This window comes from Megascapheus bottae, chromosome 3 (assembly GCF_031878675.1).
Source record: "Megascapheus bottae isolate mThoBot1 chromosome 3, mThoBot2.hap1, whole genome shotgun sequence".
Classification (NCBI taxonomy): domain Eukaryota; kingdom Metazoa; phylum Chordata; class Mammalia; order Rodentia; family Geomyidae; genus Megascapheus; species Megascapheus bottae.
In genome coordinates, this window is record NC_143511.1 from 16,208,847 (window position 1) to 16,461,346 (window position 252,500).

The window sequence follows — 252,500 nt, forward strand, 5'->3', positions numbered from 1 at the left end:
ACTCTTGCCAGTGCTGTGAAGACACTGAAACATAGCTTCAACCAGAGAGGGAATTCTCTAGGGAACACTTCAAATTCTCAAATTCCAGTGCACCCATGACTAAGATCAAAAAGTGGGACATATAAGTAATAAATGTCTCTAATAATAAGGAGACAAACTGGTACAACACAATCTCTTGGAGAGATTGCTGTTACCCTTGATTGATGGGTCATCAACTTGGTTTACATAAGCATAACCACTTTCAGAAAAAAGTGAGATCATCTATAACTACTTGGAAAGCAAAGATTGAGGACTGTGACTTGAGTTCACCTGAAGAAAAAGAAAATGAGATTTTCCTCATTCTAACCAACAAGTTACTTTCTGTAGTCCCAAGCACAAGAAATATTGATAAGAGGGTCAGAGCCCAAGGCCAGTCTGCCCCTCATCCCAAATAAAGTGAGATTGTATTCTGAAAAAAAATAACTAAAGAAAAAGAAAAAGATTAGGGACATGGTTTAATTAATTCAGCACCTATCTACCAAGTGTGAGTTTTAATCTCTATCAACCCCTTCAAAAAAGGGAATGTATCGTTGCTGTATAACATGTCTTCCCAAATATTTGCTTGGTGATAAAGCTGACCACATATGATATTTTTTAAAAAGCCAGATTTGCTGGCACCAGTGATTCATGCCCATAATCCTAGTTACTCTAGAGGCTGAAATCTGAGGATCTCAGTTAAAACTAACTTGGGCAGGAAAGTTCATGAAATTCATATTTCCAATTAACCACCAAAAAGTTGGATGTAGAGCTATTGCACAAGTGATAGAAAAGAAAGCTTAGGGATAATATTCATGTCCTTAGTTTAAGCTCACATAGCGAATCATATTGATGAAAATCAGTTTTAAAGATGATCAAAGTGACAGAACATAATGAATTAACTTTAATTAGAGACATAAAAAATGAAAAAAGGAAATGCCAGATATGAGAAAAATCTTTTTAAACAATCAAAGGGTGTTCTACAATTGTAAGAATGTCTACAACTAAGAAATAACTGAATATTAGGTGAGTTACAAAATCGCCAATATATAGAATTGTCAAGAAATAAGATTCAAGCCAGGCACTGGTGTCTCAGGTCTGTAATCCTAGCTATGCAGTAGACTGAGATCTAAAGATCATGACTGAGAACCAACTCATGCACCCAAGACTGAGAGACACTTATCCCCAATTAGCACTGTGGCACAAGGTGGTAGAGTGCTAGCCTTGAGCTGAAGAGCTCAGGGACAGTGTCCAGGCTGAGTTCAAGCCCGGTCATTGACAAGGAAAACAAAGAAGGAAAGAAGGAAAGAAAGAAAGAAAGAAAGCGAGAAAGAAGTAAAGAGAAAGAAACAGAGAGAGACAGAGAGATGGAGAAAGAGGGAGGAAGGAAGGAAGGAAGGAAGGAAGGAAGGAAGGAAGGAAGGAAGGAAGGAAGGAAGGAAGGAAGGAAGGAAGGAAGGGGGAGGGAGGAAGGAATAGATGGGAAAAAATAGATGGGAAAAACCCAGAAAACTTCATAAAATTCTTATAAGTCAAACAGTACATCTATAATGATAAGCCCAAACAAAGGGACAAAAGGTAATTGGAAAATTAACAAATATATATTTTCCATCTGAAAGATTTGGAAGCTCTTTAAATGTCAAACAATACAATCTCAAATTCTTCTCACCTGGCCATATTGCATTCCAACTGCTATTAGCCAAAGATTAACTTTTTTTTTTAATTATAGGAACAGCTAGAGATTAAGAAATACATTTTGTTCAGTAGGATAATAAAAAAGATACCTGACTTCACAATTAAAATTGCCACTTGAAAACAACAGGATGGTGGGCCAGGAGTTTGGCCTAGTGGTAGAGTGCTTGCCTAGCTTGCACAAAGTCCCAGGTTCGATTCCTCAGTCCCACATACATAGAAAAAAGCCAGAAGTGGTGCTTGGCTCAAGTGGTAGAGCTCTAGCCTTGACAAAGCCCAACGACAGTGCCCAGGCCCTGAGTTTAAGCCCCAGGACTGGAAAACACATACACACACACACACACACACACACACACACGATGGTATATTTGAAGAGTATAAATGAGTACAATAACAACCTAAAAAATGTCTTTAAAAGATCATTATGTTGGTATAAAATATAATCCAAGAACTCAGGATAAAGGGGTACAGGAAATTTTTTATATAAATAGGAAATATAAAAACAAAATTAACTAAAACGTGGCTATAATTATACTAAGCGTAAATGTACTGCTCAAAGTAATTAAAAGGCAGAGATTAGATAATGTCATTACATATATACAGTCATAAAAATACCTTACAATTGCAATTAAGAGAAATACAGTAAAGGAATGGACATAAATATGTTGTGCTGATATTAAGTATAAGAAACAGGAGTAAGCCACCACACCCAGCTAGCTAATCATTGCGTTTCTTACCAAGAAGCATCTTAATTGGGTTTATGCAGGATTGACTATTTGCCTGACTCTTAGTTATTTCCTCAGGATTTACAGCCACAAACCTGTTCACACCTGTGTTGACTTTACTCTTCTACTTGTGAACACACAGAGAAAATTCCAGCACTAGGATGTAGCTGTAGACTCCCTCTGAGCATGCGCAAAGCGGCGTTGCCATGGAGAGCTCTCTGTCAGCCTCCTTGCTACAGAAGAACCTAATGACAAGGGATATGGCTTTTACTTATGCCTTCCCATCCCCTGATAATCAGCAATGGCAGGCTCTGGATCATAACAGTAGAATTCAGCAGGGTAATTTCCCACTGTACGTGGCGTGACTGTGCCATCAGGCATAGATCTTACTGAGCATTTATCTTCTCATGTATGCCACACAAATATAAGGCTATCACTCTCTGGAACAATAAACTTTCTCTGCCTATGACACAGTCACAGTAGATGCCACCAGTTGATAATATTTCTGAATGATAGGACTGAGATTTCCTGGCCAGGTTAAAACACAAAGCAGGACAGACAAAAAATGAAACAAGACCAGATTTTTCTCTCAGTCTCTTAGCTGCATCATATTCTAAACTCAGTGTAATGGGTAAGGCACATGGTCAAAGATTATTGATTCAGATTGTCTGGCAAACCTGGTCTCATCTGTTTTGTCAAAGAGAAGAATTATTGAAATAACAGATCTGCTTTACTTTTATTTTGAAAGAACCTAATATTGCTTTAATGATAGTAATGATTAGTAGAATCATAAAGATTGATTTATAAGCCAAGGATTGTATTTCAGTTTTTAAACAAATTATTAATTATTCCTTCCCTATAATGACACTTGTGTTGTTATTGTTATCTATACCATTGCACAGAGGAAGAAACTGAAGCACAGAGAATTTCAGTGCCTCACCCATTGCCATAGAACTGTCAATGGTGGAACTAAAACTAAAACTCTGATTGTCCTGACCCAGAACACATGATGTTTGCTTTTGTGCTCATCTATCTTATCACACATTGTCACAAATATGGTCAGCTGAGCAATGGTTGGTTAGTTGGAAAGAAATTCGCATCAAGAGCAGAATTGCAATGCTTGGAATGCAAATATGGGCTCAAATCTCAGAACCCTCAACTGTGTGTCACTAACACCCTGAGGTTTGTAGTATGATTGTTTTCACTTAAAATTGCAAATGCTATTACAAATAAGTAAGAAAGGCATTGCAAGATAAATCTTTTAACACTATCATCAAAGTGTAAAAAGTCCCTGAATTGCACTGAACTAGAGGAGATTTCAACAAACACTAAGATCCTTTGATATGCTTTTAGCTGACCTTTGTTCATAGTACTGACCTAAAAACCACCTATGAATTCATTGTCAATGTTAGCCCTTGTTATCTCCTTTAAAGGCAAGAATTGCAAGAGATAATCTGCAGTATGCAGACCCATTAGGTTTGCATAAAATTCTTCATTAGTGACTGACTGTCTCCAATTTGGGGAAGAGATGGGTTCACAATTTATCATTTTTCATGTACCTTATCACCATATTAACCAACCCCTAAAAGGCAATGATGTAGTTCCTTAGGCCCTGGCAGGCAAGAATACTGCTCAGACTTACTTTAGAACATAAATAGGGAAAAGAATACGTGAGAAGAGCCAACAATCCACCAGACCCATCCTTCCAATGTCTTTCCCTAACATCCTCCTCCTCCTCTTCCTCTTCCTCCTCCTCCTCCTCCTCCTCCTCCTCCTCCTCCTCCTCCTCCTCCTCCTCCTCCTCCTCCTCCTCCTTCACCATAAAGAACTATGCACAATCAAGTTGGGCAATGCAATGCTTATAATCTTACCACTTGGGAAGCTGAGGTAGGAAAAATGTGAGGTTGTAGACCACCTGAGCTACATAGCAAGAAAAAAAAATCCTTTAAGAGATTGCCCTTTTATTCTCATGACAGAGCTGATCACCTTCCTAGCCACACACCACCAACTGCACAACAAGGATGACTACTATCGGGGCCATGATGAATTTATATAAAGATGAACTCCTGTCCAAAATCATCGAACCTAGAGCACATATATTGGGAAATGAATTTGAGAAATGACAGGAATCCATTGACTATGTGAGGGCCCAGGAGGTCAACTATTCCTATTGCGTATGTCTCTTTAAGGGGTGGGGGGAGGGGAACGGGGACATAAACATGATAATGTGTGAGAAGTAATGCACCTTCTACTTAACAAATGTAATTATAACCCCTCTATACATTACCCTGACAATAAATAAAATAAACATACATAAAAAGTAATTATTTTTCCAGTGTGGCTCACACCTGTTATCCAGCTACTGGGGATGCTGAGATCTGAGGACGTCAGGGCAGGTAACACTATGATACTCTTACCACCAATAAATTACTAACAAGAAGGAGAAGGAGAAGACCATGTCAGAATTGGCTCTATGGTTCAGTGGTAGTATGCTTACATTGAGCAAAGAAGCTCAGAGAGAAGATCCAGAGTTTAAGTCCCAGGACAAAATCAAAAATGGTATTTTGAGATTGGCTTTGACACTTTTGTCCAAAATGACCATAGAACATAGCCCTCCTCCTGTCTCTGCATCTAAAGTATCTGGTGTTACTTGTGTGAACGACCATTGTTTTTCCCAAGCTTCTCTTAAACAAAGATCCTCCAGGCTCTGCCTTCTGAGCAAATAGAGTGACATGTATGTGCCATCAAACACACAAAGACATATATATCACATGGCTGAAGTTTTGCACAGCAAGGTAAGGCAAGTTCAGGGAATTTTCTCCATTAGCATTGCTATGAATTCTATTAGTTAATATTTCTGTGGTAGATATGCAGGTAATTATCCAGGATAGTTCCATCTAAGGAAAACATGTGGGCCGACCATATCTGAGGACCACTGAATCTGCTGTGTACTGTCACCATCGGTACCAATTTCTAGAGAAGATCTCTGTAGAACTGGCAGTGAAATGAGCGTGGCAAGTAGAAATTACCTGTTCATTACCTAGAGTTTCATTCTTTTCTACTGTGCAATACAAGTGACATAGTATTTTCTTAGTAGTCTTTGATGTAAAACTAACAACAATCAGTTAAACACAGCTAGTGTTTCCTTCAACTTTCAGATGCTTGGAAGGTAACTGCTGATCTGCTTCCAATTTTGCCCTTTAGTAGGGGGTTCTTGTGAGACTTGAGGGAAGGGAGCGACTACCAGTGTTGGAAGTGAGTCCAGGGGGAACAGGAATGCCTTAACATCTGAACAGAGATGTCTCTTTGAGCAAGGTGTGAAGGGGGCATGGTGTGTGTGCCCTAAACCTAACAGTGTTGAAATAAATTGTAGGAATTGCAGTTCTTGTCTTTTCCTTTGTGTTTTTTTACCATGTTCCTACACTATATACTTTTAGGTTGTCTCTAAAACTGGATCTTTAAGTCATTTGCTTTATGACTTGGGAAAAGGTAATGAGCTGTAAAGAGCTAATGTATTGTTAAGGAAGAATATCAAACTAATTATGAAGCTAATTTCCAGCTTATGTTCACTTAGTTTGGGAATAAAACCATTAATATTTACAGAGCAGTTTTGAGATGTGTATGTATGACCCATAGTTTACAACCCATTGGTTTAGAGTATTGTAGGTTAGGTAGCCCAGCCTTTGATGAGGTCATAACTCACCCATCACAACAGCTCAGGGAAGTTATTCAACCTTGTAGTGTTCCATTTCACCACTGGAAAAATAAAGGCATGACTTTACTTACCTTAGAAGGATGAGAGGTGGAAAGATTTTATATATGCAAAGTGCTTAGCAGCACTTTAGTAAGCCCTTTAGCATTGGTCTTACTGTCATTGCTAGAATACCCTGTTATTCTTAGGTTTCGCAGCATCCCTGACTTGCTTATTTTCTACCACCTATTCTCCACATCCAACTTAAGATTTCTGTCAAATCCTGCAAGGCTGTTTTGCAGATGTTTTATATCCTTGTATCTGTTCGTCACAGCAAATGCGAAAGACATTATAGCTCGGTGTAATCTGTAAGCCAGGGTTTAGATTTTTCTCCCATCTCTTCATGTTTTGTGAACAGATGTGTCTGAAAGACTCCATGGGGCTCTCAGCAGGCCCTGTGTAACTCTAAACTACCATGCACACATGTTTTTCTTCCAGGACCCAAAAGAATATAAAGTAGGACATCTTTATTTCAGGGACATAAGACTTGCATACTGTTAACTAGCTGAATGTACAAAAAGAAAAAAAAAAGAAACACAAACAAAAAAGACAATGGAGAAATGTCTTATAGTCTCCTGAGAAATACAAAGAAGTCTAAGACATAATTGATACATTTCTCATCATGTAGACCTTTCTATTGTGCAAGTTTTTTCACCATAAACACGTTTTGTAAGTAAAAGCAATAATCCTGTAACTAGACTATCAAGTTCTCCATCTCACGAATATCAAACATGTGAAAAAGAAAAAAGCTAAAATACGTCTTTTTGTTGCAGACATCACTCCAATTCTCTCCACTGCTCTTCTCTTCTGAACATAACATGGAACTTGGAGAAGTTATTTCTAATCACTGGCATAGACTGAGTAACAAGCACTGGACAAGTCAAGTCTGGCTATTGTATTGAACTAAATCTGTGACAAGCAGACATTCAAACCTCAAGGACATCATTTAGGTGAGTCTTTGACCTGTGTCATCGTCCATGAAGTAGAACAAGGGGAGAAAGCAGAAAGGGCTAAGGGCAAACAAAATTCTGGGTATACCAAAGCATGTCCTCACTTAATGCCACTGTAACCCAGAAATGAATTCCCATAGAAGACTGGGATCTATCTTAGGAGATTTAAGAGAGTGTCATGGTTTTTAGTGTCTGAATAACAGTGATTCAAGTACAACCTAACAGTAACCTGTCAGGGATATACTGTACAAGGGAATTATTCCCTAGCCATAAAGATAGACATGACCATTTCCAGTTCATATACTTGCAATTTTAATTAAATCATTAACCCCAGCCATCATTAGGAGGGGCCACAAATAACTCCAGATTCATCCTTCTACTCATGAATTCTTTTATAACCTCAATCAACAAATCTGGAGTGAATGCTATATGCCAGAACGTGTTTCAAGGCTGGTATAGAACAAAGAATAAGAAAGATAATTCTCTGCTACCACAAAGTTTGCATCATTTGATAAATATAACACCAATAGAAAACACAAACAGACAAAACCAGTACTAAAGCTTGAACTCAGGGCCTACATGATATCCCTTTCACTTCTTTGCTCAAGGATAGCATTCTAGCACTTGAGCCACACACAGTTTCACTTCTGGATTTTGGCTGGTTAATAAAAGTCTGTCTCATGAACTTTCCTGCCAGGGTGAGCCTCACACTACAATGCTCAAATCTGAGTCTCCTGAGTAGCTAGGTAGGAATAAACAGGCATGAGCTACTGTAGCCCTGCATGAGAACAAAGAGATGCAATACAAGTTTAAGTCACAAAATATTATATAAATTTACCCTTCTTGCTTTGTGATTCCAGCTACACATAAGTTTAAGCAGGGAGTTAGACATGTATACCATCTAAAGGTGAGATGGCATTAGTGATTTTTGCCTTGCTCCATGGACAAGAGGAATAGAATTAAACTTTAGTCGTGATCATTATGATGGTGATGGTGATGGTGATGATGACAATCATGATGACGATGAAGACAAGGACGAGAACTAAAACAGTGAAGCTGAAGCTAGTGTTGGTGGTGATAAGGTTGGAGCCCAGAGTCTTGCTCATGCTAGGAAATCCCTCTCTTCCTGAGTCCCATCCTCAGGCTCTCAACAGTTTTACTCAAAACACTTAACTCTAGTCATCTCTGGAAGACATTTAACAGAAGGGTATAGAGTTCTCCCTAAAGTATGGGGCAAAGAAGCAAAAGTATGTTGTGTGTCTGCCATATGAACTCCGTGTATCACAGTCAAACATTAACTGGAACTCAGCCCTGATGAATAGTTTGCCAGCAGTCCAGTTTTTAAAGCTTTGGATTTCTGTCCATTCATTTCCAGTTGTGTTTATGTCTCTCACTTAAGCAGTTTTCAACAAACTTCTGTGGTTCTTTTGATGTAGTCAATGTGCAGGTGTATGTCTGACTGTGCCAGGGATCTTGTCCAGATTTAGTCTTTATTGCTAAAACAGACATCACTGAGTCTTTGAATCACAGCACAGGTCATATTTGTTCTTGTGTTAGGTAGGCCAATTTTCCTCCAGCTAAAGATACTTTAAAATTATGTCTCCCAACTTACTCCCCCGCTTTCCCCCACTGCTTATGCTAAATAATTCAATGCACGATTCCAAAAGTGAGTGTGTCACCCAAGCCATCTCTCTAGTCTTCCAGGGTGAGAGAGAAGGTTGAAAATGTAGGAGGAAGTGATAATCCAACAGTCTTTAAGAAACCCCCGCCTGTCTCCCTAAGCAGAACGAGATAATCTCTGTGTATAAATCAAGAGTTTCTTTTTTTCTTTTTCTTTTATTTTGCATCTTGAAACAGGCACAGCATTTGGAAAGACTATTTAGGCAAAGGAGTAAAAGAATTCATTGCAGCTCATCCCTGTCTAATCTCTCCCAATCTCAGATTCTGCGACAGTGTGCAATTACCCATTGGAAAAATCCATGTTTACATCATGCATTTCTGAAGAACTGCCCGGGAAATAGACATACTCCACCTAATTCTAATCTAGTGAATGATATATTATTAATATGACCTCTGTAGATCCTGGAAAGTATCTTTCCTGAGTGAAATGTCCTGAATAGCTTCTCTTAACCATAGCTGGCAGTTATCACATCAGCACATCAGCCAGGTAGTTTGTATGCTTCCTCAGAAAGTTGTTGCCTGGGGGAAAGCATTTTCCAAATCTCTCACAGGTGTCAAAGAGAGAATAGCAAAAAGGAAAGGAACTGAATTTTCCTATATGAGCTCCATGGATGACACTTGTCACATATAAGCTGTTTTTTTGATACTAGTTCATTTTACCAAAGCAACAACTACAACAACAAAAATAAGCCCCCGTTTATCCTAGAGGATTAATTTGGTTAAACTTGATATATTAGTTTGTACTGGCTTAATATTTTACTCCAAATGTCATATTATCTTCTTTTATCTTTTATTTATAGTCATCTTCGTATTCATTTCTCAACTGAAGCAAGGACTTCAGGGAGAGCGAGCATTGATTGCTGATTTTTTTTCTTTCCTTTTTTTGTAATGCATACTTTTAGACCCTTAAGAAACTGCAGTGACAGATTTTTTTTTTAAAGAAGAAAATGTAAGACTGTGATTGTAGATTCTTTTTAACCTGTGGAAGATAGAATCAGCCTTTGTCACCAAGTGGGTGACTTAGTTTTAAATAAAATCACCATCTTTTTTCCCCCTAAGTGCATTTCTCTGGAAGACATAACACTTAAACAGAACACCTGAGGTAGCTGACTTCAGGTTATTAACAGTGAGAGGGAAGAGGCGCTTTAAAAAAGGCTTTAATGATGCAGGAGATGAGAAATTAAACGTTTATTGGCACGAACAAATGAATTCATAGATAGAACTTAGAGTCAAGGCCAATAGATGGATAATTGCATTTTGCAGCATCTAAATGTCAACTAGTTGTCTTGACGCACAGCTAAGAGAAGTTGCAAATCAAGATGCTCAGAGAACTCAGCTACCATTTGGTCACTTCTTTTGCTCATATCCAAGTGGAGAGTAGGAGAGAATGGAATTTAAAGCAGAGAGGACTCAGTGGTACCCAGAAGCTCTGTCCTTGACTTATGCGCATATATGAATGCATGCACCAGTACCCAAATAAAGATTTCAGAGATGTCAACTAAATTAACCTGTGACTCTTAAATTTTGACTCGCATTTCTGGGTTCAGTTGCTATTTCCTTATTTTTTTTCCTCTAACTGGTACTCTCCTGAAGACAACAGGCATTTCCCTCTTTCTTTCCTGAACTCCCCGTGAGTTCTTGATTATTGGTTCCTTCTTTTCCTCATCTACAGGAAAATTGTGGCTAATGTTCTCTGTGGTGTGGCTGAGTCAAAGTGTTATAAAAATGCTTCATGGAACTCTTTGGAAGAAATGCTATTATCTTTTACTGCTTCAGGCATCACTTCAAATTAGTATTCTTCTAAGAAAAGCCCAAGAGAGCACAAAAATGAGCTTTATTCAGAGGCCGTGTGTGATTTGAAGTAGCGTGATTTTGAAAAAAATGGGATCAAACATTAGAAATGAGTGAGGCCTTTTTGCAGTTTGGTCCCTAATATGCTACCTGTGAAACTTGACCATACCACTTAGCCTTGTGGCCTTCTCTTTTCTCCTGAAATAAATGAGATGATAGACAAATAATCCTTGTAGTCTCTTAGACTCCATAAACTATATGTTATAGGAAAAAGAAAGGCCACTAATTGAGTAATGTTTCTCTCTTTGTCTATATCACTTAATATAATGAAATCATTATCACATTGCAGTAAGATCTGTCTTTCACAAACAATGTGCAGAAAGGGAGTTAGAAGGCCTTTAGAGGGTTAATTTGCTTAGCTTTTGGTTTAGACTCCTCAGGCACATTGTGTCCTACCTTAATATTTTACACGGTAAGCCATATCATCTTTTATCTTTTATTTATAGTGATCCTCATATTAGTTTCTCAATACTGGTTCGGCAGGAGGGACAAGTCATTGATCTTCCAATTTATCTGCTACTCTTACATATCCTGAGGTCGAAGCAGCCTGGAGAGATTGATGGACCACTGGCGCCCGCCCCAGCAGCTGTGCGTTCCTCATGCATGGAAATCAACCACAGGAAACCAAGAGTTGACAACTGGCAGCGATACCAGTCACCTCCGTAATAAATATAACAGGGCATTCTTTAATAATTGAGCGGAGTGTCTGAGATGTGGTAATGCGAAAGCTCCTGTGTGAGCATACAGTTTGGGATGGACAAGTGGGATGGACAAGTGGGTCTATTTTGAAACAAGGAATTAGGTGCTGGAGGCTGCTTCTAAAAGTCAGTTTTCCAGACAGCACACATTCTTATTCCATATTCCATCATCCTCAACGAGTTTTGACAAATGCTTTTGTAAAAAAAAAAAAAAGTTCTTCCTTCCTTTGCTACACAACCAGATCATTTTCATGCAACTGTTTTTCAAACTCTGCAAGGAAAACAATACAGCCTCAAGTCACAGTCGTTACCCAGCAATGTATGCAGCCTTCGTCACCTATACAAGGTTATTAGTGTCTAATACTCATGTCCTAAACGTTGAAACAATGTGAGTCCTTAAACTCTGGGAGTGTGGTGTGTATGCGTGAGTGTGTGTGTGTGTGTGTGTGTGTGTGTACACACACCACACACCTTTAATGGAGCTTGAACTCAGTGCTTCGCGTTCTCTCTTTACTTCTCTGCTGGCACTCTCCCGCTGGAGCCAAAACACTACTTTTGGAATTCTGTCATTTCATTGGAGATAAGAGTCTCACTGCACTTTTCATCCTGGGCTCGTTTTGAGCCTCCTTTTCTTTAAAAAAAACTCTTAGCCTCAATGGTAGCATGGTAGCTAGGATTACAATGGTGAGTTTCCAGCAGGCAGTCACAAATTGATTCCTCAAGGAAGGCCTTCATTCCCTTCAATGGCTGAGCAGTAACCTCCAACAGCAACAGGCCTGGTTGCATCTTTCCTGACTCCACTTTTTGACAGCTGTTTAACTTGAACTAGTTGCCTCTTCTCCTCACCAGCTGCTCAACCTGCAGTTGCTGCTTAAATCCAGATGTTGCAGATTTATTTGATCAGCAGCCTTGTGTCAATCTGGATTAAAACCTACCTATGGGGACATGTTTCTCCTGTTACTTTTTTGGTGTGTGTGTGTGGCGGGGAGGGGCGGGGGGAACCCGGAGGTTAAGTGCAGGCAAGTGCAGAGTTTCCTCTAAGACAAGTGTTAGGATGTTGCAGTGGCAGAATAGGAAAAGATCCTGCAGGTGTGGTTGTCCTGAAGCTGTGTGGAGGCTAAAGCCTTCTCATTAGCACACTGTGAAAATCCTCCCTCTCCTGGCAGCTCCTCACAGGCCTACCCTATACACTCACCTATTATCTCTACATTAAAAAAATAATAGAGTAACTGATAATGCCCTCCAGGGATAAATGGAAACTTCAAGCTGCTCAGAAATTTCAGGCACACACAGAATTGCCAGGCAACTATTTACTTCGAAGAAAAAAGTGCTAACAGAGATTCTGAGTGCACACTGGGTTCAGGCAATGTTATGATTTTCACAGATAGAATCTCACAAAGGGTTCTACCCAGCATGTATTTTATCTTTCTGTGATGAACAGGGGCTGAGTGGATCCCTGGAACACAATAAATATATCAATGACTTAATCTCACACAGAAACATTGTCTGATAAAACTCCACAGACAATAAAAGGGTGTAATTTCTCCAGGAGGAATACAGTGTATACATTTAAAAGAATTGTTTCTTTGCCTATCCATGCTAAACACCAAACACTGTTTTCTTCTTTCAATCTCTAATTCATCCTCATTCCCACTTATTTATAAGTATTAATAAGAAGAATTTAAATGGCATAGGAATTTTCCCCATAGGAAATGAGATCAAAATGTAATATTGTCTTTTTTGTGTAAAAGTATTTTTTTTTGCTTGGGGATGGGTGGCTCATACCTATAATCCTAGCTACTCAGGAAGCTGTGATTCAAATCAGAGTTAAAAGCCAACCCAGGAAGTAAAGTCTCCAAGATACTGTCTTCAAAAATAACCAGCAAAAATCCAGAATGAAGGCATGGCACGGGATAGTACAGTATAAGCCTCAAGCAAGCAATCCAAGTGCTTGGATTTGAATTCAAACCTGAGTACCAGCAAAATAAGCCATCATTTTTTTTTCAATGACACGTGCCAATGAAAGGGTGTTCATTTAGGATGTATTCCTCTGGTGATGCTTATAGCTTAGAGTCCTCAGATCTCAGCCTTCTGTGTAGCTAGGATTACAGGCGTGAGTCATGTGCCCGGCCGATTCCCTGCGAAAACTTGGTGTGATAAATGAACAAAATTCAAGATGATATAAGAAAGGCAAAAGAAAAGAGGATGGTAAGAATGTGAATTCTAATGACAAATGTAACAGCCATGGTTTATCTTCAAACAAAGCCTAAAGTATTCCAAGGAAGAAGAGGAAGGAGGAGGAGGAAAAGAGGAAAAGAGGAGGAGGAAAGGGAGAAAGGGAGGAAGAGGAGGAGGAGGAGAAGGAGGAGGAGGAGGAGGAGGAGGAGGAGGAGGAGGGAAGAAGAAGAAGAAGAAGAAGAAGAAGAAGAAGAAGAAGAAGAAGAAGAAGAAGAAGAAGAAGAAGAAGAAGACGGTGACACTACACTCTCTCCTCCAATATAAAAAGAGAAGGATGCTATGTTAAACAGTGAAAGTATTTGTCATCACCAAAAATATGAATAAACACTCACTGGTTATTTTGGAATTCAGTATATTTCCCTGCTTTATCCGCAATAAAACCACATAACATAAAATCCCACCACAGTTGAACATGCTTGTCAAATCTTGGCAACAGACTAGGAGTCTTATATAAACTTTGGGAGTCTATTAAAATTGTAGTTGAAAACCCTTTGAAAATAGATATCCTTATCTGTTCTGGCATATTTATCCCTTGTAGGAGTTTTGATGCAAAAGCACATTTAATAATAATAATCATAAAAATATTTTTGTGGCAATTGAGAAAGCATTGTACTTCAAAAGGTTTATGTTCTGGAAGCCTTTCAAATATAGATCTTAGGAATACCAGTATAGTTTCCTAATCTCCTATTTGAGAATGAGGGTACTTTTATGTTTCACTCTTTGGGGAATAACTTGAAGTATCAATTGAATGTAACAAATTAAAAGAGTGTCCCTTGAAAAAATACAAAGAAATACAATGAAAGTGAATTGTTGTTTATGCTAGGGATCTTTTATTTATCCTAGGTCAATGCAGACAAGTGACATAGGACCATATTTGATGGCAGCTATTTGGAGCTCCTGTCTGTATTTATATCCAATGACCACAAGAAATACATTCACCTCTGAAAGTGATGGCTATGTAAATAAGAGTCTTTCAGCCTCTGGAGGAAACATCCAGTTTGCATCCCCTCTTGCTTTTGCTATGTTAGGACAGCCCCTTGGGCAGGAAACTATGAAAAGGTGCTGTCTTATGCTAACATTGTCACAAGGGACCACAACTCCCAGAGACAACGATCAGAGTCTCTGAGGGTCTGTTTCACTTGAATGCTTGGTACAGTGAAGATGGTTTGTGTAGATGTAAGTAAATTTTATCTGAAATCATGAACAACTTGATGAGGTATTCATGAATATTTCTTTATCATTGTTGACTAGAAAGAACCAGGATATATGTATTGAGTGAGAAGTATGAAAACATTTATGGGAACCTGGAAATGCTGAGCCATAATATCTAACAGAGAATTGGAATGTCATTCTCTGAAATCTGGGAGTGGCCTGTGAAAAATGAATTGCTCTTAGCATTATAGAGACCTGCAATCCTGCCCTGAATGTGCGTTAATCAGAATCCAAATCTTCCTTGGACCTTGGAGTCAGCTGAAGGCCTAAAGAGATGGTGGTTGCTTGCTATCTACCTCTGCTTCCCAAAATAAGGAAGTCATCCATCCTGAGACTGTATCACTTGTCTGTATCTGTAATTTCAAAGATGGTTAACGTGTTTCCTGTACATACTCTCCTGTTTGATAATCAATAAATATCCTATTAATGAGACCTTTGACAATCTGTTGCTGGCAAGAGAAGCAGCCTTCCTGGGTGCTCAGAAAACCTACTCCATGGTCTGGTTTCCTTCTCTGATCAGTTCCCAGTGTGGTTCATGACAAACATTCAGCATTTTAGCACAAGTTTTCTGTTCCTGATGGATATACTTTTTTTAGAAAATATTTTTATTACTCTTTGTCCTTATTGTGTTACCACTAAGCTTTTTCTGCTCATAGATGGCAGTGTTACTAGTTGAGACACACCTCTATTTTTGTTGATTAACTGGAGGTAAACATCTTAAAGACTTGTCTGAAAGGGATAGCTTTCAATTAAGCTTATCAAATTCTGCTTCCTGAATGGCTGGATTGTGGTGGTGAGCCATTGATCCCCCACTTTCTATTCATTGAAAAGGAGCATATGATTGATGTGTAATGAGCTGCATGGACTATACTTTAGTGTACAGCTTGTTAAGTTTTGACATGAGCCTATTCTCATCAAATAGTTAGGAGAAGAGTGTATGTATCTATCCTCTATATACCCTCTCTTCTGCATTTCTAGAACATGCTTCTATACCTCCACAGAAAAGGGCTACACTACTTCCTGTTACTAAAGAGCTATTGTCATTTCCAGAAATGTTTGTAAATGAATTTACACAATGTGATCTCCTTTGTTTGACTTCTTTCATCAAGCATAATTACTTTCAGAACTATGGCTAATTTGGTAGAGAACAGTAGTCTACTTTTCTTTCTTTCTTTCTTTTTTTCTTTTTTTTGCTGAGTAGCTTTCCATTGTGTGAATACACAACTGTTTATTCATGTAGCTGTAAGAGGGTATGTACCTCACAGTTTTCAGCTGTTAGAAAAGATGCTAGTGTAAAGATCTTTTAAAACATCTGCAACAGAATACAAGAGCAATATGATATGCTAGGTATATATGTTTGAAGTTAAATAACCTGCCAGTCTGCTGGCAAAGCAATTGTACTGCAACAGGGCAGAGGATTTTCTACTTCATCAGCACTTGGGGTTGTTACCTGTTTTAACCTTTGAGCTATAACCGATGAGTATTAGCCACTTTATGATTGCAATATTCATGTTAGTAATTGATAATGGTAATTTTCATATGGGTCTAAATAGTTTCTTGGTGAAATCTCTTTAAATTGCTTTGCTCATGCTTTAAATTGATTTTGTTTTGAGTCGTTCATGGGGCTTGAACTCTGGGGCTGGGCATTGTCTCTGAACTCTTTAGCTCAAGGCTAGCGCTCTATCACTTGAGCAACAGGGACACTTCTGATTTTCTGGTGGTTAAATGGACAAAAGAGTCTCACAAATTTTCATTCCTTAACCGGCTTTGTACCATGATTGGCCACCTAAGTAGCTAGGATTACAGGCATAAGCCACCAGCACCAAGCTTTAATTTTTTTTAATATTAGCTATTAGAAGTGCTTTACACAGTATAGTTACTTATCATTTTTATTATATTTATTTTTCATTGTAATTAATAAAAAGGTTACATTATATTCACCAGATAGAAGATGCATTGCCCCCATTTCCCTCCCCCTCCCTCCCCTCATCTTGTTTTCCCCCTTCCCTATTCTATTTCAAATAAACATATATAAAATATATCAGATAACAAGGTAAGATACTGTAACAGTATGAGATAACCAAGGGACAACAAAAGAGATGAGAAATAACATACTTATCATTCTTTGAGCATTTTTGCTCAAGGCTTGCCCTCTACCACTTGAACCACAGCTTCAATTCTGAAATTTTGGTGCTTATTAAGAGATGAAATATCACAGACATCTCTGTGTGGGCTTGCTTTAAACTGTAATCATCAGGGCCTCAGCTACCTGAGTCCCACTGCTTAGGTCCTGTAAAATTTCACTAGAGGGGCCAGGAGTTTGGCCTAGTGGTAGAGTGCTTGCCTAGCATGCTCCAAGAGCCAGATTCAATTCCTTGGTACCACACACATAGAAAAAGATGAAAGTAGTGCTGTGACTCAAATGATAGAGCTCCAGCCTTGAGAAAGCCCACAGAGAGTGCTCACGCCTTGAATTAAAGCCCTGGGGGGCTGATCAAAGAAAAAAGAATTCACTAATTATGGGTTTAATACTCTAGTCTTCAGTATGCTGATTCATTTTTGCAGGAAGTAGGAATTAAAATTTCTTTTTTTCTATTGTGGTTGTTGTTTTTAATATGGCAATCTATGCACCCACAGAGACCCACAGAGATCCTGCACTAAAAACCATTTGACAAAATACAGTCTTTTCTGATGACAGCCTTTGTTTTGTGGAAAACGAGTTTTCCCAATATGTATGACTGTAGGATCTCCATATTGTTTCTTTGCCATATTATTGATGACCCAGTAATAAAAACATTGAAGCTATGTTTCAACGGGTCTTGTAACTGGCCTCAACATTCTTCCATGCATATGGAGCTATAGCAGAAGTGCATTAGTTAAGTCAATATACTCTAGCTTGAAACTAGGATTACTTCCAAATTTCGCTTTAAATACTAGAAATAAAACCTCTGCATCATTCAGCCTACTAAACTAATCACATTGCATATTAATCTATTCTGGATTACTTTTGGGGACATACATTTACAAAATACAGTGTGAAGCATTTACAGAGGGAAGGAAAAGAAGAAACTCTACAAGAAAGTGACATTGCACCAGGTACAATGAGTGACTCATGCCTGTAATCCTAGCTACTCAGGAGGCTGAGATCTGAGGACCGAGGTTCAAAGCCAGCTGGGCACAAAAGGACCTGAGACTCTTATCTCCAATTGACCTCTAGAAATGGGAAGTGGGAGTTGGCTCAAGGTCGAGTGGTAGCCTTGAGCTGAAGAGCTCAAGACAGTGCCCAGGCCAAGTTCAAGCCCCATGACCCACAAAAAAAAGAAAGTGACATGGAAATACTTGAGTACTAAATGTTAAAATAAAGTAACATTTCTACAGGTTATTTTAAGCTTACTTTTTATGATGAGGCTATTAGCCATGCCATTATAAGCTAAAAGATGTTTTGAAGTATATCAAACTGTAAGGCCTTATACCAGTCAGTGTAGCTGCCTCAAAGATGGGGATCCGAAAGGTTACAGTTTAAGGCCAGTCCCAGTAAGAGAAGGAGTGAGACATTTACTTCAACATAAAAGACTAGACGTGGTGATGTATCCCAGTCATTCCCATTATTGGAAGAATCATATTATAACACCAACATTGGGAACTATCTTACAAATAACTAAAGCTAATAAGCTAGGGGAAAGACAACATATGAGTAGCAAGCATAAGGCCCTATGTGTGAACCCCAGTATTGCTATAGATGAAGGAAAAAGAAAAAAAAGATAAAGAAAGAGAGAGGGGGGAGGGAGGTGGAGGGAAGGAAGAAAGAACAGAAGGAAGGAAGGAGGGAGGGAGGGAAATGAAGAGAGGGAGGAAGGGAGAGAATGTGGGAGGGATGTAGGGAGAGAAGTGAGGGAGAGATATAGGGAGAGGAGGGAAGAGAGAAAAAAAGGAAGAGAAAAAGGGAAGGAAGGAAAGAAGGAAGGGAGGAAGGGAGGGAGAGATGGGGGAAGGAAGGGAGGAAGAATGATAAAAGGAAGCAAAAAGGAGAGAAGAGAGGAAAGGAAAAGAAAGAGAAAGGGAAAGGCTTTATTATTTGTCAAGAGCACTAAGACCCTAGGTATAATCAGATTAAGAGTTGGCTTGAAGCAATCCATTTTAATTTTCAACCATACAGGGTAACTGGTTGCATGTTATTAAGTGTCTTACACACGTGGGTGTAAATAAGATGAAGCTTCAACTCAAAAAGAGAAATGAAGAGGAATACATGTTGTCAACTTGTCTACAACATTTTTCAAGTTCTGACTTGTTCTTCTTTGTGTTGGCATTTTCAGAGTTCTCTTTCTTTTCAAGTTGACTATTATCAAAACCTTCATCAAAATGATGACTCCATCAAAAACGCAGGAACACAATAAAAACAATTGGAAATGGAAGTGGAAAGAAGACAATGGCAATCAGCAGTGGGATGTTTCTTTGATAATTCCTCATTTATGCAAATCACAAAACTTGTATTAAGTTGACTTTTTGACCTTTAAATCTTTGATGTGATGACAGGAATTCCTTGGATAAACTGTTCCTTTCTTCGCCTAGTAGTTCTTGCATTTCAAGCCTACTAAAAACCACTCTTTAGGTAGGGCCATCTGCCATGGGTGACAATAAGAGAACCAGGCATGAAAACTGTTTGTAGCTCTTTATGTTCTAGATGACTTGCTACCTGATGTTTGAATGTGAGTATGTTTACCTCATTGGCCAGAGAAAAAAAGGAACAGATGTGCATTTCCCTTATTCAAGATAAATCAAAATCAGCACATGCATTCAAAGAGAGCATCTTCAACTGTTAAGTACAATTAGGTATTGGAAAACACAGGAGCAATATAATACATTTCTGAATCCAAGACATTAACAATTTAATTGAAGGGAGGGCTAACTCAAGAAAAACTGTGCCTTGTGGACAGAGCTAAAATTGACACTTTGATAAATCATCTTGGAAGGCATAGTAATGTAATTGTCTTCTGTTAACATCCTAATTAGAGTGTCTAAAATACTACAACAAATACAAGTCTCAATGTCCATTTTAGAATTGTGTGTAACATGAATTCGAATGGACCTTCAGTTCATATGATTTCTGTACAACTAACACTATTATGGGGATTGATGAGGATGCTAGCCTCTGTGGTGAACTACCACCATTGAGCTCTGTGGCCTGAGCTTGAGGAGGAGCAGGAGATAGGTAAAAGGTAGCATTTGAGTTAGGAAAAGGGGTTTAGGAGCAATCATGAGTCTCAATTTATGTGGAATATTTTGTAACCATTTTCCAAGTGTTGGACATGAAAGAACAGAGATTCTAAAGTTAAACTTCTATGAGATCTAAACATGGAGGCAAAAACATGCTGTAAGAACACCTCTGCTGCCAGAAAGTATGTAGAAGTAATATGCAGTTTTCTAGAAAGATTCCATTTTTAGTTTCATTGTCTTCTGCGATTGTCTCAAAGAAACTTGACCATGTGATAATATACCAGCAAGGGTTCCATAAGTGGGGTCTGTAGGCCAAAAAACTGTGCAATGGAAGAAGGGAATCTCCTGTACTGTGTGGCTGTCACCATTGGCACTGACCATTCACAGGTTGTGTCCCTGAAACTCTGCCTTGTACTATTCACACACCCTGCTGAACTGCAGCCCTGCAGATTCTCAGATTTTGCATGTTCATCAGAAACAAGTCTAGACTCACACTCATATCACAGCCCCTATGTCTGACAAAGCAATGGTACTTTCTTAACTCACTCATTTTATTTTTCCATTATTCACCAGCAAATGATAGAGAAAGAGAGAGCAAAACACCAGCCATACATCATTTTATCTTATGTTCTTTATTACTGAGCAGTAGGCAGAGGATGGAGACTCCTAGTTGCATTTAAGTACTTTAAGACATGAAATAAAATCAAAGTACCATTGCAATTAATTTGGATGTGGGTTGTCCAACCAAGCCCAGTACATGAGAATGACATTAAAAATTTGACTCAGAGAGATCTGCATTTGCCCATAATATATTCTTTGGAGGATTTAGTGACAGAAGTGTTTTCATAATCAGTGGAAGATCAAATGGATCCGTGTAGTTTGGTTGTATAATACCATGCCTGGGACAAAAGGGACCATATTCTATCCAGAAACAAACCTGATTCATCTTAAACTAATATAAAAATCAGGCAAATTATTGGCTTCAGGGATCCTATTATAATTTCCACATACAGTGCTGATTGTGTTGTTTATTTTACACTGAAAAATTATTCAGAGGAAAAAGTCTAGTGTTACTCTGAGACAATCAGTGCCGGTCCTAATTCAAGATGAGGGCAGATTTAAGCTGTTCCTGTAGAGATATTTTTTGAGGTCATTTTTCAAATCTCTCACAGAGAAAAGAAAGGGAGCTCACCTAATGAGGACATCCTCAAAAGTAGACAACGCTTTTGTGGTAGATATTAGAGAAGATAACCACATCTCCTCCATTCTACTCTACTGTCATTATATTGATTTGCAACACAGACACTTAAGTCACTTAAGAATATCAGATCTCCCTGCTCTATGTAACTGTAATTTATGCAAGTCCACAAAATATTCAGTATCATTTAAGTTATCTTTGATGTGATTTTTAATTTCTATTTGATTATTTCTAAACATAAAACAGAGACTGTAAAGACAAATGTGGAAGAGTTGAAATATTAAATTGGTTCATTTCATCCATCATAAAAAATTAAGATCTTGGGGCCAGTTTAGCCCAGCAATAGAGTGCCGAGCATGTTCAAAGCCCTGGGTTAAACTCCTTGGTTATTCCATACACGGAAAAAGTTGAAGTGGCGCTGTGGCTCAAGTGGTAGAGTATTAGCCTTGAGAAAGCTCAAGGATAGTTCTTAGGGCCCTGAGTTCAAGCCCCAAGACTGGCAAAAAAATTCTAAGGTAAAATCTGATGCTAGGACTGTACCTTAGAGCAAAACATGCGAAGATTAGTTGCTGAAAATATTATCAAGTGACATGTGTCAGGAAATAGGTTCCTGTGGTTCATTCCAAAGCATTATGGTTACATTTCTATTGAAATACTAGACATGCACTCCAAAATTCAAAAGTAGACTCACATGTGTCATAGCAACTTCACTGCCAATGTCTTTAAAGGCATTGTTGTAGAGCGGGCAAATATTTTCACATGTACTATCATTAAAATCAACTCCATGGATAAGGACCCTTCATCACTTGTATTCCTCCTCACCCTCTCAATTATTTTGGAAAAGCTGAGCAATACATCTATTAATAAGCCAACTAAAACTGGTCTTCTCCTGTAGAAACATTAGACTTAGCTTCAACAGCAACTTTCAGTATGACAGATTAAGAAGATATATTTAATTTCTACTTTTCCCAAAATTATAGTCAAATTAAAGTGTAGTAAAACGCAAATTAGTAGGCAAGTAGAACTAAGATATTGTATCAGTCATCAACCACAGAAATTACTGGATACAAGCCAGGAGCATGGCCTTGCTGTAGAGTGCTCGCCTAGCATGCATGAAGCCCTGGGGTTTGATTCTTTGATTACCACATACACAGAGAAAGCTACAAGTGGTACTGTGGCTCAAGCAGTAGAGCACTAGCATTGAGAAAGCCCTGAGTTCAAGTTCTAGGATGGCAAAAATAAAAAAAAGAAAGAAATTAGTTGAGTTTATACAATTTTGGAAGATACCACCCCCCTAGATGAGTGGAGGATAAATTTCAAGAAATACCTCTATTTGAAGGTACAGCACAAGATAGTGTGGTTTTGTGGGCCCTGGTTAAATAAATGGGATAACAGATAAGAATGATTGAAAATAATAGTAGCAATAACAACACTACCACCAACACCACCAACACCAATAATAATAATAATAATAATAATAATAATAATAATAATAAGTAACCCTGGCTACTCAAAAGGCTGAGATCTGAGCATCAAGATTTGAAGGCTATACAAGTTGGAAAGATTGAGATACTCTTGAGCTGTTGCTCAAGGGATAAAGCACCAACCTTGAGTGAAAAGCCAAGTTAGGAACAAGGCTCTGAGTTTTAGCTGTAGTAACACACACACACACACTCAGATTGGAGTGGTGCCATATGCTTGTACTCTCAGATGCAGGAAGAAAATTTCACATTTCTGGCCAATCTGGACTGTGTTGTGAGGCAGTCTAGGAATAGGACCAGCAAACAGCCAGGCACTGATGGCTCATGTCTATAATCCTAGATACTCAGGAGTCTGGTATGTGAGGATTACTGTTCAAAGCCAGCTCATGCAAGAAAGTCTGTGAGACTCTTACGTCCACTAAACTACCAAAATGGCAAAAAAAAAAATAGCCAGAAATGGAGCTATGGCTCAAGTGTTGGAGTGCTAGCCTTGTGCACAAAAGCTCAGAGACAAGACCCATTCTCTGAGTTCAAGCCCTAGGACCAATACAACACACAAAAAAACAACAACAATGACAATAAAAACCCAAGCAAACAATGTTAAATTAAAACACTCCCTGATAAGCATAAATTGTCATTAATAAAATGTTTTGTAAATTACTAAATGAGGCTTTAAAAATATTTTACCTTGATAAATTTTACCTCAAAGTATTTGCTTCTCCAAGTCAAATTATTTCAAGATGATAACTTACCACCTAACATTATTTGTCAAAAACAAGTGAGACCCGGGTGTGGTGGCTCAGGCCTGTAATCCTAACTGCTCAAGAGCCTGAGATCTGGGGATCATGGTTCAAAGCCATCCAGGGCAATACCAAACTGTGAAACTCCCATCTCCAATTACTCACTAGAAAATGGGAAGTGGGGCTGAAGATCAAGGGTAGGGTGGTAGCCTTGAGCTGAAGAACTCAGGGACAATGCCCAGGCCAGAGTTCAAGCCTGATGACAAAAAAAAGTCACAAGAATCAATCTATCTATCCATTCCTCTATGATTAGAAATTTCACTGTGGATTTTCCTGCAAGATTCTTATCCAGATTCCCTCTGATTGTCCTAATGCTCATCATCCATCAAATGTTTAATCAATTATCCTCTTTGAAAAAAATGTATGGTAAAATAAAAGTATAATTTACTATTTTCAAATACATATGACATGTGGAAGCATGTCAGGAATCATGTGAGAAACTTATGTCCTAATTTATTCCAGCTTATTTCAGTTCCAAAATCCAAATGAAATCTTGTTTTGTTTTTTTTTTTATTGAGCACTCTGAAAACAATGTCAACGTCACAACCGTAAATCATTCCTGGTTATAAATGCTTTTCCAACTTTTCAAAAAGAATTTGGATCTGGGTAAAACCTTATTACCTTGGAACAGTTATAAAAAGGGACACAAAATTAACTTTATGTGTGCAATACATCTTGATCAGAGTCATCCGTGCCATCTTTCTCCCCTACCTTCTTCACCATTCTCATCCTTTCCATCTTAACAATTTGCCTTGGTACCTGATTGGTTTTTGTTGAGACTCATACAAATTGGCTTACCACATTGTAGCCATGCAATTTCATATCAGATACAGAAAAATACATCTAAACGTGTTCTGTAAGTCAAAACTTGAATTTTAACTGGAATTGATTCCAGAAACTACTTCTAATATTAATATGCATAGTCTAATATAATACATAATATATTATGCATTATATTTTATATTTATATTTGTATATGTTTATATGTTATATAATATATTCTATATATCCCATATATTATATAGAATATATACTTAATATATATAATATACATACTACAGCATGAGAAGTTCAAAGTTCATGGTAATCTGTTTGAAACAGCAGGTGGGCAAATTGAGAGCAAGTAGACTGTGGAGAGTATAGGTGTCGATGACAGCACTTCTAAAATATTACTGAAGACCATGATTTTTCAGGGGGTAGGGCAAGATATTTCATAAGGGCTTAAAAATTGAATTCTAAATGGCTCATTAATAAAAGAAAATGATATGTTTCCACAGGTGTTTTCAAAAGTACTTTGTATGATGAAATGACTCAACAACTTTTCATAAAAGCAAATATAAATATTGAAAGAGTATTTCCAATTGCTTTGAGGACTGCATGAGGATCTTAGGTATAGTACAGGAAAGTTTGTTAGTAGCCATCTACTTTAATTTTCATTCCTGTTGAGTGATTGGCTGCATATTATTCAATCTTATACATGTGGGTGTGAATAAGATGGAATTTCACCCAAGAAGAGAAAGGAACAGGATTACGTGTTGTCAACTTGTCTAAAACATTTTTTATGTTCTGACTCCTTCTTTGTGTTGAAATTTTAATGGTTTCTCTTTAAGATTTGACTTTTATCAAAACTGTGATAGCTTCATCACAATACCACGAAAAGTGCAGAAACAACTGGAAGGGGGTGAAAAGAGGACAACAGCAATCAGCAGCAGAATGCTTCCCTTCAGATTCTTTACCACTTAGGGGAATCACAAATACTGTACTCCGTTGACCTTTTGACCCTTATTCTTTCCTGAAAGGGGAAAAAAATCTTTTCCTAAGCAATTTCTTTTTTTGGATTGTGATTTCTTTGCATGTAAGAACAATTAATTACCATATTTTGATAGGACTGTCTTAGTGCTACAATAGAAGGAGAGATATGTTGCTAATTGAAGGGCATCGTGGTGAAAGGTTGAGGAATTTAGCTTCCATTTACAGAGAGAATTGGGGCATAAATATGGTTATTTTCTTTTCCTTTTTATTCTGAAGGTATTGGAATTTGAACACCTAGCCTTGCACTTGCTAGGCAGGGATGTTCTAGATTCTTTAAGAAACAATCAATGCCTACTTGGGCCTTCTATTCACTTTTACAAGTTACAGAAAACACATGTGACTACATAACACATGAAATATATTCTTGTTTATAGGAATCTTCCAATTGGAGGAAAGGTATTCACCGCATTCGGTAGGATGTGTGTGAAGTGGTGGCTTACCAACTATGGTAAGCTTTGCTTTAAAACAGAGTAGCTACACAAATAGTGGTATAAAAACCTCCTTAACTGCAGCAAATATAAGGCCCCACATCAACATTAGAAATGTCGCCAGTAGTACTAATGGCTAATCAGTTCCTAGAGAAATCACACTCTATTCCAAAGTATTGATGTTCACTGAGAGAAATCACAAGTTAAACTTGCATGCTGGCTTCTAAAAAAATGAGGTATGCGAAAAGTGATATTTGACCCGAGAAGTGGGAAAGAGAAGGAAGTCTCTGCTTTAGTAGAATTTAGTTTTGGTTGAGGTCTTCAACATACTAAACAATAAAGAGCACTCTCAGAGACACATCCCAAATAAATTTTGTAAAATGAGCACGTTGGTACACACCTGTAAGCTCCGTTACTTGAGAGGTATAGACAGGAGGATCACATGTTTTGAGGGAAAAGGTAGTGAGAACAAACATCAAAAATAAAAATGAAAAAAACTCAAAACCTGAAGACGTATGTCAAAATGTCCTGAGGCCATGATTAAATGGTTAGACTACACAGGTAGATGACTAATGTCTCTGGTAAGAAAAACTGATACTTGGTTCCATGTTCGATATCTTGATCATTTCTGGATTTGTACTCTATAAGGGAAGTTAATAGCATAGTGAATTTTGCAAATAATCTGCAGAGATTCCTGCAATGTGTGTGTCCATAACCTTCGCCACTCACCACTCATACGTTAGTGTTCCTGAAGCTTCTTTTGTCTTCTCAGCAGCAGGCCAACTTACTATGGACCCATCAGAATTCCAGTGTTAATTCCCACACTCATAGCAAAACCCCTCTCTCTGACGAAGCAACAACACATCCCATAACTTTCTTTCTCACATATGCTTTGCTTTATTCACCAGCCATCTATGCTGAAAATAACAGGCCCAGACAGAAAGGAAGAAAGGGACCAACCCTAGACCTCTTTAGTCTTTCCTTACTGAGAAATAGGCTTAAGGTAGAGAGTTTTCAATGAATCTTGCAAATCAAATAAAATAGAAAGAAATGCAATTCTTCCATATAGCTTTTCACTACTTCAGACACTGAAGAAACATGTATGTTACAAGTTAGGAAAAAACTATGTAACTTTTTGATGAGTTTTTATAGCAGATAAATGTTCTTATATTTGCATAATTAGAAAAATAGTAAATAGCAATTTAAATTTAAAACTCACAAACAGGTATATAACAACAAGTTGAATTAAAATCCCTTTGCTCAACTACTTAAAGATAATTTTAAAGTAAATATAAAATGTCATGAATGAAAAAACAGATTTAAGGAGAAAACTTTTAGTGTCACATTCTACTTTACTAAGCCTTCCTGGATAAAGTGTCACAAGCTGAGTGATGTAAATAATAAAAACTTATTAACAGTACTGGAAATTCCAAGTCAAAATCAAGATGTCAGCAGGCCTAGGTTCCCTCTAGAAATCCTTAGTCTTCCTTTGTCATGTATCTGCATGTCTTCAGTCTCTGTCTCTGTCATCTCACAGCCATCTGCTATATATCTATGTATATTTTAATGATATTTGGCACAGATTTCTACCATCCTTATCCAGTATACCTCATATTAAATTGATTATCACTGAAAAGAAAAACATAAAGCTTATTTCACACAATTCTATTAGGAAGTTACATTCACAGAATCTAGTTAAAAGTAAATTTAGGGGAACACTTGATGAAAATAATGTAAATAGCACTTTTTTCCTGGTATTTTGAGCAAGGGAACTTATACTTTTATTCTTCAGGAAGATGTACACATTGTGAAAGGCCTGATATAATTGTTTTTCTGATTGAATCAATCTTAGAAATCATGGATTAATGATAGAAACAAGGGAATCTGACTTAAAAAAAAACTCAGGATATGTCAGATATATTGATCTAGTTAATGAAGACACACCGAGAACCCCACAAGCCCCTGTGATACTCATGCATATATTGCACTGAAGAGCAAAGATCTTGCTAAGATGGGTTCTGCCTCAATGTGCCTATTCTTACCCATTTTTACCCACCCAATTCCTTCTGCAGGCTAAAATGACTAGAGATTACAGGACTGTGTCCTCATGGAGGTCAAGGAGACTGAGCAACAGAGACCATTTCTTTCTCACTGATAATTTCCACCCCCCCCATCAACCATCTTGGTGAACGTGTTAGTTGAGCTGCTAGCAAGCCAAATATGTAAATGGGACAAGTTTTGTAAAACATGTGTTCCTTGCAACTGAAATTTTCTCTGTCAAAATACTTTGGAAAGGCTTCAATATATTTTATTAACTTTAAGCAATTGTGTCCTTCTATAAGGAGGACATAAGTAAATTTGAGACAGTGAAAAGTATAGACACACCAAGTTGCACAGGCATTGGAGAGATGTGATCACAGTAGAAACTGAAAGAATCTAAGAAAGGCAATGTGTGGATTCTTCCCTAGAATAACTGCAAGAAATATGGCCATGCTAACACCTTGATTTCATCATTTGCTTTCTATAGTTGTGAGAGAGAAAATGCCCAGTCTTAACCTGCCATGTTTGTGGTTCTTTGTTTTGGCCAGAGCAGAAGCAGCCATACAATTTTTACCAGGTTTCCCCAGGTTGGGTTGCTGTGCAAACCTGCTCAATCTAAATGATTGCAAACTTTCAGGATGGAAGCATCCTCCTACTCATAGTTGCCAAAGCACAAATCCACCTCCCCTGGAAGGACCTACGTATTTTGCATATGGGAGCATTATGCATCAATATTATATATGTGCACAATGCACAAATGTCAGTCTTTCAATGGCCCTCCAGCAAGGCCAACACTCTTATTCCATCTAAGTTTCCAATGTTGGGGAATAAATGAGGAACATGATAGACAGAATATCCCTTTATTATTGATGATTGCAGTTTAAAAGCCAAATTATCTCCATAAGTGAACTCAGGAAGTGGGCAGCTTTAAGCACTCACAATGCACACAATTGCAGAAACAAAAATTGTTCATTCTGTACTGTCAAAGGGGGGTGGAGAATTAGTATGCACAGAAACACATAGAGTTCTTCCCCAAATTTAACCCGACACATGGAAATCTTGTCCATGTCAAGAGCAGAGAAGATAAAGAAGCCAACACTTCGATTGGCCTTGGGAGCTTTTTCTGTCTCTTTCTCTCTCCCTCTATGTCTTTAATTTTTATATTTAAGTATATTATATGAATATAATGACTTTTGACAGTACCAGAGTAGTAAAAGAACTCTTCCAGCCAGTCACAATGGCTCACGCCTGTAATCCTATCTACTCAGGAGACTGAGATCTGAGGATCGCAGTTCAAAGCCAGCCCAGACACTAAAATCCATGAGACTCTTATCTCCAATTAACCACTAGAAAACAGGAAGTGGGTCCGTGGCTCAAGGGGTAGGGCAGTAGCCTTAAGCTGAAGAGCTCAAGGACAACCACCAGGCTCAGGGGTAGAGTTGTAACCCTGAGCTGAAGAGCTCAGGGACAGCGCCCAAGCCCAGAGTTCAAGTCCCATGACCCACAAAAAAAGGAACACTTCCGTCATCCCTGAGCATTTCTTCATATGCTTCTTTGTCGTTTCTGTCCCTTCTCCCGAGAAGTGTTTCCTTGGATCCTTTGTTCATTGGTTTATTAGTTTGGGGAGGGGTTAATTTCTTTAGCCCCTTGTATATTTTTTATTAGGCCTTTTCAAATATATTGAGGGTAAAGAACTGCTCCAGTCTGTTGTCTTTCTCTTTTAGTAACTCTATCTTGATATCATCTCATTAAGTCTTGCTTTCCTATTTGCTGTGATCCTGGGACTCTTTTCAAAAAAGTTCCTACCTATGCCTATACATTTTAGTGTTTCTCCTCCTCCCTCTAGCAGTAATTTCAAAGTTTCAGGTCTGACATTGAGGCCTTTGATCCACTTTCAATTGATACTAGTGCATGGTGACAAACTAGGATCTGTGTTTAGTTTTTTGTGTTTGAATGCTCATTTTTTCCACGGAACCAATTATTTGAGAAGATATCTTTTCCACTGTTTAGCTTTGGCTCAAGGAGCAAATCCTTTATATTTTGAGGCTTCTTTTTGATTAGTGTTATCATAAAGGTTATATACAGAGGTACTACATTATATGTCAGGTAATGAGAACATTTCTTTTAGGACAGTGTTATCCCTTCCCTATCTCCCCTTTTTTTCCTTCCCATCCACATCCATAAGTTGTACAATTTGTTTTCAACATATCTAGAATCTGTCCAATTCTGTGCCTTTTACCCTCCTAAAAACAGAAAAGCAAAAAAAAAAAACCTTTTGTTTCCGTTTCTTCGAGTTAATTTCAATATATATGATAAGCACATAGGCATTTAGCTTTCTCATCTGTGTGTGTGTCAAGGATCCTCCATAATTTATGTCAAGGAGCAAATCTTAAGAGGTATAGAAACATTTAGAAGTTGGGGTGATTAGGTGAACTTAACATATAGACATTAGTAAATATCAAAAAAGAGGTACTCTCAATAATTGTGTTGTCTGCTATAATTCCAAATTATTCATCCTTTGTTAATATCTTGTACAGCTTAATATCTCACAGCATACAGCCTGAATGTTAGCTAAGTGAATTCAAGAAGAGTTGTATTTAGTTCCATCTATTTTGAACTTCTGGTCAACTTGTGTTCTTAGTCAAATAAATTATGTGTCAAGTAGAAGCTAGAAAACATTGCAAAGCTGATGTGGAATTTCATGTGCTTCTGTTTCCATTTTCTCAAAGACCAAAGACATCTACACTGTTTCTTCATGAATTCACATGTTGTCATCAACAATCAGGCACGGATGACACAAAAGCAAGCAGCAGGCAGTTCTGTATTTGCAAAAAGTTCCATTTATTTGGGAGGTATTTATTGAACCATTGGTTCTGTTTGAACCAAATAGTTCCCCTACAATTTGGATCTGAAGAAACAGATACACTGGTCAAAAGTAATTTAATCCTCACCAGAATGTTTCTGGTTCATCTTAAGCTTTATATCAGAGTGTCAAGGAAAAGATCTGGTTCAGAAGCTCCACAAATCTGGCTTTTTCTGTTCACATTATGCTGGGAAATGATGCAGGAGAATTCAGCTAGAGTTACTCTGGGGCAATCAGAAACAGTTGTAAACCATGTTGGCTGTGGGCATTTCATGTAGAAAACATAAGCTGTAGTCCCCTATAATCAGGTGGCACAGAACACACAGCCCCACCCCTTATACTATACACCCTCAGCTCATGAGGAAGTCTGGCAGATGTGATATGTTGCCTGTAAGCAAAGTTCTAGGCATCAGTAAAGGCACATGCACCAAGAGTCAGAGAACAATTATACAGGGATAATTTATTTCTCAGGTCTCTTCTGAATAGGATCAGACAAAGCATTGATTTTGGGTTTGCACATGCAGCATGAGGTGTATAACATCAGGAATACACATGTATTTTTGTTTCAACAACTACAAAAGTTACAGGTAAAATACAAGGATGGTAATAGGAAAGAATTACTGATAGAAAATATTTACCTAAGTCTCACAAATTTAACATTACTCAAGAAGACATATTATGTTGTCATCTCAGATATGTTTATAGTAACTCAGAGTTCATATAGGATAGTAGACTATATTGCAAAAGTTGGTCAGCAGAATGAGTCCCATGAGTGCACCCTGGAACTATGAGCAAAATGGCACACTGGACCATGTGACATGCCAAGGCATGTCCATAGGGCATAAGCCTGGATCAGGAACAGAATACAGCAGGAACAACTTGGAATCCAGATAAGACAGCATGAAATAACCAACTTTTCTGGGGGGTGGGGAGAGGAGCCAGGGAGAAACCACTGGAGCTACCCCTGGGTTGAATGCTTGCAGTATACAGAAGACACTTGCTTTCCATGTATGAATTATTGGTAGTTTCTCATGAAGAACCTGGCTTTGGTATTAGGTAAGGGCTCATGCACACATTAACAAATAGGAATGTCAGGCTTAAGGGCATTTAAATGTACCACAGATTTTTTAAGGATTTCAGTCCATATGATCAGGGTGGATTTGCCTTACAGGGCAAAGATTATGTGCTTGGCACAGATATCTACCCCATTTAGCTCTTAGGGACCTTTGACAGTGACAGCTTAAATATTTTGCTTGTACAGACCTCCCCTAAGGGCAGAAAGAAGAACGTTGCTCAACTGTAATTATGTAATCCATAATAAATGTGTATTTATGGATAGTCCCAATTCTCAGTGGTCCTGGATTCATTTGTCACTTCTAGTCATCAATTATCTACAGGGTCTATGCACTACCTGTTCTGATTTCTCCTGGTCTCAAACCAGATGGCAGCAGTAGTGGTTACTAAAGCAGAAGTCCAGAAATTCAGCTTCCCCTTCCTGGGCCTGTCTGAATGTCATCATCCATTTTTAGTGTGGAGACCACCCTTCTTGCATGAGGGTCAACATCTGGGTGGTAACAATGCCCAATGTTCTCCACAGTCCAGAACCCAAGAAGCTATTAGACACTGTGCTGTTGTAAATACACACACCATTTGTTTAGAGTGGCAATCTGTGCTAACCTGGATGGAGCAGTTAAAAGACCAGCCACCTATCTCTATTTAGTAATCTCCATATGTCATTCCAGTATATCATGCCCCCATAATCATATGACTTATGAGTATTGGATGGTTAAGGCAAGAAAACGGGGAGCAAACAGCTTCAAGCATAAATTGGGCTCTTGTGATTCACAGTAACTACCAAACTCTTATCCAGGGTTGGCCATGAGCAGGTTCATTTGATATGATAAGAGACTGGTGCATTAAAATTTATCTAACCATTTGGGCACAGTAGCTCCTAAAATCCCAGCACTCAGAGGCACAGGAAGGATGTTAGAATTTGATAGTAGCTTCTGAAAACAACTATCCAATGAAAAGCAATCTCACCTAGCAATTATAAATTGCCATTAGTAAATCATCTTTTCTAACTTTTTTGGTGATTTGGGTTTGAACTTGGGGCCTTGGCCTTGTTAACGCAGACGCTCTACCTTAAGCCACACTTTTGGCCACAGTAGCCTAGACTGTGGTCCTCCTATTTATACTTCCCACATAGCTGAAATCACAGGTGCACATCACCATGCCTGGTCATCATGTCCAACTAATGAATAAATCTTGCATAGTACTTTGCCTTGATAAATTTTAGGTCAACCTATTTTCTTCTACAAAGGCAAATTACCTCAAAGTAAATGCATGTAATCTATCATTTATAAAATAAATGAAATTTCTATATCTCCAAAAAGCATCCTATTAATGTATTCCTATGACTATAAAAATCAAGAGATAGATTTTTTCTGTAATAGTATTGTTCAAACTCCATTGTCCAGAAACCCCCAAATCCCAAATATTTATCAAATTTTTAATGGATTTAGTTAATAGAAATAAAATGACAACTCTTTTCAACTAAATCTGATACCTGATCAACCTTTTCAGAGTTTTGATAGGAAATAGTTTGTGCCACTTTATTGCTGTTCAAAGAAATCTCATTTCTTACTGAAAACATTCTGAAATGATATCAAGGAATTATGGTTAAATATTCTCACTGCATACCATTTCTGTTTTGGGAAAGCTTAGAGAGGCTGATACTTCCATTTGTAAAAGAAGTTGGATCTGAGCAAAACTGTGTCTTACCAGTATCAAAGTTCCTTGCGATTCAAAGTCCGAACTTGTTCTTACTTTGTAAAAAAAATACCTGTGAATCAATCCTATAAGCAAAGGACTGAAAACTATTTTTCAACACATGAAATATGCCCCAAGTTATGTCAAATAGGCGGTATAAACTGCAAAATATAACATACTTTTACTGTTCTCTATCATTCTTGGTTCTGAAACTTCAGTTATTTTGTGTTTATGTCACTCATATGAGGAGAAAAACTCCAATGAAGGGAGCCACAAAACAAAAGACTCAGAGTAGATGAAAGTCATGCACCAGGTGACCACAATTTAAAAATTGTTCTTGTCATGCCGGGGCTTCTAGCTCCTAGGAAAATTAACACTTCTCATGTCTACATCTCCTCTCTACCCTATCTCCCTCCCTCCAACAACAACAAAAAACCTTTCAGAGTATTGGGCAGAGCAACATTTAAAGTCGCATCAATGTGACAAAAGCGTTGCCTCAGCTGGTATGCTACAGTGACTAAATAACAGACGTTATTTTACTGCAATATATTAGTACTGTTAAATCGTAAATTGACACAATTGGCAGTCTTATGACTTCTTAATGTATATTGAAGAATGCACTGATGAATTTGATTCAGCATAGTCTCAATGCAATCTAGAATATAACCTTTAGATACTGAAACCTTCAAACTAAACCACAGAGAAATCTCAGCTGCAAAAACAAAAATCCCTCTGTACAATTAATATGTGCTGATAACTAGGAGAAAGGGATACAATTTGGGAAGGAAATGTATTGGTAGCCTCCATCTTCAGAAGGGACAGGACTCTAATGTGGACCTTCGTCAATCTATGATTTGTCTTATTTCTTAGGAAGTGTTCATTATTTGTGCAACAGTGATCTACCAAAAAATAGTAATGTACAGTGAGTATATGATAAAAGACCAGATTCCAGAGCATGAGCTCTGGTTTCCTACAGGACCACGAACATTTGTATCTGGGTTAACTGATGATGTTGAGTTTAAAATGCTGTTTAACTAAATGCATAAAAGAGAAAAAAGTAAATAGGTTCCAGGAATGAATGTGGAAGATCATAGCAAGTTATAAGAAATCATACCATAGGCAGGTACTATCAGCGAGGCCATGAAGGGTCCCTTGCTTAAGCCTCTAATGAGTTAATGGAAAGGTCCCTGGAGTGGCCTAGAGAGAACTGATTGTCCCAGTACTGGCCTTTCACATGCTGAATCCCCATGTCTTCAAAGAAAAGCATTGAGAGAGACATGCGAACACTGGGTGCCCTATCACTGATGCCCAATCTTGGGTGCCCAATCTAGCAACCCATGCCAGGCAGTGAGGAACATCAGAGCCAGTGCCCACAAATGAGGAGCTCTATTGCAGTAATATCCACTTAGTTTCTTTTGGTATCATACTGTGCTAAAAAGCAGGCACAGTCCCCAGGACCTTGACAGTCCACGATGATGCCCAGGAATGAGCATCTCTATTAGATAAATCCCCCAGTCCCCATAGCAGCCATGCATTCTTTCCTGTGGTTTCATACTTCAACAGGCAGGTGATGTCCCCAAGACACTGAGAGTCCAGCTGCTGTCCAGGAATGAGCAGCTCTATTAGGCCCAGTCCCTAGCAGTAGCCATGTGCTTTCTTTTGGTGCCACACCTCCTTATGAGGCAGGTGAAGGCCCCAGGACCCTGAGATTCCAGCTGCTGCCCAGGAATGTGGAACTCTATTAGATCCTGTCTGCCAGTCTCCAGCAGTAGCCACATACTTTCTTTTGGATTCATACCTCCTTAGTAAGCAGGCAAAGACCCCAGGGCATTGAGAGTCTAGCTACTGCCTGGGAGGTACAGTCCCCCAGTCCCCATTAGTAACCACGTGCTTTCTTTTGGTACCATACCCCCTTATGAGGCAGGTGAAGGCCCAGGGACCTGGACAGTCCAATCTGATGCCCGGAAATGAGCAGTTCTATTCGTTCTAGTCCCTCCTCCCCAACAGTAGCCACACATACTTTCTTCTTCTGGTACCATACTTCGTTATGAGGCAGGTGGAGGCCCCCGGGACCTTGACAGTCCACATTGATGCCCAGGAATAGCATCTCCATTAGATAAAGTCCCCCAGTCCCCAATAGTAGCCACATGCTTTCTCTTGGTGGCATACCTAATTATGAGGCAGGTGAAGGCCCCAGGACCTTGATGGTCCTGCCCGGGAATAAGCATCTAAACTATTAGATAAGGTCCCCCAGTCCCCATAGTAGCCACATGTTTTCTCTTGGTAGCATAACTTCTTATGTGGCAGTGAAGGCCCGGGACCTTGACAGTCCACGATGATGCCCAGGAATGAGCATCTCTATTAGATAAATCCCCCAGTCCCCATAGCAGCCATGCATTCTTTCCTGTGGTTTCATACTTCAACAGGCAGGTGATGTCCCCAAGACACTGAGAGTCCAGCTGCTGTCCAGGAATGAGCAGCTCTATTAGGCCCAGTCCCTAGCAGTAGCCATGTGCTTTCTTTTGGTGCCACACCTCCTTATGAGGCAGGTGAAGGCCCCAGGACCCTGAGATTCCAGCTGCTGCCCAGGAATGTGGAACTCTATTAGATCCTGTCTGCCAGTCTCCAGCAGTAGCCACATACTTTCTTTTGGATTCATACCTCCTTAGTAAGCAGGCAAAGACCCCAGGACATTGAGAGTCCAGCTGCTGCCTGGGAGATCCAGTCCCCCAGTCCCCATTAGTAACCACGTGCTTTCTTTTGGTACCATACCCCCTTATGAGGCAGGTAAAGGCCCAAGGACCTCAACAGTCCAATCTGATGCCCGGAAATGAGCAGTTCTATTCGTTCTAGTCCCTCCTCCCCATCAGTAGCCACACATGCTTTCTTTTTCTGGTACCATACCTCGTAGGAGGCAGGTGAAGGCCCCGGGACCTTGCGAGTCCAGCCGCTGCCCAGGAATGTGGATCTCTATTAGATCCAGTCTGCCAATCCTGTGCAATACCCACATGCTTTCTTTTGGTTCCATGCTCCTTTAAGAAGCAGGTGAAAGCACCACGATCTCAGGGCGCCGAGCTACTGGCCAGAAATGAGCACCTCTACTAGATCAAGTCCCGCAGTTCCCAGTAGTAGCCATGTACTTTCTTTCGGCACCATAACTCCTTAACATGCAGGTGAAAGCCAAAGGACCCTGAGAGTCCATCTGATGCCCAGAAATGAGCAGTTCTGTTGGTTCCAGTCCCCTAATCCCCAACAGAACCATACCTCCTTATGAGGCAGATACAGTCCCAGGGACCTCGACAGTCCAATCTGATGCCCATAAATGAGCAGTTCTGTTGGTTCCAGTCCCTCCTCCCCAACAGTAGCCACACATGCTTTCTTCTTCTGGTACCATACCTCGTTAGGAGGTAGGCAACAGCCCCAGAACCTTGAGAGTCCAGCCGCTGCCCAGAAATGAGCAGCTCTATTAGATCCAGTCTGCCAGTCCCAGCAGTACCCACATGCTTTCTTTTGGTTCCATACTCCTGAAGAGGCAAGTGAAGGCCCCAGTACCTTGAGAATCCAGCTGCTGCCCAGCAATGAGCAGCTGTCCTGGATCTAGTCTCCCAGTCCCCAGTTATATCTATATAGTTTCTTTTGGTACCATACTTCATTAAGAAGCAGGTGAAGTCCCTAGGAACTTGAGAGTCTGGGCCTTACTTACCCTTTGTCCTGTGGAGCCTTCTAGTATCACCCTCACCTGGCTTTCTAGCCTCTCTAGTATCCATTTTTCCTGTCACATTTTATAGTGGGTCACCAGGGCAAAGCTAGACAGTGCCTGCTAGCTCTATGGACCATTTGTATTGATCAGGTGAGGTCATTCTTTCATCTATTCTTTGGATCATCCCTGCAAAATCTGTTCTAAATGGATAATTTTCTTAAGAAGCATTGTTCTTGGTCCCCACATTTGTCACCACCTATATACATACATTTTCCTCCCCTTCCCCTAGTACTCAATGCTCCTGTTCTTGGCTGGAATCACCTAGTTGTTCCAGTGTCTACTATTTAACAGGGAAGCCCGTCATGTGCCTTTGCCTAAGAGGTAGTACCATATCTAGCAAGTACAAACTCCTCTCTAGGGTTCCTTCCTTGAGATCTTGGTTTACATCAGAGATGCTAAGATCTCCCAGAATCCTAAACCTCCCTTTCCCCAGTGCAGGCTATTCTCCAGCTCTCACCATCTAAGCAGGTAGTCCAAGTTGAGAAGTCTATGACTTCCTCTTACAGTTTTCCCTTTTGACCAAAAGAAACAGAAATGAAGGATCAAGGTGGCATTAAGGGAAGATGTGGAGGAGGAGGAGAAAGAGGAGGAGGAGGAGGAGGAGGAAGGGTTGGAGGAGAGGAAGGAGGAGGAGGAGGAGGTGTTACAAGGAGACAGAAGACAAAGACAGTACAGCAAAAGCTCCTCCAAGCAATGAGGAATCATATCACCTAAGTCCCTACAGCCTAAAAGATACCTAACTTCCTTGGGCGGAAATTTTGGCGGGCAGAAGAGAAATATTCATCATAAAGAATTAGAGCACAAGTTAAAGGCTCATGTGTCTTCTGTGAGCTTTAACTCCAAGAGTCACATTCTCCCCATTTCCCACATCCATTCTAGAAGTGTGTGATCTGTGAACAACCTTATCCAGATGTAGCAGTGTTCCCTGCCATACCCCCAGAGTACTCCATCCTGCTGGGGAGATTCACCAACGAAGTGCTAGATGAAGATCATCTGCCTAGCTCTTCAGTCTTCCAAGGGTCACAGAAGTGGTACCGGGGGAAAAGCCTTTGGCTATGTCACAGGAACCTGTCACCCATGGAGCTCTCACTGTCCCAGCCTATCGCTGCTCCTCAGACAACAGGAGCACTGAAGGGAGGTTAATAGCAATCACATTCCCCATTTTCCCCAAGTACAGCAGGGTCTACTGATTCTTTACTCCTGCTCACTCATGCTTTCAGCATCCCAGCTATTTCTGCCACCAGAAATTGAGCAGACCAGGTTGCTGGTTGTGTCTGTACCTCTGTCTCTCCACCACCAAAGACTGATGAGGGAATAATATTCACAATAGCCTTCTGATTCCCTGGCTACCCTTCTTCCTCCCTTTAGATCCGGAATCAATTTGACATTATACATGAGACTGACCAGACTCATTCAATAATAGCTACAGCCACCTCCCTTTTTCACCACCCCCTAAATTGCTACACTTCCTATCCTTTAACCTTTCTATTTTTAGTCCTTGTCTGCCAGAAGGGAATTTTCCCGACACCCATGTGCCTAGATTCCCCCTCCTTTCTCATTTCTCCGCTTCTTTCATAGTATCTTACGTAAGAGAGTTCTGTTAACATGGGCAAGCCTCCTGTAACAGCCAGTAAGACTGTATATCTAACCCAGCAGCCAACATTAGATCCCAAAGACATTGACATGGACGCTACTTCCACCTTCTAACAGCGTTATCTTTCAATTCCCCCAAAACAAGCTCAAAGATGAACTCTGCTCCATTTTCCCAGGTCCATTGTAACATGTAGGAGAGACATCCTCCAAATGGGTTAATCCCCACCAGCCCAGGGACACTTGGCATTCATTTCCACTACTAATCTTGAACATCTCATTACCCAGAAACTACTCTTTGGTCCACATCAGACACCCTTGACTGGCATCACCAGAGATCCTATCTCCCCAGTGCCCCTTTCTCTTGTGGTTCTTCCCATCAATGATCCTATAGTCACCTCCATTCTAGAAGGCAGAGCCTCTGCAATGTCATTATCCAAGCTGGTTACTCACTTCAAAGCTATGGATATAGCACCACCATCAAATTTGTCATCTTACAATCTCCACTTATCCTCAAGGACATCTACATCCCATTTTTTTTATATCACTCCTCCTTCTGGGAACCAGATTCCCAGTGGCATTATTTCCTCAGAAATAATGGGTTGAATGTTGAATGGGTGGAAACCTGTATTTGTTTTCTGGGGAAGCCTAGGAATCCCAGTAGCAGCTACTGGCTTATCCTCTCATATAACCTAACCATTCAGTGGCACCATAATTCAAGTAGGACTTGAGGAACTGACATTATCGGGTCTACTTCTGACACTCCAGGAAACACCAGCCTGCCTCTGATTAAGAACCTTGGTGTCTGGCACAACTTCTGGCTTGGAACTTGCCATCGGGATGACCAGTTCTGCGAACAGTAGGGTCATTGCTTGACACCGCTACATCCTGCCCCCTGGAAGAATATGGGCTTGGCCTGTCCAAACTAGAGTCCATTCTAGTACCCAGCTGATCTTTTCAGAGCTGCATGGAGAGGGCGACTTCCAGTATCACTCCTGTTTCTCCTTTTGGTCAGATCATCTGGAACCCATGTAGCATCTCATGAGTCCCAAAAGAAGTGGCCAGCAACAACCCTATATTGGAGATACTTCTGCCACTACCTACATTCCAGGGACCTTCTCAAAACATAGATGGTGTCTTGCGAAGGGATCACACCTTGGCTGTAGTTCTTCTACTATCAGTGTATCTAGGAGAAAGCAAAGCAGAAAATACCTTCAGCCTTTACAAGAACCACCACCATTTCCAAGAAACATGTGCTTGTGGTCATATGTCTGGTTTCACTCTCCATCATGGCACTGAGACCTGATTTGGTGCTATCACAAGGATAATCACCCTTGCAGCGTAAACATCAACACTGTTCCTGTGTTGGGATATAATACATGTGGCAACTGCTCTCTGGGTATCTTCTTGGAAAACATTCTATACCATAAGATGGAATGATATCAAACCCTAGTGTATAGATAGCATCGTGTGTACAAGCTATGCATTAGAGCACCTGGGGCATAATTGTGAGAAAAGCTCCCTCACATAGAAGAGCTAAGCTATCTCCAGGAAGTGTATGTTAGAAGACATCATTATTTTCAACCTCCATCCACCATGGCACCAGGGCTCAGAGATAAGATCACATCCTTTGTGGTTGAAATATCCAGCACCACTCATATGTTAGCAAACACTTCTCATACCAGAATCATCTGCCTAGGACATAACAGGTAACATGAGGTGCCAATGTTTGTAAGCCCTACACTTTCTTCTATCTACCAGTGTGCTTAAGCTGGGCAGCAGAAAACTTCATGCCTTAGGGGAGCCACCATTATGGCAAACAAACTTTCACAGTTCCATTTTCCATCATGGTACCTTGGTTTAATCTTACATCCATAGGATGGTACACTTCCTATAACTCCACCCAGGAACCATCAGTGCACCTAGGCAACAAGCAAGAAAGAGGTATCCTCACATCCATAGAATCACCACCAGGACAAATAAATAGATATATGCTTCATGTTCTACTCTAGTACCTGGGGATCCTGTGGGTACACCAAATATTTGTACACTATCTTTGTGTCAAGAGACATTTTTCATAGAGTTGCCTTCCATGATCTTGCTCAAAATACAGGAAATACCTGGTGAGGAAATGACTCCATTCCCATAATCCCTTATGTTCCTGTTATCCCCCAGGGCAGCTGGGGGCACACCTGGGGAGGAAAATCCTTCAGCCTTCAGAAGAGCAAGTGCAAGGATCAGAAAAAGTGTGATGAGTGGTCTTCACTCAGCATCTGATACTCACCTGGCAGCCGCATGTACCTTGTGCTTCTTAATCATTAGCAACACCTTTGAGGCAGGACACACTATAATGGTAAAGATAAAAAAATAATCCCTTAGCACAAATTTGTGTAAGATGGTTCTCCTTTCTATCACAACCCCCAGGGTTCACTTTCCCACACTATCTCTACTATGGCTACAAATACCAGTCATACCCTGTGCCAAGGCCTCCTGTCAATTGCCTCTGTCCCCAGGCACCTGATGCTAATCTTTTGCCAGGGGAGGGGATGCCACTATGCTGTGTGTTGTAATGCCAGGGAGTATATGTGTTAAGGAACATATTCCATCCATCTTCCTTCTGAACGTGTGAGCTCATATGGCCTCATCATACCCATAATAGTGTATAAAATACCAATACTTGTACTGGGACATATTTTCAGGAACATTTTCATTTCAAGCTCCTGAACTTCATTTGCCTAAAAGACACACACTACTGCAGGAGACCATCATATCCAGGATTATGGGTGCTTGTGACCCTGTTAGCCAATCCCCCCCAATACTTCTCCACGAAGAGGTACTGATTCTTAGCAAAGGGGCTCATTTATGTGAAAGTCAACATGTGCTATTCTGTTGAAGCCTCAGACCTCAATATATATGAAGGTGTGTGTGTGTGTGTGTGTGTGTGTGTGTGTGTGTGTGTGTGTGTGACAGATACACTGTTCCAGTCAACATGAGTGTAATGGAAGCATCCCACTGTGAAGAGTACAAAAGAGTGTCCAGATCACTTCTCTTCACACTTCTTCTTCCTCTCCCTTTCCCCCTTCCTTCTCCTCCTCCCTCTCCTCTCCCCCTCCTTCTCCTTCTCTTCCTCCCCCCCCCATCTCCTTCCCTCTCTCTGCTGGCTGACTCAGTATCTGAGATTATTTTCTCTAGCTGGTTAGGATAAAACTGGTTAGGATGGTTATGCTAATTCTATCACCTATTTTCCTCAGTGATCTTTTTATTTTCCTGATTATGTAAACAAACATCTGAGTTTTTAATCTCCCTTTTTTCATGGGTTCTGTTTTGACAAGCAAGCATAGATGGTGATATTGTAAAACAGATTTCATGCAAATTTTCTCTCTCAGGGAATAAGTTGTGGATGTATCCCCAACTCCAAGACTTCCTGGGGTGATTCCTGGAGTCTTTGTGTTCTGACTCTCAGGGATGACAAGCCAGAAGGAAGAAGAATTTTGAGGACAGCTAGACTAAGGGACCTACTCTTACACTTTTAATCTTTACTTTTTTCCACTCTACTTAATTTTCAGAATATCTATGATAGGAGTTACAAAACACACATTTATTTGTGGAGATTCTGGGACTTCAACTCAGGGCTTTGGCTCTTACATTTCAAGCTTTGTGGTGACTAATGGGAAGTAAGGGTCTTGCAGACTTCCCTGTCTAGGTCAGCTTTGAACCACAGTGCTTACATCTCAGCCTCCTAAATTGCTAAGGTTACAGTCGTGAGCCTCCACCTCTTGACTTGAATATTTTTTGTATAATGCATCTGTCCTTCTCTCCCTACCTCTCTCCCCTTCCTTCCTTCCTTCCTTCCTTCCTTCCTTCCTTCCTTCCTTCCTTCCTTCCTTCCTTCTTTCGTTCCTTTCTCTATTCATCCACATACATTCCTATTTCTCCAAGAGAAAGTGAGCTTGGCCATCAATTTCATGTCATTTCATTTCATTTCATTTCATTTCCAGGAACCAGAAATGGTTGAGCTATACCTGCTCTCTAATTATTAAAAATTTAAGCTTACTTTGGATTTCTTCTGCCCCTTAAAGTATCAGAAAAGAATTTCTTTAGTAACTAGTCTGCCTCCAGTCTAAACCACTAAGATCAAATCACAGGATTTACACAATTACAACCAATTGTAGCTGACCCAACAGTTCTGCTGTGTTTCCACTGAAGTTAATTGCTAGAAATCTAATTTTTTTATGGATTCTCACAACTCAGTAGAACTATCTTTTAAAAGAAGAACACACAAGTACAAGCATCTCTGTCAGTCTACAACAAAATTTACTAAACATTTATCCAGTAAGACACTAGATACTGCTAAGATCTCACATGGGATATAAAGTGGAAAGACATCCCTTGCTCCAGTGGAATTTTTACAATGCATTTGGGGATAAAGATGACTAAACTGGAAATTACAACTAAAAAGATACATTTTTAGGTTGTGGGGAGCAAGGAAGTGGAACATAAACTACTTTTGCTTCCATTTCATTTTAATTAGCAATTCAAATATGTTTAAACAAACTTTGATCCATTAAAGAAAGAAGAGGGAGCAGACAAGTGAAAAGAAAAAGCTATTTCCAGATCAAAACCAGAGAAAATTACGAAAGGAAAAGAGATAACCAGTTACTAGGACCCTAAGCAAGTGGTCAGGTGTGGTAGAAAAGAGAAAGCAGGGATTTAGTAAGCCTATACATCATGAGGCCATCTGTCCATCTTTTTAAATGTATTAGGAACCATGAATACAGACAAGCAAAACAATGGCAAAACATCTACATTTTTAGAAAACATTGCCGGTGGCAGTGGTAGGGGAGAAATAAATTGTGGCAGCCAAGAATGACACTTTTTGGTTACCAAGAAAAGGATAAACCATGAGCTCTTAATTTGGAGTTGCTGACAGTGGAGATGAAGAGGTAGTGGTAAGAAAAAGATACCTAACAGGCCTATTCTAGAGGACAGGCTTACCATGAGCTATCTGTGGAATATGCAGACATTATTTGGGAAACTTGTACCTATTTAAAATGTGTTGTGACCTACTGATGATAGTCTGACTTTGTGAAGCCTATATTCTAGTCGAAAGTGAAGAAACAACTATATAAACTTTCTGGTATATTATCCATAAACAAAGAATACGGAGAGTAAAGTAGTGTATACAGAACATTGAGGCTGTGGGTAGAGGGAAACAGGGGTTTCAATTTATGGAGAAGACAAGCCACATTGAGAATGGGAAAGCTGAGTGAGGTCTAGTAAAAGGGAGCTGAATGGTAAGGAGGATCATTCCAAAGAATCGGAATAATCACTGTGAAGGCTAGAGAACAGAAGACAGTTTTCCTCATGGAGCAATTTATAACTGACTATGATTGGAATGGTGCCAACAAATTGATAGGAGGGGGGAAGACATACAGAGAAAGGGCAGCTTGAAATTTGCACCGCCATTTATAGACCGTATAATTACAGATTTTCACACAGCCTTCAACAGTCAGGAACTCAATGTTTTTCCTATAGCTGGTTTACTCACAAACCTTTTGAAAAGACAATGAAATAAAGTAGAGAAGCAACTTTTGATCTATTGTTTTTATTGTTTTCTATATAGGAATAGCTAGATTAGATAGGTGAGAAGAAAGGGAGAAAGGAGAGAAAGTATGAAGGGAAAGAAGAAAGATAAGAAACAAAGACTGAGCTGTAGCACGTGTGTGCATATACATAGCTACATTTGGAATGACACTGAAGTTCCTTTTTCTGTTCAATGAGTACTTGATAGGAGAGTCAGAAATACTAAATCTTGGCTGGAGTGCGGCCCAGTGGCAGAGTGCTCACCTAGCATGCACGAAGCCTTGCGTTTGATTCCTCAATACCACATACACAGAAAAAGCTGGAAGTGGTGATGTGGCTCATGTGTAGAGAGCTAGCCTTGTGAAAGTTCAAGGACAGTGCACAGACCCTGAGTTCAAGCCCCAGGACTGGCACAAAAAATTTAAAAAAGAAATCTCCAAATGATATTAACTAATTTTTTAATTTATCTGTGGATTACTGATCTTCTCAGGACTACAAAAATTATCTGTTCTTCTTGCATTAATATTGTGCTTTTCTTCAACTTATTATGTACGGCCAATCACTTTTTTTCAATATTTTATAACTTTTCCTAGTTGTTTATTTAATGCAGCACTTGATACCAGGGTTGCTGCTCAATTCAATCTGAATGCCATCTTAAAGGGAGTGTAAAAATATTAGCTTTAATGAAGCAAGCATATAGAAAACTATGATTAACAGCCTAAAAATGCACAGCATTGGGCCTAGTGCAACGTTTATGAGATTAGCCCTGCAAAAACAAAGAAAACCATCACAGAGACACTCCTCCAGGCACCCTGTGGCCTGATTTACTTACGCTAAGTCGTTTATTGCTATTTGAGAGGCTCAAAGACCCTGCTCCTGAGCTGTACTTCCTCATCTGCCCCTTGAAGTCAGACCTGCCAAGGCCAGGGTTTGAAATTCACTTTGCATCTCATAGTCCTGCTACACTTGGCAATATGTGTACATAAATACATATTTTGAATGCACATGAATACACACATGTACACACATATACACTTGTGTATATACATATCATGTATGTATATAGATGTGGGAGTGCATATATACATACATGTATATGCATGTGCTTGTATATGACATACCCATGTATACATCTACATATATGGCTATACTCATACATAAAAAGAAAACTATTTCCATAGGCTGAAATGGGGAGTGGGAAAGCTGCAGTTCTCAGGCTCTTTGGAAGGGAAGCTGGATTTGATGGCTTACACCTATAAATTCCAGTGAGGAGAGGAAGTCTATAAAGCAAATAAATCTGGCTCAGGGTCACTTGGTTGGTCTAAAACTGACCAGTGAAAACAACATGACTCAATGGTATTGTGCCATCCTAAAAAGTGGCTCTGAGTCCAGAAACTTAGGTACCTTCAAAGGTCTAGAAGAGATAAAGATATGTATGAAGATTTTGTTGGATTGTTTTTTCTTTCACTTTGCCCAGTGGTGTTTATCAACCTTGCCTGGAACAGAAGTATTCAGAAAAGTACTATTCAGGGATACTATGAGAAAGCATTTAATGTTTTATTTAATAGCGGGAGGTTTCCTAAGGCATTGTGCCATCAAGCTGCGTGAGCACCACTTCATAGATTTAAGCACACAAACTAACAAATCTCAAAGCTGCCATCCTAGCTACTCTAGAAACTGAGATCTGAGGATGGAGGTTCAAAACCAGCCCAGACAGAAAAGTCTCCAAGACTTATCGCCAATGAAACACACACACACACACACACACACACACACACACACACACACACACACACAGCTGGAAGCAGAGCATGGCTCAACTGGTAGACCATTAGTCTTGAGCACAAAAGGTCAAGAACAGTACCCAGGCCCTAGATAGCAACAATTCCCATCACTCTCCCTTCTCAATCCCACTATATATGGAAAGGTATCAAAGACTTATTTAAAGCGAATCCTGAAGAGTCTGGAAAGGGTTGGTCTAAATTCTACATGTCCAGGCCTCAATTGATCCTTCCCAGACCTGACCAAGTAAGAACCTATTCAGAGACTAGGACTGATCAAACAGCTCAGATTTAGGATGGAAACTAGTTGAGGAATCACAGACACTTAGATTAATCACGGGATCATAGTCTGCTACTCCTCTCCTTAGTGAGTGATAGCTATGCACTTTTTAATCCCTTTCTCCTCTTGAAGGAGCAAAGCAGCCTTTGACCTGCTTCCTCTGAACTCCTCTGGCAAGTACAGCAGCAAATTCATCTCTAGATCTCCCCCCTTCTCCCTCCCCCTCCCTCCCTCTTTCCCCCTTCCTCCCTCCTCCCCCCTTCCTCTCCTTCTCTCTCTCTCTGTCTCTCTCTCTGTCTCTCTCTCTGTCTCTGTCTCTCTGTCTCTCTGTCTCTCTCTCTCTCTCTCTCTCTCTCACACACACACACACACACACACACACACACACACATTTGTGGAAAATTCCACTCAGGTCTTCAGCCCAGGCGCAGGGCATTCTGCTGAGCATCAGTAATGCTCTCCGTATGCTAGCTGACAAGGGCACGATCCCTGTGCTTATTAGACTCCATTTGTCAGGTTCTCTCTGACACACTTGTCCACAGATTTCTTAAGAATATTCCAAGTATTTAGGCACAGTTTCAGAAGCTGCTCCTGCCTGTAACCAGTCATTTCTTAATGTTTCCCAGCAAAGGCTATAAATAATTCTACATAGGAAGCCAATCAGATATCTTCCCCCTCCCTTTTCCTGTTCATTCCCCTCTCTACAACCTCTCAGGTTCATACACCTGATACCAGGTAATTTCCCATTAGCACAGCATTCAAGTACCAACGCTATACACGCTATACAAGCTTTCATACTTCTTTCTCCCTTGGTTATTTAAGAGTGATTTGCTCTAGAGTATGTGGGTTGATGTTTTGTAAAGCTCAGTGGTACAGAGTCAACATTGGAATTCTGACCTAGAAATGGAAATTCCAACCATTGTTCTTCCTTTCTCCATAAAGTATAAACAGTTTAATTTGTCACAGTTACTCAAGGCTTCGCTAAGGGTATTTCAAGAGATCTGGGTGGAACTGGCAATTCTGGGCCTTTTCTGTTGGACGATTCTTAGTATTCTGTAACATAGTATATGATATTGCATATGAGAGGAATGGTTTAAGTTCTCAGGGAGCTATCCAAAGGATTTGACTCTTGATATCTTCCTCTCCTGATATTGCTGTGGACATTTGGATATTAATTATTTATCACACATTTATACTAGATTTATATGTATCTAAATATATATCTTTTATCTGTTTTGGTTATATATTGTTATGGAGAATTCTTTATTTGTTGTGACATCAAACCCTGGGCTTTATAGTTCTTTTGTATTTTATCATTTCATACATTATTCAAAGCATTTCTTCTCACAGTAGAATACTCTCAAATGTGAGAGTACACCTCCTCCAGCTCTGAGTAATCTGGGGGGGGGGGAGGCAGCAAGGATGAAAGTAAGAACACAACAAGTGATCAACTAGAGGTGAAATTCTTGCAAACTGCCAATGGGGTATCAAAAAAAACCTAGGTTATCATAAGAATGCTTATACCTTTGCCAACACTTGGAGAATTAAATCCATTAGGTTTGGATGTTTTTATGTGATATCTCAGCTCTTTATTCCTCAGATGTTCCTAAGTTTACAGGTTGAACATATCCCAGTCTTCTTAAAAGTTGTGCTAATATTCGTCTAAAATGAGTCTGAGTAGGGGCCAGGAGCATGGCCTAGTGATAGAGTGCTTGCCAAACAAGCACAAAGCCCTGGGGTCAATTGCTCAGGACCACATTCAAAGAAAAAGCTGGAAATTGTGTTGTGGCTCAAGTTTTAGAGCACCAGCCTTGAGCTGAAGAGCTCATGGACAACGCCCAGGCCAGAGTTCAAGCCACCCCCTCCCCCCCACCAACAACAACACTAACAAAACAACAACAACATGTCTTAGTATAACATGTACTCAGTTTTATCTTCAATATCTTATAACTGTACAATGCTTTTAATTTCATTTGATTTGCTCATTTTCATTTTTCAGTGTCCTTGCTGAATTTGTCATCCATGATGAAGGAAGACAGCATGTCATTCTTCTTCAGGTCTTCAATTGTTCCCTTACTTCATTATCTGTTTGCTTCAATTCTTTTTGGAGTCAGTTTGCAAACTTTTTGAAGAAAACATTTGAATTCTTTGCCACTTCAGCCACTTCAGTATGATTGGATTTGGTTATTTTCATGTCATTGGTTATGTGAGTCACTCTATCTTTTTTTTTTGCCAGTCCTGGGCTTGAGCTCGGGCCTGAGCACTGTCCTTGGACTTTCTCAAGGCTAGAGCTCTACCACTTGAGCCTCAGCACCACTTCTGGCTTTTTCTAAGTATGTGGTACCAAGGAATCGAACCCCAGTCTTCGTGCATGCTTGGCAAGCACTCTACCACTAGGCCAAACTCCCCGCCCATCTTTCTTTATTTTTTTATTTCTTGTATGTCTTTGCTACATTGGCACCACCTGTTGGGATGAGCAGTTCTTCTGCTAGCATTCAAAGGACAGAAAGCACACAGATGGAATGCAATCAACAATTCTAAAACAAACCAAAGGCATGCTTGGCTTACAGATGTGGTTCACTGGCAAAGGACCCACCAAATTCTACAGGACTCTGGATAAAAATCCTAATACACTAAGAAAACAGAAAGGGCGATGCGAGGTCCCACTACATTTCTATCCGTGGCTCTTAGTGGCTCATGATGGCTCCTAGCTTATTCAGGCTTAGTACCTGCAGCTAGCTCTCTGGCTCTAGGCATCTGGCAGGTACATCTGTAGGCTCCTGGTGGTTAGGGATTCCTCACCAAGTGGCTGTGGCTTGTCATTCACACCCTCCACCCAACTAGCTCTCTATTTGTGAATCCAAGTCCAAACTAACCACATTGTGGGGTCTACATTGATTACCAGATGGTTTTTTGTTGTTATTTAGCTGCTTGTGAGTTAACATTGAAGAAGTCTGGAGATATTAAAACCAGGATCTGCTTTACCAGATCCTGGTAAACTTTGTCTTTAAGACTTCTGCTAAACTGACTTCCTTCTGGGGTCACCAGTGAGTTAAGTAGTGGTGAAGCCAACTCATCTTTCTTGTGCAAGGGTGCAGAGCATGTATGTTCATTGTTTTCAGAGTTCTAGCTGGTATGCCTACAAGATCTCTGAAAAGTTTTCCCTGTTGTTGTGTGCATCTTAGTGCTTGAACTCAGGGCCTGGAAGCTGTCTGAGCTTTTGGCTCAAAACTAGTACTCTACCTTTCAAGCCACAGCTCCACTTCTAGCTTCCTGTGGTTAACTGAAGGTAAGAGTCTCATGGACTGACTTTGAACCCAAGCCTGGTGAGTAGCTTGGATTACAGGCATGAGCCACTGGCAGCTGTCCCTTTTATTTTTCCTTTCCTTTTCTTTCTTTTCTTTTGTCTTTTTCCTTTCTTCCTTTCTTCTTCCCTTCCTTCATCTTTATTTTTCCCTCTAAGATCTACTAGGGCTTCAACTCATTGCTCTTGCTTTACCACTTGAGTCACCCCTCCGTCCTTATATTTTCATAATATTTGCCAAATATTGTTTATTTTAATAGCCTTTGCAAATAACAAACACTTGATTTGTCTGTCAAGGCTATTGTGATTTTCTCTATTTTTTGTTATTACATTTTCCCCCTCATCTTTCAGATTTATCTTGGTCTTTTTCTATCACCATTGTCCAATTATTACAGCTTCAAGGATCATTGTCAACAACTCATCCAGATCTGCCAGCTGTGTCATGGCCACTTCATCAGATGCCACTGAAACTGAGTCGCATACATTGAAGCCTCTGTAGACTGATTTTGCTTTCAGAATTGTTACATGGCCTCAGAACCTTCTTGGTTAGTTCTAACATCAGAGAAAATAACAGCGGGCCTTTATGCTCTTTGTAAGATGTCCTCTTCTTTCTGTTTTGATTTGTCAATGTATTAAAGGACTACTTCACATCATACAAATTCAGAAAAATGGTTAAGTAATCTTTCACAGAGACTTATTAAAGTCTCCAGATTTATGTATTACTATTATATATTGTGTAATATCTTTTAAACTCAAACAATGGTGCTCTGAAACACTCTAGGATGCTTTCTTCCTAGATGTCTAGAATTTTCTATTCCTACAAAATCTTTTACATGTGTTCACTTTATGTCATTGGTTCTTCTATCTCAGAGCATTTTCCCTTGGCCTTTATCCACTCAGTCTTTATCACAAGTACATTACATTGTTATTGGCTACATGCCATGTCATGGAATCTGCGAAACTGCTAACTTATCTAAGTAGTAATAGTTTGTCATTATTTTTGTCTCTGTGCAATTCAACCTATTTACTACTGGCACCATATGTTAAACTTTCTTTGAAGAAATCTCCACTTCTCTGCTAAAGAAAGATGACATGGACCCATGATTTTGACCTAGCCAATTACAGTATTTTACATTTATTCTCTATGTTTTATTTTTTTCTTTATCCCCCACCCCTCATCTTGTTTTCCTCTGTTCCCTATTCAATTTCAAATAACCAAATACAAATATATCCGATATATCAGATAACAAAATGAGATACTGTAACAATATGAGATAACCAAGGGACAGCAAAAGAGATGAGAGATAACATAGTACCCTAAGAACAGCAATCATTCATTATATGGCTTATATTTATATATCCTAGAGATCCTTTTATTTAGCGTCCTACTATATGGCCTTTTGTATCAAGGTTTTGCTCTATTGCAAATCTCTGCTAGGAGAGCCCAAGGTTTCTACTGATTCTGACAAATGAGGGAAACCATTGAGCCTAAGTTCCTTTGAGTCTGGCTTACTTCACTTGGTATGATCTTTTCCAAGTCTTTCCATTTCCTAACAAATGAGGCAATGTCATTCTTTCTGACAGCAGCATAAAATTCCATTGTGTATAAATACCACATCTTGTTGATCCACATTTCTCTATTTTACATTTGTTTTTTTCCCAAATTTTGGTGTGATTACTTTTTATGGGGTTCAATAATTTTTAATGTCTCAAATTAATGTACAATTAAGGCACACTACTAATTGTATAATTTCAGCTAATTATTATTATGTTTATCAGTCAATATATTCCTTTGATTTCTTTGCTTAAAATGCATGATACCTTTTATGTTCTTAAGTACATTAGTCATAGTTTTAAAATTATGGCATAGTAATCAAATTGCACATACATTACCACAATCAATTTTTAGTAATCTCTCCAAAAGAAAAAAAATGCTTAGTAGTCATCTTTCTGTTTTGCCCATCTTGGGCAAACATTATATTATTTTATCTCTATAGATCTGTCTATTCAGGGTAATTCCAACAAGTTGAATCATATAATCTGGAGTTTTGTAAGTGACTTCTTTTGCTTCATTTGTTATAAAAATTTATCAATGCTGTAAATTGTATCCGTGCTTTTTTTCTTTTTTGGCTGAATAACATTCCATCATACTGGTATAGTGTATTTTGTCTGTTTCAATTGGTCACCAGTTGATGGATATTTGGGATGCTTCCACTCTGGAGTTATTATGAATATACTTGCCTTTATTTAGGCACAAGATTTTGTGCATAGGCCTAGCTATTTTAAGATGATAATAACTTTAAAGTAGTTTTTATGTTCACAGGAAATTAAATAGAAAATACAGATTTTAATATACATACTCATCCTTTCCTCAGTTTCCCTTGGCATTAACGTTTTGCTTTAGTGTGCCATATTTGAAAGACAATCAAGGAATCCATCCGATATAATTTAACTGAAGCCCCTATATTACATTACGGGTACTCTTTGAGAACTGTGTGGCTGTGGTAATGTGCCCTTGTTAAATGTCATATACAGTAGTTTTACTACTCAAACAATCCACTGTTCTTCTGCCTATCAATTTCCTCCCTCCCTACCTCCCTCCTCTGATCCTCTCTCATAACCATTTACCATTTCATTGTTTCAATGGTCTTACCTTTTTCTGAATTTCAAATAAGTTGAATTGCATAATATATAACCTGTTCAGATAGGCTTCTTTCACTTAGTAAGTATGCAGTTAAATTTCCTCCATGCATTTTCATGGCTTGATAGTTCATTACTTTTTATTGCTGAATAATATCCCATCATATGAATATGTCATTAGTTCATTTATCCATTTACCTGTGGATAAAAACAATCTTAGTTGATACCAAGTCTTGACTATTTTTAATAGCACTTTTGTAATCCGAGTATTTGTGTGGATCTACATATTTAATTCACTTGCATAGATTCCAAATAGTAAACTTGTAACATTGCATAATAGTATCTTTAGTTTGGGAATGAACGTGCAGACTACCTTTCAATATAGCTATACAACTTTGTCAACTGTCAGCAACAAATGACACTTCCTATTCCACTGTGTTCTCATCAGTTTCACCATTTCAATTTTCCAATTTTAACCCTAGAATATGTCTAAAGTATTACCTTATTGTTATTTTAACACACATTTCCCTAAGGACATATGATGTGTATTTTTCACATGCCTATTTACTCCCTCCCCCCGACCCCCCCTTCCCTGTCCAATTTCAATTTCAAATAACCAAATACACATATATCCAATATATCAGATAACAAAGTGAGATACTGTAACAATATGAGATAACCAAGGGACAGCAAAAGAGATGAGAGATAACATAGTACATTAAGGACAACAATCACTCATTATATGGCTTTTGTTTCTATATCCTAGAGGTCCTTTCATTTAGCATCACATTGTATGGTCTTATGTATCTAAGGTTTTGCTCTATTGCAAATCTCAGCTAGGAGAGCCCAAGCTTTCTGATTATGACAAATGAGGGAAACCATTGAGCCTATGTTCCTTTAAGTCTGGAAGATCTTCACTAACCATACAACAGACAAAGACCTCATATCTAAAATATATCAACAGCTCAAAAAATTGAATCACTCCAAAACTAATCTCCAAAGTAACAACCATCCCATTAAAAGATGGGCCAAAGACTTAAAGAGAATCTTCTCTGAAGAAGAAATAAAAATGGCCTATAGACACATGAAGAAATGCTCAACGTCTCTGGTGATAAAAGAAATGCAAATCAAAACAACTCTAAGATTCCACCTCACTCCAGTTAGAATGGCCAGGATCAAGAAAACTAATAACAGATGCTGGAGGGGATGTGGCCAGGAGGGATCACTACTACACTCCAGGAGGGATCACTACTACACTGTTGGTGGGAGTGCAAACTCGTTCAACCACTATGGAAAGCAGTGTGGCAGTTCCTCAAAAGACTAAACATAGAGCTCCCCTATGACCCAGCAATTCCACTACTTGGCATTTATGCAACCGTCCAGAAACAAAGGCATACTAAATCCACTAGCACAATGATGTTCATTGCAGCACTATTTACCATAGCGAAGATATGGAACCAACCCAGATGTCCCTCAGTTGATGAGTGGATCAACAAGATGTGGTATTTATACACAATGGAATTCTATGCTGCTGTCAGAAAGAATGACATCACCCCATTTGTAAGGAAATGGAAAGACTTAGGTTTCAGCATAATCTTTATGGACTCGGATGTCACCTATGAACAAGGAGCAATGTGGATGACTTGGTTTAGGTGTGACTTGCATGTTCCTGAAAGGTCCACTGGAATTGCAGGTTTGACCTATGGAGTGAGGCTGTTGGGAAGTGGTAGGGTCTGTGGGAGTTGGGTCTAGTGGGAAGGTTCACTGGAAGTGTGTTTTTGGAGGTTAGTTCTCATGAGAATCCTTGGGACGTCTAATAAGAGGATTGCTGTAGAAATCTGAGTTTAACCCATCCAGCTCTCTATGTTCCTGGTCTTAGTTATAATCACTCATTTGCTCTCACCTGCTTCCAGCATTATTATTAGCGATGATGTAATACAACCAAGAAATAAGCCAAGAGTGATGGCTAGTTTGTGAACCTCAAAAATTAAACTGAATAAATTCATTTTTCCTTGTAATAAATGTGTTTCCAGTATTACAGTGAAGTGATACAAAACTGAATAATATTAGCTGGTAAGAACAAAATCAATTTTGATGGTTGGATAAGCAAGATAAATTAAATGACTATACTTTTCATCTAAGAACTTCAGAACTGTTTAGATACAGAGAAAGACAGAGATAAATACAAAGAAAGAATCATTTGTGATTTCTGCATTGTCATTATATCCCTGACTTAAAATTGTTTTAATATATGATTTGTATTTTATATATGGATTTTTCAGAGAAAAAGAATCACATTCAACATTGTAAAATTTCATGCCCTGAACTACAATGAAGACTTTCAATTTTTCTTTGGTGGTTTCATTCCACAGCCTCACTATGGAAAGGGCTGTCAGACTTCTTGTATCCATGTGGCTTTACACAAGGCAGTTTGCATTGAATAAACAACATATGGTAACTTTAAAACATATATTTAAAGTACATGAAACATATTACCCATGTAATTAACAGAAAAATAGAATCAGAACATTATCTAAAAAGGAAATATAAATGATTTATATGTGAAAATGATCAGAAAAGATTTTCATATTTCCAACAGCTTCTTCATCTTCTTATCCATATAATAAATGTTGATTGTGATTTTAATAGCTTTAGCCCAAGGTAGGGGTTTTATGAGAAAATGTCCATATTACTTGCCTTTTAGGTTTATAGTTTTAGTTTTAATTTCTTTAGTTTATCATCCATTGAAATTTGGCTAAATTTATTAGTAGTAACCAGATTTCTAAAAAAAAAACTAGAAATAAAAACTAAAAAGTGAGAAAAGGTACCAATTTCTCACACTATAATGAGGGAGCCAGTATTTTAGAACCTTAAAATGTTATACATCATAAGAGACACCTAAAGTCAGCTGAAGTCAAACCACTGCCTTTCATCCATAGATAATTAAAATGACCCCATGTTTCAAGATGTAAGTCAAGCATTTCCAGGAGTTACAGTAATCTTTAATGGCTCACCTTCAGGAAATTTTCTTCACAACCCGGGAAAGGTACTGAAAAGAAGCTTATGGGCCAAGGAGAGAATTTAATGGGCTCTTAACCCTTTTCAATTGAGGTACAAGATGTGGGATTAGGAAATGGAGCAACTATTTAAGTCTCTCCATTCTATTTTTCACTCGGCTCAGAAGAAGTCGAGCTAGCAAAGCGCAGCCACTTGAAATTGTGGGTGCATCTTCATTCCGTGCTTTACGGAACTTTCACATCTTATGAGAGTCTTATATATGTGTCTCTGGACAATATAAAAGTCTTGATATTCTACCTATAAATTAATGTATTATAGTGGTATAAAACGTGATTTTTGAATGCTGCAATGCTATCAAAATATCCTAATCGAATCAAATAACATTTCTGCTCGGCAGAGGAATATTATAAAATTAAAATGCCAACTTTAAATGATCAAAGAGTTAATTTATCTGCCTTGAGTATGTTTAATTGTTACTAATGTGTGTTATGCTAATTAAACATGCCTCCTCAATAATTATAGGAGAAGCTGCAAAGCTTTTAAGACTCCTGCTAATCCAGCACCCTCTGCTTACTTGTTTCTAATTTGTTCATTTTAATGTACCAATTATGTGAATTAGAGCAAACAAATACACTATGAAAATCTCTCTTCTGAGACTCTGACCCCCAGATGTTTTGCATCAGATAGAACAATCATTGTTCTAGCTCAATTATTCAGCTTCTAGAGTAGATGAAAGGATTAAAAGGCTGATTTATTTAGTTGTGAATAAACAGATATAACAATTGATTATTTTTATTGTGAATTTTTAGGCACCAAGTCTCGCTGTCTTGAACAAATCCAAAGAGTAATAAAATCAGATGAAATGTATAATGAATTATTAGATCAATTTTAATGAAAATTCAATAACGTATTGTGTACTGTTAAAGCTAGCAGAGAAAGGGTAATCCTGGTTCATGTATACTATTCATTTAAGATAAACACTAATGACTCCATAAATATTGTGGTACAGATAAGAGAAATGTGTGGTATTAAATGTCAAAGAAAAATGAACTTTTGATATATATACATATATATATGTCTTTTACTTTTGTTGTTACTTTTGTATGCAGAATATTCCTCTGTTTAGAAATAATCTCTCTTTCCAGGGAAATATATCTTACTAAAGATATGAGGCAAGATTTAAAACCTTAATGCAGAATATATTGAGTTGCTGGATCTTCACCCTCTCCAGGTCACCCAGCAGTTAACTATCATTTTGTCTATTTACTAGAGGCAATGGTAGTGCCACCATGAGCTCACACCTGTAATCCTAGCTACTCAAGAGGCTGAGATCTGAGGATCAAGGCTCAAAGCCATCCAGGCACAAAAGGACCTGAGACTATTATCTTCAATTAACCTATAGAAAACAGGAAGCAAGGCTTGGCTCAAGGGTAGGGTAGTAGCCTCAAGCTGAAGAGCTCAGTGACATGGCATAGGCCCAGGGGTATGATGGTAGCCTTGAGATGAAGAGCTCAGGGACAGAGTCCAGGTTGAGTTCAAGCCCCATGACCCACACACCAAAAAGGAAGGAAGGAAAGAAGGAAGGGAGGGAGGGAGGGAGGGAGGGAGGGAGAGAGAGAGAGAGAGAGAGAGAGAGAGAGAGAGAGAGAGAGGGGGGGGGGGGAGAGAGAGAGAGAGAGAGAGAGAGAGAGAGAGAGAGAGAGAGAGAGAGAGAGAGAGAGAGAGAGATTGGACTATGGAAAAGAAGAAAGGACGGGAAGAATGGGGAAGGAGGTGGAAAAGAAGAGGGGAAAGAGCAAAAAAGGCAAACAGAAAAAAAGCATAAAGACTAGAAACATCTTTTTCCTTCTGTGGAGCAATTCACAGAGGGAAATATCAGGTGACAATACTCAAAGGAAAGTCACTCATAACTTCACAAGCTATAGGACCCATTATTACATTTTAATAGTTTTATCTCCACTTTTAATTGTTAAACACATTTGAGATAACAAATGCAATTTTCTAAATCCTTTTTCCTTTCTCCTTCTCTATCTTTCTTTACTGTGTGTGTGTGTGTGTGTGTGTGTATTGGCCTATTTGGAAAACTTTTTCACTCAAGGCTGGTGCTCTCACACTTGGACCATGATGCCACTTTCAGTTTTTATCCAGTTAACCGAATGGAAGTTTCCCATGGATTTGTCTGTTCAGGAATTCTCCAAACTGTAGAGCGTCCTGAGTAGTTCTAGGAACATAGGTGTTAATCACCAAATCCAGCCTTTAGTTTCCTTTCTTTCATATTCCTATGAGAAGTTTCTGGTACAATAACTTTGGTAAACAGCATACTAATTATGAAGTTATAGGAACTGTAAGCGTGGCCAACTGGTAAGAGTGCTTGCCCAGCATGCACAAAGCCCTAGGTTCGATTCCTTGGTACCAGAGTGGTGCTGTGACTCAAGGGTAGACTGCTAGCCATGACAAAGCTCAAGAACAGTGCCCAGAATTCTTCTAATGTGCAACAAAATTGTATTTTTGAATGTGTGGCTCTGTACATCAAAGACAAATGTTTGACAGAAAATAATATATTTTGACACTTGTGAATAACAAGTTCCTATATATTTAATGCAAATGCTCCCATAAGCCAAACTGGCAATAGTTGTGCTAGGTAGGCATCACTTTCCTGTAAACATTTGAAAACAAAAGGTGTGAGTGGACATGTGTGACTAAGGATCGGGGTTTTTTTTTGCATTTTTATTGTAATTAGTAAAAGGGTTACATGATATTTGCCAGATAGAAGGTGCATTAATTCATGTACATTGATACCCTTTTCACATGTCTTGGTACCCATTTCCCTCCCCACCACACACCCCCCACCCGTGTTGGTTTTCCCCCCTTCCCTATCAAATTTCAAATAGCCAAACACAAATAAATTCAATATATCAGATAACAAAGTGAGATACTATAACAATATGAGATAACCAAGACACAGCAAAGGAGATGAGAGATAACATAGTACATTAAGGACAACAATCACTCATTATATGGCTTTTGTTTCGATATCCTGGAGGTCCTTTCAATTAGCTTCATACTACATGGCCATATGTATCAAGATTTTGCTCTATTGCAGATCTCTGCTAGTAGAGCCCAAGGTTTCTACTGATTATGACGAATGAGGGAAACCATTGAGCCTAAGTTCCCTTGAGTCTGGCTTACTTCACTTAATATGATTTTTTCTAAGTCTTTCCATTTCCTAACAAATGGGGCGATGTCATTCTTTCTGACAGCAGCATAGAATTCCATTGTGTACAAATACCACAACTTGTTGATCCACTCATCAACTGAGGGACATCTAGGTTGGTTCCATATCTTTGCTATGGTGAATAATGCTGCAATGAACATTGTTGTGCTAGTGGATTTAGTATGTCCTTGTTTCTGGATGGTTGGGTAAATGCCCAGTAGTGGAATTGCTGGGTCATAGGGGAGTTCTATGTTTATTCTTTTGAGGACCTGCCATACTGCTTTCCATAGTGGTTGAACGAGTTTGCACTCCCACCAACAGTGTAGTAGTGATCCCTCCTGGCCACATCCCCTCCAGCATCTGTTGTCATTCGATTTCCTGATCCTGGCCATTCTAACTGGAGTGAGGTAGAATCTTAGAGTTGTTTTGATTTGCATTTCTTTTATGATAAGAGATGTTGAGCATTTCTTCATGTGTCTATAGGCCATTTTTGTTTCTTCTTCAGAGAAGATTCTCTTTAAGTCTTTGGCCCATTTTTTAATGGGATGGTTGTTACTTTGGAGATTAGTATTGGATTGATTCAATTTTTTGAGTTGTTGATATATTTTAGATATGAGGCCTTTGTCTGTTGTTTGGTTGGTGAAGATCTTCTCCCACTCTGTAGGCTTCCTAATTAATTTACTAGCTATGTCCTTTGCCATACAAAAGCTCTGCAGTTTAATGCAGTCCCACTTATCCAGCCTTTCTCTGATTTGTTGTGATTCTTGGTCCTTATTAAGAAAGTTTTGACCTGTGCCAAGGAGGCCTAGTGTATCTCCTATTCCTTCCTGTAAAGTTTTCAGTGTGTCAGCTTTTACCTCCAGGTCTTTGATCATTTGGAGTTAATTCCAGTGCAACGTGACAAAGAAGGATCCAGCTTTAGTTTTCTGCAGGTGCTTAACCAGTTCTGCCAGCACAACTTGTTGAAGAGGCTGTCTTTCTTCCATTCTATTTTTTTGGCTCCCTTGTCAAAGATTAGGTGGCCATAGGTCTGTGGTTTAATATCTGGGTCCTCAGTTCTATTCCATTGGTCTTCAGGCCTGTTCTTGTGCCAGTACCAAGCTGTTTTGGTAATTATAGCTCTGTAATAGATTCTAAAGTTTGGAATTGAAATTCCTCCGGCGCTGTTCTTTCTGCTAAGAAGTGTTTTTGCTATACGGGGTCTTTTATTATGCCATATGAAATTTTGAATTGCCTCTTCTATTTCTTTAAAGAATGCCATTGGGATATTGATGGGTATTGCATTGAGTTTGTAGCTAGCTCTTGGCAAGATTGTCATTTTCACAATGGTGATTCTTCCAATCCAGGAGCATGGGAGGTTTTTCCATTTCCTTAGTTCTGCTTTAATTTCCTTTTTCAGGGTTTTAAAGTTTTTGTCAAAAAGGTCCTTTACATTCTTAGTTAAGGTAATTCCTAGGTACTTTAATTTTTTGAGGCTATTGTGAAAGGAGTTTCTTTCCTGATTATTGCCTCGTTCCTCTCACTGTTGGCATAAAGGAAGGCAGTTGATTTTTGAGGGTTGATTTTATAGCCTGCTACTCTTCCAAAGCTTTGAATCAGCTCAAGGAGCTTGGGAGTAGAGTCTATAGGATTCTTTAAATACAGAATCATGTCATCTGCAAAGAGGGATAGTTTTATTTCCTCTTTCCCTACTTGGATCCCCTTTATGCTTGCTTCTTGCCTTATTGCACTGGCTAGGAATTCTAGTACTATGTTAAAGAGGAGTGGAGAGAGTGGGCATCCTTGTCTCGTTCGTGATTTTAGAGGGAATGGCTTTAGCTTTTCACCATTAAGTGTAATACCAGCAGTGTATTTCTCATACACAGCCTTTTACATTGAGGAATGTTCCATGGATTCCTAGTTTCTCCAGAGCTTTTAACATAAAGGGGTGTTGGATCTTGTCAAATGCCTTTTCCGCGTCTATTGAGACAATCATGTGATTTTTGTCCTTGCTCCTGTTGATGTGTTGAATTATATTAATTGATATGCGTATGTTGAACCAGCTTTGCCTCCCCGTGATGAATCCAGTTTGATCATAGTGTATAATTTTTTTGATGAGTTGTTGTAGACGGTTGGCCAGTATTTTGTTGAGAAGTTTTGCATCGATGTTCATCAAAGATGTAGGTCTATAGTTCTCTTTCTTTGATGAATCTCTGTCTGGTTTGGGGATGAGGGTTATACTGGCTTCATAGAATGAGTTTGGCAAGGAACCTTCATTTTCAATTTCGTTGAAGAGCTTGAGGAGTATTGGTGTGAGCTCTGCTTTGAAGACCTTATAGAATTCAGCTGTGAATCCATCTGGTGCTGGGCTTTTCTTAGGTGGAAGTTCTCTAATTGCCATTTCTATTTCAGAGCTTGAAATAGGCCTGTTGAGTTGGCTTAGTTCTTCTTGGTTCAGTGTGGGTATGTTAATATTGGCTAGGAATTCATCCATTTCATCTAGATTCTCAAATTTGTTGGCATAAAGGTTTGAGAAGTATTCCCTCATGATATTTTGGATTTTGGTAATTTCTGTCGTGATATTACCATTTTCATCTGCGATTTTGTTTATTTCGATATGCTCTCTTCTTTTTTTGGTAAGATTTGCTAAGGGCTTGTCAATTTTGTTAATTCTTTCAAAGAACCAACTCCTTGTTTTGTTGATTCTTTCTATAGTTTTTTTGGATTCCAAATCATTTAATTCTGCTTTGATTTTAATAATTTGCTTTCTTCCACTGGGATTAGGGTTGGTTTGTTGCTCTTTTTCCAGGAGCTTAAGGTGAGACATTAACTTGTTGGTTTGCAATTTTTCCAACTTGTTGTTGTAGGCACTCAGCGCTATAAATTTTCCTCTGAGTACTGCCTTTGCTGTGTCCCAAAGGAGTAGGTATTTTGTGTGCTCCTTACTGTTAAATTTCATAAACTGTTGGATTTCTGTTCTGATCTCTTCGATGACCCATTGGTGATTCAACAATGTGTTGTTCAGTCTCCATGAGTTACAGGGTTTTCGTTGGTGGAGATGTGTGTTCAGTTCCAATTTGATGCCTTTGTGGTCTGAGAGTGTGCATGGAATAATTTCAGTGTTTCTGAATCTGACCAGGTTTGTTTTATGGCCTAAGATGTGATCTATTTTGGAAAATGTTCCATGTGCTGCTGAAAAAATCGTGTATTATGTTGTTACTGGGTGGAATATTCTGCAGATGTCTGTTAGATCTAGTTGGTCTAGATAGTTGTTCAGTTCTAAGGTTCTCTGTTGAGTTTTTGCCTTGTTGATCTGTCCATAGATGAGAGTGGTGTGTTGAAGTCACCGACAATCACTGTATTTCGATCTATGTATGGTTTCAGTGTAAGTAAAGTTTGCTTGATGAAGTTCGGAGCTGCGGAATTGGGTGTGTAAATATTTAGGATCGCTATGTCTTCCTGGAGGAAAGATCCCTTTAGTAGTATGTAGTAACCTTCTTTGTCTTTTCTTACTAATTTTGGTTTGAAGTCTATTTTATCTGATATGAGGATGGCAACTCCAGCCTGTTTATGGGGGGTGTTAGCTTGATAGAGTTTATTCCAACCTCTCACTTTCAAAAGATGATTGTTTTTTGGATAAGATGTGTCTCTTGAAGACAGCAGAACGATGGCTCTTGCTTTTTGATCCAACTAGACAGCCTATGCCGTTTAATTGGAGAGTTAAGTCCATTGATATTGAGAGTTAGGATTGAGAGATATTTATTAGTTCCTACCATTTTTAAAAGCTTTTATTAGGGCCTGTGTCTTGACAGTTCTTGTGGTCCTTAGATGGTATGCTGTTTAGGTGCCATTTCTTTCCCTATATTGCATTTATTTTGGTTTTCTATGTATAGAACATCTTTGAGAATTCTCTGTAGTGTTGGTTTTGTTGCGACATATTGTTGCAGCTTTTCCCTGGAATGGAATGTTTTTATTGTTCCCTCAGTTATGAATGAGAGCTTAGCTGGGTACAGTATTCTTGGTTGGTAGTTATTTGACTTAAGGGCATGACATATATGCTTCCAGTCACTTCTTGCTTGCATGGTCTCTGCTGAGAAATCTGGGGTTATTCTGATTGGTTTTCCTTTATAGGTTACTGAACCCCTTTCCCTGGCTGCCTTTAGGATTTTTTTTTTGGTTTCTATTGATCCAGTTCGGATTACAATGTGGCGGTGGGATGTTCTTTTCTGGTCAGGTCTGTTTGGGGTTCTAAAAGCTTCTTGTATCTGGATGGGCCTGCCCTTCTGGATGTTTGTGAAATTCTCTGAGATGATTCCCTGAAGTATATTTCCAATACCATTGACCTCTTTCTCCACGCCCTCCTCAATACCAATTAGCCTTAAATTAGGCTTCCTAATTGTATCTTGGACCTCCAGAAGCGCTCTCTCATTTTTCCTAGATTTGGATTAACTCATTTTCTGTTCTTTCTCTACAATAACTATAATAAGACTATAATAACTATAATAAGACTGTTCCCGCCAGTCTTTCTCGGGCCTGGTGGAGGGGTCTGAGTTAAGTTCTATTGCTTGGCACCCGCTCTGCTTTCCCGATGTGTTTGGGGATGCGCTGTATTACTCACGCCTCTGTGTTCATCTGTGGGTGCTCCACGGTGGTGGGGAGTCTTTCACTCCCCTCAGGTCTCCGCCGCCGCCTGTGTTCTGCGTCTGGGTTCCACTGCTTGCTGTTCTGGTTCCGCATCTGGGTTCCGCTGCTTCCGCAGTTCGCTGGCCTGGTTCTGTGCTGGTTTCTGCAGCAGTTGGGCTCCCGGCCTGGCGCACTCCACTGCCGCCGCTTTTTGAGGCTTGGAGCCGGAGCCAGCTGCCTCTTTTCGTGGCTTTCCTTGGCTTTCGCGACTTGGATCCAGCGGTGAGAGGTGGGGGAGGGGTCCTCGCGTTCCTAATTCTTTGAGAAAGTTGGATGTGACCTTTATCTGGATTTCTTTTCCGGTTTGAGTCCTTCTCCGTTGCTTTTTGAGTTTGTTGTTGTGGATTTCTTTAGGTAGTTGGCTCGTGGGACTCCCTGGTTCTCTCTTTTTTGTGAGAGAGAGCTAGGCAGCGTCCCTATTGTCTCGGCACCATCTTCCTTCCTTTGATTAAGGATCTTGTGATAGAAGATTATCCTGGATTATCCAGGAGCTTGCAATCCAGGAGGATGTACTCACAACAGTGCATACGTGAGAGTTACTGTGAGTCAGAGTGAGGAAATGGGCAATGGGCTAATCCAGTTTGGAAAGAAACTCTCTAAAGATGTAGAAATCATAAGCCTAACAAGACAATTGGCTGCCGTGCACTCTTTAAAGAGGAGAAAGAGGTTGAGTAATCTCAATTTCTAGGGCTGGCATGCCAATAATACTGGATGATTTCATGCCTCTGCTTCTGATGAGGTCTTCTATCCATGGCAAAAATGTGGAAGAGTAAATGGACATCTGTGAGGAGAACAAAGGGGACTGAGTTCCAAATATGTCAGTCTACTCGTGAGTCTCACGCTCCCATGATCCAGTTCCCCCATTGGCCTCCCTGTCCTGCAGAATTTTCAGATTCCAGGGATTAAGCCTCAACATGGGTTCTGTGGGGAAATATCCACATTCAAATACATTCTCTAGAGCTTGCCAGAGTTTAGTTTAAGCCAGTAAAACTGATCTTGGATTATTGATCTTCCAAACGGTAAGCGAAAACTTCCTGTTGCTTTAAGTCACTAAATTTGCAATACCTTGCTATCTACCACAATAACAGAAAGCCTAAAAAAAAAATTGGATGTTATGTTCTTGAAGGATAACCTGGTGAGACTGTGTAGGGAAAATAAAGGTTGAAGTAAACCATCATTCAATAATTCCTAATATTTTAGTATTTTCTCTTAGACATTTATATCAAGATATGAAGCCAAAGTTAACAAATAGATGCCTTGGTCAGCTCGGTATCTGAGGGCAAGAAGGAGCTAAGAAAGGATCTGAGGTCAAGAAATGCATTTTTGGAAGAAGGCATTTCCCAGGGTAGGATGGAAAAGCTTGTTCAAGGCAAGAAGACTACCTTTGTTGAAAGACAACCTGGTGTGGCCTGAGGGAGTAGTTATGTAGGTAAGTTGCTGGCCAGGCTGACAAACTCAGCTGAAGTGCTCTGTGAAATAATATCATTTATCCCCCACTGACAATTATGTAAGAAAAGAGAACCCATGCCCCAATCCCTTCATACTATTCCATTGGTAGCATCTGAATTTTGGAAGGGACCTAGTGAACCACATTGCTCTTGTAAAAGCAACCAAAGAAAATTTATAAATGAAAGGATACCACAGTCATGCTCCAATAAAATCTGTTTCCAAACAGAGGATTGGCTGAAATTGGCCTTTCCACTGTAGTTTGCCAACCCCTGTTTTATTTTAGATACTCATTTTTGTAAATTTTTTAATCTAATTTTAAATTTTAATTCTTTTTTACTTTTTGGCTTTAACTTTCAGCACACATATAGAAACATGTTTTCCTCTTACTGCAACTTTGGAAATCTCCCAGGAATTTTGAAATATAATATTTGAAGTACTGACATTTTTCTACATATTATATAATTTCCATTTGTATTCTTCTTGGTCTAAGAATTTAGTTGGGAACATTTTCGGTTTTAATTTTGAGTACTAGAAAATAAATGCTTTAAAATGAAGCACATGGATAAAATAATGAAAGGTACACCATTTCTGGCATTTTACTAGTAGCAATGACATGGGCTGTTGGTAAACAGGTAAGCATTCCAGAAGTTTGACCAAACATCTCAGCCAGTAGGGTCTATCTACAGCTATTTATATATAAAGTAGACAGAAAGAAAATAAGAAATAGGTCTAGTATGTACTGCCATGGCCCACAAGCAATGATTTTTGTATTAAGAAGCTGGAAGAATATGAAAGAACATATTTATATTGAAATAGAAAAGAATCTTGAAAAGTTTGAACTATTGTAAAGTCATTATTCATTTTATTTTGATCTTATATGATTCATATATTCATTTTTCTATTACTTTGTTCTTATATTTTAATATGATCAGAGAGTATATTTTTAGCAGCTGCATTTTGAATGATGTTTGGATTTACTTTGTCTGAAATGTTCAATGAGCACTTGGAAGGAAATATGGAAAATCCTAAACTTCCAAAGGATACTGGATAATTTATTAATTTATGTGTGCATTACTGATCTCTTGAGGACTCTAAAAATATATTCATCTTTGGCCAGGAGTTTGGCCTAGTGGTAGAGTGCTTGCACAGCATGCACAAAGACCCAGGAAAAAGTGGGAAGAGGTGCTGTAGCTCAAGTGGTAGAGTACTAGTCTTGAGTAAGCCCAAGGAGAGCAGCACTCAGGTTCTGAGTTCAAGCACAAGGACTGGGCAAAATGTATATATTCATCTTCCATTAATATTGTGGTTCTTTCAACTTAGTATGTACTCCTGCCCACCATATTTTCTCATTATTTTATACATTTTCATGTTTGTTTATGTAATATAAAAGTTACATGGTATTATATTTTCTTTTAATAGTGTGCCATATTTCAAAAATAAATATAGGTATTGTTGGTATTTTTTTAATATACTTGGTGTTGAATCTATTTTGCTTAGCAGTGATGTTGCTGTCCTTACTTTTTACTTAAATGAAGTTTGTATATCATGTTCTTACTGTTTCATACTTCCTTTCTTACATTTATTTTGGGGATTAGCCAACACAGAAGTTTAAACTCAGGGCCCTTCACTTGCTAAACAGGTACTATACCATTTGAGATTCGAGCCCCATGCTCAACTCACTTGCCAATACTTGTTTTGTTGTTTTTGTTGTTTTGTTTTGTTTTTGGTAGGTCATGGGGCATGAACTCTGGGCCTGGGTCTGTCCCTGAGCTCTTCAGCTCAAGGCTGTCACTTAACCACTTGAGCCATAGCACTACTTCCAGTTTTCTGGTGGTTAATTTGAAATAAGAATCTCATGGACTTTGGTGCCTGAGCTGGCTTTGAACCTCAGTTCTCAGATCTCAGCTTCCTGAATAGTTAGGATTACAAGCATGAGCCTCCAGTGCCCAAAGCCAATACTCTTATGAATGGTACATAATTTGATTTTACTTTTAATAAAGTGTACTTTCACCATCCTTTCTTTTACTGAGTAGAATTAATGTGAAGAGCTTCTTATGAATAAATTCAGCTGCCATTGTTAAGGAGATAGGAGGAAGACAAACACTAGCACTTGTGGAATTACATTATTTTGACTAAAATATAATAAAATGTTTATAATCTTATTTTCTATCATGAATTTATATAAGTTTTATGGACTTCCAACTTTTTAAATTCCTGAATGGAATTTTCCAGACAAAAATCTCATCACTGAACTTTAAATGAGTCAGTCTACTCAATCAGTTTGGGTATACCCTTTGTGCTATTTTCTACATGTTCTCTGAGCAGAGATGAAACTGGGAAATGGATATGATTTGGCTCAAAAGTTCAAAAATACTGACCTCCTGAAGACTCATATCAATATACATAGGTTCCTCTTACCAAAAGCATATAAAACAAGAGCAAATAAGATGATGATGGAAAGCAAATGGTTTTCTTGATAACATACTTGAAAAACATGAATTATCAAGACCCCAGGAGACATGGCATGGGAGAAAGAAAATAAATCTCATCTTTTTCTAATTTAAATGAAACTAACAGGAAAAGGTTGGCTCCTTCCCTACTTGGTACATATTTTTACCCACTAAATTACTTTCTATAACAATGACACAACCTCAATCACCCTCTGGGGAAAGTTGCTCTGATTGGAAATTCACACAGCAATCCTCAAGAAGGTTAGCACTGAAAGTTTTATCGATGCGAATTACAGTAGTCCCTAGCTGCAAACTCTATGGCCACATCATTGATTTAGTGACACCATTCTCAAATTCTGTACTAGTTGAATTACAGAAACTAAAGTTGTTATACCTCTGGCAGACTATATTCCTCTAACCTTTCTGGACGCATAGATGTCTAACTCCAACATCGCAATCTCAAGAGATTGCAACCCCCAACCCCCAAGTGTGTACCTACTTTTTGTAGTATCTCAAAGGATGAAGGGGAAAAATGTGGGCAGAAAGGATCTATAGCTACAATTCAAAACAGAGACTATCTGAAGGTTGTGGATTTACTATGTTCATTTATGATGTTTTTTGCTATGGGGCTATTTAAAGAGCTCCTAGACATATAAACTGAATGTCAGGAAGGCACAGACTTTCAAGGTGCAAAGCAGTGGAATTAATGGAGATGGGCTTTAAACAAAAGAGTAGCATTAGAGGAGGCAGCAAATGATAAAGTCTTGTCTTCCCTTTTACTATGGCCATTATAATGGATTTTTCCTACTTTGTGATAAGAAGGAGCAGTCAAAAGGAAGAGTCCTAGACACTAACCTTTAAGCTCAACTGCCATCACTACCTCCCCCAGTCACTAGGGCTGTCTGAGGAACAATGATCCACAAGTGTCGTGTATGTCATACACAGATAGTAATGCAAAAACATGATCAAAGTTTTTGTCAGGCAATTAAACTTTGTGCCCAGCTAATTTAATTTTGCTGATGTTTTATTAAGTTCCATGGGCGGGGGGGGGAGGGAAGAAATTGGTTCTTCCTTGGTAAATCATGAGTTCAGAGCATGTTTCTTAATACAAGCTCTTTGTTCTATTTTGATATATTAAATATCCAGCAACAAATATCTGGGGTCGTAAATCTACAGTGATAAAATTAATCCTATTGCTGAAGACAAATAAATATTTTATTGCAGTTTTATGAGCTTTTGTTCCCTCTTCACTTGCAAGTAGATGTTGTTTAGTAGTGTGAGGGCATTTTTGCTTTCCTAAAATGTACTACAAACAATACAACAGTAATAGAATTCATATCTACAAAGCTGAAGTGCATCCTTACAATTGAATATTTAGGCATTTTGCTCCTCAAAAAACCGTAAAGAATGTGCCAATAGAAAATATCTAATAATATTCATAAAGTATTTTGCATTTCAACTATGAGCACTAATTCTGTCAGCTTATCTTGTTTTGATATTAGCAGAAATTGCTACGGTATGTATAGGTTTCCCTTGGATAGAAGGCTTCCCGTCAGACAGTTCCTGCATTAAAGGCTGGGTTCTCTGGTTGATGCACAACTGAGATGTGATTAAAAGGACGATTGACCCACAGAGTGAGGTCATACTGAGGGAGGTAGGAGTGATGCCTAGTTGTAAAAACCAGTGGGCTTGTTTTTGAAGGTGATCAGACACTTCCTCTCTGTCTCTCTGCATCTTGTCTGCCATATGTAAACAATTTTATTCTCTCACCTCCATCCCACATGGCCTTCTGCTGCATGATTCACAGGCCCAGAAACAATGGAGCCAAGAGATCATGGGTGGAAACTACCAGCCCAAAGCAAAACAACAAAACCTTCCTCTCTTATCACAGAAATGCAAAATTAATTATCAAGTATGTACAAGTCATGGAGGTGACCATGGAAGTTTCACATGAAAGCTCAATTAAAACAGGACACTTGAGAATAGGAGAATGGGAAATTATGGACAAAGAGTTACTCTGCGATTTACACAAACTTTAAGTTTTAGAATTAAAATTTTAACTTTAAAAACATTTTTAAAAGCCTTATAGAAATTAAATATGGAAAGATCATAGTTTGTTCTCCCCCATATTTAAGAGGAGAAAACTAGGACTCACAAAAGATAGCTTACACTGAAATTATTTTATGATAGAACTCATAGTTGATGCGATGTGACAACTAGTCCCCTAATCTCATACTTTTTTTATAATGCATGCACTGCTAAATATTGTACTAAATGTTTGCTAAATGTTGCCGGATAGGCAAAAGTCTACGAAAGTACTTTCCAAGATAGACTGCACTTTAAAACTCTTGGTGTGTAGAATGCTGATCAGGATATTGCTAAATACCTTTTCTAGATCCACAGCCTTGTGGAACAAAACATGAACTTTCTCAATGAATCCCCATCCTCTCCAGGCTCAGATTCCATGAACTAGCCCCTCAAGTCTCTTCTGAAGGGAACGCATTAGTCACATGGAATCATTTTCCTAACTGTCCTTAACATTAATTAGTGCTTGGAATCCCTACAAATACTGACCACTTGGCTTGATAAGACTTCCTCAAACACAATAAAGTCTGAATCCATTGTAACTTTTTGCAGCAATCAGTAGCAGTGGTTTATCAGGCTAAGGGTTGATAGGCAGACAAATAATTTTTCTAACATCCATTATCCTTTTTTTCCAGGACTAGTGGGAAGTCTTACTTTGTCCTACAATCAGGTTTGTCAAATATATGACAAACGCCCCGCACACCAAGGGGGTTCGAAAATAAAAGCCTGTGAAAGGTCCTACCATGCACAGTACCATTTCACAGAGGCCAAAGAAAAACACAGCTAAAATATTTTTGCAACAACAGAGTGCTTTCTATAAACTAAGTCTCCACTAACATCCTTTACATATCTTACCTGATTTAGCGTTCACTGTATGGTATTATTTGCATCTGCTATTGCACTTAGACAAAGTATCTTTCTTAAGGTCATTTGTTTCAGACTCAGCTGTGTTTATTGTCTGTGCTCTTGACTTTCAATATAGTTCCATTTGTAATTAAACTGTGTGGCTTCTAAATTAACAACTTGGTACTCAGACAAAATGACTCACTCAAAAGTCCATTTCTGTTTCAGCAGATTTAACGAATATAGAAGAATTAATGTATTTTCTGAATAACAATTTTGGGATTCCTAGACTACTATATAAATTCACTGTCAAATGACTTAACTTCTAAATGTTCCTTTATATTTTGTTACATTAGCCCTTTTTGTTTGTTTTTACCATGTCAAATCTAAATCCATGTCAAAACATGGTACTTCCCTCCCTTATGGAACATCCTAGATTATTTGTCTTTTTAAATCAGTGTAAGCTATGCCTTTTCTAGGTCTGAAACAGAGCCAATTCCTGTGTTTTTGGCAGGAGGTGACTTTTAAAGCCCTACAAATGGAACTTGCCATCTGTTTGATAGCTAAAGATTTCAAGCTTTGTTTGTCAAAAAAGAGATTTAAACTGTGTTGTTAATTGGAGATTTATAAGACCAATCCTAACATTCATAAGCTGAAAGAATATTTTTAAATACGCTTTGGCTGCTGATTTTAGTTTAAAATTTTGTATTTTTCCCAGTTCTTATTACAGCTTCAAATAGTATGGTCTCTAGCTAGTACATATACCTCATTTGATGTACTTTGCATTAGATTTTCTGAGTGTAAAAGTATTCTTTTAAATTTTCAAATGTTTAGGAGTAGTCATCAATCTTTCATTTAAATTTGCTAAATACCTAGCTGTGGGCTAAAACCCGAACTCACATTTGTATAGTAAACAGGAGAGGAGAAAACACAATATGTCACAGATAAATTAGTCTTTAAAAACTTTGAATGAAATACAAGAAGCAACATAATACTGGAGAAGGAAAAGATATATAACCTTCTTCAAGGGAGCCTTCTAGGGAAGGATTGATAGGCTTCAACTTTAAGAGAGGTAACACATCATAGAAGAAAATTCAAGAATGTGAGAAATAGGCCTGATTAAGACCAGAATTAGGTGGAAAAATTGTATGCTCTTAATGAGCCAAATAATCACTAATGAGACTTGAGACTTGATAGGATTTATTTTGTCTAACTGACCTGCTAGACCTTCACAGATTATTTTAATTTCAGGCAAAATACAATGCATATGAGTGGATATTTTTTACATTATCTTCAATACAAAAACCTTGATCAAGTCACTCCTTTTCATCTTTCCCCCATTTCTTTCAAGTACCCTTTCCCTCAATTTTCTTAATTTTGTAGAATATGCATTGAGTTTTTGTTTTGTTTTGTTTTGTTTTGTTTTTGTGAGTCATGGGGCTTGAACTCCGGGCCTGGGTGCTGTCGCTGAGCTCTCCAGCTCAAGGTTACCGCCCTACCCTTGAGCCACAGCTCCACTTCCAGTTTTCTAGAGGTTAATTCGAGATAAGAGTCTCAGGTTCTTTTGTGCCTTGACATGGTTTTGAACCTTGATCCTCAGATCCTCAGATCTCAGTCTTCTGAGTAGCTAGGATTATACAGGTGAAAGCCACCATGCCCATCTTGCATTAACTTTTATGGCTTCATTCTCTCTCTTTCTTGAAAAGCAAGTGTGTGTGTGTGTGTGTGTGTGTGTGTGTGTGTGTGTGTGTGTGTGTGTGTGCGTGTGTGTGTGCGTGCGTGTGCGTGCGTGTGTGCGCGCGCACGCGCACCAGTCTTGAACCTTCTGGTTTTTAAGCACTGTCCCTGAGCTCTTTTTCATCAAGGATAGTCCTCTACCACTTAGTCAGCTCCACAAAGAAGGGATGAGGCAATGGTGCCCAGCATTCAATGACTAACTTTTAAAGAATAACACTGGTTACTAAGTAGAGAATGGCTAATGTCATTAGAGTAGATAAAAAAGAGACTTAACATGCTAGAGAAAGCTTAAAATGAAAACAGAAAGCAAAAATTTTCATAATTTTAAGAACTATGTAGGTAAAGTGGAAATATGAGAGATTCAAGAATTATCAGGATAAAGTCAGATGATACTGAAATAGCAAATAGCCATCAAACTATTCATGTAAACTCAAACAACAGTTTTCATGACGACTGGCGGATTAGCAGGAAGACTTTACGTATCATAGTCACTGAAAAAGAAGTGGGCTATCCTAAATATCCACACATTTCAGGTCACTGCCCTGTAGGAATAAAGCTGTCATTGTTGCACTCATATAGATAATCTACAGGCAAGTCATGGGTCAAAACTAACTGCCTGGTTCCATTAAATAAAAAAATACCAGACAATGCAAAAGTGCACATGCTTAGAAGCCAGAGAACTGGAAAATCTTTAATGAATATATTTAGTTTAATTTCATTTCTCCTGTGTCTAGGATTCTGTTTTTATTTGTAAGAAATTCTTACATCAGGTGAAAACTGTGGCCATGCTATTCAGACAACATAAGTGCATTAGACATCGAATTTTCCTGATATATAAGCAATTTTATGTCTAGGGGGGGACCAGTTCTTAAGATAGTTACCTTGTGATGTGTCCCCAGGGAATGCTAAAAGATTTATTCTCATTTCCTCTTGAATTTAGAACGTGATCTCTGTTATCTATGTTATTATAATAGACATGGTAAATAATTTAAAATTCTTGTCAAATGATGCTTAGCCAAAAGAACACAAATTTCCTAAAATTTCATATTCAATGTATTTATTCAAATAAATTTCAATTCAATTTAAAAAATTGATGGGTTTTATTAAAATATTAGACTCTCAGATCTTTTCTATAGTATAAGAGATAAACATATCAAAACCAAAGCCAATTTTATCATATATGAAAATAATGCCTCCTTCCTAGGAGGAAGGGTCATTGTCAATAATATTTTAATATTTATTATGTATATTATGGGCACATGTAACATAGCACCTTTAAATTCTATGATAAAACATAATGTTTCATAAAAGTACATTACTATGTAAATCATATGTAAATGCACTATTTATATGCATAATTTTGATTATTTTTCTAGATTTTTAGGTACAGTATTAGGCATAATGTATTTATTCCTCACAACATTCAAATGATCTAGTAGTTTATTCCTACATATGTAAGAAAACACAGGGTGAAGTAAGAAGCGTGCTTGCCTAGGATGCATGAAGCCTTGCATTCAATTCCTCAGTACCACACTGTGGTTCAAGTAGTAGATCGCTAGTCTTGAGCAAAAGAAGCTCAGGATAGTGAGTGCCCAGACCCTGAGTTCAAGCCCCAAGACGGGCAACAAACAAAACGGAAAGAAAAGACATAAATCTACTTCACATATTGTCAGGAAGTATATATTACTTGGACTTTATTTTAGTGCTGCAATCCATATTGATAAAGTGACAAGGTGAAGATGGTTATCTGAGACCAGTGAATCAAACACTTATTATTATTATTGTGTGTGTATGTGTGTGTGTGTGTGTGTGTGTGTGAGAGAGAGAGAGAGAGAGAGAGAGAGAGAGAGAGAGAGAGAGAGAGAGAGAGAGAGAGAGAGAGAGAGGGAGGGAGGGAGGGAGGGAGGGAGGGAGGGAGGGAGGGAGGGAGGGAGGGAGAGAGAGAGAGAGAGAGAGAGAGAGAGAGAGAGAGAGAGAGAGAGAGAGAGAGAGAGAGAGAGAGAGAGAGAGAGAGAGAGAGAGAGGTGGTTCTTGGGCTTTAATTCTAAGCCTGGGAACTGTCCCTGGCTATTGTACTCAAGGCTAGCTTTCTACCACTTTGAGGAACATCACTATTCCTGGCTTTTGGGTGGTGACTTAAAAATCAGAGTCTCGTGGACTCCTTCTGAGGGTGCCTTGAACTGTGATCCTCACATGTCACCTCCTGAGTAGCTAGGATTACAGGCATGAACTTCAAAGCACAGTTAACCCATTAATTCTGCAGTAGCAATTTTACCTATGTTTTTATGAAATATAGTATCATACTAGGTATTAAATACTTGAAGTTTTCAAGAAAAATCAAGAAACCTAAAGAAATTTGTTGACTTAAAAGAAATGTATAGTTCATATTTTATGGGATTAGTTGCTTATCTCATTAGTATACTGTGCATCTATCATGTAAGAATTTAATTCAGTTGCCAGAGGAAAGCGAAAGCACTAATGGCTTATATGACGTAAAGGCTTTCCTGACCAAGTGATCAAGATCTTAACTGAATTATGGATAGTGTAGTGCTGACATGAGGCACTATAGTAGCAGGAATAAAACTCCTCTTACTGTACTCAGCTATCATATCATGGCTACAGGATGGTTTATATTATGCTCCATTAATCAGTCTATGTTCCAGAATAACAAGCAAGATCTCTCAGTGCATTCCAGAACAGTTTGTGCCATTTTGGATGATTTCTAGAAAGTATAATATCTTAGTTCAATTTCCATGTCTGCACAGAACACCTGAGACCAGATGACTTGTAAAGTATAGAGATTTATTTTGGCACATATTTCTAAAGGCTAGCAAGTCCAAAGGCATAACAGTGGTGTCTGGCAAGCATGTCATAACATGGCAGAAGATGAGAGGGCAGGAAAGCATGTGCAGAATTGGCAAAAATGAAAAGCATCCTTACTTTATAACAATCTACTCAGTCATGGATCCAAAAGCAAGAAGTCATTCCCAAGATCAGTCATTTCTCTTAATGACTAATTATGACAATAACATTTCCTTCACATTAGCAGTCAAATTTGAATGCCTGTCTCAGAGAGGCAAGCCATACTGAAACCATGACAACCAACCAAATTTTTTTTCTCTCTTAACCCTATTGATCAAGATTGTCTTACATGGAAAAAAATAACTGCACAGAACTCTGAAGGAAAAAAAAACTATTAATTTTTGCAACTGCCAAATTCAACAAAAATGGAAATGTGTGAGAAAGAGATACTGAGCAACATTTATATATTGTTCAAATAATAGATTACATATAAATAAATCAGTGGCGATAGCCTGGCTCCATGCCTTGTGTATATGATCACTAATCATCCAGGAGTACCTATTCTTAAGAAGTGGTCATTTCATGGATGGAACTAGAACATATCATGTTAAGTGAGCTGAGCCAGGATCAGAGAGACAAATGGCGCATGTTCTCCCCATTAGGAGAAAGTTAGATCTAAAACGCACTGGATATGACAAGTTCCATGGGATTCTAGATTCTCACATACAGTGAGACCAAAAGACGACAGTCTTAGGAGAGAATCACAAGGGTAAAATATCCAAGTGCCTCTTCATATGTATGTAAAATAATATACACATTGAAATAAACTCCAAAGAGATGGAAAATAAAGTTCTCTATAATTTTGTTTGATCCTTTTCCAGTGCTTCTGGATTTTGCCTTATATACATGCGTATCTGTGGGAGGGTGGAAAGAAGGCAAAGAATCTGAGGAAAAGGATGAAAAAGTGTAGCAGTGAAGTACACTGGACATTGATGGAATGAACTATACAGCTATAGGTGGAGATGAGAAAGAGAATAGGAGAAAATGAGAGAACAGATGACACTGTATGAAAAGACATGTACTTGTTACTTGAGGCATGTAACTATAACCTTCCTGTGTATCATCTCTATAATGAAAATAAGGTAAATATTTTTTAAAGTAGTCATTTCAGATTCAAGGATACTGAGGAAAATGCTCTAATTTCTCTAAGTATTTACTATTTTTGGAGAGCCAGATTCTATAGATTGCTGATTTTACTTGCGTGTAGATCATACTTTATCTTTCCATAACTTAAGTCTGCGCTATGTATATCTGAGGCCATGACAGATTCTCAAGCTAGAATTTTCCATTTATCTGCTGACCCTGTGAGTATTTGGTCCTTTTTTTTTGAAACATTTAAAGTGAAAGTTGGTCTCTTAATTTCTGAGAATTTGGATAGAATAATTTTACTATTGAGTGGATTTACCTGAACCATGAAAATATCAAATGCAATTTTGTGGAGAGAGCTCTAGTATGGAAAAATAGCATCAGGGAAGTCAAAATTGGCTTGATATACTGAAGTACAGGCAGCCATGGTTTGAGCATTGTCTTTTAATTTCTCTAGAAAATTACAATCTCTTACCCAAGATCAATGTGATTTTTCTGGCCCTAGGTTAGCAAATCACAGTTTTATCTCATAGGTGAACTAGCCCTTGATGTTGCTAGATGATAATTTCTTACTTTTGAAATTCTCTTTTACTCAACTAATGCTTCTTAGCACACAAATCCTAAGGCTCAATACCAAAATCTGTGATGTTCACAGGGCTAGTTAACTAGTTAACTCTTCATAGTGGGGATTTGAGTTCATCTATTTCCTAGAGTAATTATCCATTGTAATTTAGTGTTTTCAATTTACTCAAATCCCACCAGAAAACAGAACTTGAAGGGCACAGGAAATGTGCAGAATCAAAGCAGTTAGGAGTCCATGATGAAAGTAAAAACTCCATAATTAACAATCCAATATTTCATCTTTCATCTTTCACCAATAAATACTAATTAAATTGAACCAAACACTGACAACTAACTCAAAGTAACTAACAAGGCTAGGTTGGCCTCACAGTGCCCCCTAGTAAATAAGAAAATTTTTCTTTTCAACATCTTTTTTCTTATTATGTTTCATTTTATTTTGAAACCTACCTCTACATATTCTATTATCCTAATCACCACTGAAACAATTGGACACAGTATTAAAAAAGTAAGTTGTTATCCATTTAATATTAGACAAGGTTGTCACAACAGTATTAGAGTTGTCTTCCTCCATCATTCCCTCACATTTTTTCTTATTCCCATCTCTACTTGTTTTCTCCTTGTCTACTTAAAATTTTTTCTTAGTCTATAATCTTGAACCTCAAAACAATAAAAGCAAATACAAAGATAATACACAAGGTCATCTTTCTTTCTTCTAGAAATTTACATGTGTAACCTAGCTCATCCTTTCTTACCACCAGAACTGTTCTATAGGACTCGATGAACTTTACACTCTGTCTTAACAATTTATAATTCAATGCCCTCTACTCAGTGTCCAGCCACTATTTCATTCCCTTATATAATATCTTGGTTCACATTTTTCTCCTGAGCAAGAGTGAGAAATGGATGGTTTCAAGGAGTGACACGGAACTCTGTAAAAGTCACAAGACACAGCAATTACAGTTTTAAACTGGCATGTGTCCTGAGCTTTTCATTCGGGTCAGCTGAGCTTCTACACGTTGTGATCGAATACTAATGTCTATGCATTTCCCCAGCGAAGCTGAGGATGATGGTTGGAGGCGAGAGGGGCCAGGCATTTGGTGACAGCTTTAAGATATATGCCTAAAATGGTAGTGTTCAATTTCAAAAAAGTCAACAGAAATGTTAAAAAATAAAACTGAATAAGCAGTTCTGGATGTTTGAGAAAATTTTAGCCCAGTGATAGTAGGAAGATAGCATTTGGTTAAATATTTAAATCCACACAAATTTTTAAATTCGGAATGTGATCTCTGTAGCATACTGTTGCATCAAAGTGAAGTAAAGAAATATTTCCAATAACTCTTTCTCTGATTACATTTAATTGCTGATTTGGTCAGATTAAGCATGACATCCAAGCCAGGCCACTTCTTATATTGCCATTCTATTTACAAGACCTAGTTTTGAAGTCACGGTGATGCTTGATACATACATTTCCCTGGAGAAATCAGAATATTGACCTCTGAACATCTGCCTTTATATATTGTTTAGGGGAGTTTATCCATTAGCAGTTAGAGACCAATACAATAACACTAACAGGTTCCTCTTGGCAGGGATGATGTTCAAGAAGAAAATTCTACAGCAGTGATGCTGCCTGTCTGGACAGTAATTACTCTGAGGGAAGAATGAAGGAATATCAGGACAGATAAGGAGTCTTGGTGCTTTGATTTATTGGAAACCCCCGATACTCTCAGAGGAAAAATACATTCACACAAATGGGTTCATATTCCTATTTCCACAGAGCTCAGTGAACAAAAGAATTCTGCAGTGCAAAACTACTAAAAATAATAGAGGTGCATTGATAGAAAAGACATTTATTTTAAATGTCAAAAATAAGAACTTTCGACTTTTGCATACCCATTCCCAAACTTATGAACTCCAGGTAAAGAACATTATATCTGGTATTCATAGTGTTTCATTTCCTCATCTAACACCTATTACACTTAATTAATAACATGTTTATTAATTCTATGCTAAGATTATGGCCCTTCCAGGCTAGGAATGTAATTGCTATACCAGTTGTAGTGAATGGAATTGATTTGATGAAATTATCAGTAAATGTTACTACTCAATCACTCAGCAAGGATGGCAGGATTATGCTATACAAAAACATTGCTGATGTAGATACCATAATTTTCATTTCTTAAATTCTGTGGCTAATAAGTTTCTTCTTTATAGAACAAGCTCAATATCAATTTTTGTTTTGGCGCTTTTCCTCAGTAAAGAGAAGGCTATGATAAAAAAAAAAAACAACTTTGCTGCACTTGTGACCATATAGCCTATAAAAATAAGGTTTGATGCCAGGCTCACACCTGTAATCCTAGTTACTCAGAAGGCTGAGATCTGAGGATTTTGGTTTGAAGCCAACCCAGGCAGTAAAGTGTAGAGTACTCTTATTTAATTACCAAACAACAGACAGACTCTGAGTTGCGACTCAGTGGTAGGGCATTAATCTTGAGCACAATAGCTCGAGGACAAGGCCCAGACCCTGAGTTCAAGCACCCCAAAATAAATAAATAAGCTTTGTTCTAGGGTTTTGATTAAAGCAAATACCAGGTATTTCTAGGAATATTAAGGGATAGTTAGCTGATTCCACATTTTCTCCAATCCCAGAGGGCTGTCATCCAGTCATTCTTAATACTTCTGTCCTTTCTCTGTAGAGATGTTCAAACAGAGATGCTAACCGAATCCTAATAACTACATTAAGGTACTTAAAAAACGGCTAGGAAGAAAATCTTGCCAGGCAGATGAAGTGGTCTGTGTCATGATTAAGAGGTGATTTCAACCCAGACCTGTAAATCAGAAGAGAGATGATTCAAATTAAGACTCTTTGTGTGCTGATGTGGGCGGGAGGCTTCTTGCCCATGAGGCTGCCATTCTGAACAATGTAACATAAATAAATAGAAGGAACTCACCAGATCAGGCATCATTTAAGGTGAGAAACAACACAGAAATGCTGTCAGTATAACTGATAAAACTACAAAGAAAGGAGCCATTGGAGATATGTACTAGTAGAAGAAATTTGTTTTTTCTAATAGTCTACAAGGCTAGGAGAGAGAATACAGTTAATTTACCAGACCAACCCCAAACCACTTCGAGTTCAAGGAAATTCATGCAGCTCTTGCCATATTCTCTGCCCTCCATCCACCTTCTCTTCTCCTTCTCTCTCTCTCTTTCTCTATCTCTCGCTCTCTCTCATACAGACACAGACACACACAGACACACACACACACACACACACACACTTTCTAATTTACTTTGATACAACAAACTAAAACACATTAGTGTCTGGATTACAATTAGTTTGCTTATGATTATTTAGCAACTTCAGTCATATCTTTAGCAACGTTGATATTATATAGTCCTGAGTAGATGGCATGACACACATTAATGCCCTGTATCAAAAGATATAAAGCACCTAGAACACTATCTAGAAGTCTTCCAAACTGTTTTGTCCGCACCTCAAATTACAGCACATTGTAAGTACTACAAGTGTTGTTTTGTTGATATATTTAAATTAAATAAAAATGAGAAATAGAATAATCTTTTTACAATCTTATTTACAATCCTAAAAAACAATCTTATTTACAAAGTTTAATAATCTTTTGTTAATGAGGCTGAATGAAAACTTTCTCGTTTCCATTTTTTAGTTACTGCCTTAGTTAGCTAAATTTACTAAGACTGCAAATGACATAATGGACTGATTTACTCAGAATGTAGCTACTGGAATCATACTTTCCATTCTTGGGCCTTATATAGACAGAAATGTCTCAGTATCTGTTATTTTGAACTCTGCAATATTTAAATCAAACTCACTAGTTTTCTTACACCAGAAGAGATTTGTTTGTTTCATAACAGAACTTCTGTTAAAAAAAAAAAACTTTTACTTTTTGTAAGAGCTTTCCACCTATTTTTCAGTGGTAGTTTGCAATACATTAGTGCTTCTCAAAGGATCCACTACAAAATATCTCAACAACCACAAATATTTCCTTATAATTTTTCCATAATGGAAGAGTATCCTTAATTTATTGTGAAAGCCTCCGTGGAAAGCCTAGTGAAATTGTTGCCACAAATGAGACCCTCACATAAGCTAGAGTAACCCATGAAGGTGTTGAAGAGTTCATAGATACATAAATGCGAACATTACCATGCATCATATTCTGCACAGACTCAAGGATTTTCATTTTTGACCAAAGATTTTTGTGTTATACAGTACAGGGGTTTCCACTTAAGGCTTCATGTTTAGATGAAAGTCTCATGTCTTGAGATATAGTTATTGGTTATTGGGCATTGGTCATTGTTTAACACCATGCCCAGCTAACAACTAAGATGTGGCTTGTAAATTAGGCTTCCCTTGGCCTCAAATTACTACACCTCCTGAGTAGCTAAGATTACAGGGTAAGTCATGGCCCATAGCAACTTCGAAAACATTATGATATTCCCTTATCCAGTTTTAATTTCCTTACTAGTACTTCATTGGGACAATATACTATTATGAGCATCTTAAATATGATTTTATATATATATGTATATTTATCATCACATACACACACACACACACACACACAAGCACGTACATATACATACACACTGGAGTCCTAAAAGTCTATCTTCAGGCTGGGAGTTTCTTTTCTTCTATTGTAAAGGTGATGTACAGAGAGGTTCCAGTTACATAAGTCAGGTAATGAGTACATTTCTTTCTGAACATTGTAACCCCTCCCCCATTGTCTCTGTTTTTCCCCTCTTGACCCCCCAAATCCCAAGTTGCATAGTTCATTTCCAACATAGTTTCTATTGCGTATCCCTGCTGAATTGATTCACTTTTCTGTAATTCCCCTTTTCCTCCTCAAATAAGATAAACTGATATACAAATAACATAAAGGGTATAGCGATCAAAAACAGCAATGAAAGGGGAACAAAAGAAAAAAAAACTGCAGAGCACAATAAAAACCCTCCTGTTCCATTTCTTGCAGTTTATTTTGATAAGCCTCATTTTATGATCATATGTACATAGCTATTGAGCCTGGAATTTCATACTGGAAATTACTAGTATATTATATAGGCCAAAGTGAGTTCTTCAACAGATGGACAATGTCTTCTGATTTTTTGCATATTCTAACCATTAGAGCTTTTTTAAATGACCCCAGATGTCTAAAGTAGTAAAAAAAAAACAAATTACTATGCTTTAAAATAAATGTTGCCAGTTTTCTATAAATATGTATTTTCCCAATGATCACTATATGTCAGTGATTAATACATGCTGGTCATCCTGTGTCATTCCAAATCTTTATCTTTGTATTCTTACATGACTCCAGAAAAGATATATTTACCCAAGTAGAACCTATTTACATGCTTCAAACTTGAAACAGTAGTCCCTATAATAGTAAGAGATAAAACTGAATACCATATTATTTCCTTAAAATGTCTTCCAAAAAGTCTAATTTTTAGAATTTGGGGTGACAATGATACAAGTTAAGTACTTTAAGTACTTTACTGTTATGGAATTTTTTACCTATAGCTTTTAATAATGCTTTTAGAAAAGATAAAAGCAAAATTTTCAAATGATATTTCATAGGCCTGTTTACATATCACAGTGTGTCAAATAAACAATGTATTCCTCTGCAATAATCACTAGTATGATGTCTCAAAATATGCTTATTGGTCATTTCTAATCAGCTACATCATATTTCACAATTTAATCATTTTACCCTGTGAGTGGTACATCCCCTGCTCTTTCTCCCTTTCCTCTGACAATGAAAGCTTAAAACAAGTTATGATGCATGTCTCCTTGCTATTCCTGTATAATGCATCCTCCGTATGAATTGTGAAGGTAAAACCTGACATGAAAGTTTATGACAGTAAGATTGTAAAAATGTATTTTTTATTTGAGACAATTTTGCTATAAAAGCACATTTCAGTCCTTTAAAATAATAGTCGACAAGATTTACTGTATCAAATGTAAGTTTCACACCTCAGTCAGTGGTAGATTTCAAACACACTCCAGCAGCTGAACTGACACTGCTTCTAAAATCTTTACGTTAGTTTGCTCTTAGATGAACACTTTTTTTAACTCAAAAAAACTCACACTTATCATGCAGGCTGCAAATTCTTTGCTTTGCATTTATCCATTTTATTATCCTTTTCTTATTGACAGAGACAGAAGCCATGTCAGTGCTACATTAATCCAGAAACTAAAAATAAGTAGATGGTTGTGAATTGTGAATATTAATGCAAGGTGACAGCTCTCATTTTTTCCATCCCAACTTATTTCCCATTTGAGCCAATTTGTACAAAATGTATTTAAAAATCAGAAACTTAAAGACAACCAATTTTCAACTCATTGACCTATAAATTTGTCTGACTGAAGTATTCGCCAGCTGTAGCTGAGAGAATATCCCTTGGGGAGGGCATAATCACATGCCAACAATAAATCCAAGCCTTTTACTGTCCAGGGTGGAAATTGGAAAACATCTAGTCATTCTATGAGTCCCAGGAGAAAGAAGAAATAGATGTTGATAACCATAATGCCTGGCTCCATAGGGAGTTTGTCTGTTTTCTTGGCAAGAATTTCAAGCAGAATCTTTCCTGGACACTTGTCTTCCATTTCTAGCTCTTTCACTCTGTTGCTTTATAAATAAATACAGAGAGACTTAAAAGGGCACCCAGAAAAGAGAAAGCAGGAAGAATTACAATATATTTGACCTTAGAATTCTTCTGCCACTCATAGGTGATCTTAATATCCATATTTTTAGTTGATTTTTCCCTAGTAATCAACAACGTCTGTATGATACTTTCTTAAGATTTCAGAAGAAGCAAGAACAACTGCTCATGCCCATAATCATGCTCCCTGGGGGGACCCTGGGTAACAGGGTGGCCTTATCAGTAGGATGATTGTGGTCTGAGGCCAGACTCAGACAAAAGAACAGGAACCTATCTAAGAAGTAACTGAAGCAAAGAACATTATCAAGGGCATGGCCCAAGAGCACCTGCCAAGTTATTAAGTAAAACCCTGAGTTTAAATCCCAGTACCCATACCCCTAAAATAGATGTCTGGAGTTTCCATAAACATATTGTTTCTATGTCAGAATTTTTGTTGCATGAATATTAGCAAATCACACAGATCACAAGGAAGCCTTGAAGAAGTTACTTAAGCCAAGTTCCTGATATAGAAATTAAGATCTACTTTTCTAAAATCAAAGCCTAGGGGATGATGATAGAGTTCAGTAGTAGAGCATTTGCTTGATATATGAAAGGCTCTGAGTATCATCCCTACCACCCCGTGTAAAGTAAAGTTAAATAAAATTGTATATGATTATTATGTGGCTTACTATCCAACCCCAATTTCATCTTACTAGAGGAGTTGATTATTAAAAACTTAGTAAGGAGGCCGGGAGTTTGGCCTAGTGGTAGAATGCTTGCTTAGCATGCATGAAGACCCAGGTTCGATTCCTTGGTACTACACACATAGAAAAAAGCCAGAAGTAGAGTTGAGGCTCAAGTAGTAGGTGTTTAGCCTTGAGAAAATTCAAGGACAGTGCTCAGATCCTGAGCTTAAGCCCAGAACTGGAAAAAAAAAGATGAGGGGCTGGAGTGGGGGGGACCAAGACATGAGAAAGGGTATCAATGTTTGTGAAGTAACACACCTATCTGGTGAATATAATGTAACCCTTCTATTAATTACAATAAAAAATATATGAAAAAAACTGAGGACTGAATAGCTTCAATTGCAATAAGGCAAAAATAATCAAAATCCATAAAATCCATGCTTCTTGACAGGTCTATTACACTTCCTAGACATTTCTGTAGAAAAAATTAAAATTAGCCTTCTTATACTTCATACTTTAAAAATGATAAATCTATACGAACTATTCAAGATAAAGTTATATAGACTACTCAAAGTCAAGTGCTTGTGTGTGCATGAGTGTGTAGGGGTTAGAAGAGTGAACATTAGTACCAAATGCCCTCAAACAACCTCCTTTCCCAGAGGGATATATATAGAGAGAGGTAAAGCAGGTTGAGCAATACTTCTCAAGGTAATATCCACTCACCTCATGTATTACCTAGAGTGACATAACACTAAATAACATGGATATGCTGATTAACTAACAAAAGCACTTGCATATTAAGAAACTGATGTCCAACCAGGTACAAGTGGTTCTTGTCTGTAATCTTAGCTATTCAGAAGCTGAGATCTGAGGATAATGGTTTGAAGCAAACCCAGGCAGGAATGTCCATGAGCTCTTATGATCTACCAAAAACCTGGAATTGAAGCTGTAGTTCAAGTAGTAAATCACTTGCCTTTAGCAAAAGAAGCTTAAGTGAAAGCCTTAGGACCAGCAGAGAAGAGGGGTGAGGAAGGGAGAGGAGGGGGGGAGTTCCGGAGTTAGTTAATTGTACACCCAAAGTTGGCTTTTGAGAGAGTTGACTCTTGTTTTAGTACAGTGTCCTTCGGAATTTTGATTCTTTGTTAACAAAAGCTAATCTTAAAGGTAAACTGAATATATTGCAATATTTTAGAAAATCAAAAAATGCCTCAAAAACTTCCACAAATTTCTTGTCTCTGTAATTTTGTGTACTGTAGAAAAACAACTACTTAGGCTTCTTGTGAGAGATTTAATTTGTCAAATGTGTAAACTCTAGCTGATTAAATATGAAGGCCTATGATTATACAATTAGAAATCAGTATAAATATAATCTTCATCACTTTCAATGTTGTAAATATTTTACAGAATTGACTCATTGAAATAACTAGAATCTATGACTCTATGAAGAAATATATATTATAAATATAAAGAAAATAGGCATTCACTTCACTCATAAAGAAATTATGCTAATATTAAAATTACATATGTCAAGTAGTGAGGCACTAAACTCAACAGAATCAAGATTAAATATGTTGTGCCTGAGTTAATTAAGGTTCTCCAGAGAAATAGAGCCAGTAGAATAAAGATATAAAAAATGAGATTTATTTAAAGAACTAGCTCATGTGATTATTGCAGCAGACAAGTAGTAAAATCTATAGGATAAATAAGCAGGTTAACGATAAAGGAAAACCAGTGATTTCGTTCCAATCTAGGTCCGCATAGCTAAGTATCAGGACGGATAATGGCATAGGTATTTGCACAGAGCACCAAGTTTGAGACCAGGCAAAACTGAGATTTATATTCTTTCTTTCATTCTATTTTTTTGTGTGTGTGCCAGTATGGGGGCTTGAACACAGGGATAAATTCAAGGATGGTGATCTCCTCGCACTTGAGCCACACTTCAACTTTGACTTTTTCACCCAAGAAATGAGTATTACTTCTTGGAGATAAGACTCTGATTAACTTTCCTACTGGGCTGTCCTTGACACATGATCCTCAGCCTTGGCGTCCTGACTTGCAAGGAAGTCACTTTGATTCATTTTGAAAATGAACAGGTAAAAAATTTCCTGTTGTATAATGGAGGATGCAGTCAACCATTTCATTCTGTTCTATCTGAATAGGTAAAATAAGAATATTTCCTGAGCTAATAATAGCAAGACATAAAAGCAAACTGATATACATAATTAAACATCACGAACAGGTAACTTTCATTCTATAGCATGCTTTTTTCTTCACAAATGCCATATTGCATCTACATAATATAATGAAACAATAACATCTTAAGAAGATACAACAATTTCACAACAGTGGTTAATATTTACAAGAACATGTACGGAAAATGAATTTTATGTGATTAAAGGACAGAAGTGAACGTTCAAAGGAATAGTGCAGCTAAGAAATGGAGACTAAGCCAGGGAATATTTTTTTTACTATAACAGAGAAATGTCTTCCCAGAAAACTTAATAATGTCTTTAAAAACCAGCTTTGACATTGTCATCTCAATATCTAGTATCTTCCATCAGAAAAAAGGACTTGGTATGAAAGGAAAGCAGATGTTCCATTAAACCTGTTTAACCCAATCTAAGCAATTGAGCTCTAGGGCAGCCTTTACAGGGCACAATTAGGATAAATATGGCAAAATCTACAGGTGACTTCCAAGCACTATGAGGAATAAAGTGACAGAGGCAGATGGAGGATAGCATGATGGAGGGAGCCAAGATTCTTGTGTCTTGAAAGAATGAAATCAAAGGGACACCAGTTGGAAAACTCAGGAGCTCATTTTCCTAGCTGATAATTATCAGAAATTTTATATAGTGAAATGACCTACTAATAAATTAATTGCAATGTTGTTTATCATTGTTCAGCTTATAAAATGTATGGAATGAGTCTCCATGTAGTGTTAAATCCCCCATTCTCCTACTAGCACAAGTAGAGACACTTATATTAGTCACTCAAAGAACATGGTAAACAGTCACCTTATTTGCATTTTTTTCTGAAAGAAGGCCTATCCTGACCATGGGCCATACTAAAAGACAATTCCTTAATGGCATTTTGTGCTATTGTGCTTGTACATCAAGGCTACTTGGAAAATCTCAGGGATGGGGGAACAGTAGTGTTTCAGTATCATCTCATCCTGGCATGTGAGATCCAAATGCTAATTTCTCAGAATTATGTGCTATTAACATGCTATTATTAAAAACTATATGCAAATGGTTAAACTCATTACTCACTAATTATGTTACTATTGTCTGTGCTCTCAAGGTCATTTACCCCGTGCTGAAGTATTATCACAGAAATATTATGCAAATATGGGCTTCCCTGCATCCTTTTCCAATTCTGACTTCACTGACATCACATCAGTAACTGAAACTGCCCATAATGGGAAAATTCTCTTCACAGAAAACAACTAAGATTGCAATTGTGCTTTTATTTGTCTAGTGAACTAGTTACTAAATGCTTACCAGTACAAAAAGGAAGTTAATGATGTAAGTTTTCATGTCCACTTATCAGATCTCAAGTAGGTCAGAAGTCACGGAGGGGGAGAGGTACAAGTGGACCATGGGTCACAAGCTATAGCCAGCTTCTAGGATGAAAAGAGTGTATGGTAATGGATCCCATGTTTAAGGTATTACAGAATCCTTCCCACATGTGAGGAGAGTGACCATTATTATCTGCTCACAGAATATTCACTGTGTTACTTGTGCAACTGAGCATCAAACCAACCACCAAATCTGTTTTATAAACTAAAGGATACACTTTCCCTTTAATGGTTGTTATTGTACATCTGCCAAGCCACCTCCTGTCTTTTTCTAAGTAAAACAGTTGGAATAGTTGGATTTTCATATGTGTGGGTTCCATGACTAGGATTGTAAGGAAAATTATGCATGATAGTACTGTATCTCAAAGTGATGTTGATTATAAATTACATTGGAAGTATTTGTTTTTCATATAATAAATAAAAGTATAGCTGATGTCTTAAATCTATGACTCTGACTCTAGAATTTACTGTGCAATCCCTAACACACACACACACACACACACACACACACACACACACAGAGTTACACACTTTTTAGGTTTTCTGAAGTTAAAAGGAAAATTTACATGTAATATTAGAGAATTTATGAGGCATCTAGACAATTCATATGGATCTTTCCAAGATCTATCAATACTATATGATTGCAAACATATTGATTTTTTGTCGGTCTCGGCCTGGGTACTGTCCCTGAGATTTTCAGCTCAAGGTTATTGCTCTACCACTCGAGCCACAATGTCACTTCCAGTTATCTGGTGGTTAATTTGAGATAAGACTTTATAAAAGAAATGCACATCAAAACAACTCTAAGATTCCACCTCACTCTAGTTAGAATGGGCAGGATCAAGAAATCTAATAACAACAGATGAAAAAATTAACAAAACTGAAAGACCCTTAGCAAATCTTACCAAAAAAAAGAAGGGAGCATACCGAAATAAAATCACAGACAAAAATGGTAATATCACGACAGAAATTACCGAGATCCAGAATATCATGAGGGAATACTTCTCAAATCTTTACGCCAACAAATTTGAGAATCTAGAAGAAATGGATGAATTCCTAGCCAATATTAACATACCCACACTGAACCAAGAAGAACTAACCCAACTAAACAGGCCTATTTCAAGCACTGAAACAGAAATGCCAATAAGAGACCTTCCACCTAAGAAAAGCCCAGCACCAGATGGATTCACAGCTGAATTCTATAAGGTCTTCAAAGCAGAGCTCACACTAATACTCCTCAAGCTCCTCAACGAAATTGAAAATGAAGGCTCTTTACCAAACTCATTCTATGAAACCAGTATAACTCTCATCCCCAAACCAGACAGAGATCCATCAAAGAAAGAGAACTATAGACTCATTTCTTTGATGAACATCCATGCAAAACTTCTCAACAAAATACTGGCCAATCGTGTACAGCAACTCATCAAAAAAATTATACACTATGATCAAACAGGATTCATCACAGGTAGGCAAAGCTGGTTCAACATACGCAAATCAATTAATAGAATTCCACGCATCAACAGGAGCAAGGACAAAAATCACATGATTGTCTCAATAGATGCAGAAAAGTCATTTGACAAGATCCAACACCCCTTTATGTTAAAAGCTCAGGAGAAACAAGGAATCCATGGAACATTCCTCAATATAATAAAGGCTGTGTATGACAAACCCACAGCTAGTATTATACTTAATGGGGAAAAGCTAAAGCCATTCCCTCTAAAATCAGGAACGAGACAAGGAAGCCCACTCTCTCCACTCCTCTTTAACATACTATTAGAATCCCTAGCCAGACCAATAAGGCAAAAAGCAAGCATAAAGGGGATCCAAATAGGGAAAGAGGAAGTAAAACTATCCCTCTTTGCAGATGACATGATTCTGTATTTAAAGAATCCTATAGACTCTACTCCCAAGCTCCTTGAGCTGATTCAAAACTTTGGAAGAGTAGCAGGCTATAAAATCAACCCTCAAAAATCAACTGCCTTCCTTTACGCCAACAGTGAGAGGAATGAGGCAATAATCAGGAAAGAAACTCCTTTCACAATAGCCTCAAAAAAAATAAAGTACCTAGGAATTATCTTAACTAAGAAAGTAAAGGACTTTTTTGATGTAAACTTTAAAATCCTGAAAAAGGAAATAAGCAGAACTGAGGAAATGGAAAAACCTCCCATGCTCCTGGATTGAAAGAATCAACATCATGAAAATGACAATCTTGCCAAGGGCTATCTAAAAATTCAATGCAATACTCATCAATATCCCAATGTCATTCTTTAAAGAAATAGAAGAGGCAATCCAAAATTTCATATGGAATAATAAAAGACCCCCGGTATAGCAGAAAGAATAGAGCAGGACGAATTTAAATCCCAAACTATTTCAGAGCTATAATAATCAAAACAGCTTGGTACTGGTGCAAGAACAGGCTTGAAGACCAATGGAATAGAACTGAGGACCCAGATATTAAACCACAGATCTATGGCCACCTAATCTTTGACAAGGGAGCCAAAAAAAATAGAATGGAAGAAAGATAGCCTCTTCTACAAGTGATTCTGGCAGAACTGGTTAAGCACATGCAGAAAACTAAAGTTGGTTCCTTATTTGTCACCTTGCACTAGAATTAACTCCAAATGGATCAGAGACCTCGAGGTAAAAGCAGACACTCTGAAAACTTTACAAAAAGGAATAGGAGACACACTAGGCCTCCTTGGCACAAGTAGAAACTTTCTTAATAAGGACCAAGAAACACAACAAATCAGAGAAAGGCTGGATAAATGGGACTGTATTAAACTGCAGAGCTTTTTTATGGCAAAGGACATAGCTAGTAAATTAATTAGGAAGCCTACAGAATGGGAGAAAATCTTCACCAAGCATACAAAGGACAAAGGCCTCATATCTAAAATATATCAACAGCTCAAAAAAACGAATCATTCCAAAACTAATCTCCAAAGTAACAACCATCCCATTAAAAGATGGGCCAAAGACTTGAAGATCATCTTCTCTGAAGAATAAACAAAAATGGCCTATAGACAGATGAAGAAATGCTCAACATCTCTGGTCATAAAAGAAATGCAAATCAAAACAACTCTAAGATTCTACCTCACTCTAGTTAGAATGGCCAGGATCAAGAAATCTAATAACAACAGATGCTGGAGAGGATGTGGCCAGGAGGGATCACTACTACATTGTTGGTGGGAGTGCAAACTTGTTCAATCACTATGGAAAGCAATATGGCAGTTCCTCAAAAGACTAAACATAGAGCTCCCCTATGACCCAGCAATTCCACTACTTGGCATTTACCCAATTGTCCAGAAACAAGGGCATACTAAATCCACTAGCACAACAATGTTCATTGCAGCATTATTTACCATAGCAAAGATATAGAACCAACCCAGATGTCCCTCAGTTGATGACTAGATCAACAAGATGTGGTATTTGTACTCAATGGAATTCTATGCGGCTGTCAGAAAGAATGCCATCGCCCCATTTGTTAGGAAATGGAAAGACTTAGAAAAAATCATTAAGTGAAATAAGCCAGACTCTAAGGAACATAGGCTCAATGGTTTCCCTCATTTGTCATAATCAGTAGAAACCTTGGCCTCTTCTAGCAGAGATTTGCAATAGAGCAAAACCTAGATACATACAGCCATATAGTATGACGCTAAATGAAAGGACTTCTAGGATATAGAAACAAAAGCCATATAATGAGTGATTGTTGTCCTTAATATACTATGCTATCTCTCTTCTCTTTTGCTGTCCCTTGGTTATCTCATATTGTTACAGTACCTCACTTTGTTATATATATTGGATATATTTGTATTTGGTTATTTGAAATTGGATAGGAAGGGGGGGAAAACAAGATGAGAGGAGGACGTGGGAGGGAGGGAAATAGGGACCAAGACATGAGAAGGGTATCAATGTATGTGAAGTAATCTACTTTCTATCTGGCAAATATAATGTAACCCTTCTATTAATTACAATGAAAAGATATGAAAAAAGTATTCTTAGGGTCCATTTTGATTTAAATTATTTATTTAAAAAACTCCCTTTTCCTTCTTCCAGGGGAATTATTTGATGAAAAATGTGTTCCAGTACTTATTTGCTAAAACAGTTCTTTCAAAACAAAAAATACTATGTTCCCTGCTTACCCTCTGCTGTATATATACAACAGCTAAATATCACATGTATATTAATTTATTCTAGGGAACTGACATCTTAAAAAGATAAGCCTTACAGCATTCAAATACTTCTGACATTATTCTAAATTTAATATTGTTTAAAAATCAAAGGAATCATACCCACTTTCCCAGTAACTTTTGTATGGTTTAACAGAAAAGAATTCACACTGGAGCCTAGATTACCAGTGAAAGAGAACTTGACATTAAAATCAAATGTAGATATCAATATTTCTTTTTCAATATGATAGCTTTAGAACCATTTCCTGCTGGCTACTTAGAATATTCTTCTTGAATTGTTTTTGTTACATATTAGAGCCAGAGACATGTGAGTGGTATTAATTCTGGATGGGGCCACACATCCTGTCAATGATTCAATTCATATGTTCTTTCAGCACCAGCTTCTAAGATCCCTAAGATCCTCATTGAGTTAGTTTGAGAATTTTAAGGTATAGAAGAATTCAGGCGAGTACATTACAAAATACCAATATTACTATTCTCCTGCTCTGACATTATCCATTGATTGACAGATAAAGGAGAAGGAAGGGCAGTTACCATTAACTAAGAGTAAATGAAACTGGAATATTAAAATTCAGGATTATTTGAGTGACTGAATTGGCTGGCACAACATTCTCCAGTTAAGAGTAGGACAAGATTAATTCTGCTCAGGACACCATTACCTTATTCATAGACGTCTACTGGGACAATTGTTTGCATCGAATTGTTTTTTTCATTCATTTCACTCCGACAGTTGTGTTGACTGAATTTTTCTGTGTGTGATATATGGTATGATTATTCAACTGAATTTACCATTTAATTTCCACTAATGCACTGTAAAAAACAATACATTAGTCAAATTAGATTGGCAGATATAAAGAAGTAGAACATTATATTGCCTTCCATAGACATATAAGTCATAAACTTTGGATTGGGAGGGGGGATTGTTTCAAGCTCAACAATTTTATCACAGGCATTGATTTTAGCTCTGCAACTATAAGGACACTGATCCACTGTAAATCATGTAGTGAGCATGGGAGTAGCCATCTCATGAGGTACTGATTTCAATTTCTTTTTGTATTCCTATAACACAGAGAACAGAGGCTCACAAGGTAGATCTATTTTTATTTTTTAAGGAACTTTCATACTGCTTTCCCCAATTGTTATAATTAATTTACATCTCCATTAACAATTATAAAAATTCTCTTTTCTTCATACCCTGGCAAACAATTGTTATCTCTTGTCATTTATGGTAATAGAAGTGAGAAGTTATCTCATGGAAGGCATGTTTGTTTGGTTGATTGGTTGGCTTTTTGTCTATTTGTTTGCTTTGTTTACTTGCATGTTTGACAAAGGTCTCAACATATAGTTTAGGCTAGCCTCACACTGTCCATGTGTCTACTTCAGCCTTCCAAGTGCCATTGTAGCCTTCTAACAACACAACGAGCGTCACTCTTACTTTGATTTCCATTTCTCTGACAGTTATGGTGAGAAAATTTTAATACACCTGTATGCCATTCCTAAGTGTACCAGAATTTGATCATTTTTAAAAGTTAATTTCTCCTAATGACTTGTAAAAAAAAAACACTGTATAAAGTTTGAATAATAACCAAACACCAAATATATCGTTTACAAAAGTTTTCCTCAAATCACTGGGTTAAAATTTCATTTTATTAATTAGTCTCTTTACTGTGCAGAGTACTTTTAGTTTGACATGATCCCATTTTTTTAGGTTCTCACTGCCTGAGCTTGTGATGTACTTCCAAAAACGCATTTTCAATAATGAGAAGTTTATTTTCCTTTGTCTTCTTCTGGGAGAATCTGAAGGTACATTTGGTGTGATTCACCATCAAAGTTTTATTTAAATTTTTGTACTAAAAACTAGAATAGTGTCTGGGAGTTTGGCTTGGGAGTAGAGTGTTGGCCTAGCATGCACTCAGACCCGGGTTTAATTCTTTGGTACTACGTACATAGAAAATGCAGGAAGTGGTGCTGTGGCTCAAGTGGTAGAGCTCTAGCCTTGAGAAAGCCCAAGGACAGTGCTCAGGCCCTGAGTTCAAGCCCAAGGACTGGCAAAAAAAACCTAGAATACTAACAAAATATATTTACTACAATAAGGAACATCTACATAAAAATACTGTAGAAAAATCTTAGGAGAAAACAACAATGAAAATCATAATCATGCCTGCAGTTATATTGGAGACCAAGGAGATGTAACAGAGAAAAGAAGTAAATGGTATAGTAGTTTACGCCATTTAGTTTACTATTGATATAAAATTCATACTATGAAAATATAAAAATACAGATAAAATAAAAAATTTATAAGATATTGTTTGCATGATGTAAATCCAACATGGACAAATTTTAATTGTACATTTCTTTTCTATAAACAAATAGAACAAACTATAAAGATGGCTATTTCATGTAATCCCAAGTAACTTAATCCCTGTAAATGAACGAATGAATGAAAATAACAATATCTCAGTGCGGTACAATAATAGTTTAGACTTAATAGAAGTATGTACCTTGGTCGTGGATTAGAAGATTAAATACTTTGAAGATATTGATTCTCCACAAATTGTTCATGAAATCAATATAACCCTAACCAGAATTCCAATCATGTTTTACTTGTTTATAGTTCTATAGTGGTTCTAATGTTGGTTACTAAAGCTCTACAGAAACATATAGGGTGAAAAGCAGACAAAGCAATCTTAATAATTTACAAAGCTGTAAGTCTTGCATGACTTGGTAATAAAACTAATTGGAAAGCTAGTATAATTAAGATCATGGCATTTGGACACAACAGGAGACAAACACATCAATGGAAGCTTTGATCTGGACATGCTTATCTGAATTAATTTACTTTTCAAAAATTTATTAAGCTATATGTACACATTTTCTGGCAAAGAAAAAAAACACTGGTCATTGAAAGCACCTGGCAAAGGAATAGCCTCAATAATTTTGTAATATCCCATTCTCCAAAAGGCACACACACACACACACACACACACACACAATAAAGCTGAATGATAACTTGGATGGTGACATAAAGCAAAGTGAGGGTAAAGCTAATGCCAGGGTAAATGGCTTTGGGATCTGGAAAGGACTTAATTCATTATCAATTGAAATGAAACCACCATTAAATAAATAAGGTCATACCTATACAGCTAGAAAGAAGTGTTAAAGAAAAACGATATATAGTTTTGTCCAGGAAGGATGAACCATGTAATTGTGAGTCTAGAAGAAAGAATCTCATCCGTTCTGCTTCTCTACAGAAAAGCCTTCAAGTCCCTTGCTTGTAGAGATGCAGTCTAGTTCCCCTTAGCCTTTGAATCTGGACCACGATGAAGGACTTACTTGTTTGACCAATACAAGTTGACTGAATGATGTTATGAAAATTCTGAAGCTTTGAAGTGTACAGCATAGTTTCTTAGAACATTTTCTCTTAAAATTCTCTCAAAGATATGGAGTGTTTTGAGTATCTACTGGAGAAGTCTAATGGAGCTAAATGGAGCAGTCAAGTGCACATCACATTTTCCAAATCCCCAGTTGAGTTTCTGCAAGATACAATACCATAAGCTGTCACTAGCCCACTGTCAACTGTGGGCTAGACAACTGTTGCAGTTTCAGATCGATCACAATCAAGAACTGCACAGATGCACCCAATCAACTCATGTTACTCTAAGAAATAATAAAGTATTATCTTAAGCCATTACATTTTAGGTGGGTTTATTTGTACAGCAAATGTGACCCTGGTCACAGGAGCCTTTCTTTGGGATCTTTGAATAAAGTTACAGAAGCTGAGCCACACTACATTGACTGGGGCATAGAATTCATATGAAGTGCCTTCAGGGGTCACCCCTGACAAAGACTCATGTCTGCCATTAATTATTGCTTTACCAACGGCTGTGCCAGCATGCACGGGCTATATTTTGCTTTATATTATGAGTATTGCTTGATGTTTACTACTATATACCTTGCTAATGGTGTGGCTGTTCTGGATTGTTAATTTCATGGCCAAATAGGATTGTAATTTATTGCATGCTTTAGCATAGAGGACTCAGACTCTATAAATGTGCACCACCCACCTTGGAATGTTAAACAGATCAGGCAAAATAATAAATTTATTTCAAATGTATTTGATGGCAAATCATCAATTAGGGATGATTGGCAATATTTCCTGTTCCAGCAAAGTCCTTATTGTAGGCACTCAAGAGCTATAAATTTTCCTCTTAGTACTGCCTTTGCCGTGTCCCAAAGGAGCTAGTATTTTGTTTGCTCCTTTTTGTTAAATTTCATAAACTGTTGGATTTCTGTTCTGATCTCCTTGATGACCCATTGGTGGTTCAACAATGTGTTGTTCAATGTCCATGAGTTACAGGTTTTTCGTTGGTGGAGATGGGTGTTCAGTTCCAATTTGATGCCCTTGTGGTCTGAGAGAGTGCAGGGAATAATTTCAGTGTTTCTGAATTTGCCCAGGTTTGTTTTATGCCCTAAAATGTGGTCTATTTTGGAAAATGTTCCATGTGCTGCTGAAAAAAAGTATATTGTGTTGTTGCTTGGTGGAATAATCTGCAGATGTCTGTTACCTAAGAATATTTTAAAAAGAGCATTATCATAAAATGGGAGTAATTTTAGAATGACTAATATTTATATATTGACTGATATTTATTGTAATAGGTCCTGTATATTAGTAGAGAGAGGATATGTCAGGAAAGGATATGGCATGGTAATCTTGGGTATCAGGTTATTTTGTGGAATGTAGTGACTACATATGGAATTATAAAAGCATTTGATAGGTCGCTTTCAGTAATTGAACAAAGTTTCAATCTATATGTGGAATATGGGTTTCTTTGTTCATTTTCTTGCATTTGTGTTATTCAGTGTGTTTCTGGGTGAATAAATGATCATGTGAATACTGAATTAATGATCAATTCAAATATCCATTCTGTAGAATCTCAGATAATAAAAGTATAGATAAATGGCTTTAGATCAGTTTTGAAAACTTTGGACCAATACTAGAATTTTTACAAGTGGATGATTTTATGTATTTAAGAGGTTAAATTTTCAGTTGAATAGCTATGCAACTAGAAAGGTGTATACTTCTAATTTAGGGCTCACTTTTTTTTCTATATGTGAACAAATAGCTTTATTTTCTACCTGCCATTAGATCTCACCATAAATGAGTACTGGGAATTATAGATGTACATCTATCTATCTATTTATCTTTTATTAAGATAGTTAAGGACCATACAGATATTTTTATAGAACTATTAAGGCTGTACTCATGTTTCCTTTAGATCAGTTTCTTTTTCATATATCCTCCTTAGAGGTGGAGAATCTAACTGGCTCATGTTAGTTTCAGACAATGGGATTTCCTATTGTGGGATTGGGAAACAACTAAAAAGGTAAAGTCAAAATATATTACTGCCTCGTTTTCTTTTTTTTTTCTGTTTTGACAATGTTCTTGGCACTATCATCCTCCATTCTTTGTTTTCAGCTGCCATCTTGAAAGCCCATGTGTCACGTGATTCTGGCCCCTGGACTCTTATGACATCACCAGATTTCACCATATGACTAAAGTCTCACCGTAGGGGAATAAGTTTTCTGTTGTTGGTAATCTTTGGGTAGTCTCACTATCCTTAGTTTGGTTTCAGAGCTTGCTGTGTAACTAACTTTCTATGTTGAATTTCCTTCAGTATGTGAACAATTATTTTCCTCATTAAAACCCAAAGAACACAGTGGATACAACAGTTTTCCTTCGGATTCATTTACAAATTAATGGGTAATAAATTGCTAAAAGTTCAGTGTTCCAATTTGACTATCTTATTAGAGATGTTGGCTAGCTATCTTTAGAGTATGTTTGTGAGCCAGGTGCAGAAAACTCATGCTGTTATCCTAGGTATTCAGTGGGCTGAAATCTGGGGATTGTGTTTCAAAGAAAGCCTGGGCATGAGGCCTTCAAAAGTAAAGGTGCTTTTGTCACTTCTAGAAGCTGGAAACCTGAAATTTGTATCTTTAGATTTAGCAGGATTTGGTTCTCAGCATAGGTAAGGCTAAGGAATCAAACTTTCTTGGCTCTTCTGGCTCCCAACAACAGCCAGCATTCTTTCCTCCTGTGAATGCACTCCTCCTTCTGTTCTGTCCATGTTGAGACCCCTTTCCCTATCTTATGAAGACGTGAAGGAACTATCACTTCTCATCCAAGGTAATTTTCTGCCCCAAGATCCCTAACTTAATTACGTATGCAAGGATCTTATTTATAGGCAAGGCAAATTTCAGAGCTTAAGTTGTATTTTTTCTTCTGTGGAAACATGTGTCCATTTTCAACCTACTGAAATCAGCAATCAAGATCTCTTTTACAGACATCTCCCAGTGTAAAACCAATGGAGAAAAATCCAAGTATCCTAAGCTTTACTCCATTAAGAAATTTTATCATAATCAACTGAGTAATACTTCCAAACCTAACTATTTTTTGACTATCCCTTGATCAAAAACCATATTTGGGGGACAGGGGAGACAATACAGAAAAGCTTTAAATGATTTCAGCTAAACTGAGTGAAACATTGAGGCACTGGTCGAGATATTTGGGGCCACTTAGGATGAATCATGAAACCCTGACCCCAAGTCACTCATTATCACCCAGATGCTCTTTGTGAGGGACAAGGGCCTTAGTGAGTGGGCTAAATAGGCTCTGGTGCAGCAAAGAAGTCATCTCTGCCTGGTCTAGTAAAGTGGTTACTAGCCAGGGGAGCTGTGTTTAATTAGAGCTCCATGTAGCAGTGACTTCTGAGCCTCTGCAGCTGAAGCAGGCAGCGTAAGTACTGTAGAAGGAAGAAAGAGAAAGGGAAATAAAAATAATTTGCACTTGAGGCCAGCAGAGAGCACAGAGAACAGTAAGGCAGGGCCATTAATGCATAAAGGCATTGAGAAACAAAAGACATTGAAGAGCTAGCACAGAAGGAGGGTTTACATTGCTGGAGGAAATAAAAAGTGCCTGATGTGGATGGAGGTGAGTACTATCATAATTCAGAGGGTGGTCTTGTTGCAAGGACTGCAAAATGGACTTGAGAGTCCCTGAGGATAATTCCACATGGTGGGCAGAGAAGACATAGAAATGGAAGAGAAAAATACAGAACAGTATTTGTGCCAAGTTTGTATTGTAACAGGGCAAAGTTCAAGTCTTCCCCTGACAGCCTTTCTTAAATCAAAGCCACTGTCTTCCCAAGTCTTTTTGATGCATAGGATTATTTATAGGGTGAAGTTTCACCTCCAGGATACTGAAATACAAAGTAGAGATGAAATGTTTAGGAGCATGTCTCCCAACTGGCAAAGGAGGCCTTGAAGCAATGAGGAATGCGATAGGAGCAATGAGGACAGGAAGGAACCAGCTGGTGGACGGCATTGATGGTTACTGAGAAGTAAAACTCATTGTGACCATTACACAGTCAATGATCATGTACCATGCTCTCAGCTTCTCCACTTCTGGAGGCCTCCGTTTCAAGCAGTCTCTGAGCAACTTGGGACTTACAGACCAAATATGATGATACTGGAAAATCGCAATACCTTTGTCTCTAGGGTCTGGAAGAATGAGCACAGACACAACAAGGAGATAAATGGCAAAGATTTGCTAGATGGGAGGGGTGCCAAGAGAGGAGAGTTCTAGAGAGAGCCACCTGTGATTCAACATCAAGGGACAACATAAGGGCAATATCAGTCCCCAGATCCAATCAGACTGCACACAGCCTTCTTGAGCTCTCTTGACTGGGCATCCCAATCTGACCCACAGTTCTAAGCTCCTCTGTCCACATGTAAGTGTACCAGGGGCAGTGGGATACACTCAGGGCTTCCTACAGGCATGACTGCTCAAAGCCAGGGTGAGGAATAGAGAAGGGGGCCTTTGCCTTTATTTTCTAACAAGCTCTCTTTGGGCTGGGCTGCTTTCCATTGCTGAAAATTTTAGGTGTCAAGACTGCCTGTCACCCTCAGTTTTTTACAGCCTTCCTGTCAAGCTATAACCTCTGGTTGCTTTGGCTTCCATTTTGGAAATAATCCACACTCCACACATTCCTAACCCTTTTCTGGGGATGGAAAGGATAAGAAAATTAAAGAAGCCATATCTATTTACTGAAGGAAATCTGACTCCAGCGTATGGAAGTATCCATCTCAATAATGTACTGCTTTGCTTTGCTTTGTTTCAGCTTGACCACTGCGCTATTCATGGCCCAGACTCAAGGAAGTCAGAGAAAACTGTCCTTGTGTCAGTTGTACACCTCTCCACCCACTCTCCTGCCTGTCTCTCCTTGAGCTCCTTCCTTTATCCACTGGTTCACAGGCTTCCTGGACATATGAGAAAACTCAGCACTTCTCAGAAGCATTGCTACAGGACCAAACATATTGAAATGACTTTTTATGAAGATATTGAAGCAATAGAAAAAGAAGATGTGAGGGTTGTTTCCCCTAAGGGTTCAATTATTCAAAGGGCCTGTAGCAAACTTTGATTGATAAATCTAACCTTTCTTTTCTTGGCAATAGTTGATCACACTGTGATGAAAACAAGTTAAGAGAATGGAAAAATAATATTTGGATATCAAGAAAATAATGAAAATGCAGGGACTGTCTTTGACTTTTGCAAGGTGAGAAATGATTTCATATTTTGATTATATGATGGCAAGGAGTTCCTTTAAAACCAGGCTAGTCTGGAAAAATACATTTTAAAAATTGGCCTTTTAAAATCAGAAATAACCTTCCCAGGATCCTTCCTCCCAGGATAAGAAATCCTGGGAGGAAGGACCACATTTTAGGGTTGTGATATGCACAGGAAACTGACAAACATTATTTGGAATTACAATAGTGGCAAAGAATGCAGTTTGGTGAAATGTTTTCTGCTATTAAATTGATAGCATAAAATGTTAAATGTCCATATTCAGGCAGGTGGGTCTTGCCAGGCATTGTATCGGGAGCATCTGTCCTGTTGACAGCTAAATGTTCCCCGTAAACAGCTCTGACTGATCTAGAAGCTGTTGGGTTACTCAACCTGTTAACGTCTACTACCTTGTGTCATTGTCTTCCGAGACAAACATGCTGTGTGACCTTGAGAAAGATAGTATGTCCTTGATCCTAAATTGCTGTAACTAAGCCTTATCTTTCATTTTTCTGTTTTTTTTATGTACAGCTATTTTTAAGTAGTTGCACAAAGGGGTTCCTGTACTCAACATGTCAGTTTGTGAGTACAATACCTTGTCATCAATGTTACTCCTTAATTGTTCTCCATTGTTCCCAACTCCAACCATCCTCTCAAGTTTTCAGGTTCTATTTCCACATATGTACACTGAATATCATGACTGTAATCACAGATCCTTCCTCTCTCCCTTGATCTGGTCTCCTCCTCTTTACCTCCAACATGCTTTGGTTTCCTAATATTCATTTTTTTAAACTGTAAGTTCATTGTTCAACGAGTTATACCATTGAAATCCTTGCCTCCCTATATATGTTCCATAAGAAATAGAAGTCTTTTCTATCTGTACTGTCCAGCAGAATATCCATTAGTCATGTGTAGGAAATAAACATTTGAAATGAAACTAAGGTAACAAAGTGAGATACTGTAACAATATGAGATAACCAAGGGACAGCAAAACAGATGAGAGATAACACAGTACCTTAAGAAGAACAATCATTCATTATATGGCTTATGTATTTGAAATTGGATAGGGAATGGGGGAAAACAAGATGAGGGGTAAGGGTGGGGGGGAGGGAAATGGGGACGAAGACATGTGAAAGGGTTCAATGTATGTGAATTAATGCACTTTCTATCTGGCAAATATCATGTAACCCTTCTATTGATTACAATAAAAAATACATGAAAAAAAGAAATGAAACTAAGCAGGACTGAAAGCCCAAATGTTAGATTTTGATTATAAATTCATTTAAATAAAACTAGCTATGTGTGTATAATGCCAATCCCATTCCATGTACAGAAATAGATGAACATTTTAAGGATAGGCTATGATTAGACAATGCATTAGCTCAGCCTGTTTTATTTGCTTTTTCAAGAGCATTATAGGTTTGTCAGATTGGAAATGTTACCTTCCCTTCCTCCTCTCTCTTTCCCTTAATTTCTCTTGTCTCCCTATTTCTCCCTATCTTACCACCTCTGCTCTTCAACCTTCCACCTACTCATTTCATTCCTTTTCCTTTTACCTCTTTTTCTTTTTTCCTTTCCCTTTTTTACTTCCTTTTCTCTCACCTTTTCTCCTTTCTTTTTCACTTTCCTTTCTTTCATCTTCTCTACCTCTCATCTTCCTTTCTTCCTCTTCTTTCTCTCTTTTGTTTCTTCCTTTCTTTCCTTTCTTTCTTTTGTTCTTTTTCTTTTTTCCTGATACTTGAACCAGGATCTTATCCAAGTATTCTAACAAATAAACATTATATTCCTAAAATTTCCTTTGCTTTATGAAATTTTAATAACATTGAAGCTCCTTGCCCTCAGTATCACTTTGTAATTATGGAAAATATTGTGGCTGAACAAGGGCCATTTCAAGAGATCACGAAGAGAAACCTCCCTTTTGATTTAATTTCATTATGAGAAGCTCAGAATATCATGATGCTAAACTGCTTAAAGTAAGAATTTCTGCCTCTTTAATATTAGTTTTTTGCTTGTAAGTTGGGAAAATGTTGCAAGTTAGCTTTTAAAACACAATCTTCAAATGTTGTATTCCTGTTTTGGAAGCTGATGAGGCTGCTCAGGGGTTTCATGATGTGTTACCCATTTCACTATTTCTCTCTAAACAATTGCCGTGATGACAGTGGAGGTGCCCACCTTTCTCCCAACAAGTGGCATATGCATTGAGGAATGAATCGGCATTCGTATCAGAGAATTCAGGTGCCTCACAATACCTATTGCTAATTCAAATCTAGCCTGAAATAGGAGGCCAGAATTTTAAATATTACTATCCAAGAATTAATACAAACCTTGGAATTTACATATATTCAATTTATCTAAAAGTACCTCCTTATCGAAGACTGTGAGGTGCTGGAAAAACAGCTCTCTGGTAGTCACCAAGCTGGCATACGTGAGGCTCTGATTTCATCCCCAGCATCACTAAAACAAAACAAAGCAACTTTCAAAGCCTAAAAAAATTATGTCAGAAACAAAATTTACTTGTTTTCTTGTAAAATTGGATAACACAATCATGAAAGAGATCAAGTCATGATGAATGATTAAACAAAAATTACAAATGTATAAAATTATACATTCCTTAACTTATCAATTATAAACTCTTAACTGTGGTTCAAAAGGAGATGGCACAAATGCAGTGAGAGACTGCAGCATCACTGGATACCTTTGCTCTTAATTTTATTCTTCCTTTCTTTGGGGTTTAGCACAGATTTTTCAAGAAAGTTTAAAATGGCTGCCAAGGGCAAGTCTTGCTTCTTTCATACAACATCACCATAGGTGTAGAAGATAAATAAGTTAAATGTAACCCAGCATTCTGAGGTGCATGTGTGCATATGAATGTGTGTGTTTCAGTGTGTGTATGTCTGTGTGCAATGTCTCTGATCATGAAAATTAGAAAGGTTGTGAGCCTTAAGCTGTACCATCATCCTGGTTACGTAAAGGCAAAAGCTTTATCATTCTTCACTTTTTTCTGTAAGCTTTTAAAAATGTTTTGGGAGCCAAAGGTGAAATAATAAAATATTTAAAAACAATTATATATACAAGAAAAATTAGAAAGTCACTATTAATGATTATTGGAAATGAACAAAAATTTACTCCTCTGATTCTAGACAGACTCAAAATATCTAAATAAAATTTTTTTTAAAAAAATTACTAACCAAATAAGCAAAGCATTAAACTCTGAAGAGAGAGAATTTGATGTGGGATTTCAATAGTGCATGTACATGCATGCTGAAACACAAACACACAAACATATACACACACACACACACACATACACATATATACACACACATAACCACAATCACAATCACAAGAAACAAATGAACTGGAAAGGGAAGTAAATAGAAAAAGCAAATCACAAAATTGTAAACTTATCAGTGAGAAAGTGTAGATAAATTTTTCTAGCAATAATTTAAGTAATTGTCTTAACGATGCTAAAAGCATTGGCACATGATATAAAGTTAAGAAATTAATTGTATGAAGCAAAACTTATATGCTTGTAAGAGAATAAAGAATGTACAAAGAAGCCTAAAGATAAATTAAACCCAAACATTACATTGCTCAAAAGTCCAGTAACTAATAACCAATAACCATAAGATTCATTTATGGGCCAGGTTTCAGAGGCTCATGTCTCCAATACTAGCTACTTAGGAAGCTAAGATCTAAGGATTAAAATTCAAAGCAAATTAACTACCAGAAAAGATGGAAGTGAAGCTGTGACACAAGTGGTAGGTAGCATGCTAACCTTGAGTGACAATGCTAAGGAACAGCTAGCTCACAAGCCCAAAGTTCAAGCCCCAGTTCCAGCATGAGAGTCAGACAAACAGACAGAAACAGAAACAGAGAGTCTATTAATATCATGGGTTTCTCATGAGTCATGGGTCACTGGAGAAGTGATTGGTATTATAGGCTAAATAATTCTTTCAAATTAAGCTAGCCAAGGTGTTGCTGATTAGTCAATATTTGAATAAGCTTCAGATAGCCATCTTCCATTTTCCTTTACCTTTCTTAAAAGTGATCTCAACAACCTGATTCGCATGTTACGTAACTCCATACCCAGAAGTTTAAGCCTTAAAAATAGTGACTTTGCTGAACAGGAAATATTGCCAATCATCCCTAATTGATGATTTGCCATCAAATACATTTGAAATAAATTTATTATTTTGCCTGATCTGTTTAACATTCCAAAGGGGGTAGTGCACATTTATAGAGTCTGAGTCCTCCATGCTAAAGCATGCAATAAATTACAATCCTATTTGGCCATGAAATTAACAATCCAGAACAGCCACACCATTAGCAAGGTATATAGTAGTAAACATCAAGCAATACTCATAATATAAAGCAAAATATAGCCCGTGCATGCTGGCACAGCCGTTGATAAAGCAATAATTAATGGCAGACATGAGTCTTTGTCAGGGGTGACCCCTGAAGGCACTTCATATGAATTCTATGCCCCAGTCAATGTGGTGTGGCTCAGCTTCTGTAACTTTATTCAAAGATCCCAAAGAAAGGCTCCTGTGACCAGGGTCAGACTTCCCTGCAAATAGATGCTTTGTGAACAGAAAAAGCTCCAGACCATTCACACTAGCTCTACTTCAACAATGCAAGACCAAGCTGGATGTGTTACAAAAGGAAAGGAAGAAGAAATAGGAAAGATAGGAGGGAAAGGATGGGAAGGGAAGAACCGGGGAGGGGAGGAGAGGGGAGGGGGGGGAGGGGAAGGAACATAGAGAGGGTGGGAGGGTGACTGAGCTAGGGAGAGAAGGAGCCAAGAATGGAAAAGACAAACAAAAGCAAAATGAAACAAGAGAATGTAGAGGAGTAGATGGGTGGAAAGAGCTTAGCAAGGGATAGAGAAAGGAAGGAAGAAAAGAGGCAAGGAAGTAAATTATGAAGAAGGAGGAAGAGGAGGAGGAGGAGGAGGAGAAAAGAAGAAGAAGAAGAAGAAGAAGAAGAAGAAGAAGAAGAAGAAGAAGGAGGAGGAGGAGGAGGAGGAGGAGGAGGAGGAGGAGGAGGAGGAGGAGGAGGAGGAGGAGGAAGTATTGATACATTTTTTCAGAGCCATGGGCCTTTTTTTTCAAAATTATAGTTCTCTATCTTTATGATGGTAGTGATTTCAAAACTGTAAACCTTGGTGAAGTAAATAATGCAAAATATAAACCTCTCAAAAACTCAAAATGTGAGGTTTTCTCCCTCACAGGACAAGAACAATTTAAATGTGAGATACACATTTAAAAATACCTTGCTACATTTATATCAGAGAGCTGACGCAGTAAGGTTATACTTTCTGCATTTCTTTAAGCAAGTATTCAAAGACTTCATAGGATTTAATCACTATCCTGGTATGGTCTTTGTTTTATCTTGTTTGGGCACTTTGATTCCTGTTTACTGAACCCAAAATGCCTAGCAATAGAACATAGCAAATTCAGGCTGTGAGTTTGGCCAAGTAGTAGAGTGCTTGCCTAGCATTCATGAAGATCCGAGTTTGATTCCTCAGTACCACATACATAGGAAAAGCTAGAAGTGGTGTTGTGTGTCAAATGGTAGAGCTCTAGCCTTGAGAAAGTCCCAGGGCTGGCAAAATAATTAATGCAATTTTTTGCAGAATGACTAAATAATTGCATTTATTCATTCCAGTTGTAATTGTATATCATAAGCTGGCATTGAGAGGACAGTTTCTATGAAAACCTTGGAAAAGAAATCATCCACATATTTGTAGTGAGAGATTGTGACCATAAATATACTATTTTTAAGCCAGGTGCCAATGGATCATGACTGTAATTCTATTCAGAAGACTGTCATCTGGAGGATGGTGATTCAAGATCAGTCCAGGCAGAAAAGTCCATAAGTCTCTTGTATCCAAAAGAACTAGCAAAAAGACCAAGCTTATGGTGTGGCTCAAATGTCAGTAGGATGGCCAAACAAGATGGGCAAGGTACCAGCAGATAAAAAGGTACATTTTCTGTGCCCTTTGTCTTGTTTATAAATTCATCTGATTTGGGAAGGGGAAAGAAAGCATAGAACCAAAGTAAACAAAGGATGAGCAAAGGGTGAATGAATGCAGTCATGATACTCTCTAGATACTATGTTTGAAATAAATTATACAATTTTGAGGGGAGGGGAAACACTGGGTGAAAATGAGAGAGGGGGTGATGCTGTTCAAAAAGAACTGTACTCATTGCCTGACTTACTGACTGACTGTAACCTCATTGTACATCACCTTTACAAAATTCTCTTTTAAAGATACTGTAAGCACAATGGATTGTTTTCTATCGCTGTTCTTATTTCTGGTAGAAAATCCTTACTTTGAACAGAAGGCAATAAGATCACATTGTTAATAAGATTCAGAGTTTTATTATTTTATGGGGTGGTGCTGGTTCTAAGGTTTGACTTTGGAGACTGGGTACTCTCTGATTTTTTGTGCTCAAGGCTTTGCTCTATCATTTGAACCACAGCGCTACTTCTAGCATTTTTTGCCAGTCCTGTGGCTTGAATTCAGGGCCTGAGCACTGTGTCCTCGGGCTTTCTCACGTCTAGAACTCTACCACTTGAGCCACAGTACCATTTCTGGCTTTTTCTATGTATGTGGTACCGAGAAATCAAACCTTCATGCATGTTAGACAAGAACTCTACCACTGGGCCAAATTCCCAGCCTTACTTCTTGCTTTTTGGTGGGTAGTTGTTTTTTGGTGGGTAGTTGGCTTTCTGACTTCCTAAGTTGGACTTCCAACCAGGATCCTCAGATCTCAGCCTCTCAAGTAGGCTGTATTACTGGTATGAGCCACCAGACCCAGCTTGAATCTTGATTATTTTTAACCATTGATATTGCTAACCATTGTTTCTTTGTGCCTCTTTTTCTTAACTTAAACCTGACATAAATTCACTCAAGGTCAGTCATTTAGGACAGCTATAGAGCAAGACTTCATGTATGGGAGCTTGGTCCCTACCCAGTGTGGCAATTTTAGGGGTGGTGACACCTTTAAAAAATTGAGCCGAATTGGGAATTCGTTGGGTCATTGGGGGGGGGGGTGCTACTCTTAGGAGGGAATATAGTAGCTCTCTTGGGACCCTGCGCTAGATCTTTCAAGAGTAAGAACTTGTAATGAAAGTTCTTTGGCTTCCAGTGTAAAGATGTGACCTCTCCCTCTCATAGGCGCCCTCCCCAGAGCATCAGCATGTTGTTCAAATATCACCTACCACCTCCAAAATGCTGAGTTAAATAAATCTGGGTTGGCATCTTTTTCTCTGAGTTACACAGCGTCATGTATTTTGTCATAATTCTAAGAAAAAAATCTAGTTGAGTGTAGTGCTGACAATAGGATATGTGCACATTTACTCATTAAATCTGTCAACACAGTCTGGTTGTTAAATCTACAACATATCAATAAGCACTAGGTTCCAAGAGCACAATGCTAAGCTGTGTGTATTCCATTCTGACCCCACTAGAATCTAATACCTAAGGAAGTATGGTCTTCGTAGTAAATGTTTCAGGATCCCTAGTTCTAGCCAATACTATTATTACCAGCCGATCAATAATAGAACACGACACAGTGTAAACAAGACTCACATGGCGTCAGTTTGCTTTAGATAGGTTGCTTTCTTTTAAGGAATATGATCACACTGTCAGTTTCCCCCAGTTAGTGAGGTTTAGGAAACATCTGCCTTGTGAGCACATCCTTTTACCACACTCTCCTCTATGCACTTGAACTAAGGAGACCTTGATTAAAGTCACTTGCTGTAATCCTATTATTTTAAAATATGACAGCTCCTGCTTTCAGAGATTTCTACTGGACCAGTACATTGCCAATGCAGCACTGAAGCAGAGAAAGTAAATTTCACAATGACAGCTCTAAAAATACCCTCTCTCCTTTGTGCTCCTTCTTTCTTCCCCCCCACATCCCCCACCCCGGCTCTGAGCACCTATGCCTCTGATGAAGTGCCGCTCCTCTCCCAGGATCATCACTTCCAAGGCTTGTCCAGGAGTTCTGAGTATTTACTGTTCCTTTTGTTCCCGTGTCCTTGCAGAAAAGGAGTGCTCGTGACTCCTTCTGATTCCCCAATCACATCTTTATCCCAAAAGTCACATTAATTTTTATACTCTCCTTAACTTCATATTTCTACTGGGGTTTTTTTTGTTCTGGGCTAACAATAAAAGAATATTTTTAAAGAAACAATATTTGTTAGCCATCCATGTCTCTGATCTCATTTCTAATCCCTTATTAAGAGATGGATCTCAAAAATAAATTCATTGTGCCAATTACTCTGTTTTGATCCGCCTCTTACAAACAGGATGAGAAATCAGCACAAAGGCCAATTTTGTGATCTGTTCCAAGAGAAAGATCTGAAGGCAGTCAATTTGCTAATAAAACTCAGTGTGTTTTAAGGGTTGACAGAAGCAATATGAGGAATTTCCTTTCCTTAAATTAGTTTTCAACAGATGCACATCTTTCATATTGGATAATATATTCTTTAAGTTCAAAATAGAGGTGGACACAAAGAAAAGGAAATAAAGAAGTAAACGGCACATTTTAAAATGATAATGCAAGGAAATAGCTACAGACCTTCCCTGAAGGACTCACCTACTTTATGGACACAATTTAGCACAAATATGTAAGAAAACTAACAAAGCCCCAAACAACTTCACATTATCCTGGAGAGGTAAAGGTCAAAAATAATTATTGCTTGGCCTAAGACACAAAATTACCTACCAAATCAGGATGGAAAAATCAGAAGACTATGTTCTAATTTAAATTATTCCAGTCACTTTCGTATGATGACTGAATTCAGTCTGTCCTATTATGTCAAATACTCTCAGTAGAATGAGATTGTTAACTCTACAAATTATGTCTTAGGAAATAAAACAAAAATCATACCTTCAAACCAAAACTGAAGAGCCATTGGAAGTTTAATAAAACAAAACATTGAAACAATTGCTTTTTTCCTTCCCTTTCAAGTTACATTTTTATTATTTTTCAGTACAGAGGAATTACTACTCAACATATCCATTTATGAATACTGTGTCTTAATTGATGTCACTCCTTTCATGATTCTCTTTCATCCCTCCCAATCCCTATTTTCTTAATTTTATAATATGCACTGGTTATTACATCAACATTCTCTACTCCGTTCCTCTGTTTTTCTACCCCCTCCCTTAAATGGCCCCTCCAGTTTCCTGGTACTCATTTTTTGGGGACCACACCATTCATTTGAATTCTACAGCCCACGCAGTCACATTGACCAAGGACATACTACACCCACTTGCTTTCTTGAGTTCTCTTAGTGTGGCGAACCCATTAGGGTTGAGAAAAGGAGGATCCAACATTATTAAATTCATGTCTTAACTTTGCCCTGAGTCCAGACTTACAGAAAATCTGGGAAAATGGCCCCATGCTTTCTTTATAGGCACTGTAGAGGTAGCCAGCTAAATCCCACATGACTAACACATGTGAAATGATTTTAGTAGAGTCCCAAATTCTCTACCATTTTTCTTTTAAATCCAGAGTTGAATGCTTGTCTTCCTCCTTTAAATGTGAGCAGGTTTTACACAACGTCAGTGAAAGGGTAGATCAGTAAACTACGACGGCCAGTGGATAATATCTGGGCCACTGCCTGCTGCTATGAATATCAGAATACAACCTTGTTCATTACATATACTGTCCATGGCCTTTCTATTACATAAGCTTTGTTGAATTGTTTCAACAGAGATTGTAAAGTTCTCAAAGACCCAATTACTTATTGTCTCACCCTATAAATTCTCAAATCCCCACAATGAATAAATTGAATGGATAATATCTCAAAGAAGATAAAACAGCTTCTGTTTGTTCTCCTGGAATTCACTGGACATTCTTTCCTGGAACACTCCTTTGAGAGCTACTCACTGTGTTGCTAAGACCTTCGGCCACATGGGATGGCATGAGCTGGTGTTACACACAATGCCCCAGCCTCGCCACAACTAGTGTGTGTGCCATTTTAGCTACAGATATTGGAGTGAAAAGTATGGAAATGACTCCAGCCTTTATCACCTTCCTCCTTCTAAGATAAGGGGCCATCACTCAGTCATGACATTACTTCTGTTTTTTACATCACTGAATTTGAACTTCACTGCTCTTCAGCAACAGATAACCAGAGCACTCCATGTGCACACAGATCCATGTTTCACAGAAGACAAACGACTCAAACATCAACACTCAGACACATAAGAAAAATGTACACACAAAGATAAAGAGAACGGATGTTTATAAACTTTACATGTACATGTAATTTTTATTAGCTATAAACAAGACATACTTCATGATAGCTAACATACAGTGTTTAACCATGTTATAAGAATAGATAAAATCTAATGTGAAGCTAATTGAAAGGACCAACAGGATATTGAAACAAAAGCCATATAATGAATGATTGTTGTCCTTAATGTACTATGTTGTCTCTCATCTCCTTTGCTGTCCCTTGGTTATCTCATATTGGTATAGTATCTCACTTTGTTATCTGATATATTGAATTTATTTGTATTTGGATATTTGAAATTTGATAGGGAAGGGGGGAAAACCAAGATGGGTGGGGGGTGGGGGGGAGGGAAATGGGTACCAAGACATGTGAAAGGGTATCAATGTATGTGAATTAATGCACCTTCTATCTGGCAAATATCATGTAACCCTTTTACTAATTACAATTAAAAAATGCAAAAAAAATAAAATAAAAAATAAAAAAATAAATTAAAAAGAATAGATAAAATCTTGCCTTGTGGTGTCTTCTTAACTCTCACAGAAACTTTTAAGGGACTCAATAACACAATCAATCTTTCATCTTATAGATGAAAAACAGGCAAAAACAAGAATTCAGCTGAGCTCATAAGATATATGTAGAGTCAGAATTTGAACCTAGTCAAGCAGTAGAGCCCTTAATCACCAAGAAACAGACAAAAGCTGAAACTATTTCCAAATGTTCAAGAGGTTAAAAATGTAGCAGGTAAGACTCAAAGAAGATAGAGCCAGATTCATATGACAGAGGCTCTTATTAGAGTTGCATCCTATCTCCTCTGACATAGAAAGAAAAAGAATATTTCATGGAGAAAAACAGAGAACAGAGCATTACCAAGGAGAAAAAGAGAGATGTTTATTTTCTAATGAGACAAAATTCTGATATAAAAAATCAACTCTCTTTTTATGTCTTTAAGATAATGAAGTCTAACCTATTATTTCCATCACTCTTTTCCAATTCTTGCTAATAAGTGTTGAAGTAAAAACATCCTGGTAAGTAGATTGATTTAAATATTCACCCTTTTCCAAACTTTACGCTTGTGCTAAAAGTCAGTGATGGGCCACATGATTTTGTTTGTTTCTGTTCTGGTCCTAGAGCTTGAACTCGGAGCCTGGGCACTGTCTATAATCTTCTTTTGCTCAAGGTGAGCACTTTATCACTTGAGCCACAGAACCACTTCTGGCTTTTTCTGTTTATGTGATACTAAGGAATTGAACCCAGGGCTTTATACATGCTAGGCAAGCAATCTACCACCAAGCCACCTTTCCAGTCCTGGGCCACATGATTTTTAAATGATTTTATTCATTGAGGCAAATTCATGACTAGAAAAATGAGTTAGTAGTATTCGCAGCAGTATAGCTATAGTAGTAGATTATAATGGTTGCCCAAAAATAGAGTGTGACTGACCTAAACAGGACCTATATAAAGATATCTTAAAAGACATATTGAGAACATAGCTTACAGAATAAGATATTAGTCAATAATCAGTCCAATGAACAGGTCATTCCAGGGCAGAACCACAATCAGATCTATTATCAAATATGTGAAATTAGAACCCGTGAAAAGAACGGATCACAGACAGACAAGCCAGGTTTTGAGAGTACTAAGGGTGGACAGAACTTTAAAAACTGTCTCTGTCCTCAGCTATTCCTCTCCAATTTGGCTATTTAGAAGGGTAATAATTTAAAAGATCAATGACCTAAGAAAGAAAAAACGTGATAGTCTGGCTCAAAGTGCTTAATGTATTTTGGGGTGACCAGACATCAGATTTGGGACCAATATCACCAATATCACAATTTTTCTGAAAAATGTCACATATTAAATATTTTATATTTTGTAGGTCATAGTTCTCTGATTAACTACTCTCCAATACTGTGGTTTCACACACACAAAAAAAAACCACAGATGTAGTAGTATTCAAGTAAAACTTTATCAACAAAACCACAGGCTGGCTGAAAGTGATTAGTGATTTTGTCCTAAGAGGTCCTGGGTGAAAGAGACATGAGTCTAATTTCCAGTTCCACTATATTACTTTCCACATAGGTAAATGTGGGAATCATCCCTTCCTGGGCTTCCTACTTAAGATAAACAGCACAGGGTTTGCATCCACATAGATGTATCTTAAGGAATTAGAATGAACCAGGTGCTGAGAAAGGAATGGATAGGTGAAGATACTTACTTGGGTTGGGCTAATTTTGCATATTGGCAAAAGAAAACAATAGTTAGTACAAATGAGTTCCTTTTCCAAAATGCTCCTTCAGATCAGTTGACTCAGTATACGTACATCATGGTTTGGCTCCAGAAACCACAAACAAATGTTGCTCATTCTCAAATTCTTCTCCAAATATCTATGGTAAATGAGAATTTGGCATAAATGCTTCATGAGAGCTCCCCAGGTAATTCTAATGTGCAACGATGGCTGAGAACCACAACCATATCCAATTCTAGACACATAAAAAAAGATGTAAAAAGAACTTAAATTGAACTGGGGTTAAATAGTGAAACAAGCTCTGACTCTACTGCCTACAGCTAGACAGGGCTTATAGATTATAATGAGGAGAGAAGATAAAGACATGTGCGAGGAAATAAAATACCTTACTCCGGTGCTTAGCTAATTGACACTCAACTAACTCAAACACACACCATAGCACCAGAACTTTGAAATGCTAGGGTGTTTAAAAAGAAACTGTCCAAGTGAATGAACTCAGAAAATTATGAAATCCTTAAAGTAAAAAATAAAAGCAGTACTATTGTATATATTAGTTGCTTCTAGATGCACTATTTTGTTTTTATAAAAGGAACTCGCTTTCTATTTTATAGATTAGGAAATAAGATTCTAGAAGTTCAAAAAACTTATTTGAGAGGGTGGCACTTATTGAGAGTGTGGCAGGCAAAGTTATGATCCCAAAAGAATCTCCAGACACAGTGAATATTTAACCTTTCATGGAAAGGGGGACTTTTAGATGACCTTAATGGTTCACATCTTGAGGTCAATAATTCAGGTTAACTCATGGAATAAATCCAATCATCTGAGTTCTTAGATGAATATTTCAGTCTGGAGATGATGAAGAGAAAAGGTACAAGGCATAAAAAGAGGAAGGAGAGAAAGAATGAAAGTACTGGGCAGCAGTGCAATAGAAGCAGGGTAGGAGAGATGAACATAGAATGCACGAGCCCCTGGGTTCCATTCCCCATACACATAAAAAGTTAGAAGTAGCACTGTGGCTCTAGGGTAGAGTGCTAACATTGAGCAAAAGTGTCCAAGGGCAGTGCCCAGGCCCTGAGTTTAAGCCCCAGGACTTGGGGAAAAAAAAACAGAGACTAGAAGAATTTGCTAAAAGTTTACCAAGCAGGATCCTACTATAAATAGTCAATAAGAAACTTAAAATACTATGATATAGTTTGAAAATGAAAAGCTAAAAATGATATACCATGTTAGTGTCAATCAAGAGAAACTGAAATGGCTATATTAACATCAAAGAATATATTTCAGAGCATTAGCCACAAAGAGAGATATCACATAAGGCTAATTAGACCAATAAATCAAAATTATAGTCATGACTGTGAGTTGTGTTTACACCGAACAGAACCTAGCAATATGCAGGCAGATGATCAAAGAGCTGAAAGACAAACTAAAGTATGCACAACTATTATTTGGGGACTTCACATAGCACCACACAAACTGCCGAACTGAACAGCACCATCAGCCATTTTCTGAACACTCAACTAAGTAAGAGCTAAAAGTGCTCTATTTTTTTCAAATGCCCATAGACTATTTACCCTAATTAGTAGGTTTGAAATAGTTGGACTCATACAGTCTGCACATTATGACCGTGATATACTAAAACAAGAAGTCACTAGCACAAAAACAGCACATTGAAACTGCACACCATACCTCTGCACAGCCTAGCACTTGGAAAATTGAGGCAGGAAACCTAGGACATCAGGACCAGCCACTGCTAAACAGCAGTCTCCAAAACAAATCTCAGTGAAAATATTAAAATCCCATGTAATAAAAATAAAAGACATACAGCATATTAAAATTTGTAAGAGACACCTGAAGAAATACTTACTGATTCCTTACAAAAACTTTAACGTGACATTGAATTAGAAGATAAATGTCTCATAGCAATAATCTAGCTTTCTACATTGAGATACTAGCAAAGGAAAAGGAAAATAAGCCTAACACATAAGAAGGAATTAATTAGAGCCAGGAGTTTATCCTAGTAGTAGAGTGCTTGCCTCGCATGCACAAAGACCCAGGTTTGATTCCTTGGTACCACATATATAGAAAAAAAAGAAGTGGTACTGAGGTAGAGCTCTAGCATGGAGAAAGGCCAAGGACAGTGCTCAGGCTCTGAGCTCAAGCCCAAGAGCAGCCAAAAAAAATGGGGGGGGGATTAATTAGAGTAGAAATAAATAAACAGGAAAAGAGAGAAAAGTAAATGAGTGGAACTGAGTGATCCTTTGAAATAAGCATTATAATAAATCAAAATTAGTGAGACTGACAAAGATTAAAACTAGAGAAGAAATATATCACTAATACCAGAAATATGCCCAGATGTATCATGATATATTTTGCAGAGTAATAACAAAGTTATTCTGAACACTATACATTTAAAATACATTTTAAAACTGAAAAGAAAGTTGATGGCACTTGGTGTAAAGAAAACAAGATTCTTTCAATACAAGAATAGCAAGCCCTGGCATTTTATTGAGCTGGACTTTGATTTTGGCCTTCTAAGGCATTTGAGAGAACCCTTGAATCTCTCAAGTTTCAGCTATTACATTCATATACACTTGCATACCACCCAACTTGAGTTTGTAAATATGTCTAGCTTCCAAATACAGGGGGGAAATACAGATCCTTTGTCTCTCTGGGCTACTTAATATGATTTTTATCCAAGTCTTTCCATTTCTTTTAAATTCTCTTATATATACCCAGGAAGTGGGTACTGGAAATGGTTGGGGTGGAATTAAAGGGAAAGAAGTACCAGAATCAAGATGAAAAAAGAGGGAAAATGCAGACAAAAATCCAATATATGCTCTACAATATTAAAAAGATGAAGGAAGAGGCAGATAGGGGAGTTATAGGTAATAATGTTGAAAGGTATGATGTTGATCAAGATATACTGTGTTCGTAAACTGCTTTGTTAAATGTCAATCCCTTTGTACAACTACTTGGATAATACTCAAAGGAAACGGGTAGATAGCAAAGTCATTTATGTTATCTGTAGGCTAAAAATTACAAAATGGAAATAAAGATACTAACAGCAGTCCTTACTAAATATGTATTATAGTCAACATAGGAATAGATAATAACTTTCCTCAAGTAAGTAGGCCTAACATGATCATTATTAAAATATCAGAAAGGAAAAGGTCCTTGTAATTCCAGCTACACAGAGGCAGATGGTGTGGGGACAGGCACACTAGAGGTGACATTGATTAAAGCTCTAGCCTAACCAGGGGTAAAACATACAAGACCATATCTCAGCCAATAGCTGACCCCCGTGGTATGTCCCCGTTTCCCAGTAACACAGGAGGCTGCAACCAGGAGGATCGAGGGAGGTTTCACATCCCTCTATGCAGAAATTTCCCAAGTACCCATTATCAAGTGAAAAAGCAGGCATCCACCACTCTCTCCACTACTCTTTAACATAGTACTAGAATTCCTAGCCAGTGCAATAAGGCAAGAAGCAAGCATAAAGGGGATCCAAGTAGGGAAAGAGGAAGTAAAACTATCCCTCTTTGCAGATGACATGATTCTGTATTTAAAGAATCCTATAGACTCTACTCCCAAGCTCCTTGAGCTGATTCAAAACTTTGGAAGAGTAGCAGGCTATAAAATCAACCCTCAAAAATCAACTGCCTTCCTTTATGCCAACAGTGAGAGGAACAAGGCAATAATCAGGAAAGAAACTCCTTTCACAATAGCCTCAAAGAAAATAAAGTACCTAGGAATTAGCTTAAGTAAGAATGTAAAGGACCTTTTTGATGAAAACTTTAAAACCCTAAAAAAGGAAATTAAAGCAGAACTAAGGAAATGGAAAAACCTCCCATGCTCCTGCATTGGAAGAATCAACATTGTGAAAATGACAATCTTTCCAAGGGCTATCTACAAATTCAACGCAATACCCATCAATATCCCAATGGCATTCTTTAAAGAAATAGAAGAGGCAATTCAAAATTTCATGTGGAATAATAAAAGACCCCGTATAGCAAAAACACTTCTTAGCAGAAAGAACAGCGCTGGAGGAATTTCAATTTCAAACTTTAGAATCTATTACAGAGCTATAATTCTCAAAATAGCTTGGTACTGGCACAAGAACAGGCCTGAAGACCAATGGAATAGAACTGAAGACCCAGATACTAAACCACAGACCTATGGCCACCTAATCTTTGACAAGGGAGCCAAAAAAATAGAATGGAAGAAAGACAGCCTCTTCAACAAGTTGTGCTGGCAGAACTGGTTAAGCACCTGCAGAAAACTAAAGTTGGATCCTTCTTTGTCACCCTGCACTAGAATTAACTCCAAATGGATCAAAGACCTGGAGGTAAAAGCTGACACACTGAAAACTCTACAGGAAGGAATAGGAGATACACTAGGTCTCCTTGGCACAGGTAGAAACTTTCTTTTTTTCTTTTTTTTTTTTTTGCCAGTCCTGGGCTTGAGCTCAGGGCCTGAGCACTGTCCTTGGACTTTATCAAGGCTAGAGCTCTACCACTTGAGCCTCAGCACCACTTCCGGCTTTTTTCTATGTATGTGGTACCGAGGAATCGAACCCGAGTCTTCATGCATGGTAAGCAAGCACTTTAACCACTAGGCCAAACTCCCGGCCCCGAGGTAGAAACTTTCTTAATAAGGACCAAGAATCACAACAAATCAGAGAAAGGCTGGATAAATGGGACTACATTAAACTGCGGAGCTTTTGTATGACAAAGGACATAGCTAGTAAATTAATTAGGAAGCCTACAGAGTGGGAGAAGATCTTCACCAACCAAACAACAGACAAAGGCCTCATATCTAAAATATATCAACAACTCAAAAAATTGAATCACTCCAATACTAATCTCCAAAGTAACAACCATCCCATCAAAAAATGGGCCAAAGACTTAAAGAGAGTCTTCTCTGAAGAAGAAACAAAAATGGCCTATAGACACATGAAGAAATGTTCAACATCTCTGGTCATAAAAGAAATGCAAATCAAAACAACTCTAAGATTCCACCTCACTCCAGTTAGAATGGCCAGAATCAGGAAAACGAATGACAACAGATGCTGGAGGGGATGTGGCCAGGAGGGATCACTACTACACTGTTGGTGGGAGTGCAAACTCGTTCAACCACTATGGAAAGCAGTGTGGCAGTGCCTCAAAAGGCTAAACATAGAGCTCCCCTATGACCCAGCAATTCCACTACTTGGCATTTACCCAATTGTCCAGAAACAAGGGCCTACTAAATCCACTAGCACAACCATGTTTATTGCAGCACTATTCACCATAGCAAAGATATGGAACCAACCTAGATGTCCCTCAGTTGATGAGTGGATCAACAAGTTGTGGTATTTGTACACAATGGAATTCTATGATTCTGTCAGAAAGAATGACATTGCTCCATTTGTTAGGAAATGGAAAGACTTAGAAAAAATCATATGAAGTGAAGTAAGCCAGATTCAAAGGAACTTAGGCTCAATGGTTTCCCTCATTTGTCATAATTAGTAGAAACCTTGGGCACTACTAGCAGAGATTTGCAATAGAGCAAAACCTTGATACATAAGTCCATTTAGTATGAAGCTAATTGAAAGGACCTCCAGGATATTGAAACAAAAGCCATATAACGAATGATTTTTGTCCTTATTGTACTATGATATCTCTCATCTCCTTTGCTGTCCCTTGGTTATCTCATATTGTTACAGTATCTCACTTTGTTATCTGATATATTGAATTTATTTGTATTTGGTTATTTGAAATTTGATAGGGAAGGGGGAAAACCAAGTTGGGTGGGGGGTTTGGGGGGGAGGGTAATGGGTACCAAGACATGTGAAAGGGTATCAATGTATGTGAATTAATGCACCTTCTATCTAGCAAATATCATGTAACCCTTTTACTAATTACAATTAAAAAAAAAGAAAAAAAAAGCAGGCATCCAGCTACAGCAGAAGGTTAAACAGGAGGACTACTGTCCAGGCACAGCTCAGACAAAATATAACACCTTAATTCAAAAACATCCAGGGTGGGTGGAAGGCTGGGCTGGACACTGGATCAAGCAGTGGTGCACCTGCTTAGCAAACAGCCCAAAGTTCAAATGCAAGAACTGCCCCACTCCAAATGAACAAGATTCAATTACACTTGTTTGATCATAAATAAAAATTGTATTTTAATCTACATGAAAAAGGGAGAGACAACAGAACAGCCAAAACTTTCTTTAAAACCATCAAGTGGGTACAAACCGACCTACTTGGCTTAAAGACCATGTTATTTGTGTGGGCACACGCATACATCAGTGCAAGAAAACAGAGAACCCAGAAATAGAACCAAATGAGTATGTTTAATTTTTTAACAGTAGAAAATCAATTTAAGGAAAGAGTAGGCTTTTCATCAAATGGTACTGAAACATGTAGGAATGCACTACATGGACTAAAAACTAAGCAAAACAGAAACTCCACCCATTACACCTTGCACCAAATCTGATTCTAAATGAATCATGACCTTAAATGTAAATGTTATGAAAGCTATTAGGAAAATGAATATAGGAGAATCATTCTGCCACAGAATGAGGTGAAGTGTTCTCAGACAACATTAGAGGTTTGCTTCATGGTAACAACTGATAAATGCAATTTCATCTTGTAAATTTTAAAATGCATTGCAACTATCTTGCTTAAAAGATGAAAAATTATACACTAAGTGCAATAGGTGTAAATCAGATATTAACTAATTCCTCATATCTAAAATTCATAAAGAGCTCTCAAAACAACTTCAAAATGATAAAAAATGAACACACGACATAAAACAGACATCAGGAACTGGATATTGGAAGGGTAGGGATTTAGGCTAGGTCAAGGAAAAACTTAGCAAGACCCACATTTCAGCAAAGCTAGGTATGATGATACACAAGTGTAATCTCATTTACATGGTAGATGTAGATAGAAGCATCATGATTCTAGGGCTAGTTCAGGAAAAAAAAATGAGAACCCTAAAGTAAAAAGGGCTAGGAGTATGAATCAAGTGATAAGAGAGCTTATTATGCAAGCATAAGGTCCTAAAGTTGAAATCCCAGTCCTGACTAAAAGAGAAAAGGAAGAACAAAAGAAATGAAAACACAATGAAATAACATTAAAAGACAACTACAAGAAACGATTTAAAAAGAGTGACATCAAATGATGATGAGAATGGGAGGAAAGGGGCCCTTTACACAGCATGGATAGTGTGTAAAATGGTCCACTTTACCTTCTCTTTTAGGTCTAAAATTGCAGTCTATCAATAGCAACCTGAATATTTACCCCAAAGAAAGAAAACTTAACATTCACTATTTCAGAGTAGGTGAAGGAGGATAGTTGGTATACTGTACTTCTTTCCACTTATACTAAAAGCTCTCCCCCCATACACACACACTCAGAGAGAGGGCTAACTAGCCATGGATATCTAAGGGACGCTGCTCCCTGGATCTCTGAAGACAGAAAGCATTTGGATGTGTAATAGCTGAAGGTAATCTTTAAGCATCCAACTGTTTGCATAAATCAATTCATGGTCACTTACAGTCCCTCATACTATGTAGGTATTAAGTAAATAGTGGTCGTACTCATTGTTTCAAGAAAGAAATAATACAGCAGTTTTCCCTCTTCTTTTTGATACACAGTCTGGTGGGATCCAAGTTGAACTCTCAGCCCTAGAGCTCTTCCTTCATGCATGAAGTGTGGAATTAATTTGTTTAGCTAATTGAGCTGCTTCTCAAACTTTCCTGGTGTTTTGCATCACCTAAAAAGCTACCAGAGACACTGATTTCTGAGTGATCTCCTGAAACTCTGAGTTAATAGGTCTGGAGAGAAGTGTGGGCCTGGGGATTTATCAAAGTTCCCCAGTTGATCCTAATGTGCAGTAAATTTGTGGACTGCCTATTGGCTGCAGGCCAGCTAGTGATCAGATATAAATCTCAGACACATGGGCTATTACTTGTGAGCTCTGTTGCTAAGTGTATTCCATTTTCTACCTCCCGGAAGACGTGTGCTATGGGAAATGATTGACAGTTGTGTTGATTATCTGAAATGGATTGAAATTTCCAATTAGCTTGAAAAGGGAGGGTGAAGAGGGGAGTGCTCTAATGTATATCACTTCCTTATTGCTGTCTGTATTTATCTGGGAGATCTGCAACAGAGTCCTTGTGACTGTCTGTTTCAAGTTAGTGGTAATGCATTGCCTGATGCAGCTTCCACCTTCCCAAATTTTTTAAGTAACCATCATAGCCTTTCTCGCTACACATCCTCCCAAACCCACTTCCCTCCCCAACACACACACACACACACACACACACACACACACACACACACACACACACACACTCACCAATGCTCTTGAGAACAAACAAAAAAAATGACCTTCGCTTCCTCTCCTTTTCTGCTCATTCTGACCAGAAAACCTCAATTTTCAATACAAGGACGAAAGCTTGTCTTTTGGTGAGTTATGTAGACAAAATGCCAGTGAGAGACAAATATCCTTTGTGCGTGTGTGTGTGCGGGGGGGGTGTATCTCTTAAAAGGCTGATGCTCCAAAGAAAACAGTTTTAGTAGTCATCTCAGCAGAGAGGTCAAACATCCTAAGTAAAAATGACTTGAAAAGAGAGAACAGAAAAAGAAGGCCAAATCTAGCTTTTCCCTCTTTTCTTTAAAAGGGGAGAGAAGAAAATCAATAATATTAAGCCGTATGTTTTCCCTTGTTTAGAGTTTCCCTTATACTCTCTATATATTATTTGAGGTGTTTAATTCTTACAAAACATGTCGCTGAAAACAGAAGCTAGCCTCCTGCCCTCGTGTGAATGAAATCTATGTAGGACACAGGAATCGCCAGACTAATTAGTTTCTTTCTTTGAAAAAAGAGGCATTTTGTTGTAGAGTAATACGACAGTAACACAGCAGATATGATGCCACTTCAGTGATTCTTTTACCTATGCCAATCTTACAATCTGTATGAAGGGGTTGAATAAGAACATTGTGCAAACTGAAAAAAAAGATAATTCTGTAATGTTCCTGTATGGTTTGCACCCAGGGATGAACTGCCATAATATGGTGTTGTCTGAGCCTTTCCTCAAATCCCTAGAAAGCCTCCAGTCTCTGGATGTCTCTCAGAGGGGGCACCGAGGAAAATTTCTTTAATCATAATAATCCTGGGAGGAAACAAAAAAAAGCGCTCAAAAGCACAACATCTGTCTCTGCACTTGCCTGTTTTCGTGGGAAAACAGTACTTGCTTCCACCGCCTTCGTTGCCATATGTGTACAATAAGTAAATGAATATAAAATTGAAAGAACACATAAGAGAAGGATAAACTCACCCAGCTGAACAAATCTACTCTCTTACCTGCTGTGCCCTGAAACGTGAAAAAAAATCATTTGGATCATGGGGATTAGTGAAACAACAGTCTCTGTTACTAACACTGATAGGCAGGGAAGAGATAATTCATCTGATGTAGGAACCAATATTGAAAGTGTTTAATACTTAACACAGCCCTTCTTCCATTACCCTCCCCCTCCTCAGGAAGCACAGATTTCCTCCATTTCTGCTTTAGGAAAGAACCAAACGTTTATAGACTGCTGGATTTTTTTTCTGCCTCATGAGGATTTTAGTGTGTCTAAATGCAAGATCTTAGAATTTTCCACATAGACATTATGAATGGTGAGGGAGAAATCAAGTTATGCTTTCTAATGTCTCATGATTATGTGAAATAGAATATATACACATACATCTACTGTGAGCAGAGTGGTAGAGGACAGAACAAATAGTATCAGGTGTAAATTCTCAGTAATATGTTTACTGAATTTTCAGCTTAGTGCATTGCCCTGAGTTTGAATTTGGGACTATATGACTTGATGCACACCTCCAGCCTGACTATTTTGGATTTTCTGCTGGGGATTTTGGAGACAGAGTCTTGAGTACTTTGCTGCTCAGGTTGGTATAAAAACACAATCCTAAATCCCAGCATCTTGAGTAGCTAGGAATACAGGTCTAAACCATTGGCACCCAGAAACAAGTAAAATCTCAGTAACTGTAAAATAAACTATTGACAGTATATTATTTAACTCTATTGAATGTACATATAAGAAGTCAATGTTTCAACTACAACTTCATGTTTTGAGAGATTAAAGCTCTAAAACACTAACAACCAAAGACCTATCTAAAATTTAAAAAGAAACAAAAACTATAAAGAAAGAAATAACAAAAAGTATTTTGTAAATAAAATCTGGCGCCCTTCTCTAGAAAAAACTAAGGGAAGCTGGGTGCCAGTGGCTCACACCGTAATCCTACGTATTCAAGATGGAGATCTGAGGATTGTGGTTCGAAGCCAGCCAGGGCACGAAAGTATCCAAAGTACCAAAAGCAAAAGGAGATAAAGGCATTGTTCAAGTGGTAGAGTTCTATGTTTGAACTCAGCAAACATAGAACCTTAGATTTAAGTTCTAGCTCCATTACACGAAAAACAGTGGATCTGCAGCTATAACAATAGAAAATATACAGCACGTAGTAGGAAAAGAGAAAATAAAAACTAGCCTTGAAATGACAGCAATTTCCTACACATCATTGTAATTGCTTATATTACACCAAAAAAAGACAAATATAAAGTACTAGAAATACTTCATTAACACACAATAAGTGGGAAAGGAAAAATTTAATGTATAGAGGGGTTATAGTTACATTAATCAGGTAGTCGGCATATAACTTCTCATGGTTTTGTCCCTGTTTCTCTTGTCCCACCTCTGCCAATCATCTTGCTTTCCTCCTTTCTTTCCCTATTTCAAGTTAAAAAAAGAAACAAAACTATGTGGTGTTTACCCAAATTTCATTTGAACAGAGTGATGACCATACAATTTGATCAAAGAATGACAGAAAATATACACCATGCCAAGTGAACAGAGCCAGTTTGGACTGGTTCTACTCATAGCAGACAAAATAGGTTTAGGATTAGAATGTTCCTAGACAAGTAAGTCTGATTCTTTACAATGATCTTGAGGCCAAATCAGGAAGAAAGCAGAGCACTTGACTAAGGCTACTGTGGCCAAACTCTGAGGTCCCTTAATTGTAAAGTAATTCAAAGACAACTCAAATACAAATTTGCCTTTAGGGAACCACATCAGTATTTTGCTTTAAATGGCAAGTCCGACTACAGTAGTGGTTAGTGAGTGAAGTAGTTCTAATTTTACACAGAAATCCACTGATTTACTACCTTCCACAGCTTCCCTCTTCTTGTACTTCTTCTTCAGCCACCCTCCTCCCCCAAGTCCTCCTCACCCCTTCCACCCCTGGTACTGGGACTTGAACTCGGGGCCTCACATTTTCATTTGTCCTCACTCAAGCCTGGCAACTCTATGATTGGAGTCTCACTTCCACTGCAGGCTTTTTTTTTTTTTACTGGCAGTCTCCCACTGAGATTGCAAATATGAGCAAGCTCTGGCTACATTCTTCCAGTCACTCCTCCACATCTTTCCCTCCTGATGTGGTCCATGTCACAATGTCAGCCTCTCAAGGAGGACAGCTTCAGCATTCCTCTACCAAGACATGTCCTCTCTTTCTGGACTGACTTTTCCCCCAAGGACAGAAGACACAGGGCTGGTCGTAAATAACATAGATGGGGAGCAGTGATTTAAAACTTCAGTTTTTGTGGTAAAAAATAAAACAAATTCAAAGGGCTTCAAGAAACCTGGGAACCACGAGCATTTGAGACTATTTTTATTGTTATTTCCAAAATAAAATGTAACAAGAAGGCAAGCACTACCCCGTTAACTTCTTTGAAAATTGCTTTCTCTCATCTTGGCAAAGTAAAGCTTTATTCCTGGATGTTTGATAACCACTGTTCCTTCTTTATTTTATTATTTCTTTTCAGACACAAACACTGGCACCAGTAATAAGAAGCTTCCTGTAAGACTCTTGCCAGACAAGGTTAAGCTAAAATAACTCAAAAGAGCTTTCTGGATAAGACAGCTAGTGGAAAGCCTGGGAAATGATCGGGATTTCTCCTTTTCAGCAGGCATTTTCTGGCTAGTGGGGGAAGTGGTTTAAAAAGCCACTCTCCTGAGTCTTCAACTCCCATTTGCTGCTTGGAGAGCAGGAAATATTCCTCTTTTCTGTGTCTTCCTACTTTAACCCTGTTGCACTAAAATAAATCCTCACTGAAACTTAAAAAAAGAGCCACTCTTCATGTGGGGCCAAGGTTAAGATGAAGACTTAAAAGGCCAGAAGAACAAAGTACTACAACCATACACATGTCTTCAAGAGGTACCCTTAATAGTTGATGGATTGATTCTTTCAAGTAACCCCACATGTGTCATTACCAAATAACCCAGGAAAACAGAATACAGCACAGAAATCTTAAGATTCAGAATCTTGGACACAGAATTAAGTATACTCAATTTGTGGCCCATTCAAAATTAAAACGACTTTTTACAAGAGGAAACAAACATAAAAAACAAAACAACAAAAACAAACAAAAACAAAAAACCTTTCTGGCTTTCTGGGGAAATGGGAAGGGCTAGTCAGGCTTGATCTCAAGGATTCATTTTTCCTTAGTGGTAATTCTACCCCTGAGCCATGCTTCTAGCCTTGCTTTTTACTGATTATTTTGGTGATGAAATATACTGGACTTTTCAAGCAAGCTTGCCCTCCAACTGCTGTTCTCTGGATCTCAGCTCCGGAATAGCTAGGATTACAGATGTGAGCCCCTGGCATCTGGCTCTGAATATATTTTTATTTAATCCCCTTTTTTTGTTGTTTTCAACTCACTACTGAAGTACGTGAATTAGTGTATATGCACACACACACACACGTGCCAGTCCTAGGGCTTAAACTTTGGGACTGGTAATATCCCTAAGCTTTGTGCCTAAGCTCTACCACTTGAGCCACAGCTCCATTTCTGGCTTAAAAATAATGTAAAAGATAAAACTGCCTCTCATAGCCTTTCTGCTCAAGCTGACTTTGAACCATGACTGTCAGATCTCAGCCTCCAGAGTAGGTAGAATTGTAGCGCATTCTATTGATATTGGACCATTCGTATATTTTTTTTGTGTGGGGGTAAAGGGGCTCGAACTCTGGGCCTGGGCACTCTCTCCCTCCCTCCATATTTTCTGGTCCGTTCTTCTATTCCATCTGTATATCTCCTTGCCATGATTATAGCAGATATATCTTTAAGTTACCACACATTGTATGAAATTTCAGAGAACATAAATGTACATTAGTAAAATATACATGATGTTTGCTGAAGTACAATGTGCATTAGGTTTTCTGTTCTAAAGTTATTGCTGCTATGCTTATATAAATTTGAATGAAAATATAGAAGAACCCAAATTCCCAACTCTGATATGGAGGGATTAATTTGTAAACTAGCACTAGTCATAAAAGTGAAGATGGAAGACTTTTAATTTTCATCTTCTGTTACAAACAGCAGAATAGCATACACAAATAGGTGCCTAATGAAAATTGTATTCTAATTTGAAATTCTTATTAATCTTTTTGTTTCCCTCCTAATCTGGTGAGAACAGACTATTCCATTTTCTTTACTGAATACTTCAGCTTCATAACAATCACATATTTTCTGTAATCACAAAAAAGAGAGAAAGAACTATGGTTTCCTCTTTAATGGGGGAAGGGTTCATTCAACAATAGGAAAAGTCAAACATCTCTGAGGAACTTGTCTTACTTTGAGTAATCTGTGGTGTAGTTTTCTTCTAAAGATGTGTTTTAATTTCCCAAAAGGATGCTGTGATATATTAATATACCCATTTCACAGACAGAAATGAGTATGGAAGTTGTCCAAGTTTGTCCACAGAGGTGGTAATCAAACAGATATTACATTTGTATATTTTATATACATAGGGGTACACAGTTACATGAATCAGGTACAATCAGTATAATTCTTTTAGAACCCCCCCACCTCTCTCTCTCTCTTTCTCTCCCTCTCTCTCTCTCTCTCTCTCTCTCTCTCTCTCTCTCTCTCTCTCTCTCTCTCTCTCTCTCTCTCTCTCTCTCTCTCCCTCTCTCTCTTCGTTCCTTCCCATACTTACTCAGAAGCTATCCAGTTCTTTTCCTGCATAGTGTCTAGTGAGTATCACTGTTGTGTTTGCTCATCCTTAAATCTAGGCTTATTTATCTTAACAGCCTGTGATCGGCTCTTCCTGTCATCCACTTTTTATAAATAAACATCTTTTCTTCCTATGAAGATGGCTGAGATTTTCCAGAGCCAGTCAACATTGTTTCTTTAACCAGCTAGACAAATTATTATTGATTCTCTAAAGAAGCAATCCTTTTGCATTCAGAGACTATGGTGGCTCAGCCAACATTCCAAGGCATTGAGTCTTTTATGGGTAAAAAGTAAGAACAAAAGATTCAAGGAGGCTTCTCAGTAATCAATAAGGACTGGATGGATTGTTGGTGATATTTAGTGTCATTTAATAACCTAATCTTATTTCTAAGATCCCTTAAACATTTTAAGCATTTCCCTCTTTGACTGCTTCTTTCTTTGCTTGCCAGTTTTTCTCTTAACATTTTAATTATCTTGTACTTGTCCAAAGGAGTTGTCATTTAAGGAAGCAGTCTATGAATATAAGGTATCTTGATCAATGTCCCCATATCAACACTCCCACCTATCCCTTTCCTATCCAAGTTTTCAATCTCCCTTCTTGAATTCTCATCTGCATTTACCCCCTCTTCTCTTCATTCATCTACCTCTTTCCCCTCAACCTCATTCTAACCCCTTCCGAGAGTTTTATTTCCCTGAACTGTGACTTTGGCTTCCTAAGGAGTAACATTGAGATTTCCCTAGAGTCTACCATATATCAGTGAATGTATTTGTATACACTTGACTATCATCCAACATATTAACTTACAAGTTTATAAGCTCAATGTAGTTCCCATATATAAGGGAAAACATGTATCCTTTATCTTTCTGGGCTTGACTTCACTTAACAAAATTTTCTAATTTCTATTATTATTGTTATTGTTATTCTTGATACAGTTTTCAGACACAGTCTATGAAACCCAGACTTAGAACTCACTATGAAACCCAGGCTAGCCTTCAGCTTGAAATCTTCCTCTCTTAACCTTCAAATTCTGAGATTATAAGCATTCACTATCATTTCTGGCCTATTTTTGTGAAACTCAGTGTCTGAGTTTCTGAGGATGAGTACAGTTTATCAACCGATGAATAGATACACATATGTAAACACACAAAAATCAATTTAAGATAATTTTCAGTAGCTCCACATTTACCAGATATCAGAAGCTGCAGCATTGTTTACAAGGTTCAAAAAGTAGACCCACATATAGACGGAATCAGTAGCAAAGCAATTATGAAAAAAAGAAGACTAGATATTAACATTTTTTAGTCATGAGGCCAAATACTGACTATTCAATTTAAGACAAAGGGAATATAACAAGTTGTATAAATGCAAGGCCTGCTATAACCAGGAATCTTAGAATGCTTGGGCAGTATTCTCCTAGTTTTGGAGATAAAAGTCTGAGAAAAATTACCTTAGAATGTCTGGCTATATTCTCATAGTAAGTGGAGGCTAAAGGTCTGAGGAAACGTGTCCACAGGCTCCCTCCTCTCTTCTGTGGCCTTCCCTCTTGCCTTGCACATGACCTTCTTTCCCCACTATCTTCTCTTGGTGTGGCTGTGTTCTAGTGGTTTCGTATAAGAATGCAAGTCACATGGATGCAGGTCCATCTTAGTGATCTCTTTAAAGAGACTGATTCCAAATACCATGACATTCTGAGTTACCAGGGTTTGAAGTATGTTAGTGGGAGAGATGGCAGAGGCACAAATTCAGCTGACAACGTAAGATAAAGAGTTACTTAAGGACATGAATTTATTCTAAAACAACAAAAACAGTTTCTGTATATGTGCTCATTAGATTCAGGGCACTAAATTAATAATTACAACATCAGAACAGTCATCTTCCTAATTCTAGGCTCATTCTCCATCTTACCACAAGCAACAGTAGCCTTCTTACAAAAGGCCCATTTCTCAACCTGGTTACACATGTATCTCAGTTAAAATGCATAACAACAAATTGTTTCCTATATTAAGTATATGCACATATATCATATGTATAAACATATATATATAAACAGATAATATATGTACATGTACTTACACAGATACATATTTACCAAGTAGTGTGTATGTGTGTATGTGTATGTATATATGTGTGTATGTGTGTGCATGTGTGTGTATGTGTGTGCGTGTGTATGTATGTGCGTGTGTGTGTGTGCATGTGTGTGTGTGTGTGTGAAAATCTCCTGAGTAGTGTGTGTAAGGCCCAATGGTGGTTTTTGAGGCATGGGGCAGAAAGGTCATGAGTAAATTGAAGCCTTTCTCTGAGTTCTCACCTTCATGGGTCTGGGTTAGTTACAATGTGGAAGGTGGCCCCTTACATTTTGTACATATGCAACTATGTGTTTTCTGATTTCCATCTAGTTCATGCTATGATACATTACAAAAACCCAAGTGGATGGGAATCTTGGATTTCCCAGCCTCTACAACCACAAGCCAAGATAAAGCTCTTACCTTTATAAAATATCCAGTGTCCGAAATTCTTGTATAGTTAACTTAAGAGGACTAAGAAGAATCTTTGTGTTTGGTGTAAAACCCAGCTAGGAGAGCTGTACCTTATAGCTGAATAGGTGAAATTCTCGACAGAGCCCCCACAGCAAGTACTAAAAGGCTTTGATGTGATCGAAATTAATAACACTCAACAGCAAGAACCCTGAAACAGCTGTTGTTTCACAACAAAACAAATGCAAATGCTAATAACTGTTGTCTTTCTTGTTTGAAATAATGTAGGACTATAGAAAAGATAAAAGGATGGAAAAGAAAAAGAAAATTTAGCAGGAAGAAATGAAGCAGCCCACTGATTTGACAATCATTTATCTCTCAGATAAGGTAATTCCAGCATCTAATTGTGGTACTGAGTCTTATTTTTCTCAAGGCTATGCTGAATGTTGAATAACTTTGCTACTCTTTCCTGAGAACCAAGATATGGGGAAATCTGTGAGAAAACCAAGCAGTCAAGTTATCTTTGTTCTTAAAAAATTCACTTTACTTCACATGCAGTCCTTTCCCACACTTGTTTTTTGTTTTGTAGTGAAATGCGCATAGTATAAGATTCAAGTTCATGTATTGATTTCAGTGGAGTTTTAGCACATTTACACTCCTCTGCAGCCATCACTACAATCTACTTCCAGAATACACAACTTCCCCCTCCTCTTCCTCTGCCCACAAAGGTAGCCCCAGAGCATTGGGCAGTCATGGCTTATGTCTCATTCCTCCAATCTCTGAGCTTCTGTCTCTCCTCCATGGAGACTATTTGTCTCTATGAATCCACCAATTGTGGACACCTTGTATGAATGTAACTGTACCCTTTGTGGCTTTGATGTCTACTTATTTCAAATTTTCTCCACAAATTTCAGCCCATTTCACATAATTGAATTTCCTGATCCTTTAATAGCCTAGTTTCCTCATACAGTTTGCAAAAGTTAAATGTATGCTGAAAGCTGAACTCTGGTTTAATTGTCATTCATTAAGCCTCTGTATTTGAAGAATGCCAACACAGAAATGTGATTATAAATAGGAACTTGGGAAATTCTTATCGATTGTGATAACATTTCAGACAATGTTACAAAATGTATTTGTTTGATTTCTTAAAACTTTTAAAACAGGGCTTCTTGGATTGTTCAGGAAAAATAAAATGATTGCCTATAAAACCTTTTAAGGGCTTTTAGTTTATTATTAATCAAAAAAACGAGAATACAGTATTCATATCCAATACAGACCAATTGAAAGCATGATTATGGTTCTAGGCACAAAACTTAAATTGGACTTAATCAGGCATCTGCCCAATTCCTGTATAGTCCTATTTAAAACTGATCCAATCAAATTTGTTAATACAATCTAAACAGCAGAAATGGGTGGTGGAGTACAACCCAAACATAAGGACTGAGAATTCCCAGTAGGAAAAACTCTTGTACCTCTTGCCAAATTCTTGTTAATCTTTTAATGGTGTTTAAGCTGAATGGCCTACTTATTGTTAAAAAGAATGTTTGTGAAGGATGACAAGTCTATATTCTGAAGTATTTACACATTCAATCTCAACTTTTTATCCTTTATATATGTAAAAGTTAAGTTTCAAAGTGTTAGAGTAGCTCAATGGTAAACACAAAGCAGTAAATTTGAACAAGAATTCAATCCTGTAAAGTCACAATGAAGTTTGAGATAGAAATGACACTGGTAAAAAAGTAACTTAAAAAAAAAAGTGACTTTAAAAATGCCGAGATATTTTAAACTTCATTCTCTTTTACCAACGTTCTCTGGAAATAAATTATATCAAAGTACTCATTTTTAACAGTTCTAAAAGGCAGCAGGCTTAATTGGATGCTCTCTATATGGTCTGCCAATTCTAAAATGTATCAAATCCTAGTGATTGCCCTTGCAATATATGTATGCTGCCACCAAGTGGCAGTAGAGAGTACTAGGCTCCTCCCATGCTCCTCCACCTCCTCCCCGCCCCCAACTGGGGAGTGCATTTGATATAATACATTTAATTGTTTAAAAAAAAAAAAAAAGTTCCTATCTAGAGGTTAGCTGAGATCTGAGGATTGTGGTTCAAAGCCAGTCTGGGCAGAAAAGTCCATGAGTCTCTTATTTCCAATTAAAAACCATCAAGCTAGAAGCAGTACTGTGGCTCAAACGGTAGAGAACCAACCTTGACCCCAAAAGCTACCGAACAGAACAGGCCCTGAGTTCAAGCCCAGTAGGGGGTTAAGAAAAAAAAAGCAAAAGCTTATAGCCATCATAAAACTATTGAATAATAATGTTAATTAAGGTATTAACTTTAAAACACCAGCTTAAATGGTAGCTGGATATTACAACATCTTCATAAGAACTTCACAACTGTGAGGTTCCTAAGTGAATCCAGATCCCACCAAAGATAATTAAAAAGCTTTGGTATTTGGTGGCTGCTTTCATGTCCACAGGAGTTTCCGATACATGACCAATTCTAGAAAAGCAACCAGTGTAAACGCTCCTTGAACTAACTGCCCACATTTTGTGGCTAGACTTCAGTCTGCATTAAGTGCATGGCCAGAGAGGAGACCATGGCATTACAAGTCTTGTTCTTCGAATCCATCAAATATAATTCATTCTCAATGATTTCTCCCTTTCCCCTCTTTAACTTTAGTTCCCCGCTTCTTGTCATGTCACACTCACTGCGCTCTGATGATGCAGATAGTCCCATGAAGTACCCACTGAAATCAACTTTCCGATTTTCTCACTCAACAGAAGGAAACAAGTCTTATACATCCAGAGCAATGCTTTGAGTAAACCACACAAGAAACCTGGACTTCAAACTGCCTGGAAGGGAATATTGCGATTCAAAGTGATATGAAAGCTGCGAGCTGAGGTGTGCAGAAGGGATTACAGAGGTTAGAATTCTGGGAGGATCTACACTAAATTATTTTTCTTCTATTAGAGAAGGCAGAAAAAAAATCCTAAAATCTCTGCTGGGTCATACTGGTTTTAAATTACTACCAGATGATGTTTTGTAAGTACACAGTAAGCCATATTTCAAATGCAGGATACATGGCCAGAAGAATCCCCAAGCAAATACACAAGCATGTGCATATACATGTACATACACACATATGCATTCACACTCACTGGTGACTCACCATTTCTGAGTTATGGTAATGTTTTCTTCACCCAGAGGTACCCCTCACTTGTTAAGCCAAGTCAAGGCTTTTTCTAATGTTTCTGCCCACATTTTCTGTCCTTTTTCAGCTTTCCTGCCTTGTGAGAGCACCTGTTTCTAATAGGTACATTCATATTAATGCCTTTTCCTAATTTAGACAAATAAAACCTGTGAGTAGGGTGATTCGGGATCCTCTTGGTCTAGGATTCCCAGGTTACACCTAGTACCTGGGTAGTTATTTATATTCTTCTGTTTCAGTCTCAAAAGGTCCAGAGGTCCTGGTTTCAGTGACTATCATAATCCTACTTGTCGGGTCCTAGGATGTCACACTGGTATGACTTACTTTAGTGTTAATGTATACATGAGCATTGGGGAGCAAAGCCTAGACTTTATCCACTGATTTCCCACCCCCCCCCCATGAGTTTAATGGGAGAGGATTTGTTTCAAGAGAAGTGAGCACAGTGCCATAATGCTGGTTTGGACCCAACAACTAGGTTCATACCACCTCTCCAACTGGTTTCCTTTCTTGCTCTTCTTCCCTTTCAGTCTCAGAGGAATGGAAGGGAAGAGTAGAAGGAGAGTCAATCCACTCCCACCATAGCAGTTAATTTACATCAGCCAGACTTTAGTGAGCTGCTACTAAATGACATCAAGCCATGAAAGATAGGTGCTACTTTTACTTCCTTAAAACACCACCACTCCAGAGCACTGTCACCTGAACCTGCTCAGACTTCTTATCTTTTCAGTGTCAGATCAGCTAATGTCTTCCTAAGAGATTTTACATGATTTAACTCCTTTCATATATATATTCTTAATATATTTAATAGCTAATATATAATTTTTCTAACATTGCTATAGTAGGATCTGGCAGGTGGGATCTGGTTCATATGGGCATGCAATCTTAGTCTTATAATCTCTGCCCTCTATAGGGAAGGAAAGGACTTAGCTAGAGCCTCATCAGCAAAGGACCCAGAAGAGAGACACTACTTATCTGAAACGTAGGTAACACTCAGCCAATACCAGTTATTGTTCTCATTCTTAACATAAGCCATCTCAATTTTACTTAAGAATTTCTCTAAAGTTTTAATCTCATTCTGAATTTTAGCTGTATTCATGTTCTTTCTCTTCTGCTTCCTTGCTGTCTTTTCATCTTTTGTCCATGTCCTTTCTTAAGTTAGTCTTACTAGAGAGAGTCTTGAGCAGCTTCAAAATCTCTGTGGACACCTCTTAGTTTTCTCCCACACTTATATTGTTAATGACTCTGTTGTCAAAATTTCATTTTCTGGTGTTCCTGTGAATTGATACACATAAGTGAAAGATCTAGAATGATAAATCTGCAGAACTTTATGGTCTTAAGGGATGTATGGCTCAAGTAGTTTTTCGGAGAATAAGTAATTGGTGGCATAACAAAGCAAAGTACCAAGTTACCCAAAGCCCCACTCCAACATCCTGAACCATGCTATTTTGAAACAGAATTAGCTATCAGTGTCTTAACATTTTAGCCACAAAAGAGTTCACAACATCCCTGATGAAATCCTGGATTTTAGGCTCTAGAATACCAATAACCCCAAGACCAATATCCTGTAACATCTTTCAAAATATAAAGAACGCGGGGACCAGGAGTTTGGCCTAGTGGTAGAGTGCTTGCCTAGCATGCATGAAGACCCGGGTTTGATTCCTCGGTACTCCATATACATAGCAAAAAGCCAGAAGTGGTGCTGAGGCTCAAGTGGTAGAGTGCTAGCCTTGAGAAAGTCCAAGGACAGTGCTCAAGCCATGAGTCCAAGCCCAGGACTGGCAAAAAAAAAAAAAAAATATATATATATATATATAAAGAACGCATGCTGGGTGGTAGTCATTGTTAATCAGAATCTTCTTTTCCTAGAAGTTTCATACTTCTATTAACAAACAGTAAAAACTGGCATGAAAAATGAAACTTATAACCTTTATGGCTGTATAGCATAGAAACTGAAAATATCACACAATCAGAAACACATATTTAAAATTAAAACAAAAATGGCAACATAATTAAATTATACCTACCATTTTATTAATAGCTATTCCAAAAGTGATTTTAGTCAAAGTCCTTGCATCAATCAGCAATGTTCCTATTATAATACTATGTACCCAAGAAAGAGATGATTAGCTTACATGCCAATCATTGCAGAACAGATGTACTTTGCTCTGTGGACCATCGGGTCTGAATTGTGTGTGATTTATATAGCTGGAGGATAGGAAAGTATGCTAGTAGTAGTAGCTTATTTTTTTTTCAGTGCATGTAAGTACATTGGTGGCTTCATCTCATGGCCATATCAACGGCCAAGAAGATAGACACTTGGTATCTCGTAAGAAATAAGTTTACATTAGCACACATCACCATTTCTGGGCACGCTCCACTTTATGAACTAAGTCATAAAGCCATGACCAAATTCAAAGTTTGGAGAATGGCAGTGCCCCCACAATGAGAGCATGGATGGAGTTTTATGCAGAAAAGATGGGCTAATGGAAGACATTGAGAGTATGGTTGATCAGATGCTAATAACAAGACACAAGAGGAAAGGATTTTGGAATAATATCTAAAGTACATCAAATACATTTTCTTTATAGCAGTAAATACATCCACTTGATTCACAAGAACCTTCAAATAATCTTTATTTCTGGTCAATAGATTCTGGCACGTGAATATTTTTCTTCTTGGGAGGTAGGGTGATTCTGTCATTACATAGGGAAGATGGATTTTCACCTCCACTTGTTCCACTTCTCCCTTTCCTGAAAAATGAGTTCTCCCCAGAGGATCCAAAGGGTGTATTCCACTATCATTACCACTATAGGCTATTCTTGCTCTTCATAATGCAAAACCATAACCTGGATAATCCTAAAGTAAATATATTTAGGTTCACAGTTCTGTTTTAAAGTCATTGAGCCAGCTGATGACTCTCTTGCTAGCAAGTTTCAAGGATGGCACACGGCATCATGTAATGAGAGACAGAAAATGATCAGGAGCCCTAAACAACCTGGCTTTTATAGAAGACCCAATCTAGACATGTCCTCGTAGCCTATTAATCCATTAATCACACAAATGGATTAATCCAGTCATGATAGCATGGTTTTGATCACCTTTTAAAGGTCTTGTTTGGATCCACTTTTTTACTGTTTCATAATGGGGATTCATTTTCAACACCTATTTCAGAAAGAAAGAAGTGCAAACAATAGCTGTAGTAAAATTCTGTCAATACTCATTTTGGAAGCCAGTTCTGTTCCCTCACCCCCAATCCTGGGGTTTGAACTCTGGGCCGGGCACTGCCCCTGAATTGCTCTTGCTCAAGGGGAGCATTCTACCACTTGAGCCAAATCCACTTCCACTTTGGAAGCCAATTTTAAAGGCATTACTAAAATGCAGATCCAAAATTACAGATCTTTTCTTTGGTAACCCTTGTAGCTTTAATTTTTATGCCAAAAGCTAAAAACAGACAGTATGATAAGTGGGTGTTGACAAAGTAAGTTTGCTTTCAAGGAAATAGTCATAACATTAGTCCTTTAAAAGGCCCTGTTTTCTCTATTTTACTAATTCAGTAATATGTATTATGCTTTTTCCTAACCAATTTTAAGAATATTCAACAATATAAAGATCTCACATTTCTTTTTTGAAGACCAATAATGAGATGAGAAAGAGAAGCAACTACTTGCAAAATAAAACCTAAAACTTTCATTGTAAAAATCAAATGTTACAGCACTGTTTTACTTGAAAATCAGCATTGGATATCTCCACATTTTCATGTGTTTCCACGTAAAATATTCTGTAGATTGCTTTATGTCAGTTAGATGGCAGGGCAACCTGAGGTTGAGCAGTCTCGTATTTTTTTCTCCACATAGTTTAAATTTTTTTCTATTAAGTTAAATAAAATTCCTCAAAGGAACAACATGCAAACCCTATTATCAATAAAATTCCCAGTACAGGCCAATCCAGCTGTTCCTCTTATACCTGCAAGTTGTGCTTTAAATAAACAGGGGGACAAAAAGTGGCTGTTAGTGATGGTTTTCCAAGGCCACCTTGACTGTGAACCATCTCCCTCCAGAAAAGCCCATCAGGAGGAATTAGATGAGCTATTAGAGGCTCTTTCCCATTGTCAGTTTATCACCTCCACTAGTCATGTCTATTAAGCACCCACACCTAATGTTTCTAAAGCTTGACTTTGAGTGAAGGGTTTATATTTGACAGTACATGGCCACATAAAACAGCTGAGAGATTTTAACCTAGGAAAGCCTAGAGTCATATTAAAAAAATGAGAGAAAGATACTTCATCCTATGCTATGTCCTATTTTGTGCTAGTATGTAACAGTGAATGCAGTTAAGATATTAAATTGTACAAGCTTCTGATCATCGCAGGATTGTTACAGGAATGTGCAGTGAGTCTCCAGAGTAAGCGCCTCTGCTCCACATCATGTCGGCACAAAGCCTTTCTTGCTGTTCCAGGTCAGCTTGTTCTCCCATTCTTGGTGAACACTGTGGCCTCTGTTGTTGCTGTTCTTGGTGTCCATCCTATAAATCCTTTCCCACAGATTCCCCACTTTTTTTAAGTGTTCTAGAACAGGCAGCACTCCACCGTTGTAAGGAAATGGAAACTAAGGCTCAGAACATGGAAACACTTTTGCAGGAAATGCACAGAGTAGATAATAGAGATGTGATGAGAGAAGTTTTTTTTTCCCCCTCTGGAGCCCCTGCTAATCGCCACCTCTCCTCTCCCACAACTTGGTGTGCAATCATTTTCCATAGAACACATTCCTGGCCCAAACATCACCCGAAAGACTAGATTTCTACAACTGTGGCCATTTTTTTTTCGATCTTGGGAATGTAGCAAGGAGCAAAGCACCACAATCCAGCAATGCAGACAAATGCATCCTCTGAAATACACAGCTTCACACTTTTCACTTTTGTTTTCTAAATACCTCAGTTGCTGTTTGCTTCAATAATGAACTCTTTTCCTTCATCTCCCTGAGCAGAGGATCAGAGATGACCTAGTGGGAGATCTCTCTTTCCTTGTTTCCTCCCAGCTGCTTCACAGGGTCAAAGGTAAAACTAGTGTTGAGCAGTAATTAAAGCAGGGTCAATTGCTTTAATTCTGGACTATTGCAATTGGGATAAAGAGACCTTCGTATGTGACTGGGCTCAATTCCAAATGAATCATTAGAACACCCGTACTTCCAAACCAACCAGTGGGGCTAGAGGTGGGGCCTGAGAAAATATCAGGGCTCAGGGGAATTCTGCCTGAATTGACAAGGCAATGTTTTGGATGAAGCCTCGGCAGGCGCTCAGCCATTGCTTGGGGATACGGTGAATGATGGGGATCTTGCTTAGATATTGGGCATGATCATGTGCAAAAGGAGGGATTCCTGGATAAATGGACCTAGCAGGATTCTTACTAAAAATAGACTTTTTGAAGGAATTATTATACAAAGACTTAGAAGGTTCTGGAGCCTGACTAAAGTTTGGTCGAGCAGAGGAAACTTGTCAACAAAGAGCTCTTTATTCTGGAAGAAAATACCAAAGAGAGTTTAAAAATAGACACAGAAGCATAGGGCTAGGAAACAGTGGGCTCACTGCTACTTGAGAGGCAGAGATTCGAAGACCATGATTCAGGGCTAATCCAACAAAAAGTTGGCGAACCGCCATCTCAACGGATTAGTCACGTATGGTGCTGTGCATCTACCATACTATCCTGCACAGGGACCACAGGTAAGAGGATCCAGACCTGAGGTCAGCCCAGGATGAAAATTCAAGACTCTTTAGGAAAAATATCTGAATCAAGAAAAAGGCCAAGGGTCTCACTGAAATAGTAGAATAATTAAGGTCAGCTCCTGTGTTTGAATCCCATTATTTCCAAATAAACAAAATAAAATATAAATTAAAACTGAAAGGCATTTATTGCCTTTAAATAGACGTTGGAGAGATAATTGAACTTGGACAGATACAAAGATCACTGCAAAAATCAATAGTTTTACACTGCACAATAGCAAGAAGACATCAGAACTGTTTCTCCCTAGAGTCCCAAATACAGAAGCTAAGAGTTAGGTTATCCCTGACAACATATTGTATGTTACTTCAGTCTACGTGCAGCAGACCCTCCTATGTTTTTCCTTAATGAATTTCAGAGGTATATTTCCTACACTTTTTGAAGTATGCTCATGAATTATTGTTATTTAATTGATGTGTAGTTATGTAGTTATGTGGCATGTTATGGCTGAGGGCAAACAAGAAAGAAAGAAAGAAAGAAAGAAAGAAAGAAAGAAAGAAAGAAAGAAAGAAAGAAAGAAAGAAAGAAAGAAAGAAAGAAAGAAAGAAAGAAAAGAGGTCCACAGTTGTATTTTGGGGCACAAGAAGCACATTTTCTATGACAAACAGGAGGTCAAGGTCATCTCCACAACCCCAAGTCTAAAACACTCCATGGTGTACACACACACAAAAAAATGACAATAATCTTCTTTGTTGCTGCCTAATTTGCTTACCAAACAATTTGTCACTTGTTGCTTTTCAAGGAATAATTTCCCAAAAGTATGACCTATTTATTTTAAGCAATTTATAAAAGAAAAACAAACTCATGACCTATGGGATAGGGAAATACAATGTAGTAAAAATAATACCAAATTGGAGAGAAGACATACACATAACACAGTAGGAAATGTGATGCTTTTTGGGTTGTTCAGAGTCAGGTCAAAGAATGACAGCCATCTATCCATTTATTCCATAATATTTAAATGAATACATGCTATGAGGTATGAATGCACAGATATAACATGGAAAAATAATGTTATATTAGCTAATCAATCTCCCCTTTCAATACAGATACTTTTGCAACAGTACAAACAGCTCAGCAATTAAAAAGTTATGCTCACTATACTAAAAAGTTAAGTTTATTTTCATAATAGAAAAGACATATGAGATTCTTCCTTCATCTTAGGCTCCCACAACACTCAGGAGTGAAATTAATTTTTACTGTGAAAAATGAAAAGAACAATACTTGCTTCTTATTTCTACAGGGGATTAACTCTTCAGGGTCTTTATAGATTTGATAATAGAGCTATTTGGCTTTTTAACCATTTGTAATATTAAAGTTTACCATCTCAGAAATAGAGAGCATGAAGGAAGGAGACTATTGTTAACATTACTACATTAAAGCAAAGTTCTAATTCTGTATAACTAGCCTGCCTGCATTTATTTCATTTACTAGCACTTACATTTCCCACTCCTTCAATTAACACTGGCTTCATTTTAAATGCTATCAGTTAAGGCAAGATCCGATAAGAAAACATCACTGCCAACCAAGCGTTCCTCAAACATGGCTGATTTATCTCTTTGGCAATTCATTAAAATGCAAAATATATTGAAATTGATTTTCAGCACTTTCAGACAGGAATGTTTGTAATAATGTTAATTTGAGGGTTTTTTTTTCTGTCTCTCTCTTTTTTAAAGTCTGTGCTGTAGTCTCCACATTTAGCCAGAGGCTATTTTTATTGTGCAGACAGAAAATGAACAGCAACCATTTATTTCACGTATCTTTCTGAGGAACCTGAGGTGCATGAAGATATTTGTGCTGTAACAGGAATAGTCAATCTCCTTCACTCGTTTTAGTCCCCTATACATCATCAGCAAACTCCCTGCTAGGCCTCATGTAGCAATTAACCTGCCAGAGCTCTCCCCTGTCAGGCTGAGTAATAATAAACTCCTCCCCCACCCGCCCTAAGAGAGAGGGCTATAGATTCAAGCTCTGCAACTTCCATTCAGGTTGAATTATTCACAATCAGCATGATGATGAAGATAATATGCTATTAGTTGGTTTTTTTTTTAATCACATTTCCCCCCTCTTCCTGTCTGAGGTTTTATACCTGCTAAGTAGTGGAGGCAACTAATCTTTCTCTCTTTAGTGTCTGGGTCTTAAAATAGGGCTTCTCGGAAGACTATTTACAATACCTTGTCAATTTCCAAGCCTAAGGATAAAAGTATAAATACCAGGAGGGAAATAACACAGTCAAAAAAGCACAGCCCACATAAATCTAGGAACTGGCCAAAAATAGCCTTGCCACCCAAAAGAGACAAGGAAAGAAGGTTTGTCTCAAAGTAATTAATCATGTTTCAATTGTTATTCTTATAAGCAATGGGGAAAAAAGCCCCATGTTTGTATTTTTGGAGTTAGTTTCAAGTGGACCAAACTTGTGATGAACTATAAATTAAAAATTCGGATATACAATCTGTCAGAAAACCAGTTGTTAGACTCTGGAAATAGCCTAGCCCTAGCTATAAACCTTGCCTTTATGAGAATGGCAGTATTATAAATGTCATAATGGATTGCAAATGAACTAGCTGTTTATATTCTACTGGACCTTCATGAATGAGAGAAAAAAGGACTAAGCCAGGAAATCAAAGAGACAGAAAAATTGACTAGTGCCTAGTCACTGGAGAGAAAAATTTAAAAAAAAAAGCCCATGGAACTAATTTTTATGCATTCCCATCCTTTTTACCCTTGCTGGTGACTTTGGGGGGAAGTGTAGCTTTTGAAACCAATCGTATTATTCCACTTTAAGATGCCTTCTAGTGTATTCAATAGACTCATCACAGTTCTGTGTTCCTTTTACAGTCTCAAGCTGCCCTCATCATATGAGATTGGTTACTGTCCGAGAACTTTCAGAGCAGGATTTGAATGCAATTTCAAAGGCCAGACAGAGCAGCTTTCAAACCTTAGCAAGCTTCAGGATGCAGGGTTCGTGGCCCAAGAGGAATGACAAGCTAGCTTTCTGTTTCTCATTTCACTTTGAGCCCAGTCACCTTTTGCTCCAAACCAGGTGAACTTGAGACAGCAGGGGCATTCTAATTGAATGACCCCGCCCACCCAAAGCTCTGCAAAAAGGCAATTACCTGTAACTGCATTATTGCCAGCATCATCCACATTAGCCGACTGAAGGCCAGTGATTTCCCCTGGAGAATAGAAACACTTTGTTCTTCTATGTATGATTAAATCTATGAACACCCAGGAGATTTCAACAAATAGCCAGGCTACTCAGAGAAGCTTGTTAGCAGGATGCCATTTTCTACACATCAAGTATAAATCTTAAGAGTCTATCATGCAAAGATCTTATTTCAAATTCTATACCCTCTTTTACTAGCCTGAGCTAGAACCCAAAGGAGGAATTCAGAGGAGAGGTACAAGCCAACTTTATGAATTAGGAGCTGCTAGAACATTATTGCAACTCTATTTAAAAATCCATTCCTGAAGATAACATTACCCAAAAATATGTTTGCGTTTTCAGATAAAGCACCTTATCCTGGGCTGTAAGTCTGTTATCTACATAATACTCATGGAGTTGGTAGCTTGTAATTAACCCATCCACAGCCCTGGGTAGCTCAAAGTATATTTTGAGAGCTGCAAGAAGCAATAGTCAAGACAAGTTCTGTATTTTCAATTTATTCTTAAGGCCTGGATGGTTTCATTGCCAATGATGCCATGAATTGTGCTTTCCTACAAAGATGACTGTCATGTTTCAAGACAAGTGTAGACCAGAGATCAGTCGTCTCAACAGTTCACATGACTCCTGTCTGTCACCCACAAAATATTCAGAGATCTGACAGTGTTAGACACTCTTGCACATCTTTGATAGATGATTATTTGTCATTTTCCCCAGGCATTATTTTATTCGTGTGCATGACGAATCTGGGGTGCAATGATGAGTCATTAAATCAGCCTCTCCAAGCTGAAGGTCTGTTTTCTTCAGATATTATATTCATTGAATTCCCTTGGTTCTGTCTCCTAATTCTTTCCCAAAGACCATTTTCTGGGTCCTTTCTACTATTTCCCTTTTATCTCTGTCCCTGAAGTAACATAAAAAAATCTACATATTTTAGTTTTACGTAAACTCAAGGACCACTCATTAATTCCTGGGACTGCAAGTTCTCCATATATGTTGATAAATCAGATTTAAATCACCCATTCAAATTTCACTACTGCCCTTCATTAGTATGTACTGTGATTTGTTCTTGCTCACTGAGTACTTGCACTGGTACTTAAATTCAACATATCCGAAACAGAATTCGCAGTAATACAGATAATACTTAATAAGCATTTGATGCTTGCAATTACTGTCCATAAATACTTTAAGAGGATATTAACATTTTACAGGTGAGATACCAGGGACATGAAGCCAAGTTAAATATCTAACGTCACACCGCCACAGGGAACTGTGATTTGGACTCAAGTACACCTGACTACTGTATATATGTTCTTATGTATCATCATGATACCACCAGCCTCCAGCTACTTATGTAATTCTTCCTCCTGTCCTCTTCCCATTCGGCGTACAATTACTTCGTCAGCAATATTTCTGGTCCACAGAGTAACTCAGGCTTTCAGAAATACAGGTCAACAATTATAAAGTAACTTTCTTTTTTGGAGAGAGATAAAAATAGTCTATTTGATTTTTTAATCTTCTCGATTGCTTGGGAAATCTACTGGGCAGGTATCAGTTCCCTTTGAAGTTGAGAATAACAAAGGAGGCTAAGTAGAGGAGGGAGTGAATAGGTTAAAAATGGGAACAGCAAGTGTGAAAGCCATGGTGAAGAACAAAGTAAAATAAAAATGGCATTCTTGAATAACCGAATAGTCTCCTTTAAACTTAGAGCACAAAGACTGAAAGTAATGAGAAGATGTGACACTTGCTGAGGACACAGACCCTAGATCACAGAGGGGTTTACAGGCCAATGGAAAGATTCCTTAATGCGTTCTGAAAACAAAGAAAGATTTTCACAATGGAATGTGAACACCCCAGCCCCATTTATTATTGCTTAGTCACTGCTTAGAGACTTTTCCAAATTTTGTTCCAAACATGAGAGATGCTGATAAGAAAAGGCAGGAAAAATAGTTGCAATGCTTTTATTTATACATTTTAAGGGCAAAGTACTCTAAAGCACGTTGTGTGAAATATAAGGACAACTGGTCTGGGATTGTCTATCTCTTCATCAGTCAATCCATTGTCTCCTATGGATTGCTCAGACTTTTTTTTTTTCAGAGAGATTAGGCTGTCAGTGAAAGTGAGCAGAAGGTAGAGAATCCAGATTTTTCCCATTCTACAGAGTTAGCACCACCACTAACTCCAGCACTAGTGAGGTCTATTAGTTACAACTCTCAAACCTACAATAATGTAGCAACATCACCCAAAGCCCATAGCTTACATTCACTTACATTCACTCAGGGGTGAACAAATATAGGATGACATATCCATAATTATAATACTACAAAGGTGTGTGTATGGTCTGAATATTCTGTGCCCTTCCTCTTCATCTTCCTCATAACTCACTAGTCTTGTTTCCTTTGTCCTATACTAGAATGTCATATAGCTGCAGTCATATACCATCTAGCCCTTTCTCACTGGCTTGCTTTACTCAGTAACATATATGGTAGGTTCTTCAGTGTCTTTTGTGGCCTTAGGTTATGTGTGTGTGTGTGTGTGTGTGTGTGTGTGTGTGTGTGTGTGTGTGTGTGTGTGTGTGGTGGTACTGGAGTTTGAACTCAGGAGCTCAAACTTGCTAGACTTACACTTTTAACCTTGAGACATGCCTCCAGTCCTGCAGTGTTTATAACCTTAACAAAACTGATACTATTATTTAAAGATTGCTTGGATGGGTAATTCATGAAAATCTGCAAATTGCTGTAATTATTGCCTCTGAATTTTTTTATATAAAACTATACAGACTGATGAATCATTTATTTTCATGTGGGTACTGGTGCTTGATCTTAGGGCCTCAAACTCTTGTTGGCTTTTCTACATGCTAGCATTTGGGCCACACCTTTACTTCCAGGTTTTTGCTGGTTAATTGAAGATAAAAGTGTAGAGGTCTTTCCTGTCCATGTTGGCATTGAACTATGATCTGAAATCCCAGCCTCCTAATTAACTAGGATTATAACATGAACCTCCTAGATCCACCTCCCTTCCTTTTTATAAATTATTCATCTCTTTAAGCTTTAGTAAGTTTACCTAGCCTGTTATGTCCTTTTTTTGTTTTACTTTCTATTCTACTTATGTATCCTAAATGTGATCATAGGAGATAATTTTCAAATTTCCTCTATCCTTTTGAAAGGGGTGGGAACAAATTTAAAATATTATCTCTCAGAGAATTACTATGGCTGCTAAATGTCTTCATATTGACTCATGCAATTTAGTATTCATCAGAGATCGTTTGTCTAGCAATTAATTGACTTTAAAAAAGGAATTAAAAGTACTTTCCAGAATTTTTTTTTCTTTACCTTCTTCTCCTAGCTTAGATAAGAAACAATTTGCCTTTGAGAGCCCTGCCTTATTTTTACCAATCAATTTCTATTCTCCTTTTAATTGCAGATTTCACTAGGCCTGCCTTTAGCAACTGTTACCTTACAGCTTATTATATGGCACCTTCACCTGTTAAATAACAGCATCCTTCTTCCTATCCGTTCAAGCACTTCAGATCCCCCTCCTCACAGCCCTGTCACGGAATTAAAAAGCAACACATTTTTTGTTGGAAGCATTGAATGAATAATGCATCTTCCAATCGGTCCATGTTGTTCTGTGCACGTTGAAAAGCCAGAACGCTCCTCTTGTCAGTCAGGGTGGCTCACGTGGGGCTAAGTGCTGCTGGGTGTGTTCTCACACAGCACCATGGATGGTGGCCTCTGAGACAGCCAGCTGTGCTAATCCCAGCCATCCTTCTTTGTCTTTCCTGACAGGTGGATTAAGATTCAGAGTCTTACTCAATTGGCGCTGTTAGATGGTATTTCACTTTGTTGTCTCCAGCGTTCTTGTAAGTTACTGACAAGATTCTCATCCCCATGTCTCAGACCTCTAACCCTGTGGCAATTTCACACATGGAGAAGAGGGGAAGGAGCCTGGCCTTTTGCAGTAGAGATTGAGTTTCAACTCAATAGCAGCCATGTATTAATTTGGCAACTTGAGCAAGTCACATGGTCTTGATAAATGTGAACTTATTCATGTGGAGATGGAGGTGATGATTGCTACAGGACAGTGTGTGTGGATGGGGGGAGGGGAATGGGTTTTTAAACTATCTTCCTTCCTTCGCCTTTTCCTTCCTCACTTCCACCTTCCCTCTCCTTCCTCAGTCTTTCTGATCTTCATGTCTCAGCCTGCCCACGGCTAGTGCTGCAGACATGCACGACCACGCCCCTCTTTCAAAGTGTTTTATTCTATAAGCACTCAACAATCTGCTGGAAGAATTTATACTTCCAGTTAATGTTTATCACTTTTTAAAATAAAGTGCTTCACTATTACCCCTATGATCATTTTCTTATAAAAGATTAAAACATATACAGATTATGAAGCAAATACCTAATTACAGATCTAATCATTTCCCCTATTTTCATGAGTTACAGCTCATGCTGCCCACCTTGCTCTCTGTCTGCTCCCGCCCCCACCCATCTCCTCACCCACTTCCTTAGCCCAGTAGAACAACCCACATGGATGTGCTCTTCACTCACTCCAAGTATTTCTGAGCAAATTCAGTCATTAGGCCTGACAGCTGCTGCTCTCAAACTTCTCATCAGATAATTATCTAGCCATGATTCAGACTTCTCATAAAACTGTGAGTTCTCTGAGACATGTATACTCCTTAATGTTTCATGGTTTGGTTTATAGAAAATGCTTCAGTTATATTTTGGTGAAGGAGTCCATCGAATGAGAAAGTAAGTGGTCAACAATTGAATATTTTGCTGGATGCTAGAAGATCATACTTGGTAGACTGGGATCTGAGCATCACAATTTAAAGACAGACCCAAAAAACCCAAAATATTCCTAAGACTCTTATCTCCAATTAATCAACCACCAAGAAACCAGAAGTGGAGTGGTGACTCTAGTGGTAGAGAGCAAGGCTTAAGCAAAAAGCTCAGGGACAGCACTCAGATCCTGAGTTCAAGTCCCAAGACAAGCACAGAAAAATAATTCAGGAATAGCCTAAGTACGCAAATCGAAATCATGTCCCCATAAAATAGTAATTTAACCACTTTCCAAAAATTTTGGTTGTATAATCTTGGCTAGTAGAAAGTGGAAAAAAGATTCCAGCTGCACTGGTGTGTGTAGGGGAAGGGGGTAGAAGTTTAGTGAGACTCTCTCAAACAGCAAGCTAGACCTGGCAGAGCATGACTCCAGTTAAATAGAAGGTAGGAGGATCACAATCCAAAGCCAACAGCAAGCAAAAAAAGTTCCAGCCCCTGTCTGAAAAACAGAACAAACGAGTCTCCTGCTTTCATAGTGAACAACACACTTAAACTCGATCCCCAGTACTCTTCAGACAAAACAAACAAGAAAAGCTCTACTGTGTACACTTTTGATTAAAGATCTGTGAAATCATGTTGGCTTCTTGCTCTTATTCTTACTTCTCCCTCATTTCTTCCTCTTTCCATCCTACTAAAGTAAAATTAAGAGGAATAAATTAGAGAATACCTCTGGAAGCTGGCATCCCCCTCTGCCAAAATGAATTGGCTTGCTTAATTTTGAGAGGCCCATAAAACATCATCACAAATGTTAGCTGGTAACCTGTCTTCTGTTAACCCTCTCCTCCTTCCTGGCTGAACTGTTCTGTTCTACATCTTGTATTAGGACTTATTTGCCTTTCCTTCCCTCAGCACCATGTATGTCTTGCCTAGTGCCCACTAACACTCTTAGGCACAGATCAGTAAAGTCTTAAGGGATTTCTCTCCCATAGTTTCTATGTGATGTTCACTGATTTTTCAAGAAGTACTCAAGAATTTTTCCCCATCTCCTTCAAGGAATTCTAGAATCCAGGAACACAATGTACCTTCTGATCAGCTTTTCCATGATGACATTGAATATATTTATGGGTATAATCTGACTACTACAGGCCATAGGCCCTCACTAAGAATTTTAAAATAATAAACAGCAACATTTCCTTAGAGGAAAATTAACCTAGGAACACTTATGAAATAAAACTTTCATTCCTTAAAAATAAAAACTTAGACCAAGACTACAAAACACTACTACTTGAGAACAGTGCTTGGTTAGTATCTTCTGTTTATGAGTGTGTGTGTGTGTGTGTGTGTGTGTGTGTGTGTGTGTGTGTGTGTGTGTGTGTGTGTTTGATACCTGACATAAAAAGCTGATGGAGGATCTAGCGGTAGAATGCTTGCCTAGCAGGCACGAAGACCTCAGATTTGAATTGGTACCACATACCCACATACATAGATGAAGTGGTGCTGTGGCTCAAGTGGTAGAAATTCTAGCTTTGAGAAAGCCCAAGGACAGTGTTCAGGCTCTGAGTTCAAGCCATAGGACTGGCAAAAAAAAGTAAAAATATGATGGAAGAGAGGAACAATACTCTTATGAAGGGATGATAGGAATGATTTCTAATGAAAGAGATTTGATATATGATTTGATTCTCTTTTGTACTACCAAGAATGAAAACAATAGCAAAAACTACCAATAAAGATGTGGTTATTATTTATCACATTGACAGCATGTTATTTAAGCAGCACAGTCATTTGTAAAATAAGGAATTATCATGTGTTTTATAGAAACTGACAATAAAGCCCTTGAGCAGCTTGCCAAATGTCATACAATAAAAAAGAAGCCATCTAAACAGCTGAATTCTATGATGCAACTTTTACTTCTCTACAATACTACCAGTTCAATTACACAGCACCTTCTATAGCTTACTTTTCCTAAATGGTTTAAAATGTGATGCTAGCACAATATAACTAATCAAGAAGAATGACCCCTGGATTTGATAGAAAATCACCTTTTTGATAAAATGGGTTTTGTTAAAAAGACAAAACTCAAGAACCCACATGAGACTCACTAGGAGCAGAATTCTGAGATTTTTATTAAAACACGTCTTCAGTAAAATTCACTGCAGCCTGTGAGCACACGGGAGTATCCCATGTCTTACATTCCATGTATTTGGACCAAGAATATTACGAAAGGATGTGTACCCTGGAACCACTCAATACAGTTAACTGAATTGCTGAACAATCAGTCCGTCTACTGACATTTCAAACACTGAAGTAATGACAAGAATCATGTACCTTCTAGTGTTTTAGAGGAAAAAATCCACTCTGTCCCCTAATGCAGCTCAGCCTTGAGGAGTTGGAAGAAAGAAGCCACAACAATGTGGCCGCGGCAGAATTTTGCACCAAGCAGAAGGCTGTGCTCAAGGTTACCATTTTCCTGCCTCGGCCAGCACTCGGTCCTATCATCAAAGGTGATAGATATTTGTGTGTGTCATTACTGTTACCAGTTTTTTCCTGGGTCCTGGGGAGACTCCAGCTGAATGTCTGAAAGATATAGCAGGCTTCTAAGAGGAAGATGCTCTCTAAAGATATAGTATTACTATAAATTTCAACAAATTCCCCTAGCCTGAAAATTCTGTCCTGGAGAGAATGGTCACTTAGCAGTGATTGGCTCATTTCCTAAGCTGTTAGGAAACTAATCTAACTCCCAGGTTTGGGGAAAGTGGAGGAATGGGGGTCACTGGAGCAAAAGGCAGCCAAAAGTTATACAAATCTATCAAGTCGTTATCAGTTATAAACATACCCTTATCTATAATATGAGGATTTGATAAATCTCCACTACCTATGCGTCAATGGAATACCATCTTTTGAAGGTCTTGGTGTCACTTTCTGGTTTTCTTGCTTTTCTGAGCCCCAACTTGATTAGCATGTGGTGGCAGCAGAGACAGCTTCCCTTCTGTACTCCTTGTGAAGCATCAGTCATCTCCATCTCCATCAGATTTTCACAGTAGCTGTTTGAACAAGGACAGTTCCCTAGGAGTTAATCTCTTAAACTCAAAGGCAAAATCCTTTAGCCCATCTCCTATATATGAGTCTAAATGTCTCTGCACTGCTCATAATCATGGACAAGTGCCATCTTTTGGCCTATAGATAAAAACAGCACTTCACCAGTTCCTGGATATCTTACACCCAGTCAGGGTATAATGCTTAAGGAAAAGCCCATTGTTCTGCAGTCATCTAGGTACACTTTAAGAGATAGAGTAAATTATACAACCATTTTAAAGAGAAACGGTGATGTGATCATAAGCCTTGGAAACATTATTGACATATATTTACATTACATATACTTGTATAAATATTGTAAATGATATACTATATATTATACACATGAAAACAAATAACCTATTTATATTATTCTGCTGGTGATCTTGTGTTATTTCAGCAACATTGTGTTAACTTTGCCCAGATCTGTCTTCTAAATCTGTTTTCCAACAGAGACCTGCATTCTAAACCATTCTTGCATAACTAATCGACATCTCAGAATAAACTTGTATTTTCCATGGAGTAAAAGGAAAATGGGTAGTCAGACCCCTGATAGGCTTGCTGCAGTCTCAGGAGCTTGTGAGGAAACTCCAGTCCAGATCTGCACAACCTTCTGTAGCAGAACAACAGAAGCTTCCAGTTGGATGAGCCAGACTGGACTACAAGCAAAGAGACGGAGCTTCTGAGCATCCCTGTAAGTGACATTACTGGAGAGGCTGAACCTAGAGTAGCTGGCTAGCATAGTACTTGTGACATGTACTCGTATGACTACGGAAGAGAATCCTCATTAATAAAAAAAAACCTAGATAGTACTGAAGGATAAGGTGAGAAAAGAAAGAAAGAAATATGGACAGAAACAAAGATCCTACAAGTTGTCAAGTGGATGGTTCTCCTAAAACAAGAAAATCAATCCAGGCATCACTATTTCGTATTACTACAGCGAAGAAAATAGGATGCTCAAGAACAAAATCTTCTATCCTCCTATCCACACAATTATTTAAATAATATCCAAATAATTACTAGAGGTAATTATTGAGGAAAAACTCCTAGGGAAAACTAAACTGCCTTTCATTATCAGTATACATGATCTTGAAGCTTATTTCCATTTATTTACTCATTATTTATTTGTTTGTTTATTTATTTATTTTGGTACAAGTCCTGTGGGCTTGAATTCAGGGCCTGGGCCTTGTCCCTAAGCTTTTGTGCTCAAGGCAAGCACACAACCACTTGAGCCACAGCTCCACTTCCGAATGTATCTTTTGGGACTGGGGGGAGAAGTAGTTAATTGGTGATAAGAGTTAGTCCTGCCAAGGGTGACTCAGATCTCAGCCTCTGAATAGCTGTGAGCCACCAGTGCCTGGCCATTTGTAGTATTCTTACACATGTAATCTTGGAATTTTTTTATCAGTCTTGTTTCTCTTTCCAATTGTCTTCCATAAACACCTACAACTTCTGTTACTTTTAAATCAATACAAATGTTCAAAGGAAGTGACTGTGGTTGTTACACTCATTTTTATCTTCATAGTTCTAAGATATACTTTCATCCATGTTTCAAATCTCATGTGGGATTGGTAGAAAATGTCCCATTCTGTTGATTCAAAAATAGAGTGCTGCAGAGATTACTGAGCCTTCTACAGGTCAAAATTCTAAGCCCTAAATCAATTGCATTATGTTTCCCTAAGCACAAGTTCTCCATCTCGCTACACATTCAAGCAACTGCCAAATCATGATTTTTTTTGCCCCATCCCAGACTCTAAGCTGGGAAGGCTGCACCAGCTGAATTAGACTAATTATTCCAATATTAAAAATGGCATCTGGCTTCTTTCAGTCAAGATGAAGCTGAGTGCTTGTTTTTCTTTCCTGCTTAGAGGTTTCTCATTCAACAGGAGTGCTTTGATGAGGACAGGCATCGTACAGGGCTTCTCTTTGCTATGTTCCTTAATCGGGGACATTCTTTTTTTCACAATAGTTAGCAATAACTCTACTTGATGACCTATTTTATAAGAAATACAGTCTATGACAAAATTATGGACAGTACTTCTATTGAGAACTTGTTTACATAAATAGCCTCTGTTTTGCTTAAATTTATGTTGATACTGTCCAAATGCCAATATGAGCTGGGTACCACATTTGTAAACCTAGCTACTTCGGAGACTGAATTTTAGAAGATCCTACCTAGTTCCAGGCCAGTCCTAGGCAGTAAACATTGTCAAGAGCTACATAGTTGAGAGTGCCCATTATCCCATCTTGAGGGAAAGTCTAGCCACAGGCAGGGCACACACAGCACATCCTCAGACAGGAAATGAGACTCTGTCTCCAAACTAACTAGCAAAGTCAGGGCTAGAGCCACAGCTCAGAAGTAAAAAGCACCTGTCTAGCAAATAAAGGCCCGGACTTCATATTCCAAAGCACCAGCACAAATACATACACGTGCACACTCACACAAACGTATGCACACCTACAAGCACACACACACACACACACACACACACACACACACACACACACACACAGAGCCAATATGTTTTTCATTGACTTATCTACTTTCCTTCAAAATACAATGTATGGACAGACGAAGGAAAAAAGAAAACAAATCACAAACATCAAATACTAAATTTTAATGCACCACGTTCTGGTAATTCCAGAGAACTAAGATTTTTTTTTACTGGTATACCCACCAAGTACCAGTAATTACTCTTGTAAGAAGAATTAGAGAAACAAAATTGTGCTATTATGAGCTATAAAGTTAAAAAATGTGCTTTAGAAAACATTTAAATGAATGTGGTTTCCTGTTGAGTTAAGGCTTTGTCACATAAATGACTCTTTTGACCAAGTTCTCAAATGGAAGGGTGGAACAAGTAAACATTACTGCTCAAGCTTCTGGCTTAGGAAAAACGTACTGTATAAAGTCACATCTACTCCAATCCTGTGTTGTACAAGACATTTTCACTTATTAGTCTGGGGGAAATGCCAAGAAATGAAAGGCTAACAACTAGCTTGAGTAGATAATAGTTGATGTGGAAAAAAAGGAATATATCGCAAGAAGGTCAACTCGATCACTTCCTAGAAAGTGACCAACAGAGCTAGAATGACAGGTCTACTAAAAACAGAAGAATCAAAGCTTAATAAGATCTTAATATTGAAGCAAAACTTGGCAGTTATTTAATTCAATTGTCATCTCAACAGAAAAGGGATCTCAACTCTGAGTTGGCCATAAACTAGCAAACCGTTAAGTAGACAAGGCAAAATGTAGGCTTCGATTGAAAGTTCTACTATTCCCCAACTGCTACTTTTCAAAGACTGATAACGTAATCAACCCCACCTGGGATCCCGTTTGTTTTATTTGAATATGAAAACTCTTATATTTAATGGAAGTCAAAGTAGACTTGGGAGATAAGCAAAAGAGTTAGAAAACTGTGATTCGTGTAGCAATGAATTTAAAGATATTAAGTATTTTATAAACAGGTCAAAGCACCATGGGTAAGAGGATAAGTCAGACAAGAAATACGTATTCATACAGGAGAAAAAAAAGAGCATTGATCATCAGGAAGTATAGCTGGTTGGTTGGCTCAGGAAAAGTCTGAAAGAAGCTCTGGGCACAGTATTATGAGTGTCAGGCACATCTGTATTAGAGGTATATGGGAGGGGTTGACTTTATTGAGAAGGCTCGCTGATCAATTTCATGTGGGCAGTAGGGAACTCCTAAAGCTTCTTTGAGAAGTTTCCCTCTTCTTAAAAAGGGTCTTAAAAGCCCCCTTTGTCAGTACCAGGGCTTTCTACCACAGTCTGCATTTTTTTTGCTTCACTTTCAGAAGGCAACATGCAATACATTCAAGTCTTCAAGGAAAAGTTTTGTGTCTATCGGGATAGGTGAGACCTTTTTCCCATTTACAATCAGCCTAGTTCTATCTATAACATTTTTATGTTATAAGGTTTTTTTAATTATATTCCAATTAATAAATAGGTTCTGTCATGTATGGATACCTTTTAATCAATGAGGTCATTAGAAATATTGAATTCAACATTCTTCATTAAAATAGTCACCATTGCAAATCACTGATAGTTTCTAAAAATGTCAAATGGGCAACAAATGAGATCCCAAATGACTACATAATTCCATGTGTCTGCCTAGATCTTGCCTCAAGTTCACAGTTCAATTACAGCAATTAAAGCATAGTAATTCATTGAGAAGCATGGGGTTTCACTTTTTCATTAATATAGCACACCATTCAAATCAGCTGATGTGGCTGCTCAAAAACCCCTGTGTTTCTCATTTTCTGGAATAGAGAATTCTGCTTGCCTGGTGTGCTTACATTTTTGTGAGAAGGCAGATGATCTATTGTGTTTTTGAACTGCGATTCATTACCAATGAAAAGGAAGGTGGGAAGCTGGGATAATGAACAAAACGATAATAATGAAAGGACTGTTTTAGTAAGAAAGAGTTCATAAAATATTCATTACATATGTGATTTTTCTGAGATCATGTAATTCGTCCTGGGCAAGTGAGTTCCAGAGACATATGTGGAGAAAGAGAGAAGGAAGGAGGGATAAGAGAACGTACTCTGCAGATGAAAGATGATGACCAGAGTCCAAAAATATCATCTTCATTGGAAAGAAGAATTTGGATTGATTATAATAATTTCAAGCTATGGAGTAGAAACCAACTGAAGTTCATTTACAAGTTGACACCAAGAGAACAAAACACACAGGAGGAATGCAGCCTACATATATTCCTCTGAGTGCATTTAAATTGCATTTCGTTTCAGAAGGACTCCACTAGCAGGGTGTACTTTGTGAATATAGTCATGAGCTTCCAATAAACGGCTAGTTCCCATGAACTCAATAGAGATCTCAGTGGGGAGGGAAAGCTGAAACCAGGAAGCCACAGAATGTTACAGCTCCCACGAATTAGTACTCCTTTAGAAAAAAAACAACTAGCAACCTTTACACAGCTTAAGCAAAATGTCAAGTAAATCAAGTACCTCCCATATGCTAAGCTCTGTGTTATGAAAATGTTAACAAATAGGCAGGTATTATTAGAGGGAAGGAAAGAAAACATGTTGCAACTGATGCCTGCTGGGCAAGTTATTAAACACTCCTTCAAAACCATCCTAAAAACTGATTGGAGATTTGGCAATCAAGGAGAGCATTTTAATTTGTCTTCCTTTTATAGTCAAGATCGGTGCGTATGTTTCCTAATCCTTTGGGTTGGATTCCATACCTTTAACTTGACGTGAGGAGCCTGGATGTTCCTCATGACAATGAACCAGCTGGTGACACTGGTAAGCACGCTGCTTGCCTGGAGATGTCTGAGAAACACTTGAAATGTCTGGGTTTGACACTGGTAAGCACACTGATTGCCTGGAGAAGTCTGAGAAGCACTTGAAATGTCTGGGTTTGACAGTGATGTGCAGGCTGCGGATCACCTGTCTATGTCTTCTTTATGTAATTTACTTTTGACATATTTAAGCCAAGAGTTTTTCCTACTTTTCATGGGAGGATATTGATTAAAAAAATATATATATATATACCCTATAGAGCTCAGGCTATTCGTTCTGACATAGTGTACTCCATTTATTCTTTATTAGATTTTTGTATTATAACTAACGTAGACCATTAAGGCACAAAATAGTTAAACAGAAAAACAATAAAAGTAATTATCATTATCCTGCCCTTCCCAGAGGAAAGTACTATGTAAAGGGTCTTGTGAATATTTTCCTAAAGTTTCTATTCAGAGCATTGTGACCTGTGTTACTCTTTTCAATAATTTTCTTTCAAACTGTTAGTGATGTATCTTGGAACTAATTCCATGGCAAATGTGCCAGTATTTAATGAAATGCTTTGTTTAAAATCACGATAGGGATATGGATATGCCTGCCATTACGCTTTTCGACCAGTTTCCTATTAATGACTATTTTACAGTATTTTTTCATTTCATAATCCTAGTTAGTAAACAGAAGTTAAATAACTTTACTTACATATCTAAGGCATAGCCACAGGACCAATTGCTACAAATAGCGTTTTCATGTGAAATAGTGTATGAATTAAACTTTTTACGTATTTCTAAGTCATGCTTCAGAGTAGATGTCCTCACCGCATTTTTCTTAATATCAATGTTAAATTGGTCATTACTTACATCTTGACCAGTGATAAGATTTTACCAACTTGTTGCCAACATTAGAGTGGAAATAATATTTCACAGTTGTTTCAAACCTTGGATCAAATCAAATTTTATCCATAGAAATTGTTAGGTAATTAAGTTGATCAATTTTCCTCCAGACTTGTACTTACATTGTTATTAAAAGACATTAACTTTTATAGAAACGTAACTGTACTATAGCTTAAATAATTGTAGGAACCTGCACTTCCTTTACTGTTTGTGTCATACATCAAGTCATTTTCCTCTGACAATGTTTCACTCTCCCCCCCCTAAGTTGCCTATATCCCTCCATTTCTTATTTCTACTGTACTTATGACAAGCATTCGCCTTAACACACACACACACACACACACACACACACACACACACACACACACACATTTTAGGGTCTTATGAATGATTTGCCCAAGCGAACCTAGAAATGTAGTTCTTTGAATACAACCTATGTAGCTAGAATGACAGGCAAGAGACAATGTTCTTTAACTTTCTATTTTCAAATGAAATTCTTAAAAGCAAAAAAAATCTTGTATTGACAGGTTTTTATGTGTGATATATAATTAGCACTAGGACTTTATTTTGGGGACAAATTAGTTTCCATTTTCTTCCCTTTAAATTGGAGAATAATAGGGCCTTTTGCTCCCTGGTTCATGGGGAAGGTTGAATAAAGACGTTTATTTTCATTTTCATGTAGGAGACCCCATAGCTTCCATTTTGTCCAGCTATAAGAACTGGTAGACTGGAATGGGATTACAATGTCTATCAGAAGACAGCCTCCCTCATTGTTTCTTTTAAGACTCAACTTGCACTTTGTGTCTCTCTCGCAGCTTTCTGCTCCCCTGTGACAATAGCTTCAGTGAGTTGAAAGCCTGTGCAGTTCCATGGCTTTGCCTGGAGAGAGGCTGTGGAGGTAACCCCTAGCCCTGTGGTGAAACCATTCAAAAAAGAATTGTGATAAGCTATAACCTGAGTCCATAAAACAACAATGTAAGGACTCTCTAATGCCAAAAGAAACTGCAATTCAGGCCAAGAAAATGCCGAAAATTATCAGTAGCTGACAAAATCATTAGTATCAAACACAGAAATCTTTAATCACTATTTGGGGAAATTTTCTATAAATTCATGAATTCAAGACTAATTACAGACTATGAGCTCATGTCTATAATTACAGAAATCTTCAGTACCACTTACCTAATCTAAATTCAATATAAAATCCTGTTCTGAGAAACTGCTTCTTCATAAAGATTTGCTATAAAAATTAAAACCTTGTGCCAGGTGCCAGTAGCATACACCTATAAACCTTGCTATTGAGGAGATCTGAAGATCAAGGTTCGAAGCCAACCTGGGCAAGAAAGTCTGAGATTCATCTCCAGTTAACCACCAGGAAAACAGAAGTGGAGTTGTGATGCAAAGTGGTAGGATGCTGGCCTTGAGCAAAAAACCCAGGGAAAACACTCAGGCCCTGAGTTCAAGCCCTATGACAAACAAATTAAAAAAATTAAAATTTGGCTAAATGTATTTTTTTAAGAAAATACTTCTCGTCTCTGGCTTCTTCTCTAAACTCCTATTGCCTGATTTTGCGCCTGACACTTCTCTCTTCACATAATAGGTGCCATTCCATCTCCATCCTCACTGTGAAGTTTCCACTGATCTTAGTGAACTTCTGGATAAAGCGATCTCGCGCCAATATTGATTACTCCTACTTGAACCACACAAACCTTCCCACGACTCCAATCTAGAAAGCCATCAACTCAACAAAAGCTTTTAAAGGTTTATCAGAGTGCTAGGACAAAACAGGTCCCAATTAATTACCCTTCTCTTTGGCCTGTTCCCAGGATTTCACAATCCTAGAAAGGTAAACAGCATGTAAGTGTTCGTGGCCTTTTGAAGCAGCATGGGAAACAAACCTCTGCACAAATTACCATCAATAGGCACAACAGGGAAGCCAGGAGTGGGAAGATTCATTTTCCTCTATGTGCCTTGCTCAAATGAGTTTCTCGGCACATAACAATGCGGCTCTCCAGAAGGAATGGGAAATTTGAATGCCGCTGTCTTCATCACAGCTTGTAGGAGCTGCCAGAACCTGTCCCATTTTCTGTGTACTCCTCTCAAGCATATGTATATGTGTCTGCGCTTGTGAACATATGCACACATGCACACACGAATGTGCACCTGGCAACCCAGACAAACATTTCTAGTTTATTCGCCAAGTGCTGCCTACAACCAGTGCGGCTGCCTTTATCGTCCAGATGGATAACTAGATTGTACATAAAGGAGGAATTAACCTTCAGGGACAGACTGTGTGACTGAGCCTCTATTGCCATACTTCTTCCATCTGGTCTTCAGATCATATGGGGAACGTGCTTCAGGACTATATGTATTCAATACCATACAGCAGCAGTTCTCATACTAAGGAAAAAGATAGGCACATGGCTGACTTGAGACTATAGCAAGAAAACCTTGGGCAAAGGGCTTTGCTTCTTGAGCCTCAGAATCCTAGTTTGTCAAATTAAAGTTATCAGACGTGTGTGCTGGTGCCTCATGCCTATAATCCTAGCTATGTATGAGTCTGAGCTGGGAGGATTGCATTTCAGAGAAAACAAATGCTCTAAGAAACCCCATTTCAAGGGAAAAAGCTGTGTATGGTGGTGGACGCCTGTCAACACAGTTATTGCACAGAGAGTAAACAGGGGACCCTAGTCCAGGCTGGCCTAGCCAAAAATATAAAATCATACCTCCAGAAAGAGCTAAAGCAATGCCGGTCACTGGCACTCACACGTGTAATCCTAGCCTCTCAGGAGTCTGGGATTTGAGAATCCTGATTGGAAGCCGGCCCAGAAGAAAGGTCGGTAAGACTCCAGTGAACTCCATCACAAAGCAGAAGTGGAGCTGGGGCTCAAGCAGTGTGGCCCAGCCTTGAGCAAAAGGCTAAAGGATATTACTTAGTCTTTGAGTTCAAGCGGCAGTACTGACATACACATACATACATATACATACATACACACATACATACATCTGGAGAAAAAAACAGAGGCCTAATTGTGACACCCCACCCCTCAGAAAGCTAATGAAGTTTCCAGAGTGAATGTAAAATCCATTTAATAAGTACAGTGTAATTCCTAGCACAAAGGAAGTGTACTATAACTACAATGTGAAGAACCATCTGTCAAGGCAAAATAGTGTGGATCTGAACAGTGGGCTTCTGATAGAAAGTTGGTCATTCTAACTAGGGGATTTCATCTTGAACTAGTCTCTACTTCACAAAGGAAGCCTACTGGCAAAGAACTACAGCAGAATCTTGAGTTCTTTAAGAATCAGTCAAGTTCATGGAATAAGTCACTTCAACAAGAAAGTTTCGTTACAGTAGATTTGAAAAGAGGGTTATAAGAATGTACAGAAGAAGACAGTAGAGTGCAGGCAAGAACTCCTTGTAAATGCCACTGAATTGAGAAAAATAAGGGAAAGAGCAGGTTGAATGGGGGTTGAAATGTTGAAGGGATAACATAGTATGCATCATACATAAACTGCTTGGTTAAATGCCAAAAAAAAGTATTCAATGTGTAACCTTAAAATTAAGAAAAGTGTGGGAAGCAATGGACTGGAAGGACCCGTGAGAATGTCCACGGGGTGATATTGATCAAGGTGCACTGTATTCACAAACTTCTTTGCTTAATAGCAACTACTTTAATAAAAACATATTTTAAATAAAAATATTCCCACCACAAATAAAAAAAAAGGGTAGAAATGTTTTTACCTTAGGATAAAAGGTAAGCACAGAGAATATCTTTGGAGAATTACCATGGTGTCATCACAAAGACAAGTGGTATTTAAGCACTCTCGAACCTGGAGTCTACAAATTTAATTTGCAAAAGGCCTGATTTTAAATATTTTTACCTTTTTCACCATGTGATCTCTGCCACCACCAAATCTGGCCATCCTTTTGAAAGACAAGAAAGCTAGCAATAAAGCAATAGCAAATACTATCATTATTAATTACTTGCTTCACTAGGTGCTAGGCACTGCCCTGGCATTCTTTTCATTTGCAACTTTTTGTACTTTCTCATAACACTGGAAGTAATATGCTGTTATTTTCCTCAGTTTTACAGCTTGCTCATGATCATACAGATGGAGGGATCCCCTGGCAACATGGCTCTAGAAATTAAGTATCTTTCATCACTGGGTCATACTGCATCCGCTCTGACAGCCTGTTTATCCCCACTGTGCAAAGGAACACCCTCCAGTGTCTACGTTTTGCAGGATCTCAGTGGATCAATAAGCTCTTTTTCCTCTTGGCTCAGTTTAGCATCGCAAATTGGGGACATTCTGCTGAGACTGAGGAGAGAGATGGAAGGAGATGGAGGTAGTCACTGTGTTTTTGTCCAGCCATCATGGTTTGACTGTATACTGCCATATAAATCCCTGATTTGCTGTTCCATAGCCCTTGGGCAAGACTGTCTACTTTGTGACTATATCATCCCTTTAGGCTTTGGAATTTCCTTAAATTCTGTCTTACACCTACTTGGAGAAACTTTAAAAAAGAAGTTTTACAAAGGAGTTTCAAGTCAACATGTCAATGAAAAAAACTTTTCTGAGTACCTCATTTTGTTTGTTAATGCCAGTCCTGAGACTTGAACTCAGGGCCTGGGCACTGATCTGGTCCCTGAGCTATTCTGTTCAAGATTAAAACTCTACCACAGCTTCACTGACCAATTCTAAAAGCAGTTTTGGTTAAAAAAAAAGCATGCCGTATAACCTCTGTTCATATTCTTTTCTTAGGCTTGATGCCTGTATCTGCTTTAATGCTTCAATGCACTCAAACTCAATGGTCCTCATATATTTAAAACAAAACCAAGGGCCCCTTTTGTGAGACATGTGACACCCAAGGTATAGCAGCCTCTGATAAAATAGCCATAAATTAGGGCCAGGAGTTTGGCCTAGCATGCATGGAAACCTGGGTTCGATTCCTTGGTACCACATACATAGAAAAAAAAGCCAGAAATGTTGCTGAGGCTCAAGTGGTAGAGCTCTAGCCTTGAGAAAGTCCAAGGACAGTGCTCAGGCCCTGAGCTCAAGCCCAGGGCTGGCAAAAAAAATCCATAAATTAATAATCAGCAATGATTTTAGAAATAAAACAATTAATAGCTGTTGCCTCATTTCCTCAAACGACTATTGATTCAGCAGATTTTGTTGCAATACTATTTGATCTTAAATATTTCCAACCCAAGCAACACTAACACATATCTTACAAACCCATCTGTCCATCTCTGGTGTAAATAACATTTGTTTTTGAGCAAAAGCAAACACAGACAATAAGTTAAGTAATTAAGAATTGTAAGTGTTTAGTTTTCTCTAACACAAACTCACAATTCTCAAGCCTTTTGGGGGCCTTTTTGACTGCAAGTTCTCATCATCACCTTCTGCTATCCTTCTCTTGAAAAATCAAACAAAGACTAGTTATAGCAACATCTGACTGAGGCTGTTATTCAATTTGTGTTAATAGAGAAGGCTATTTTAAATAGCTGAAAAATAATAAAAGTAAAAATGGCTGGTGACACATCTCAAGGAGTGCCTGTATAGCCCATGTAAAATCCTAAATCCAAAACCCAGTGCAATGAAAATAAGAAATAAAGAAATATAGGTACTTCCAGATCCTTTGCAGCAATTAGAGGAAAACTACTACATTCTGCATAATGAAATATACAATCACTTGACATTTCTTGGAAAGGTACTTTTCGTGCCCATCTTTGCTACCTCTTAAATAATTAAAGTCATTTGTCTTCTAATAAAGTTTTCTACAGAGGAACAAAAATATACATATTTGGTTTGGGGATGTAACCTATTTCAACATGATCTTCATCCATCTTTGCGCAAATGACCTAATTTCATTTTTCTTTTGTCTGAATAATATTCATGAAGTATATACATATACACATATACAGTATGTATAGAAACATAATAAACTTTCCAAAAAACTTTTTATAGGCCTATAAAATTTTAGTAAGAAACTTGAAGAAAAAATATTAAGAAGGAAATGTTCTTGGTCAAGGCTTCTTTCACGCATTTAAATTCAAAATATCTCAACCCAAATTTAATAATCTGACTCCAACATTACATATCAGACAATGCCTCACAATCTAGGATACTTCATAATCAATTGAGTAATAACTGAAAATCAGATCATGCTTTTGAGAATAAAAAATTACATAAAGTTCATTATCCTTTAATGATAAAAAAAAAAGGCCTCTTGGCAAGCTAGTAATAAAACAAACATACTCTTCTTTCTTTGAAGCTATCTAGAAAAACTTTTCATGAGAAAGCTGAATGGTAAATTATTAAAAGCCAATCACTTCTCATTCAAGGAGGACAAAAAATGTTTGAGATCAGCATTTCTATACAACATTACTCTAGAAAATGTAGCCCGATGGTATTAGGAAATAAAAAGAAAAATAAAATACTGTAAAGCATCAGCTTTTATGCAGAAATGAGGTATCTATGCTTAAAGAGAGAATTAGTTGAAAATATTAGCATGGATACTTGATAAAATTTATATGGTGAGTTTGAGCTAGATTTCTGTATGCTAGTGATAAAAAATTAGAAGATTATTCAAAATAACAAAGATAGTCAAAGATTTTTAATTATTTTCTTTTTGCCAGTCTTGGGCTTGAGCTCAGGGCCTGAGCACTGTCCTTGAGTTTTCTCAAGTAGAACCCTATACAACTTGAGCCGCAGCACCACTTCTGGCTTTTTTCCGTGTATATGGTACTGAGGAATTGAACCCTGGTCTTCAAAAGCATGCTAGGCAAGTACTCTACCATTAGACCAAACTCCTGGCCCCAAGGCAAACATTTTTTTAAGCAACTTGCATGACAACCAGAATGAACAACAAATAGAAGTGTGTTAAGCTTTCCATTCTTACAATAAATACTTGAAATATTCAGCTTCTACCGAGAAAAGGCTTATTTTGGACATATGTGTAGTGGTACATGCCTGGTTAGCATCCTTGCTCAGGATCTGTGGCTGCACAATGTGACACATCATGTGTGGGACCTAAAGGAGCAGAACAGGAAGGGCCTGGGCCCCATGGTTCTCCTCAAGAATGCTTCCCTGTGACCTGAGGCTCCCCAGCCAAGCCTCACCATGCAGGTCTTGGAAGGACCCGGAGGGGCAAAATGACTGCAAGCAGAATGCGGGATGGCAGGATTTCAGACACGATAATTATTAAGTGGACAAGAATGGCTTAATCAGCAAGAAAAGAAATATATAATAAAAGACAAAAATGTAATAGGAAAAAAGTGGCGGGAAATCTTACAAAGTCTAAAAAAGCACAGGAGCTAGGATAAAGAAGTACTTAAAAAATAAATACAATGCTGTGAACACACAGCTGGGTGCCAGTGGCTCATGCCTATATTCCTAGAGACTGAGGATTGAGGTTTGAAGCCAGCCCAGACCAGAAAGTTTGTGAGACTGTTATCTCCAAATAACTGCCAAAAAGCCAGAGATGGAGCTGTGGCTAAAGTGGTGGAGTATAGCCTTGAGCCCAAACCTCAGAGACAGAACCTAGCCCCCTAGAGTTCAAGACCAAAGTAGTGGTACTTTTCAAAAATCCTAAAATCTTTAGAACCACTATGGATTCATCAGTGCGCACAGATTAAATAAGCTAGAGTGAATCCGTACAATATATGTAAGTATAGAAACGATTCCTTAAAAATAATGAAACAGGTGTGTATTTGCTGCTACTGAGTAAGCAGTAAAATAATAAACTATTTCAAATTTATGTATGGAAAATGAGTCAATGTATGTCTTCACTATTTACAAAGACATAAGCTATTACAAGGTCAGATAGGAAAAATTGGCTGAAACTAATTTCAGGAAATAGTAGGACAATGATCCTATAGTCAAAGATTCATATTTTCTTCATTAGTATCCTTTGCTTTCATTTTCTGTATTTTTTATTATATGCAAAATTCCCTTTCTATTGGAAAAAGCTGTGCTACACAAAATCTCACATAGGTAAAGAAGAATACCATGGCTGTAATATAGAAAGGAATCACATTTTGTCAGTCATTGTTATAATACCTTCTATATTTGGAGCTTATTTGTAACTAAAGCTATAATTCAAAATCTCTTAACAAAAGTGGATTTTTTGTTTATCAGTATTTTACACACTCAAGTGTTATCATCAGGCAGAAAAACCAATTGCATGAAATTTCTAGTACTTCCTGGATTTATCTTGCCCAGAAATAATGGAGGGGGTGGGGAAAGTCTGTGTCAAACATTAAAAATAAAGATTAGTTGAATCTCTTCTTCGGAATGCATAAAAATAAAAGCAAACAAAAGAAATAATTTTAAAATTCCTATTTTGAGATTGCCCTCTCAAAAACTGGAGAGGTTATTTAATTCCATTTTTTTGTCAGCTGTTCATTTGAGGTCAGAATTTCTTCAGTTCCATAATAGAGCTTGCCACTCTATTTTCCGAGGCACCAGATGGTGGGAAAACATTTCACAAGTAAACCATTTTATTTGAGTGGAACTGAATTAGCTTTTCCAACCCACAATTTCCAAATACAATGTCAGAAATGAAATACACCCTTCTATACCTTTAGTGATGTGGGTCTGAGAAAAATCACACCACCCCTCAGAAAGACAGTCTCTTCTGTGAAATAAGGACCCCTCCCTCCCCCATGCCTTCATTGTGATATCCTAGAGACTGGGTCTCACATGACTCCTTCCTCTCAAAGTCCCTGTTTGTGGCCTGGCACAAATCTCAGCATTCGTGCACAGTAATGAAAATATACTCATGCCCAGACCTTTGCAGAGGTCAATCAAATCAGTGTCTCTTGCCCTAGGCCCAGACATGCGCATTTTTCAAAGCTCCCTGTGTGATTCTTATGAGCAGCTAGAACTAAACACCATAGACTAACTCTGCACCAGTGTCTATCAACATCCTCCAGCTGTTAAAACAATGACAATTTCATTGATAAAACACCAATGAATTTGCAAGGATCCACAAGTAAACTGAGCAATAATTTGCTGGTAGTGAGATAGGTTCACCCTGTACATGTTAGACTCAGGAAACAAGAACTGCCTACGCCAACCTGCTCAGATGCTACCTTATCAGCCTCGAGCTGTGTGGCAGGGAAAAGTGACATTTTGAGAGGAGAGTGGGATGGGGAGTAGGAGGAAAAGAGCTTGTGTTTTTAAAAGTAGAAAACCTGCCATTGTTTTGATGTAGCTGCAAAGACTTATAACAAATGAACGTGGCACAGATATCTGTTGTTACAGAGCTAAGTCAACCCTAATAGGGTATATTATTTTTTTCTATGACAATGACAGTTGCTTCTTTCCTATCTGCTTACATTAGTCTCTGCTGGAACTCTCAATTGTTCTTTACTTGCTATCTTTTCCCACAATAGAGTTACTAATTACATACAAAGAAAACTTTCAAGCTGCATACGTGTTTATGCATATATGTATATTATAAAATTAGAAAATAATTATGGAAAAAATTTCCCCCATACATATAATATTTGACTATTTGCATTAGAACATGAGTGCCTTAAGAACAAGAGCTCTGTAATCAGTTATCTAACAAATCATTGAATTTCTCTTCTATACATTTCCAAAATAAGAGACCTACCCATAAGGCAAAAATGCATTTTTTAATTGAGTGATGCCATATACCAAATAATAGCCCAATAGATTAAAAAAATACAAACTAGGGAAAAGTGAAATATTTTGAAGGATTAAAAATGTAATGAAAGTATTCTCCTCAAGAACAGGGTATTCCTCACAAGAAGTCTTTCCCATATGTTGGCCTCACTTATTTTAATTAAAATGAATTTCTCTCCAACACTGCAGACATCCTCCAAAATATTTTCCCTGGCCATTCCATAGAGATCACTGTTACTCAAACTGGTGTCTAATTCTCTGCTTCAGCTCTGATTCCTCCCTTTAATAATTGAATTCTGAAGGTTGTTTTCTAGCCTTCAGCGATTCTTCCAAAAGGAAGTGAACTTGTAACAATGTAAGATAAAGCTTTCCCTCCCCTTTATCTCTACATTCCTTAGAGTCTTACCAAAAATCTTGTTTACTCCTAGGGGCTACAACAAGCGATCCTTTCTCTTTGTTTACAGGAGAAATCGCATATGGGTGTTGTGTAACATGTCATTCTATTAGTAAAAGCTGAGTCTGACCTTGCTCCAGAACCCCTATACCTATGCTCCTGTTCTTTTCAATTGTGTGTGTGTACAACTTTCATCAGAAAAATCTCTCCAGTGGTATGCTCTAAAATTCACTTACAAAAGATTGCCCAATACCATGTCAGGTGTGTGTGTGTGTGTGTGTGTGTGTGTGTGTGTGTGTGTGTGTGTGTACATGCACACTAGTCTTTGTAATTGAACTCCAGGCTTTCTACTACTTGTGCACCAGCTCCACTTTTGCAGTATAGGTGGTTAACTGGAGACTTAAGGACTTTTCTTTTGTGGGCTGGCTTAGATCTCAGCCTCCAGTGAAAATAGGATTACAGCTGTGAGCCGCCAGCAACCTGTTTTTCATCTTTTCCCTCTCCATAGTTTATTATTGCTTTATAAATTAAGCATGCTAAATGTGAGTCACTTATACCCTTGCTGTAGTTTGGATATTCTCTTAGGAGTGCTTTGTAATAACCGTTATTGGATACAACACATCCTCTCTCTCCAGATAATACCTCCAGCATCTGGAAAATCTCATTTTCTTCATTAAAGCATCGGCTCACTTTAAGCCTAAATTTTTACTTCAGATTCAAAAGTAGAGCTTCTTCTTTGCTCCTCAGGTTCAAGGCTGATCTAAAGTTTGGCTTCAGCTATTAGAGAAGAAACAAAAACCCATTTCTACCCACTGATATTTCCTAGTGTGACCCAGCCCTGGTAGATAGCCCTTCTCCCTGGTCAGCAAGCTTATCCCAACACTTGCCCAATAGGCTGGTTTAGTCAATTCTTTTTATTCTAACCACCCTCCTGACCATCGCCCCCCACACTGTTTCTACCTACAGCTTTCAGTAGTTCTTTTTTGTTTTTTGAGAGCAACATCTTAAGTCAGTTATAGTAAATATTAAAATGGTGTCCATTAAAATGGACTGTATGAAGTGGCTTGTGGAGAAGTAGCTATCTTCCCTGGCCAAGAGCCTTTCAAGATCACCTAAGCCTGGCTGCACCCCACCTCTAGCCCCTTATAACAAAATATGGACACTGGCTCTTCAAAATAGGGACATGTAGACTGACCCATGGCCTCAGCACTCAATTTTTATCATTGTTATCTTCACCCAGCTGTAAGTGGTCAAAAGGCAATGAGGAGGCTCTATGTACTGCTCCAAGCTCAGGGGGCATATTCCCCCGAAACTACTATCTCCTCAGCTCCAGGAATAACTCTCAGGGGGGCCAAAGCCTTAGTAACCATTAAACCCTGGTGAGGCACCAATCTTCCTGGCACAGGCATCACAGTTTTTAGTGATGAGGCCACAATTGCTTGGCACACAGGGAGAAAGCAATCCCTGCTCTCCCTGAGAGAGATTTCTGTCACAAAATCTGCTTTGGAAGGTGTGACTTTCTCTTAAATTGGGATACTGGTGCAATGGTCGCTGAACTAGATTTCTTCTTCCAGCAAATTCCACCAGTTAAGTTTAGCAATTTTCTTTAGCATGTGGTGGATTATTTTCACCATTTATAAACTGAGTTTAGAGATTAAGAATTGCTACTGAAAGATCCAAGCTAACCCTGTTATAATTACTGTTCTCTTTCATTTCAATTTTTTTCTGCATGATTGTTGTAATGTAGTGGTGTGTGTGTGTGTGTGTGTGTGTGTGTGTGTGTGTGTGTGTGTGTGTGTGTATGCATGTATGCATATACAAGTGGGCAATTTAGTATGAAGGCTTGAACTCAGATGTCCCTTAGCTTTTAACTCAAGGCTAATGCTCTACCACTTGAACAAATGTTTCCACTTCTGGATTTTTGCTGGTTATTTGGAGATAAAAGCCTCATGGATTTTTTTTCATGGTGTTGGCTTCCTGGGTTGCTAGGCATCACTGGCACCCAGGAACATTTTTGATGTTTAAAGGATACTTTGTCTAGTCACTGTCTCATGTCTGTAATTCTAGCTGTTCAGGAAGCTGACATCTGAAGATCACAATTCAAAGCCAGCCTGGGAAGGAAAATCTTTGAGTCTCTTTAATTAATCACCAAAAATCTGGAAGTGGAGCTGTTGGCAGAGGAAAAAGGCAGAGGAGGAGGAGCAGCAGCAGCAGGAGGGGGAGCAGAAGGGGGAGCAAGAGGAGGAAGAGAAGTGGAGGGGGGAAGAAGAGGAAGAGGAAGGGGGAGGGGACAGGGAGGAGGGAGAAAAAAAGTGAAACAAGTAGGACAGTGCCCAGGCCCTGAGTTCAAGACCTAGACTAGGCATGTGTGCATATACGCACATGCATTTGTACATGCTCTCACACATGCACACACCCACAGACACACACAGAGCTACGTCCTATTTTAGAAATACTCAGTCTAACACTGAGAAATCTCAGAAAAAGATATATTCTATGAGGTTACTGTATCTGACTTTGTTACCTGGTATATTGTATATACATTTATTTGTTTATTTGAAATAGGAAAGGGAAGGGGGAAAACAAGATGATTGGGATGGGGTTTGGGAGAGGGAAACAGGGACAAAAACATAAGAAAGGGTATCAAAGTGTGAGAAATAATGCACCTACTATCTGGTGAATGTAACTAACTCCTCTATACATTGCCATGATAATAAAAAATAAAATGCAAAAAGTATTTTAGTATTATAAACTTGAATACTTTAAAATGGTGTACACATCATGTATTGTAAAGAGGAGGAAATCTGATAGTAAATAAACATGGAAAAATATGCTAAAAATATATATACATATATTCTAAGTACCATTTACATGTAAACGGAGCTAATAAAAATGACTTGACATGGCCTTTATGAGATCAAAAGAGTTAATCAATAAGAGTTTTAGATAAGTATTTTAAGTCTGTGCAAAGATTAGTTTGTATATTAGATGTAATCTGAGTTTAGCAAAAATTAAAGACCAAGTTATTAAAATAATTCTGGTTTGGAAATGTTGACCTGAAAGTATTATCAGTGAGGATATATACTTGAATATATTCTGAGGTAAAAGGAGGAGGAGGAGAAAGAAGAGGAGTGGTGGTGGATGGAGAAAAATAAAATGATACTACCAGAAAATGTACATTCAGATGATAATAGAATCCCTTCTCGTTCCATAAGCTATCCATATAGGTCTTCAATTCTCAAACGTTTATTCAAATCCCTCCTCCACCATGCCTTGTCCTATTCCCCAAGCATCTATAAAATGTTTTTTACCAAAATGCAAAAAGTGCCATATACTTAGTTTCTCAGCTATTTTATGCATTTTTGTCTCTCCAAGAGTCTGTGTATCTATCTATCCATCAATCCTGTGGTTGTTATAATGCATGTTAGAGGGTGAAGTTCACCAGTGACATTAATGGAAATATATTCATTTCACTTCATTTTAAACGAAATGTGTTGAAAACTCAGTCTGAAAAACTTCAAGGTAAAGCCATTTCTGTAGCAGATTGGAAAAAGTTGTATGAAAGTGCAAGATGTAAAAAAAAATCACAAATTATATGAAAGCCTAATACACAGAAACATGTCAAGTAAATAAGCCAACCTATATAATTCTTTACATTTCTATTGGATTAGAAAATACCATGAGGCCTTTTATTTATGGTGTGTGTGTGTGTGTGTGTGTGTGTGTGTGTGTGTGTGTGTGTGTGCTGGTCCTGAGGCTTGAAATCAGGGCTTGGGCACTTTTTGAACTTCTTTGCTGAAGGCTACTGCCATAATACTTCTGCCATAACTCTACTTTGGCCTTTTCTTTTTTTTTTCTTTTTGGCACTTAATTGGAGAAAGAGTGCATTAGACCTTCCAGCTCAGGCTGGCTTTGACCAGGATCCTATCTCAGTCTCCTGTGTATCTGGAATTACAGGCATGAGCCTATACAACTTCATATATATTTAGGAAAACATAAAGATATATTATTTGCACACAAAAGGTGATAAAAAAAAATAGTCAGGAAGAAGTTACCATGCATCAGAGACCAAGCTACCAGTGATACCATTTACCTTTCTGCAAGATAGCCTTCACTGGCCGAGAGGAAACAGGATCAGGACCAGGCTCCTGCTTCCAACTGAAGATATAACTGGCAGAGCAGAAGGTGGGCAGTTAGACAGTTAATTAACGGCTCCCTCCACAGGCACGCCTCCCAGGAAGCTCCACCCCCTCCCGCAGTCCCCGCCCCCTCCAGAAGCTCCGCCCACTCCACCTTGGGGGAAATTCAATTTCCTTGAAGATGGCAGTGTGCTCTGTGCTGAGTCTGTTTTCGGGTATTTTGCATTGCCAAATCAATTGAACCAAGCCAGTTGGGATTATGTGAAAAAAATGGTGTGATGATGAATGAAGCTGAGAAATAATGAATTCCCAACTGAGATACCTCTTGGTTTCATGTTATGTGCTCTAACATCTAATTTTTTTTTTCTTAAGGCCATGTACCTTTCGTTTACATAGACTGGATGGCTATCTCATCTATACTGCAAAAAAAAAAAAAAATAGCTATGGCCCCCAGAAGAGAACAAACAGCCTCATAGCAAAATGTGTAGAGGAACTCAGGCAGGGTGAAAATGAAGGCATGAGGCAGAAATAGATACAAAATGAATTTAAAAAAAAAAAAAACATGGCCAGTTAACACATGCATTCTAGTTAATACTAATTCTTGAAAGTGTGGAAAGCAGCAGCAGTAGGGGACTATACACAGGTCTCAGTTCCCTTTCAGAAGTTTTCTAGTTAGATCACCTACTCATCTCTCTCCTTCACTCTCTCCTTCTCCCATCTACCTCCTATGGGTTTCTATCAGTAACATCCACAACGGTAACTTGACTTGCCTTTCTACTAATGTTATTTCACTGGCCACAAAATGAAAATCAATACTTGACACAATCTGCACCTACTACCAACATGTATTACTAGTATATTGTGCTTGAACATTTTACATTTTAAAGCCTGATCTTTAATTCTTATAGTTGTGAACTGAAGTTACGACTATTCATAATCCCCAAGTAGGTGCACTGGGAAATGAAAACAAACCCATCCTGTAAAGACTATCCAACTATAGTGTTGAGTTGTGAGCTGTACCCAGATTTCGCTTTACCAGGTTTTTGAGACATAATTTATATACTATACACCTTAGCAAAATAACATGCCCAACTCACTTTTCATATAGTTAAAGATATATAGCCATCAAAATTAATTTTAGAATTTTTCAGTACCCTAAAAAAAACCCATTATGGCTTAATCATCACTTTCCCACTTCTCTAGCCCTAGCAAATTAGTTATAACCTGTACTTTCTCTCTCTCCCCCCTCTCTCTCTGCTTCCAATCTACCATTCAGCCACATATATCAATGTTATACTTCTTTATTTTTAAAACATAAGAAATCATGTGTATTATCTTTTTTTGACTGACAGAATTGTGTTTTATTGATTCACAGTCTCATAATAGTAAATATACTATTGATAATCTGATAGATCTAATTCAGTAGATGGGCACAGTCTAAATTTATAACTCCAATTTCTAAATAAGTAAAACAGACCTTCGTTTGATCATATTTCCATTTCTTCATTTTAATGAGTTTCACTATTTTATTTTCATATGTGCATATGATGCACTTTGATCATATTTAGGGCTTCATTTATTTTCACGGCTACATAATATTTCATTGTACTCATTTTGTTTACCCAGGCATCAATTTATGAATATTTAAGTTGTTTTTTAATACATTGGCTACTTTGCATATTGCAGTTATGAATATTCATGTATAAATTTAGGTCTAGCCATATGTTTTTTTTTCTCCTTAGTATACTCTTAGGAATGGAGTTTCAGGCTTTTAATAGTAATTAAATATTTTAACCTTTCAAAAGCTATTTTCTGAAGAGCTTGTATCATCTTATATTTCCACCAGCAAGCAGTGCATGAGGGTTCTAATTTCTGCACAGGCTCATCAACTTTTGTAATTATCCATTTATTCAACAGACGTTGAGTGGGTGTAAAGTAGTACCTTATTTTTGCTTCTATTTGCATTTCCTTGATGGCGATCTGTAGGCTTTTCTGTAAGTGCCTCTTAAAACATTTTCTCTGTGTTTCAGTTCCATGTTGAAATTCTTGATCTTAAGGCAGTTTATAATAAGTAAAGTATATGCCACGAGTACATATTTATTTCTCTGAGCTCATTTATGTGATGACAATAAAAGTTAGAATACATAACTTGCTATTCACAGTGTCTTGAAAATAGTTTTTTTTTATACATAGGAGCTCACTGTTTCTCTATGCCTTCACTTTCATAATTAGGAAATATTTCATGTACTGGGCAATTTTTAAAGAAAATCTGTGAAATGTATATCCCAGATTTGTACAAATTTGTTGCTAAGCATGCTCAGCCAATATTTTGATTTAGGCTTTGAGTTCTCATAATGGATCAGCGTCTTTCCACAGTGAATTATTCACCCTACCCTAAAGACTACAAATAAACATTCTCCATGCAACATGACAATGAGAAATGTAATTTTATTGTAAAACAGCATCCTCAGTTTTCCGAGCAAAAAATGCTTATCTCATGTTGATATGGCTGCAAGCAAGGTTTACCAGCTGTACAAAAATCTGAAAGGAGCCACTGGATGCTTGTGACACTTTGTGCCTCTGAAGGGCAGCAAGAGTCTCCTTTTTGCCTCCACAGCCCTCTGATTCGACCTAGTACTTCCTGCTCATCAAATCTTGGGAAGAAGCAGCACAAATTGACAGATAATGCCCCTTATTTCCATGTTGAAGAAAGGTGCATTTTCCTCCAGATAAGTAGTGTGATGACACTGATCCATTCTGACAGGCCAGCTGATCTAAAATTACTCAGCACACATCGCCACTGGCTGGGAAACTTCTCCCAAGAGCTTTGGCCAGAACTCTCCAATCCCCCGGGTGCTAATTAAAATTTACTGGATAATATTTGCAAAGCTCAATGGCCCTAGTTACAGCAATTATCAGTTACTAAATGTTAGTGCTGGAGATGTCACCTGGTGACATTTTTTTTTTAATCCAGAGGATTTTTCCCCTCCCTTGATTCTTTCCTTTTGCTTCAAGAAGCCGAATGAACTAATGTCTCAATTTTCTCTAGAGAAAGAGAATAATTACCATTCTACATTCACAATAATTCTTTCCTATTGGACCTCTAGTCACTGAGGCATCTGGATTTTAAACATAGCACCTAATCTCCTACTAAAGAGAAAAAAGGCTTAATTTGAGGTCCATTTCTAAGCCATAAACATATAAAGGGTTCTCTTTGCTCATCCATATTCCTCAGATGATTTCATCAGCTTACATAGACATAAAAATGGTCTAGCTAAGCCGTCCTCTTTTTTATTGTATCTTATTATTGGGGTAATGTATAGAGGGGCTACAGTTTCATCAGGTAGTGGATGCAAAGGAAGGTGTGTGTCCCTACTCTGGGACTTGAACTCAGTACCTGGATTGTCCCTGAACTTTTTAAGGTAAGGCCAGTGCTCTACCACTTGAGCCACAGTGTCACTTCTAGCTGGCAATTAATTGGAGATCAGAGTCTCACAGACTTTCTTGGATTTAAATCCTAGCTCTCAGATCTCAGGCTCCTGAGTAGCTACAATTACAGACCTGAGCTATCAGTGATGACTACAGGGTGATATTTGTAAATAGAACCCAATCAATTATAGAAATGACTGCCAAACCCATCACTGGCAACTGTCGGACTACCTTGTATGAGGCTCTGATCCCTGCCTTTGTTGACCATGAGGCGTCAATTGTTGCATTGACAGATGGATGTATTTGCTGTGCTTAATTGAATTTGGTTTTTTTTTTTTGGCCTTCATTAAGCAGATAATCTGTGGCTAGAAATAAGGTGGTCCAGATTCTCTGTCTATAAATGACCTTACAATTAATGGTTAAAATCAGAAAAGACATCAAATTCTAGGGAAGTGGACTTAGACCTCCATCCCAAGGGTTTGATCAACTACATACTGAAAACAATCAGAAAAGAATTCTCCTGGGCAGGGAATTTGGCCTAGTAGTAGAGTGCTTGCCTAGCATGCATGAAGACCTGGGTTCGATTCCTCGGTACCACATACATTGAAAAAAGCTGGAAGTGGTGCTGAATCTCAAGTGGTAGAGTGCTAAGCCTTGAGAAAGTCCAAGGACAGTGCTCAGGCCCTGAGCTCAAGCCCAGGACTGACAAAAAAAAAAAGAATTCTCCTGTATTGAGCATGTAAGGGCTTTTTATTTTCAGTAGTTCTTTCAAAAATATGTAGCATAATAGCTACTCACTTAGCATTTCCATTGTATTAATTATTATTGATAATTAAGAGATCTTTAAAGTAGATGACCACAGATTATTTTCAATTAGGGTATCTGTGGATTATAAGGGTACTCAACAGAACTTTACGTAAGAGTCTAGAGTATCTATAGAATTTTGGTGTCTGGGGGGAGTGTTTCAAGAACCACTCCCCAATGGATATGAAGGGAAGACAGTATAACTGAACTCTGTTATATATCATGGTAGCTTCTTTTGCACTTTGCTGTATAACAATGGTAAATTTTTGCCAAGAACAAATATTCTCAATAAGTTACTTTGACTCCAGGGAGATATTTTGTGGAATCCTTAAACTATTTTCTTGGCATAAATGCTTAGTGCTTCAAACAAAGGTGTATCTTTCTTTGCACTGGTCCAGCTATCATGTGATGTTGTACTGTGTGTGTGTGTGTGTGTGTGTGTGTGTGTGTGTGTGTGCTCACATGCATTACAGTTTGAACTCAACACATAAGTGCTGTCCATTAACATTTTTGCTCAAGGCTAACACCCTACTACTTGAACCCCACACCTCTATCTTGGCTTTTTGGTGACTAACTGAAGACTTTCCTTTTGGATCACAAATTTCAGATCTCAGCCTCCTGAGTAACTAGAAATACAGGCATGAATCGTTGGCATCTTGCTCTTGTTTTGTTCTAACTTCTGATCAAAAGATAAAAAGAAATTTTAAACTCATTTAGGTCCAATAGAAAGAGTTAGTTCCTGGAATTAATTAGAATTATTAACTAACTTTTGTACATCCAGTTGCCTACAATTGTAATCTGAGAGCATTTTGAGAGAAATTCTAGTTTTATTTTTTAAGTATATGGAATGCATATTGTATAACTGAAAAAACCCTGACATATTCAAGCAGTTTTCTAAATCAGATCTGCTACATATTATATGTGATCTAGGGATATTTTTAATACTGTAAATTTCCAAATTACTGAAAAGCCAATGGAAAATGAAACCTGAGTCAAACTTGGACCTGTAAATTTTTTTAAATGTCCCATCTGTGATTCTGAGCTGACAGCCAGGTTAGCAATAACCATGTTTATGTAAAAATTTCAGATTTTTAACATACAGTTGAGGTTAACCTAATGAAGTCTGATCCTGCCATCTACAGCATTTTACTACTTTTTATAATCTGTCTTAAATTTAATGTATAAATATTGACTGAAAACTACTAAAATCCTGAAAGTTGCATTGACTTTAACAGATTATGCACTTGAAGCATTTGGATCTTTGAAAATGGTCTTGCTAAAATGATATGTAATGCATAATTTAAAAGTTTAGGATTTTTATTATTTACATATTTTTCAGTGGGTTCTATAGTATACCTATCTAGGTCTGGGGGAAATCTAGGGAATGCAACAAATGAAATTATTATCACTATTATTATTTACAAAATTTAGAGAATTAGTTTGTAGGTTTTAGAAGAAATTATATTCCTTTGCAGTGATGGTTGCTGTCAGTCAATAAAGAGCTTCCTACTGGTTGCTAGTGACTCACACATGGAATCCTAGCTACTCAGGAGGCTGAGATCCAAGGATTGTGGTTTGCAGCCAGTAATGATAAGAAATTTCATGAGACCCTTAACCAGCAAAAAGCTAGAAGTAAAATTGCTGTTGGACCGGGAATTAGGCCTACTAGTGGTAGAGTGCTTGCCTAGCACACATGAAGACCTGGGTTTGATTCCTCAGTACCACATGCATAGAAAAAGCTGGAAGTGATACTGTGGCTCAAGTAGTAACGCTTTAGTCTTGAGAAAGTCCAAGGACAATGCTGAGGCCCTGAGTTCAAGCCCCAGGACTGGCAAAACAAACCAACCAACAAACAAAAATCCACTCTTTATGTGGTAAATTGCTAGCTGGCCTTGAGTAAAAAACATAAAAGATAATGCCCAAGACCTTAGTTGAAGCTCCAGTATTGGCACACACACATACACACACACACACACACACACACACACACACACACACACACACAATCCCAAAATCCATCTAGATTCTGCACTTCAGCATAATTTATTTTCAAATATCTTTCCTATGAAAAAAAACATTTACCTGTATTCTGTGTTTGGGGAAGCTATATACGACCTTCATTCTGATGCATTCCTCTCATTTGCATTCTAGTTCACTTGTTATATAGGTAGTCTCCCTCCTTTTTTGCTAACTCAAGCAACCATAGTCAATTTGGAATATGACTTAATTTCTGGAAATTTCATCTGTTCCTTCCTACCTATCCTCTGCTTTTACCACCAAGCCCCCAAATTACCCAAACCTTCATCATGTGTTTCTATATAAACTGCTTATGAGCTTACCACTCTATAATTCACACTTTGCTGCATTACAGCTGGCACTGTATAGCTATTAAAACAGAGTGGACTGAGCTCATTCAGCCACTATTACGCCAGCTAAAAACAATCTATTGAAATGAACAAAATTCTGCTTTAAAAGAGTTTATAATGTTACGGGGAACTATAAAGTTAGGCTTTGAGCACAAAGTTCTGATGAATTTCTGAAGGATGGGAAGCTGATAGGAATGAAATAGGAACAAATACCGAGTAAAGAAATATATAAAATCAGGGTACTTTTAGTAGCAATTGGGAATGTAAAAATTTAAATTTCAACAAAATACCATCCTCATATTAAACTTGGGGAATTAAACACAAGGATGGTATTTACCATTTGTGAGACTTATTGTACTAGCTAAGATTCCTAGATGAAAAATTTGCCATGATGTATCAAACTCTACAGTGTGAATGACTTGTTAGCTCAACGTTACATCAATGATTGCACTTCCAGGAATTTATCCTATAACCATGCCATGCATGAATGAAGGTAATTATGCAATAGTTGTTCAGTGAAATTTTTAAAAAGAATTGAGGAAGTTAACTAAGGAGTTAGTAGAGAATAGTTAAGTAAACATATAGGGATAACAATTAATAATTAAAACAGGGATATATATTGAACTATAAAAATCTCCATGACATAAATGTCAAGTACAAGTTTCAGTCCAATGCTAGTGGCTCACATCTATAATTAATCCTAGCCACTTAGGACTCCTGAAAAGTCAAGTTCAAAACCAGCTTAGGCAGAAAAATCTTCCAGATTTCATCTCCAAAATAACCAGCAAAATAATTCAGGATGGAGGCAGGGCTTAAGTGGTAGTGTACAAGCTGTTAAAGAACGATCTACAAGTGCATCCTGAGGAAGGAGGGAGGGAATGAGAAAAGAAAGGAGGGAGGGAAGGAAGGAAGGAAGGAAGGAAGGAAGGAAGGAAGGAAGGAAGGAAGGAAAGAAAGAAGGAAGGAAGGGGAGGAGAGGGAGGAAGGGAGAAGAGAGGGGAAGAGAAAGAAAGAATACAACTTGAGTCATAATTTAAAATCTGTGACAGTTGTGTAAAATATATACATGTACACAGTAGAATTTATTTAGAGAAAGGATTAGAAATATTTGCATCAAAATTGAAACTGAAAATAGGACAGGCTATTTTATATTCTTATCTCATGATTATGTCTAGTACGGCTTGCATCTTTTAAATCTACATTCTTATGCCTACCTCTTTCATAATGAGAAAATATATTCATATATCTTACAATTTATATACTCTAATGCTCAGAGATAATTTTTATGCTTATATTTTAAATAGAAGATCACACACCTAAATTCTCTATTTATTTATTTTAAGACAGTTGGCTAGGTAACCAAGCTGTCTTCAAACTCCCTATTTTTCTGCTTCAACCTATAATTACAGGCATTTGCCATCACATCTGGATTCTGGTTTAACTGCAACAGAAAGATCTTCATTTACTTCAAAACGTTTACATTACCACATAATATGGCAAGACTAAAAAAATGGTAGTAAAATTATTTTTAAAAACACATTGAAATTTAAATATAAATTTCTAAATACAAAACTACCCTTAATGCCATTATCTATCTAAATGATAGCGGAAAAAAATAAAAAGGTGGAAACAAAATAAGTGTTTTGTGATCAAGAAAGAAACACTACTATTGCTTTTTTGCCCCCAAATTGATTTTTCTGTGATTAGTTCCTCTAAAAAAAATAAAAGAATCCATGAAAACAAAACATTCAATATATTTTCATGAGAAGAAAAGTAATTAGGGTCTTCATTTTTTTCCATTTTTTATCATGGTAATGTATAGAAGGGTTACAGTTACATTTGTCAGGTAGTAGGTGCATTACTTCTCACACATTGATAACCTTTACTTATGTTTTTGTCCCCATTTCCCTCCCCCTCCCAATTATCTTGTTTTCCCCCTTCCCTTTCCTATTTCAAATAAACAAACGTATATACAATACCAGGTAAGAAAGTCAGATACAGTAACAATATGAGATTAACCAAAGGACAACAAAGGAGAAGAGAAATAACCTAGTACATTAAGAACAGCAATCACTCAAGCTAAAGCTCTAGTTTTCATATCCTAGAGATCCTTTCATTTAGTCTCATCCTATATGACCTTATGTATCTGGGTTTTGTGCGATTGTAATCCTCTGCTAGGACAGGCCTAGTTGTGTACTAATTATTACAAATAAGGGAAACCATTAGCCTCTTTATTTTTATAGCATTCTCTGCAAGTGGAGAGACAGAATGAGGGAATCCAGTTATACGGCCCACTTCACACAGAGGGCTATTAGTGAAGAATATGAATTAAGTCACCTGTCTAATTAGTATATACTTCCAGAAAAAAAAATCCAGTATTTTGCCTATCTTTCTTTTGCCAAAGACGTGTTATCTTCATGCATCCTCTTTCATATTAACTTATAATTTAATAGTAGATTTTCTTCACTCAGTCATGACTAGCAGCTACAACAAATGTTCCTAGTTTTTTCTTAATTTTTTTTTAGTCTCCACCAACAACACACCCTCACTTAAAAACTCTGTATATGTAGTTCATTCTTCACAATACCATTATTGCCCTTTGTATTCTCCTAAAGATAGCTTGAAATATTTGCACAATTCTGGTAAGTAAGTTTTCTGGTCATTGTCACATGAAATCATATACTCAATGTAAACTTTAGAGCTTGCTTGTACTTCCCTTTCCTTTTAGCCTTAAACTTGGCCTTGAGGTAAACATCCTACAATAATACAGGAAATGGAATTAAAATGGTGATCTTAAAGTTTGTGAAACTCAGCAAGTCACCTGCAGTCCTAACTACTCAGGACATCTAGCTATGAGAGTCATAGTTCTAGTCTAGCTTGAGTAGGAAAACTCAAATGATTCTTAACCCCAATTAAGGGGTAGAAAAAGCATAAATAGAGCAGTGGCTCATACCCCAGCTTTGAGAGAAAAAATATGGGTCAGTTGAGTTCAAGCCCCATTACTTGAACCAAAAGAAAGAGGAGGAGGAAGAAAGAAAGAAAGAGAGAAAGAAAGAAAGAAAGAAAGAAAGAAAGAAAGAAAGAAAGAAAGAAAGAAAGAAAGGAAAAAGAAAAAAGGAAAGGAAGGAAAGGAAGGAAGGAAGGAAGGAAGGAAGGAAGGAAGGAAGGAAGGAAGGAAGGGTCTTTAAAAAGTTAAAATCTAAAGCTATTTGGTAATATGAGGGCGATTTTTCCATTTTACACTACTGCTATGTATTGAACTTTATTCTACTGACATATAGGTTGGTAGAATAGAAGCAAGATGTAAGATATAGACAAATATAGATGCATGACTGACTTTTTGATTGCTTTATGATTCTTCCAAATATAGTTGTATAATATCTATGTTTGAATTATTAATTAGTATTCATTAATAATTAATATTAGTTATTAGAAGAGCATATTAACTCCCAGATTTAATAGAAGTCTCTTTGCTCACAAATAGGGCATAGCCAGCCTCTTGCCTCCATTCTATACAGGTGCTTGTAGAGCCATTCTGTGTAATTAGGAGGAAAAATAAAACTTGCCATGCAATTGAAGTAGTTTAACACCTACTTCCTCTGCCCAACCCTGAGGTCCCGGTACCCTGATTAGTGTCCATTTACTTCTCTCTCCAGCCCAACTAATTTCTGTACCTGCTATTACACAGTCTTCCTTCCATGCTAAGCACAATCTCCGTTCAAACCCTGAACATTTTATTCCTTCTGCGGCTGTTCCAGGCGAGTCTGAACCAGGGCAAGATGGTTCCCTGAACCAATTACTATAGATTCATTGTGCCAGCTTGGAAGTGGAGGTCACAGGAATGGAATTAAGTAGTCAAAACACAAAGACTGGTTCCACTGAAGTCACAATGGCAAGGGAATTTTCTCTACGCCTAAGAAGGAGCCAGATGGGTGAGAATTTGCTCCAGGCACTAACTTGACACTCTGTGGCATTACAGATGACAGAGCCAGTGCACCCTGCAGCATCCCACTGGCCACGACGCTCTGTGCATTTGGCATCAGGGACTCATTCAAGAGTTGGCAGCTTCCCTTGGTAGACACCAGCTCAGGAAACAGAAGGGGAGGAGGAGAGTCTCCCTTAATGTGGCCAAGAAGACTGTTTAAAAATACAGGAAGCATCCCCTGAGGTCTCCTAGAAACAGGGGACCAGGTGGAATAAGAGGAAGGAAGAACCTGGCCAGGGATAGGACACTGAGTGAGGAGCCTGACCTTATTTACAGTCTTCAGCTGCTGTGGTCTGGGAGACAGTGACTAAGTCCCAAGGCTTCTTTCCACTCTACCCATCTCTCTATTAAATTCCAGTCTCTGTGCTTTCAGAGCAAATAATTCCACCTCATGCTGTCAAGCCCTCTTTGATCCTGGTGACCGGGAGGATGAATCATCTGCTCCCCTCCCCCGGCCAATCCTTCCATAGCCCAAGGCACAATCAATTTCAATATTCAAGGGAAACAGACCACACAGGATCTACGGCCTCTCTCTCCGCAGGGACCTGACATATTAACTGTTGTAATGCCTCTAATTCACTCTATTTACTTTGGGATCGGCCTGTCTCTCAAGCTCATCATTTTAACCTATACCTTGGGGTGTCAGGACGATTTAGAGTGATGGGGTTGTGGGGGGGGTCGATCCTGCAGGCACTTACGTGAGGCTAGATGAGGGAGCTGCTACAGGGAGCCCACGTTGCTTGGGGGGGGGGGGGGGTAAAGATGACTAATTCCATTCACGTCCCACTCCCCTGCCTTGAAATCTTCCCCCTGTCGGAGGGAATGAGACTCTGCTGGTGTCACAGCTTGATGAATTGGTCCAGTGGAAGCATTTCTTCTTGTCATGAGCAGAGCCAAGTGAGAGGAGCAAAGAACAGCCCTGGAAGGGAGCTAGAGGAGGCAGGAAGGGGAGAGAGGGAGATGAGCTGGGAGATAGCCTCAACCGGATGCCACTATTTTAATTCCTACATATTTGCAGCTTTTTGAATCTAGATACGGGCTGCTGAGATGATCTCATTACATTTAGGGGAAAATTATAATTCTCAGTGACACATTCAAACACAAGCAAGCAGAATTAAGAACAGGATTTACCCCACTAGGTAAAGGGGCCACTACAATGAGATTTTGCAGTGGAAGGGAAAAATTGGGCTCATTCCCAAAATATAGAACAGACAAATGGGAAAATAAAACCAAGGATCAAAACCCAAGTCCCCAGATGGAAATTTTCTACAGCCCTGAGGTCTCAGGGCTAAGGTAGAATATGAAGATCAAATATCAGCTGAAGGAGGATTTGGAGATTAATCAGCAATGGAGGCTAAGAGTTTCTTGTTAAAGTGACTTAGCAGGACTTTTTAATCAGACTGGCTTTTTTTTATAAGAAAATAGTACAGATGAGCCCCGAGCAGTGGCTCACACCTGTAATCCTACCTACTCAGGCTGAGATCTGAGGATCAAGGTACAGAGCCAACTCAGGCACAAAAGAACCTGAGACTCTTATGTCTCTAGAATATTGGAAGTGGGGCTTGGCTCAAGGGTAGGGGAGTGGCCTTGAGCTGAAGAGCTCAGGGACAATGCCCAAGCCCAGGAGTAGGGTGGTAGCCTTGAGCTGAAGACCTCAGAGACAAAGCCCAGGCCAAGTTCAAACCCCATGACACACAAAAAAAAGAGAAAGAAAGAAGGAAGGAAGGAAGGAAGGAAGGAAGGAAGGAAGGAAGGAAGGAAGGAAGGAAGGAAGGAAAGGAAGGGAAGGAAGGGAAGGAAGGAAGGAAGGAAGGAAGGAAGGAAGGAAGGAAGGGAAGGAAGGGAAGGAAGGGAAGGAAGGGAAGGAAGGGAAGGAAGGGAAGGAAGGGAAGGAAAGGAAGGAAGGAAGGAAGGAAGGAGGAAGGAAGGAAGGAAGGAAGGAAGGAAGGAAGGAAGGAAGGAAGGAAGGAAGGAAGGAAGGAAGGGAAAGGAAAGGAAAGGAAGGAAGGAAGGAAGGAAGGAAAGAAAAAACAAAGAAAAGAAATTATACAGATGAACCTAGGAGAAGTTTTGGGTCCCAAGTTCAGTTTGGTCCAGCAGAGAATATGTCAGTTGTCACAGCCTAAGTTGCTCAGGCTGCTGAATTTTTCAGGAAGTTTGTCCCATACAGTAGAAGACAGTGGGGTCATGTTGGTGACAGGCAATTACAGACGAGTAACCCTTCTCTTTGAAACTGCTTAGAACCTGCAACTGGATGTTGATCCATTGTAGATTCTTAATTGGCTACAGTGAAAGAACTTTGAGATTTATAATATATCTCTAGAACATTCGTAGTGACCTGATAGTGATATATTGGTTGGGCTTAGATGACAAGAAATGAACATGTTTGAGATTAAATTTAAAAAGATGCAAAAACAAAACACACAAAAAAATGCTTCTTCCTCTTCTTTTTTTTTTTTTTTTTTTTTTTTTGCCAGTCCTGGGCTTGGGCTCAGAGCTTGAGCATTGTCCTTGGGTTTTTTCTCAAGGCTGAAGCTCTACCACTTGAGCCACAGCACCACTTACAGCCTTTTTTTTTTTCTATGTATGTGGTACCGAGGAATTGAACCCAAGTCTTCGTGCATGCTAGGCAAGCACTCTACCACTAGGCCAAACTCAAACTCCCAGCTCTGCTTCTTCCTCTTTTAAAAGAGAAATCGATTATCCTATTTTACTGGAAAAGGACTTTAAGATATATTTTGTTTTCACTCTCATTAAAACTCATAGGAACTCCTTCCGTTTTTTTTGTTTGTTTGTTTTCTTCTGGTTGTGTTTGAACTCTGGTCCTGGGCTGTCTTCAGCTAGCACTCTACCATAGCTAACACTCTACCACTTGGAGCCACAACACTATTTCCGGTTTCTAGTGGTTAATTGGAGATAAGGATCTCAAGGCCTTTCATGCCCCAGTTGGCTTCAAATTGTGGATCATCAGATCTCAGTCTCCTGAGTAGCTAGAATTACACTGGCACCCAGCACTCTTATTGGTTTAAGTATACAAGCAAATTCAAGACTGGTTTGTCAAAGACATCAGATAGCAAGATAGAATGCCACTAATTAATGTCAGTAAGCTACAAAGAGTACAGTTGCCTTTAAATGGTAAGTTGTTAAAATTTTCTCATGCAGATGAAGTCTGTAATTGTCTTTTTCTTCCCCACAATTAACTTTGATATTCTGAACCTTCAATAGAAAGCCATGTGAGGAGAGCTGGCTAATGTTTGGGCAAACCTATACTAACCTCTCATCTTGGAATAGCTTCTGGCTCAAAACCAATTCCCTAGCAAAACCAGAAAAGACCTGAAGGACTCTGGCCTGGCTCCCAGGAATTTTGGTTAGACAGATTCTCAGGAAGCCAAGGTGTTTCTGAGGATAACCCTGGCAGCTCCACATGGTTAAACTAAGCTCTGAAATCACGATCTGGAATAGTGCCCTGTCAACCCTGGAGAGAACTCAAAGCCATACATTAGCTTTAAAATAAATCGAACAACAGGAACGACTGAGGTCAAGGGTAAGCTTTTCAAGGCCATTTTTTTTTTTTACTCAGAGAAACTCTTTGCTGTCCTTCAGTCCTGAAAAAGGTGAGCCAGGCAGAGGAATAAAGAAGCCAAGTTTTGTCTTAGCCAGAACTGTTCAGATTGAGTTCTTCAGTTTTTTTGTTTTTTCTCAGCTCTTGCTTCGGTTATGGCCAAGACAACAAATAATGATAGTAGTTTATTAGCACTTACTAATGCCTCCTTTAGCAGGCACTGGCTGACTAAATTATAAAACAACATTGAAATACTACATATTGTACTTCTGCTTACTGATCTTCCCTTTTAGTATGTAAGCTCTTTGAAGAGAGAAATTTCCCTATTGACACTCTTCTTTTACACTCTTTTTTTACCTTCAAATATGTGTGTGCTAGTGTCGGGGTTTGAACTTAGGGCCACAGACTCTTACTTGGATCCTTTCACCCTACTATGTGAATCATAACTCTACTTACATCTTTTGGCTGGTAACTTCAAGATAAGAGTCTCATAAGTCTCACCTGTTTGTCTGCCCAGACTGACTTCAAACCTGAATCCACCCATCTCTGCCTTCCAAGTAGTTGGAATTATAGGCACTAGCTATCAGCTCATCTCTGTACTCTTCCTGGAACAGTAATAAACATTTGCTTAGCTCAAGTTCAGATAACTTTTATCTTCACACAACTATTAAGTAGCCATCTCAACATGCAGTCAAGATTCAACAAAAGACCAAGTTGAAGTAGCTATACTGTGCATCCAGGCAATTCTCTTGCCTCTGCCATTTGTGGAGTCTTGATTTAAACATACCAACCTTAAGGAAGTAAAGAAGGAAAGAATTGGAAAGGAATAAACTTGAAAAAAGTAAGACTATCACTGTGGTGCACCAGAGTGAAAAAGAGAAGCTCTCTGCCTGTAGTCACGCCATTTCCATACTCAGGCAGACAGTACAACTTCTCTTATTTTTCTGCCAGTCCTGAGGCTTGAACTCAGGATTTGAGCACTGTCCTTAGGCTTTCTCAAGGCTAGAGCTCTACAGCATCACAGCACCACTTCCGGCTTTTTCTATATATGTGGTACTGAGGAATCGAACCCAGGTCTTCCTGCATAGTAGACAAGCACTCTACCACTAGGCCAAACTCTCGGCCCCATTATTTAACTTCTTATATACTACTTTAAAAACCAGTAGACATGGGATTTGATACTATCTCTGAATCTATTGTAACCATATGTGATAAGAATATGTTTTTACCTTTCATACTTTGCAAACAACCGCTGCGTATGTTCTTTATCTCTAGAATCACAACTGTACTGGAACCTAGAGAGACAACCATAATTTGTACAGTTATATGACCAAAAAAAAAACCCAAGGAATCAAAATGCAGAGTCTGATTCTTGTTCATTTAAAACAACCCTAGCTGGGAGTAGAATGTTCTTAAACAATGGTTCTGAGATCAGTCCCAAGCAGCAGTACTTTTAGGACAAGTCTTGCTATTTAGGCAGCCAGAAATGACCATTCTGGATACTCCCATCTGTTAGTGAGACAATCATAGAGCCAGGCATATATGGGTGCATTGAACTTTGTCACCCTCATAGAAGCATCTCAATTATAATTTAGTATTTGGAGAATTATTGATGCAAGGCATTTGTTTTACAAAGTCTATTGGTTTTTGAAAGACCTATGTATTTTGTCATTCTGTATTATTTACAAAATCAAAAAATTTAATTATTGGGTTTATGTCCATTCCCTCCATTAATAACCCCACAGAGGAAAATAATTCTGAGGCCAGAAACCATGCCTAATTAACCTAAGGTGGTTTTAGAGTAAAGAACAATAACCTAATGAGTCCAATTATTTCGTTCAAGCCCAGGAAGGGCACTAACATCATGTATCTCTTGGACACAAAACAGACAGACCTTCTCATCACCTCCTGCAGTCTTTCTCAGCAAACCGAGGCTTTGGGGATTCTTTAATTGCTACCTACAGTTTGGTTTTCTATAACTTCCCCAAAGTAAAAGGGGCACATGGTATTAGAATCATTAAATGTGGAAAAAGAGAAAAGTCAGGACCAGTAGATGATTATGGTATTAATTGATTGTCAGAGACAAGAAACCCTCAGGAATTTAATATTTCTGAGGCATACTGCGCAACTCGTTTGGGGGGTGAGGAACTGGGGGAAGGAATATGCTCTTTTTTTTTCTGGTGTGCAGATATTCTGATTTTTTTGTTGAAGTTTTCTGTTTTATGTGATGAGGTCTGATTGCCCAGCTCAGCCTAGCCTCAATCCTATGATCCTCTTGCCCCAGTTCCTTATGTATATACATGTCTGAGCTCCAAATGTAGTCCTCGGCATGTAATAGCATGGCAGTATGTACCACCATGCACATTGAGGCCCCACATTTCTAGTAGCTGCACACTCAGAGCACAGATGCCTTATCAGGAAGAAATAAGTTAAAAATTTTTGTTCTTTCCCTCAGTAGCCAACAAACGTGTATTCACATTAGCCTAGCCCTAACCACAACCATGACCCATTTCTTATTACAACTAAGCTAGGAAATACCAGGCAATTACTTAATGCAGAATGATGAGCATTTTCTTCATGCCACAAACATCTAAAATTTATATATTTATATTTCATATATAAAAGGTATGCATTTATATATATATATTTGTTTATTTACTCATTCATTTGTTCACCATGGATTATTTCCTAGAATAAAGTTACACCATCTGGCTTATTCTTCATCACGTCTACATTTAGTGGCCTCTTGATTTCCCTTACACCTTCCTAAAGAACCAGGACTAAAAGGTTCTTTAATTGAAGCAGGTTATTCACAGTTGAAGGAACACACATACAAAAGATAAGTCTGGGGAGAAAAATCAGCATTATGGTAGATTTATCTAGAATGCTGAAGGTAGAGTTCTCAGAAAACTATATCTGCTTAATGAAGTACTCTTAGGAGAATAAAAACAAAACATCAACAAAAAAAGAGCTCCTTTTCATGGTATTTCTATTTGGTAATACTTATTTCCAGCTCCCAAATTTCTCTACACAAAGATAGCCATGCCAGCAGAAAGACAATAAGCTAAATCATTTCACAACTTCATGATTTTAAAAACAATTATCGTTATAATGATCGGATTTACCAACAATTTCTCTTTGAAAACTATTTGTGTTAAGGACTCTTTTCATATAACAATCCTAAGATCTTAGTTAGACAGAAAATTCCATATGGGAGCAAAAGTAGAGTTTAAAAAACTCAAATGACATTGAGCATGTTGCTTTGATTCTTTATGAACTCACAACTAGAGGTAGATGAAATTTGTGTCTATTGCAAGCAAGCTTCCGAACATCCTGTGTCAAAGTGCTAATTAGTGTTGTATATGGCCTCTTGTAGGAAGCAAGAATTAGATTACTATAATTGATTAGAACATCCTCAGAAACAATCTCCACAGAAAAAATATAATTTATTTAAAGAAATAATTTAAATGAATGGAATGCTAAAAAAAAAAAAAGACCAATCTATATGCAACAGCTAATCTAGATTGTCAACCTTACTGGGTTAAAAGTATGCATAGCTTCTAGGAGGCTGAGATCTGAAGATCAAAGTTCAAAGCCATTCTAGGCAGAAAAGGATGTGAGACTCTTACCATGAACTAACTACTCAGAAAAAGCCACAAGTTTCACTGTGGTTCAAGTGGTAGAATGCTAGCCTCCAGCACAAGGAGGCTCAGAGACAATATCACGGCCCTGAGTTCAAGTCCCATCACTAGAAAACAGAAAGTGGGGCTGTGGCTCAGGAATAGGGCTGTAGCCTTGAGCTGAAGAGCTTGTGGATAACAATACCCAGGCCCAGAGTTCAAGTCCCATGACCGACAAAAAAAAAAGCAGCCATATGTTAAAAGGAAATTTTCAACCTGATCACTCCCTACCTAAGCCACTTGCGTCAACATTGTGTGGATGAGGTCTACAGGCCATCACTGATTCTCCTTACATATGTAATTAGAATTCATCACCACCAATGGAGGTCACTTCCTTCTCCTCCAGCAGGCTGTACTCTTCTTTTTCCTCCAAAATCTCTACTCTTATCATTTCTATCTTTATACTGAGTAGACACATATACATTGTCTCTCCTCAATTGGTGAGTGATTTCTTTAAAAGTAGTACCTATGTTTGATCCCTGTATGTGTTCCCAGTTTCTAGCAAGGCGCATGGCACATCCCATGTTGAACAAGTGTTAGGTGACAATGGCTAATGTTTTTGGTCATCTGTGCAAATCTAGTTCCAAGTTTTTCAATGAATGAACTCTGAAGGCCTCTTGCAATGGAACGGAAAATGGGAATTGTGATTAGTAACTTGTTGATTCTTGTCCACCTGACACCTGAAAACCTATTTGCGGGTGATATTCTGGGTGTTTATTTTTTTGGCAGATCATGGGGCTTGAACGCTGGGCACTGTCCCTGAGCTCTTCAGCTCTACCACAAGAGCTACAGAGCCACTTCCAGTTTTCTGGTGCTTAACTGGAGATCAGAGTCTCCCAGACTTTCACCCCTCGGCTGGCTTTGAATGACAATGCTCAGATCTCAGCCTGCTGAATAGCTAGGAGTACAGGCATGAGCCAACAGCACCCAGTTAATTGCAGGTAATTTTCCACACATGTTCTTGGAATAAAGTAATACTGTGTGTATGTGTGTGTATGTGTGTGTGTGTTTTCCTCAGAACTTCTGTCTAGTCATTTCTGCTCTCATGCCTTGGTTGTTCTCAAAAACAAATAAATAAATAAATAATAGCAATGACTAAAGAAAAGGGAAATTTAGGGACTAAGAAAAAAACTTACATTGTTTCCCTTCCTCCTCAGGAAGTAGGATAATACTCAAAATTAGCAAATGAATTGACTAAAATTTACCAACATGAAAACAAATTGTTTATCGGTTCATTGCCCTTTGAAATATTCACAAATCTATTCTTTGCTTTTAGCACTCTGACTTCTTAGAGGAATTACTTGCAGTACAGCGCACTTCTTATAGCTTAGTTTGGGCTATGATTATACAGCACCATAAGCCTACGTTGTACATAGGCAACACAAAAGCTATTTCTCCCAGTTCTGGAGTCTGAGGAAATCCATGGCCAGGTTGCCAGCATGGTTATGTTGTGGTAAAGGCTCTCATGATGTCCAAAGGACTACATCATCACATGGCAGGAAGAAGGTGGGAGAGAAACCTGGGATCTTTTCCATAAGGACACTAATCTCTCATAAGGGCCTCTAATTTTACAGGCCAGTGCCTTCCTGATGACCCCTCTGCCTAACACCACCGAAGTATGAGTAAGGATGTCAACATATGAATTATTTTAAAGGTACAACAACATTCAATCCATATGTGGTAACTCCATGAATGTGCAGTGTTTGAACTAGCTCTTCACTGAAGGCATCTGTACAATCCTCGAATGGAAGAATGTGGCTATTTCTTCCTCCACAGCCATGCATGGAGAGTTACCCATCTTTAACTACCTTAGAATCAAAAGAGTAATGTTATATTGCAATTGTATGTTGTATTGTAATTGTACAATGGTATCATAATACATCAAAGCTATTTGGATATCATGTTCAAAGTTCCTGACAAATACACCTGGTATACGATTTAAAATCCACTTGTGTTTTTTTTTTTTAAATACAACTCACTCTTTTAGTTAACTAGATCACAAAAGGAAAATCCAAATCATTATCATAAACAGGTCATACAACAGGACATATGGAAAGCATATTCATTTTACATACCACCCTTACTATTTTACCACCACCATGGGAAACAGCAGTATGAGCAGAATCACAATCTTTAGTATCAGTTGCCTATACCTCTGTCATAGTGTCAGAATTCATATTATTACAAAACAATTAAATAAAAGGCTTGGATCTAAAGTACCTCTACAGTTTAACTAGTAGAAAGCAAACTTAGATAAGGAGTGAAAGCATGCCACCTTTGTCTATCCCCAGGCTCTTTAAGAAGGAAGAAGGTACATTGTGATAACGTGTATGGAAAAGAAGACCATGCCAGTCTCAATGAGCCTCTTTGGCAGCCCAAGCTGAATGTGGTTTTCAAACATCCTTAGAGTATCTGGGATACAGCATCTGGACACTCATCTGACAATGTAAACTTTTTTTGGTGGGGGGGGGCAATTGTTCTTCATTCACCAATTTACTAACAGTGTCTCAAACACTATTTTACTTCTATTAGATTAGAGAATGAGTTCCTCATTGGAGTCCCAGAGACTGGTACATATTAATTGCCAATAGCATGTATAATATCAATGACTAATAGTCTCTCCCATCCTATATAAAAAATGATAATAAATCTCCTTTTCCAAAGTGAAGGTCACCTTTGCTCACACCGGACCTTGCTCTGCAATGCACAACTATAAAATTCTATTCAGTGACAACATTTTATACACCTCTCACCCACACGCTCACATCTTCTCTTATTCCTAACTCCTGCTGACTACTTTCTCACCCACAGAAGCAGGGACTGCTAGCAGTCAGTAGCAGTTTACTTCTCTATTCACACAAGCTTTCATCTGCTGCTGGGAACGCAGACCTTAGGTTCCCAGGATGGCACACCATGGATGCTGGTGACAACTCCAAGTTGCCTTTTGTCATCTTACTTTATAAGCCACAGCAACACAGGCACAGGATTGGCTTGACTTTCTGACGTCAAGGAGTAAAAGTGACAGAGGACATGGCCAGATATCTTAAGTGATTTAGCAAGGAGCTTCCACTGCTGAAACCATATCTTTAAACATTTAGAACTCTTCCCCTTTTCAATCATTCTGCTCTGTCATCAATACCTGCACTCACCTTATCACTCTAACAAAGAATCTAGGAAACAGGAGGGAGGAGAAGACATGAAGAAAGGAGGGGGGGGAGGGGAGACCCTGCCATCCAATACCCATAAAAAATTTGTTTTTAATTCCCTGGCTCTCACAGATTGAAGCTGCTGCTAGCATTCAAGATAAGATTAGTTGGTGTTGTGCTATCAGCCCCTCCACATTTTCCCTGCAGGGATTCCTTCTGACAGGCTGAAGCTGGAGGCATGTCTCAGGATTAACACGAGCTAATGATTATACACTAAAGCTTTGGAACTGTCGGACTAATAGGATTAAGCAATAGCAGATGCAGGTCCCCGTTCAGGTTAAAAATGCACTTTTTACATTACAAAGTCAGACAGATCCCTTTGAACATGCAATGAATATGGATGTTTTCAATTATCACAGTCTTCCAGGGCTATACGATATGGTAAATTAATCCCTTTAGAACATCGGAAACAGGACAAAATAGCCTTCTTGAAGCTGAAATCCCTCGTTTTAGATTTTCTTTCATGGGGATAAGCAGCAGTGCACCTCACATAATTAATCTTATTACAAACAGAGCAAGGGGAGGTAAAATTTTACAAAAAAAAAGTGTATAAGAACTGTTTAAATATTTGACAAACTTAGAAAAAAGCATTTTGAAACCAACATCTCTTAATTAATTTCCAAACTGGCCAAAAATACATAGATCACAGGCAAATGTCTAGATGTAGCTGGAGATGAGTTTGTACTTCTCAACACCATAGGTGCTATTTTAACAAGGATGAGGGGGAAATATTAAGGTCACTTGGAAAAGTGAACATAATAATCACAACCAAGAGAAAGCACCATTTCTAAGAGATTTGAGTTGATTTGATCTTATGCTCTGAGCCCTGGAAGGAAAAGAGAAGAAAATGGGCATCTGCAATACTCACATTTAGCCACATGAAAGGGTCTTTGCTGTCCAGTAGATCAATTCATCGCTCAGAATAGTTCAGAAATAAGGCACCATTACTGCAATTAAATGAGGCTGGAACTGGAGAGCTGTGAGAGATAAATCTCAGAAGTTTTATGTTTTGGATTGACTTTAGAGGGAAGAGGAAGGGGAATCAACGGGAAAAGCTGTGTAAGCTGTCAGCAGGGAACGGAAGTCGTTGTTTCAAACACCAGAATAAGGAAGAGTTATCATCTTTTATTTGTTTCTTTGAATATTCTACAGCCAAATATCTTTATAACTGGTCCAAGCAATTGCTATTACACTCCGAAATAAGCCTTGCAATCCAATTGCCTGATGTGAGTTTTTGCTTTACAACAAATTCCAGCACATCTCATGGAAAACTTCTTCTTCAACAAGAATATCATGAAGAATGTAGATATTACTGGGTTTCTTCATTGAATCCAATTTTTGAAATTTTTGTTTTTGTTTATAACTAATAGGTACCCCCACCCAGGATTAAAAAAATCTAAACAAAATAATTATGACAATAGACGGAAATAATGATGTAATTGTGGATCATGCATTCAGGTTTGTAACATAACCAGGATATCACAAGACCAGTATTTAAAAGTGAAATTTAACTTATCCTATTTGCCTGGTGAGTCAATATACCTGACACCTTTTTATCCTTTGGCAAGGATTGTCTTTACATAGGACAAGTCTAATGGGTTCCTCTGCAAATACTATCTGGACAAAAACTAAGATACATTAACTAAAGGTACTAGCAAACTTCCCATTCTGTAAACTCTTGATTGAAAAATCATTTCCCGACAGAATGAAAAAAAGTAATTATTCTAACTGGTCTATTCAATATTCATTTTTTTTCTTTTGTCAGTCGCACAATACATTTCAGAAAATACTAACTGAATTTCAGATAAAAATTGCTATCCTCATAAAAGCCATCTAGAAAGCTATTGCTTTCAATATATGTGTCTTTCTTAGAAGAAAATTACAACAAATCATTTGTTTAAATGGACTTTTTCCATAATCATCATATAGAGTTCAAAGACACAGGTTAGAACAAGCGCTATTCAATGTTAATAGGCATGGGAGTCCCTTGGGAACTTTTGTTAAAATGGAGTAACTGAGGCACAGGTCTGGGGTGTTGCTCTTGAATCTGCATTTCTAACAATCTCCCATAGAATACAAGTGTTGACGGTACAGGAAGCCGCACTGAATTGCAGTGAGACACAGGAACACTAAAGGCACTTAAGAAAGGGTTGAAGGAATCCAGCAAGGCAACTTCAGGCATCATTTTTAAAATTGGTTGTGCCAGTCCAGGGCTTGAAGTCAGGGCCTGGGCACTGACTCTGAGATTCTTTTGTTCAAGGCTAGTCCTCTACAATTTGAGCCACAGCTCCACTTCCAACTTTTTGGTAGTTTGTTGTATAGAAGCATTTCACAGATTTCCTAAGTTTCTAGGGTTACAGAAGTGAGCCACTAGTGTCCCACCACTTATTTATTTTAATGAAGTGTGCAGTTTTGCATTTAGAGTGAATTTCATAATAAAGGAAATATCCTCTTTGTGGCCCTGCACTCTATGTATCAATCTGTCATCCATTCTACCAAACTTATTTTTAATGGATTTAGTCACTCATTCCCCAAAGCTACTTTAAAATAGATTTAGCATATGAGCAGCTACCAAGCTAGCATCGTAATTCACTTCAAGTCTCTTATGTCTCTTCTTATTCTTCAATCATCTTAAAAAGTGATAATAATGATTTGAGCATTTTTAAATTTTTGACAGTTGTAGGGTTTGAACGTGTGGCATGGGTACTGTCCCTGAGTTCCTTTGCTCAAGGCTAGTGCTCTACTACTTTGAGTCAAACCTCAATTTCTGTGAGCTGTGGTTCTGTGGTGTTTAATTGGAGATAAGAGTCTCATGGACTTTCCTGCTTGGGTTGGCTTGAAATCCTCAGGTCTCAGCTTCCTGAGTAGCTAGGGTTACCACCATGTGCCACCAGCACACTGTTGATTCTATCATTATTAAATAAAGTTTATTACAGTTCCATCACATTTAGAGATATTTTGAATGTTATATTAGCTGACAGTCAATCCATACATTAAAATTTCCCATTAACTACTAATTAACTACTAGAATGTTTTCAGTAGAAAACAAACTTTAATGTTGATATCAAAACTGAAAGACTTAAAAAAACTATTTTTCTACTTAATTCAGAACATTTGCTCATTCTTATTTGGTATGTTGTGACCTTACATCGGATCCCCACACTGGAAAGAGAAAAACTGGAAAAATAAATAATCACACAGTGGCACAACTCTTTTGTCTTCCTGTAGTTCATATGATATTGAGATAGGGATAAACATACACGTGTGTGTGTGTGTGTGTGTGTGTGTGTGCACGTGCGTGTGTGTGCGCGCGCGTGTGTGTGTGTGTGTGTGTGTGAGAGAGAGAGAGAGAGAGAAAGAGAGAGAGAGAGAGGGAGAGAGGGAGGGAGGGAGGGAGGGAGAGAGAGAGAGAGAGACAGAGAGAGAGAGAGAGAGAGAGAGAGAGAGAGAGAGAGAGAGAGAGAGAGAGAGAGAGAGAGAGAGAGAGAGAGAGAGAGAGAGAGAGAGAGAAAGTGAGAGAGTGTATATGGGCTTAAACTCGGGGCCTGGGCTCTGTCCTGGGCTAGTTCTCTACCACTTGCACTACAGCTCCACTTCCAGCTTCTTAGTTAATTGGAGAAAAGAGTCTCATGGACTTGTAACTAGGCTCGATTCAAAATGTGATCGCCTTGAGTAGGTCAGGTTACAGGTATGTACCATCAGCACCCAGGCTAACATACACTTTTGCAAGTATAAGGGAAATTTTAGTCAGTACAGACCAAGAAAGGAATAAACATTGAGTAGAGCTAAGAATTTAAATATTTTGAAAGACAAATGTAAAGAAAATTGAACTCAATCTGTTACCACCTTTGCCTAGCACAGAATCTTTGCTGAAACCTAGATATTGTGCTAAAAATGTAACAAAATGGACAGGAAATTATATTGCTTCCTATCTGCTACCTGATTCCTTAGTGGAAATCCATATGACTCCACAATTAGGGCTCCATAGTTTTACTTCTTTGGCTTCACTGTGAATCTGTATTTAATAGATGCATACTGCACAATTTTTAGCTCACAGAATTTTTTTAACTGGCTTGTGAATTCTCAGAGCTTAAATAAGACCAAGGCCTCTGGTAAGCATGGAACACCAGAAATCTCAGAGTACAAGCCTTCTATCCCCATGCCCATGTCCATAAATATCATGAGTAGAGATTGGGAAGAGGCAGTCTTCATGATTACATCAATCATGATTATAAAAGAAAAAATGAATCCTGTGCTAAAAGGAGCTCTGAAGAACCTTCAACAACTCAGCAGCCACCAGCAACCAGGTGCCCAACAGACAATCTGAGGGTTATGAAAGGAACCAAGAAACTTGCACTGCCTTTCCAGGAATCACGAGCCAGTTGTGAAAGCAAGATGTGAATATATTAAAGTAAATGTACACTAACCGAACTGATGGTGGTAATTTGGAAAGATGAGACTTGAGACTTCAATGGTGCGAGTAAAAGCCTTGGCATACTTTACCTTAATATCAGCACCAGGTTTAACAGAAAAGCAGAAGTAAGTTATTATATTTCTTACAATAGGCACACAAAGGAGGTAATGACAATCCCAGAACAGTGGAAAGAAAGGCTATGTCACAAAAAGCATTATTAGAGCCCTTAATGTATCTTCAGGCACACAATTAGATGGAGAGCTACACTCAACAGATTGAAACCCTGCCGTTAGGGTCTGTCCTTCTGTCACAGCCATTTTAAATGATTGCAGTTTTTAAACAAAGTTTTAGTGTTAAGCAGTATGTCAGATTCCTTTCCTCTAATTGCCACCCTACTTCCCTTTGCAGCGACTGTTGGTTTGCTGTGCTTGAACTATGTATCATTTCACCATGAATTTTGTGGTGCTGGAAACCACGGAGTCCTTGGGGATTTAAATCCTGGAATCCTACCTTACCTAATGTCTGAATCTCTACTTGGGTGGCTGGCAGGCACTTATTTCCAACTGGAGATGTTCATTAAATAAGTGATTAAGAAACATGGGAAATACAGCTAATTGTGGAAGGGCCCAATCACGGACATTAAATGCATCTTCTCCAAAGCTTTAGTCTATTGTTAGTAATGCATTAAATGGTGCCCTAGTGTCTTGAACTAGTTAATGACATTAACTAGTAAGTAGAGCAACTTTGACTCTGGGGAGACACAAACTCAATATTATTTTTCCACAGGGCTCAACCCCTTGACACAAAAGCCAGCCAAGTGTTCCTAATTCTAGAGAACATGTTATTTTAGTGTTGGTGATGATGACTCCAAACAGAGCCTTACTGTTATACAGGATTCCAACAGAGATGACATTTTGCAATCCACAGCAGCAGTATGTCCTCCGTCTGGAGGCGAACTGAGAAATAGTTCACTTCACACGGACCTCTAAACAGCTGTCGGGTCAGAATAACTTGAAGTCATTACTTAGCTGAGCCACAGTTGAACCAGTGACTTTTAAGTGGTGAAAATCTCTGGATCAAGTTACTAATCTCCCCAGCCAACAGTGCCTATGTCAACAATCAACATTCTCCTCTTAGTAAGTGGGCAAAAATAATACACCCACTGCTCATTATTGGAAGTTAAAGGAGCACTTGAGAGGTTGACAAGTTCAGGAAGTGAGGAAGTTGAAAATAGACCTCCTCCAAGCTTCTTTGCCTCCAAAATGAGTCATGGCAGCCTTTAAATCACAATGCGGAAACACTGGCTCCAACTTCTCACCTGCTAATGGTTAGTTAGCAAGGTAGAACTTCTTCTCCAAGACCTGTGAGCAGTCATTTTCCAGTCACCATTAGCCTTAGAGCTTGAACCCAATTTCCTGACTAATTAGCAGCTCAACTGTTAAATGCTAAAGAAATAGGGAGCAACTGTAAATCTCTTGCTATGATTACTTATAAATCCTTCAAATCTAGACTCAAAGTGCTTCCCCATAGTTTTCCTCAATTGATTAACTCCGACTGGTTTATCACTAAACCATTCATTTACTTTAACAATCCACTAAAGCCTCAGATAAAATGTATTTCATGTCCCTTCTTGGGCCTTTAATAATTAGCTGTGCCTACCATGTCTTTTAATCTCCTTACTTAATGAGCGCCTCCAATCTTTAATAATTTAAAAGGATATCAAGCCAAGTATCAATTAAAGAGAACTGTTTCAGGCGGCAAACACAATATGTGTTAAGTCAGTGGAGAAACGCACATAGAACCCTGTTGCTCCCTATCGCTCAAGAGCACTTGAAAACTATGGGATTATTTCAAAACATTACACTTCACTGCAATTTATTTTAGTTAGCTTCCAGGCAAATTAAATATAAGAAATAAGCATGAAGCATTTTCTACAGATTCAAGAGAGAATCATGCATGGCAATATCCAGCCTAACTCTTATTTCTGAATAGATTTCAATTTACTCAGTGTATCCTTGATACCCACCATTTCAGTAGTTTGTGACCCTTCCAACTTTCCAACCTGTCTTAAAATTCCTGATTTCTCTAAGACAACTCATAGAACTCTCTCATACTACCTCAAAGGATGTGGGTAATCTACTTATTAGTGAGTTTTATTAGACCTTATTATGGGACTACCAATATTTCCTTATCACTGAAAGACAATTAGAAAAAGTTTAGCTCAAAATGGTGATTAATTTTCTCATAGGCCTAGAAAGAGCCCAGATATCACCTATGAAACCACCTAGTTCCTCTTCCATAAAACATTAGAATGGCTATGATATTCTTTTCCCTGTACCACATAATACAAATGTGACTTGGTAAGCTTTTCTATATTGAGGTGGAATCTACGCCCATTCCTCTTGCATCTGGGCTGAGATTTTCTTGAGCAAATAGTAAGTGCCATACGTGATGTCCTGGCTGTTCTGAGCCCAGGTTATAGGATACCTTGCATGTTTCTGTTTGCTCCCTCAATATATTCCTTCAGCACAAATCTGCGTCACCTTGAGTGAAGATCAGAAACTACACTGAGGGCCTAACGATCCATGCCACAGGCAATTGTAGGTGGACAAGCTCCGCTAACCAAGCAGCTGAACACTGATATATGAAAGAACCAGTTTCAAGAGCAGCTAGAGCTGTACCACCTCATAGAGCCCTGCCCCAATTATTAACTCATAGATCATGAGCCAAACATTTGGATTTTGTTTTCATAAGCACGTAAGTTCTGAAGTGTTCTGGATCCAGCAAAGACTAGTTTATGTAATTTCCCCAATGAGAGTTTTCTAAATAAACCAAGGCCAAAAGAGATAGACAACCAATTTCAGACACTCAATTTCCAAATTATTCCCTACCTAAGGGTTACTATAATACTGCCTTTAACATTTCGCCATTACATCCGAATGCTATTTATCACATGCATGCTCATTTTCCCAAGAAATCATATTATCTGCAACAACGCTAGCTGCGACAAAACCTAAAATCCTAATATCCCATAACAGAATTTCCTCCATTGATTGGTATGTATAGGAGGAAAGGGAAAAATTTCCCATCAGTATGAGTAATGTTGATATCCTGCATATATTTAGATAGATACCTCAACAGCAATCAGGGGAAGCTGATGGAAATTTCAAAGTAATAACCATTTCAATGTTATTTAGGAACACATGTAGCTCATGTCCTCAATGTCTTCATGAGCCATGGATTCACGAGATAATGGCAGGAATCACTCATAGGGTTCTGGTCTACAATTTCTCCTTCAGCAAATAACCACCACAGAGTTCTGACTTTCTGATGACACTAGGAGACAGGACTGAGGGGCAGATGCTACATTGATATCATCTGATTTGGCTTGCAGGTGAAGATAACCATGTCAGTCTTGCTGTCTTGATATCTTAGTATGCTTAAGCAGTGATATTCTTGAGCATCAGTGAGAAAAGGAAAGCCAGGAACAGGAGACAGAGTGGGAAACAAAGCATGTTTCTTCATTCTATTTAGCACCACGAGTTAGCCCAGTAGAAGACAGACTCATTTCCCGTATCACTGAATCAGCAGGTCAGCTGTCCTCTCAGCTTCTCTGTCCACATCTTCTCCCTCATTTGCATATCAGGCAATCACTAATTCAGATAAAATAAAACACAGGTTCATAGTGTTAGGGTGAGCTACTTAGAATACAAATTTGCAAATCTGTCCAGAAGTCCTTTAATAATGCATTGCATGGACGATAAAGCACTATTTAAATACCCCCAAACACCAGTTTAAACATAATATTAAAATGAACATCCCACAGTGGCTCATGCCTGTAATCCTAGCTATCTCAGCAGGCTGAGATCTGAGGATCAAGGTTCAAAGCTAGCCCGGGCATAAAAGGACTTGAGACTTATCTTCAATTAATCCTTGGCTTAAGGGTGGGGTGGTAGCCTTGAACTGATGGGCTCAAGGACATTCCCAGGCCCAGAGGTAGGGCAGTAGCCTTGAGCTGAAGAGCCCAGGGACAGTGCCCAGGCTGTTCAAGTCCCATGACCCACAAAAAAAATTAACATCCCAACTTGGTTTTGATTCCTTGTGGTGTTTTCTAATAAGGAAATGATAACTTTGTATTTATTTGGAAAGCTATCATCTCTTAATAGCTTATCAGAATTTATTTGGTAAGCTCATAAAGAGCTTAATAGAATTAATCCCTTTGATATTTATTTCTACAGGTGTACATAAAACAGACACTGGGAAGCAGAGTTGTGACTGAAATGGTAGATGTCCAACCTTGAGCAAACACCCACAGGACAGCACCCATACTTTGAGTTTAAGACCCAGTACTAGCACACACACACACACACACACACACACACACACACACACACACACACACACACACACACCATCACCACCACCACCACCACCACCACCACCACCATAACCACAACAACAACAACTAGAAATTATTTGTCTCATAAATAAGAAAATATAGAACTGTGGATGCTGTGCATATAAACAGGACTGGAATACAAAAGTCTTTGGAAGTTTTTGTTTTAGAATAAACATCAGCTATTTTGTAGGCCATATTATGGAAATGTCAAACTTATAATTCTAGAATTCAATACAATCCCATGTTTGTAACAGGAAAACGTATTTTGATCTCCCCAAAGCTGCATATTCACTCATCATTCCACTTTTGTAGAAATGAGTGTCCTTCAATACGATAAAACCTGTAGTGTTGGTAGAAAATCCCTGGAAAGTTGATTAGAACACAGCCAAGTTCCACACTTTGCATGACAAGCACATTGTCTCATTTAATTTTTATAACTACCCCATGCTGCAGCCTCCATCATTTATGTCTTCTCCCCAATCCCTTGCAAAAGCATGTGACAAATACCTAGCAAGTGTTGTGTCCTTTCTCACACAAGTCATTCATTTTCCAGTTTATAATTTATTCACCTCCAGGTGAACTTGGATATATTCTTTTTATTTCTTCTTATTGTGACACTCCAAGAGACTCATAAGTCTTTAAACATGTATCTTATAAGAATTGTCATTGACTTAGAAAAAATCATATTAAGTGAAGTAGCCAGACTCAAAGGAACATAGGCTCAATGGTTTCCCTCATTTGTCATAATCAGTAGAAACCTTGGGCTCTCCTAGCAGAGATTTAGAGTGTAACAAAACCTAGATACATAAGGCCATATAGTATGACGCTAAATGAAAGGACTTCCGGGATATAGAAACAAAAGCCATATAATGAGTGATTGTTGTCCTTAATGTACTATGTTATCTCTCATCTCTTTTGTTGTCCCTTGGTTATCTCATATTGTTTCCGTATTTCACCCTGTTATCTGATATATTGTATATATACATTTTTGGTTATTTGAAATCGGATAAGGAAGGGAGGAAAACAAGAAGAGGGGCGGGGGTGGGGGAAGGGAAATGGGGACCAAGACATGAGAAAGGGTATCAATGTATGTGAAGTAATGCAACTTCTAGCTGGTGAATATAATGTAACCCTCCTATTAATTACAATAAAAATATATGAACAAAAGAATTGTCATCAAGGAAAAAAAGGATGGCGTGCTACAAAGTTAGACAAAGTGCTTACCGAGTAAGACATCCATGAAAATATACCGAAAATATATTTTCTTTAAATTGTTGTAAACAATTTAAACAGTATCATGATTGTGATACTCCTCAAACCTTCTTAAATTATTAAACTCTTATAATAGTGCTCATTATCCCTAACAATTGTTTGAAGAATTAAAAGCATATAATGCCGTTGTCTCATAGACCAGCACTGCAATTATCTCAGAGACCAGTGCTAAAGTAATACACAAGATGGATCATTCAATTCTGTGACAATTCTCTGTCATTATGAAAACAGTCTAGACCCTTAGAGTATAATATATTTTACAGCCACACTAGGTTCTGAGATAAATTTTTTGAGATTTAATAGTTAAGTAGACTGTCTCACTGGGTAAATTATAAGATGCTAAGAATGAGAATGGGTGGGTATTTTTTGTCACAATGTGTTAAGCAAGGTTAAATTTGATCCTTTAAACAACATAGATTCTGAAAGATTTCCATTCTCCAATAGTGTTTCTTGAAATCTTTTCAAAGCAAAGGAAACTTGAATAATGAAAAATTATCCATTATTGAATAATGTTTCTTAATGCTTGTAAAATACTCATCAAATAACATTTGCATACTTAAGAAACAAGTAACAATGATTAGGAGAAATTGTTTGTATAATTTTCATAATTAGCTTATAATTTTTTACAAAAAATAATTATCTAAGCCATTTTAGATTTTTTTTTCATTTTAGATTTCTTTTAACCAGCCAGCAAATTGCAATCTGTGACTTGTGGGACCTATTCTCAATCTGACTACTATTGAAAAATTACCAAAAACAGAAAATAGTTTTAATTTGTGTTGTGCATTTGCTGAGATGCAGGTCAAATGCATCCACTTCATCTCTAAGGCTCAGAAGTCCAATTTTTGAGATTCTCTCCCTCTCTCTCTCTCTCTCTCTCTCTCTCTCTCTCTCTCTCTCTCTCTCTCTCTCTCTCTCCTCTCTCTCTCTTTCTCTCTCTCTCTATATATGTAGGTATAGATAGATAGATCAATATAGACATAAGGCTATTTGTACTTTAACACTGGGAAATATGGAAATTCTGGAAGATATTATTACACCCCTAGTGTACCAACAGTTAAGTCAGAGACCACAGTAGAGGCAGCTTCTCTGGTGCTTGGCTTCTTGTCAGGGGAAATCAATGTGCTTCAGCTCAGCTAGAGAGAAAAGACAATCCTTAACTAATCTTTAGCCTCTCTGAGGTAGAGAGTCACAGGTGATCCTGGAACCAGTGGGAAGCAGCCACCTTTACTCCAATGCAAGTTGAGAGCCAAGGGCTTTGTCCCCTGTCTCTGTTTTGCCCCTGCCTCTCCTTCTCACTCACTCCTGGTCACAAAACTCCCAGGAACCCAGCAGTTACTCACCCTGACAGTAGGTACTGATTACATTAGTACTGGAAAGGGAGAATTACAGTGCTCCATAAATGATCTACACATCTACTCTCCATAATCATTTTCTAGCCATCACTCCTAAAACCAAATGTCCCCTTAAAAAATGTATTCTATCCCAACAGGCTGATAATTTTCCATTTGGGTTCATTTCTGCTCATTTCCACTTCTTACATAATATTATATAGTATGCATCTCCTGTAATGGGATGTAAGCTAATAGGGATATAGTTTCCTTATATAATGAGCTATGTATCTTTATTTCTTTATTTACTTTTACCAATCCTTGGCTTAAACGCACTGTTCTTTGGCTTTTTCCAGGCTAGATCTCTACCATTGAGCCACAGCACCACTTCTGGCTTTTTTCTATGCATGTGATACCAAGGGATCACACCTGGGTCTTCATGCATGCTAGAGGAACACTCTACCCCTAGGCCAAACTCCTGGTCCAATAAGTTATATAATATATTAAGTTATAAATATCTTCTCTGAATATTGAAGCACTAAGAAACCCTTGTGTTCCTTCTTTAAATTAACTGGATATATATATATATATATATATTTCATGTGACATTTAGATAAATAGAATCCTTTACTTTGGAGGTTTTCTGGTTTTAGAGTGAAATGATTTTAGACCTACTATGTGTTAAGTAGATGGCATTCAGTTCTCCACTGCAGAATACTGAAAACTCTCAGGATAGAGAATCAGAATCCAAGTACTTGACTCCAAGGCACTGGATTCTCTAGAAGACCACAAACATACCCACGATACAGGCAGAAGTTGAAAAAATAATTGTGTGCAGAATTTGTTAAATTCTGATTAAATAAAGAAAATTAGAATTCTATCATACCTCCTCCCCCCAAACATTCAGAATCACAGCAGTGTCTGTTTCTTCCATTTACATCCTTTCACTCATCCCATTAGAGAACCAAGAAACAAAATCTCTCCTCCAAAACTGTTCACCTCTTATCCTTAGCAATAATACATAGAAAGGTAGAAAGACATGCATTTTGAGTGCCTTCAGTCTCTGAGAATTTTGTGCAAATGCATAACCAGGGTTTCCAGATCATATCGTTTAATCAAATTCTGATCAACTCTACACAACTCTTTTTCATAACTGAAGCGGAATTTACAAAACCTTCAAACTTTATTAACCACAAAAAGTTTTATTCTCTTTTTTCCTTTAATAAAAGAATCCCACTGGGAAATATTTTATTTGCATAAATCCCTCATCCACCATACCTCTGGCAGTAGGTTTCTAAACAAAGTAATCCCAATGGCAAATGAGTCAGATTTGCTTCTTGTGTTGTAGGCACACATGTTCAACAATGGTCCTAGCTTGCTTGTTATTTATTGGTGTCAAGAGGTAGAATTTTACAAGCGTGCTCTTTAATTTTTTTCCTTTTCGGTGATAGGCAGATTGCTTCTTCTGATACCTCCCTGAGAACTTACTAAATGAGCACTAAGAAACTCTGATTTCTCGTCTTAAAATGAACTAGAAACATTTATTTTCATGTAACTTTTAGACAAAGAGAGCCCTATATTTGGGGGTTATTTTCAGGCTTGGAAATAAATAGATGCTAGATAAATTAGCTGCTAAAATTACCCTTATTAAGCTAATAAAAGTTGCTAAAATCATCAGTTCATAGGGCAAATATTCATATGTATATTATTTTTCTTCCTGACAGATGTTTCAGAAATTTGGCCTAAAATAGATGTCTTTTTTTTTCTTTAAGCTTGTCACAGAATTAAATTACCAAGAAAGTAACTATTACATCGATAAATTTTTAATAATGCTAGTATTAAAATAAATAGGGATTTCCAATTCCTTCAAGTGATAAATGTTCAAATCTAGTTTATATCACATATCTTTATTTTTTAGCCAAATCAAGGAATATAGGTAAGCATTAACAAACACTGCTAGACACAAATTGGTCATTTTTTTACTCTTAAGTAAGATCCTTTTTTGTTTTGTCTTGGTGAACAAATGTGTCTCTCCTTCAGAGAGAGTGGCCGCCCCCGGCTCTTCTCAGTTCCCATTAGAGCAGCTGCTATTTCAACTTGAGAAATTGAGCTCTTCCAAACCTTTGCTCATGTTTTCAAGCACTGAGGCAAACATTGGCAGCAAACCTGATTGTAATAAGGGGGAGGGAAATCATTTGGAATTTATTTTAATTTTCATTTAATTTTTATTTTATAATGTACCAATCAGCTGAGATGGCTACCACAGGACAAGCATTCTAGAGACCAAGGCAACCCATTTTTCCCCTGGGGTTATTCTGCTTCTACTTGACTAGGATAGGATGTACCATATCTTCTTTTCCAACACATCATCTTTCTACCTTTCTTTTTTTAAAAAAATTTTTATTAAAAAATTTATTAACATTGATTTTTACATCATACTTCAAAAGACATGTTTAACAAATAAGTGTTCAAGAAGGGAATCCCTATATACAATCACTGGCACTTAGTTTTTAGAACATAATCAAAATTAGGCTAAGGGTTTGTATATCACAGATACATAATTTATGAAATAAAACATTATATCTATCGAATCATAGGTTTTTATGTCTATGTAGTTGTGTTTATATTTCCAATACCATGAACATAGCATTGGGTATGCAAATTCTACCTTTACTTTTTAAAAATAGGAGGCAGACAGAAACAGAGAGAGAGAAACTGATAGTGTTTTGTTTTACACCTTATATCAATAAATCCCAATCCAGAGATTTAAAAATCTTTAATACCTTAAGAAATTTCATTTTTTGGCAATTTCAAATTTTTATCTTCTGTTTACTGACTAAAACAGCACCACTTCCAGCTTTTTCTATGTATGTGGTACCAAGGAATCAAACCTTTGTGCATGCTTAACAAGCACTCTAATCGCTTAGGACAAATTCCCAGCCCTGTTTGTTTGTTTGTTTTTTTAAAGAAACACTCTCTAGTATAATTTAAATGTGGTTGCTTTGAAATATTAAAAATTGCCTTATGTTTGAACAATAGCTTATAGCTTCAAAAATCATTTCAGATATCATCTGATTTGTTTCTACTAATTGCCTCCCACGCAAGGCACAAGTGACAATGGCCACAAATGCAATAAAACTCTGAGAAAATCAGGAGATAACCATAAAAACTTAGAGTGAAGACTAGTATTGATTATTATCTGATTCCAGTTATAGTGGTCTCCATACCAGCAGATTTTTCTTTCTTCCAAAGTCTCAATTGGTATTTAGTTCCTTTAATTCACCTAAAATTTCTTCCACTTCAGATAGAAAACCTGCAGCTGAATATGATGATTTTATATAAACGTATCTTTGTAGAAGAATGTCTATCTCCCTCTAGAAAGTGCCATCACAATATCTTTTCTAACTTGATCTAAGCAATCAGCAATTCCCGTTTCATTTGGGTGTTTCTTTTCTTTGCAATAAATGGTGCTAGTGTGCACATGAATGAAAGTTCTGGGGAATAACAATGCTGCTGGCTGGGAGTTTAGCCTAGTGGTAGAGTGCTTGCCTAGCATGCACAAAGACCCAGGTTCAATTCCTCGGTACCACATACATAGAAAAAAAGCCAGAAGTGGTGCTGAGGCTCAAGTGGTAGAGCTCTAGCCTTGAAAAAGACCAAGGACAGTGTTCAGGCCCTGAGCTCAAGCCCAGGACTGGCCAAAAACATAATAAAATGTTGTTGTGGGCCAGTGGTGGTGGCTCACAACTGTAATCATAGTAGGCTGAAACCTGAGGATCCTCATTTGAAGCCAGCCCATCAAGAAAAGTTCTTCTGACTCTAATCATCAATTAGGCACCAAAAAGATACAAGTAGAACTGAGGCTCAAGTTTTAAAGTATAAGCATTGAGCCAAAAAAAAAGTGGGGACAGCACCCAGGCCATGAGAAAAGCTTTAGTACTATAGCAGATATGCTTGTGCACTGTGCCCGCGCGCGCGCACACACACACACACACACACACACACTCAAGATTACAGTTGTAGAAAGGAGTTGTTGGTTAGAAGGCTGCCTTGGGGGTCAGTTTTATCATGTCTGATCAGACATATATATGACTAGAGGTAATTTTCTTAAGGTGTATGTTTTTAGTTGCTTTCCTTACAAAGAGCAGGGATCCTTTAATGAAATGGAGATCCATCTGGCACTTCTGGAGCTGGTTTTCCATTTGCTGTGCAGTCAACTGTGTACTTAATACAAACGTTGCTTTAAGGATTTCCAGAGCAGATAAGAAAGTTGCTGGTGTTAGAACGTAATGCAGAGAGAATTCACATACAGGTAGCCCTGTGAAATTTAGCTTGGTGAATAATTACCATGATGATCATAATTAATAATTATCTTGTGCCAGTGGAGAATTGTACTAATTGGTAATCTCTTCTCTTAAAAGTCGTAATATTTTATTTCTGCTTATTGCTAACTATTAAGTGGAATGCTAATGGAAATGTGGATGACTGGTATTGTAATAATTATAACTGTAATCACATTCAGCAGCTAACCTTTAATTAAATTAAATCAGATGCTGTAGTGAATTGGCTACATAGAGTTGTATTTCTAATAATATATTTTATTGGGAAAAATTCTTTTCTTCCACAGAAAGTCTTTACAGATCAGATTAAAATGATGTGGATGTGCTTTACTCCTAAGAAGATGCTTGTTGTGGTAATAAGTGGGTTAATTGCATGCATATTCATCAGGTGATAGAGTTTCAGGATAAACACAAGTTAGTATGTAATAAGTTCCACTGTTGCTAATAGAATTATAATGTTATCTTGCAATTACATGCAGGTCATTCTTGGATGTTCAATCGGTAATGAAAATATGTATGCAAACTTGAAATTTCTTGACTGGAAAGCAATTAGACAAATCCATTCATGTAATTTTTTTAAAGACTGAATTGAATGATTAGGGCTTAATTCTTCTTTCTTTTACAAATCTGGGGATTTTCTAAAATGATGTCTACAATTATTGGGTATATATTTTATGCCCATGAATATATATGTGTGTGGTGGGCATATACATATACACGTATGCATAGATATGTAGGAATAGATAAGCAGATACCCCCAAACCCAGTCCAAGTCTTGTTGAACTAATTAACGGCCATCACTGTCATCAAATGAAGGCAAGAAATCTGGCACTCTATGCATATGTGTCTCTCCTCATGTGGACACAAATGAAGATAGAACAAGTTCCTGAAATAAAAATTCTGAGTAACAACTAAGTTTCTGTTTAAAAAAACACTTTGTCCATATCTCTGACCTGAATCACTGTATTCTCTAGCCTTCTTTTTTAGGTAATTTGTTCAGAAAACTTCTGGAAGAAAATAGATACAGAAAATCTTACAGAATTGTGGCCCATGCAGTCTCTATGGAAAATATTCAACTCTTCTTTTGTAGAGAAAGCATCCACAGCAATAGGTAAAAGAACGTGTGGTTACGTTCTAATAAAACTTTATTTATTAAAAAAATAACAGATGGTGAGCTGGATTTGGTTCACAGACCCTAATTTAGTAAACTGATATATTAAAAAATATTTTTGAGCATTTTTATATGTCAAACATTGTTGTAATTGCAATAGTGATGGATAACAAACTAGAGTCTTTTCTAATCTCCCATGTAGCAAATAAATGGCCCCATACACTAACGAATGTTTGCTAGGAAGATCCAAGATCTATTTTCATAATTTTAGAAGTTGAAGGTTAGAAAATAAGTTAGATATTTACATCAACATCAATAATTGTGGGTTAAATCACATATAGATCATGAATATGTCTAGAAAGTGTTAGGAGAGGTTAAGTAAAAAAGATTTTTTTAACTACAAAATAAGATTTAATAAAGTGTGTATCCTTTGAAGAATTTCAGCAATTGTTATGTCAAATGCAAAGTTGTAGAAGACTAAGGCATAGTTGAGACCTAAGTAATATCTGGAGAAAATAAGAATAGGGCCAGGGTTGATAGCATTTATCACTAATCCCAGCTACTTGGGAGATAAAGATTGAGAAGGTCAATCATGGTTTGAGGCCAGCTCGGACAGAAAGTAAGCTGGATACTACTTCAATAATCCTGGCATGGTGACACATGCCTAGCACCCAAGATATGTAGAAAATACAGTGGCTTGCCTTGAATAAAACCACAAAAAATATCTGAAAAAAAATCCCAAAAGTACAAAAAGATTTAGGGCATGGTTCTAGTGGTAAAGCACTTGCTTTGCAAGCATGAGAAGCTGAGTATAAACCACAGTACTAACAAAAAATAGAAGAAAGGAAAGAAGGAAGGAAAAGGGAAGGAAGGAAGGTAGGAACAGAGGAAGGGAGGGGGAAGAGGAAGGAAAGAAAAGCAGAGTGAATGGCAATAAACCTAGTAATTAATTTGGGCTGGATTATGGAAGCCGTTAAAATCAGTATTAAAGACTATACCTTATATGTGAGATAAGGTAGATAATGAATGTCACGGAGTATTTTTTAGCATTAAATGACATGAGAACATCTGAGTAAAAGAAGAATGGATGTGGTGACAACCTGGCAAAAGGACAGAGGAGAGAAACCTTTGCAAAGTTTGCAGGGTTAAGAAGGCAACTCAAAATGCAATATAACGATCCCTTGATATATAATGAGAGCCAGAGCTAGCTTGCTGCCTTGGGATATGCAGAAAGGCAGAGCTTCTAGAGACTCCTAGAAAGTTGTTAAGACCATGGTGGCCTAAGGCACTGGTCTTGCTGAGCTAGTTTGCTGCCCAGATAAATGCATGTAAATGATTTAATGTTTATGAAAGTAATTGCCTTTGGAATAAGAGGAGGTAAATGAGACTGATGAGAAATTTAGCTCTATCTATAATATTTTTTTTTGCCAGTCCTGGGCTTGAGCTCAGTGCCTGAGCACTGTCCTTGGACTTTCTCAAGGCTAGAACTCTACCACTTGAGCCTCAGCATCATTTCCGGCTTTTCTCTATGTATGTGGTACCGAGGAATCGAACCCAGGTCTTCGTGCATGCTAGGCAAGCATGCCACCACTAGGCCAAACTCCTGGCCCTCCATCTATAATATTTTTTAAGTTCTTGTTCTAAAAAGTGTGAAAGAAATGTTAAAAAATTAGCAGGCCTGTGTGGGATTATTCTTTGATCACAGATTTCTTGGTGGCAAGAAATACATTTTCAATCATTTTAAAAATAGCTTTGTTTTCAGGGCGTATGAGTTTATTTCAAGGCAACTTTGTGCGCCATGACTTGTAGCTTTGTATTTATTCAATGCATATTATCAGATTTGTACTGTTTGACTTAGGTATCATTAATTGAATTACAACTTTTTTCCCATTAAATACTGTCCTTCAGTTAAAGTTAGTGTATAATTAGAAACTTTTAAGGTCAATTATGACCAGTAGCATGTAACAGGAAATATTAAATATTTTAGATCTGTTTCAGTGTTGCTCAGTAAAATGGGACAGTGCTATGAAATCTAGGGAAGCAGAATGTTACCAACAAATTTAAGGGATAGGTTTTGTTCAACTGAGCTAAGAGAACAAATAATCACGCTAAATATAATCCACTTAACAGCACCAAAGCATAAACTTCTATAAAAAGTTATACATATATAATGTATAGTATGTGTAATGTATGTGTGTGTGATCAATGGGCAATATAAGATAATATAATACACAATATGAAAACATAATACATGACCTATGTACATGTAATATAATAGGAAATCAGAAAATGATTGTATTTCCTTATACATATTTGTATCATATTTTATAGTGGTGAATCTTTTTCAATTTGTGAACCTTCTATGGTTCTTAGTTCTCTGCCCTCTTTTGAGCATTTAGCTCTTCTCACTCTCTTCCTGTACATGTCCTTTATTTATTCATCTCCACTTAGGAAGAGATCCTTTGGGATTTAAACTCAGCTCTTTGCAAAATATTCTCTTATCAACAAATTCTGCCTTAGATCTATTTGAGCTTTCTATCATCCAAAATGAATCCAGTAATGTGGGGCAGGCTGTGGGGAGGCACAAAAAAGAACATGTTCTTCTTCATATCACTGAAGAGAGATCTGCTGGCCAAAGCCCAGGGGATTGTGGGAGTGATGAATGAGCAGAAGCCAAATGGCCCTGGGGACAAAGAAGCTCTTTGGCAAACGATACAAACCTGGGAAACCAGAGCAGACCCTTGAGAGGATTGACTCCTGCACATCTGTTCCCCACTTTGCCTGATGTCTCATGGAGTCTGCTCTTTGTTTTTTCCCTTGGAGATCATGCAGGAATCAACTGCCAAACATGCCTTACACCTCCATGCCATCTAATTATAGCCTGTAACACTCCAGAGTGCTGACACTGCTGAGCTATTGACTCTTGACACTCTCTAGAGCTCTTAATTATCTTTTCACATAAGCCCCTTTCAGACCTGTCAACTTCTTTGTATTGTTTATGAAGAAAAAAGAAGTAGCAGATGAAGATTTCAGGACTATGCCCTCGAAGCACAGTTTCAATGGTGAAGGCTCTTGAGGATCTGTGCATACACACAAAAATACACAGCATGGAAAAGTATGAAATGTGGGAAGACAGATGCCCAACAACAAATCTTATGCCATCTAGCAATATGCAAATAAATATAGACAAGATCAAGTGAATTTGAACTTTATTCAGTGAAAAATAGACACATGCATGCACATATGCATATGCATATGCATATACATACACATCTGACTAAACTTATAATAACTAAAAACTCACTAAAAATCACTTCAAAACCTAATGTTATTTTATTATTTTTAGCCAAGCACCAGTGGCTCACACCTGTGGCCTTAGCTACTTGGGTACCTGAGAGCTAAAAGAACACAATTCAAAGCCACCCTGGACAGAATAGCCATCAACCATTGTAATTCCAGGCTGTAGGTATGGCTCAAATGATACAGCAACAGCTATGAGCAAAATAAAAAGCCAAGGGAGAGTGTGAAGCCCTGAGATTAAGCCCTGAAACTAGCAAAAATAAACAAAAACAAATAAAATTAAAGTAAAATTTTAACTCACCATATTAGGTAATTTCAAAGCAATGCATGGTTTGCCTTATTTTAGAAAATATAAGTAACTTAAATGTTTAAGTATTTTAAAACTACTCAAACATTTTTTTTCTTGCTGGGTATTCAATTGATTGTAGGAAACATTAGCATTACTGCTGCCCCTATCAAATTCAGGTAACATGTAGTTCAGAGATCTGAAGTGATTTGCTTGAAGCCTTCTACATAATGGAGCCATGAAACATTTCAATTGAAAAGGGATTCGGTTTTAAAGGTAGGATGTGTGGTAGCTCTCATGAATGATTAAAATGATCATTGCAAGTCTTTCTTACATGATCTATTTTATTAAAAAGTATCTCATATTGTTACTGTATCTGACTTTGTTACCTGGCATATTGTATAGCCATTTATTTGGTTATTTGAAATAGGAAAGGGAAGGGGAAACAAGATGGTTGGGAGGGACTGGGGGGAGGGAAATGGGAACAAAAACATGAGAAGGGCTATCAATGTGTGAGAAGTAATACATCTACTATCTGGCGAATGTAACTGTAACCCCTCTATACATTATGATGACAATTAAAAAAATAAAAATAAAAAAAGAAATATGTATAAACTAGTATACCATTTCTCAAGAAATCTAATACAGACTATTAGTGATGCTGTGTTGGAAATTGCAGTTGCTTCTACTCATTTCAGCTTGCACTTGGCACACTTAACACTTCCTTGACAGAGAACAGGTGATGTGGCTAACTGACATTCAATCATCATGCTATACAGAAAACATACCTGAAAATCCAAGAATCCTTTTCACATGCTTAGGTTAACAGGAAGTCACAAAAGGTAAGTGTGGAAGAAGTAAAAAGTTCGTTTTTATTCTGGTGCATACTATCTCCCTCCATGATCCTTTAAATTATTACACTCTCCTCTCTTGGTTGTTTTTCCTTTACTGAAGTATGTGGCTAAAATCACATAGGTTCTACAATGCATATAGTTATCCTGGTGGCTTTACTACATTGTTTTAATAAACTGCTTTGGTAAATGGAAATTCCTTTGTGCAACTACTTAAATATTTTTTAATGCTGGGCTGGGAGTTTGGCCTAGTGGTTAAAGTGCTTGCCTAGCATGCACGAAGACCTGGGTTCGATTCCTTGGTACCACATACATAGAAAAAAGCTGGAAATGGCGCTGAGGCTCAAGTGGTAGAGCTCTAGCCTTGAGAAAGTCCAAGGACAGTGCTCAGGTCCTGAGCTCAAGCCCAGGACTGGCAAAAAAAATATTTTTTAATGCTAAAAATGTCAGGCACTTGTGGCTCACATCTATAGTCTTAGCTATTCTGGTGGCTGCGATCTGAAGATCACAGCTTGAAGCCAGCCTGGACAGTAAAATGTGTGAGACTCATATCCAATAAATTACTCCAAATTTAAAAAAAAACAAAACCCCAAAATACAAAAACAATACAACAACAAAAAAGGCTAGAAGTGGAGGTGTGGCTCAAGTGGTAGAAAAAGAAGATCAAGGTTAAAGCCCACTCCTGCTGGACACATCATTTCTGAATGCCCCATGGGAATTTGTGCAAAGCCCGGTCTTTCCCTTATTTTTACTAACTCATACTTGATTCAGAATGGCCAACTTAACTATATCTCAGTTCAGTGAGTTATTGTGAGCTGTGGGGAACCTACATTTTTCTGATAATGGCCAGCTGTTCACTAGGCCTCTTTCACTTTTTCCTCAGGCACACACAGAAATGACTGTTTCTCAGCCTGGTTTGGAAAGAAGTGTGGCCAAGAGTCTCCACTCTACTGGATAGAAATGAGCAAAAGAAATTTGTGATGCTTGTAGGAGTAATTTATTTTTTAAATAAAGCCAAACCCCTGAAGAATAAATTCAGACCTTAGCATTTTTACTACATGTCCAATGAATACTGAAGAATTCAGAACCCCAAACAGAATAGCAGAATAGCATCATACTATGGACTCTCTTTTACAATGTTTCTTTTTTCCTTCCTTCCTTCCTGTCTTCCTTTCTTTCTTCCTCTCTTCTTTCCTTTCTCTTTCTCTGTGTGTGTGGAGGGGGGCAGGGGTGTTTGCTACTACTCAAGGCCTGCCAATGCCCTTTAGCTTTTACCCTCAAGATTGCACTGTATCACTTGAGCCACACTTGTACTTACGGTTTTTTTGTTGGTTAGTTGGAAATAAGAATCTCACAGAATACAACCTAGGTTGGCTTTAAACCACTGTCTTCCTGAGTTGCTAGGATTACCAGTGACAAGTTCAACCTACACACTCTTGATGTTAAATCTTGTAGACACCTTTCCTGCATTGCAGAATCAGTTCCATATTGCAAATATAGTTGAGATCGATTCTATTTAGTTTAAGTATCTATGTGTAAATTGATCGGGGAATTGTCTCCTTTCCTTGAAGGAGAAGATGTATTTCTCACCAAATGATCTTTCAGGCTTCCAGTACTATCTTACAAAGTATTTGATCCAAGGCTGCGCCTAATTCCAAACTGACTCTCAACTCATGTTGCATTTGCCTCTTCTTGCATCTCAAAGCTGCTCATTTTACTTAATTAACTTTTCTGAGCTGCAGTGACATGTCTTGACTCACTTTTCACGTGCCTGAAGTCAGAACAAATGAAAGCAACCAACTTCATTTTGCTGGGCTCCAGGTCAATAACTGCAGCTTGTTTTCCTTCTTCATTCCAGCCTTTCAGAAGAAGGACCCCAGTCTGTCAGTAATTTGGCCCTTTTCTTTAAAACTCCTATTGGCAAATGTGGATTTCTTTTCTTCCACACAGGCATGTTTCCTTCTTCTAAACCCAGAGACTTTCTTCCCCATGAGCTGAATTGACTTTCCAGCTAACTCTAGGGTATCCATTCCACTGGAACACCAAATCGGCTTCTCAGTGTGAGAGCAGCTGCGGCATACCAGCCCTGTCATGCTAATACTTTACAGCTGAGGCTACTTCTTTCTCAGGCCTCTTCAAGTGACTGGATGTACAAAGTATAAATATGCCAAGAGACAAGGGAAATACGTTCAATGATTTTGTTGTATTATTCTACAGTCTCCCCAGGCCTTGAAAACTGCCCAAGGAAACCACAAATAAGATAAATCCTGTGATCATCAAAATGAGGACAATCTCCAAAATATGCGCTGGGTTTTTGGTTGAACAGATTTGAATGGAAGATTGTTGACTTTTCTTAACTTTGGTCTGTTTGTTTTATGTTGTGTTTAAATTAATTACACATGGAAATAGTTCTGCAATGAGATACAGTGATGGTTTCCTGAGAGCAAAGCTCAGTGGAAATCCCTGGAATTATTTAGGAAGACTTTGATGTGAAATTTCTCCGCCTGAAATATAGCAACAACAAAACATGGTATGGGATAATCCTCACTGTTAATGTTGTTTTATTTTGTCCACACAGAGAGAAAATAAGCCAAAAATCATTACTATAATGATATAAAGTGCAAATAAAAATGTAAGATCTAGGGAATTAGGCTTGCCAATCTGTGTCTTTTCTCCTACACTGTACTATTAAGTATTTACTAAGCACTCTTAGCTTACAGTATACTATTTGCAATATGAAAAAGACATGGGGAGTTTCCACTTGAGCAGAATACAAGTACCTATTTTGTGCTATGTAAATAGACTTTCTAAACCTATTGGATCCCACTTTGAAATGTTAAACCATATATGAAGTGAATATTTCATTTCAAAGGTAAAGAAGTAATGCATTATCTATTTCACAAAAATTGTCACAAAAAGATATTCAGAGAACAAATCTGGACGCTAAAGCAGAGAGGAAAAGACCAAATATTTTATTAATACATTTTTTAAATTACCAAAATGTAAGGATGGCTAGAAACTTTCAGCAGAATGAAAAAATGCAATGATTAATTGTTGACTAAATTCACAGAAGAGTAAATTAATGACTGATGGGAAGGTTGTTGGGTAAGTTTCAGTCGGAGATGACGTTAAGAATATAAAAAGGAGTAATGGACATACATGAGGAAATTTCCTACAGAGACATGGCATGAGAATAATGAGCTCACAGTGACAAGCATAATCCCCACAAAACCCCCTGAATCTAAATAACTTTCTTCTCTCACCAAAACTTATATTTTTGCCCCACACTCCCATTAGAAAGACATCTTGGGGTCAAAAGCCATCATGGAAGAAAATACTGAAGAAGTGGAAATCTAAAGAGCCACGAGAAGACAGAGGCACTAAACTATCTTTATCTTTATGCTTTGTGTGGTTCTTCAAGAATGAGCTAGAAAAAGTATATGAGAGACAAAAGTTTAAACTATCTGAAAAAATGTGAAAGCAGAAGGGATTAAAAAAAGTCAATGAAGAAGAAGATAAGAACTAAGTTGTTGCAGATATGCCAGGCCTTTACTTTGGATTGTACTTACTGCATTTTCACAAGTTGCCCACATTAATCTTGGATTTCTCCTCCTGGGTATGTGGTAGTCACTCCATCATGTGCTGAAGCAATGGATGACTCATCAATAAGCACAGATATATGCTAACATCTGGTGTTGAAGTGTGCGATGAATCAGAGTATATCTGGAAAGTCAGACATATAACTAACAAACACTGGTTCTGATCGACATATCAGAGTGGTGAAAACAAATAAAAATGGAAAGACCACAGGCTTTTCACAAGAGGTTATATTTCAATGAGCCTTTTGGGGAAGAAAGGAAAGGTTTTAGTAAAAAGCTAATCTGTAACCAGAATTCTAGAAGTATATAGAAATTAGTGTGTTGAAGGATACAGAGAAAGCATAAATTTTACTTTGAAAATCATGAATAGAGTTCCTAGTCTTACAGAACTGAAGCTTTATTACAGACATTCTTGTGGGAAACGTGGGGGAAACTTTTAAAAGGTAAATTACAAGTCTGAGGAAATGCTTACTATACAGTGTATAATGGGTTATTGTTGCAAGATTTTGAGCAAGACATAGACTTGGTCAATTTCTAGTTTTCAGAGAATTAACCTAGGAGAATATGGGATGTCCATTTGCAAGAGAGAGTGACCTAAGCAATAGGAAACAATAAGGAGCTGGATTTCAAACATGGGCAAAAGCATCAAGTGCTTATCTTGGTCTGTTTTTATTGTTGTAACAAAATGCCTGTGGCTACAACACACACACACACACACACACACACACACACACACACACACACATCACACACATACACACATACACATACACATATACATATATATGTATATATATATATATATAAAACAAAAGGATGTTAAGGATTTTTTTTAATCCCTCAGTTTTGGAAAATCAAGGTCCAAAATCAAATGGCCTCATCATGTTCAGTTTCTGGTGAAGATCTTAAAACATGGTGAGAGCTTGTGCTAATACATCACATGATAAAACAGAAAACCAGGACTCTTTTGGCAACACTTCACTGTGGTGGGAATAACCAGCTCACTCAAGACCAGTTATCAGTTCTTTCAATGAGTAGTGTCTCCAAGGACCTAATTATTTCCACCAGGTCCTCATCTCTTAAAGTTTTCACCACTTCTCAAGAAGTACAGCCCACAAACACTTCAGGGATTCACTCCATCCCACATCTGACTCACACGAAGGCAAGGAAGGTATTGGGCATAGTGATAGGAAAGTGTCTGACAGCTTCCTATCATTCCTAACTCCTCAACAGCTTTGGAACTTTTGGAAAATGGAAATAGCACTACCACTTTGTAGTACACAGAGGAAAGTGTGTGGCTATCACCTCCTTGGAAAATTCCTCGAATGTAGTTCATGTATTGTTCTGATGTCCTTCCATTGTTTCTGTTCTGCCTTCACTTGAGCAATCACCCATTCATCATCATCTTTGTAGAACATACAACTGTACTGATGAGGAACAGCTGCCCATCCTGGGTTTAGTTCTAATCGCCATAACCTTTGCCATAAGCTGCGACCCTGCCAGGATGCAATGTGAATATTGTCACTGGTGTTCATGAGTAATATTTTTTTAAAAAATGGGGGACAAGCGAGATTGCTAACCAAGAATGAGGAGAGACTTAGAGGAACAAGTACAAGAGTCAGAACAATCACAATTGAAGCAGGTAGTTTAAAATCCTAGGGTAAAACTGACAGTAGTGATACTTAGTAAAATTATTTTTAACACTGTGTAAGCAATAGATAGAATGGATGAGAAATGTTTTCTCCTCTTTTACATGGATGGCCATGTAGCTTAATCAGCAAAAGGACTGCAAGTAATCAATTTAGAGTTTTTAGGGAGAGTCTATGGGTGCGCATAGCACCGGTAAAGAGGCAAAGACCGGTAAAGACAGAATGTTCACAGAAAGCATGTTACCAAGAGGGCGATGCTTAGTGCTCAAAGGGTCATAAGGCTTGGTAGAAGAGTGGCAGAAGAAAGCAAAAGCCTACACAAGAGTATAAGAGTCAGTATTGAGAAACCAAATGGGAGGGAGTGAGGGAGGGAGGAATGGAAGAGGGAGAGAGGAGAGATGGAGACAAAGAAAGAGAGGGTTGGGAAAAGGAGGGAAGGAAAGAGAAAGAAGTAAATAAAATGGAAAGATGGGGAGGAGAGAAAAGGGGGAGAGGGAGGGAGGGAAAAAATGGAGCTTGGGGCAGAGAGGAGAGAAACTCAAATCAGAAATAAAAGCCACAATCTATTCATCCATCTCTTATTTCTTAAAGAATTTTCAGATTTTGTTAATATACACAGAAGTTGATAGTCTAAATTTTTCTTTGAAATGTAATAATGTTCCCACTGAAGTCAGTCTGGTCACATAGAGCAGACAGAATTAGAATAGCTCACACATGAAGAAACTCGAAGTGCCCACATAGTATGTGACCTTCAAGTATCAGGTTTATGTGCACTTTAAAGACACATTTGTGAGTAGTATTTATATCACTGTGATCTTCATGCACTTTGTCAAAAGGCATAAACAACTAATCATCCAGAGCTCATTTCAATCACACTCCACATTTTTTTAAACTTCTGAAAAGTAAGGAAACAAGGTAAATTTGGGCAATTGTGCTTGAATGCATTTCTATTTTTGTCTGCAGACTTGGAATAAGCTGAGCAGAGAGTCAAGTTCAGGATTATATGACAATGATTTCTGAGGAGTACAGCTCTGACCAGAGTAGTATGGATTTATAATTTGATCAGATTTTATTGATCAGTAGTATAGTTCAATTTAATTTTAGTGGTGAGGACTTGTAATGAACTTCACAGTAACACAGTCATTGCTCTGAAAACTAAGTTTAACTCAGCAAAAACACAATCAAAACAAGTCACTGAAAATACTATAACATGAAGTGTGAGGAAGAACATTGTAAGATGTCTTGTTTTAACTTACTCTGCAAATGTCTTTACATTTTCATTAATCATTAAATGAGCCAACTCTGAAAAGTATATGTAGTGGGTTACAGGAGCAGAAAATGCAATAAATATTATAGTATAAGCTAACTGAGGATTCCAAGTTCCAGGAATTGCAATAAAAGAAATCTGATTGGTTCCAAATAAGAAAAAAAATAGATTGATTGACTGGTAATATGTCTATATCATTTGTGTGTATATATATACAAATATTAATTATATAGTGGATTTATATTAGTGGCTTCCCTATTTTCATTGGAAATTTTGCCTTAGTGGCCAAATACTTAGGTAACTCATTTTCAAGAAGAGGACTTCTACAAAATAATCATGCACCTTCTTCAACTATCAACTTCCAATCAATCGAAATTGAAGAATCCCTTCAGACCTAAGACTATATCACTCAAGTGAATTTTTTCCACTTACAGAAAAAAATGAGAATTGCAGGGCAAATAAGAGCTTCACATAGATTTGTTCTAATATATTGTAGAACTGTACTTTGTACACAGCAAAATGAGTAATCAAATATAAAATTCTGAGAAATTGCAAGATCAAAAAGAAAATATGAATAGAATACACTACAATTGGAGATGCCCAAATAAAGTACAGCTGAGGACAAAAGTGAGCTCAGCATCAAAGGAGAAAACTTCAGTCTTAAAAATCCTCACTGTTTGATTCGCGACAAATAAATTGTCTTCTACTTTTTTTTATTTCTTTTCCTGACAAATAACAAGAAAGTTAACCTAACTCATGAGGATATTTTATTACATAAGATAATTCATATAAGGTACATAGGAAAGCATATGGTACATAGTAAGTATCCAATAAGTACCATTATTAATGATATAATATACTATCACTATGTGATCATAGTGCTAGTAGCAAATTATACATGGTGCTGCCGAGAGTCTTTTCAGTTATGAAAGCTGTAATAATAATTGCTATTTTAAAAATATATTTTCAGCTACACTTTACTGATCAGTGCTGGTTGAGAAGTCAAAGGCCTACATGCAAAAGAACACTGTCTTGAGCTCCCTCATGCTCTTGGTCAGAGAGAGTTTCTAGAAGATGTTCAGTTGTATCAGAGGGCCAGAGGATGGGGTACCCTAGCAGACAGCTCTGTGCCCTGGTGACCTGTTCCCTGGACCCTGTCATCTGGGATATTTCTCTTTTCTTCTTTCAGTTTTAAGTAAATGTTTTCAAAGCCAGGAAAAAATATATGAGACACACTCAATATAATATAATTATATTTATATATGAATATATAGGTAAATATATAGGTATATATACAGGTATATATGTATTCATGCTGCATGTTTACATGTATATATACACATAAACACAGATGATGTATAATTCAATTTTGATATGTGTAGAACATACATACACATACACACACACACATAAATATATATGTGTGTGTGTATGTGTATGCATATACAAGCAGAGACAGAAACAGACATAGAAGCAGAGAGAATGTGTTGGTTTATTTTCTTTTCTAATAGGTTTTAGAGCTTCCAAACCGCTTTTGTCTGAGATGAAATAGACCTAAAGAACATGATATTGTTCTAATTCAGATATCTTTCTCTGCAGTGGGATATAATGAGGACTTTAGCTCCCTGGAACAATAACAGAAAAACAACTATTCCACAGGGAAAAAGATCTGGAATTTTCCTCATTTTTTAAAAATGCCCATCCATGCTTGCTTAGCATGCATGAGGCCCTGGGTTCGATTCCTTAGTACCACATAAACAGAAAAAGCCAGAAGTGGACCTGTGGCTAAAGTGGCAGAGTGCTAGCCTTGAGCAAAAAGGAGCTTAGGAACAGTGCCCAGGCCCTGAGTTCAAGCCCCAAGAATGGCAAAAAAAAAACACTCATCCAAACTTGATGGAATTGTAAGGTAATTTATTTGAAAACTTATTAAATTATCACATGACATGTGCCATAAAATCTTTTCTTTGAAAACACATGTGTATGTGTAAGTGTGTGTATGTGATATAAAGGTAAGTATAGACATAGATAATTCTGAAATTGACTATTTTAAGAGTCAAGATTGGTTAAGGAAACAATCAAAAGGAATCTTGCTTTATATTTTCATATAATTATATATTATTTATATACCAGAGTATTTTTGTTTCTCTAATTTTAAGCATCTAATTTAATGACTAGATCTAGACTATTGCCTACAATAGTTGACTCGGGTAAGTTCACATGTTAGGATGGCAGAAAAAAAAGACTTTTAATATTTGATTTATAAATGAGCTATTGCAGTAGGAACAGGACAACTACTTTATAAAAATATTTTGGTATGCAGGCATCTTGAAACAACTTCAAAATCTGGACAAAATGTTAAAAATTTATTTGAATCAAATAGAGAAAATTCAGTAAGGATCGCAGTTCCAAGATTGTAGAATCTTGACAAATTGAACTCAGCATTGAGAATTGATTTGTTTCTAAGACTATCTGGCAAATTTTGAAAAGGTAACTATAACTCCAGGATTCTGAGCTGAGTACTCAAATCCTCACATATTTAAGATGATACAAATTAGAATTTCAGCTTTGTCATTGTAGTAAACAAGTTCCTACAAAGTTCTCTTAGCACTCATTTAGGATTCTGAAAAACTTCCTTATTCCTTAAAGAAATAATACAGAAATTAAAACAAAAACAAAAACACTCTAGCAAAGTCTAAAATCTATCTTAGCATTACCTCAGTTCTTTTAAAAAATGCTTAAAAAATTATCTTTAATGTCAGTATATAAGTATAAAGCATCTTAAACCAGATGCCTGTGGCTCACGCCTGAAATCCTAGCTACTCAGAAGGCTGAGATCTGAGGATTGAGGTTCAAAGCCAAAGGGGGAAAGAGTCCCCCAGACTCTTATCACCAATTAAACACTAGAAAAATGTAAGTGGCACTGTGGTTCAAGTAGTAGAGTGCACTAGCCTTGAGCTGAAGAGCTCAGGGACAGTACCCAGGCCCAGAGTCTAAGCCCCATGACTGACACCCTCCCCCCACCAAAGGAAATGAAAAGCATCTTAAATAATATCAACCCATCATTCTCTCCCGCCTCTCCAACCCCACCTCAACTCATTCCTTCAAGTTTCTTGGCTCCATTTTCACACATTAACATTAAATATGACAATATTTGTCCATCTTGCCTCATTCCCCAATTCTCTTTTACTTCACCAACCTAAACAAATCATGTGTTAGTTGCCAAGTTCTTCGAGTTAAACTCTTAGTTGTTAGTTGTTACACCATTGGCATCTCCTCTGCATATGTCATCGATTAGTACTTTAGTTAGTTGTTTTGTCGTGTGTAGGTATTTGACCGTGTGTATGTTTTGGGGGTGTATTTATGACCTGGAATGGCCATTTCACCTATAAACACTCATTTGATTTCCAGATGCACATGTAATTCTTCTCAAAATAATATATCATCAATTAAGGCTCAGTTTATTACTTCGTAGCTGATGTCCATGATGTAAATAGAATTAACAAACATGCAGAGACAAGACAATAGGATTCAAAATCCAGAATAAAAGACCAACTATGAAAACCACCCTTCACAGGATGCTAATCACATAGAAGTACCAGATGCGACCCTCAAGTAGCTGTGATTAATATGTTCAAATATATCAAGGGAAGAGCTCAGAATGTCAATGCAGAAGTGAAAACTACTTAATACAAAGAATTCTCTGCAAAATAAATTACTTTCTTCTATATTATACAGTCTTGTAGAATTTCCAGAATCATTCAAAATAATTATGCCAGTCACTAAAAATCCTATTAAACCAAATTTAATGACCCTTAGATGCTTTTGTCATGATAACTGTTTTCTCTTATATTTTTAAATTTGGAGGACTCAAAGTTTCTTTAACGATTTTCATTTCTACCTTTCAAACATTATAAATCTTTATAATTACTTTATATTTTAGAAAAACTGTTTTACTGCTCTTGATCAGTGACTAATTTCATCCAATTGTCAGTAACTCCCTTCTCATCCCCACACAATTTTCAATTTAACATCTCTCCTATTGAAAAAGCCTTTTAAACAATTTCCTAATTATAAGTATTATGAATGCAAATGAGTAGCTACAAGAAAAAGGACTAAATAATATGTGCACTGGAAAGAATATACTGCTGAACTATAAAGCTGAGAATTTAATGACAGAGTAAGGAAGTGTTGAAAGACATAGAATTACAGAAAAATAAATTAAAACTTAAAATCAAGCTTATTGTTTCTTCTTTTCAGAGAAGAGCAGCTGTTTCTGTGCTATATTTATTTGAAAAAGTTTAATTCTGTAGTGATATTTCTGCTTTCTCTGTATACGTACATTTAGACACATTCATCGTATTTACAAACCATGAAATGTATAAAAAACATGCCAAATCGACATTGCTTTTTAAAAAATATTCTTCTTTGGCTTATAATTAAACATAGGCAATTTCGAACAAGAAGAACAAATTCTAAAATGTGATGTTATAACTTGTTTGGCAGTACTGTTTTTTTTAAGTGTGTTTTCCTCCTTTCAAGCCACTTAGAGAAGTTAATTGTAATAGACATTCATATTAGAAAGAAAAGCAAATCTTTAAACTATATGTCAAGAATTGACCTTGGCTAAGTTATTAGAGCACAGGCCAAGGAGCATAAGAGTCAGGTACCAAGTTCGAGTTCCAGACCCAAATCAAAAGAAGAGAGAGAGAGAGAGAGAGAGAGAGAGAGAGAGAGAGAGAGAGAGAGAGAGAGAGAGAGAGAGAGAGAGGGAGGGAGGGAGGGAGGGAGGGAGGGAGGGAGGGAGGGAGGGAGGGAGGGAGGGAGGGAGAGAGAGACAGAAAGAAAAGAAAAGTAGTTGACTAGGAGACTAGGATAATTCTGCAGCTTCTTGATACTATATATCTTGTATTATATCAATAGTTTCAGTAAGAAAAACTTGAAAAGCATCTCCTCCTGCTCCCCAAATGCTAAACCTCTATTTGCAGATATCAGCATCCTACTGTAATAAAAAGGACTGAAAGACATAGATTAAATATGGAAGGGACGAAAAGTGAGATCCAATTTCTGCCTGCAGATATAACCTAAGGTATCTATTGTGAAGCTCTGAGATTGGGAGATGTCTAGGAAATATGGCAAAGGTCATTTCTGAGAGGTAAGGAGTGTTCTGTTCAGTTTCATAAGTCTGGAGACAGAAAACAGAATCTATGGCTTCGAAAGCAGTTAGGAGAAAAGCAAGGAACAAAAGTCTAAGCCTCACACTTATAGCTCAGTTTTTGTTTGTCTGGTTTATTTTGCTGGTGAACCATTTGCTGATCAATCCCAAAAGCAAAGAAGAGAAAATAAAAATAGATAAAAGACACAAATGAGCTTTACATGTCCCTCTGTGCCAAGGAGGAAAGATTGGGGCTCATAGCTTGTAAGGATTTCTACAGGTCGGGATTGTGAGGTGAAAACAATCAAAGTTCAAGAGTGGAAGAAAATTAGAAATGCAATATAATGAAGTTTAGGAAGACTGCAAATGAGCCTTGGGCCAGGTCAGCCTAAAACTAAATTCAATGGCTCTAACCTATTGTCTCTTGAACAAAGGATGACGGCTCCTACAGAAAGATGACATTATTCAAAGCTTCTACTATTTTTATCACACTATTTTGTTTACCATCTTGATATCTAAATCAAAATTACCAACCCCCCAAGAAGTAAGAAGAAAAAAATAAAGACATCACAAGTAGGCCCAAACAACTACCTAGATAGTGATATAATCAGCTATATATTTCTTAAAATAATTAACTTGCAAGTTTCACCATACAGAAATAGGAAATGGAAATCTAAAACAAATTGTGTATGAAAACATTTGAGTAAATATTACATAAATGAAAACCACCATGACAGTGAACTTTTAATGAAGGGATAGCAAGCCAAAGAGATACCTGTTAGAGAGGATGATTAATATGGAAATGACAGAGATGAAGTTTACTAATAATTGTATTAAAACTAAAGGAATGGGGCCAGAAGCATGGCCTACTGGTAGAGTGCTTGCCTAGCATGCACGAAGCCTTGGATTCCATTCCTCTCTACCACATCCACAGGAAAAAAAAATGGGAAGTGGTACTGTGGCTTAAGGGTAGAGGGCTAGCCTTGAGAAAGCTCAAAAATAATGCCCAGGCCCTGAGTTCTAGCCCCAGGACTGGCAAAAATTGAATTAACAAATGCAGCAGACACACTAGATACTATGTTGAAAAGGGACTATTCAATTTGTGAGTGGGGACAAGAAGGAAAACCTGGGAGAGAGCAAAGGAAAGGGTGGTACTGCCCCAAAACAAATGGACTGATTGACTAACTTAATGTAACTGTGACCCTTTGTACATCACCTTTATAATAACTATAAAGAAATATAAAACCCAACAACCCCTCTCTCCAAAATCAGAAAACACACACTGGTGGGCCATGCCTATAAACATAGTTATTTAGGAAGCTGAGATCTGAGTATTATATGTAGTTTATAGCCAGCCCAAGGAGAAAAATCCACAAGGTTCTACGTCTAGTTAATCAGCAAAAGCTGTAATAAGACAGTAAAAAACAGTGTGTGTGTGTGTGTGTATGAACAGAGCCCCAAAGTTTATAGGGGTAAACATTGTAAAGTAAGGATAGACAGACACTTCAATACCCATTTTAAACAATGACAAAATAACCAGATAGGAAGCCAATGAGAGAGAAATTAAACAGCATTTTAGAAAAATTTGAACTAATATATATTTTAAATAATATTCCTCCAAGCCAGCAGAATAATATTCTGTTTAATAGGATATGAAATAATTTGAAGCCAGCCTGGTCAAGAAAGTCCATGTGCTACTTATTAAGCAAGAAAAAAAAAACAAAACAAAACAGGAGTGGTTCTGTGGCTTAAGTGGTCGATACCTTTTTGCCTTAAGCAAAATAGCTAAGGGACAGTATCCAGGCCTGAGCTCAAACCTCAGTACCAAGACACACACACACACACATACCCACACACACAAACACATAGAGTATGGAACATTTTCTAGGATGGATTATGTATTATATCTTCTCAATATATAGCATAAGAATCATAAGACAAAATATTTTTAAATATTGAAATTACATATATACAAACAAATCTGCAACACAGAAAACCACAAATGCACATATTTTAAGCAATAGCCAATACATTCCCATGTATAAATCTGAAGTAATGACATATCAATATTAATGAGATACAGCAAAAAATATAGTGCACGGAAGGAAATTTATGACTACACATATCAAAAAAGACTAAAAAGATCTTCAACCTCATCTTTTACCTTAAGACACTGGAAAATGAAAAGTAAACTCACAGAAAATAGCAGGAAGGAAATAATAAAGATTATGGGAAAATAAGAGAAATAGAAATGACCAAGATAATAGAAATATAACAAATTTAAATTTGTTTGCTTTAAACATCAACAAAATTGGCAAAACTTCAGGTAGACTAAACAAGAACAAAAGTAGATTTAAGTTACTGGACTCAAAATCAAGAGAAGAGGCATTATTACAAGGTTAGAATTTTTTTAATGATGATTAAAGAAAATACTGTGAACAATTGTTCATCAACAAATTAAATAACCAAAATGATATGGGAAACCAAATATAGAAACCACTAAAACTGGGGCCGGGAGGTTAGCCTAGTGGTGGAGTGCATGCCTAGCATGCACGAAACCTGGGTTTGATTCTTCCCACCACATACATAGAAAAAAGTCAGAAATGGTTCTGTGGCTCAAGTGGTAGAGCGCTAGCCTTGAAAAAGTCCAAGGACAGTGCCCAGGACCTGAGTTCAAGGCCCAGGACTGGCAAAAATAAAAAGAAACTACTAAAACTGACTCCAAAAGAAAGAAATCTAAATACACAATTATGACTAATGTTATATTCCTAATTTACTAGTCCCCAAGGTACTCCAGTATTTAGCCATTGTTTTCAGTGCTTTGGCAAGAGTGCCATCTCAATAAAGGTATTAAAAACAAAACAAAACAAACAAAACAAAAAAAATCTTGTGAAAGTCTATTGGAGTAGAGACTTACAGGCATCAATGAAAAGTAAAAATCTTGAATGATTTAGTATCATCTTCACAAAATGTTCTAAAACTCTACTTCATGTAAGAAGTTACTAATATACATATAAAAATTTGCTCAATATAACTAAAGAAATCTAAATTTAAAACATGGTATATTACCCTATATTTCTCATAAGAGCTAATTTTTTTAAAGATTCTGGTCAATGTAAATGCTTCTTCGATTTCATGGTAGCTCCACTGTAGCTAGAACTTAAATGTACAACAATTCTTCTTTGGAAAGATCTTGGCATTAAATAATAAAGCTGACTACTAGGGGTCTTAGCAACAAAAATGTGAATCTAAAAACAAATCCAAAGTGAGGACCATTTGGAAAGTCAGTGCTCATCACTCTTCAAAGATATTATTGTTAGAAAGGCAACAAATAAGAAATGGTTTTTTCAATGGAGAAAACCAAGTAACTCAATTCTGACATACAAGTTGCTTGATTAAATATCAATTTTTAAGCAACTATTCTGTTTACTACAAAAAATATTCAGACATAAAGGATGTTGATTAGAATAAGAAGATAACATTGTATAGAAGTGGATTTCTTAAACATAATTGTGTTTTTAATTAATTTTTATTTGAAAATGTTTATGTATCATTTAACTATAACCTCTTCTGTTTTTAAAATTGCGTTTATATAGAAAAATTCACTGCTTTAGCTCGACATGGTGGCTCACACTGTAATCCTAGCTACTTAGGAGGCTGAGAACTGAGGATCAAGGTTCAAAGCCAGCCCAGGCACAAAAGGCCCTCAGACTCATACCGCCAATTAACCTCTAGAAAATGGTAAGTGGGGCTTGACTCAAGGGTAGGGTGAAGAGCTGAAGAGCTCAGGGACAGAGCCCAGGCCAACTTCAAGCTCCATGACCCACGAAAAAAGAAAAAAAACAAATCGAAAAAAAGAAAAGAAAGGAAAAGGTCTTGCTTTTAGGACACAATTCAGTGAACTACTTAGAGGCAAAAGAAAGGAACAGAGAAAATCACAATAGTAAAACATTAAAATGTGATCAAACTAAATAAATAATGAATGGCTACACAGTATACTATTTGTTGGTTTATTTTAATGCTAATAAAATATTCAGACAAAATAAAACACCTGTGTACATGGCTACCAACAGATGTGAGTACAACATTTATAGTAGTAATATTTCAGTAGTAAGAAAAAAACTTTAAAAAAAGAAAAAAACTTGAAAAATCCTACAGTTGATCAACAATATAATGGATAAATTGTTATAATGAAATTCTTTACAGAAATGAGTAAACAAACTACTTCCAGACAAAAATGGCATGTATATTTTCATGGATATAGTAGAGGCAAAAAAATCTAGACATAAAAATCCTAATAGGGTAAGGGAAAGTGGGAGGAAAAACATGGGAAGGGGTATCAATATTCTAGAAGTAATGTACTCACTACTTTAAACATATAACTGTAAGCCCTCTATACATTACTCTAACAATAAATTTAAAAAGAAAAGAAATTGCACAATCCAGAGTTAAAAGAGAGAGAGAGAGAGAAAGAAAAAAAGAAAGAAAGAAAGAAAGAAAAGAAAAGAAAAGAAAGTTTATGAAGAGGAAACATTGTGTCAATGGAATTTAGGACTGTGATAATTTTTGCATATTTACTAACTGGAATGTTCCAAGAGGGTATGTTAAAAGATGATAATATTGTTAATTTCTGTCACATTGATAATAAAATATTCACCTCATGAAAATTCATCAAAGTATATATACTTCTCATCATGTTTTATTTAAATACATATATTGATTAAAGTTTGATGCTTCAAAATTTATCAATAGCTGGGTGCTGGTGGCTCACATCTGTAGTCCCAACCACTCAGGAAGCTGAGATCTGAGGATGCTGGTTCAAAACTAGCCTGAGCAGGAAAGTCTATGGGACTCTTATCTCCAATTAATCACAAAACTAAACAAAACCAAAACAAGCTAGAAGTAGAGCTATGATTCAGGTACAGTCCTAGTCTTAAGTAAAAAGCCCAATGACAGCACCCAAGCTCTGATTTCAAGTCCCAGGACTGATATACACACAAAAGTTATCAGTGAGCATTTTTTTCTTGCTCATTTGCTTTCCTCCAGATTATATTCAACCCAAGTAGAAAGTAGAGAATTTCTGCATCTTCCCAAGACTTGAAATTTGAGTCTTTCAATTTGCTGGTCTCTCACAAATTTAGCTTTCCAAAAGCATTGTCACAAAACTGATGATACAGTCAAAGCATATATAATCAAAGACAGTTGTCTTTGCATCATATTGGCTTTTGATAGATACCCAGTTGACATATGCATCAAATACTGGGCTAGGTTCAGGCATTCAGGTACATATCAATTACATCTTCATCTTAGCTCCAAAGAAATCAGCTATCAGTCTTGATATTTTTATCAATGAAATCCTAATGAGAATTCAGAAAGGTGCAGGGTCAAGATTCCTTTTCAGGGCTTAAGAGTTTGATTCCATAGAGCCTTATATATTAGTAGTTATCATTGACAAGGAAAATTACTGTCATAATAGATATAATAAAATTCTTTTCAGTTCCTCACTAAAATCATTTTTCTAGCAGCTCTCCACCAACTTCCATCTATTGTACCAAAGCCAACAAGCAATCTTCTAAATTACTTTGCTTATTTGTATCATTATTAGACTGGTACTTGTCCGTGACAGTAACTACATATATTACCAGCTTGAAAGGGAAAGTCAAGGAAATGATTAGGTTTATTGACTAGTTAAAGACAAAATGATCATTGTCTGGCACAGATAGAAACTTAAACCATAGGTTCCTAAGGTTAAACATTTTGTATATGGGTCTTGGCCACAGAACTGTAAAGTCAATCAAAATCATTTTGTAGTGTCCAATCAATTGCTCTTCCTGGTTAGAGTATTTGAAAATGATAGAAAAAGACTAGACTTTGGGTGAAATCAAACAAGCTTTGAAATGATATGTGAAACCTTTGTTATTAAGAAGGCTCATCACTAAATACTGAAAGCATTCTGTAAACTTACCAGATATTCCACATGTAAGATGAGTAACAAGATTTAAGAGTTCAAGGAACAGTCCTTCACTAGACTAAAATTTGCTTTTTTCCATGCCATCAGCAAATAGCCATCTTCTTCTGTGCCTCCAAGCGCTCTCTCAGAATAATCTGACATCTGTATCTCAGAAAGTGATTGTAACAGGATTCAGATGCATATATATATATATATATATATATATATATCTTGATTTTTCCCCCTGAGTGAAAAGACTGGTTTGGAGCTCTTTGTATAGACACAAATTATAGGCAGCCTTTGGATATGACTCTGAATAGGCATGTACAGGCATTCTTCAAGGGATGATCCACTCTCCAAGACTTGGATTCTGAATCCAGAAAATGCAGCTGCTCTTCTATTTGCTCACAATAACCTATGTTGTACCCTGTGCATGGCTAGTGAGCTTCCTGAACCTCAAGAAGGACACAATTATCCAGAAGCCAGTAGTGGTGGGGGAAAGTATTGAAGTAAAGAGTCCATGAAAGTAATAAAAATTGGACTGAAGTTGATTTTCAAAAATATTTCTTCCTGGCAGATGTGGGAGAGAAACCCACAGTTCCCTTGCTTATGACACTTGCTGTGAGCTCAGAGAGGGAAGTTAAATTCTCTGTTGGAGGACCTCATCATTTTACCCACACACAGAAATTATTATCACTTATCATGTTAAGGTGATAGAACCAACACTCTTAAGAAGGTAGTCATGAGACTATCAGATGAATGCTGAGTCTCTGGTAGTAGGCAGAGCCTAAGAGAGTTTGATGGAATAAATTCTTTCAGAATGTTCTGTAAACAGATTCTGAATTTCAAGAGGAAAATATAGGCTAGGATATAAGTGTTGCTTTATTGCCATGATATATACCAGTGATCTCAAGTGCTCTCATCTGAGAAAAATAACCTGGAGTACTTGTTTAAAGCCTATCCCATTTGGTAAGAGCAACCACTGGACACAGTAGTCTGCAGTTATAAAAAGGGAGACAGTTCTGCTAAATGCATTCCTCTAAACACACTTGGAAATATACTGCTATGACTATATCACATTGATAGTCTCATTTAAGAGAACTCTTTCCTATATGACACAACCAGTGTAATAAATTTAATAACACCATGAATACTTACTAGTTTAATCTACCTCCCTTAAATCTTCAAATCTCTCACTGTGCCACTTGCATGCCACTGTTTTTTTTCATATCATTTTTATTGCAATTAATAGGAGGGTTACATTATATTCACCAGATAGAAGGTACATTACTTCACAAACATTGATATCCTTTCTCATGTCTTGGTCCCCATTTCCCTTCCCCCACCCAATCCCTCATCTATCCTATTTCAATTAAACAAATAAACATATATACAATATATTAGATAACAGGGTGAAAAACTGTAACAATATGAGATAACCAAGGGACAGCAAAAGAGATGAGAGATAACATACTACATTAAGGACAAAAATCACTCATTATATGGCTTTTGTTTCCTTATCCTGGTCGTTTCATTTAGTGTCATCCTATATGGCCTTATACATCCAGACTTTGCTTGATTGTAAATCTCTGCTAGGAGAGCCCAAGGTTTCTAGTGATTATGACAAATGAGGGAAACCATTGAGTCTATGTTCCTTTGAGTCTGGCTTACTTCACTTCATATGATTTTTTTCCAAGTCTTTCCATTTCCTTACAAATGGGGTGATATCGTTCTTTCTGACGTGCATGCCTCTGTTTTATATAACTATTAGAGCATTTTTGCTACCACCTTAGAAATAAGCAACAACAAACAAGTGTATCACATGAAACCAGCAAATAAATATTGACACTATTGATATTATTCAAACTCAGCATTGCTGGGCACTGTAGATTTAAAAAGGTAATAAGTAGGACTAGGAGTTTTGTCTAGTGGTAGAGTGCTTGCCTAGCATGTGCAAAGACCCAAGTTTGATTCCTCATTACCACATACATAGAAAAAGCCAGAAGTGGTGTTGTGGTTCAAGTGGTAGAGCTCTAGCCTCAAAAAAGCCCAAATACAGTGCTCAGGCCCTGTGTTCAAGCCAGGACTGGCAAAGAAAAAAGGTAGTAAGTAGAAGGCTTTCTGAGCTATAGGTATCTTCTGTGTTTATCATTCCCACATTACAGGGAAAAAGAGTTCCATTGCCTCATAAAATCATATTTCTTCAATAAATTTTCAGATTGAAAACAATAGCTCTAGAGGAGGTATCTAGGAGTATATTTCAAAAAGGGTATTTGCATGTTCTTTCAAGTAATTGTCAGAGTCCAGCAAAGAAGGACAAAACTATTTTTATTCCTTGTTGGGAAACTAATGGGAAACTTGCTATGTTGTATCACAAATCAATGACAAAATATGTTGCACTTTTAGGAAGTTGAAAAAAGGTTCCTTTTGGCAACAGAAATAAGGCAGGAGCTTTTAGGAAATGCAGCATGCTCATTCCATTATCCAAATACAGCCTGATTTCATTTTTTTCCTTTTGTTTTGCTTACATGACAGTGTTCCTAGTTCTTGTTACATCAAGAATATAGGACAAATTAAAGCTGGACCAGCAAAATAACACCTTTGAAGTTGAAATGTAATGTCCATGAGAAAAAATTCACATAGTGGAAAAGTTATTTCTGAGACTAGGATGTTCTCTTCCAAGTGTCCTTGGGTATGGAGGGATGGAGATGAAGCCTTAGTGATTATCTATTCTCAATTTGTAGTCAAGGAAATGGACTAAACATAAATTGCAAAACAGTGATTTATGTGGAATGATTTACTAAATATATATAATATATATATATTATATATATATACATTAGCCAGATGCTGGTGGCTTACGCCTGTAATCCTGTCTACTCAGGAAGCTGAGATCTAAGGATCACTGTTCAAAGCCAGCCCAGGCAAGAAAGTCCAAGGGACTCTTATCTCCAAGTAACCACCAGAAAACTGGAAGTGGTGCTGTGGCTCAAGTCGTAGAGTGGTAGCCTTTAGCTGAAAAGCTCAGGAACAGTGCTCAATCCCAGAGTTCAAGCCCCAAGAAGAAGAAATATTAGATAGTCAGGTATTTTAATGTAAGTAAGGCAAAGCAGAAGCTACATGACCCATTGTTAAAGCTTAGAAGGCATTTTTTCCCTTGTGGAAGGATAAAAAAAATTCCATTTCTTGCATATTTCTTCTAGCTCCGAAACTGTATGATTATTTACAGAAGTTTGTTATGGATAACTAATACTAATGATTCTCCCAGAAGTCTTCTCATGACTTTCAATTCTGTCACAGGCCACATGTTTTTCCCATGTAATCACAGTGCTTTTTAAATTTACTTTGCATCCTTGATCATCACGTACAGTCTGTAGACAGGTGCCATTTCCCTTTAGGGACTTCCTTCCCTCACTTTCTTCTGATCCTGGACAATACTCTTTTCCTTCTCAGGCTTCAAAATTACTTCCCTGCCCCCAGGCCACTTGCAGCTGGCAATGGAATTAACATTCTTCTAGTCACTTGAAAACAAAATACAGAATTCATTTTGATGCCATCCTTCCTGTCTCCTCACCACCTTCATGTATCCTGAGAGACCAGGTCAGTTCTCACTTCATGTGTGCCCTTAATATGCTGTGTTCTCTGCACATTGGTTGAGCTCATTCTGTTAAATGGGACTCTCTCAAAACTAATGCATAGTATTTCTTAGCTCAAATTCAGTGTCACTGAAATACAGTCAATAATTTATTCAATTCAAACCATACATGAGAAAAAGAAATCACAGTATCCCCAAGTAATTTCTCAATGAAGAAAAAAATAAGCTGAAAGCCAGACTCATATTTCACTCTTCTTTTGTCCATCCAGTGGTGTGTTTATCTGCACAATGAACAGGTTAGTCAGGCTCAAGTACGTGTGTGTGTGTGTGTGTGTGTGTGTGTGTGTGTGTGTGTGTGTGTGTAAAATCCTGTGCGGGTCCTACCATTTGAACTCAGGGGCTAGTCCTGAGCTGTTGTGCTAGGGGCAAAAGCTCTACCACTTGCACCACAGCTCCACTTCTGATTTTTTTGGGGGGTGTTTTAATTAGAGATAAGAGTCTTATGGATTTTCTGTCTGGACTGGCTTTGAGCCACAATCCTCATATCTCAACATCTCAGCCTTCTGAGTAGCTACGAGGATTACAGAGGTAAGCCATCAGCATCTAATTTGTTGTCTCTTAAATGCAGCTCTTTGAAATTAGATACTTCCAAGATTTTGCTCCACCTCGTTCTTCTCTCAATAGTAAGCAACTCCTCTGTCTTCCAGTTCCCTTGAACATTTTCGGCTTACAAAGTAAAGTACTTCCTTAGTTTATTTGGTTTTCTTGGAATATATGTCTCTTCATTATTCTTTTCCTAGTAAGTGAATACTTCTACAGGCTCTTGGTGTCTTACAACACCCTGTACATTTATCCATCATCACATTTATTCATGTATTGGGACCATGTCTTTCTCAGACTCACTTCTGTAGCTCCTGGCATAGACCAGAGCACAGGGACAGCTCATAAATTACTTTCTGAGGGGAAGAGTAGAAAGACTATGTGCCACAGATTCTTGGGTCTACTAGGTACTATCAATTCAAATGGATTCACATTAATTTCACCTTCCATTAGCAGAAAAATGAGACTCTTCCTTACTTTCCTTGTTTCCTGTGAAACAGCTTGACATTTGAGTAGTTTGACATTTAAGTAGTCCCTCTTCTCTCCAAGGCAATAAGATAACAAGTATAACATTTGAGTCACCAAAGCAGAAATGAATCAAACCCTACAATCAGGTTTTAAAAAAACAAAACAAAACAAAACAGTCACATATTCTCTTTCTCCTAGCTTTCTGTTTGTTTAATATAAACCTTGATATACTTGTGTACTGGAAATGGGTGATGAGAGAAATTTCTCATTTTATTGGTTGGTTAAACCACATTGTGAACATAAATTTATTTTTATTATGAAAAACGTATTTTTATTAAGAGTAACAAATGTTACTCTTAAAGTACAAGTTTTAAGTCTCTCCTTTTCTCCTAAGCTGTTACTGTTTTTAAATTTTGATATGAAGGGTGAGAGATGATAATGGCAGAAGAAGAGCTTAAAAGTCTTATGGCATATTACTCACTATGCTTTACCTAAGTTGGGCTACTGAAGAATATGTAATTTATGAGTTTTAATAAGTATTTTGAGAAAAAATTAAATAATTGTGAGGAAAATAAATGAAAGTTCTTTGAGCAAAAATATTTGGGAAATATTGAGGGGTTTTTTTTGGACAGTGTGCTAGCACTTTATGAGATAGTATATTTGCAAGCCTGCATCGAGATGTTATAAAGCAACTTTATGAATTTTTTAAGCATTTCTCAATGCAATATATACAAATATCTTTCATATTTTCTAAACAGCAAGTCGGGATGTCTGGCACTCTGCCATTTGAGCAACACCTCCACTTCTGGATATTTGCTGGTTAGCTGGAAGTAAGAGTGTCACAGACTTTTCTGCCTGAGGTGGCATCAAACCAGGGTTCCTCAGAACTCAGCCTTCTGAGTAGCTAGGATTATAAGCACTAGCACCAAAACTTAGGTGTAGCAGCGATACTTTATAGGTAAATTTTTCAAATTATTTTGTGAAATTTTATTTTATTTGAAATTTAATTTTTCTTTCTTTCTTTCTTTTATTTATTTATTTTTTGTCAGTCCTGGGGTTTGAACTCTGGGCCTGGACACTGTTGCTGAGCTCTTCAGCTCAAGGCTAGTGCTCTACCACTTGAGCCACAGAGCCACCTCCAGTTTTCTGGTGGTTAATTGCAGTTTTCTGGCAGATAATAGGAGATAAGAATCTCACAGATATTTGTGCCTGAGCTGGGCTTTGAACAGAGATCCTCAGATATCAGCCTCCTGAATAGCTAGGATTTCAGGCATGAATGACCAGTGCCTGGCTTTTATTTTTTTTTTTTTGCCAGTCCTGGGCTTAAGCTCAGGGCCTGAGCACTGTCCTTGGATTTTTCTCAAGGCTAGAGCTCTACCACTTGAGCCACAGCACCACTTCTGGCTTTTTCTAAGTATGTGGTACCAAGGAATTGAACCTGGGTCTTCATGCATGCTAGGCAAGCACTCTACTACTAGGCCAAACTCCCAGCCCTGGCTTTTAATTTTTAAATTTTTTTTTTACTCATTTCTTTGTCAGCACTTTTTTTGTGGTGGGGGTCATGGGACTTGAACTCAACCTGGAAGCTGTCCCTGTGCTCTTCGGCTCAAGGCTACCACCCTGCCCTCAATCCAAAACCTACTTCCTGTTTTCTTGAGGTTAAGTGGAGATAAGAGTTTCAGGTCTTTTTGTGCCCAGGCTGGCTTTGAACCTTGATCCTCAGATCTCAGCCTCCTGAGTAGCTAGGATTACAGGCATGAGCCACCTCATCGGGCCTCTTTGTTAGCACTTTTATCTGAAGAAGCTAACAGTGCCATTCAATTAAACAGTCTTGATGATTTCTGATAAATTGCATATCACATTACAAAAGAATGTAAGTTAAATACTTAAATATAAAATAAGCCTAAATGATAGTTTATACATATGTGGTTATAAGTTCATGTATATTCAGTGTTTGCAAGTAGGTCATTCATATTATAAATAGATATAAATTCATTATTTTAATATCATTTTATAAAATTTCACAGATTTTTCACTTTGTTATACCTAATAAACTAATTTATAGTTTGAGATAATATTCTTGAAAGACATGCAAAATATTGAGCTATTCAGCTTTCTGCCCAGAACTTCAAAAGGTCATACGAGAAGTTTATAATTCAGCATATCCATCCACCAAAGTGTTGTCATCTTGATCAGAAACACCACTCCCCATTATTCTTCTTCATCCTGTCTATTCCCTTCTGCTCATTTGTGTGTGTGTGAGTGTGTGTGTGTGTGTGTATGTGTGTGTGTGTGCTGGTACAAGAGTTAGAAGACAGGGCCTCCAGCTCTTGCTTAACTTTTTCATTCATGACTGGTCTTTACCACTTGAACCACAACTTCAATCCTCAAGCTAATCAGCAGAGGCACGCCACTGGAGACATCTTACTACCCTAACCTAAAATTTGCATCAAACTTTCCAAATGTGACTGTTTAACTAAAAGAAATCATGAGGAGTTGTTGCCAGGAATTTAACAAGTAAGTAAATAAAAATACGCCATTATTGCAATGGCAAAATACTTGAAAGCCACCATTAACTAATGAAGAAAACATGCTGTACAAGCCAAGAGAAATGGAAAACAATTTAATCTCAAAAAGAATTCTATAGTTTCAAAAACAAATCCACAGTAAACAACCATCCAATTAAGAGGTGGGCTAAAGACTTAAAGAGAGACTTCTCTAAAGAGGAAATAAGAATGGTCTATAGACATGTGAAAAAATGCTTGACATCTCTGGCCATACAAGTAATGCAAATCAAAACAACTTTGAGATTCCACCTCACTCTAGTTAAAATGGTGATTATCAAGAAATCTAATAATAAGAGAAGCTGGCAGGGATGTGGCCAGGAGGGATCGCTACTACACTGTTGGTGGGAGTGTAAACTCGTTCAACCACTATGGAAAGCAGTATGGTGATTCCTCACAAGACATAACATAGAGCTCCCATATGACCCAGCAATCCACTCCTTGGTGTTTACCCAAATGTCCAGAAACAAGGGCATACTAAACTTACTAGCATAACAATGTTCATTGTAGCATTATTTACCATAGCTAAGATATGGAACCAACCAAGATGGCCCTCAGTAGATGATTGGATCAAGAAGATGTGCTAGTTATACACAATTGAATTCTATTCTACTATCAGAAAAAATGGCATTGCCCTATTTGCAAAGAAATAGAAAGACTTGGAAAAAAATCATATTAAGTGAAGTAAGCCAGACCCAAAGGAACATAGGCTCCAAGGTTTCCCTCACTTGTAATAATTAGTACACATCTAGGACTCTCCTAGCAGAGGATCACAATAGCTCAAAAGCTATGTACATAGATAGGATGAGAGTAAACAAAATGAATTTAGGATATGGAAACAAGAGGTTAACCTTTGTGATTGTTGTTCTCAATGTACTATGTGCAGTTATTTCTTTTCTCTTTTTTCCTCCCCTTATGGTTAATCTCATGTGGTCACTTTGTCTGACTTTGTTACCTGGTATATTGCATATACATTTATTTGTTTATTTGAAATAAAGAAGGGGAAGGGGGAAACAAGACGCTTCGGAGTGGGTTGGGGAGGGAAAGAGGGACAAAAACATGAGAAGGGGTATTAATGTTCGAGAAGCAATGCATCAACTACTTGACGAATGTCACTGTAACTCCTCTATACATTACCCTAACAATAAAATAAAAATAAATTCTATAGCTGCAGAAATTCAATTTATGGCAGACACCTGACCTCCCACCCTCAAACCCTTAAGTGTGAAACAGGATTTACACATACACCTTGGTAACGCCTCCTCATTTAAGTGCAGAAAATGAACAGAATCCTGTACCTAGAAGAAAATAGAGAGAATATGTTTGAGAAAGCATTTTACTAAAAAAACTCCAATTCTTTGCTCTGAAGTCTAACTAGATTGTAATAAATACATTTATGTAGATATGTATGTATGCATGCTTACATACACATACATATGTATGTGTGTAGGTGAACACATATATGATATGTGTACACATACCATATACAAAACTAAAATCCAAGTCACACAAACTCATCCACATGGTTGAATGAGGGTAGAAGAATATGAGAAGAATTCATTCAAAGAATAGCACTAACAAATATTATACAGCAGTCATGCATTCATTTCACTTCTTCTAGATGCTCACTTTAAATGCTTACACATTAATAGTTGTAATCCTAGCTACAGAAAACTGAGATGTGAGAATTGCAGTTTGAAGGGAGGCCAGGTGGAAATGTCCCCCTGAGACTTATTCTAGTTAGCCACTCCAAAACTGGAAGTGGCACTGTGGCTCAAATGGTATAGCACTAGCCTTGAGCACAAAGAGGTTCAGGGACAGTACCATGACACAAAAGAAAGCAAAAAGGTTACATTAAAAAAATATTTATTGAACCAGAATTGTAGCTGTAGCTCAATGGTGGAGCTCAGGGGCAGTACCTAGGCCCAAATCCCTGGACTGGTTAAAAGAAATATGTTTTGATTAGTATAAACCTTGGACTCTCCTAGCAGAGGTTTACAATAGGGCAAAACCTAGATACATAAGTCCATATAGGATGAGGCTAAATGAAAGGACCTCCAGGATATAGAAACAAAAGCCATATAATGTGTGATTGTTGTCCTTAATGTACTATATTATTTCTTATCTCTTGTGTTGTCCCTTGGATATCTCATATCTTACCTTGTTATCTGATATATTTTATATATGATTATTTGTTTAATTGAAATAGGATAGTGAAGGGGGTAAAACAAGATGAGGGGAGGGTATAGTAGGAGAGAAGTAGAGACAAAAACATGAGAAAGGGTAGCAATGTTTGTGAAGTAATGCACTTTCTATCTGGCGGATATAATGTAACCCTTCTATTAATTACAAAAAAAAAAAGAAATATGTTTTGAGAAAGTAGCATGCTCTAGACAATAGTCCAAATGTTAGCAATTCAGCAAACAAGGATACATGCACAGATCCCTGTTCTTGCATCCCACTTGGATGGAAGGCTTTTTTGTTTGTTTGTTTGTTTGTTTGTTTTTGAACAGTCAAACAGAGGGAAATGTGAATAAAACAAGACTAGCCTGTTGAAATAGGTAGCTGGGAAGGACCATCTAAGGAGACAATATCTGAAATGATAACCAAATGACTGTGAGAGTCCATCCATAAGGATTTGAAAGTAAAGAAAATGGTAGATGCAAAAATGACCTGAGGCAGGAGCAAACTGGATGGACTTGTGGAACAGCAAAAGGGCCATCAAAATGGGAGACAGAGAGGGTGAAAGGTAGGTAGGTGGGCATGAAGTAGGCACAGTTGGCATGGACAGATCATCAGTACTTTAAATAATGAGGAGTTATCAGTCAATTTTATATCAGAAGTAGCATCATCAGATTTGCTTGCTTGAAGATAACTTTGAGTGGATTACTCATTCTTGATAGTAGAAGAAGTGGGGAAAGCAGAAAATCTGTGGCGTAATTCTTTTGAAGTTAGCAGACTTCAACCTAGGCCTTAATAGTAAAAATGCAAACAGAGTTGGATTTCAATATGTTTCAGAGACTGCATGGCCCCAACAAACTAACAGAATTTATAAAACGATAGGAAAGAAAACTAAGAAATGTCTTCTAGATACTTTATAAGAATAGTTGAGTAGAGAGGAGGTGGAAGAAGCCCATACTGATATACAATGGTCTAGAGGGTGTGTGTGTGTGTGTGTGTGTGTGTGTGTGTGTGTGTGTGTGTGTGTGTAAGAGTGTGTTGATGGAGTTGTTTACCATGGGATTTTTTAATGGAAGTTTTTTAAAGATACTATCACCATTTAAAAGATATCAATTGCCATTGGGGTCTAGGAATTTATTTGGCCAGGAATTTATGAGAGAAATATAAGTTTCAGTATGAGTTTGGAGGTTATTAGCATATGGTAGATATTTAAAGCCACAAACTTGGTAGTGTTGATCCAGGGAAGGAATGAAGACAAAAGCGGTCACTACAAGGCTGTAGCAAAACAAGACACTTGGACAGTCAGGAAGATGAGGAGAAAGCAATTTTAAAAGCTGAGAAAAATCATATCATACACCCAGGTGTGATTCTGATGGCAAGGTGTGACAGAAGGTCACACAACAAATTTCACAGCAGGCTTTTATTTTCTAGTTTGTTCCTTGAGTGGCTATCCTTGGAAAGAAGACTACTTCACTTGTTTAGCATAAAGTCCTGTACATAGAAATACATGTAGCGACCTGATATAGATTAGACTAGACAACTTGGCCCTGTCTTTATTTCCTCCCAGAGAAGAACACCAAAGTTCACTGACCCCAGAAAGAGAGAGGAGAAGAATGCAGTGGGGGAAAAGAGAGAATAAGGATATATGAGAGGAGTTCTCTAAGCTGACATTGAGCTTCAAAGTCATTGGGCTATTTCTCCATTATGTTTTATTCTGTGGTTTCCCTTAAACCTATTATCTCTCCACAGGACCCTGTTTGGTCAGGAAGACAGAGATAATAAGTATCTTCTTGTGCTCTGTTTTGTTGCTTTTTAAGTTCTTGGCATTCTTGGATCTATTTTCTACTAACTGATTAGTATCCCATTAGATGTTCAGAAGCCCCGGGAAAAGTTAGTGAGGGCAAACTCTTGCAAGGTAGTTCATTTCTGTATGTTGATTTTTCAGTATACATATCTTTCTTTTCACTCTATCAGATTTCGCGGCATACCACAAAGATGTGATTTAGCTAACAAGTATTCAAGAAAGTACGTATGTCTTATTCCTGTTCTGAGCTATGACATTTGAGGAGAATCTCTTATGAGCATACTGATGTCAGCTTAATTCTCTACAAGTGTTTATTGAGGTAAAGGTTTATGAAGATAATCCATTAGCTTTGGCTGCCTCCCTTTCTTTTTAAGTTCTTGGAGGGTTGTTATGAATATTAATGTTTATTGTTGCAATTTAGTTCTGTATCTCATACCATTTCTCTTTCTACAGCATCTTGTTTTAAATTCACAAGGCAGTCTCCTCTCATCAAATTCACCTAGAAAGAACTGCAATTCTCAGAGCAGTGTGGTTATCCTGTTTAATTGAATTGTCCTGTTAACAAGGGGTTAATCCCAAGTAAAGCAAATAAAACAATGAAATGCCCACTCTTCCAGAGAGAATTGTCACCCAGACAGACTGCCTAAGGAAAACCTTTGAATTTAATAGAAGACATCAGAGAAAAGTGGGGAGAATGTTTCATTCTCTAGAAAAGCTAGCCATTAGTGTTGTGGCTGGAAGGATTTATTAAGCCACAAAGCAGAAGATTCCACTAGATTAATGCAAACATTTAGGAGCTTATTTTTCTCTGATAACAAATCAGGAGACCTACTGTTTCTATCGATTCCAGGTTAAGTTTGGACAAGAGACATCTTGTTAATATTGTTTTGAAAGAAGTCGTGAACACGCTACACCATATCTCCTACATAGGATGGAAGCCATTGGTGGTATTCAAGCCCCAGCCCACCCCATGTAAAATAGAAATGAATTTCCTCCATGTGACCTTCCTATGATCTCTGCATGTGGAAGCGTAAACAATAGCTGTTGTTCTAGGCTACTCAGGAGTTGGCTTATCTATATAATAATAAAAATAGGGAAAAAAGAGTCATGCCTAAATTGTTAAAATTCTTCTATAGAATTCTCTGTTTCTAAATTTTCACATCCACAGTACACACATAATTTGGGACACTTCCTATTAGCCTTTGTAAGTTGCTAGAAATCCTGTGTGTAAGCTGAATGTGTGTGTGTGTGTGTGTGTGTGTGTTGTGTAGTTTTGTATGCACGGTATATACATATTTTGAATGAAAATCAAGTACCTGTTGACTTACTAGTGAATGTCAAAGTTAAGAAAAGTACAATGACAAAGCCTATATATTTATTTTTACTTTTCCCTAACTTCCTAATCTCAGAAACAAGCTATTTATCTAAGTATCTTAATTTTGTTTAAATGTGCAGTGATATCTGATGCATTTCTTTGGAACTTCTCTTCAAAAGTCTCAATAGAGAGCTTGGAATTTGGCCTAGTGGTAGAGTGCTTATCTAGCATGCACGAAGACCTGGGTTTGATTCCTTGGTACCACATACATAGAAAAAAGCCGGAAATGGTGCTGAGGCTCAAGTGATAAAGCTCTAGCCTTGAGAAAGTCCAAGGACAGTGCTCAGGCCCTGAGCTCAAGCCCAGGACTGGCAAAAAAAAAGTCTCAGTAGATAAATAATGTTGGAAATCAACATGTCATACTCTTCTTTTTTAAACAAATTTTCAAGCCACTAGCTAATGCCATTTTTTAAATTTATTTTAATTTTGTCTTTTGCTAATCCTGGGCCTTGAACTGAGGGCCGAGGCATAGTCCTTGGGATTTCTCAAGACTAGAGCTCTACCACTTGAGTCACAGCACCATTTCTGGCTTTTTTTTTCTATGTATGTAATACCAAGGAATTGAACCCAGGTCTTCATTGTGCATGCTAGGTAAGCACTCTACTACTAGGCTAAATTCCCGGCCCCACTAATGCCATTTTTTAAAGCAGTTTTATCAGGTAGGTGGTACAGAAATTAGTTAGCCCCTCCCCCATTCACCTATAAAGTAACTCAGACATTGGACATTAGGCATTATAGAGCATTAGAGCAGGTGTCTACCCGACACCAAACTTTACTACAGCAAAGTACGCCGAAATTGTAATCCAAATCGCCTCCTTTTAATATGATGACTTTTTAATACCATAGCTACGAAACAGAATATCTAAGTTTGTGGCCATATGCATACTAACAAGAAAATCAAAAACTCTTCAAAGAACTGCTGAAATTAAAAACAACTGTGGAAAAGTAACAAATGATTAATAACTTTTTACCAGGGCCGGGAGTTTGGCCTAGTGGTTAAAGTGCTTGCCTAGCATGCATGAAGACCTGGGTTCGATTCCTCAGTACCACATATAGAAAAAAAGCTGGAAGTGGTGCTGAGCCTCAAGTGGTAGAGCTCTAGCCTTGAGAAAGTCCAAGGACAGTGCTCAGGCCCTGAGCTCAAGCCCAGGACTGGCAAAAAAAAAAAAAAAAACTTTTTACCATGTCTCAACAATCAGAATCTAACATTGTTTTAGTAACAAACAAAATCATCTTGGACTTACAGAAAGCTTCCCAGACCATTAGACCTGAAAAAACACATACCAACATTCTAGCAGCTAATTCCAACTTTACCCACCTATGTCCATCCAATATTTGACTCCATTCTGTTCACCACACATCTGCAGACTGCGAGAAGAAGGGTGACCTCAAGAAAATACAGCTCTGATACAGATTCCTAAAGAACAGACGAAGAATCACTCTTCAGTTTCCCTTTGGCTCATTGCCGAGTTCCCATTAGTCTGTACCATGATCACATGGTACAGACTGAAGAATATATAAAAGCTTAGTTTTCATTTTACAACGCTACAGGAGAAACACTGCATTCCACTTTGTAACCCTGATGTAATTATAAAGATTACTGCTCTAAATGTAAAACTGAAGCATGGGTTTTTTTCACGTCTTTATTAGTCATATGAAAGAAAATTATTATGCCTGCCTTCTATTAGGTTTGCTTTGATTTCCTTTAGACCCTGGGAATGTGGACTAGTGTTTGTTTTCACGGCTGCCAGAGTTTAAACCTTCCAAGAGATTTTGGATTCAACAACTGAACACATTAAAAAGCTAATGTATAACACACATTAAGACCTCAGTCAAAAACCCACAGAAACCTCGGAAATATTTTAAGCCATAGCTTTTGTCATGAAACTATTGTAAACCTATGTTCAAAAGCTTGTTTAAATTTTGTTTAAACCTTTCTGTATGAGGATGCCCTTTCAGAAAGTGGTTTCTGGAAGTGTTTATATCTAAGGCCCATACTGTGGCCATTGTTAAGGATTTTGTAAGGCTAATCATTTTATTTTGATTTCAGAGTCCATACTTTTTTGTGCACTAACTAGAGGGCTAAGTGGAAAATGAGTGTTCTAAGCAAAGAGAACGGAAAGGAGTTCTCAAATGCTCAATAGGACACTTCGTTCTTCCTCTTTTCCTCTATTCCTTCTACTTTTTCCATGTGGCTCAGATGAAAAGACCAAGGGGAAATCTAACTTGTAAGAAATAATGACCTCAAGATGGTCAAACTCTCAAAAGAAAACAGCAGGATGTTGAGTGCTGTTGAAATTAGCTGAAGGGTTAAGGGAGGAATACATTAATTTTTGCCTTTATTAATTTTTGAAAATCATATAATGAGAGGAGAGAAATATTTTATTACGTAAAATGTGCTAACTAATTAACCAGAGCATCTAATATTACTAATGTGAGCTCAGTTACAGAATTAATCCTAAATTTTTACTTGGTACATGGGAAAAATAGATATTAAATTTTAGTGTTCCTTGGTCTTTACTCCCCAAAGCCCTAAGACATCTTAATGTCAAAGTGTCTTGGAAATTTGGTAATAATGATGAACTATTTGCAAGATATTGCCAAGTGCCACTGGCTCATGTCTATAATACTAGCTACTTTAGAAAAGGAGATTTGAGGTTGGCAGTTCCGGACTGGGTAGATAAATACTTGAGACTCTTATATCCAATTAGCTAGCAACAGGCCAGAAATGGAGGTGCAGCTCACATGGTAAAACAAAATCCTTGAGTGAAAAACAGAGAGCATAAATATCATGTAACCCTTCTGTTAATTACAATAAAAAATATGAAAAAAAAGACCTGAGTTCAAACCCCAATACTGGCACAAGTAAGGATAAAAGAATCCTATTTCATACAGGTTATTAAAAACAACCTGTTGTTTTTTCTGCAAGTAAAAGGATAATTTACACTGGGTGCCAGTTGTACATTGTTGCTTAATACATCACATCAAAGTTCAATCACTTAAAACACGAATCACGGTATTTTCTTGGGAATACGTACAAGAGGAGTTGGGATGGCAAATGTATCTCTGCCATAAAATCTGTAGTCTCTGCTGGAATGTCAGAGAAGTCTGCAGACTAACTGGACAGCTTTGTATGGACACTGGTTGAGAGTCCTGCTTTGTGCTGCTAGCACTATTTCTCAATACTTATTACATGACCTTGTCACTTATCCAGTTGGCAACACTGTGTGAAGGTTCTAGGGGTAAGTTTTTTTTTTAATTATTATTACATGATTACTTATTTCCCAATGGAAAGAGAAAAAACTAAGAAGATTGACAAAGGTTCATCCCAGAACATGTAGTATGATGTCTGTTGTGTACTGTTAGTCAAGGCAAATGACAAGATCCAGTCTTGACTTAAGGACAGAGATAAGGGTGTTTGTTGATGGCTGCCTTTAGAAAATACCTGCCACTCATTGTTTATTTTCCAGGATTTTAAAAGAGCTTTATTGAGAGAGGGCAGATGTGTGTCTTGGAGTTTGAACTTGGAGTACTTTGAAAAGTCCCATCACTTAGTGACAACAACATTCTCAATTCATATGCTACTGAAAAGAAGAAAACAGTTGGGGGTAATGAAATAGCCAATATCAAATTAAAAATACTAGTGTAGAGACCACAAGGGCTTTGAGTCATGTTACACAATGCAGATGTAGGGATGATGTGATTTCTTCAGGTATTTTCTAATCCAAATCTTTTCCTGAAATGACTCCTCAGTGGTGAACAGGGATAAAATGTGAATAAAATACAGCCTGGCATAAAGCAATGCCTTGGAATCTCAGCTGTGTACCAGACAACATGTAGTCATTTCTCCCCATTTTATCTTCCAAAGCATATCTGAGAAGATGAAAAAGAAAAAAAGACTAGTAAAGACACTCTGGGCTTTTGTGGTCATCTATGAATATTCCTCTGTTGCAGAGAGGCAGCAAGTAACCTTTCTTTTCCTTGTCATCATATCTGTTTGGGGCCTCTGTGCTGGTATCTATGCATTATGAACTTATGATCCAATCTTTTGTCTTGAGAAATATCCTTGATAGTGGTCTCTGGGTAACTTGGCCTTGCCTTACTCTGGCTGGCTACAAAGCCTAACTCTGCTGAGTCCTCTATCTGACCTAGTAGGCTCCATCTGTATTAGCTTTGCTTCCACGACTAACCCATCAGACCCAATGGAAGTCCCCTAGTCTTTTTTTTCCACATATTTTTTATTGTAATTAATACAAGGGTTACATTACATTCGCCAGATGGAAGGTGCATTACTTCACATACATCGATACTCTTTCTCATGTCTTGGTCCCCATTTCCCTCCCCCCCCCTCATCTTGTTTTCCCCCTTTTCCTATCCAATTTCAAATAACCAAATACACATATATCCAATATATCAGATAACAAGTTGAAATACTGTAACAATATGAGATAATCAAGGGACAGCAAAAGAAATGAGAGATAACATAGTACATTAAGGACAACAATCCTCATTATATGGCTTTTGTTTCTGTATCCTAGAGGTCCTTTCATTTAGCGTCATACTGCATGGCCTTATATATCTAGGTTTTGATCTATTGCAAATCTCTTCTAGAAGAGTCCAAGGTTTCTACTGATTATGGCAAATGGGGGAAACCATTGAGACTATGTTCCTTTGAGTCTGGCTTACTTCACTTAATATGATTTTTCTTTTTTTATATATATTTTTTATTGTAATTAATAAAAGGGTTACATGATATTTGCCAGATAGAAGGTGCATTAATTCAGGCCGGGAGTTTGGCCTAGTGGTTAAAGTGCTTGCCTAGGATGCATGAAGACCCGGGTTCGATTCCTCGGTACCACATACATAGAAAAAAGCCGGAAGTGATGCTGAGGCTCAAGTGGTACAGCTCTAGCCTTGAGAAAATCCAAGGACAGTGCTCAGGCCCTGAACTCAAGCCCAGGACTGGCAAAAAAAAAAAAAAACAAGGTGCATTAATTCACATCTATTGATACCCTTTCACATGTCTTGGTCCCCATTACCCTCCCCTCTCCCCCGTCTTGGTTTTCCCCCCTTTCCTATCCAATTTCAAATAACCAAATACAAATAAATCCAATATATCAGATAACAAACTGAGATGCTGTAACAATATGAGATAATCAAGGGATAGCAAAAGAGATGAGAGATAACATAGTACATTAAGGACAACAATCATTCATTATATGGCTTTCCTTTCAATATCCTGGAGGACTTTTCAATTAGCTTCATACTATATGGCCTTATGTATCAAGGTTTTTCTCTGTTGCAGATCTCTACTAGTAGATCCCAAGGTTTCTAGTGATTATGACAAATGAGGGAAACAATTGAGCCTAAGTTCCTTTGAGTCTGGCTTACTTCACTTAATATGATTTTTTTCTAAGACTTTCCATTTCCTAACAAATGGGGCGATGTTGTTTTTTTCTGACAGCAGCATAGAATTCCACTGTGTATAAATACCACATCTTGTTGATCCACTCATCAACTGAGGGACATCTGGGTTGGTTCCATATCTTTGCTATGGTGAATAGTGCTGCAATGAACATTGCTGTGCTAGTGGATTTAGTATGCCGTTGTTTCTGGATGCTTGCGTAAATGCCAAGTAGTGGAATTGCTGGGTCATAGGGGAGCTCTATGTTTAGTCTTTTGAGGAACTGCCATACTGCTTTCCATAGTGGTTGAACGAGTTTGCACTCCCACCAACAGTGTAGTAGTGATCCCTCCTGGCCACATCCCCTCCAGCATCTGTTGTTATTAGTTTTCTTGATCCTGGCCATTCTAAGGGGAGTGAGGTGGAATCTTAGAGTTGTTTTGATTTGCATTTCTTTTATGATCAGAGATGTCGAACATTTCTTCATGTGTCTATAGGCCATTCTTATTTCTTTTTCAGAGAAGACTCTCTTTAAGTCTTTGGCCCATCTTTTAATGGGATGGTTGTTTCTTTTGAGATTAGTTTTGGAGTGATTCAATTTTTTTACCTGTTGATATATTTTAGATATGAGACCTTTGTCTGTTGTATGGTTAGTAAAGATCTCCCATTCTGTAGGCTACCTAATTAATTTACTAGCTATGTCCTTTGCCATATAGAAGCTCTGCAGTTTAATGGCAACAATCAGGAAAGCAACTCCTTTTGCAATAGCCTCAAAGAAAATAAAGTACCTAGGAAATAACTTAACTAAGACTGTAAAGGACCTTTTTGATGAAAATTTTAAAACCCTGAAAAAGGAAATTAAAGCAGAACTGAGAAAACGGAAAAACCTCCCATGCTCCTGGATTGGAAGAATCAACATCATGAAAATGACAATCTTGCCAAGGGTTATCTACAAATTCAATGCAATACCCATCAATACCCCAATGTCATTCTTTAAAGAAATAGAAGAGGCAATCCAAAATTTCATATGGAATAATAAAAGACCCCGTATAGCAAAAAAACTTCTTAGCAGAAAGTACAGCCCAGGACGAATTTCAATACCAAACTTTAGACTCTATTACAGAGCTATAATAATCAAAACAGCTTGGTACTGGCACAAGAACAGGCCTGAAGACCAATGGAACAGAACTGAGAACCCAGATATTAAACCACAGACCTATGGCCACCTAATCTTTGACAAGGGAGCCAAAAAAATGGAATGGAAGAAAGACAGCCTCTTCACAAGTTGTGCTGGCAGAATTGGTTAAACACCTGCAGAAAACTAAAGCTGGATCCTTCTTTGTCACCTTGCACTAGAATTAACTCCAAATGAATCAAAGACCTGGAGGTAAAAGCCGACACACTGAAAACTTCACAAGAAGGAATGGGAGACACACTAGGCCTCCTTGGCACAGGTCGAAACTTTCTTAATAAGGACCAAGAAACACAACAAATCAGAGAAAGGCTGGATAAGTGGGACTGCATTAAAACCCTAGTCTTTTATTACAGCACAGACAGCAACTGATAACAGAATATCTCCACTAAAATCTCTTCTTAGACCCCTTCCCTCTGAACACCTTCCATGTAAAGAAGAGTAAAGAGCAAGGCGAAAACAGTCTTGCTTGCAAAGTTAGGTTCCAGCTGTCATCGGGGACTTTGATTCAAAAGAGGGAGCAAGCACTGGAAACAACCACTGGCTCAGTTGTTTGTTCAAGCAATGCTATTTATGATAGATACCTGGATTCCTTCTGTAGAGTCTAGCCAAGGAAAGACTGCCTTCTTGTTCATCTTCCAATTAAAAATTCTAGCCACTGTGTCCCCAGTGAGCTTCCTGGTAGGAACTATTTTATGCCTGTGCCAACTCATGTGATTCCAGTGGAAAAGAACTTTGGAAAGAAGGTTTCCTGCAAATTTTGTCCCAGGTGCCTTTCCCTTTGCTAATTTTACTTTGTATCTTTTTACTTCACTGAGTCATCTCACAAGCACTATTGCCTTTGAGTCCAATATGGCCTTTTAGTAAATCTTCAAATATAGAGGTGCCCACATTCTCTACCACCGTGGTTAACTTTGGTATGATGGCACTTAACCTTCAGAATGCACCGGCTCACGCCTGTAATCCCAGCTACTCAGGAGGCTGAGACCTGAGTGTCGAGGTTCAAAGCCAGCCCAGACACTACAGTCCATGAGACTCTTATCTCCAATTAACCACCAGGAAACTGGAAGTGGTGCTGTGGCTCAAGTGGTAGAGCGCTCGTCTTGAGCCGAAGAGATCTCAGAGACAGTGCCCAGGCCCAGAGTTCAAGTCCCAAGACTGACAAAATAAAGAAAATAAATAAAAGATTCAGAATGCACAGAACTGCCTGTTAGCTGGCTTCTCAAGACCTGAATGATATTAGCAGGAAGATTGCACATGATATCAGCACATTTGCACAAGTACATGTACACACACACACACTCACACATCCCTTCAAGCTAATAATATGATACAGCTATTTTTCCCATTTGAAATGTGTTTGTAATCTTTGTTATTTCTACCTTTTGATTTTCAATCTAGAAAACCAGATAAATTCACCTAATTGGAAGCAAACTTACCCACACAATTTCCATTGTAAAGCAATGTTATGTATACTTCTGAATTATATTTTTATTATTTTAAGTAGTTGTACAAACATTTTCCATTCAACAAATCAATTTGTCTGTATAATACACCCTTTTTATTATTCCCCTCTGCCCAACTCAATCCAACCCCTCTCCTCAATTTCAAATAAAACACTGGATATGGAGTCTTACTAAAACTTAATGTTCCATGCTATACAGAGCCCAATAAATATGTTATTAATATGTTGACCACCCCCAAAGTAAATCTTATAGATGGTGTTAGAACTAACAACCAAATTGACTGATCCATTACCAGCCCAAAGATCTGAATGATTATGGCTTTAAAATCATGGTGGAAAAGACATAGACATGAGCCAAAGAAAACCAAGTGCATTCCTGTACCAGCCAATGCCATGTTCCCTAGGTACAGTTCATAACAGTTTGTTCTCCACACCCTCTCTCACTCCCTCCTTACTTTTCTCATCCCCTTCCAAAATAAAAGTCTTTCCTAGTTCTATATCAAAATAAACAAGCAAACAACTGGCTCTCGAGCCAGCAGATATGACCTGCATTTTCAGTAGAGTTATTCACATTTACCTTCACAAAGAACAGGAGAGGGGAAAAGAGTATGGTAAAGAACTTTCAGAGGAAGGCAGCTATCCTCACGGGGCACAGTCTGATTTTAGCATCACTTGCTTTTATTTGGCATGAGGTGGGGAGTGGGGGGGATCCAAAAATAAATAAGCTAGCTTAGAAAGAGCTGATGAAAATAATGATGAAAGGCTCTGTCTACAGCTGGCCCCTCTCTGCACACCGTGCCAAGGGGCTCCACCTCCCTCTCTCACTCCCCCTGCTATGTGAAGTAGCTCACTCATGCTGCCAGGGCAAGTCTTTAACATGAAATGCTTCAAGTACCACTGCAACGCATCCAGCAAACACACCAACTCTAAACTTAGTCTTACATATGTAGCCAAAGACACAGATAAATATAGAGACCTAGAAATACATGTAGAATGCCAAAGACACGTGCTCTGGGCCAGAAACATATTGTGAATATGCAAATATCTCAATGTCTGGTGCGGAAGCTTTGCCCTTTACCACTTGCCTCACTCCAGCTTTCTCTCTACATCGTGGTAATTGCCCCCCTCCACCTCCTGCCAATCTCTTCCCATCTGTTTATTTTTTCCCAAACTTTCATTAAAAAAAATATGGTGTCGCCTCTGAAAAATATGAGAAAGATGGTGCCACAAATGCCATTGCCAGGTATAACAGATGACCCTGCTTCTGAGAAGTCGGGAGCAAAATATATCAAGAAAGAGGAACTTTATCCAGAGTTTTCTCACAAAGGTTACTGAAAATGGATTTTTTACCCATTTTGTGTATGAACTCTGTTCATTGCTGGTCTGCGTTATACTTTAAAGGAATTGTATAATCTGAGCCTTGTCATCAGCTTTCTTAATTTATTTCCCTGAAATGACAGGCCTGGCAGAGGCATGGCTGCCTCTCAAATGTCTGGATTACAGTGTAGCTATGGAAACAGGTGTTAAAGTGCCATGGATGTCAAGTTACATGGGTACTTTGCACATCGCGTTCTATGTGGATGGCAAGGTATCTTACACTAGCTGACCAGTGCCAATGCATCTCTCTGCATGACCTACCAGCCACCATCAACAGGGCACCTTCCTCAACAAATCCAGAGATCAACCCTAGGGTGGAGAAGGGTGGGCAAAGTATAATATAAAATAAAATGAACTATGGGGACCAAGACATGTGAAAGGGTAGCAATGTGGGTGAAGTAATGCACCTTCTCTCTGGTGAATATAATGTAACCCTTCTATTAATTACAATAAAAATATATGGAAAAAATAAATAAAATGAACTGAAGAAAAAGAAAGAGAAGCCAAAATAAATTTCTTTTCCATAGACTAATTACCCTTCTCTGATGTGCAAAGGAGAAAAATGAGAAGAACCTTAGAAAAAGGGATCCTGCCTGAAGCACACACTCGATAGCCTATAAGAACATTAAGTATCTAGTGAATTTCGCCATTATGATACAGAAGAGTTACTTCCAATAACTTGCTAAAGACAATACACACCTTTAATTTGACCTACCAAGAAAGAAAAAGGAATAAAGAAACAGATAGCTCTGGAATAGCGTCTGTGTACTGGCCTGGCGATCAGACATGAGTTATTGTATTTCATTTCATCTTTACAAACAGCACTGCAGGGGAGGTATAATCCCTGTTTTATGAGAAAGGAAACTGAGACTCTGAGAGGTTAAGTAATATGCTCAAGGCCTCAAGGTTATAAGTGCAACAGCCAGAATTCAATCTGAGGTTTGTCTACAAAGCCTATGTTCTTTCCACTGAATCAACCTAGACAGCAAGTTTAGGGCATGTAAGGCCAAACTGGCATCCCCTCTCCTTGGCA

General features: G+C 37.8%; 1 long non-coding RNA gene across 1 annotated transcript; it reads right to left on the reverse strand.

The window, feature by feature from the left end:
• Window positions 1–31,082: 31,082 nt before the first annotated feature.
• LOC150065007 (uncharacterized) lies at window positions 31,083–179,897 on the reverse strand. Its single transcript, XR_016534891.1, has 7 exons — window positions 179,763–179,897; window positions 169,444–169,520; window positions 148,931–149,099; window positions 102,447–102,539; window positions 52,369–52,553; window positions 41,052–41,112; window positions 31,083–39,953 (listed from the first exon to the last, which is right to left on the reverse strand). It is a non-coding gene; the product is annotated as an uncharacterized LOC150065007 (long non-coding RNA).
• Between the last annotated feature and the right edge of the window lie 72,603 nt (window positions 179,898–252,500).